The sequence below is a fragment of the Cibotium barometz genome, chromosome 44 (genome assembly GCF_041138505.1).
Source record: "Cibotium barometz isolate CiBa-2024 chromosome 44, ASM4113850v1, whole genome shotgun sequence".
Lineage (NCBI taxonomy): Eukaryota > Viridiplantae > Streptophyta > Polypodiopsida > Cyatheales > Cibotiaceae > Cibotium > Cibotium barometz.
In genome coordinates, this window is record NC_141089.1 from 10,302,100 (window position 1) to 10,519,376 (window position 217,277).

General features: G+C 42.8%; 3 protein-coding genes and 2 long non-coding RNA genes across 6 annotated transcripts; 4 read left to right on the forward strand and 1 right to left on the reverse strand.

Moving 5' to 3' along the window:
* Positions 1-17,106: 17,106 nt before the first annotated feature.
* LOC147612944 (uncharacterized) lies at positions 17,107-19,472 on the forward strand. The gene is made up of 8 exons (XM_086782011.1): positions 17,107-17,295; positions 17,409-17,603; positions 17,913-18,114; positions 18,207-18,277; positions 18,386-18,487; positions 18,658-18,791; positions 18,890-19,016; positions 19,117-19,472. Exons 1-8 carry the CDS (start codon positions 17,166-17,168, stop codon positions 19,209-19,211), a joined length of 1,056 nt encoding a protein of 351 aa, XP_086638137.1. The 5' UTR covers positions 17,107-17,165; the 3' UTR covers positions 19,212-19,472.
* A 23,586-nt stretch (positions 19,473-43,058) lies between these two features.
* Positions 43,059-44,622, forward strand: LOC147612945 (uncharacterized). Its single transcript, XM_086782128.1, has 3 exons — positions 43,059-43,406; positions 43,562-43,940; positions 44,045-44,622. Exons 1-3 carry the CDS (start codon positions 43,059-43,061, stop codon positions 44,620-44,622), a joined length of 1,305 nt encoding a protein of 434 aa, XP_086638254.1.
* Positions 44,623-45,870: 1,248 nt separating this feature from the next.
* Positions 45,871-145,433, forward strand: LOC147612946 (uncharacterized). Its single transcript, XR_015263332.1, has 3 exons — positions 45,871-45,999; positions 46,213-46,560; positions 143,510-145,433. It is a non-coding gene; the product is annotated as an uncharacterized LOC147612946 (long non-coding RNA).
* Positions 50,799-181,451, reverse strand: LOC147612947 (uncharacterized). 2 transcript variants are annotated; one of them, XM_086782219.1, is made up of 10 exons: positions 181,107-181,451; positions 180,755-181,006; positions 149,217-150,974; positions 146,402-148,531; positions 144,904-146,283; positions 144,266-144,775; positions 143,325-144,133; positions 123,464-123,545; positions 52,978-53,160; positions 50,799-52,859 (listed from the first exon to the last, which is right to left on the reverse strand). In XM_086782219.1, the coding sequence occupies exons 1-10, from the start codon at positions 181,248-181,250 to the stop codon at positions 51,054-51,056; spliced, it is 9,054 nt and encodes a 3,017-aa protein (XP_086638345.1). In that variant the 5' UTR covers positions 181,251-181,451; the 3' UTR covers positions 50,799-51,053. The 2 variants fall into 2 exon arrangements, with proteins under 2 accessions (XP_086638345.1, XP_086638346.1); XM_086782220.1 differs by lacking the exons at positions 50,799-52,859; positions 52,978-53,160 and adding an exon at positions 58,669-59,121.
* Positions 150,120-180,794, forward strand: LOC147612948 (uncharacterized). Its single transcript, XR_015263331.1, has 4 exons — positions 150,120-150,240; positions 150,838-150,932; positions 151,170-151,305; positions 180,733-180,794. It is a non-coding gene; the product is annotated as an uncharacterized LOC147612948 (long non-coding RNA).
* Positions 181,452-217,277: the final 35,826 nt, after the last annotated feature.

Sequence of the window (217,277 nt, forward strand, 5' to 3'; positions counted from 1 at the left end):
AAATATAATTTAATTGGACTCATAATCAACAAACTAGTTCTTGAAAAATTGAAAGTAGCAATAGCTACTACTTCTATTTTGCAAATAGTGGATCCAAATGAACCATTTGTATTGGAAAGGGATGCTAGTAATTTTGTTGTAGGAGCAATATTATTGATGGAAGGCCAATTGCATTTGAAGGTAAAAAGTTGGACAAAGCTCAAAGTAACTATTCAACTTATGAAAAAGAACTATGTGCAATTGTGCATGCTCTTAAAAAAGTGGTGTCATTATTTGTATGGTGCTAATTTTGAAGTATTGTTTGATCATGAAAATCTTAAATGGTTAAATACTCAAAAGGAGTTAAGAGATAGGAAGGCTAGATGGCTTGAAATCCTACAAGAGTTTGATTTTCAAATCCGATATAGACAAGGAAAATTTAATATCATGGGCGGATGCTCTAAGTCGAGCACCCATGAAAAATGAGTTAAGTTTTACTCAACTAGAAAGTGAATTGTTGGCTCACTTAAAAGGAAAATGTACATGTATTTGAGAGTAAAGAAAATGCAATTGCTAGTAATATAAGGGTGTCACTTAAAAAAGATAGTGAACACTAGATTAGATAAAGTGGGAAAAATCCTAGTCCCAGGTTGGTCGTGTTTTTCATTTTTTAGTACTTTCTATGTGAAAAAATATTAAAAGACTGTGCAAACTTGTTAGGAAATATATGATATATACTATGAAATTAGGAGCCCCCATGTGCCACACTATTATTTTAATAGTCCAAGAACAAGATAAAAGAATGGTCTTAGGGCCATTCTAAGGCCGTAGGGTAAAGAGAAACTCCTGTAATTTGGTGCTTTGAAATAAAAGTAGAACAAACCCTATATGCAACACATTAAAGTTAGATGGGAGTTTGTGGGCAATCAACCATTCTAGCGCTAATGTGCACCTTCAACTAATAAGGAAAGTTTTAGTTTGAATAATAGAATAAGTTTTACTCTAGACGTTGCTACATAGGTCCCTTAAACTATGTGCCTTATTTGGCATTAGAAGAGGTAAATATGAGTGCATGTTTGCTTCAAGACTCTCTTAAATTTAAGAACAAAAACATGTATTAATAGAGAAATGGCCCTAGGACCATTTTGTACCTCTGATTGTTTATAATGGGAGTGGTACAGGATGAGAAAAATATAAAAATATAAAATAATGTGAAAGGAGACACCAACAAATGATACGCCATGCATGATGGCTACTGATCTTAACACTTAAATTGGTATAAACTAGAATGATTCAAATAACAATAGGCCATGCATGATAGTTACTGATCTTGACACTTGAATTAGTATAAACTAGAATGATTCAAATAACTTGCATTTGTAATCAAATTTGAGACTTCTAGCTACATGAATAATAAAGAAAAAGAGGAAGACTAATAAACAAGATACATAAGACTTGAGGCTCTAGCAAATAACGTTAAATTTTTATTTCTGGTGAGAAATGTACATTGTCTCATAGGAGAGTACATAGTAGAATTACATTTCTGTTATACAAGTGAAAGGATACCTATTGAGATTTTGTATGTCAAGATGGGTCTTTTGGCTTGAAATATTTACAAGATTTGTGATAACATACATGAATGAATATTGCTTTTGTGTCCAAAGCACCTTTCCTTTAATGACGTCACCTCCATAAATATTCCTCTAGTATAATCTTTGTTTCAAGATTAATCTTAGTCTGAAAGACATTGTTCTGTGTGTAGCATCTCTTATTATGAGCATGTAACCATTGACACAACCAATGGATAGTTGTGGTTTTTAAGAAACCTTGAAGTTCCTTCGATATCTGATTCCACGGCTTTGGAAATACAAGATAGGAACCTTGCATGTTCCACATAATTTGATACGGTGTGTCATCAAAAATCAAAGTGTTGTCTCTATCCAAGTCTTGAAAATATGTCCAGATTGCTAGTAGGTTCTTATGGTAAGCATGCTCATAGCCAAAGAACATAGGACTTTTAAAGAACATAGGACTTTTAAAGAACATCCAAGTGTCTTGGCACATCTCTTAACTCAGCACATACTTAAATTTCATATGATGTTTTTGAAGACATAAATTGAGGATGCGAAGAATATCATCTAATTTGCATCTACTCCAAATCCAAACCTCGAACCATTTAAAGCTAAAGTCTAAGAAATTTTTGCATCCAAACGCACAGCATGGTACAATTTTTGCATCCAAACGCACAGCATGGTACAATTTTTGCATCCAAACGCACAGCATGGTACAATTTATTGCTTTCTTGAACTATTTGCATATGCTTAGTCCAATATGGCATCTCATCAACATGGTCTAGCTCAAATGATTCAAGAAGTATTCCAATCATATCAAGAATGAGAACCCTTCTTTGATCTTTGATCTTTAAGTGAAGGCACACATGTGAACATTGGTTGTCGTGGTACCAAAGATAATGAAACATGCCAACATAGCATCAACGGATTTGACGGCTTGCAAACATTTTGATTTGCCAAGATTGCTCCTATGCTATCATCTGAAATAGGAACACACATAATTAGCCAAATTCCTTCATTCATTACAAGACAAGGAAAGAATAAAAACCCTTTATGTCTAGGCTCAAACAAGGGCTTACTAGTGGTATAGTGATCTTGGGGCCATTTCAAAGAGAAATAGTAAAAAAGTGTGTATAGTAGGATGGCCCTAGGATCATTCTATACCCCTTCTTACACAACAATATATTACCACAATATAATAGTCCTAGTAAGGCATGCTAATCTAGACCTTAAGAAAACTCACAGAAAAGGACTTGAAGACTTGTGGTCATGCAAAAATGACCCTAGGGCCATTCTTGCACTTGTTCTGCATGAAAAGAATGGCCCTAGGGCCATTCTTGGATGCCCCAAGGCCACTATTGAACTCTCTTTGAGGCCTTTAAGGCTAAACAAGGGCCTTATTTGCCATGAAAAAGAAAGACCCCATGGCCATTCTTAGAAAAGAATGGCCCTAAGCCCATTCTTTGGTACTCCTGAGAGGAGAATGCAAGAAAGTTGGATGATCCAAGAATGTCCTTAGGGCCATTCTTCAATGCCTAGAAGGATGCATGAAAGTTGGGTGATCCACCAAGCTAATGCTAGAATGGACCGAGGTCCATTCTTGGATGCCCCATGGCCATCTCCAACATGACCTTGACGACTTGGGGTCATGCAAGAATGGCCTAGACATTCTTGCTCTTGTTGTGCATGAAGATGTCCCATGGCCACTCATGTATGCTCTTTGAGATCTTCAAGGGAAAACAGTGGCCTTATTTACCATAAAATAATGGCCCTAGGTGCATGTTATAGAATGGTCCTAGGGCCATTCAAAACTCCTTGTGCAAAGCTATTAGTACAAGGTGTTAATCAAACCTTGAGCGAGGGGCTTTAAATTATAGAAGGACAAAATAGAAGATACTAAATAATAGATTGTAGAACGGTCTTTAGTTACATTATAAGAAACACAAGTGGTATATAAACTTTATGTTGTGAACAAGCCTCAAGAGGGTGCACTCTGATGAAGAAATTGTCTAACAAAATATAAGAAAAATTGAATAAAGGAGCCTCCTTAGAAAAGGATGCACTCCCACTATAGGCTACCACTAGAAAAAATGCAACAAAGTTCAAGACCCTAAAGACTGAAATAATCTATCAAAACTTAAATAAAGAGAATAAACATGTACATCAAGAGAATAGAGATATCTCCACAAAACTTGAATAGATTCATCAAGAGAATAAAATGTACATCATTGTGAATATTTCTAAACTTCCAAGTTATATCTTGATTTAAAGTTCTTGATCCATTGCATTACATGAATAGATCTTTTGGAAATTCTACAACCTAGAAAAACCTGCACACAAAAGGTCATGATGAAAGTTAGAATGTTACAGTACATAGTTTCTGAATATATCTGTAATATATTGAGAAATTCTAGATAGGATAATACCTTTGCTCTACTTACTAATATTTAGAAGACCATGATTGTTTAGCAATTTATTGATTAATTCCTTTGCCAACTGAGACCTCAAGTTACTCCCTCCTTTGCAACCCAATCTTTTAGCTAGAGAAATCAATTTTGATGGCTTCATGCTTGAAATTTGAGGACCTTCTTTAATTAGAATATCCTTTATCTCATCTCCCATGATGTGAGACAAGCTACCACTAAGGCTTTGCATGCTTCTTGCACCAATTGATTCTCCTTTATCACCTCTCTTTCCACCTGTGTCCTTCACCTTAGAAGAGTCTTGTAATTGACTTGCAAGATGAAGTTTACCAGTGTTGAACCTTGTTTGTGACCAAATCACATTATACTCCTGCCATTTGTCAATAACATCACAACAAGGTTATATAAATCATGGCCATTCGATATTGGGAGCTGACCGTATCGATTATTTTCAATGACAATACATATACCTTCTGCATCATCAAGAAGCATTAAGTATGGTAGTAGCTCTCCCATGAGGACATTGTCATCTTTCTTATCTAAATCAAACTTGTTTGGAAAGATGCAATTATTAGAGAGAGCAACACAAGCTTTATATGGAGAGTCTTCAATACGAATTGTCCTCCCTGGATCACATTGAAAGGCTTTTGACATTCTTGCAAGTGGTTTAAACATTGCCTCAACACGTGGGTTATCTATCCTGAACACTTTTCTCTTCTCAAAACTATAACATGCATTCTGACTCCAAATAGTAAAGAAAGGAAGTATTCTCCCAGCTTTCTCTTGCAAAGCTCACATGATCTGGAGAACATTCTCATGTGTTGCAGTTGACTAGACTACTCACTAATGTGATCATGTAACCCGCACAAGCATACATCCTACTTGGCAAAGTGCCAAGTCTACACAAGCCATCTCCTAACCATCTAGCCATACTTGGCCCTCATCCAGTGTCTAAATTGGGAATTGTCACGTGCCATGGTACTCACCACAATGGCTACTTCCTCATAAAGTGGGCCTTATAAAATAGAGCACATCCGTCACTCGTGAAACAACATGAGGGTGGAGCATTGAGTAAATGCTTTTCTCACAATGCATTTAAGTACATTTCAAGTGCAATTAGGCTTATTTAAGTACATTTCAAGTGCAATTTGGCTCATTTTGTGTGATTTTCCGTCTAATAACCTAGTTTGATCATTAACCAGTTGCTACAAGAATTAAATGCTTCATTAAACGCAATTTCTGAGAAGAGGATGAAAATATTTATTAAAAAAAAACCAATAAGATGTGTTTGCTACATGCTATGTGTTTCAAGGGCATTTTAATTCATTTCACGTGATTGCCCAACCAATTACTAAGGATGAAAACTTACTTAAAAAAATAGCCACCCAATAAGATGTGTTTGCTGCATGCTATGTGTTTCAAGGGCATTTTAGTTCATTTCACGTGATTGCCCAACCAATTACTAAGGAGACCCTCCCTTCCGTGGGAGAGCAACCTTGGTATTTTTCATCTTCGTGACCCTCTCTCTTCAAATGGAAAGGCTAGGTGAATTATTGTAGGTGTAGGTGGACTCTCGAGTATGAGGTTTTAAAACAAAACAATAGGTTTAGTAGCCACTAACTTCAATGAATTTTAGTGATCCTTAATGTCTTCAAATAGAAATTTTTGGGAAATTCTCACAAAGTGTAGGGGGAAGTTTGAAAAAAAAGGATTTATATCCATTAACAATTAAGGTTAGTGAAATCATAGAATTGGCATTTATGAAAATAGGATACAATTTGAAAACATATCTATAAATATAAAACATTCACACGTGTGTATATGTGTGTGTCCATGGGTGTGTGTATTTAAAAACACATCTGTAAATATAAAACATTCGCGCATGTGTGTATATGTGTGTGCCATGGGTGTGTGTGTTTTGTGTGTAGCCCGAGTGTGTGTGTTTTAGAAAATAGTAATACATCCCAAACAACTACAATTAGAACCAGAGTATAGATTATTATTTTCTGAAATATGTATGAATTAGAGTGCTAGAAAACTCAAAAAAGTTAGATATATGAGTTAGAGTGCTAGAAAACTCCATAAAGTTTATAAACAAATAGGATTGATAAAACAAAATAAATATACAATAAAAGTGAAAATCTCCATAGAATTGATGTAAAGCTCAAAAATTAAGGAAGAACCACTAACCTTAAAATAAAGAGTAGAGGGGGGAGAGAGAGAGATATGTGTATATGTATACATACATACATACATACATACATATATATATATATATACACACACACACACACACACACACAAATGTGTTTGCATGCATGCGTACATGTGTGTGTGTGTGTGTACGCGCGTATGTGTGTGTGTGTGTGTGTGTGTATGCATGCATGTAATGCTCCTTGCAATATAAGATTGAGGACTTGTAAGACTAGTACTTTGATTCTCCACCCAACCATATCCCAAATGGACCTTAAACTCATGGTTATATGGGCCTAAGTGGTGCATGACCTTCCAACTTCAGCCCCTTGACCTTTCATTGGCTAAACATTGCCTTTTCATTAACCAATGCCTCTTCAACTACCCCTAGAAGGGGGCGCCCTCTTCTCTGTCCCTTGGGCTTCCATTGTGCACCATTTACTTCACATTTTACTTTAAATTTGATGCCTATTAACCATTGCTTAGGTATTTCCTATTTCAAATCCCTTGAACCTTATTTATATGCAAACCTTTTACATATAAAGAATCTTTCCTACTCTTACCTTTTAGTGTTTCTTGTCAGTCCCATAACATTTCTTCCTCCTCGAAAGAAAAGTTTTCGTCTTCGAAAACAAACTCTGGAAACCTTTTCTTCAATGTAGCCACTCTTTTCCAAGTTGATCCTTCTTCTGGTCTATCTTTCCACTTTATTTTAAACATTCTTTAAACACTGAATATCTAGTTTTCTTTTCTTGATATTTGAGAATCTTTTTAGGCTCAAGTGGAAGAATAGGTGGTTCTGTAAAATCCACTATTGATTCTTGACGTTGGCATTGTTTCCCATCTTGTGTTTTAGTCTACTAACATGAAAGAGAGGATGTACTCTGGATCCTTCAGGTAAAGCTACCTTGTAAGCTACACTTACAATTTTAAGTATTGTATAAGGACCACAATACCTTGGACCTAATTTTGAAACTTTTCCACTTTTTAAATTTTATAACTTTTCAGAATTTTTTACATAAACTAAATTACCTTCCTCAAAATTAATTGGTCTTCTTTTACCTTTCTCATAACTAATAGAATGATCCTGTGTTCTTTTAACATTACTTCTTTTTACAACGTTTAGTATGTCTTGCATGTCTTTGAGAAATTCTTTTACACTCTATAATTTTTCTTTTTGTAACCCAACTGCTATGGGTTCTCTAGGTTGAAATCCATACATTAGCATGAATGGACTAAAACCGGATAGCGGAATGTTTAGCACTATCATAAGCAAATTCTAATAATGGAAGATACTCATCCCAATTGTTTTGCTTATAATTAACATATGCTCGAAGCATATCTTCTAAGACTTGATTAACCCTTTATGTCTGTCCATTGCTTTGTGGATGTTCAGACGTACTCATACTAAGTTTGGTGTCTAACTTTTTGAACACTTATTTCCAAAAATGGTTTGTAAACTTTGTATCTCAGTCGCTTACTATATTTGCTAGCAATCCATACAATCTGTATAGATGATGGATAAACATTCTAGCCAATTTTGGTGTTTTTACTTCTTTTTTAGTTGGTATAAACATTCTAGCCAATTCTTGTGTTTTTGCTTCTTTTTTAGTTGGTATAAATTATACCAACTTGGTTAATCTATCCACTACTACCCACACTGCCATTCTTGCATGACCCAAAGGCCTCAAGGTCATTTTTGGGATAGCCATGGGGCATCCAAGACTAGCCCTAGGGCCATTCTTTTCATGCACAACAGGTGCAAGGACCATTCCTACATGACCCCAAGGCTTCATATATCCACCGTTTTACTTTAAAATGCATCACAGTGTATGAAATAGTAGTGGCCATGGGGGCATCCAAGAATAGTCTTAGCGCCATTCTTTTCCATGCATAACATGACGAAGAATGGCCGTGGGGTCATTCTTGCATGACCCCAAGGCCTCAAGGTCATTTTTGGGATGGACATGGAGCATCCAATAATGGCCTTCTTCCATGCACAATAGGTGGAAGAATGGCCCTAGGACCATTCTTGCATGACCCCAAGGGGCCATGGGTGCATCCAAGAATGGTCCTAGGACCATTCTTTTCGATGCACAATAGGTGAAAGAATGGCCCTAGGGCTATTCTTTTCATGCACAACAGGTGTAAGAATCATTCCTACATGACCCCAAGGCCTCATATATCCACTGTTTTACTTTAAAATGTATCACAGTGCATGAAATAGTGGCTATGGGGGCATCCAAGAATGGCCCAAGGGGCCATGGATGCATCCAAGAATGGTCCTAGGGCCATTCTTTTCCATGCAGAACATGAGGAAGAATGGCCCTAGGGCCATTCTTGCATAACCCCAAGGCCTCAAGGTCATTTTTAGGATGGCCATGGGCCATCTAAGAATGGCCCATGGGCCATTCTTTTCATGCACAACAGGTGGAAGAATAACCCCAAAAAGGCCATTCTTGCATGACCCCAAGGCCTCATATATACACCGTTTTACTTTGAAATACATCACAGTGCATGAAATAGTGGCAATGGGGGCATCCAAGAATGGCCCAAGGGCCATTCGTTTCCATGCATAACGTGAGGAAGAATGGCCATTCTTGCATGACCCCAAGGCCTCAAGGTCATTTTGGAATGTCCATGGAGCTCCCAATAATGGCCTCCTTCCATGTACAACAGGTAGAAGAATTTCCCTACGACCATTCTTTTCATGTACAACAGGTATAAGGACCATTCCTACATGACCCCAAGGCCTCATATATCCACCGTCGTATTTTAAAATGCATCACAATGCATGAAATAGTGGCTATGGAGGCATCCAAGAATGGTCCAAGGGCCATTCTGGCATGACCCCAAGGGGCCATGGGTGCATCCAAGAAAGGTCCTAGGGCCATTCTTTTCCATGCACATGCAGCTCCCAATAATGGCCTCCTTTCATACACAACAGGTGGAAGAATGGCCCTAGGGCCATTCTTGCATGACCCCAAGGGGCCATGGGTGCATCCAAGAATGGCCCTAGGGCCATTCTTTTCCAAGCACAACATGAGGATAAATGGCCCTAGGGCCATTCTTGCATGACCCCAAGGCCTCAAGGTTATTTTTGGGATGGCCATGGGGCATCCAAGAATGGCCGTAGCCTGCCATTCTTTTCATGCACAACAGGTGCAACGACCATTCCTACATGACCCCAAGGCCTCATATATCCACCCTTTTACTTTAAAATGCATCACAGTGCAAGAAACAGTGGCCATGTGGAGGCGTCCAAGAATTGTCCTAGGGGCATTCATTTCCATGCATAAAATGAGGAAGAATGGTCGTGGGGCCATTCTTGCATGACCCCAAGGCCTCAAGGTAATTTTTCGAAAATAGTGGCCATGGGGGCATGGGTGCATCCATGAATGGTCATAGGGCCATTCTTTTCCATGCATAACATGAGGAAGAATGGCCCTAGGGTGCATCCAAGAATGATCATAGGGCCATTCTTTTCCATGCATAACATGAGGAAGGTCATTTTGGAATGGCCATGGAGCATCCAAGGATGGCCTCTTTTCATACACAACAGGTGGAAGAATGGCCCTTGGGCTATTCTTGCATGACCCCAAGGCTTCAAGATGGACATTGGGTATCCAAGAATGGCCCTAGGGCCATTCTTTTCATGTACAACTGGAAGAATGGCCCAAGGGCCATTCTTGCATAACCCCAAGGCCATTCTTGTAAGAACTATTCTTTTCATGCACAACTGGCCCCAAAGGCTTTCAAAAATAGCCCTATGGTCATTCTTTTCATTTAATTTTAAATTAATAATGGCCCCATAGCAGCATTCAAGAATGTTCTTGGGGCATGCTATTATTTACCTAGGACCATTCCTTATAGTGATATGCATGAAGTTATCTTTTTTGTTGTTGCTTTATTTATTTTTGTTGTTGAAGCCCTTGTGTGTTGTTGCTTTATTTATTTTTGTAAATATGTTAGAACTGTTCTTAAATTGTCTTACAAAAATTGTCTTAAATATGTTAGAATTGTTCTTAAATTGTCTTACAAAAATCACTTTTGGACAGGAAAAGATTTCAAACAAAAGGAAGCTTTCATTTCCCTCAAGCATTGACATGGCCAATGGAGACTCAAAGGATTGGTACCTTGATGATCTCTATGACCTTCAAGGCAAAAAGTTACATCGGATCAATGTCTTCATTCAAACCGAAGACAGCAAGGAGTCTTTTGAGGGACATGTCAAGGTAATCAATGTTTCTGTGGTAGATTTGCATCAAGAAATCAAATGCATTGATGTTGAGACCTGTGGGGATCTCACGTATCAACTCTCTCCCACTACATATAGGAGGGATCGTATGAGGGTTGATCAAGAGGACTCTACGTTCTCTAGAGAGTGGAACCTAACTATAGAGAATGTCTTCGACATTACTTGTGAAATGCTATTCGATGCTTTTACAATGATACTACAAAAGAAAGTAACAAAGAGATGCGGTTTCCCAGGCTTGTGTCTCATTAAAAAGATCAAAAAAGTCAAAGGTACAACAGGTGGCCACAACTTTAGAGACTAAGGGATCCACTCTAACCATTTCTAACCTAAAAGATCTAGTTAAGAAAGGAAAAAAGGCAAAGGATTCCCTTTTAGGAGGGATGGAGCACTATGCACAATATTTTCCTCTAGGTTTATATACTGAGTATGAAATCCCCGTGGAGAATTGTTTTGTAGCACCCAGCCACACTCTATGACATCCCATTGGACATTATCAAAGCAGAGGAAATTTATGGATGGTTTGTTGGAAAGGCAAACGACCCTTGTTCATGTGCATATCTAATGCTTGTCACGCTGATTTCTGAAGGGATACACGAGCCACTAGCCAAGGAAGATATAAGGGCAGGGGATGTTAAAATATACATATTGGATCATAGATGGCCAGCATTCTATCTATGCAGCAAAGGCAATTGTATCAGAGGGTAATCTTGATCTGAGCTTACTCTAGTTGAAAGATGTTTATACGGTGGCCATCTCCAAGATGGCAAATCTAGAGGCACAAGCATTATTCACGAAGCAGCCATATAGTGACATATTAAAGCACTTGAGAAGCCAGTACGAGCATTACAAAAAGCCTTCAAGACCAGCAGTTGGAGTCCCAAAGGGACACCCTTCTCGTGTAAATTGGGATGTAAGTCATTGTATCTTATGTTTTTTAATCTTATTTGATAGCTTTTTTGATGTACTAGAATTGGAATTGTCTTGTTGTTTATGTTTTGTTCATTTTTTTGTGAGATGACAGAATTTCTCTTCGAGTGCCGAATCATCGATGGGTGCCTACTTTGCACAGAAGCAGTCACACATGGTTACATGCCCTGACGACATCTTCTATACTTGGCTAAAGATTATAGAAGATGTCGAGAATGGCAAACTTGGGGGAAAAAAGCCTAATCCATCTCATTTCAGATGCTTGTGTGGTTTAGAAGAGGACGTGATCAAGCTTATTCAAACAGAGCTTTTGAAAGGGGATATCTTGCTCTTGAAGGGGTTGCAGACAAGGAAAAGATTGACATGGTTGATAGAGTGATGCTCCTGAAGCAAGATAAGGTTTTGCAAGAGCAGCTATTGCTTCAATTCAACAATGTTAATGATTCAAAGAAATGCAAGGACTGGCAAGCTGGCTTCAACTTATCACAGTAATGATAGTGTCTACCATGTGCTTCATCGAAAGTGTGAGCCATGGATAAAGGCAAGATTGCAGGTTGGTAAGACGAACTTGGAGTTTCCACCATCAGATGTAAAGGGATTGTTGTTGTCAATAGGGAAGAGCAGGTTGTGACTGATCTTCCATGGCGTATTCCCATTGTGAGCTTAGAGATGGAAGGCGAATACTTTTTAGCACGATTTTATCAAAATCAAATGCCGATTGGATTGTGTGTCTTGGATAGCACAGAAGGGAGTGCAAGAGATATGCAGTGGAGCATTGAGAGATTTTCTCAATTGTTAAATGGCATCATGGCAGTCTCACAATCACAATATGCATTCCTTGCCTTTTTAAAGATTGTTGATATTGTGCATCTGCAAGATGCTCTCTACAGAAAGTTCCTGAATGGCATAGAATGTTCTATGGTGCTCTACATTTTGTGCATGATGCACCATGCAATCGAGCTCTTCAGTGTGCTTTTTTTGAGCAAGGAAAACACGTATGAAGGCTATGACAACTATGTTGGTGCTTAGCGTCCCATCTTAGATGCAACTATGTTACCCGTTAGAGTATGATAAAGTGAAGAGTATGAACCCCATAGTCTTTTTACAACTGAAAAAGGCCATGGTCATTGATCAGTGCATAAAGAGTCTATGTATGCAAGATCTTATGATGATTGATGCATATAGTAATGGCTTTGTGTCAAAGGAAGCATGAAAGGCAAAAAGAGAGGTAATATGTCTAGTTGAGAGAGCTCAAGACCGTGATGACATGCATTCCAATCTCTTGGCATTTGCAAAGTTGGATTATAGTGTTAGACAGTGGGCAAAGATCCCTGAGGACCCACAACCAACTACTACTTCTACCTCCCAAGAATCTATTTTGCAAGCAGCTGAAGAAGCCCAACCCTTGCCTGTGAGACAAATTTCTACTCTGCAGGTTTGGTTTCTAAGCTTATGCGCTCAGAGAAAAGAAAATAATTTGTGTAACTGTTCACTAGATGCTAAGAGAGCTTTCTTCTACAAGGAGTCTCATGTGCTAGCGGCATTGATTTTGTAAATGTCTTTTTCTTTATTGAATATAAATTTGTCATTTACCTTAAGGTGTGTATTTAAATATTTTGTGGAAGTTATTCTTATCTCTTCTATGCACAATCTTCTATGCACAATAGAGTGGCCCTAGGTCCAAACTACATATGAAAAGCTAAGTTTTTTTGCTATGTACAGTCTCTTGTATGCATAATATAATGATTTAATAATGGTCATAGAGCCATTCCTTTTATGCACATCAACCTTAAGATTGGCCCTAGGGTCATTCTTGGAATGCTCTAGTGTATTCTTCCAAGAATGGCCCCAGGATCATTCAAGTCTTGCATGCTCTTCAAGCCTTAAAATCGTATTGGAATGGCCATGGACCATCCAAGAATGGCCCTAGGGCCATTCTTGATGAGGATGTGTATGCAAGAATGGCCGGGGCCATTCTAGCCTTGGTGTCACCCAACTTTCTTGCATGCCCTTGGGCACCCAAGAATGGCCATTCTATTCTTGCACAACATGTGCAAGAATGGCCCTAGCGCCATTCTTTCATGGCAACTAAGGCCACTATTTTGATATAAGGGCCTCAAAAAGCACCCTTTGAGTTGCCCTAGGGCATGCAAGAATTTCCTGTGGGCCATTCTTACATGATCTCAGGCTATTCTCTAAGTCTAAGGCCATTCTTGCATCCTCTTTTGGTCTTACGGTTGTGTTAGAATGGCCATGGGGCATCCAAGAATGTCCCTGGGGCCATTCTAACATGGGCTTGGTGGATCCCCCAACTTTCTTGCATGCTCATGGGCATCTAAGAACTGCCCCTAAGGCCATCCTTGCATTGCAACAAATAAAGCTCTTGTTTTGCAATCCTTGCATTGCAAATAAAGGCCTCAAAGAACATGTAAGAGTGGCTCTGGGGAATCCTTGAATGGCCCCGTGCCCATTCTTGCATGACCCGATGGCCTCATGGTCATATTTGAGATGACCCAAGAAGGGCCCTAGGGCAATTCTTTTCATGCACATGAGGTGCATGAAATGGCCACTACTTGCCTTACAGGCCTCAAACAACATGCAAGAGTGGCCCTGTGACATCCTAGAATGGCCATCTCTTGCACATGAGGTGCAAGAGATGGCCACTACTTGCCTTACAGGCCTCAAACAACATGCAAGAGTGGCCCTGTGACATCCTAGAATGGCCTCAGGTGCAAGAATGGTCCTAGGGCCATTATTTCATGGCAAATAAGGCCTGAAAGAGTATTCATCAAGAGTGGCCTAAAAGAATGGCCATTCTTGTCATGCACAACAAGTGTAAGAATGGCAACAAGAATGGCCCTAGGTCCATTCTTTTCATTCACAACAAGTGTAATAATGGCCCATTCTTGATGCTCTTGGGCATTCTAGAATAGCCCAAGGGACATTCTAGAATGGGCTTGATTGATCACCACTTTCTTGCATACTCCTGCGCATAATAGGTCAATGCTCATCTCTCCACGTATAGATGGGCATAGAGTGGCCTCATGGAAAATTTATTCTCCGTATATTGATGAGAAGAGAGGTATTCTCTTCTTTAATGGCATAGATCCAATTTATACCTTTGTTACCATCAAGACATGCTTTTCTACTTTTTTGTCTTCGATGAAGATTGGCATCTACTCCCCTTATACCTTGTTGGATATTATAATGTACAACAGGTGCCTATCTAGTCTCCCTTGTGTCTACTAATGGTTCAAAGTAAACTCGTATCTACATACAACCATGTACAATGCACAAGCTAGTATAGAATAGCTATAGCATAGGTTTCTAATTTTACTTATACTGCTTGTGCTTGGTATAGACCTAGAAAATCAAGCATACTACCCTATACCATGTGTTGCACGACGATATGTGAGGGAGCGTGATCCTCTTAGAACATCCATTTTTCCTATTCCAATTGATGAAATGTTTGAAATTAATAATGTAACCTTTATGATCCATTCTTCAACCATACGAAAAGCAGATCTTGGACTTTTTTTTTCCTCTTCTCTTCCAAGAGGTGTGACTATTCTTCATTATGGTGGAGACAAGTACTATCTCCATGATTGGATGGAGTTGTGCAAGTTGAATCCAAGAGCTTTGAAGTACTCATTTGAAGAGGATCCCAAGGTAGATAGTCTAGAGGATAGGGTGTACATCGTTGGTGATATAGAGTATGGAAATATAGCAGGATATATAAACAATTATCAAGGCACAAACATGAGACCAAATGTATGTTTTACTCTTCACCCAGAATTACCCCCTTGTTGGTGTACATCAGATAAGAATGTCAATTCAACAGAGTATGGCTACATATGTGTGGAGACCTTATGCAATATTTATGCTGGTGAAGAGTCGTTAGCTGATTATAGCTTTCTTTGATTCTATGTACTTCTTGATGATTGACGACATAAATATTAATCATTTACATTGTCACGTTTAATTATTTTTCCAAGTCTATCTCTGTCACGTTTAATTATTTTTCCAAGTTTATCTCTCTCATAGTTTTAGTGTAAACGTCGTGATTGTTGTACATAGTCTATTCGTGTAATTGTCGTACATGGAAAGAACGGCCCATTCTTGAATGCCCCAAGACACTCCAACATGGCCTTGAGGCTAACTAAGAATGCCTCGTGACAACTCCAACGTGGCCTTGGAGTGAAGCAAGAATGGCCTAGGGCCATTCTTTCTCCTCTTGTTTATGCGAGAATGACTCTAGGACTATTATTAGATGTGCCAAGGCCATTTCAACATGACCTTTAGGTCATTAGGGCATGTAAGAATGGCCCTAGGACCATCATTGCAATTGTTGTGCATGAGAAGAAAGAACCTAGGGACATTCTTAGATGCCCAAGGTCACTCCAACATGGGCTTGCATTAGAGCATGCAAGAATCTCCCTAGTGCCATTCCTATTTGTATTTGTGCATTAGAAGAATGGCCCTAGAGGTCGTGTTGGAATGGCCTTGGGGCATCATAGAATAGCCCTTGTGCATTAGAATAATGGTCTATTCTTGGAATGGTTGTGCATGAAAAAATCAACAAAAAAAAAGAACCAATTCCTTGTGGGAGAACACACAAAACACATTGAAATTTGAGTGCCATAATTCATCTCTACTACCATATTCGGTCTAATGCATTAATTAATTAATGGGGCTCTTACGAGCCCCATTAATTAATTAATGCATTAAGGTTCAAACTAAGGTTTGAACCTTATACGTCTGCCACCAACCTTTGCTAGGCACGAGACGAGGGAGACGGTGGAGTCGGGTAGAGACAAGACGATCGAGAAAAGAGAGTCGAGAGAGTTGAACAGAAGGCCTCTCAACAATCTCTCTTGGGCGAGAGAGAGAGAGAGAGAGAGAGAGAGAGAGAGAGAGAGAGAGAGAGAGAGAGAGCCATCGAGAGAGACAGAGCATGCTCTCTCTAGATGAGAGGCAGAGCCAGCGCGTGCCAAAGAGATAGAGAGATGCTGTTGTGAAGAGGATACAACGCGCAAGAGGGAGACAGAGCAGGAAAAAAGAAGGCAGGATCTCCACGATATGCCATGCATAGAAAAAATAACCTTCACGAAAACTCCAGAAAATTCCACCGCCTTTCACCCCAAAGGTTGGAGCCCTTGTCAAAAGAAATTAATCAACTTTCACCTCAAACTTTGGAGACCTCCTACCAAATAATTAATTAATGTGTAACAAAATTTTGGTCCCACATTACTCCCATATTCGGGCCCAGTGAGAACATATTAATTAGCACCCTTATGTTTTCGCTCTAAGGTTAAAACCTTAGGCCCTAAGTGTCAAAAAAAACCGAAACGCAGCCTAGACCCAACGAAAAAAAAACGAAGCAGAACGTAGGGAAAAAAAATCGTTCGGATCCGGATCACGATCAGGATCACGCTCTCTCTATCTCTTTCTCTCTGGCACTGGAGGCCACAGCCTCAAATGCCCATCGCACACAGTCTTACCTTTTATTAGCATTTTGAGGCGGTTAAGAAGAATCTGGAGATGTCTTCAAAATTCGATTTTTTCCCCCACATAATCTCATTTTTTTACGTTACAATGTAAGGTTTACATAGTAAGATTCTATTCTCTCAACTAATTAATTAATATAAAAACAATTTTGGTGCCATATTACTTTAAATGATCATAGATAGAGCAAAAACTTTTGCAAATAAATAGCCGCCCGAGGGGAGAAAAGACCGTGTGCTTGATCGGCCAAGCTACGTCGCCATTTCAAACGCGGAGAGAGAGAGAGAGAGAGAGAGAGAGAGAGAGAGAATGGAGGACTGCAGCTCGTCCATCTCCGCCTTCTGTATGCAGCTCCGCAGCTACTGCGCCCACCTCGATGCCTCCTGCGCCACTCTCCGCAGCGCCGTGGACCAGAGACCCTCCTCCCTGCCTTCCCCAAGTGCCCGCCCATCCCTTCTTCTCTGCTATTTTTAGGGTTATGGTTCAGGGTTCTCTTTGGACAACGAACTACGCATTCACAACTCATCTCTCTCTGCGTGTTTGTGTGTACAGATCTGGCCTCCCTGCTCACCACTCTCATCGACCGCGTGTCCTCCACAAGCCAGGCAGTGGCAACCCTAGAAGCCATGACCACAGACACCATATCCTTTCAGGAGCTCCTGGGACATTGCATGGAAATATACAAGCAGAACGAGACAAGCATCTCCGCTCTTGAAGACCGCCTCAAAGAATATGGATACACTCCAGGTAATAACCACTCACGCTTTGGGTGTTTTCGGGGGTTCAAAAGAAAGGAATTACTGACTCTGATAAACTCACAATGTTAATGTGTTAGGTTACATGCTCTGCAAGCAGGTAGGGTTACATTCTGTGCAAGCAGGTAGGATTACATGCTCTGCAATCAACCAGAGTTTACATGTGCAGGTTTCAGGTTACATGCCATGCAATCAGCTAGCGTTAACATCATAAGGGCCTAGCTAACTCTGTGCCAGATGAAAGTTTCAAGTAGTTAGGTGTAAAGAGTATTGGGTTACATGTTTTGCTATCGGCCTGCAGAGGAATTTGTTAATAGAGATTCAGATGATCCAAGCACAGATGCCGTCTTCGATTTGAGCTTTGGAGCAGCAGCGCTCAAACCTTCTGATCATTCAGGCGAAGGAATGATTGCAGCACTAACAGAGGCTCAGAAATCTTTGTCTTTGACCCCTGCCAATTTGTACACAGAAGCAGGAAAGGACCCTGGACAATATGGCTCTTTGTATCCTGTTGTTAATAATCGAATTTCTATCATCTAACCCATTGCATTGGCACAATATCTGGTTGGTTATTGTATCCCTTGACTAAACTTAGATATCCAGGAACACTTAGCTTGCAGGACTTGGGACTATCGGCTGCCGGCCTTGCTTGCTTAGCCCAAGAAGGTATCATGTGTAGTTTCAGCTGGATGCAAATAATAGTTCGGCACCAGACCTATTTTTTTTCATAGCCCTGAAGAGGGTCGATTTCATAAGGATTTCTTACATGAACAGAATCAAGCCCTGGAATTGAGTATAATAGTTGCTCCATGACATTCAGTCCGAAGGCAGCTTCGCAGGAGGCTCACTGGGATGTGCTTCCACTCAACGCAAGAGGTGAGGTAGCCTCAAACAGATTAGTCTCGTAAAAAACGTTTTTGCAAACATTTTTAAAGCAGGCTACGAAATCCAAGCAAGTTAGAGCTTTCCATATGATCGGTGCTGCCTTCATCACCAGATTTTTTGGTTTAGCACTCTGAATGCATATTCTTTTGTAATACCACCAGTCATGGCAGGCAGTGATGGTGATGAAGAGTTTGAGCCTGCAGCTTTTGATCACGATGTGCCTCTTTTCGAGCCAGTGGATGAGGATGAGTATTCCAGCAGCCCAACATGGTTGAAAATGCAGATTTCTCTTGAGGTGGACTTAACTTCCTCATAATCAAGGTTTAATAAGCGTGCAACTTTGGGATGATAACCCATGATTTTTAAGGGGTTGGCTTGTCCTTTTTCTAACAGGATTTGAATGATTTCGTGAAGAATATCTGTAGTATCTTGGCCAAGAAAGCAAATGGTAATCACACACAAAATGGAGGGTGTGGGGACTATACTCTTGATCAGGAGGATTTATCATCCCTTAGTGCAGGTTTGCAGTCTTTATCATCGCTCTGTTGTTTTGCAGTTCCAATTATTTATGTACTGCATGCCTTGATCCCTTGAAAACACATTCATTTTACATTCTATAGGCACCAAGATGAAGCCATGTCTGCTGTTTCTTGTACGGTTGGGACGTCTTCGAACGGGGCATGAGAATGGCGCAACTGTGTATCATGTTGTGTAGTGTTAGTTTGATGCCACTCATGATGGGGCTTGTCCGGTGTGTAGCATGATGAATATACATAGTGGGGAAGCAACTATGCGTGAGCCAAGGAGGCATGTGTTATGGACTGTGCCATGACCTTTTTACTGGTGTCTACATCAGTAGCCTTCACATGGATAGGAAATCTTTTAAGAGCTATTTATGTACTCAATTGTTGGATGGTTTTTCCCCCTTGGATGAAGGCAGTAAACCAAACTAAACAGAAGGCCGTCTGGGGATAGATTATTCTCTCATATTTATACATCATCCCATTTTATTTAGACCACATGGCTAATTAGGATATAGTCCATATAGTCCTCACACCGACCAAACAAACATGGTGATGCAATTGTGCAAGGGTGTGTGAGGGATCCATATATATATATATATATATATATATCCTTGCAAAGTTTGATCGTCATGTGAAATAAAAATGGTGATGAAACTTTGCAAGGGTATGAAAGAGATTCATATATACATCCTTGAAAAATTTCATCAACATCAGGCCATGTTTGCATGCATTGTCATCCACATGCATTGATTGTCGTGTGAAATAAAAACCGTGATGAAACTTTACAAGGGTGTGTAAGAGATCCATATATACATCCTTGTAAAATTCATCAACATCGGGCCATATTTGCATGCATTGTCACCTACAAAGGCGTTGGCTAATTGAGATAGAAATGCAGACATATAACCAACCAAACATGGTTCGATGGCCATAATGGAGTCTATAATGAAAAGAAGGATTAAGGAATTTAATGACTTAATAGAATATTTGTCACTAATCAAGGAGCTCATAGGCAATAACTAGATATCACATAAAATCACCACTTTGTCCATTAGCATAAGGGATTCAAATAACCAAGGTACAAGTAACTTTTCATCTTCCATATCTTCTAAGAAACCTTTCACATTCCATAATTGCCAAGAAACTCCACGAGTAACATCCATCTTGATATAACATCTTTTGACCTCTCTCTTTCACTAATAACCCCATGTCAACTCAAGATCAACATAACCTTTGACAACCATGCACACGTCCCCTTTAATCTTTAATTTCCATGACTACTATCATTACATAGTTTCCATACCATAGCCATAATTTGAGATGACCATTGGGAAACAACTTCCAACATCCTCCCTTGGTTTCTACATGGCCATCTTTTGGGCTCTATGTGGACTTTGAAGGGAAAACCATTAGGGGTTATAACAAAGAAACATATCATAACATGATCATGACATGGATATCCAAATGAGATTAAAAGATCCATTCATCATCATAGTGAGTGAGATTAACATGTTCTATGAGGGTTTGAATCATATTGGCTTTGGCTTCTTAAAAAATGTTGACTTTGGCTTTGTTTTTTTGGTAGCATCTCTCTTCAAGGTGTCTAAGTTTGCCACAATAGTAAGTGCATTCCAACTTTGATTTATCGTTTAACCAGTAAGCCTTGAGCTTGTGCCCAAGTCTACCACAATAAGTATATTTTGTGCAATTTTCAATGCTCTTTGTTAAGGATTTGGTGTAGAAGGCTTTAAGATCTCCAAAACTTGAGTTTCCTTTGATTCTTTTTTCTTCTTCAACCAAGGTAATTTCTATGCCTTTAAGTGTGGGATCCTTCATGTACTTGAAAGTAGGCAAAATCATTTTCAAATATTGGTGACATAGAATTAAGTAACATGGAAATTGTATTACTCTATTTTACCTCTTCCTTAATGGTAGCATCTCTCTTCAAGGTGTCTAAGTTTGCCCACAATAGTAACATGTTCTTGAATCATATTGGCTTTGACTTCTTAAAAAATGTTGGCTTTGGCTTTGTTTTTTTGGTAGCATCTCTCTTCAAGGTGTCTAAGTTTGCCACAATAGTAAGTGCATTCCAACTTTGATATATCGTTTAACCAGTAATTCTTGAGCATGTGTCCAATTCTACCACAATAATTATATTTTGTGCAATTTTCAATGCTCTTTGTTAAGGATTTGGTGTAGAAGGCTTTAAGATCTCCAAAACTTGAGTTTCCTTTGATTCTTTTTTCTTCTTCAACTAAGGCAATTGATATGCAAATGGAGAAGGATAAGCATGCTGTAAATTAGCAGCTACAAAAGGTTTACGTAGCACAAGAGAGGAGAGGGGAGGCCTTGATACGAGGTTGAGATACATCTATCAATGCCAAGTTATGGTGGATCAAAAGAAATGGATTCCATAATGAAAAAATGATTAAGAAATTGAAAGACTCAGTAAAATACATGTTCTAATAAAGGAGTTCAAAGGCAATAACTAGATATCACATAAAATCACCACTTTGTTCAGCAGTAGCATAAGGGCTTTAAATATCCAAGGTACACGAGAATTTTCATCTTCCATAACTCCTAAGAAACCTTTCACATTCCATAACTACTGCCAAGTAACTCTATGAGTAACATTCATCTTGATATGACATCTTTTGATCTCTTTCACTAACAACCCCATGTTAGCTCAAGATTAGCATAACCTTTGACAACCATACACATGCACCCTTTAATCTTAAATATATATGACCATTGCCATTACCCAATGTTCATACCATAACCATAAATAGAGATGGCCAGTGGGAGCTAATTTCTAGCAAAATTCAATGTAACAACTTACATGAGCTTTTAGCTTTTACAACCTAAGCCGATGTTGGGATAAACAAGCTATATCATGAAAGATTTGGGTAGCACTTGAGTTTTGTAGTCTTAAAAGAGATGCAAAGGACTTGTGGCATATTTAGTGAATTTTTTTGAGAGGTCATATATTGCATGTGAACCTCATGCATTTCCACAAGAAACAAGAATCATATAAAGTCTTCTCTAGAGCTTGTTGTCCATGTAGATATATAGTTTTCTCTAGAGCTTGTTGTCCATGTAGATATTTGTGGTAAATTGCTAACCTCTATATTGGGTGATTCTTACTACTTTTTGTTACTAATACATAACTTCAGTAGGAAGATATGGGTGTATTTTCTTTAGATAAGGTTGAAGCTTTTGGAAAATTCAAAATATGACATAAATTGGTTGAGAATGAGAGAGGACAGAAGGCTTTTCTAGACTCATCAAGGACCAAGGAGAATTTCAAGCAGGAAGTGTTTCTTTCTATATTATAGTATGGAGTCAAAGGGTTACAATCTATATGACCTTGAGGAAAGGAATATCATGATTAGCCACAATGTGGTGTTTGTGGAACAACCCCATTAGGTGGAGGAGGAAATTCCATTCGCACTTTCCTTCAACAAAGAAGTAGCACATCATACACAATTACCAGTAAGATTACTAGCTCCACAAGAGGTGGATTCATATGATGAAGAGAAGAAAAACCTAAATCACCATATAAGGGGCCATATCCTAAATGAGTAAGGCATCTCTTAGATAGAAAAACTCCACTGGCAACAATCACAGAAGAGCTATCACAAAAGGGGCCATATCCTAAATGAGTGAGGCATCGCTTGGGGATGAAAAATCTCCACTGGAAATCACATGAGAGCTAGCAAAAACAAGCAACTGTTTATAAATCCATAGATTGAGGAGCAAAAGAGGGCTTCCACTCACACATTGTCAATACGGCCTTGATGGCTAAGATAATGAAAAAACAAGATTCGGCCAACTTGGAGGAAGCATCAAGAGATCCAAACTAGAGGAAGCATTAGCAAATATGAATTGGAGGGAGGAAATGTAGTTAGAGCATGGTGACTCAATTATGAGAAACCACACTTGGCATCTTTTAGATCGTCCTACAAGATGGAAGTCTATTGGCACCACCAAGTGGGTTTGAAAGGCCAAGTGTAAGTGATGGCACTACATTGGATAAGTAAAAGGATAAGTACAAGATAACTTATTGGACAAAGGATTTTTCACACATTGAAGGGTTCAAATTTTAGAATAAATTTGCCCCCATATCTAGATTGACCACTATTATAGCACTAGCCTTGGCCACTCATATGGTAAGTGGCTGATAATGAAAATAGATGTGAAAGAATTTCTAAATGGGCATCTCAAGTACTAGCCTTGGCAACTCATATGGTAAATGGTTGGTAATGAAAATGGATGTCTCAAGTAGGAGGTTAATGTGGCAGAGGCATCCACATTTGAGATACCTAGTTTAAACAAAGTGTGCAGTCTAGAAGGTGTTGTACGGGTTGAAACGAGTACCTGGTACCTAGTTTAAATAAAGTGTGCATAGTTTAGAAGGCATTTCATGGATTGAAACAGGATCCTCGGCTATAAGAATACATAATAGTGGAAGCAAGATCAACACAATACAAAGCATTGAATTGTAGAAAGAAGTGGAGAGTAAACAATATTGTAAACTTGATTTGCAAATTGATAGTTGCCTACCTATTAGAAATTAGGGTTACAAAAGCTAAGGTGGATGGAAGTGAAGACACAACAACATGATTAATAAGATAATTAACACTAATGATGATGTGATTAACATGTGAGAGAGAGAGAGAGAGAGAGAGAGAGAGAGAGAGAGAGAGAGAGTTGCACACAAGTGAGCATATGCAAATGACCAAAAGACTTAGTCACTTTTTTATTAGAAAAATGGCCTTTATATAGGCACCAAAAGGTTACATCAAAAGACTACCATGTGGGATAAATAATTTGACCAAATCTTGGGACCCTAGCTCACCCACACAACATGGATGGTTATTTGCCTTTCTCAAACACTCCCCTCAAATGTTTTATCCAAAAACAACCATTGGTTTGACACCAGTATCATATTGTTTCAAAACTTGTGTTGTCTAAAGCAAAGCTGATCTTTACCTTATATCTAATGTTCCAAACAGTATCATACTGGTACAAAACACTGGTATTGTATGGCCGCCCCAAGTTCTCCTTCCGATCTTTACCCGGTATCATATGAGTGTTGAACTGGTATAATATTAGTTAGAAAATTTGCTAAATACAGAGTACATTAGAGGAGACTATGCTCTTAAGCCAGTATGGTAATAGTGTTTAACCGGCAGAGCAGGTAGCTGGTCTTTTCCCCCTATCAGTTTAGTGAACTAGTTGTATACAACTATCATTCCACAACCGGTATATCATATTGGTTTGGGAGCGGTATGATACTGATGAAAATCATGTTAAACTTGTTTTTGCTATAGCCTAAGTGTATATAACTTGTTTTCGATTAGGTATCTTACTAGTTTAACACCAATCTCTTACTGGTTTTACACCGGTTTTCTTGGTTTTTCTTATTGCCGCGTCAAGTTAAAAATCGTTTAGAACCATGCCATGCCTTGTGAGAGAGGATGGTTTCTTTTTATTTGCTATATTTTCTAGTCCTAAACTTCCCCAAGTAGTCAAAGAGCTATAGGTTGACTGACTGAAAATCTGACAGTCAGACATAATACACAGACACATGATAAAAGAAGGAAACACCGCACATACAAGGATGATAGAATCATAGAAGAGTAGAGAATTCGGCATTTGTTTGTATACCAGTTGGAAACATCTAATCTAGTATCTGAATCTATACTGAAGGAATATGTAATGTATAAAAGCACACCAAATCAGCACAGGTGTTGGAGCACGGGTTGTTGCTGTTACCTAAGATTGATCGAGAAGGTGTGTTGGATGCTTAACATAAGATTTTCTACCAAGGAATTTGTGACATACATCCTTTTTGTTGGGTGAAACACAAGTATGGCTTAACCAAAAATTGAAAACAAGCTCTTTCACCTCATCACTGATCACGTCTACTGCACGGGCTTGCCGATGGCATGAAGATAATGGCAAAATACCATCAGCAGAGGTTTGCAAACTCTCTCTAGTTGCATAGAAATAACGTCTATGTATGTTCAACTGCCTTGCCTGCAACTATCTCACTAGGAAAAAGACATATAAATAGTGTGGGGAGAGAGAAATTATATGCGAGGGAGACATGCAAGGGTTCTTGCTTGAATAGCAAGTAATATGCTTTTTACATGTGCATGAGAGCCAAGTGGCTTCCGCTCTCGCATGCAGGTCAGCGACCTCTCTCTCTGCCCAATTCTCCCATGTTTGAGACTTACCATGTCCTAGCCAAAAAACGAGCTCCATAGGAATTTTTCAAATTTTATTTCTGCCATCAGGAAAGAAGCTTTATCGCCATCGGGTAGGTATTATGAGCGCTACATTTTTTAAAGTAAAAAATCATGTCACATGTACCTTGGCTTTCAGTGAAACCCATTCCTCAACAAAATTTTACTTAATATGTCCCACGGGTCCTTTTTGAAGGGTTAGTGGGATTACAAAGGCATTGAAGCATTCAAATTCCACAACAAAGAGTGTATAGACCTGAATAATAGAAATGTACACTTAAAAAGATAAGATATGAAGGTAAGTTAAAAAAGAAAAAGGGCCTTAAATCCAACATAAGAGGCTTTTGTAGAGTTTTAAATTTTGGGTTAAGTTCAATATGTGCCCAAGATGTTTTTTTTTGTTGGTCGATTAATTAATACAGAATATTCAAGTTGGATTTGGTTGCATGTAGTAGTTGTTCCATCCACGCGCATGAGTTACATGTGTCAGGGCTTGTTCTATCCGCGATTGCTAATTCGACGCATGAGCTACGCGTGTCAGCACTTTCTCCCATCCGCGTTTGTTAATTCGCTATCTGCCCGGATCTTCTGGGCTCATCATCATGTTTGATGCCATGGTCATGTGCGTGGAGTTTCTGCCGTGCTGTGTTTTGTTTGGTTGTGCTCCAGTTCTGGCACTTTGTATGGCAACTGTCTGTCATGTAACAGATGGACCCGCAGTTTGCATTATATGGAGATTGCTCTGTGCTTTGCATGGAAGCTGTTTGTTGGCATGCCTGAGCGGAGCCGTAGAAGAATCAAGACCTCGTCGCCTTTTGGGCTTGGCGAACCTCCTCCTATGGATCTCGGCCGCCGTTGGACTCCACAAGGAGAATGTGGCTCCTCAAATTCTAACCCCTCCTGAAGGTCCTGGCGGCTTGCAAAATTTAAAAGCCATGAAACGCAAAGCTCGGTCCTCCAGTATAATCTATCCCTTAACCTCGTATATGTATGTTCCTTTGTGTACGTTCTTATGGTGGCTGTTCCTTTGTTTCGCTAGTCTCGTATACCTTTGTGTACATTATATGTGGGCATCATGTTTTTTTTTAATGTTTCTCTACGTGTTCCTGTGTTTCGTTAATCTCGAAGCAAGGTAGTTCTCAAACTTCCTGTGCCGCCACGACAAAGAGGAAGAAGAGTGCCGGGTCGCATCCTGTGCATGTAACAGACGTAGCCGCAGCATGTCCTCAGTTTCCCAGCCGGAACGATGATCTGAAGATGCTGGAGGTGTCAATCACTATCGAGATTGAAAATGATGATGTAAACATCTCTCTCTGGGATTCTCTTGTCGAGTTTGTGCATCATGAATGCACTCAGGCTGTGTTCTCCCTTGAGAGAGGTGGAACTTTGCACCATCTTCATTTCCAGATGGTTGCACGCATACTTTCGACATCTATAATATCAGTAGGTAAAACTGTGAGGCGGTACTTGATGTGGAATGTAAATAAACCGCCGAGGGTATTGTTATGTGCCAAATTTGGATAACCTTAATATCAAAGGTTATCCAAATTTAGTTAAAAATGAGTACCATTAATTAATTAATTGATTGATTTTTCTTTTTCCACTCATTGTAGGGCCCTGTTTGGAAGGTTATGAAATAAATGCGTCGTTATTATTAATGAATTTAATTAATCGCTCATTGTGTACCCCTATTTTTGAAGGTTATGAAATAAATGTTACTACCCATTTAAGACAAGGGCATGGATAATAATAATGATTTCTCATGCTTCTCGTGAATATGCGCAGGGTTGACAAAAAAGGGGGGGAAAAATCATTATTGATATATTATAAGGCGAGGTTGACAATAAAAGTATTTATTTATTAATGTGTTTTTTTGTACCCTCGTAACCATGTCTATGGCTTTGCTTTGTGACCGGCTACGCCTTATACACTAATTACTTTATTGCCATTAAGGTTAGTGATAATTTTTGAATAATATAACACCATGAGAGTTGCTTTGGCTTTACATGTATTTCTATAGACTTTGCCTATTTAAAGGGCTCTCCCCTTTCTTTTTGTGTCTATTCCCCCCTTTTTTTGGGGGTCTATTTAAAAGGGCTCTCTCTTTTCTTTTTATAAGAAAGCATTTTTTTGGGAACATAATTATATTTATATGCTAAGCAAAGAAGTATATAGAAGTCCACTTTTTTATTATTATAAAAAGGGTTAAGTTGGATAGGGTGACTACCAGGTGTTTATAAGAAAGTATTTAAAGGGCTCTCTCCTCTTTTTTAAATAAGAAAGGAGAATCTAACCGGAGAGATTTATCCTATAAAGATCTTCCTTTCTCTTCTCTATGCAATGCCACACAAGCATTTACAAAGATTAAGGTGTGGTTTGAGAAAATTAATGGTTTATTTAGCAAAACAAAAGGTAACAAATTATGAAGTTCACTTCGCAATAAATAAAGCATGAGGCAACAAGAAAAAGGTACCTTAGAGCATCTTCCCACCAGGTAGAAGAGGGGAATCCCATGCAAGGGACAAACCTATCCAAGCAAGCACAAATCTAACAATAGAACACAAACAAGAGAGAACAGAGAAGAGGGAGAGCTCACAAGTATTTTATTGCAAGGGGAATGATGTGTATTGCTTAATGTCAAAATGTCCTTAAATGGTTAGTGTTTACTCTTGGCTACCCATAACTTAAAAGTAGTCTACAACCACTATGTCTAGCCTTATTTATAAATGGCTAGTGTTTACACTTAATAATAGACCATGGCCACTATGTCAAGCAAGTACATGCAATCTATGACTTCCCCATTTGGCATTCCAGAGGGTAAAGCCATTTCATATATTCTAGCACCATCGCTTATGTGCTACTTATGGGTAAGACAAGATGGCAAAGTGCCTTACAGTAGACCTTTAACGTACAAAGTTTACACAATGCTAACATTGTAGTAAGAAACATTAAATTAAGTAATTAGAAGTGTTTTTTAAACTTTTAATTAGAAAATATTAAAGAATTTATTTTGAAGAAATATTCTTAGCAATTTTGGCAAAGATTTACTTCTAAAACCTATTGTATCAACTTAAAAGGCGGCTTCATATTCATTATGTGTTCGGATAGCTCCATTGTGGCTATTACAAAAGTAATTAATAGTGGGCATGGCATATCGCTAGAATTTTTGCTTTGATAAAGAGATTATATATATATATATATATATATATATATATATATATATATATGCATATTCAATATAAAAAATAGAAAATTAGCCTTGAAGAAGACGAGAGAGCTATGGGGGAAGGGATTAAAAGGGGAAAGGGGGGGTGAGGGGAGAGGTCGTAAATTTTTTATAGGTCCTACTGTAAAAAAAAACCCAGTAATCAGTTAAACTATGAAAAAATATAATTTACTACACCATTAATAATAAGAATATAATAAAATCAAAATCGTAAGATAACTTTTAACCATACATTAAGAATTAACATACAACTGTATATATTACACTCAAGTTTCCAAACAAGAATTAATAATAGTTTACCACACAATTAATAATAAGAATGTAATAAAATTGAAATCAAAAGATAATTACTTTTAATCATACATTAAGAATTATAGACATGCAACTTTGTATATCACACTCAAGTTTCCAAACAAGAATTTTGATAAGACATCTATACATATGATGCAGTAACCATACATCACATATTATTCATCTCCATATTAGATCACGTTCCATTAGTATTCAATCCTTGGTGGAAGAAAATATTAAGATAGTCATATTATTATCCTAATCGATTGCAAGATATTCTATGTTTTAGTGGTTGATAATATTGATTAAAGTATGATTTACTCATAAAATAAACAATGCACTCTTGCAAGTCTTTCATATTATATCAATATTTTGATAGCAATAAAAAATAACTTGTTATTATGTGAGCATTATGTTACTAAATTCTAGCATTAAAAGGATGGCAAATGATTCCTTTTGAATTTATACTAATTTGCTACCCTCTGTGTTATCTTTATCAGCAACAACAATGAGACTGCAACAACAATGAGACTGCAAATTCTAGCATTAAAAGGATGGCAAATGATTCCTTTTGAATTTATACTAATTTTCTACCCTCTGTGTTATCTTTATCAGCAACAACAATGAGACTGCAAATACATCATCAACAAATATGCTAAGTGATCATAATCTGGCATAAACATGGCACCAATTTACTGTGAGGTCTATATTGTTGCAGTTCCTAGGAGTGAGCACCCCCTCGCTCTAAGGATCTGCTAATGCTAACATCAAACAGTCTCCAAAGTCACCATCAACACATGATGCTACAAACAAGTTTGATACAACCATTCTTTGCAAATAACTTTGATACAACCATTCATGCTACTTCAGTGGGGGTGGTCGATATCTATACATCATGCAACGTAACAACTATGACCACTTCAATTGATATTGTATATAGACCTTGCAACATGTTCTTAGATATGTTGAAGATGTGGACCTAGAATATGAGTCCCTCTTAGAGGCTGATGACTTCAAGGATTGGATTGTATTCATAACTTAATGTCTTGGAAGATATTGACCTCATTAGACCACTTGCCCTACTAACACCATCCGCTACCCTCACCCATCTAGGGTAGTCATAACTAAATGTCTTGGAGGATGTGGACCTCATTAGACAACCTACCCCTAACACCATCTGTAGCTATCCTCACCCTCACGATAATCCATAACCATTGGTTGTTTTAAAATATAAAATTTTACATTAGAACTAAACCTATGCCGTCTTAAAAGTTATAGGAACAATGGCAAAAAGCATCATCCTCGAAAGGGGATGGAATGGGCCATTGATTGCATAATCATTTTGCATAGGTGATCTACAATGTTTAATCTACCCATTGGGACCATTACCATACTTTGATGAGGCCACCCTGACCCTTTCAACATCCCAAGACTTGTGTTCCAAACATGCGTACTCTCTTCTAAGGTAACTTCTCAAACTTAACATTGTTCTCACCTTACCACGTTGATATAAGAATATAGCGTAGTGGAAAGATAGAAAAATAAAGTGCAATAGACAATGTAATAGATAGAGAATGGATAGAATTTAAAATTATAAGATAGGTACAATGTGATGGTGCTATCCACTTGTGCACTCTCAAGTAGAGCTTAGATGGCGATCTAGATGGACTCTAAATGGAGGAAGTACTAAGTGTAGAGGGTGTGGATACTCGCAAGTATTAGATGCATTAGCTTGTGATAACTATATCTATATATACTGTTACAAGTGGCGTGGTAGGCGCGTATACAATGTAGGTAGTTACACGACATAGACATGGTCATAGCCCTCAAAACACGACCAACTGACCATCACCCACTAATAATGAACCCAGGCCCTAGTATTGCTTGCACCCCTTACCATCTCCTAACCATCAATGGTCACAATAACTATCACATCTATATCTAAGCTAGGGTTCCCACCAAAGGTCTACACATGCACCAATGTTTCTCCTCATAATGGGGGCCTTTACAAATGTGCACCAAACATATATGTGAGATACATGCTAAGAGGTGGGCATTGCGTGTATACTAATAGTCGACTATCTCATTAAACTGATATGGCGATCCAACTAGTAGAGACCAAAATCACCTTACGTCAACTTCAACAACCCCTCAAGGATATCCCTAAGCTAGAATGGATTCATAAGAACACTCTCGCTAAGCAAGAATGGATTCCTAAGAGAACTTTGGCTAGCCAAAGAAGTGTACGATGCACAAGCAAAAAACTTGGTAGCAATTAGAAGCCTACCCAAAGAGTAGAAGCACATCAGCGAGAGGCCTAAGCAACAAAATTTTACTCACAATGTGAGCCCCACTAGATCTCCACCAAGATTTTAGAAGAAGCTAGGAGCTTCTATGATGGGAACCCTTTCGTCTAGGTCCCAAAAGCTCTATCATTCACACCATAACCTCCTAAGCTAAAGGTCAAGGAGTGGCCCCAAATTTTAGTTCTATCCCATCAGCAAACACCCCGCAAGGTTTGGATGAAGAGAACCTACACATTTGGGTCCCAAGGTCAAACGAGCCCTCACTATAAGCCTCTGAAACCATGTCAAAGGCTCCATCAAGAAGAGAAACCAAAGATGGAGTGGAGACTGCGATGCCAACCCCAAAGACTAAGTAGGAATGGAGAGCAGTGCTACCTCTACCACCTGTACTCAAGAGAATATAACGCGCACCAAGCTTCAAGATGCAAGTTGATGTGTAGTGGGCTTATCAACTTCCATTGACATTGAGTAGGATATCAAAGTAGGGCTACCCTTGATGCTAATACCCCAAGAGAGTCACACACACCAACTCCCTTGGCACTACCAAGAAACCACAAGGCTCCAAGGGATCATCACCAAGGTTCCATAACACCCTCATGCACCACCCCACAACACCAACTCGCTAGATGGAAGGCTAAGGCTCAATCAAGTGCCCCACAACCACATTGGTGGTATCCAAGCTTTCGTTGTGGATTACCAATCAATTTTTTGTTGTTCAATGAGCTCACAAGGTAATCTTGAATCCTTAAACTAATTTGTATATAAATAATGTAGCAAGCCCTGTCACAATTGTATAGATACATATATTTGGTAATTTTTTATACTTATTCAAAAAAGATCCCCCTCCTCTCTCTACACACCTGCACTCATGATCCCATTCTTGAGCACTCTCTCATAAAACCATTTACCCAAAACCTACCCAAGCCCCCCACCCTTCCTTCCCTTGCCCCCCTAATAGCCCCCACTGCGGTGGTTAATAAAGCTTCCCTCCTAAAACCTTTTTTCCACAAAAAAACTACTTTTTAAACCCTTCCCTTGTGATTATTTTATGCCCCTCCCCTCTGTAATTCTTTTTTACTCCCTCCCTTCTCTCTTTTTATTTTATTTATTAATATTTACTTTTTTTATTTATTAACTTATTAAAAAAACAATGAATCCACCCACTTCCTCTAAAACCACCCCACTTTGTTGTTGCCCCATATTTTCCCACCTGGCCATCCCCATTCATGTTGAAAGTAGCAAGTGATGTTGAGTGAATGTTATGAGCAAAAAGGGGGAGTTTGTGTGACCCTTCTCAAATTAGGTAACAAATGTACAAGTAATATGACTAAGGTTCAAAGGACCAAAAGAGGTTCAAATGTGAAGGTGAATGGGAAGGGTCCAACCAAAGCATGCCTAAATGAAGGCGCCTAAAATTAGGTGAAAAGAGGCCCTAACAAGTGGTTGTCACTTAAATAGAGATGGTCTCAAATCTAGGTAGGACTAGGGGAGGACTTAATCAAGTTTATGAAGTAGTGTGGCTAATGGAGATGTACGTAAGGCCTCTATCCAACGAAATCATACGTGAGTTTTTGTCTAATCTTTCATCTTGTCATTATGCCATAGATTGCCATTTGCCCCTTAATCTCATTCTTGCAACAAGTGTTGATGTTAATCCATTTCTACACACCCTAATCATCTCTAGGCATAAATTCAAGTTGGTATCAGAGTCAACCATCATCCCTTGATCCTCTATGAATCCTATGATAACACACTCAAGCAAAGATAATGATTAAAGAAAGAGAAGAACCAATGGAAGGGGCTTCAAAGTCCAACTATCAAAATATCTATTCTAAATGATGGTGATGGCACCTCTCTTGCCTTGTGTTTAAACCCACTCATTGTATTAAATACCTACCCTTGTGTAAAACTTCAAGCCCTAAAGCCAATATTGTAGTCAAAGATGGACTTGTGATGGTCCACTCTAGTAAATGACTAAAGAGTGTATAGATCTAATGTGTGTATGGTGGTAGAAATTAATCACTTGAAGGGGAGTGTTGAAAATAGCAAGTGATGTTGGGTGATGTTAGGAGGAAGGGGGGAGTGTTGCATGACTCCCAAATGAACTAACAAATGTACACATCATATAACTAAGGTTCAAAGGCCCAAAAGAGGTTCAAATGTGAAGTGTCTGGCCAAAGGGGGTGACCAAAGGCGCCTAGAATATGTATGCACTCTTATGAGTGTATGTAAGTAACCTTATCATGTCACTTCACTTGTACTTCACTCACTCTCATTAATCTACTTCCATCTATCATGTCACTTCACTTGTATAATTCACTCACTCTCATTAATCTACTTCCATCTATCATGTCACTTCACTTGTATACTTCACTCACTCTCATTAATCTACTTACATACACTCATTATCAATGTCTGTAAGTACCCTTATCACATCACTTTAGTTGTACTTCACTCATTCTTATTAGTATACTTTGAGTGTTGTGCTTCCATCTATCTCTCCTTGCTTTACATCTATGCGTGTGTTGCTACATTGATCTCAACTCTCCAACAATTGATATCAAAGCAGGTTCTCTTGTCTCTCACTCCCTTGTAATCTTCTACTCGAGTTGCTCTTTTGAGTATCTCAAATTTATGTATTCTCTTAGGTGGAGAAGGTATACCATATAGTGTTCTATTAACTACGTTTATTGTTAACTACATTAACAACGTTTTTGGGCATTTCGAGGACGTTTTGGGACACGTTCACATGCTATAAGGTTTTCATAGGCATCTAAGGGGAGTGTCACTTCGAACTCCTTTTGTTTAATTTTGGGTTTTTTTGCATAATAGTAGTAGCTTCAAAGCCATTGTTATCCTTGACATTGAAACTTTGAGCTCATCTTCAAAAGCTTCATTAGCATTGTCAACATTATAATCAATTTTTGCATTCCTACTAAGTATCATTTTCACACTCTATACTCTATAATTTTTCATACACTTTTGTAGGTTTTCATCGTCATCATCTACTCTGCACAGGTAATTGGGATATTTGCATTCTATGTTAGAGATTAATATCTATACCAAAGGCAATGATGTATTTGGTATGCCTTTCACTGATAAATAAGATTAACAAGACAAACTACCTCGTGTGGCCCTATATGACGTACCATGGGGCTTCGTAATGTTTTATTGGTATTAAGGTATGCCCTACTAGCACAATAGTATAGTACATGTACTTTGGATTGGGATACGAGTTCTAATATAACTATGGCATCTTCCTCCACACCTTCCACAATGGAAAAGCTAGGTGGAATGATGGGATGCATAGGCACATGTGTTAGTGACACTTTTAAAAGGAGAATTATTCCTCATAAAACATGCTTGGGATAAGCTTGTTGTGCTTTACCAGGTGTATAACAAGGCACGAGTGGCCTATTGGTGTGAGTTTCTCACAAGGATTAAAGATCTCAGGGAGTAGCTATTGACATGTATTGAGATAAGGCTTATTCGATAAATAATTCTTTGGTGTCTACTGTTTTGATATCTCTATGGGATTTATACTATGGTTTTGTATCTACACTTCAGCTTATGAGATGAAGGGTAACCCCAATGTCCTTACTTTTGATGAGTTGGCTGCAGTATACTTGCAAGAAGAGCAATCTCAGCAAAACCAATATAGTATATGTGTGGGAGATCAGGCATTTGCTTTGCCAATCAAACGGTAAAGGTAAAGCCTTTTCTCAGGTTGACTATAAGCCAAAGGAAGAATTAGTCTAGTCTTCTTGAAAAGATGCCCAGAAAGGGATGATAAGCCTAAGAAGAAAGGAAAATGCAACTTCTATTGGAAGCCAAGCCATTACATCAATGAATGTAGAAAAAGGCTAGAGAAGGAGAAGAAGAAAGAGTCAAGCATAGTTGTGGGCTGATGCATCAGCACCCAGTACTAAAAATAAGAATTCAACAAACTATGCACATGATTGGGCGCATGTTGCAGTTATAATCCTTTTGTCCTCATGATGCATGCATATCAATGATAGATCAACATATCTCGTACTTTGATAGTGGTGCTAACAAGCACCACTAACAAACATGCATATCAATGATAGATCAGCATATCTGGTACTTTGATAGTGGTGCTAACAACAAGCACATTACCCCTCAGTGTGATTTATCACTTGAGTATGTTCCTCCAGGAGGAACAATTACATGTGCAAACAACTCCTCATATCTAATAATAAAAGGAGTTGGTAAGGTTATTCTTGTTGCTGCTGTAAATGGTGGGACAATCACTCTCTCATAAGTCTTACATGTGCAAACAACTCCTCATATCTAATAATAAAAGGAGTTGGTAAGGTTATTCTTGTTGCTGCTGTAAATGGTGGGACAATCACTCTCTCATAAGTCTTACTTGTGCCAGGCATAAAAAAGAACTTGATATCAATCTTTGCTATTTCTAGGGCAAGACTTATGGTTAGATTTCTTAATGATAAGTGTACAATTCATGACCACACTAATGGAGACATCATTGTGGTATCTGATAATCTAAGCCATGGGCTTTACAAGTTGAACAAGTATGAAATATTTGCACATATTGCTTGTTCAATTATTACTACCACATGTGCTATAAGTGATGTGGAGCTATGGCATGCCCACTTTAATTTTGGTAGTTTGTTACACCTTAAAAGGCAAGAGATGGTGTTAGAATTTCCAAAGCTCGAGGCCCCTATCAAATGTGTACATAAGGGGTGCATTTTGGGCAAGATATAATGGGCATCATTCCCAAAAGATGGACTAGTTAGGGCTATGCAAAAATTACAACTTACACACACTATGTATGTGGTCCGATGAGGACACCGTCGATAGGGGGATATCTCTACTTTATGACTTTGATTGATGACTACTCTAGGCACTAGGTGTTTTCGTTTTAACGGCAAAGTTAGAGGTTTTTACATGCTTTGAACACTTTGTTTCTATGGTTGAAAATGTGTTTATATGTAAAATTGGCACTCTTCATACATATTAAGGGGGGGAGTATATGTCAAAGGAGTTTTATGTATATATGACTGAAAGAGGCATAAAACATCAATGCTGCACAATGTCTTATACATCTTAGCAAAGTGGTGTGGGTGAGAGGAAGTATAGATCTCTCATGGAGATGGCACATTGCATGGTTAAAGGCTAGGATTTACCTCATATTTTTTTAATTGGGGATAGTTATGTGTGCCACTTATGTGTTAAAGAGATGCCCCACCAAGGCCTTCATACAATTACCCCCATTATGAAGCTTGGAATGGCAGGAAGCCCTCTATGATTCATTTGCATGTTTTTGCACTTGTGCCTAAGCAACAACACAATAAGCTAGATGATAAGATACTAAAGTGTATTTTTGTGAAATACAGCTCAAAAAGCAAAGGGTATAGGCTCTACCATCTGGTGAGTAGAGATGTTGTATTTATTGAGAACTCTATTCAGCTCATGCTTTTATGCAAAAAATAGCAAAATGCATACTCATAGGATATCTTTAATACACTTCTACCTTTGTATAATATCAGGTAGAAGCCATATGTGGAGCAAACAAATGATAAAAAAAGGTCTACAAATTAGCCTACATCTTTAATACATTTTTACCTTTGTACAATGTCAGGTAGAAGCCATATGTAGAGCAAACGAATGATAAAAAAGGTCTACAAATTAGCCCATATCGGATAAAAATTAGCTCAAATATCAACCCATAGATCAGCCTATTGATGCGGCAACAAATTAGCAGGATACGTGTAGGTTCTCACCATGCATCTTATTCTATTGTGGATCATGCTCTCATTGTCATTATATGTAATGAAGAGGAGCATGTTTCCTTTGAGGAAGCATAGGAAAATGATCATTGGCTATACAGGCCATGTAGGATGAGTACGGCTCAAGACACTTGGTGTTTAATAGATTTTCCTTAATATGGTAAAAAGACCATTGGTACGAAGTGGGTTTTTAAGGTTAAGCATAAAGCTGTTGGCGTTGAGATCATCACCATACAAGGCAAGGCTTGCTACAAATGGTTATGCTCAAGAGAAGAGCATAGATTATGATGAGACCTTTGCACCCACATCTTGTATGGCTATTATCCTGGTTGGAATGTACATTAGTTGAATATCAAGATTACTTTCTTTAATGGTGACTTATATGGCCTCATGGTTTTGTTGAGAAGGGGTAAGAATCTAAAGTATGCATGTTAAAAAAAACTATATACGGTCTTAAGTAGGCTCCCGGGAGCATGGTATGAGAAGATAAGAACCCACTTGGTTGCAACTGGTTTTTGCAACAGTCCAACTGAGAGTACCCTCTATGTAAAGAGGAGTCATCATTTTTATATGTTGATGACATGCTACGCACACAAGCCTAAATGAGGAGAAGATTTCAGTCTTCAAGACTAAATTACATGTGTCATTTGAAATGGCAGATTTGGGCTTGTTACATTATTATTTGGTCATACAATTTATGTAACATGATGATGGTATTGTGATGTTGTGGTCAAAGTACATACAAAGGCTGCTTACATGATTTGGTTTAGAAGACGTTAAGCGTGTCGATACACGAGTAGAGATAGGTGCTAGGATTAGTCTCTAGGATGCACGTGAATTATTTAATGCATAATTTAATTTATCACCAGGTTATTGGGTGCCTCATCTCTCTGTGTAATATATAGATACCTCATCTATCAACAATAGCAACAGAGCAACTATTGGGTGCCTCATCTATCTATGTAACAGGAGGCCAAACATTGAGCTTGGCATCTTCCAATTGGGCAAGTTGATGTGCAGTCTCCAAACTAAGCATTAGTAGGCTGCCAAGCAAGTATTCAAATACTTACATTCTGATTGGGACGGATGTTATGACATGTGAGTGTCCACTAGTAGCTTTTCTTTTTACCTTGGCAATTTATGTATATGATGGCTTAGCAAGAAGTAGCCCCAATAGTGGCAACTTCAAGCTGTGAATCTAAGTACACGGTAGATTTTATAGTGACTACGGAGTGTATGGCTTAGGTGACTTTTGACAGATCTTGGTTTTGGACAACGTCCCCCACCTCCATCTTCACTAATAGCTAAAGTGCATTAACCAATGTTTCATTCTCATACAAAGCATATTGAGATGCATTATCATTATGATAGGGAGAGGTTCATCGTTCAGGACAGAGATTAGCATGGCTTATGTCTCTACACATGACAATGTGGTAGATATGTTCACGAAGGATCTCTCACGAGATAAGTTTGAAGCTTTTCGCAAAGCTTTAGACTTATTTCCATTTGGGGAGTGATTAGCCGCATGGTCCTTGTACATGTTCACATCAGCACTATAGGGGGGATTTGTAGTCATTTATATAGTAGTGATGTGTGGACGTAGGCTAGTAATGGACCGGGCACTTTTTTCCTCTTTAGGAGGTTTTTTTCCTTGAGCGTATGTATGTACTCTTATGAGTGTGTGTAAATGACCTTATCATGTCACTTTTTTCCTTTTTAGGAAGTTTTTTCCCCCGAGGGTATGTATGTAGCGTATGTATGTACTCTTATGAGTGTGTGTAAATAACCTTATCATGTCACTTCACTTGTACTTCACTCATTCTCATCAATCTACTTTAAGTGTTGTGCTTTCATCTATTTCTCCTTACTTGTGCTGCATCTATGTGTGTGTTGCTAATTGTCATTCATGCTTGCACATCCACCTTCAATGCATCCATCCTCATTAAAGATGATAGCATCCACCTTCAATGCATCCATCCTCATTAAAGATGATAGCATCATCATTGCTAACATTGACATTATCATCAACATGATTATTAATCATTGTCATCATCATCATTGTCATCATTGTTGTAGAGATAAATGGAGGATGAGGGAGACGAGGAGCAACACAAGAGAAGAATAACGACAAATAGAAGTAGATAAAAAAAAAGGAGGATAATTAGGAGCAACCACCATAAAGGAAGAGGATTATCAACAACAAGGGAGGCACATAAGGAGGAGCAAAGCAAGGTGAGGAGGAGCAACATGGGAGGCACAGGAGGAGGAGGAGGAGGAGAAAAGCAAGGTGAAGATGAACAATAGTATCAATAGTTTCATAGGAGCAGATAAATCAACAAAGAAGTGAGAAAACTAGAGGGTGTCATCATTATTGTTATCATCATCAGTGCCATCATAGTTATCATTGTCGTCATTATGTGTCATCATTGTGGCATAGAAGCATAATAGTAGCACCAATAACAATAGCACTTGGAGGAGAGTGTTGTCAACATGTCATTACCATAGTTATTATCATCATCATTAACGTCATTTTTATTGTTGTCATCATCATGTTTTTTAGAAGAAAATAACATTGGTTAAGAACTAGTATTGTGGAAATTGGAGCAATAATGACTGAAAATATAAATGAAGCAAGATGGCAACATCAAGGAGGAGCAACAAAACAACAAAAAAGTCAAAGAAAGGACTAGTAGTAGAAGTAGAGAAAAAGGGAAAGCAATTGGAGTGATAGCATAAGGAGTCAGGACTCAATTAAATGACATGACTAAAAGAGGAAGAGGATAAGAAGGAGGAGACGTAGTACAAGGGAGGGGGGAAGGAGGGAGGAAAAATAGAAGAGGAGGAGAACCAAGATTGGCAACAACCAAGGAGGAGTAGCATTTGTAGCATCAGAGAAAGAGTAGAGGAGAAGGAGGAGTAGTAACAAAAAGGAGTACGAGGACGAGTAGAAGTAACATTTGTAGCATTAGAGAAAGAGTAGAGGAGGAGGAGGAGGAATAACAAAAAGGAGTACGAGGACGAGTAGAAGTAGTAATAGAAAAGGAAAAGAAGAAGGAACAACGAGAATGATAGTAACAAGAACTAGAGAGTTCTATATGGTAGTGATGTGTGGACGTAGGCCAATAATGGGTTGGGACACTTTTTTCCTATTTAGAAAGTTGATCTTATAAGTGTGTGTAAGTGACCTTATCATGTCACAAAACTTGGTACTTCACTCATTCTTATCAATCTACTTTGAGTGTTGTGCTTCTATCTATCTCTCCTTGCTTACTGCATCTATGTGTGTATTGTTGTCTCTCCACTCCAACAATTGGTATTAGAGTAGGTTCTCTTAGCTCTCACCTCCTTGTCATCTTCTCCTTGAGCCGCTATTTTGATTGTCTTAGATTGAGCTATCCTCTTAAGTGGAGAAGATATACCCTATATTGTGTTGTAAACTATGTTAACAAATTTTTTTGAGCGTGTTTTAGAGCATTTCAAGCATGTTTCGAGGCTTGTTTGCATGTTGTAAGGTTCTCACATACACCTCAGTTCAAACTATTTTAGTTTGATGTTTTACACAGTAGCATTTTCATACACTTTGCAAGTAGGCTTCGTCTCTACTAGCATCCATAACGATTGTATTCAGTGGGGCATTGATATTACTTACATGTAGTTGAGATATTTGTATTTTGTGTCAAAGATAAGTTATTTGCAAGCTGAAATATCAAGCAGTGATGTCGTTGCTGAGGATAAGCTTGACAGGATAAACTACCCGTTATGGTCCTATATGATGCGCATACATAGAGAGAAAAGAAAACAAATGCGATCAACATCGTACGTTCTAAAGGATGAGCTCATGACCGTGAGACCGTGCATGTTTTCTTAGTAGGAGCATAGAGCCAAGAAAGAAGAGAAAAGAACACAAATGCCTAGGTAAGGTATACATACATAGAGAGAGAAGAACATTTTTAATACCAAGGTAAGGTATACATAGATAGAGAGAAAAGAAAAGAACACAAATTGGATCCGACACCTACATTCTGAAGAATAAGATCGTGAAGCGCGGATTTTTTTCGCTTTCCTCTTCTTTCCCATCAGTAAACATCAGCGTGAAGTGGAGATCGACGGTTCAGCTGTAAGGGCGCGCTCCGGGGATGGTCCCCTGGACAGCGTGGGTGGGCAGGCGCCAAGCAGGAAGAGATCATGTCTAGATCAGGCCTTCTGTAATATGGAGCAGACTTATGCAGAAAAGCTGTAGTATGGGGGTATCTATGAGGAGACCCAAGCCTCCTTGTATCAAGAGATGGCTCAGGACATGGAAAAGCTATCTGCCAAGAATGGGGAAGGCAAGAAGGTCTTCCAGACCAAGGTGGAACTGTCTATGGAGAAGGCAATTGCAGGGCTGCATAAAGCAATGTCTTGTGGGGTATACATGTATTTTATGGGGAAACCACCCTCTCAGGATGAGTTCAGAAGATGGTTTGCAGAGGTGTATGGGGGCAGGGCTGGACTTAGTAAGTCACACTTTGCAGGCAAAGGTTTCTTGCAGGCCATTATGGAGACTGAAGCCCAGAGGGATTATGTGCTTGGGACAGTTGCAGCTTTTAAAGGCAACCTGGTGTATACGGTGCCATGGGCCCCCTCCATCAAACCAGAAGAGATGCTTCAATACCAGTGCCCTGTATGGATTGAGTTCCCTGAGCTGCCATACTACTTGTGGGACCAAGTCAAAGTCATGGCAGGAGCTCTGGGGAAGGTCCTGTACACTCATAAGGAAGGCATGCGTGAAAGTAAGTCAGCTAAGAGGGCATGTGTTCTCTGGGACAGAAGGGTTGAGATTCCAGATGTGGTACAGTTCACATTGGGTGATCATAAAGTGGATATTGCAGTCAAATTCCAAGCCTTCCCAGACTCTTGTTACAAATGTAGAGGGCAAGGCCACTTTGCAAGGGAATGTCCAGAGCAGACAACTCACCCAAGGAACCCCAAGGTCCCACCTCAGGCTCAGCAAAAACCTGACCAGTGGTGGCAGGCCCTTCCCCAGGCGCAATCTAAAGAAGGGAGCTCTCAGGTCCCTCCTCCAGCAACTCCTCAAGACAAAGGCAAGGGTAAAGTCACTGCTACAAACCAGGATAAGGAGGTGGTGGAGACGCAGCAGAATGATGGCTGGCAACAAGCCAAGCAAAGGAAAACAGCCACTAAGGTAGGCAGTAGCAGCACAGGCAAAACCCTTCATGATATCACCAACAGAATCAGGCTCAAGGGCAGCATTAAAAAGGCAGCTAGGAATAGGTCTAGGGAGTTTGCTGTACTCTTGGATAGTCAAGAGGATGAGGTTTATACCACTATCAATCTTGCTGATGGATAATATGTACTCAAGACCCTTAAAACTCATCTCCTGGAATGTAAGGGGTATGTGTAGCCCAGCCAGGCAAGGCTATGTCAGGCACTTGCTCAGTCAGCAGAAGCCTGATTTTTTGTTCCTGCAGGAAACCAAGACAGGCTCCACGTTGTTTAACATGAAGCAGTTTGAATGTATGGTAAGCACCTCAGACAGAGGTATTGGGGACTGTATGACACTAGTGAACAGGAGACATAGAGTTAAGGAGGTAATCAGGCCCCCCTGTGGTGGTAGAATGATTGCATGTAAGGTCCATGTGGAAGGTGAAGTGATTGGTCTCATTAATGTGTATGCACCCAACTCTGAACCAGAGCGAAGACTGGTGTGGGATTTGCTTTACCAGCTGGACTGGGATGTCCCCATTTGCTTTGCAGGTGACTGGAACTTTGAACCAGCAGTTGATGCTCCATCCCCCCCCAGTGGGATAATTGGGCCAGAAAGTTTGACATCAGAGATGTTGCAGAATTGAAAGGTTGTGAACCATGCATGCTCCCAACATGGAACAATAGGCACACCCTGCAGAGACTCATTGCAAGAAGATTGGATAGAGTGTACCTCTCTGAGCAAGGGTCCTGGACCCATCATGAAATTAAGGGGAAGCTGCTACACTGCCACACAGTTTCTGACCACACTCCAATATCCATAAGCCTCAAATGTAAAATAGACAGGAAAGTCAGTAAAGGACCCCCACCCTTTAAGTTCAATGTTTCATTCTTGAAGGATGTAGCCTTTTGTGAGGAGATGGAAAAAGCTTGGCTGCAAGCAGTATCTGGTGTTCCAAACCCCATTGTCAGATGGTAGAAAGGGATGGAGGCAGTAATCAACCTAGCCAAAAAGACGGGAAAGACAAGAGCCAAGAAAAGGAGAGCAGACTCAATGGGACTAGAGGCTGCACTTGAGAAGATAAGACTTGCTTGTGGTCACAACTCAGATGATTCCATTATCAATACACTGCTCCACACCCTTGAGGATAAAGCTAAGGCCATTGAAATGGAAAGGGCAGATGCAGCAAGAGTACAGACAGGCTTGTATTGGCTCAAAACAGGGGACACTCCATTTAGGGTATTTTTCAAAACACTTAGAGCCAAGAAGGACAATGAGCTTATAGCTGTAGTCAGAGGCCCAGATGGGTCTATAGTTACAGATGAAAAAAGTGTGAATAAACTCTTTGTCCAAACCCTCTCTAATATTGTGGGCTCACCTTTATGTATTGAGGATAGCTATATGGCTAAACTCCAGGAGCCATGGCATACAGGATTAAAGCCACTGTGGCTAGAGTAGTTCACCTTATGCAGTTTGGGTTTGTTCAGGGGAGGAGTATCCATGAAGCCATCCTAAATGTAATCACAGCCATGGAGTGGGCTTCTGATCAAGGGGTTGAACATGTAATGATCAATATGGATTTAGAGAAGGCTTATGACAGGGCAGGTTGGGAATACCTACTAGCAGTTGTGGAGAAAATGGGCTTTGGCATGCAGTTTCTTGGAATGGTCAAGACACTTTTCAACAATGCATGTGCACAGATTCAGATCAATGGTTATGTGTCTGATGGCTTTCAACTAGCAAGATCTGTGAGACAAGGGTGCCCATTGGCCCCCCTGCTCTTTGCCCTAGCAACTGACCCTCTGTTGAGAAATGTAGACAAACTGATTCAGAAGGGTACCTTGAAGCCTCTGATGTTGCCCCAAGGTCAACCCTTCTCCACCCAGATGACAATTGCAACATAGTGCAGTGCAGTGAAGAATCTATCAAGGGATTGATGCAAATGTATGACAACTTCTGTGCTGTGTCAGGCTCCAAAATTGCCCCTCACAAAACAGAGTGTATTAAACTGAGCTTCTCTGATAGGGATGACTTGGGTCCTGGGAAGATTATCAGATATTTGGGTTGCCCTATAGGGCTGGGGCTGACTCCCCACCAATGTTTTACCTGGTTTAGTGATAGAATCAGAGGGAAAATCAAAGCCAGGGCCCATTTAAGACTCAGCTTGGCTGGCAGAATCATTGCACTAAGGCACATCCTCATGGCACTTCCTGTGTATGTTGCCACACTACTGAAGTTCTCAGGTAATGACTGGAACAAACTTGCAATGCAGTTCAGAGAATTCCTCTGGAGTTTTGCAGATAAGAGGACCTGGTCCTTTATTTCATGGGAGCAGATCTGCTCTCCTAGGGAGGAAGGGGGCTGGGGGATCCCTGATATCATAGCTAAGGCTCAAGGCCTGCTTAACAAATGGATTCCCAAACTGGACAGCCCACAACCTTGGGCACAGATTATTAAGTGGAGAATTGAGCAGGCCTCACTTAAAGGCTCCCAATGGCTCAATACAAGCTGGATTGATAAGCTAATGCACCCTGACAAGCTGGATTGATAAGCTTATGCACCCTGACAAGCTAAAGGGCTGGAACTCCTCCCTTACCATGAAGCTAGTAAACAGCTGGAAAGCAACAACTAAGGAGGCAGTATGGATGGGTTCCCGGTTTGACTCATCCCTTGAGCAGAGCATATGGCTTTGCAAAGATGCAATGCAAAATGGTGTCCCAGCAGTGGAAGCTAACCCCAGAGTAGCAAAAAGGCTGGAAGCAAGGGGTCTGGCAAAGTTCAAGGACATTTGGTGCTCTACTACTAAACAATGGCTGATCCCTGCTGGTAGATGGAATGCACTTAACAATGAAGAGCAAAGACTGATGCTACATGTACTGAGCAATATCAGGAGGGAATGGCCCACCTCCCCAATGGTGACCACAAGGGTTAGCATCAAGTATTGGTCCCTCCCAAGCATAAGACTCAAGGTGTGTAGACAGAAATGGGCTATGAGAATAGCTGTTGCCTGGAAGAAGGAAAACTGCACTTTGACAGTGGATTATTGCAGGCAGAGAGCCAGGCAGACATGGGGCTCTACAGGCTTAGGCAGATTGGACCTACTCCTGTGGAGAATACTGAACAGGAAACTACCAGTTAGAGGCATAACCAGCAAGTGGAGCCAGGGGAACCCTTATTGTCCCAGGTGCAAAACCCATAAGGAATCTATGAGGCATGCTTTTTGGGAGTGCAAGGAGGTGTACCCTGTGTGGGCAGCAGTCAGCAGAATCCTCAGTGACTGTGGAGTGCTTGACAAGATCAACTGGAAGCAAGCAGTCATTGGATGCAAGGGCAGGATGAACCCTGCCATATATCAAGTGTGGCAAACACTGAGAGGCTTGATACTAAGCAGGATATGGGATTCTAGGAATGCTATACTACACAGGGGATCCAGCTGTGACTATAGCTCCATAGAGAGAGTAAGGAATCTAGTGGTAGAAGGTCTTGTACTAGCAAGGACTAGGGAGAGAGGGAAGATAAAAGCTGCTGTGGATCTACTGCTTAGGAAAGTCCATAAGCTCCAGTGTTCACCTTAGGGTGCTGTATCTATTTTGATACTTAATATAAATTTCTTTGCATTAAAAAAAAAAAGAATAAGATCGTGCATGTTTTCTTAGTGGGGGCATAGAGCCAAGAAAGAAAAGAAAAGAACACACATGCCTAGGATCGATAGAGAGAGAAGAACATTTTTAATAGCTAGGTAAGGTATAAATAGATAGAGAGAGAAGAACATTTTTAAAAGGTTGGTTAAGATCGACACCGTACAATCTGAGAAAAGATCGTGACCGTCAGATTTTCGTTGTAGGGGCATAGAGCCAAGTGGCAAGGGAGGCAGCTGTGGCCATTTCTGCTGTTAGGAAGAGCAGCAGCTCCTTTGGTGGAAACGGTAAGCCATTATTTATTTGGGTATTTGGATGATCAATTTATCGCATATGCATTAGCTATGTCAGCTCTCAATGAAAGGTGAAACACCAAACAACAGGAGAGGGTTGTGAAGCTTCAGTCGCATAAGGTGCAGGAGAGCGGAGGTATAACACATGGCTTTTTTATTGGCATGGTGATTGCTTTGTTGATTTCTCTCACCAATGTATATAAGCAGGAGACAGATAAATGCTGTCGTGGGTGGGATGCTGCGTGAAGCATGGGGACATATGTCTTAGGAATCGAGTATTCAAGCCACAAATTGCCATGCTGGATCTCTCCAGATGGGCTAGAGCTTCATTCCCGTCTCATGGACAAGACCGAACCTGACAAGGTCACTCCAAGGCAAACATAAGATGAGATGATCTCCACTTGGGATCCTCTATTGCTATATGTTCTCTATATGCAAGCATGCATTATAGCTCTATATGCAAGCAGCAGAAAAGATGTGAAGAGTACTGCAAGAAACAAGAACAGCAAGAAGAGCAAGGATATTCGAGGTTATTTGTGCAACTGCAGCAATGAGGTATGACTCTTATACTCCCTTTTTCTTGTTATTATTCTATAAGCTCCTACACATTATCTCTATGTGGTAACACCCTATACCGAGAGAGTGTTGGTTGGTCTTTCTTAGCATGAGTATACAGAGCATATAGCTCTCTAATGCATTCATGTAGAGCTATAATGCATGCCTTAGAGAGCTTGTAGCTCTCTAATGCATAGAGAGCATATAGCTTATCATGATCTTAATCTTGCCAAGATTAACCATGACGCCTCTCTTGCCACAAAACCTTTGCAATGCATGGAGATGTCGCTATAGCTCCTTTTCAATATCTTATTTTATTTTATTTTTGCAAGAAGGAGACTTCTATGAAGTATGAATAAACCTTACAAATCACGGCGGGAAGCCGGAAGCAAAACAAAACCTAATCCCAAAATGTAGGTTGATCTCAACCAATGTGGGGCACAAAGGTGCCAAGAGAGTCCTATGGGGATCACTGAGAAAAAGATCCCTTGATCCCACTCCCTCATGAAAACAATGCACTTTTTGCACGTGTAGATCTGGAAGGTCCCTTGTGGCCATAAGAGTGAATAATATCTCCCCATATAGTACAAATGCACAGATATTTGAGTGCCCTCAATAGCCTCTTTACATGTGGCTTTCCAAATCTGCCAAACTGTGATACTGGCAATGAGCTCCTAAGTAGTACCAATCCTCTGCAGAGGTAATGGGTATGAATAATATCATGCAGTATGCAGCGTTGGGCCACACCTTTGCATTATGGCAGTGTCCTGATCCCTACCCTCAAAAAAATATGTGGACCAAACTCAGTGAGCCAAGCAATAGAGCCCCAAGTAACCTAAATGGTCTCTCTCCACAATTTGCACATAAGCTGAGCTATACAGCCCCAAATCCTCTAAGCAGCTCTACACCCCATGAATCAGGCTGAGGCAAGAAATACTTGGTTAACCACTAAAGCTCTAGAGGCTAGATTCAATCTCCTAGAACTCCAAGGAAGAAGTTTCTTCCTAATGCTCATAGTACTGGTGCAAACTGTTGTGCATGCAAAATATCAACCCCAACTTGACACCCCAAATATTTGGTAGGACAACCTATGTCAATCCAAGTAAACGCAAGCTTTGCACCCCAATTGACTCTTTGGGAGTCACTAATCCAAAAGCCAACTGACTTATGCCAATTAATGAGAACCCCCGCAGCCAAGCAAAACTCCTCCAAAGTAATCCGAAAGGAACATAAACATATGTGTGAGCTTTCGAGGAACATAGCAGTATCATCAACAAGCTCAAAGTCCAAAAGCTCATCCTCACTGCGCAAGGGCAGACTCAAATCAGAAACTCCAGCAATGGAGCAAAGAAAAATGCTCATAGCCTCGACAATACTGAGATATCACAGGGGGGCTAAGGGGCATTCTTGTTGTATAGAGAGAGAGATCTAGAAGGAATCACCTCTACCACCATATGGAAGCACACACTGTGAGCATCTCAATACAAGCATGAGACACCTCTGATCCAATTATGAGAAAATCACATACATCTAAGAGTTCCTTCAAGGAAATCCCAATCAACTCGATCTTGTGCCTTCTCAAAATCTAGCAATCAGATGGCTAGGGACCAGTTGCTTTCCTTAGCCCATTTAACTGCCTCCCAAAAAGAGAAGATATTATCAAAGATGTTTCTTCCTTGAAGGAACCCATTTTGTGTATCATGAATTGCAGTCTTGCAAAACCGGCAGCAACCTCATGCTTACTGCCTTGGCAAGTATTTTATAAGCAATCCCAAGTAATGTGATAGGCCTCCATTGACCAATATTCGTCTTACCACCACCTTTTGGGATAAGGTGAATAAGACTCTCAGTATGAGAGAAACCATAATCCCTGTGTTCCACATTTCTTGAAGAGCCATGGCCCATAGTGATATCCTCTCCAAAGTCACCCCAAAATGCCACAAAAAAGGCGGGTGAGAGGCCATCATCCCTTTCTGAGTGAAATCCTCATCACTGAAAGCAATATCAAACTGGGCAATAAAAGCAAGTGCCTTTGATGCATCATATTCCCCATGATATGTTTCAAACTTCACAGATTTGTCTCCGGCTTTGAAGTCACGAGACTTTGATGCATGTGTGTGCATCTCAACATGTTTTCCCCCATGTTTGTCCATTGGGACAGCCCCTGTGTGACTGGCATCATTTTTGGACCAAAAGGTGATGCATAAGACATAGATACATGTGCCCTGTAAGCATGAGGCATGGCTGGCCCCCAAACATGCATTGATACATTTTCAGCCATAACTTCTCCCTCATGAGCACTTGTGTTTTATTTGTGTGACATGTCTTGTCTGCTTGAAAAATGCCTAATATTTATGACTGAATATTCATGGAGCCCAAGAATGCTTGGTCACCCTGTGGATGCCTTGTTTGGGACTAAGATGGTATTCTTATGTGTTTTGCAGTGTGAACTTTTGCCCAATTTAATGTTTATAGCCATACTACTAAGGTTTTATGGTTGCAAGTACACTCACTCAAATGTGGCAGACAAACATATAAACTTATAAGTGGGTTCACAACCAAGCTGGACTTATTTAATGTACCAAGGACATTTATCAAGTTTGGACATTGGGCATCCTATTTGGATTCCAGGAGTTGCTAATCTAGGTCTGGAAACATAATTAGAAGGCCACCCAGCTAAAAGATGCAAACCCTGGCTTACCTGGCACTCCAAGCACCCACGTGTGCTTTTCTATTCAGGATTATTGACTGGTTTTGAAGCTACACAGTTAGGCGACTTCTGCTCTACTATTTTCAGAGCTTGGTTCTTGATGCCAGCTTTGTTCCAAAGCTAGTAGACTATTCTGCGGTGGACTTCTGTTGCGAGGTGTGTCATTTTTGGGAGTGTTTTCTAATTTTGGAGAAATTCTGTCGCAAGAACTGTTGATTTCTTGGCTGATTGTCCACATATTCAGCAATACCATGGCTGGTCGACTGCTCCCAAGGCCCCTATACAGGCAAAAACGTTTTGCTACTGGCTCTCGGCAACTCATACCAAGGTGCTAAAATCATGGCTGTTTTGACATCTTCTATGCCGATCGATTACTCCAGGTGGTTCTTTCACTGATTGAAAATTAGCAAAACATTCTCTCCTCTCTGCTGGGGTACAGCTGGGAGGCTGAAAATCAGAGTTTTGGGCTAGTTTTGGCCTCTAGAAACCGTGGAACAATGTCTACTTATGGCAAAACTTTGGAAGACACTCTGTGGTGCACAGAGAAGGGACAGGATCTATGCATGGCTGGTCATGCTGAAAACCAGTGTGCACATGAGGATGGACCCTTGAGCGTGTTTGCAAGATTGAGTGCCGACAAGCCTCAAATTGGTCGTACGGTGCCTAGTGGCTACAGAAGCTCCTAGTGGGAGTGATCTTTGGCTAGACTGGAGATTGGAGCAGTACTCTTGTTTTGAAGAGCAGTGCTCTAAGAAACTCTTTTGTTTGATTTGTTTATTCATGTTTACTAGAATTTTTGGTGAGACCGGTCTATGTGATTCCCGGCTACCGCATCATCTTGCACAAGAACACTCTTTTGGTAAATATAGTTTACCTAGGCGGGGGGTCGGCCCATCTTCAACCCCTAGTGCTTTGTATTGTGCAGGAATCTCTCTTGATGTGATCATGATATTTATGTTATGACATGATGTATTGGACAGGGATGTATGATGCCATGATGTATGCAATTGTGATTGTGTTGTATTTGCAGTATTTCTGAGTTTGTGTTCTTCCGAACTGTGACAACCAACTTGATAGACAACCATGTGAGTGATAGAGTTTCAAGGTAGCCTTATGATGGATGAAGCATGTAGAGTGATCACACTACATGTCTCAAGTACATTTCCCTGTCAGAGAGACAGAGAGAGACGTGCCAAAGTTGCCTATCAGATGAAAAAGGTGCAATGTGTATACAATCTATACTAGGAGACACATAGAAGATCTCCAAAAGCTATAGCAACAAAGAAATAGAAGGTGAAGTGACTAGTTAAATGCAATAAAGCATATTTGTTACTAGCCAGGGGAAACACTAACAGGCTCCAGCCATGTGTGCCTCTGCTAGGGCTTTAAGCTTCACTCTTTATCATGTGTGCCTCTGCTAGGGCTTTAAGCTTCACTCTTTATCAAGGAAACAAAATAACAAACAGTGGAAAAGAGAAACAAAGAAAGAAAGAAGGGGTCTATGAGACCAAAAAGGTAGTACAATGTATCCATGATGAATACTGAACCATGGAAAAGAAAAACTGCAAAACTCGTAAGTTGAAGTATTTATGTGATGCTACATGATGACAATATATGGTCATACAAGGTTACCAGCCTCCTAAATTGAGTGCAAAGCGGCCATGGCATTTCCTCTTTTTGTGTGTGTGTGTGAGAGAGAGAGAGAGAGAGAGAGAGAGAGAGAGATCCCTGTTTGCATGAATCATCCATGACACATTCAGATGCTAAATGCTAAGCCATCATGTCAAAAAGCTGACTGAATAATTTCTGGAATGTTGTCAGCTTTTGCAACCCACTGATGCTTCTCACATTCGAGAGCCAGACTTTGCCATATGTTAGGCTGAGACAGACATCTATTCATGTTTTTGACATGCTTGTCACTGTTCCTCACTGCTTTGATATTTCCAAAAATGTATAGCAGACACTTCGCCCTAGACAATAGCACACAGGCTCGCCTTCTGTCTCTGGCAAAGGGTGACATTCGTTCACCTACCACCAATGAAATCACAATATGCTCTGCCTCCTGACCTTGGAATGAGTCTACATTGTGTACAACAACTCCTTCAACCTCACTCTCCATGAGCATTTTGCTGATCAAAAGTCGCTGAGCTTCGTAAAGTGTCAACACTACTAGCTTTTGTGCTCCAGAGTTGTTTGCTACTGCTGCTGCTGATGACGGCGAAGAGGACGAGGATGGCGGCGATGGTGATGACAACAATGATGATGACCATGACGACGAAGATGATGATGCGTCCCCTGCAGCTGCAGATTCTTGAGTTTTGTACTGCTTGCAGAACCTCATGATTGCTTCTGCTTCCACTTCATTGCACAATGATGTACTCCCAACTGCTGTTGTTGCTAAGCCACACACATCGACCCAAACAAGTGGTTTGCAATGAGCAGCACTGTTGACTTTCCCTGGTTTTGGTGCAGTGCATAGTTTGCCTCCATAAAATTCACATGATACAAAATCTGCAATACATTTTGGCATTCTATACTGAAGCTGCAAGCTCATCACCTTGCAGTTTTTAGCTACTAGATCAAAGACACTCTGCATTGCCTTGCCAAATGGTGGAAGCTGGCAAGGGTCACCCAGAACACTTAGCCTTTGTAGATGTGGCAAACATATCAGGCTTGAGATGAGTGCTCCCTCAGCAGTCTGAGAGCACTCATCGATAATCATGTATGTTATTTTGCTATGTCTCAAGCAAGTATAAAAAGATGGGCTCCCAATCATTGCAAGTGTACACAGCAGGATTCTGGGTGCTTGCCTCTTGTTCCGAGCAGTCCAGGACTTCACTTTCTCAGCAGTGTAAGGTCCCGAAACAACAATGTAGTCTTGCAGGTGTCTGTAACTTTCTTCATACCAGTCAGTATAATAGTCCTGGCTTATCAACAGCATAATCCCTTGGACTTTCTGCTTTATCATACTCTCTGCCATGTGACGGACTGCAACATTCTGTTGTGCAGCACACAGGAGCATGTCTACTTGAGGAGCCGAATAATCCCAGCTCTTTGCAACACCAGCTATGAGAGTAGTCTTTCCAGTGCCAGGAGGACCTATTACAGCGGAGAGTGGACTTAAGAGCATCATTCTCCATGCGTCAACCTGGCTTTCATTCAGTATTAGTCCTTGTGGTGGTTGGAATGGCTTCCCATGATTTATGGTTCCATCAGTGTCCACGCATCCCACTGCCATTAATATGTGTGATGGGCACGCCAAAGGATTGCACAACAGAAAATGTATAGCATCTTCCAATTTCTGTTTCTGCATGTCAGGGCACCTGCTGTTGTCAACAATTACTTTACTTATCATACTTACATCTACATCAGGTTCGGGTAACCTCTCAACAGTAATTGGTTCTTTTGGTACCCTTTTGTCTAGAAGAACCCTTCTATCAATGGACCTCTTTGTTACATATTCCTCAGGATATCTACCATCCTTGAACCTTAGTTCCACCATAGAATTCAAGCTCAAGGCCTGAGATCGCATGTTGCTCTGTTGGAGAATGAGGAATCCTTGATGCAGCTCTACATTTGCCCCTGTCAGCTGCACGTGTACTTCAGGAGTTAGAAACTGTGTGTGTACATTGAAGTATTGAAATGTTTTGTGAAGAGACTCAACATAAACAGGGGGTTATTAAGACTGATTTTGTTTCTATACGTACCTCAAATGACGCGTTGTTTTGCTGATTTGATGCATCTATGCTCAACAAAGACCTGTGAAAGTAATCTAACAACTGATGGGGCAGTCCATCCAAGGAGAAACTGTCTACCTGGCCCTCTAATATCTCTCTTTGTTGTGCCCAAATCAAATGCGATGACCATGCACTTAAAACTGCATATTTTATCTGAAAAGGAAAGTCTGTTTATTGAATTGCCCTCATAAAATTTTAACTTTATTCAAAGCATCCTGAAAAAATTCAAATGAAAAAACTAAACTGGCCTTTGCATGAAAGTCGGTCTACACATATGCAACTACGAAGGAAAGTCTAGCTCCAAACATAGGGGAGTCTGGCTCCAAACATAGTGCACCTTGGCAGAAGTGAAGATCCATATTAAGCCGGGCATTTATGGTTCTCCTGCAACATGCTATGTGCACACACAAGATAGTCTTCCAAGTCTCATGTCTGGTTGAAGACCATGGACAAAAGTTTACAAAGAAAAAGCCTTGCTCTAGATCCCTCGATCTATGATGCCTGAACTGTGCATTGAGTGAGGTCACAATGAATTGGTCACGTCCAAAGAATCCAGAGGAGATGCACACATTTCTTGGACCACTGATATTGATTTGGCGTAGGGTTCACAAGTACAAGATTGTATATGTGGTGTCAGCCACTCTTAGTAGTATTGATTCTTTGATATCTTAGCAATACCGAAGAAATACTAGAAGTATGTCATCTCCTAGCTGTGACCTATCTTTCAGCCTGAGGACTCATTTACCTTCAATCTCCTTGCTTCTTGTTACGCAAAGCTTCTTCAGGGGCCTCTCAGTCCATGCCTTGTGCATATCTTCTTCCCCCCCCCCCCCCCCAAAAAAAAAAAAAACAAAACAAAAGGAAAAAAAAAGAAAAAGAAAAGACTTCTATTAAGTATGGAAAAAAACAATTACAAAAGCCAAGGCCCAAGGAATCAATACACCATGCATAGCATGAATAAACCACATAGGATTGGTGTTAGAATTTTGTGCATCTCAGTGTGGAATCTGGCTCTTTTATTGGCACACATGTATTTTCTCAATATTTATGCTAGTCATGGGCTGTCGGCCAGCTCTTGGCCTTCCTATATAAAGGGCTTCTCTTCCACTTGTTGTAATCAATCTAATGTTAGCCTTTGGCCTCCGGGAGTCCTGGTGTGAACAGTCTTACACACGGGCACTTTTTACCTTGTGTTGACAAGGGTTTTTTCCCCATGTGAACACACTCTAGTGTGTTGGGCACTTTAGCCCTAGGACTAAGGGTTTTTTCCCCATGTGAACACACTCTAGTGTGTTGGACACTTTAGCCCTAGGACTAAGGGTTTTTTCCCCATGTGAACACACTCTAGTGTGTTGGGCACTTTAGCCCTAGGACTATTAGTACTTTTGTACTCTACACATTATTATTATCATAGAGTACTTCTAGCTATCACATCACGCCTCTCTCTCTCTCAACTTGATACAACTGTGTGCGCGCGCGCGCGCGTGTAGAGCATCTACTCCCCCATCCAACATTGGTATTAGAGCCATCATCTAGTCGCCCTGTTGCCCTGCGCAGCCCTACAGCCACCCACAGCTGCCCGCAACAGGTCGCCTTTTAGCTACTCGCCAATCAGATCTGCAGCAGCAGCAGCCGCCTCTTTGCTTCCCACCGTTCAGATCTGCAACAACAGCAGCTAGCAGCCGTCATGAAAAACAATTGTCGCCGCCTGCTTCGCTGTTTCGCCCTACGCCAAGAGACTCGTCGAGGTGCTAATTAACAAAGCCCTAAATATTTTTTTGATTTGGGCATTTCCACTAGCGTCACCATAGCAGCGCCCATCCCGCTGGCTGAGCCACCTGCTCCACCGCACCATCATTGCAGAGCCCAATTTTCAAAGTGATTTTTTTTTTCAGTGTTTTTGCACAGGTGTATTCCTCATCATTTTTTGAGTCTACCAAGCTAAAGAACTCGAGAATCGGAGCCCATTTAGGCCGTGCAAATTTTCAGCTTCTCCAAAAACATAGTTGACCATGGGTTAAATCCAGCATTCCTCGTGCTCTCTCTCAATGCACTCGGCATCGAAATACAACATTCTGACACCCATCTTTGGGGTTTGTTTTGGTCATCAAGCCTCTATTCATATAACTTTTCTATCCCTACACTTTGTCATCTCAATACATTTGCAGGTCCTTGTCATCAGCAAATCATTGGGCATCATAGAACCCTGCCTTTTAGTGGACATTGAGGGTTTGCAGTGCATTGTACAGCGAGCTTGGGAAATATTTTTTGTTACCTTTGAGCCAGGGCTAATAATGATGTATTTAGGATGCTCTCTGCTGAGGACAAGCTTGATCGGACTAACTATCCCATGTGAGCATATATGATGAAGCATGTATTGGTTGCAAAGAATTTGTGGGTATATATATATGGTGCTGAGTTAAGGCCTGTTGGTCCCACATCTGCAACTAGCACATCTATTGGAACGAGTGATTTTGGTTCCAGTGAAAGTGGACTACCTGCACCTGTTTCTTCTACACAAGAACAACTCAGATGGGAAGCTAAAGATGTGCAGGCTCATGCCTTGATTGCTCTCTTGTGTAAACGGCAAATCATATCTCATATCCGTTCATGTACTCCTAAAAGTGCATGGGATATACTTGCCTCTTCATATCAGATCCGCAATGAAGCTCATGTAGCTTATCTACGAAAAAAGCTTGACTTGGACCATATGACTGAGGGTGATTCTATGGATGGATTTCTCACCTGTGTTAAGGATTTGCGATAGCAGTTAATCGATATTGTTGAGGTGATAACTGACAGTTCACTTGTCTCTACGGTTCTCAATGGGTTGCCTCAATCTTTTCAAGGATTTAATACCATTCTTCACCTCTTGACGAAGAGAAATACAGATTTATATACGTTTGATGATTTGGTAGCTCTCTTGTTTACAGGAAGAGCAATCTCGTTTTAACCGAAACAACATGATTGCTGCACATCAGGCTTTTGTTGCCTCCTATCATGGCAAAGGAAAATCTAGGACTGGTTCTAGTGCTAAATCTTAAGGCAAAGCACAAATCCATTCAGATTCTCGTAAGTCTAAAGAGGAGAAGACTGAGAAGAAGAGATGTAACTATTGTCGAAAACGTGGTCATGTAATTGAGGAATGCAGGAAGTGTAAAGAGAGAGAAAAGAAGCAACAACAAGGTCTTGCTATGACTACAGGTGACAATGCCGCAAAATCAAATTTTTGCACATGATGGCTATGCCTTAACGAGCACATGCTTTTTGATTTGCTTGTCTCTTGTTTGTCATTGTTGGATACTGATTGGTATTTTGATTCAAGTGCTACAAAGCACATCACTTCGTGCAACAAGCTGTTTGTTAGCTTGAGAGATGCACCGTTAGGTGGTACAGTTTTGTGTGCTAATAATGCATCATATGCCATTAAAGGCATTGGCAATGTGGAGTTGACATCATGTAGTGGAGACATTTTTACTGTTGCAGATACTTTCTATGTACCTGGAATTCACAAGAATCTTATTTCTGTCTCGACACTTGTAAAAGCGGGTGTCAAAATCCTGTTTTTTGATCATTGCTGCTTCATTTATGACAGAACAGATTCTGATGCGCTTATGTTCTTTGGTAGATTGTGCAATGGCCTTTACAAGCTTGACATGTATGACAAGAGTAGTGATTCTCATGATGGTGCTATGGTGGTTGCGTCCACATCACAGGTTATGTGTGACACTAAGCTATGGCATGCTCGGTTTGGTCACCTTTATTCCCCCCCTCTTATGCATTTACAGAGCGTCGGTCTATGGTTCACGAGTTGCCACCTATGCAGCTCCCATAAAAGCATGTATGCGAGGGATTTATATTGGGAAAGATGAATTGTCGTACTCGTACAAGTATGGAAATGGCAAGATGTATGCTTAAAAACAAGGATTTGCTATCCATATTTTGTCTTGAAGCGGTCATGTGCGCCAACTATGTGTTGAACTGCTATCCCATTAAAGCATTGAAATCTATGACAACTTATGAGGCTTGGAATGAGAGAATCCTTGTAGTCGCTCATATGCGTGTTTTTTGATGTCTGGCTTACATGCATGTACCGGCACAGCAGAGACATAAACTTGAAGCAAAAGCATTGAAATATATTTTTGTGGTGTATAGCATGTTGAGAAAGTACAGAAATTGACACACTGTGTGCACTGTAGGAGTGCAATGAGCTATGGTGGCTCATAGTTAATCACAAGCTTAAGAGACATGATTAAGATTAAGCCGAGTTGAACAAGAGAGAGTGCGCACAAGATAAGGGCAAAAGATAATATCTTTTATTCATGAGTGGAATGCCTCTTTATAGGCTAAAGGTACATTGTGCCCATGACATCACCTATGATGTAAGCTGTGGATATGTGCCCTTTCACACACTCAATGGATGATTGAATTGACCCTTTTACATATGGAGAACCAGGTAGGGTAAGGCTGCTTTTACATTGAGACTAAGTGGGATAAGGTGTTCTTGTGTCCAATACATGAAGCCTTCACACTAGCAATATATATAGTGGATGTGTGCGCCTATTTCAACACCCCCCGTCAAACACAAAGGACCCACCCAATGATGCAGTTGGTCATGCTGACTCCCATGAGTCTAATTATCTACCCAATGCTCAGTGATAACATGCATGCGCATGGTCTGACTGGCAATGCCATACAAAGGTTATGCCAATGTGAACTCAGAGGCTTTAGTCGTGTACAAGAGAGGTATGGAACAACTTTAGAAGAGTGTGACAAGACGTGGCTGCATGTATGAGTGGTAGGGGAAAAACATGTGTATGAGGCCATGCTTGGAACATGAACACTCAACCCAAGTTGATGTAGAGAAGCCTCATAAATGAGACCCAAGTTCCTGAAGATGCCTTGAAGCTCAAGGATATTGTGAAGTAGATCTCTTGATCTCCTCTTGTTCTTCTGGCAAAATTTGGATCATGGCTATGATGTAGAGAAGCCTCATAAATGAGACCCAAGTTCCTGAAGATGCCTTGAAGCTCAAGGATATTGTGAAGTAGATCTCTTGATCTCCTCTTGTTCTTCTGGCAAAATTTGGATCATGGCTAGATCCAACTCTTCACACTGCTCGACATGTATCTTTGTCTTTGTCTTTGTCTTCATGCCTGATTCCCCTTGATGGGCTGAAATGAATGTGCGTACAAAAGTGGACATATGCAAGACAATAAAGCTTTGACACATTGTGACTTGCAACGTGGGAGAAGGTCTCAGCACATGCTTTTTGGTATGGCCAGTGTCTAGTCTCCATTTACAAATGACATGTACAACTGATAGGAAATAGGAATGTGTAACAACAATGTAGAGTGTAGTACAAGTGAGACATAACTTGATCTTTTTGACTTTAAACATGATTGTGCAACTATAGTGAAGCATGACACATGTGATCTTGAAGTACAAATGATAAATAAACATGTGTAAAAAGAGTGCACAGGACCATGATGGCCTGATTTGACCTTGGTTAGCAAGATGGCTTGTAGACATAGTGCCAAGCAATGTAGCTGTCCACCATAAGAGATTAACTGAAGCCATATTCGGTGTGTTCAAAAACACAAATAACCAGCTCAAGGAGGAGGTAAAAAACCTCATTTCTGAGCATACCTTGAAGTACATTGCACCAAGGTTGGATTGGTCAACTCCAGCAACTTTTGTCTTCTTACTCTTGTTGATAAGATAACAGCTCAAGAAGAAGATGAATTGAGTCCAAGCTGATGATGTGGGACCTTCTTGGTGTGGTCCACTCTTGAGAAACCTGAGATGACTCAAACACCATTGCTTAAACCTTGAGTAGCCAAGATTAGTGGTTAATCACCACTCTTAACAAGCCTGCTGGGCTATGTTGGTGGCTATGACCGCTGCAGCCACTGGACAGGGGCCTGGTTTTCCACAAAACAAAATGCTGTGCCCTCTTAGAAAGAATTTAAGGGATCCATGGGCTTGCTACTTGTCACGGACTTGGACGTTTAAAGCTCAGGATCGGCTGCGCCAGCTGTACGATCACCTGCAGTTCAAAAACTGCGCCTTTCTGTGTCGAGCTCAATGTCAGGCTACTGCTGCCGCTGAAGTCTGCATCCAGATCCACAATTTCACACACTCAATGGATGTAAGCTGTGGATAGGTGCCCTTTCACACACTCAATGGATGGATGATTGATTTGACCCTTTTACATATGGAGAACCACATGGGGTAAGGCTGCTTTTACATTGAGACTAAGTGGGATAAGGTGTGTTCTTGTGTCCAATACATGAAGCCTTCACACTAGCAATATAGTGGGTGTGTTTGCCTATTTCAACGTAGCAGTGAGAGCAATGGATACAGCCTACAGGCTGTATGTAGCTTCCACCAGGAAGATTATTGTGTCCAGAGATGTCATCTTTTTTTGAATATGCATCTCAAGTTTCAACCCATGCTTTCATGTAGGCTACAGCCATCAATTGATGCCCTAGATGTCTTTGACACATTGTTGCCATTATTTGGTACAGGTGCTGAACTTGTTGAGCCTAATTTGGCTCCAAATCAGCCTCTTAATGCTGCTGAAAATCAGCAGCCCAACATTCCCCCTATTGCTCCACATTTGCCACACTTTGATCAGGATGCCATGGGTGATGCATTGGTTAAAGAGGATGTAGCCATTCGTGACTCACGGAGAGTTCCCTGCTGCCTCTCGACAAACATCTCATTTTGTTAACACAACTCTTGTTGCAACCGCATGAAATGAGGAGCCACTTTCTTATTTTGATGCATTGGAGAATGATAATTGGATTATAGCCATGCGTTCGGAGTTGGCCTCCATTGAAAAGAATGCTACATGGGTATTATGTGGCGTGCTATCGGCACAAAGTGGGTGTATAAATTGAACCGCAAGCATGATGGCTCGATTGATCACTATAAGGCTCGTTTAGTCGCCAAAGGGTATGCCCAGCGAGAGGGAATTGACTATGAGGAGCCTTGTGCACCTACTTCCCGTATGACTACCATACGCACTATCGTTGCATTGGCTGCACATAAAGGTTGAAATGTGCATCAGTTGGATGTCAAAACTGCTTTTCTGAATGGTGATTTGCAAGAAGCGGTTTATGTATCACAACCTCCTAGCTTTGTTCAAAAAGATGCAGACCATAAAGTATGTAGATTGCATAAAGCACTTTATGGCCTTAAACAAGCTCCTCGTGCTTGCTATCAAAAGATTCATGCGTACTTGCTCTCTCATATTTTTCAGAATAGTCCTACTAACAATACCCTCCATGTTCGCAAACAGGGGGATGATTTCATAATCTTGAACCTTTGTGTATGATTTGCTAGTGACTGGCCTTGATGAGGAACAAATTTCAGCTTTCATAGCTGAATTGCAGCATGCATTTGATGTTATAGACATGGGGCTTTTGCATTACTATTTGGGTATCCAGTTTATACCAGTTGAGGGAGAAAGGTGCAGAGCATAAAGTATGCAGATTAAGCACTTTATGGCCTTAAATAGGCTCCTCGTGTTTGGTATCAAAAGATTCATCCATACTTGCTCTCTCATATTTTTTAGAATAGTCCTACTGAGAGTACCCTCTATGTTCACAAACAAGGAGATGATTTCATAATCTTGAACCTTTATGTGGATGATTTGCTAGTAATTGGCCCTGATGAGGAACAAATTTCAGCTTTCATAGCTGAATTGCAGCATGCATTTGATGTTACAGACATGGGCTCTTGTGTGATCGCTTCCACCTGTGCACACTTTAACATGGTATCAAACGTCTAGGTCTTGGCCCTCCACCTCTTGGCAACCCCTTCCCTCTTCTCATCAACGTTTTCATCTTGCAGTGCTCCTACCCCTACATCATCTGCAAGCATCATGGTGCAACCTTGCTGGGCTGCGTTTTTTTGCTTCTTCAAGCAGTTTCCAGCGGCTGGTGGTGTTTGAGATGTGTTTTTTTGCACAATCACCCTTTCTTCATCAGCATTTTCTCTTCTGGTGCTCTTGCCTTTTCCTCGCAGACTCCAGGTGCAATCTAGGGGGGGCTGCGATGGTGATCGTTGGGCTCTTTCAACAGTTTGGACAGCAGTGAAAGGTGATTTCTTCACGTGTGGTGCAGCCCGACAAGTGGCTTCGACAGTTCCTCTTCTTCCCATTCTTTTCTCCCTTCTCGTTCGGTGTTTCCCGGAGGTGTTATGTGGACTGTTTTTCTGCTGTCCAGCCCCTTCTTTCCTCAGTTTTTCTGAGGGGGCTGATTGGCCTCGTGCTCTTATCCATTGGATGTGCTTGAGAGAAGTCTTGGAGTGTTGAGATTCAAGGTTTTTCAAGCAGTTTTCTTGCAACAACGATGGCGTTTCTTTTGCTGTGGATATGGTTCCCCTGTGTACGACAAAGGAGGACAAGCTTGATGGGACAAATATGGTCGTCAGAGCTTTGGGATGCCAGGTCACTTCCAATCTTTTAGGTTTTGATGACCTAAGATCCCTCCTCTTTTAGGTTTTGATGACACAGGGTAAGTTAAAGGTTTTGTCTCTTGATCTAGATCATGCCTTAGCGTCAACGCAAAAGAAGATTCAGAGTCATTGCTATTCATGTGGCAAGAAAGGACATTTGTCTAAGGACTGATTGTCCAAGCAGAAGGACAAGGGCAAGGGTATGGGCAAGTATTCATCCCAAAAGAAGGGCAAAGATAGGACAAGACAGTGATTCAGATGCTTCTAGTGACTCATCTAGGGCTCCCAAGGCGCTTCTAGCTCGGGAGGACTAGGATGGTGTTCTTTTCTAGTTATATAGATAGTTTCTCCCCATGTGCTACCAGATAGAGGAGGCTTGTGGGCAGAAGAGGGGGCTGTCATATGCTCTCATTTTTGGTGCATGGGAGATGCATGTGTTGGAGTTCCAAGTATAATAATCTGGCAGGTAAAGGTCAATTTTGATAGCTATGGATCGGTTGTGTTCCAGATTCATTGCTTGGTGTAGTAGAAGCTATGAATTGGATGTGCGCCAAGTTCATTGTTCGAGGTTCTAGGACGTGATGTGCTCATAGTCCACTGTTCTCGTGAATGGAGGTCACTGCACATTGGTGTGGGAATTCAGAGCCAAGTAGATTTCTTTGATATTTAGGGTGGCATTGTGTTTTGAAGAGACAGGGTGTCAGGTGCATCTTCTGCAGTGTATTCAATATCCAACGGGTACTAGGGTGTCCATGATCGCATCTTCTTCATCAAATTTCTTCTTTTGACTTTAGCACACTGTGAGCTACAGAGGGGGTGTTAGAATTTTGTGCATCTCAGTGTGTGAGATCTGGCTCTTTTGTTGGCACACATGTATTTTCTTAGGATTTATGCTAGTCATGGGCTATCAGCCAGCTCCATGGTGGCAATCGGCCAGCTCTTGGCCTTCCAATATAAAGGGCCTATCTCCCACTTTTTGAAATCAATCTAATCCCAACGCTATGTACTTTCGCCTATCTGCTCGCTGCTTCAACCCCTGTAATCTCATGCTATGATAATATAACTTGATCATTGCCTAGTCTTTCCCTCTATTTTGTCTCTTGTGATTGCTTCCGCCTGTGCACACTTTAACAATTGCATTAGAAGTGTGTCATGCTTGTACGGTGATGCTCATAGCAATGTACTAGCGTGTGGTGACAAAGGAGAACGCTTCCAGATCTCTTGATCTTTTCTTCAGGGATGCCCCGCTTCCTTGGCCATCTCTGATCCATGGCCAGGGTATTTGGCTTGAATCCACCCTTGCGCAGAGAGGAGGAACTTCTAGATTATGAGCTTGCAGATGACACTGCTATGTATCTCAAGGGCTCCCACATTGGCCTTTGTTCTTTTTGCCTTACAGGATTTATGTTTATTCGTAGGAGCTCTTATCACCTGGCACAAATCTGTTGGCTCTTGGGTTAGTGATTCGATGAGAGGGTGCAAAACTTGGATTTACTTGGATTGAGAGAGCCAACACTGCGATATACTCTTGTACGCATACTACGATAGACAATCGTATTTATCCACCTGTAGGCGATGCCACCGAGGAAGAGGAAGCACCAAGGGGGGCTTTTGAACCCAAGACCTCTTGGTCCTAGGCAAACACCTTCACCACTTGAGCTATCACCTCATTGGCCCTCTGCCTTCCTCTTTGTTGCCGCCGCCGCTGCCTCCCCTTATGCCGCTCAATTCCCTGCTCATCAACCCCTGTGTGCCCCTTCACACCCACTGCCTTCTTTGCATTTTCCATCACCTCTCCCTGCCCCTTCGAGCTCTCCACATCCTCTGTGTTCTTCTCGTGTCTGCCCCTTTTGCCTCTCTGCCACCTCCCGGTTCCACGCTCCCCACTTCTCTCTAGCCCTCTGTCTTATGTCGCCCGTCACCCTCTGAGCAGGTGTTTTGCTTTTGGGTTCTTTATCGGCAAGAGTAGGCGCTTCTAGTCTTCATCTTCAAGGACTCCTCCATGGCAACCCCTCTGTCATCCTTAGTTGAGGCCGCCATCCCTTGCCTATTTTCACAGGCGGATCTCCAACTCTTAGCTTCGATAGTGTCCTCCCTGGTCTCTTCTTTGGTACTAGCATCCATTTTCTTGGGCTTGGCTACTCTCATGTGGAGTTTGATTCACCCACATAGCACGGTTGATCGTGTGATGCAGCAAGTCTCGTTGTGATACGCAACACTCATGCAATGCTCAGGCGTTCTTCGCGAGAGGAGAGATATTAGGATCAAGAGATATTTAGTTTGTGGATTATGGTGCCTCTAACCCCATGGCTAGTCATGGCGAGTGGTTTAGATATACACAAAAAAATGAAAAAACCAAGATATGTGGACACAAGTGATGATATTGCGCATCCCATTGTGCATGTTAGTAAAGTGTCATTATCTATGTAGGATGGCAAAATGAAGCACTTGACAGATGTACTTCATGTTCCAAATATTACAAAGAACGTAGTTTTTATTGGAGAGATGGTTGGGCAGGGTTTGCAAGTGATATTCAATCCTCAAGGGTGTTTTGTGGAAGACTTAAAAAATCAATGCCATTTGGTTTTAAGTGTGGCAAGAGTGAGGAGGCCCTAGTACCGATACCATACCAAGACCTCCCTTTGGACTCATACAGGGGACAGGGTCACCCTTGATTTCTTTGAGACAACTGGTGCTCACCAACGCAGAGATAGGTTTGGAGGTTGAGGAGCCTAGGCGATACCATAGAGGTAGATGCCCCTCAAGTTCGGGCCATAGTCATAGGTTTCTTCAAAGATCTCCTTTCAGTAGATTCCCTCACTCTCCTACAGGTGGAGGCGGCAAGGGAGAGAGTCTAGCAACATACGCAAGAGGTGGTGCCCCCAAGCCTACAGGCCCTATTGTGCTCCCCTTACTCTCATCGAGTTGTGCGATTCTCATCAAGTTGCGAGATTCTCTTCGAGCCCTTCCAAATAGGACAAGTGTCCAAGGGAGGATTGCTTGCCAGTCACTCTCTTTCTATGCCATTGGGATCTCATGGAAAGCGGTTTCATGGCTGCCTTCAATGGGATCATGGCCTCAGGTCACATGCTCTAGAGACTCTCTGAGGGGCTAATTCACTTGATTCCGAAGGAGGGTGGTGACCGTTTGGAGATTTGACAATGGGGTCCCATCACCCTCCTAGGAAACACTTACAAAATCCTCGCCAAAGCCATCAGCTGATGCCTACAACCTCATCTCCCCGACCTGATCCATTTTCGCAAGGAGAACATGACAGTTCTACTTTTGGATTTTGAGAGGGCCTATGACAGTGTCAATTGGGCTTTTTAGGAGGGCACCATCTCACTCCGCTCCTTCTCTTGAGACTCAGCTTTTGATGGGAATCGGTCTTTAAACTTCTTCCTTTGAGGTGGATCCCGATTGTCGTTCTTTGTCTTGTTGTCCATCCAAGGCATGTACAAGGCCTCAGCTTGTAAAGCCTTGTCTTGGGCTTCTTCCAACGTTTTCGGTCCAGCCTTGCATAAGCTTAGGTTGCAATCCATTCACAAACTTACGCATCTCCATTAGTGGTGGAATGGGAGTATATGAAATAAACTTCAAAGAAACTGTTGAAAAATTGTTAAGGTAAGATGCCACATTTTCATCAACTTTCTGCTTTACCTCATCCCATTCCTTCTGTATGTCTGCTTCAAAGTTTGCGGGTAGGAACTTCTTGTTGAACATAGTCTCGAAGTCGGTCCATGTGTTCGTCTCCGTCCCTTTTTGTACCACTTTAAGCCACCAATTCAAGGCGGCATCCTTCAAATGCATACGAACCATTCAAAGCTTTGACTTTTGAGAGTAGTCATCTCCTCCAAAAGTGGCATCAAATTGTTTAACAAAAGATAATGCTTTTTGTGTATCTCGCTTTCCATGAAAAGCACCAAACTTGATGCTCTTCTCTCCCAGTTTGAAGTCCATCTTGCCGGTTGATGAAGGCTCCTTTGACTTCCTTTTCTTTACCTCACCCGAAGAAGCTGCATCTGAGAGAGCGGGCCTCGGGATAGCCTCCATGTTTCCTTCACAAGAAATAGACCGGGTAGCTATGGATCCTTGTGCAATGGTGACTCCATTGGCTCAAAGATAAGCTTTGACGGCTTCAACCCCTTCAGCTTCGGTGGCTCGGTCCTTGATGAAATCTTCAAACATTCGAGCCCTTCCTTGGTCCTGTTCCTTCTTGGCTCTCCAAGCAAGAAATTCATCATCTTGGAGAAACTGTCTAAACTGTTGAAAATCTCTGTACTTTGTTGATGTCATGGCCGCGGTTTCATGAGAAATAGATCGACGGCCTTGGTTCAAATCCAGAAGTTCAGTATCGACCTCATAGTTGTTCCCTTCATGAGGCCCTTGGTCTCCCTTTGCTCTCGACATGGCTCTGTCACCCCAAGAAAGTTTCTTCAAGAGAAATCCTGCTCTGATACCACTGTAAGCTCAACGGAGCATGCAGTGATGACAGACTCAACCACATGTCCAAGAGATAAAGATATAGAGAGAGAGAGGGGAAAGAGAGAAGGGAATAGGGATCTTGCACAATACACCACACTGAGTGCGGAATAGGCCTCGCCCCCTTTCAGGAATTTATTCAAGAACAATCCACGGGCACGCTGACTAAGATCAATACAATCAATGAATACAAAACAAACAGATACGCTAATGTAGGATAGTTGATGCCGATGTTGTGACACGAGATCTCTGATGCCGAGCACACTACGGGGATGACCTAACCCACAAGTATCTCTCACCGGGCTAGTACTACATCCAATATCGCAAAGCAAACAAGTGCAGGTTCCAAATCCAAGTCCAAGCTCCAAGTTCCAAATCCACGTCAAATGAACCCAAGTCCAATGAATCCAAGTCCAAGCTCCAAGTTCCAAATCCAAGTCCAAGTCCAAATCCCAACTTCCAAGTTCCAAGTCCAAGCTTCAAGTTCCAAATCCAAGTCCACATCTAAATCCAAATCCCGAATCTCAAAGATGGGTGGCGGCGCTCCACAAGCGGCGGCTGGGTGGAGCCGAGAGGTGGTTGGGTGGAGGCCAAGTGGTGGCAAGTGGTGGCCGGACGGAGTTGGGCGATGGTCAAGCTGGGTTGGGCAGCGGTGGCTCTGGGGCAGCTGAGTTAGGCTGCAAACGGGGCGGCAAACGGGCTGAGCTGAGCGGCGGCAAGTGGATGAAGATGAGAGTCTCCTTGCTCTCCATAAGCTTGATGCCCAAAACAAGAGGGCTCTAGCTTCTTTTATACTTGAGGAGGGCCTTGCTTTTTGCCAAAGTAATATTTTATGCTTTGCTTTTCTCTTTTTGCTTTAATATTTTAGTAATAATAAAATATTGCTCATCTTTTGCCAAAGTTCTTGATTTATGCTTTTCTAGCTTCAAGGCCTTGCTTTTTGATCCTGGAGCTACTTTTTGGAAAAGTGTCCTTTAGCTTTTTGGTTCAGCTTAGTCTCCTCTTTCCAATGGTGCCCTTGCCTTTTGCGGTCAACTCAATTTGACTTTTCTACTTTTCCTTGTTTTTTTTTTAACCAAAACTAGTGCTTTTTTCTTGTGCCGACCTCATGAATCCTGTTTCGATGCGTATGCATATGTAAGTTTGTACACATGTGAGGATAGAGATACATGTTTAGTGTGTGTGTGTGAGAGTACATGTTTGTTCATGCCCATTGGTATGTACATATGCATGTATATGTGTGTTTCTCTTACCTTGATGCAGGAGAAGTAGCTTAGGCACCTTGTGGGCCAGACCAGTCATCAGCAGTTGACACGTGGCCCAGTCAGCAGCTAACACGTGGCCCAGCCACGTGGCACATGTACAGGTGCAGCAGACTCGTGGCACACGTGGCTGATGCAGGCACTGTAGTATGGTTGGTTGCAGGCGATGGCACATGTACAGGTGGCTGGTTGCTAGCAGGCGCCAAGCATGGGCAGCAGCAGTAGCCAAGCGCAGGCAGAGAAAAGCGTGGGCAGCAGCAGCGAAGCGCCGTGCGACAACAAAGCGTGGGGCGCCGGACAACAAAACGCGCATGAAAAAAAAAAAGAGCGCATGAGAAAAGCGCCGGGCGCCAAAAACGCAGCATGGGATTTTTATTTTATTTTATTTTTTAAAAAGCTAAGCGCCATGTATTTTTTATATATTTAAAAAAATATTTAAAAAAAAAGAAAGAGAAAAGCTACTCAATGGTTTTTGGGAAGCCTCTCAGTAGATTTTTCCAAGGGAAAAAGCTATGGGGGGAAAAGCATAGCTATTTCCCCAAAACTTGTATAAATAAAAGGCCAAGGTCCTTGTATTCCACAACACATCTTGGGTGAAAGCTTGAAGGAGATCTCCTCCCCGTGGATCAAGGAGGAGGAATCTTCTCAGGAGTTGTGCAAGGGCTATGGTGCGGGGGCGCCACGCTTTGGGGATAATTGGCCTTTTGTGCATCTTTTGTGCAGGAGCACTCTAGCCCCACTTAAATATTTTCTTTTTCTTCCAAAATTAATATTCCAGTTCATAAAGTGATTAAAGTGTGATTAAGTGTGTTCACCGCCCGTCAAGTTGCTGAAGGCCGGTTTCAAGGTTCCATTCATCGTCAACTTTTTCAAGAAGGTGAGCCTGTGGGGGTCGACACATTTAATTCTATGGCTGGAACTAGTGCATAGATGAAGGATCTATCTTCGGAAGAGGACGACTACTACTTCGATGAAGACGAGGAAAGTGAACAAGAAATACCTTCCGATATGCCAGAGCTTGAAGATGATGATGCCCCCTATGAACTAAAGATGCAGAATTTGATGGAGGAATTAATGAAACTCGCGAAGGACTCACGTTTTCCACGAAACTTCAAAGCTGATTCCAAACCACGGAGGGAGGGTTTAAGAAGAAAGCTAAGCCTCAACATTCGGCTCCCATCCACCCAAATTTTCAGCCATAACCCGATTCTTCTTCTTCTTTTTCCCCATCCATGGAAACCCTTTCAATACTTCTCATCCTAGTTACTTTGGCGGAGGCTCTATCTTTCATTCCATGACGGGTGTACCCAACATGGGCATGACTGGGAGCTATGGTATGCAACTAGGTATGCCAGGAGTTATGTATGGAACTTATGGTGGCGGTGGTGGAAGTGCTTTTGGTATGCCTGGTTTAGGAGGTGGTATGATGGCAATAGGATCTAATGCTGTGGGTAATTTTTTCTCAAACCACATCCCTATAATAATCTTGTTTAAGGTGAGAAGCCAAAAGATTATAAAGAGGGTGGTGCTGCAGTAAAGTTTGATACTTTTAGTGGTGCAAAGGACTGTTTGAAGGCCTCACCTTCATTCAACAGTTTGATGCGGCATTTTCTGGTGGTAACTTCACAGAGGCATCTAAGGTACGAAAGGCAACTTCTTTCCTAAAGGGCAATGCTCTTCAATGGTGGTCGACACTTCATCATCAAGGAATAGCACCTAGCACTTGGGTGGAGTTCAAGCAAATCTTCTCTTCCTTATGGTTGACACCGACTTTTGAGGTGGATGTTATGACAGCTTGGCATCGATTAGATTCCAGAGATTGTAACAATCTGGAAGAATATAATAAGAAATTTTGGGATGCTCTGCTATCGGTCACATCCTTTAGGCCCATGTCACTGGTTGAGCAGATAGAGACTTACTACTGTGGGTTACTCAAGGAGCTTCAAGATTATTGCATCAAAACAAAGGTCATTAATATGACTCATATAAAAGAAAATGCTCAAACTCGATATGCCATGTTTACTGGTCAGATGTCAGGATTCAAGGATCAACGTCTCTTCTCCATGAAAGCATCAAAGGAATCGAAAGAGATCAAAAACACTGAACCACGAGAGAAAGGGCAATCCAAGAAGAGAAAATTTCAGCCTTTACCCCAAAGGACAGATGAAGAAAGGAAAGAGCTTATGGCTCACAACAAATGTTTCTCCTGTGGAAAAGCAGGGCATCGGTACTATAGGTGTTCGAAGAGAGCACCTAAACACGCAGATGAGCCTAAAGCAAAGAAACAGAAACCGTCTGCTGGACCAGTACCTGACTTGATAGGGACGAAGCAAGGGGATGCATTTTCAGAATTGTGCAGAGCATGGGAAAGACTTTGAGATAAGGAGGTTTTGATCTTCTTCAATCCTCGGGCTCATGCAAACTTCATCACCCCTGAGCTTGCAGCAAAGTTGGGCATCAAACTAGGGAAGATGGGTGTGTTACATGAGGCTACTTTGGCTTGTCCTGGACATTCGGTTGAGGTTACACCGATCATTCGGAAACTACATCTCAGTGTGCAGTCTTACACGGACAGAGAGGATAACTTCTTCATTATGCCTTTGGAGGGTTGTGATGTTTTGTTGGGTATGCCTTGCTGCCATAAGGTTAAAGTGGTACTAGATACTTTCAACAGGAAAATCTCTCTCACTAATAAGAATAAGGAACCACTCTTGATGTAAAGCTTAAAGGGGAATCTATTCCTGTTGTATCGGCCTCGGCCATTTCTCGTCTAATAAAGAAACATCTTTCTGTTTACTTACTGTTTGTTAAAGAGAATCAAGATACTACAGATTCTAACCTATCTGAGCTGGATAAGGAAAGATTGGATTTTCTCAAAAGTTTTCAAGATTGTTTTTCAGAGGCTTTGCCAGGGAAATTGCCGCCTGCTAGGCCTGAGGATCGTGGGATTGATTTGATTCCTGGAAGTTCACCACTGAATAAGCCACCCTATAGGGTGAGTGCAGCCCAACAAGAAGAGATTATGAGCCAAGTGCGTGATTTGTTGGACAAAGGGTTGTTTCAGCTGAGCTCTTCACTCTATTATTCACCATTGCTTTTGATACAAAAGAAAGATGGTTCTTGACCGATGTGCATTGATTACAGGGCTCTGAATAAGATAACCATCAAGAACAGATTTCCTATACCTCGAATCGATGATATTTTGGATCGATTACAGGGATCAGCTTACTTAAGTCGCATTCATTTAAAGAGTGGATATCATCAAATTCGCATCATGCCAGAAGATGTGCACAAGATAGCTTTCAGGACAACTTTTGGACTTTGAGTTTTTAGTCATGCCTTTTGGTCTTACGAATGCTCCAGCGACTTTTAACAGGATGATGGATCGGATTTTTCGACCCCACCGTTCTTTTGTGGGTACTTTCTTTGATGATATAATTGTGTTTTCTCACTCAGAGAAGGAGCATCGGGAGCATTTGACCAAAGTCTTTGAGGAACTCAAAAAGCATAGGTTGGTTGTCAATGGAAAGAAGAGTGAATTCTTCTGTACGAGATTCACTTTCTTGGGCACATCGTGTCTAAGGATGGCGTCAGGATGGATCCAACAAAAGTTGAAGCGATAAAGAATTGGCCGGATTTACAGACTATTCATGATGTGAGAAGTTTCTTAGAACTTTGTTCATATTACAGGAGGTTTATCCGATTCTTTGCAGAAATTGCTTCACCTTTACATCACTTGACCAAGAAGGATGTAAAATTCCGATGGACAGTAAAGGAAGTGGAAGTTTTCAACAAGCTTAAGGAAAAGCTAACCACTGGTCCAATTTTAGTTTTACCGGGTCTTCATAAACCTTTTGTGGTACAGTGTGATGCATGCAGGAATAGCATTGGAGCTGTTCTTATGCAGGAAGGACATGTTATTGCTTATGAGAGTAGAACTCTGTCACCAGCAGAAAGAAATCTACAAGTATATGAGAAGGAGCTTCTTGCGATTATTCATGCTCTTTCTACTTGGAAGCATTATCTTCTTGGGGCTGATTTCATTGTTTAGAGTGATCATCAGACTCTTCGATATTTCCTTACCCAAACCAAGCTTTCAAAGAAGCATATGAGATGCGCAAACCTTTTGTCCATGTTTCACTTCCAGATTGTTCATGTAGATGGCAAAAAGAATGTGGTAGTGGATGCCCTGTCTAGGAAACCTCATGTGGCCGCCGTCTCCATTATCTTTCATCATGAACTTGATGATATGCAAGAACAATATGCTAATGACTCTCAAGGACAGCGAGTTGATCGTTATTCTCTCAAGGAAGGATTCTTGATGATCCATGACAAATTGTGTGTCACATCTCAGCTGAGGTAGAAGATTTTGACAGAATGCCATGCTCCGCCTTATGCATGCCATCGTGGTATTGAGGCTACAGTGAAGGCTTTGGAGGCATTCTTTTATTGGTCTACTATGCACAGAGATGCTGATGCTTTTGTTCGTGATTGTATCATTTGTCACAGAAGGTGAAGTATGACCGTCAGAAGACACCTCGGTTACTTCATCCTTTGCCTATTCCAAGTAGCCCGTGGGAGAGTATTGCTATGGATTTTATCTTTGACCTTCCTAGAACAAAGAGTGGGAATGATAGCATCTGGACTATCATAGATCATTTCTGCAAGCAGGCTGGTGAGGATATTTTTGACGAATATCTTCAAATACCATGGGATGCCCACATCTATCGTCAGTGACCGAGATCCTCGAATGACGACTTTATTTTGGAGAGCATTGATTGAGAACATGACGATTTTGTTGAAGTTCTCATCGTCTTTTCATCCACAAACTGATGGGCAATCGGAAATTGCCAACTCAGTTGTATTCGATCTTCTAAAGTGTTATGTTTCGGATCATAAAGAACAGTGGGAAAAGTATCTTCCTTTGGTGGAGTTTGCTTACAACAACACCATTCACACTTCGACAGGAAAGGCACCTTTCGAGATTGTAAAAGGCGAGAAGAAAGTACCTCGGATCGTGCATACAAAAGATAAGATCTTCGAGGCAGATTGTTTTGTGGAGAATATGGATGAGGCTTACAGAAAAGTCAAAGAGGCTCTTTAAAGGACTCAAGAGAAACAAAGGAAAGCAGCAAACCTTCACCATCGATCATTGGTTTTTGATTTGGGTGATTGGGTGCTTTTGAGATTTGAGAAGGCTAGACTCAAGAAAATGAAGGGTAAACAGAGCTTATATCCTAAATTGAGTATGCGGTACTATGGGCCTTTTCAGGTGATTGAGAAGATGAGTGATGTTTCCTATCGTCTTCAGTTACCGAATCTTTGGAAGATTCATAATGCATTCCATGCGAGTCTTCTTAGACCTTTCAGAGGTGCGGTGCCTACAGAGCAAGTTCATGAGCCGCAACCGGAGGTAGAAGAACTTGATGAGATTCTTCAACTGGAATAGATTTTGGCACATAAAGAAAGAAAAGTCAGAGGGAAAGTTTCACGTCGATATCTGGTGAAGTTTGTGAACTATTCACCTATGGATTCGAAGTGGATGGAGGAGGGTGACTTAGCAGATTCACCGAGGATACTACAACTTTACCTCGAGGCTTTTGGTTTGAAGCCTACCTTACAAAGTGCTTCAACAGGTTCAGCTATGGATTTTGAAGTACTACCTGTTACTCAAGAGGCGGGTGACTCCGCTCCTTTGTCACAGAGTTCATTTGGATGAGATCTGGAAGTCGCTTGGTGTTTTTATCAGCACACCCGAGATACTGACCTGACAGTATATCTGCCAATGGGATTTCTATGATGTGTGTACTAGTCACATGGTTTGATTCATGGATATACAAATATCTTCAGAGAATGGGGACGCCTATTCTAGACTTTCGTTTCATATGCATCAATGTTTATTCTTGTTCATGATGTACTGCTGATCCTGGGTCCAGTGGGATGGCCATGAGTAGAGCAGGTAAAGCATCCAGGGGGACATGACTATTCACAAAGTGGATGCTCTCGATTTATGTATTCCGATGTTCTGTTTCAGTTGGCAGAACATAGCTTTCTCATTGCTCTCTTAGGTTCTGTTTCAGTTAGCAGATCCTTTGAATGAACAATCGAGGACGATTGCTTTGTCTTAAGAGGGGGGTGTGTTAAAAGACCGAGTATTTTACCTCTTTATGTTAAGCATTAAAATTATCTTTTGAGCATGTTTAACATTCACTTATGATGTTTTGATCTGTGTATGCATGTGTAAGTTGTACACATGTGAGGATAGAGATACATGTGTGTGCGTGTGTGAGTACATGTTTGTTCATGCCCATTGGTATCTACATATGCATGTATATGTGTGTTTCTCTTACCTTGACGTAGGAGAAGCAGCTGAGGCACCTTGTGGGACAGACTAGTCAGCAGTTGACACGTGGTCCACTCAACAGCTGACACATGGCCCAGCCACGTGGCACATGTACAGGTGCAATTGACTCGTGGCACACATGGCTGATGCAAGCGCTGTAGTATGGTTGGCTGCAGGCGATGGCAGATGTACAGGTGGCTGGCTGCTAGCAGGCGCCAAGCATGGGCAGCAGCAGTAGCCAAGCGCAGGCAGAGAAAAGCGTGGGCAGCACCCACGAAGCGCCGTGCGACAACAAAGCGTGGGGCGCCGGACAACAAAACGCGCATGACGAATATCTTCAAATACCATGGGATGCCCACATCTATCGTTAGTGACCGAGATCCTCGAATGACGACTTTATTTTGGAGAGCATTGATTGAGAACATGACGACTTCGTTGAAGTTCTCATCGTCTTTTCATCCACAAACTGATGGGCAATCGGAAATTGCCAACTCAGTTGGATTGGATCTTCTAAAGTGTTATGTTTCGGATCATAAAGAACAGTGGGAAAAGTATCTTCCTTTGGTGGAGTTTGCTTACAACAACACCATTCACACTTCGACAGGAAAGGCACCTTTCGAGATTGTAAAAGGCGAGAAGAAAGTACCTCGGATGCTGCATACAAGAGATAAGATCTTCAAGGCAGATTGTTTTGTGGAGAATATGGATGAGGCTTACAGAAAAGTCAAAGAGGCTCTTTAAAGGACTCAAGAGAAACAAAGGAAAGCAGCAAACCTTCACCATCGATCATTGGTTTTTGATTTGGGTGATTGGGTGCTTTTGAGATTTGAGAAGGCTAGACTCAAGAAAATGAAGGGTAAACAGAGCTTATATCCTAAATTGAGTATGCGGTACTATGGGCCTTTTCAGGTGATTGAGAAGATGAGTGATGTTTCCTATCGTCTTCAGTTACCGGATCTTTGGAAGATTCATAATGCATTCCATGTGAGTCTTCTTAGACCTTTCAGAGGTGCGGTGCCTACAGAGCAAGTTCATGAGCCGCAACCGAAGGTAGAAGAACTTGATGAGATTCTTCAACTGGAATAGATTTTGGCACATAAAGAAAGAAAAGTCAGAGGGAAAGTTTCATGTCGATATCTGGTGAAGTTTGTGAACTATTCACCTATGGATTCGAAGTGGATGGAGGAGGGTGACTTGGCAAATTCACCGAGGATACTACAACTTTACCTCGAGGCTTTTGGTTTGGAGCCTACCTTACAATGTGCTTCAACAGGTTCAGCTATGGATTTTGAAGTACTACCTGTTACTCAAGAGGCGGGTGACTCCGCTCCTTTGTCACAGAGTTCATTTGGATGAGATCTGGAAGTCGCTTGGTGTTTTTATCAGCACACCCGAGATACTGACCTGACAGTATATCTGCCAATGGGATTTCTATGATGTGTGTACTAGTCACATGGTTTGATTCATGGATATACGAATATCTTCAGAGAATGGGGACGCCTATTCTAGACTTTCGTTTGATATGCATCAATGTTTATTCTTGTTCATGATGTACTGCTGATCCTGGGTCCAGTGGGATGGCCATGAGTAGAGCAGGTAAAGCATCCAGGGGGACATGACTATTCACAAAGTGGATGCTCTCGATTTATGTATTCCGATGTTCTATTTCAGTTGGCAGAACATAGCTTTCTCATTGCTCTCTTAGGTTCTGTTTCAGTTAGCAGATCCTTTGAATGAACAATCGAGGACGATTGCTTTGTCTTAAGAGGGGGGTGTGTTAAAGGACCGAGTATTTTACCTCTTTATGTTAGGCATTAAAATTATCTTTTGAGCATGTTTAACATTCACTTATGATGTTTTGATCTGTGTATGCATGTGTAAGTTGTACACATGTGAGGATAGAGATACATGTGTGTGCGTGTGTGAGTACACGTTTGTTCATGCCCATTGGTATCTACATATGCATGTATATGTGTGTTTCTCTTACCTTGACGTAGGAGAAGCAGCTGAGGCACCTTGTGGGACAGACTAGTCAGCAGTTGACACGTGGTCCACTCAACAGCTGACACATGGCCCAGCCACGTGGCACATGTACAGGTGCAATTGACTCGTGGCACGCATGGCTGATGCAAGCGCTGTAGTATGGTTGGCTGCAGGCGATGGCAGATGTACAGGTGGCTGGCTGCTAGCAGGCGCCAAGCATGGGCAGCAGCAGTAGCCAAGCGCAGGTAGAGAAAAGCGTGGGCAGCACCCACGAAGCGCCGTGCGACAACAAAGCGTGGGGCGCCGGACAACAAAACGCGCATGACGAATATCTTCAAATACCATGGGATGCCCACATCTATCGTTAGTGACCGAGATCCTCGAATGACGACGTTATTTTGGAGAGCATTGATTGAGAACATGACGACTTCGTTGAAGTTCTCATCGTCTTTTCATCCACAAACTGATGGGCAATCGGAAATTGCCAACTCAGTTGGATTGGATCTTCTAAAGTGTTATGTTTCGGATCATAAAGAACAGTGGGAAAAGTATCTTCCTTTGGTGGAGTTTGCTTACAACAACACCATTCACACTTCGACAGGAAAGGCACCTTTCGAGATTGTAAAAGGCGAGAAGAAAGTACCTCGGATCCTGCATACAAGAGATAAGATCTTCAAGGCAGATTGTTTTGTGGAGAATATGGATGAGGCTTACAGAAAAGTCAAAGAGGCTCTTTAAAGGACTCAAGAGAAACAAAGGAAAGCAGCAAACCTTCACCATCGATCATTGGTTTTTGATTTGGGTGATTGGGTGCTTTTGAGATTTGAGAAGGCTAGACTCAAGAAAATGAAGGGTAAACAGAGCTTATATCCTAAATTGAGTATGCGGTACTATGGGCCTTTTCAGGTGATTGAGAAGATGAGTGATGTTTCCTATCGTCTTCAATTACCGGATCTTTGGAAGATTCATAATGCATTCCATGGGAGTCTTCTTAGACCTTTCAGAGGTGCGGTGCCTACAGAGCAAGTTCATGAGCCGCAACCGAAGGTAGAAGAACTTGATGAGATTCTTCAACTGGAATAGATTTTGGCACATAAAGAAAGAAAAGTCAGAGGGAAAGTTTCATGTCGATATCTGGTGAAGTTTGTGAACTATTCACCTATGGATTCGAAGTGGATGGAGGAGGGTGACTTGGCAAATTCACCGAGGATACTACAACTTTACCTCGAGGCTTTTGGTTTGGAGCCTACCTTACAATGTGCTTCAACAGGTTCAGCTATGGATTTTGAAGTACTACCTGTTACTCAAGAGGCGGGTGACTCCGCTCCTTTGTCACAGAGTTCGTTTGGATGAGATCTGGAAGTCGCTTGGTGTTCTTATCAGCACACCGAGATACTGAACTGACAGTATATCTGCCAATGGGATTTCTATGATGTGTGTACTAGTCACATGGTTTGATTCATGGATATACGAATATCTTCAGAGAGTGGGGACGCCTATTCTGGACTTTCGTTTGATATGCATCAGTGTTTATTCTTGTTCATAATGTACTGCTGATCCTGGGTCCAGTGGGATGGCCATGAGTAAATTAGGTAAAGCATCTAGGGAGACATGACTATTCACAAAGTGGATGCTCTCGATTTATGTATTCCGATGTTCTGTTTCAGTTGGCAGAACATAGCTTTCTCATTGCTCTCTTAGGTTCTGTTTCAGTTAGCAGATCCTTTGAATGAACAATCAAGGACGATTGCTTTGTTTTAAGAGGGGGGTGTGTCAAAGGACCGAGTATTTTACCTCTTTATGTTAAGCATTAAAATTATGTTTTGAGCATGTTTAACATTCACTTATGATGTTTTGATCTGTGTATGCATATGTAAGCTGTACACATGTGAGGATAGAGGTACATATTTAGTGTGTGTGTGTGAGTACATGTTTGTTCATGCCCATTGGTATGTACATATGCATGTATATGTGTGTTTCTCTTACCTTGATGTAGGAGAAGCAGCTGAGGCACCTTGTGGGACAGACGAGTCTCAGCAGTTGACACGTGGTCCACTCAACAGCTGACACATGGCCCAGCCACGTGGCACATGTCTAGGTGCAGCTGACTCGTGGCACACGTGGCTGATGCAGGCGCTCTAGTATGGTTGGCTGCAGGCGACGGCACATGTACAGGTGGCTGGCTGCTAGCAGGCGCCAAGCATGGGCAGCAGCAGTAGCCAAGCGCAGGCAGAGAAAAGCGTGGGCAGCACCAACGAAGCGCCGTGCGACAGCAAAGCGTGGGGCGCCGGACAACAAAACGCGCATGACAAATACCTTCAAATACCATGGGATGCCCACATCTATCGTCAGTGACCGAGATCCTCGAATGACGACTTTATTTTGGAGAGCATTGTTTGAGAACATGACGACTTCGTTGAAGTTCTCATCGTCTTTTCATCCACAAACTGATGGGCAATCGAAAATTGCCAACTCAGTTGTATTGGATCTTCTAAAGTGTTATGTTTCGGATCATAAGGAACAGTGGGAAAAGTATCTTCCTTTGGTGGAGTTTGCTTACGACAACACCATTCACACTTCGACAGGAAAGGCACCTTTCGAGATTGTAAAAGGCGAGAAGAAAGTACCTCGGATCCTGCATACAAAAGATAAGATCTTCGAGGCAGATTGTTTTGTGGAGAATAAGGATGAGGCTTACAAAAAAGTCAAAGAGGCTCTTTAAAGGACTCAAGAGAAACAAAGGAAAGCACCAAACCTTCACCATCGATCACTGGTCAGTGACCGAGATATCTTCAAATACCATGGGATGCCCACATCTATCGTCAGTGACCGAGATCCTCGAATGACGACTTTATTTTGGAGAGCATTGATTGAGAACATGACGATTTTGTTGAAGTTCTCATCGTCTTTTCATCCACAAACTGATGGGCAATCGGAAATTGCCAACTCAGTTGTATTGGATCTTCTAAAGTGTTATGTTTCGGATCATAAAGAACAGTGGGAAAAGTATCTTCCTTTGGTGGAGTTTGCTTACAACAACACCATTCACACTTCGACAGGAAAGGCACCTTTCGAGATTGTAAAAGGCGAGAAGAAAGTACCTCGGATCGTGCATACAAAAGATAAGATCTTCGAGGCAGATTGTTTTGTGGAGAATATGGATGAGGCTTACAGAAAAGTCAAAGAGGCTCTTTAAAGGACTCAAGAGAAACAAAGGAAAGCAGCAAACCTTCACCATCGATCATTGGTTTTTGATTTGGGTGATTGGGTGCTTTTGAGATTTGAGAAGGCTAGACTCAAGAAAATGAAGGGTAAACAGAGCTTATATCCTAAATTGAGTATGCGGTACTATGGGCCTTTTCAGGTGATTGAGAAGATGAGTGATGTTTCCTATCGTCTTCAGTTATCGAATCTTTGGAAGATTCATAATGCATTCCATGCGAGTCTTCTTAGACCTTTCAGAGGTGCGGTGCCTACAGAGCAAGTTCATGAGCCGCAACCGGAGGTAGAAGAACTTGATGAGATTCTTCAACTGGAATAGATTTTGGCACATAAAGAAAGAAAAGTCAGAGGGAAAGTTTCACGTCGATATCTGGTGAAGTTTGTGAACTATTCACCTATGGATTCGAAGTGGATGGAGGAGGGTGACTTAGCAGATTCACCGAGGATACTACAACTTTACCTCGAGGCTTTTGGTTTGAAGCCTACCTTACAAAGTGCTTCAACAGGTTCAGCTATGGATTTTGAAGTACTACCTGTTACTCAAGAGGCGGGTGACTCCGCTCCTTTGTCACAGAGTTCATTTGGATGAGATCTGGAAGTCGCTTGGTGTTTTTATCAGCACACCCGAGATACTGACCTGACAGTATATCTGCCAATGGGATTTCTATGATGTGTGTACTAGTCACATGGTTTGATTCATGGATATACGAATATCTTCAGAGAATGGGGACGCCTATTCTAGACTTTCGTTTGATATGCATCAATGTTTATTCTTGTTCATGATGTACTGCTGATCCTGGGTCCAGTGGGATGGCCATGAGTAGAGCAGGTAAAGCATCCAGGGGGACATGACTATTCACAAAGTGGATGCTCTCGATTTATGTATTCCGATGTTCTGTTTCAGTTGGCAGAACATAGCTTTCTCATTGCTCTCTTAGGTTCTGTTTCAGTTAGCAGATCCTTTGAATGAACAATCGAGGACGATTGCTTTGTCTTAAGAGGGGGGTGTGTTAAAAGACCGAGTATTTTACCTCTTTATGTTAAGCATTAAAATTATCTTTTGAGCATGTTTAACATTCACTTATGATGTTTTGATCTGTGTATGCATGTGTAAGTTGTACACATGTGAGGATAGAGATACATGTGTGTGCGTGTGAGTACATGTTTGTTCATGCCCATTGTTATCTACATATGCATGTATATGTGTGTTTCTCTTACCTTGACGTAGGAGAAGCAGCTGAGGCACCTTGTGGGACAGACTAGTCAGCAGTTGACACGTGGTCCACTCAACAGCTGACACATGGCCCAGCCACGTGGCACATGTACAGGTGCAATTGACTCGTGGCACACATGGCTGATGCAAGCGCTGTAGTATGGTTGGCTGCAGGCGATGGCAGATGTACAGGTGGCTGGCTGCTAGCAGGCGCCAAGCATGGGCAGCAGCAGTAGCCAAGCGCAGGCAGAGAAAAGCGTGGGCAGCACCCACGAAGCGCCGTGCGACAACAAAGCGTGGGGCGCCGGACAACAAAACGCGCATGACGAATATCTTCAAATACCATGGGATGCCCACATCTATCGTTAGTGACCGAGATCCTCGAATGACGACTTTATTTTGGAGAGCATTGATTGAGAACATGACGACTTCGTTGAAGTTCTCGTCGTCTTTTCATCCACAAACTGATGGGCAATCGGAAATTGCCAACTCAGTTGTATTGGATCTTCTAAAGTGTTATGTTTCGGATCATAAAGAACAGTGGGAAAAGTATCTTCCTTTGGTGGAGTTTGCTTACAACAACACCATTCACACTTCGACAGGAAAGGCACCTTTCGAGATTGTAAAAGGCGAGAAGAAAGTACCTCGGATCGTGCATACAAAAGATAAGATCTTCGAGGCAGATTGTTTTGTGGAGAATATGGATGAGGCTTACAGAAAAGTCAAAGAGGCTCTTTAAAGGACTCAAGAGAAACAAAGGAAAGCAGCAAATATCTTCAAATATCTTCAAAAAAATATTTAAAAAAAAAGAAAGAGAAAAGCTACTCAATGGTTTTTGGGAAGCCTCTCAGTAGATTTTTCCAAGGGAAAAAGCTATGGGGGGAAAAGCATAGCTATTTCCCCAAAACTTGTATAAATAAAAGGCCAAGGTCCTTGTATTCCACAACACATCTTGGGTGAAAGCTTGAAGGAGATCTCCTCCCCGTGGATCAAGGAGGAGGAATCTTCTCAGGAGTTGTGCAAGGGCTATGGTGCGGGGGCGCCACGCTTTGGGGATAATTGGTCTTTTGTGCATCTTTTGTGCAGGAGCACTCTAGCCCCACTTAAATATTTTCTTTTTCTTCCAAAATTAATATTCCAGTTCATAAAGTGATTAAAGTGTGATTAAGTGTGTTCACCGCCCGTCAAGTTGCTGAAGGCCGGTTTCAAGGTTCCATTCATCGTCAACTTTTTCAAGAAGGTGAGCCTGTGGGGGTCGACACATTTAATTCTATGGCTGGAACTAGTGCATAGATGAAGGATCTATCTTCGGAAGAGGACGACTACTACTTCGATGAAGACGAGGAAAGTGAATAAGAAATACCTTCCGATATGCCAGAGCTTGAAGATGATGATGCCCCCTATGAACTAAAGATGCAGAATTTGATGGAGGAATTAATGAAACTCGCGAAGGACTCACGTTTTCCACGAAACTTCAAAGCTGATTCCAAACCACGGAGGGAGGGTTTAAGAAGAAAGCTAAGCCTCAACATTCGGCTCCCATCCACCCAAATTTTCAGCCATAACCCGATTCTTCTTCTTCTTTTTCCCCATCCATGGAAACCCTTTCAATACTTCTCATCCTAGTTACTTTGGCGGAGGCTCTATCTTTCATTCCATGACGGGTGTACCCAACATGGGCATGACTGGGAGCTATGGTATGCAACTAGGTATGCCAGGAGTTATGTATGGAACTTATGGTGGCAGTGGTGGAAGTGCTTTTGGTATGCCTGGTTTAGGAGGTGGTATGATGGCAATAGGATCTAATGCTGTGGGTAATTTTTTCTCAAACCACATCCCTATAATAATCTTGTTCAAGGTGAGAAGCCAAAAGATTATAAAGAGGGTGGTGCTGCAGTAAAGTTTGATACTTTTAGTGGTGCAAAGGACTGTTTGAAGGCCTCACCTTCATTCAACAGTTTGATGCGGCATTTTCTGGTGGTAACTTCACAGAGGCATCTAAGGTACGAAAGGCAACTTCTTTCCTAAAGGGCAATGCTCTTCAATGGTGGTCGACACTTCATCATCAAGGAATAGCACCTAGCACTTGGGTGGAGTTCAAGCAAATCTTCTCTTCCTTATGGTTGACACCGACTTTTGAGGTGGATGTTATGACAGCTTGGCATCGATTAGATTCCAGAGATTGTAACAATCTGGAAGAATATAATAAGAAATTTTGGGATGCTCTGCTACCGGTCACATCCTTTAGGCCCATGTCACTGGTTGAGCAGATAGAGACTTACTACTGTGGGTTACTCAAGGAGCTTCAAGATTATTGCATCAAAACAAAGGTCATTAATATGACTCATATAAAAGAAAATGCTCAAACTCGATATGCCATGTTTACTGGTCAGATGTCAGGATTCAAGGATCAACGTCTCTTCTCCATGAAAGCATCAAAGGAATCGAAAGAGATCAAAAACACTGAACCACGAGAGAAAGGGCAATCCAAGAAGAGAAAATTTCAGCCTTTACCCCAAAGGACAGATGAAGAAAGGAAAGAGCTTATGGCTCACAACAAATGTTTCTCCTGTGGAAAAGCAGGGCATCGGTACTATAGGTGTTCGAAGAGAGCACCTAAACACGCAGATGAGCCTAAAGCAAAGAAACAGAAACCGTCTGCTGGACCAGTACCTGACTTGATAGGGACGAAGCAAGGGGATGCATTTTCAGAATTGTGCAGAGCATGGGAAAGACTTTGAGATAAGGAGGTTTTGATCTTCTTCAATCCTCGGGCTCATGCAAACTTCATCACCCCTGAGCTTGCAGCAAAGTTGGGCATCAAACTAGGGAAGATGGGTGTGTTACATGAGGCTACTTTGGCTTGTCCTGGACATTCGGTTGAGGTTACACCGATCATTCGGAAACTACATCTCAGTGTGCAGTCTTACACGGACAGAGAGGATAACTTCTTCATTATGCCTTTGGAGGGTTGTGATGTTTTGTTGGGTATGCCTTGCTGCCATAAGGTTAAAGTGGTACTAGATACTTTCAACAGGAAAATCTCTCTCACTAATAAGAATAAGGAACCACTCTTGATGTAAAGCTTAAAGGGGAATCTATTCCTGTTGTATCGGCCTCGGCCATTTCTCGTCTAATAAAGAAACATCTTTCTGTTTACTTACTGTTTGTTAAAGAGAATCAAGATACTACAGATTCTAACCTATCTGAGCTGGATAAGGAAAGATTGGATTTTCTCAAAAGTTTTCAAGATTGTTTTTCAGAGGCTTTGCCAGGGAAATTGCCGCCTGCTAGGCCTGAGGATCGTGGGATTGATTTGATTCCTGGAAGTTCACCACTGAATAAGCCACCCTATAGGGTGAGTGCAGCCCAACAAGAAGAGATTATGAGCCAAGTGCGTGATTTGTTGGACAAAGGGTTGTTTCAGCTGAGCTCTTCACTCTATTATTCACCATTGCTTTTGATACAAAAGAAAGATGGTTCTTGACCGATGTGCATTGATTACAGGGCTCTGAATAAGATAACCATCAAGAACAGATTTCCTATACCTCGAATCGATGATATTTTGGATCGATTACAGGGATCAGCTTACTTAAGTCGCATTCATTTAAAGAGTGGATATCATCAAATTCGCATCATGCCAGAAGATGTGCACAAGATAGCTTTCAGGACAACTTTTGGACTTTGAGTTTTTAGTCATGCCTTTTGGTCTTACGAATGCTCCAGCGACTTTTAACAGGATGATGGATCGGATTTTTCGACCCCACCGTTCTTTTGTGGGCACTTTCTTTGATGATATAATTGTGTTTTCTCACTCAGAGAAGGAGCATCGGGAGCATTTGACCAAAGTCTTTGAGGAACTCAAAAAGCATAGGTTGGTTGTCAATGGAAAGAAGAGTGAATTCTTCTGTACGAGATTCACTTTCTTGGGCACATCGTGTCTAAGGATGGCGTCAGGATGGATCCAACAAAAGTTGAAGCGATAAAGAATTGGCCGGATTTACAGACTATTCATGATGTGAGAAGTTTCTTAGAACTTTGTTCATATTACAGGAGGTTTATCCGATTCTTTGCAGAAATTGCTTCACCTTTACATCACTTGACCAAGAAGGATGTAAAATTCCGATGGACAGTAAAGGAAGTGGAAGTTTTCAACAAGCTTAAGGAAAAGCTAACCACTGGTCCAATTTTAGTTTTACCGGGTCTTCATAAACCTTTTGTGGTACAGTGTGATGCATGCAGGAATAGCATTGGAGCTGTTCTTATGCAGGAAGGACATGTTATTGCTTATGAGAGTAGAACTCTGTCACCAGCAGAAAGAAATCTACAAGTATATGAGAAGGAGCTTCTTGCGATTATTCATGCTCTTTCTACTTGGAAGCATTATCTTCTTGGGGCTGATTTCATTGTTTAGAGTGATCATCAGACTCTTCGATATTTCCTTACCCAAACCAAGCTTTCAAAGAAGCATATGAGATGCGCAAACCTTTTGTCCATGTTTCACTTCCAGATTGTTCATGTAGATGGCAAAAAGAATGTGGTAGTGGATGCCCTGTCTAGGAAACCTCATGTGGCCGCCGTCTCCATTATCTTTCATCATGAACTTGATGATATGCAAGAACAATATGCTAATGACTCTCAAGGACAGCGAGTTGATCGTTATTCTCTCAAGGAAGGATTCTTGATGATCCATGACAAATTGTGTGTCACATCTCAGCTGAGGTAGAAGATTTTGACAGAATGCCATGCTCCGCCTTATGCATGCCATCGTGGTATTGAGGCTACAGTGAAGGCTTTGGAGGCATTCTTTTATTGGTCTACTATGCACAGAGATGCTGATGCTTTTGTTCGTGATTGTATCATTTGTCACAGAAGGTGAAGTATGACCGTCAGAAGACACCTCGGTTACTTCATCCTTTGCCTATTCCAAGTAGCCCGTGGGAGAGTATTGCTATGGATTTTATCTTTGACCTTCCTAGAACAAAGAGTGGGAATGATAGCATCTGGACTATCATAGATCATTTCTGCAAGCAGGCTGGTGAGGACATTTTTGACGAATATCTTCAAATACCATGGGATGCCCACATCTATCGTCAGTGACCGAGATCCTCGAATGACGACTTTATTTTGGAGAGCATTGATTGAGAACATGACGATTTTGTTGAAGTTCTCATCGTCTTTTCATCCACAAACTGATGGGCAATCGGAAATTGCCAACTCAGTTGTATTGGATCTTCTAAAGTGTTATGTTTCGGATCATAAAGAACAGTGGGAAAAGTATCTTCCTTTGGTGGAGTTTGCTTACAACAACACCATTCACACTTCGACAGGAAAGGCACCTTTCGAGATTGTAAAAGGCGAGAAGAAAGTACCTCGGATCGTGCATACAAAAGATAAGATCTTCGAGGCAGATTGTTTTGTGGAGAATATGGATGAGGCTTACAGAAAAGTCAAAGAGGCTCTTTAAAGGACTCAAGAGAAACAAAGGAAAGCAGCAAACCTTCACCATCGATCATTGGTTTTTGATTTGGGTGATTGGGTGCTTTTGAGATTTGAGAAGGCTAGACTCAAGAAAATGAAGGGTAAACAGAGCTTATATCCTAAATTGAGTATGCGGTACTATGGGCCTTTTCAGGTGATTGAGAAGATGAGTGATGTTTCCTATCGTCTTCAGTTACCGAATCTTTGGAAGATTCATAATGCATTCCATGTGAGTCTTCTTAGACCTTTCAGAGGTGCGGTGCCTACAGAGCAAGTTCATGAGCCGCAACCGGAGGTAGAAGAACTTGATGAGATTCTTCAACTGGAATAGATTTTGGCACATAAAGAAAGAAAAGTCAGAGGGAAAGTTTCACGTCGATATCTGGTGAAGTTTGTGAACTATTCACCTATGGATTCGAAGTGGATGAAGGAGGGTGACTTAGCAGATTCACCGAGGATACTACAACTTTACCTCGAGGCTTTTGGTTTGAAGCCTACCTTACAAAGTGCTTCAACAGGTTCAGCTATGGATTTTGAAGTACTACCTGTTACTCAAGAGGCGGGTGACTCCGCTCCTTTGTCACAGAGTTCATTTGGATGAGATCTGGAAGTCGCTTGGTGTTTTTATCAGCACACCCGAGATACTGACCTGACAGTATATCTGCCAATGGGATTTCTATGATGTGTGTACTAGTCACATGGTTTGATTCATGGATATACGAATATCTTCAGAGAATGGGGACGCCTATTCTAGACTTTCGTTTGATATGCATCAATGTTTATTCTTGTTCATGATGTACTGCTGATCCTGGGTCCAGTGGGATGGCCATGAGTAGAGCAGGTAAAGCATCCAGGGGGACATGACTATTCACAAAGTGGATGCTCTCGATTTATGTATTCCGATGTTCTGTTTCAGTTGGCAGAACATAGCTTTCTCATTGCTCTCTTAGGTTCTGTTTCAGTTAGCAGATCCTTTGAATGAACAATCGAGGACGATTGCTTTGTCTTAAGAGGGGGGTGTGTTAAAAGACCGAGTATTTTACCTCTTTATGTTAAGCATTAAAATTATCTTTTGAGCATGTTTAACATTCACTTATGATGTTTTGATCTGTGTATGCATGTGTAAGTTGTACACATGTGAGGATAGAGATACATGTGTGTGCGTGTGTGAGTACATGTTTGTTCATGCCCATTGGTATCTACATATGCATGTATATGTGTGTTTCTCTTACCTTGACGTAGGAGAAGCAGCTGAGGCACCTTGTGGGACAGACTAGTCAGCAGTTGACACGTGGTCCACTCAACAGCTGACACATGGCCCAGCCACGTGGCACATGTACAGGTGCAATTGACTCGTGGCACACATGGCTGATGCAAGCGCTGTAGTATGGTTGGCTGCAGGCGATGGCAGATGTACAGGTGGCTGGCTGCTAGCAGGCGCCAAGCATGGGCAGCAGCAGTAGCCAAGCGCAGGCAGAGAAAAGCGTGGGCAGCACCCACGAAGCGCCGTGCGACAACAAAGCGTGGGGCGCCGGACAACAAAACGCGCATGACGAATATCTTCAAATACCATGGGATGCCCACATCTATCGTTAGTGACCGAGATCCTCGAATGACGACTTTATTTTGGAGAGCATTGATTGAGAACATGACGACTTCGTTGAAGTTCTCATCGTCTTTTCATCCACAAACTGATGGGCAATCGGAAATTGCCAACTCAGTTGGATTGGATCTTCTAAAGTGTTTTGTTTTCGGATCATAAAGAACAGTGGGAAAAGTATCTTCCTTTGGTGGAGTTTGCTTACAACAACACCATTCACACATCGACAGGAAAGGCACCTTTCGAGATTGTAAAAGGCGAGAAGAAAGTACCTCGGATGCTGCATACAAGAGATAAGATCTTCAAGGCAGATTGTTTTGTGGAGAATATGGATGAGGCTTACAGAAAAGTCAAAGAGGCTCTTTAAAGGACTCAAGAGAAACAAAGGAAAGCAGCAAACCTTCACCATCGATCATTGGTTTTTGATTTGGGTGATTGGGTGCTTTTGAGATTTGAGAAGGCTAGACTCAAGAAAATGAAGGGTAAACAGAGCTTATATCCTAAATTGAGTATGCGGTACTATGGGCCTTTTCAGGTGATTGAGAAGATGAGTGATGTTTCCTATCGTCTTCAGTTACCGGATCTTTGGAAGATTCATAATGCATTCCATGTGAGTCTTCTTAGACCTTTCAGAGGTGCGGTGCCTACAGAGCAAGTTCATGAGCCGCAACCGAAGGTAGAAGAACTTGATGAGATTCTTCAACTGGAATAGATTTTGGCACATAAAGAAAGAAAAGTCAGAGGGAAAGTTTCATGTCGATATCTGGTGAAGTTTGTGAACTATTCACCTATGGATTCGAAGTGGATGGAGGAGGGTGACTTGGCAAATTCACCGAGGATACTACAACTTTACCTCGAGGCTTTTGGTTTGGAGCCTACCTTACAATGTGCTTCAACAGGTTCAGCTATGGATTTTGAAGTACTACCTGTTACTCAAGAGGCGGGTGACTCCGCTCCTTTGTCACAGAGTTCATTTGGATGAGATCTGGAAGTCGCTTGGTGTTTTTATCAGCACACCCGAGATACTGACCTGACAGTATATCTGCCAATGGGATTTCTATGATGTGTGTACTAGTCACATGGTTTGATTCATGGATATACGAATATCTTCAGAGAATGGGGACGCCTATTCTAGACTTTCGTTTGATATGCATCAATGTTTATTCTTGTTCATGATGTACTGCTGATCCTGGGTCCAGTGGGATGGCCATGAGTAGAGCAGGTAAAGCATCCAGGGGGACATGACTATTCACAAAGTGGATGCTCTCGATTTATGTATTCCGATGTTCTGTTTCAGTTGGCAGAACATAGCTTTCTCATTGCTCTCTTAGGTTCTGTTTCAGTTAGCAGATCCTTTGAATGAACAATCGAGGACGATTGCTTTGTCTTAAGAGGGGGGTGTGTTAAAGGACCGAGTATTTTACCTCTTTATGTTAGGCATTAAAATTATCTTTTGAGCATGTTTAACATTCACTTATGATGTTTTGATCTGTGTATGCATGTGTAAGTTGTACACATGTGAGGATAGAGATACATGTGTGTGCGTGTGTGAGTACATGTTTGTTCATGCCCATTGGTATCTACATATGCATGTATATGTGTGTTTCTCTTACCTTGACGTAGGAGAAGCAGCTGAGGCACCTTGTGGGACAGACTAGTCAGCAGTTGACACGTGGTCCACTCAACAGCTGACACATGGCCCAGCCACGTGGCACATGTACAGGTGCAATTGACTCGTGGCACACATGGCTGATGCAAGCGCTGTAGTATGGTTGGCTGCAGGCGATGGCAGATGTACAGGTGGCTGGCTGCTAGCAGGCGCCAAGCATGGGCAGCAGCAGTAGCCAAGCGCAGGCAGAGAAAAGCGTGGGCAGCACCCACGAAGCGCCGTGCGACAACAAAGCGTGGGGCGCCGGACAACAAAACGCGCATGACGAATATCTTCAAATACCATGGGATGCCCACATCTATCGTTAGTGACCGAGATCCTCGAATGACGACTTTATTTTGGAGAGCATTGATTGAGAACATGACGACTTCGTTGAAGTTCTCATCGTCTTTTCATCCACAAACTGATGGGCAATCGAAAATTGCCAACTCAGTTGTATTGGATCTTCTAAAGTGTTATGTTTCGGATCATAAGGAACAGTGGGAAAAGTATCTTCCTTTGGTGGAGTTTGCTTACGACAACACCATTCACACTTCGACAGGAAAGGCACCTTTCGAGATTGTAAAAGGCGAGAAGAAAGTACCTCGGATCCTGCATACAAAAGATAAGATCTTCGAGGCAGATTGTTTTGTGGAGAATAAGGATGAGGCTTACAAAAAAGTCAAAGAGGCTCTTTAAAGGACTCAAGAGAAACAAAGGAAAGCAGCAAACCTTCACCATCGATCACTGGTCTTTGATTTGGGTGATTGGGTGCTTTTGAGATTTGAGAAGGCTAGACTCAAGAAAATGAAGGGTAAACAGAGCTTATATCCTAAATTGAGTATGCGGTACTATGGGCCTTTTCAGGTGATTGAGAAGATGAGTGATGTTTCCTATGGTCTTCAGTTACCGGATCTTTGGAAGATTCATAATGCATTCCATGTGAGTCTTCTTAGACCTTTCAGAGGTGCGGTGCCTACAGAGCAAGTTCATGAGCCGCAACCGGAGGTAGAAGAACTTGATGAGATTCTTCAACTGGAATAGATTTTGGCACATAAAGAAAGAAAAGTCAGAGGGAAAGTTTCACGTCGATATCTGGTGAAGTTTGTGAACTATTCACCTATGGATTCGAAGTGGATGGAGGAGGGTGACTTGGCAGATTCACCGAGGATACTACCACTTTACCTCGAGGCTTTTGGTTTGGAGCCTACCTTACAAAGTGCTTCAACAGGTTCAGCTATGGATTTTGATGTACTACCTGTTACTCAAGAGGCGGGTGACTCCGCTCCTTTGTCACAGAGTTCGTTTGGATGAGATCTGGAAGTCGCTTGGTGTTTTTATCAGCACACCCGAGATACTGACCTCACAGTATATCTGCCAATGGGATTTCCATGATGTGTGTACTAGTCACATGGTTTGATTCATGGATATACGAATATCTTTAGAGAATGGGGACGCCCATACTAGACTTTCGTTTGATATGCATCAGTGTTTATTCTTGTTCATAATGTACTGCTGATCTTGGGTCCAGTGGGATGGCCATGAGTAGAGCAGGTAAAGCATCCAGGGGGACATGTTTATTCACAAAGTGGATGCTCTCGATTTATGTATTCCGATGTTCTGTTTCAGTTGGCAGAACATAGCTTTCTCATTGCTCTCTTAGGTTCTGTTTCAGTAAGCAGATCCTTTGAATGAACAATCGAGGACGATTGCTTTGTTTTAAGAGGGGGGTGTGTTAAAGGACCGAGTATTTTACCTCTTTATGTTAAGCATTAAAATTATGTTTCTAGCATGTTTATCATTCACTTATGATGTTTTGATCTGTGTATGCATATGTAAGTTGTACACATGTGAGGATAGAGATACATGTTTAGTGTGCGTGTGTGAGTACATGTTTGTTCAAGCCCATTGGTATGTACATATGAATGTATATGTGTGTTTCTCTTACCTTGATGTAGGAGAAGCAGCTGAGGCACCTTGTGGGACAGACCAGTCAGCAGTTGACACGTGGTCCACTCAACAGCTGACACATGGCCCAGCCACGTGGCACATGTATAGGTGCAGCTGACTCGTGGCACACGTGGCTGATGCAGGCCCTATGGTATGGCTGGCTGATGCAGGCGCTATAGTATGGTTGGCTGCAGGCGATGGCACATGTACAGGTGGCTGGCTGCTAGCAGGCACCAAGCATGGGCAGCAGCAGTAGCCAAGCGCAGGCAGAGAAAAGCGTGGGCAGCACCAACGAAGCGCCGTGCGACAGCTAAGCATGGGGTGCCGGACAACAAAACGCGCATGACGAATATCTTCAAATACCATGGGATGCCCACATCTATCGTTAGTGACCGAGATCCTCGAATGACGACTTTATTTTGGAGAGCATTGTTTGAGAACATGACGACTTCGTTGAAGTTCTCATCGTCTTTTCATCCACAAACTGATGGGCAATCGGAAATTGCCAACTCAGTTGTATTGGATCTTCTAAAGTGTTATGCTTCGGATCATAAAGAACAGTGGGAAAAGTATCTTCCTTTGGTGGAGTTTGCTTACAACAACACCATTCACACTTCGACAGGAAAGGCACCTTTCGAGATTGTAAAAGGCGAGAAGAAAGTACCTCGGATCGTGCATACAAAAGATAAGATCTTCGAGGCAGATTGTTTTGTGGAGAATATGGATGAGGCTTACAGAAAAGTCAAAGAGGCTCTTTAAAGGACTCAAGAGAAACAAAGGAAAGCAGCAAACCTTCACCATCGATCATTGGTTTTTGATTTGGGTGATTGGGTGCTTTTGAGATTTGAGAAGGCTAGACTCAAGAAAATGAAGGGTAAACAGAGCTTATATCCTAAATTGAGTATGCGGTACTATGGGCCTTTTCAGGTGATTGAGAAGATGAGTGATGTTTCCTATCGTCTTCAGTTACCGAATCTTTGGAAGATTCATAATGCATTCCATGTGAGTCTTCTTAGACCTTTCAGAGGTGCGGTGCCTACAGAGCAAGTTCATGAGCCGCAACCGGAGGTAGAAGAACTTGATGAGATTCTTCAACTGGAATAGATTTTGGCACATAAAGAAAGAAAAGTCAGAGGGAAAGTTTCACGTCGATATCTGGTGAAGTTTGTGAACTATTCACCTATGGATTCGAAGTGGATGAAGGAGGGTGACTTAGCAGATTCACCGAGGATACTACAACTTTACCTCGAGGCTTTTGGTTTGAAGCCTACCTTACAAAGTGCTTCAACAGGTTCAGCTATGGATTTTGAAGTACTACCTGTTACTCAAGAGGCGGGTGACTCCGCTCCTTTGTCACAGAGTTCATTTGGATGAGATCTGGAAGTCGCTTGGTGTTTTTATCAGCACACCCGAGATACTGACCTGACAGTATATCTGCCAATGGGATTTCTATGATGTGTGTACTAGTCACATGGTTTGATTCATGGATATACGAATATCTTCAGAGAATGGGGACGCCTATTCTAGACTTTCGTTTGATATGCATCAATGTTTATTCTTGTTCATGATGTACTGCTGATCCTGGGTCCAGTGGGATGGCCATGAGTAGAGCAGGTAAAGCATCCAGGGGGACATGACTATTCACAAAGTGGATGCTCTCGATTTATGTATTCCGATGTTCTGTTTCAGTTGGCAGAACATAGCTTTCTCATTGCTCTCTTAGGTTCTGTTTCAGTTAGCAGATCCTTTGAATGAACAATCGAGGACGATTGCTTTGTCTTAAGAGGGGGGTGTGTTAAAAGACCGAGTATTTTACCTCTTTATGTTAAGCATTAAAATTATCTTTTGAGCATGTTTAACATTCACTTATGATGTTTTGATCTGTGTATGCATGTGTAAGTTGTACACATGTGAGGATAGAGATACATGTGTGTGCGTGTGTGAGTACATGTTTGTTCATGCCCATTGGTATCTACATATGCATGTATATGTGTGTTTCTCTTACCTTGACGTAGGAGAAGCAGCTGAGGCACCTTGTGGGACAGACTAGTCAGCAGTTGACACGTGGTCCACTCAACAGCTGACACATGGCCCAGCCACGTGGCACATGTACAGGTGCAATTGACTCGTGGCACACATGGCTGATGCAAGCGCTGTAGTATGGTTGGCTGCAGGCGATGGCAGATGTACAGGTGGCTGGCTGCTAGCAGGCGCCAAGCATGGGCAGCAGCAGTAGCCAAGCGCAGGCAGAGAAAAGCGTGGGCAGCACCCACGAAGCGCCGTGCGACAACAAAGCGTGGGGCGCCGGACAACAAAACGCGCATGACGAATATCTTCAAATACCATGGGATGCCCACATCTATCGTTAGTGACCGAGATCCTCGAATGACGACTTTATTTTGGAGAGCATTGATTGAGAACATGACGACTTCGTTGAAGTTCTCATCGTCTTTTCATCCACAAACTGATGGGCAATCGGAAATTGCCAACTCAGTTGGATTGGATCTTCTAAAGTGTTTTGTTTTCGGATCATAAAGAACAGTGGGAAAAGTATCTTCCTTTGGTGGAGTTTGCTTACAACAACACCATTCACACATCGACAGGAAAGGCACCTTTCGAGATTGTAAAAGGCGAGAAGAAAGTACCTCGGATGCTGCATACAAGAGATAAGATCTTCAAGGCAGATTGTTTTGTGGAGAATATGGATGAGGCTTACAGAAAAGTCAAAGAGGCTCTTTAAAGGACTCAAGAGAAACAAAGGAAAGCAGCAAACCTTCACCATCGATCATTGGTTTTTGATTTGGGTGATTGGGTGCTTTTGAGATTTGAGAAGGCTAGACTCAAGAAAATGAAGGGTAAACAGAGCTTATATCCTAAATTGAGTATGCGGTACTATGGGCCTTTTCAGGTGATTGAGAAGATGAGTGATGTTTCCTATCGTCTTCAGTTACCGGATCTTTGGAAGATTCATAATGCATTCCATGTGAGTCTTCTTAGACCTTTCAGAGGTGCGGTGCCTACAGAGCAAGTTCATGAGCCGCAACCGAAGGTAGAAGAACTTGATGAGATTCTTCAACTGGAATAGATTTTGGCACATAAAGAAAGAAAAGTCAGAGGGAAAGTTTCATGTCGATATCTGGTGAAGTTTGTGAACTATTCACCTATGGATTCGAAGTGGATGGAGGAGGGTGACTTGGCAAATTCACCGAGGATACTACAACTTTACCTCGAGGCTTTTGGTTTGGAGCCTACCTTACAATGTGCTTCAACAGGTTCAGCTATGGATTTTGAAGTACTACCTGTTACTCAAGAGGCGGGTGACTCCGCTCCTTTGTCACAGAGTTCATTTGGATGAGATCTGGAAGTCGCTTGGTGTTTTTATCAGCACACCCGAGATACTGACCTGACAGTATATCTGCCAATGGGATTTCTATGATGTGTGTACTAGTCACATGGTTTGATTCATGGATATACGAATATCTTCAGAGAATGGGGACGCCTATTCTAGACTTTCGTTTGATATGCATCAATGTTTATTCTTGTTCATGATGTACTGCTGATCCTGGGTCCAGTGGGATGGCCATGAGTAGAGCAGGTAAAGCATCCAGGGGGACATGACTATTCACAAAGTGGATGCTCTCGATTTATGTATTCCGATGTTCTGTTTCAGTTGGCAGAACATAGCTTTCTCATTGCTCTCTTAGGTTCTGTTTCAGTTAGCAGATCCTTTGAATGAACAATCGAGGACGATTGCTTTGTCTTAAGAGGGGGGTGTGTTAAAGGACCGAGTATTTTACCTCTTTATGTTAGGCATTAAAATTATCTTTTGAGCATGTTTAACATTCACTTATGATGTTTTGATCTGTGTATGCATGTGTAAGTTGTACACATGTGAGGATAGAGATACATGTGTGTGCGTGTGTGAGTACACGTTTGTTCATGCCCATTGGTATCTACATATGCATGTATATGTGTGTTTCTCTTACCTTGACGTAGGAGAAGCAGCTGAGGCACCTTGTGGGACAGACTAGTCAGCAGTTGACACGTGGTCCACTCAACAGCTGACACATGGCCCAGCCACGTGGCACATGTACAGGTGCAATTGACTCGTGGCACACATGGCTGATGCAAGCGCTGTAGTATGGTTGGCTGCAGGCGATGGCAGATGTACAGGTGGCTGGCTGCTAGCAGGCGCCAAGCATGGGCAGCAGCAGTAGCCAAGCGCAGGCAGAGAAAAGCGTGGGCAGCACCCACGAAGCGCCGTGCGACAACAAAGCGTGGGGCGCCGGACAACAAAACGCGCATGACGAATATCTTCAAATACCATGGGATGCCCACATCTATCGTTAGTGACCGAGATCCTCGAATGACGACTTTATTTTGGAGAGCATTGATTGAGAACATGACGACTTCGTTGAAGTTCTCATCGTCTTTTCATCCACAAACTGATGGGCAATCGAAAATTGCCAACTCAGTTGTATTGGATCTTCTAAAGTGTTATGTTTCGGATCATAAGGAACAGTGGGAAAAGTATCTTCCTTTGGTGGAGTTTGCTTACGACAACACCATTCACACTTCGACAGGAAAGGCACCTTTCGAGATTGTAAAAGGCGAGAAGAAAGTACCTCGGATCCTGCATACAAAAGATAAGATCTTCGAGGCAGATTGTTTTGTGGAGAATAAGGATGAGGCTTACAAAAAAGTCAAAGAGGCTCTTTAAAGGACTCAAGAGAAACAAAGGAAAGCAGCAAACCTTCACCATCGATCACTGGTCTTTGATTTGGGTGATTGGGTGCTTTTGAGATTTGAGAAGGCTAGACTCAAGAAAATGAAGGGTAAACAGAGCTTATATCCTAAATTGAGTATGCGGTACTATGGGCCTTTTCAGGTGATTGAGAAGATGAGTGATGTTTCCTATGGTCTTCAGTTACCGGATCTTTGGAAGATTCATAATGCATTCCATGTGAGTCTTCTTAGACCTTTCAGAGGTGCGGTGCCTACAGAGCAAGTTCATGAGCCGCAACCGGAGGTAGAAGAACTTGATGAGATTCTTCAACTGGAATAGATTTTGGCACATAAAGAAAGAAAAGTCAGAGGGAAAGTTTCACGTCGATATCTGGTGAAGTTTGTGAACTATTCACCTATGGATTCGAAGTGGATGGAGGAGGGTGACTTGGCAGATTCACCGAGGATACTACCACTTTACCTCGAGGCTTTTGGTTTGGAGCCTACCTTACAAAGTGCTTCAACAGGTTCAGCTATGGATTTTGATGTACTACCTGTTACTCAAGAGGCGGGTGACTCCGCTCCTTTGTCACAGAGTTCGTTTGGATGAGATCTGGAAGTCGCTTGGTGTTTTTATCAGCACACCCGAGATACTGACCTCACAGTATATCTGCCAATGGGATTTCCATGATGTGTGTACTAGTCACATGGTTTGATTCATGGATATACGAATATCTTTAGAGAATGGGGACGCCCATACTAGACTTTCGTTTGATATGCATCAGTGTTTATTCTTGTTCATAATGTACTGCTGATCTTGGGTCCAGTGGGATGGCCATGAGTAGAGCAGGTAAAGCATCCAGGGGGACATGTTTATTCACAAAGTGGATGCTCTCGATTTATGTATTCCGATGTTCTGTTTCAGTTGGCAGAACATAGCTTTCTCATTGCTCTCTTAGGTTCTGTTTCAGTAAGCAGATCCTTTGAATGAACAATCGAGGACGATTGCTTTGTTTTAAGAGGGGGGTGTGTTAAAGGACCGAGTATTTTACCTCTTTATGTTAAGCATTAAAATTATGTTTCTAGCATGTTTATCATTCACTTATGATGTTTTGATCTGTGTATGCATATGTAAGTTGTACACATGTGAGGATAGAGATACATGTTTAGTGTGCGTGTGTGAGTACATGTTTGTTCAAGCCCATTGGTATGTACATATGAATGTATATGTGTGTTTCTCTTACCTTGATGTAGGAGAAGCAGCTGAGGCACCTTGTGGGACAGACCAGTCAGCAGTTGACACGTGGTCCACTCAACAGCTGACACATGGCCCAACCACGTGGCACATGTATAGGTGCAGCTGACTCGTGGCACACGTGGCTGATGCAGGCCCTATGGTATGGCTGGCTGATGCAGGCGCTATAGTATGGTTGGCTGCAGGCGATGGCACATGTACAGGTGGCTGGCTGCTAGCAGGCACCAAGCATGGGCAGCAGCAGTAGCCAAGCGCAGGCAGAGAAAAGCGTGGGCAGCACCAACGAAGCGCCGTGCGACAGCTAAGCATGGGGTGCCGGACAACAAAACGCGCATGACGAATATCTTCAAATACCATGGAATGCCCACATCTATCGTTAGTGACCGAGATCCTCGAATGACGACTTTATTTTGGAGAGCATTGTTTGAGAACATGACGACTTCGTTGAAGTTCTCATCGTCTTTTCATCCACAAACTGATGGGCAATCGGAAATTGCCAACTCAGTTGTATTGGATCTTCTAAAGTGTTATGCTTCGGATCATAAAGAACAGTGAGAACAGTATCTTCCTTTGGTGGAGTTTGCTTACAACAACACCATTCACACTTCGACAAGAAAGGCACCTTTCGAGATTGTAAAAGGCGAGAAGAAAGTACCTCCGATCCTGCATACAAAAGATAAGATCTTCGAGGCAGATTGTTTTGTGGAGAATATGGATGAGGCTTACAGAAAAGTCAAAGAGGCTCTTTAAAGGACTCAAGAGAAACAAAGGAAAGCAGCAAACCTTCACCATCGATCATTGGTTTTTGATTTGGATGACTGGGTGCTTTTGAGATTTGAGAAGGCTAGACTCAAGAAAATGAAGGGTAAACAGAGCTTATATCCTAAATTGAGTATGCGGTACTATGGGCCTTTTCAGGTGATTGAGAAGATGAGTGATGTTTCCTATCGTCTTCAGTTACCGGATCTTTGGAAGATTCATAATGCATTCCATGTGAGTCTTCTTAGACCTTTCAGAGGTGCGGTGCCTACAGAGCAAGTTCATGAGCCGCAACCGGAGGTAGAAGAACTTGATGAGATTCTTCAACTGGAATAGATTTTGGCACATAAAGAAAGAAAAGTCAGAGGGAAAGTTTCACGTCGATATCTGGTGAAGTTTGTGAACTATTCACCTATGGATTCGAAGTGGATGGAGGAGGGTGACTTGGCAAATTCACCGAGGATACTACCACTTTACCTCGAGGCTTTTGGTTTGGAGCCTACCTTACAAATTGCTTAAACAAGTTCAGCTATTGATTTTGAAGTACTACATGTTACTCAAGAGGCGGGTGACTCCGCTCCTTTGTCACAGAGCTCATTTGGATGAGATCTGGAAGTCGCTTGGTGTTTTTATCAGCACACCCGAGATACTGACCTGACAGTATATCTGCCAATGGGATTTCTATGATGTGTGTACTAGTCACATGGTTTGATTCATGGGGACGCCTATTCTAGACTTTCGTTTGATATGCATCAGTGTTTATTCTTGTTCATGATGTACTGCTGATCCTGGGTCCAGTGGGATGGCCATGAGTAGAGCAGGTAAAGCATTCAGGGAGACATGACTATTCACAAAGTGGATGCTCTCGATTTATGTATTCCGATGTTCTGTTTCAGTTGGCAGAACATAGCTTTCTCATTGCTCTCTTAGGTTCTGTTTCAGTTAGCATATCCTTTGAATGAACAATCGAGGACGATTGCTTTGTTTTAATAGGGGGGTGTGTTAAAGGACCGAGTATTTTACCTCTTTATGTTAAGCATTAAAATTATGTTTTGAGCATGTTTAACATTCACTTATGATGTTTTGATCTATGTATGCATATGTAAGTTGTACACATGTGAGGATAGTGATACATGTTTAGTGTGTGTGTGTGAGTACATGTTTGTTCATGCCCATTGGTATGTACATATGCATGTATATGTGTGTTTCTCTTACCTTGATGTAGGAGAAGCAGCTAAGGCACCTTGTGGGACAGACCAGTCAGCAGTTGACACGTGGTCCACTCAACAGCTGACACATGGCCCAGCCACCTGGCACATGTATAGGTGCAGCTGACTCCTGGCACACGTGGCTGATGCAGGCGCTATAGTATGGTTGGCTGATGCAGGCGCTATAGTATGGTTGGCTGCAGGCGATGGCACATGTACAGGTGGCTGGCTGCTAGCAAGCGCCAAGCATGGGCAGCAGCAGTAGCCAAGCGCAGGCAGAGAAAAGCGTGGGCAGCACCAACGAAGCGCCGTGCGACAGCAAAGCGTGGGGCACCGCACAACAAAACGCGCATGACGAATATCTTCAAATACCATGGGATGCCCACATCTATCGTCAGTGACCGAGATCCTCGAATGACGACTTTATTTTGGAGAGCATTGTTTGAGAACATGACGACTTCGTTGAAGTTCTCATCGTCTTTTCATCCACAAACTGATGGGCAATCGAAAATTGCCAACTCAGTTGTATTGGATCTTCTAAAGTGTTATGTTTCGGATCATAAGGAACAGTGGGAAAAGTATCTTCCTTTGGTGGAGTTTGCTTACGACAACACCATTCACACTTCGACAGGAAAGGCACCTTTCGAGATTGTAAAAGGCGAGAAGAAAGTACCTCGGATCCTGCATACAAAAGATAAGATCTTCGAGGCAGATTGTTTTGTGGAGAATAAGGATGAGGCTTACAGAAAAGTCAAAGAGGCTCTTTAAAGGACTCAAGAGAAACAAAGGAAAGCACCAAACCTTCACCATCGATCATTGGTTTTTGATTTGGGTGATTGGGTGCTTTTGAGATTTGAGAAGGCTAGACTCAAGAAAATGAAGGGTAAACAGAGCTTATATCCTAAATTGAGTATGCGGTACTATGGGCCTTTTCAGGTGATTGAGAAGATGAGTGATGTTTCCTATCGTCTTCAGTTACCGGATCTTTGGAAGATTCATAATGCATTCCATGTGAGTCTTCTTAGACCTTTCAGAGGTGCGGTGCCTACAGAGCAAGTTCATGAGCCGCAACCGGAGGTAGAAGAACTTGATGAGATTCTTCAACTGGAATAGATTTTGGCACATAAAGAAAGAAAAGTCAGAGGGAAAGTTTCACGTCGATATCTGGTGAAGTTTGTGAACTATTCACCTATGGATTCGAAGTGGATGGAGGAGGGTGACTTGGCAGATTCACCGAGGATACTACAACTTTACCTCGAGGCTTTTGGTTTGGAGCCTACCTTACAAATTGCTTCAACAGGTTCAGCTATGGATTTTGAAGTACTACCTGTTGCTCAAGAGGCGGGTGACTCCGCTCCTTTGTCCTCACAGAGTTCGTTTGGATGAGATCTGGAAGTCGCTTGGTGTTTTTATCAGCACACCCGAGATACTGACCTAACAGTATATCTGCCAATGGGATTTCCATGATGTGTGTACTAGTCACATGGTTTGATTCATGGATATACGAATATCTTTAGAGAATGGGGACGCCCATACTAGACTTTCGTTTGATATGCATCAGTGTTTATTCTTGTTCATAATGTACTGCTGATCTTGGGTCCAGTGGGATGGCCATGAGTAGAGCAGGTAAAGCATCCAGGGGGACATGTTTATTCACAAAGTGGATGCTCTCGATTTATGTATTCCGATGTTCTGTTTCAGTTGGCAGAACATAGCTTTCTCATTGCTCTCTTAGGTTCTGTTTCAGTAAGCAGATCCTTTGAATGAACAATCGAGGACGATTGCTTTGTTTTAAGAGGGGGTGTGTTAAAGGACTGAGTATTTTACCTCTTTATGTTAAGCATTGTAATTATGTTTTGATATGTAAGTTGTACACATGTGAGGATAGAGATACATGTTTAGTGTGTGTGTGTGAGAGTACATGTTTGTTCATGCCCATTGGTATGTACATATGCATGTATATGTGTGTTTCTCTTACCTTGATGTAGGAGAAGCAGCTGAGGCACCTTGTGGGAAAGACTAGTCAGCAGTTGACACGTGGTCCACTCAACAGCTAACACATGGCCCAGCCACGTGGCACATGTACAGGTGCAGCTGACTCGTGGCACACGTGGCTGATGCAGGCGCTGTAGTATGGTTGGCTGCAGGCGATGGCACATGTACAGGTGGCTGGCTGCTAGCAGGCGCCAAGCATGGGCAGCAGCAGCCACCAAGCGCAGGCAGAGAAAAGCATGGGCAGCAGCAGCCAAGCGCAGGCAGAGAAATGGGCATTTAGCAGCAGCAGCCAAACGCAGGTAGCAGCGAAGCACAGGCAGCAGCAAAGCGCCGTGCGGCAGCAAAGCGTGGGGCGCCGGACAGCAAAACGCGCATGAAAAGAAAAAAATAAAAAAAGAAAAAAAGAAAAAAGAAAAGCGTCGGGCGGCCCAAAACACAACATGGGATTTTTATTTTTAAAAGAAGAAAAAAACCTAAGCGCCATGTATTTTTATATATTAAAAAAAAGAATTTTTAAAAAAAAAGAAAAAGAAAGAGAAAAGCTACTCGATGGTTTTTGGGAAGCCTCTCTAGTAGATTTTTCCAAGGGGGAAAAGCATAGCTTTTTCCCCCAAACTTGTATAAATACAAGGCCAAGGACCTTGTATTCCACAACACATCTTGCGTGAAAGCTTGAAGGAGATCTCCTCCCTGTGGATCAAGGAGGAATCTTCTCGGGAGTTGTGCAAGGGCTATGCCGACTTTGAATTATAAATAAATACCTGCGGGGGCGCTACGCTTTGGGGCCGATTGGTCTTTTGCGCAGGAGCACTCTAGCTCCACTTAAATATTTTCTTTTTCTTCCAAATTTAATATTCCAGTTCATAAAGTGATTAAAGTGTGATTAAGTGTGTTCACCGCCCGTCAAGTTGCTGAAGGCCGGTTTCAGGTAGTGTGAGTTGGTGGCCGAAATGCCTACAAGCTATTGGTGGCCGAAATGCCTATAAACTATGTCTAGCAAAAATGCTTATGGAACACCAAGCTATCTATGCCTGCGAGTGATTGCTTTATCTTATTACTTGAGCCCACCTCTCATCCAAGGGGTGTGGTCAAAGTACCAACACGGAGTGCAAGTGGTAGAGTGGACATGACGCCTAGTTGGCACGAGACTCATGCCTACGCCAAGGGTCGAAATGCCTACAAACTATGTGTAGCAAAAATGTTTATGGAACCCCAAGCTAGCCCACCTCTCATCCAAGGTGTGGTCAAAGTACCAACGTAGAGTGCAAGTGGTAGAGTGCACACAACGCCTGGTTGGCACGAGACTCATGTCTACGCCAAGGGTCATGTGGACCGATGCCTTGTTGGCAAGAGACTTGTTTTGTCCCATTTACTTGGGACATGATTATGATATCTAGACTTATGGGACTGATTTGTTTCGCCCATTTACGTGGGACATGATTATGATATCTAGACTTATGGGATTGTTTTGTCTCGCCCATTTATTTGGGACATGGATTCTTTCACCCATATTGGAATCACTATCTGTCCATACGGAGGCCAAGAGGTTCATTGTTCATCTCACCATACATGTGGATTCTTGTTGGGATTGTGAGAGGGCAATTCAATGAACACTCCACCATACACATGGATTTATGTTGGGATTGTGGAGTGAGTGCTTCATTGTTTCTACACCAAGCTCGTTGATTTGAGTTGGGATTGTATGGGAGAACATGGGAACCATTGGGATTGGGAGAAACGATTGCCAAAAATATGGAGAACAAGCTTTTCCGTCACCATGGTTTGTGCTCTGGAATGGCACCAGTTTGTGTGCACAGCACATGTTTCTATGCGAGGCACTAGTTTCTTGTGTATGGCAGTTGTTTGAGTGGCTTAGCACTTGGTTAGCGATTTTCATTGGCATATGATTATCCCATGATATTGGTTATTGAGACACAATTGGCTCTTGTGCCTCTGTCTAGCGTATCTTCCACCAAATTCTTGCCCATTTATTTTGGGACATGGTTATATCTTGATATATGTTTTGAAGCTTTAAAGTTGAGGACAACTTTTAAGAAGCAGGGAGGAATGTCACCATTTTGGTCATCTCTAGAATTCATGTGTGTGGATGGGCTTTGGATGCCCAAAAGATCAAGAATGTACAAGCTTTGGGAATGGGGAATTATCCCATATAAGGACCAAGTGTTCGTATTTGGTCCTTTCTCTCGAGACTTTGCTCGCTGAAGCTCCCGCACTCCCCTCCCCTACTCGCACTGCCTGCACGCCTTTCCCCTCACCCACCCACGCGCCCCCCTTCCCCCTCCCGCGCCTGCCCTTGCTTTTGCGCCACCCCTCCGCCTGGCTCTCTCTCGCTGAAGCCCGCCCCCATCTTCTCGCCATCGCGCCCCCCTCCCCTCTTCAGCCCCCCGTCCCCCCCCTCCGCCAGCCCTCGCTTTCCCCCCTCCTCTCATTTCGCACTGCTTCCGCCCCCCTCCCCTAGGGTTTCCCCCCCCCCCTCCGCTAGCCCTCTCTTTCCCCCTTCCTCTCCTTTCTTCGCCGCCTTACCCCCCCCCCTCCCCTTTCTTTTTTTTCTGGTTTTTTCCGCCCCCAGGGGGTTCTTTCCCTTTTTGTTTAACCTTCCGCCTTCCCCCTCCGCCCTTTGCGTGCAGCTAGGTTCTTGCAGGTCTCTCCGCATTCGCTCCGCCTTCGCCATAGCTTCAGACTCTGATGGAGGCTCCTCCCGCCCCGCCTTAGAGGGACTCTTCCGCAGCCCCCTTGACCGCCCCTGAGGATACCCCCATGAGGCTTTCTCTTTCGCCAGAAGAGGAAGCGAGCCTCGCCGCAGAGGTGGAACGCCTCTAGGCACATTCCACCATCTATCGTATAGTCGGCACTCATCCCAGCAGAGGGGAGATCCGGGATCTTCTCCACGCCCGCCTTCTTGCAAATGTGGGCAAGATCTTGGACGTTCAGCTACTGGGTCGTGGACACTACCAGATCGAGTTCGAGACTGCCCAGAGCGTGGCCCAGGTCCTAGCCATGAGTCCCCTTGACATCAGGGGCGCTCGGGCATTCTTCAGACCTTGGCAGCATGGCTTTGACCCAGCAGCGGCCGAGCAAGGAGAGCGCCTTTTCCATGTTACAGTTTGCTTCCCTGGACTCCGCCGCGAGTACCTTCCGCTCCTTTCGAGGCTAGGAGCACTGGTGGGCTCGGTGCTCGAGACTGGCCCCACTGCAGCTTCAATGGTGGCTAGAGCAGCTGCTGGGCTACCTTCGGTCAGAGTTTTGGTTCCTGACATCTCTTCCCTTCCGAAGGTCATTCAGCTACCTCGGATAGGAGGGGGGATGGATTGATCAGAGAGTGGAGTTCTGGGGGCTCCCGAACCAGTGCTTTATTTGCAGACAAGTCGGCCACCTAGCCAAGGCTTGCCCTCGCAGGAGACCCCGACCATGTACCGCCCCCAGCAGGCCCCTGATGGCCCGCCCACAGATGCGGCTCGGTAGGCAGTTTCCGGGACACCTGCTCAGCCCACAGAGACCTCGGAGTGGCAGCCTCGACGGGGGCGCCGTCGAGGGAGACAGCCCCAGCAGCACGCCCAGAGACTGATGCAGCAGCAGCCATAGTCTCAGCATCACTGGGTTCTCGTGAGGAACAACTTTGCTCCCCTCCAGGAGGAGACCCCAGCGCCGACTGAGGACCAAGAGATGCCAGCACCCCCTCCTTCGCCCCCACCCCCCCCTCCCACATCCCCCCCTTCCACCTCGCTTCCACCTTCGCCTCCTCCCGTCCCCGCTCCGGTTTCGGCAACGGCTCCTTCCCCACCCCCCCCCCCCCCCCGCTCGCCTCAGCTACTCGGGAGGCCCTGGCAGTCCCCTGGCGTTCACCTGCAGTCCCGTGAGCTCTGAGCACCGACCTTGCTCGAGCACCGCAGAGGATGTTGAGATATCGAGCTCGTGTAGTGAGGCAGTGGCCACTGATGACCCGCCTGGGGGATAGGCCCCATACTTACACCACTGGCATGGTTGGTGAGATCTTGGGTGATATGCGGCCAGTGGGATGACAGGCTGTGTGACAGCCATTCTAGAGACTGGCATAGTTATAGCGCCAACTCATTTAGTCGGGTTCACACTATAGAGAACCCGTGTATGTATTGGTTGAGTACCTTTCATATTATCTGTACTCTTATTCTTGTATATGGTGTGTTGTGTTGAGTAGAGAAGAAGAAGATTTTCAGCCTCTCACCTTGTGTGTTCTCTATTAGGGTTTTGTGAGTGTGTGTGTGTGTGCTTGCAAGAGCTCAAGCTCTCTTCCCCCCTGCATCTTTTCATGGTATCAGAACCTGGTTCGTGCTAAGGGCTGAGCTGCAAGCAAGAGAACCACAGGAAGCGGTACGAGGGTAAGAGCTTCAACTACTCTTTCCTATTGTGTTGGTGGCTACACCCTTGTCGGGAGCTCTACGGGAGGCACCGGCAAACGGTCTCTGATTGAGGAGCTTTCTTTGCGGGAGTAAAGCTATAGGGCAACTATACAGTCCTATCGGACTAAGATGTTCGGGCCGAAAACGCGTTTCGGGCGCGTCTGGATCTCCGTTTTTCAGAAAGCAGGCGATTTCGAGCACTGCAGGTAAGTCATCAATTCTCTGCAGAACTCTGTTTTAAGAACTGCAGGAAGACAGATTGACTGTGCAGACACTGTGGGTGATGCAAAGAGGTCTACAGTTGCCATTGGGTGTATGTATGCACATTGAAGTCACTGGTTGTGACATTTGAGAGTACTACAGTACCGCTGTGCAGAAAATACAGCATTTGTGTAGGAAAAGCTAGAGTGCAGTTTCTGGTAAAATTGTGTGTTTGGCAAGATGTCTAATGATGGCATAACACAGATTGTGGCTGAGAAGCTGGATAAGAATAACTTCCATGCTTGGAGGTTCAGGTTGACGAATTTCCTGATGGGAAAAGGCAATTGGGACTACATAGAAGGTGAGCATGAAGAGGCACCGGAGATACCAGATATAAATCCGACTGCTGCAGATGTGAAAGAGTTTAAAGACTGGAACCAAGGAGCCAGGAAGGTTATGTATTGGCTCTTCATTAGTATACATGACACCATGATTGGGCACATTCAGGATGCCAAGTCCCCCAAGGAGGCATGGGACACCTTGGTAAAGCTTTATGAAACAAATACCAAGGCACGTAAGATACAGTTGAAGAATGAACTTCATACTGTGGAGAAAAAGAGCATGTCTGTGAATGACTATGCGCTGAAGATAAAGGGTATTGTGGAATCCCTTGCATCTATTGGTGTGTCAGTAGATGATGATGACAAGGTGGAAGTCTGTCTACGTGGTCTCGGGCCACAATACAAGGCGTTCAAGACGTCCATTCAGACTCGGGAAAACATTCCCAACTTTACAGATTTGGTGTCTATGCTGATTATCGCAGAGAAGAGCTTGGGTGAAGACCAACAGTCTTCACAAAGCAAAACCAGTTCAGAGCAACAGGCCTTCTACACGAGTTCAGGAAGAGGACGAGGTAGAGGAGGCCGTGGACGCGGTCAAGAAGGTGACCGAACAGGTAATCAGAATTATGGCCAGCAGCAGCAGCAGCAACAACAGTCCCAGAATCAACAACAACAACAACAACACGCAGGTGGAAGAGGCAAATGCAGAGGCAGGGGGAGTCAAAGAGGCCGTGGAAATTGGCAAAGGCAATATAATGATGCACGTGAATGCTATTATTGTGGTAAGCCTGGACATGTGCAGGCAGAATGTTATAAGAAGCAGGCTGACATGCAAAATGGGAAAGTGCAGCAAAACAACTATGCATCCTCAAGCAGAAATAATGAGAATAATGAAAGGTTGTTTGTTATGCAGCATGTAGTGAATGCCATGTCTGAAAATGTTGATGCAGCACAAAAAGATAATGTATGGTATGTGGATTCAGGCGCTTCAAACCACATGACGAGTCATGGGGAGTGGTTCAAGGAGATGAAAAACCTGGAAAGACCAGGTTTTGTGGAAACAGGGGATGACACTGCTCATCCAATTGCCCACGTTGGAAATGTGCCATTGTCTATGCAGGATGGCAAAGTGAAGTACCTTGCAAATGTATTTCATGTACCGAACATAACAAAGAATCTGGTTTCAGTTGGCCAGATGATTGAGCAGGGTTTACAGGTTCGGTTTAACCCTGATGGATGTTATGTTGAAGATTTTAAAGACAAGTGCAGGTTGGTTGCAAAAGGCAACAGAGTGGGTAGAATGTTTACATTAAATATAGACATGCCTGAAATGAGTGCTGCGATGTTTGCAAATGGTTGAGGAATTGTTGCAGACACAGACATTTGGCAAAAAAGGATTGGACATGTAAATGTGCAGAGATTGAAGTCTATGCAGACAAAAGGAATTGTGACAAGGCTGCCAAAATTTAAAGTGGAAGGTATGCAGAAAATATGTGAAGCATGCCAATTTGGGAAGCAAACAAAGCATGTGTTTCCACGTAATAGATATGTCAGCAGAAATGCACTAGATGTTGTGCATTGAGATGTATGGGGTCCTACGAAGACCATATCTATGGGAGGTTGCAAGTATTATGTGACTTTCATTGATGACCACACAAGGAAAGTGTGGGTATATTTCATGAAGGAGAAGAGTGAGGTGTTCACTCACTTTCAGAATTTCAGAGTTTTGGTTGAAAAGCAAACAGGGAAATATGTAAAGTGCCTAAGGTCAGATGGAGGGGGAGAGTACTTCTACAATGAGTTCTCTGAATATTTGAAGAAGAATGGTATTCGGAGACAGTATACATGCAGATACACTCCGCAGCAAAATGGAGTTGCTGAGCGGAAAAACAAGCACATTGCTGAGATTGCGCGAGCATTGATGGAAGAGAAGAATATGCCGCATTGCTATTGGGCTGAGGCTGTTTCTACAGCAGTATACATCATGAACAGGACTCCAACTGCAGCCATACATGATGTAACTCCAGAGGAGAGGTTTACTGGCAGAAAACCAGATTTGTCTCATCTGAAAGTCTTTGGATGCATTGCATATGTGCATGTGCCAGATGAGCTGAGAACTAAGCTGGATCCAAAAGCTGAAAAATGTGTGTTTATTGGACACTCCCTTGAGCAAAAGGGATACAGGTGTTATAACCCTGCTACACGTGAGTTGAGGGTAAGCAGAGATGTTGTCTTTGATGAGATGAGCAGCTAGTATGCTGCTGAAAAAGAGGCTGTTGGGGCTGATGTGAGTGGAAGTGTGGTTGCACAGAATGCAGGTCAGCAATCACAGTCTTTGAGTGGACCAGGAGAGTCCTCATCTAGTGGGTCTGTTGATAGACCATGGAGTGGTAGGCTCCATCATAATACCAGTCCTGCAAATGTGATTACTACATCACGTAAAGGAAAAGAGAAAGTGGTTGAGCCCCTTGGTATGCCTGACATTTCTGCAGGGCATTCTCATGTTGATGGAGAGTCTAGTGGCTCAGATATGAGCCTTGATGAGGAGCTTGGGATCCCAGCTATGAGAACACCTGGTGTAAAGAAGGCTATGCAAGCCATGAATGAAAAGCTGCGAAGATCAAGGAGAGTGAAGAACCCTGTGCAGAGATTTACATATGATGATTATGTGGCACATCACTATGCATATATGGCAAAGGTTGTGCAGGTTGTAGAGCCCACATGCATTGATGAGACTGTTGGAAATGTGTGTTGGGAGAAAGCTATGGATGAGGAGATGGATGCACTATATGGAAATGAAACTTGGGATTTAGTGCAATTGCCAGAAGGCAAGAAAGCCATTGGATGCAAGTGGGTGTACAAAGTTAAACATAACAGTGATGGAAGCATAAACAGATACAAGGCTAGATTAGTAGCCAAAGGATATGCGCAGACATATGGGATTGATTATGAGGAAACTGTCAGCCCAATTGCCAAGATGGCAACGGTGATAGTTGTGATAGCAGTGGCTGCGTCAAAGCAATGGTCTTTACATCAGATGGATGTAAAGAATGCATTCTTGCATGGGGATTTGCAAGAAGAGGTGTATATGTTGCAGCCACCTGGTTATGAGGATGTGGGTCACCCCGAGCATGTTTGCAGGTTGAAGAAAGCCTTGTATGGCTTAAAGCAAGCACCAAGAGCATGGTCTGACAAGATTTCTGAATATCTTGTCACTATTGGCTTTCATGTAGCCAATGCAGATTTCTCGCTGTATGTGAGACATGGTGATAGAGGGGTTGTGCTTATTGTCATCTATGTAGATGACTTGATCATTACGGGGACCATGATGCAGAGATCTTTGATGTAAAGATCTTGCTAAGACAGAAGTTTGAGATGACAGATCTGGGGGAGCTCAGATATTTCTTGGGCATTGAGGTGATTAGATCACCACATGGTATTGGATTACTGCAGAGACAGTATGGCTTGGACATGTTGTCCAAGTATGGTATGACAGGCTGTAAGCCTATTTCCGTGCCATTGGATTAGAATGGCAAGTTGAGTGCAGATTCAGGAGAGATCTTGGAGGATCCTACTATGTACAGACGCATAGTAGGAAGTTTGATCTACATGACGATCACCAGACCAGATTTGAGCTATGCTGTTGGGTTGGTGAGTCAGTTTATGCAGGTTCCACGGAAACCGCATTTGGATGCAGTGAGATGCATACTGAGGTATGTGAAGTCTACTTTGCATTGTGGACTATTCTATGAGACTGGGACAGAGATATGTGTACATGGGTACACAGATGCTGATTGGGCTGGTAGTATCTCAGATAGAAGATCTACCAGTGGATTCATGTTTTCTTTGGGGAGTGCTGCTATGACTTGGAGCAGCAAGAAGCAGCCTACGGTTGCTCTATCGAGTGCAGAGGCCGAGTACAGAGGAGCTGCTATGGCAGCATGTGAGGTAGCCTGGTTGAGAAAGCTACTTGCAGATTTGGGTCTATCAGTGGATAGACAAGTTGTCATTTTCTGTGACAACATTAGCAGTATATAGTTGGCCAGGAACCCAGTCTTTCATGCTCGTACGAAGCACATAGAGACCCACTACCACTTCGTCAGAGAGAAGGTCTTAGCAAGAGACCTTGACCTTGTTTATGTCAGCACAGAGGATCAGGTAGCTGACATCTTCACCAAAGCATTGGGTACAGAGAAGCTCCGCAGATTCAGAGCTTCGCTTGGTGTACATGAGATGGAGTTGAGCTCGAGGGGGAGTGTTGAGATATCGAGCTCGTCTAGTGAGGCGGTGGCCACTGATGACCCGCCTGGGGGATAGGCCCCACACTTACACCACTGGCATGGTTGGTGAGATCTTGGGTGATATGCGGCCAGTGGGATGACAGGCTGTGTGACAGCCATTCTAGAGACTGGCATAGTTATAGCGCCAGCTCATTTAGTCGGGTTCACACTATAGAGAACCCGTGTATGTATTGGTTGAGTACCTTTCATATTATGTGTACTCTTATTCTTGTATATGGTGTGTTGTGTTGAGTAGAGAAGAAGAAGATTTTCAGCCTCCCACCTTGTGTGTTCTCTATTAGGATTTTGTGAGTGTGTGTGTGTGTGCTTGCAAGAGCTCAAGCTCTCTTCCCCCCTGCATCTTTTCAGAGGAGACTTACCATGCCGATTCGGGCTTCACAGATATTCTCTATCCGCAGTCGGCTGAGTCGTCTCGACACTAGACAGCGCTCGGAGGCTTTTGATTACTCCTTCACACGGCTTTTTGGAGCAGAGGGCCCCCATGAGCCAGCACCCATCAAAGTGCATGTAGTGATACCTCCGACCCGCGGGGAGGAGACACTTGATTCAGCGGTGGCCTTCTCATTCCCTCTTTGTGGCCCATGCGACCGGGAGTGGACTCTGGAGCTCGCTCTTAGCACTTTGAAGACTCAGGCAGTTGAGTTTTCTCACCATGTGAGCGATCTGGAGGTGACAGATGTGATAGGCCGACTATGGGAGTTGGCTCATTTTTTCATTGATCCGGGGAGTGTGGATGCCTCAGGGATTTGACATTTGGTCGTCCGCATAGTGGCAGACTTAGCACGGGACCCTGGATATGTATGCATACACGAGGGTGCTCTGTCTGAGCGGGAGGCAATCGCCATGGGACACAGCCACTGGCGCCTGATCCGAGATTCTTGCAGCACACCGGGTGGGCAGATTCGTAGCCGCTCGGATGGGGACTATTCTCCATCCAAGCCGCTTGCAAAGGCCCGCTGTACGGCTGAGACAGCATCCACCTCAGCAGGTCATCCATAAGGATCATCTCATGGAATGTACAGGGCCTTGGCGGTGCACATTATATACGTTATCGTGGTTGTTTGAGGCAGAGTCACACGGGGACGGGCCTTAGGGACGCGGGGACGGCTGGGGACGGGGGGGACGCTGTCGTGCCACGCCACGTCTATGGTGTGAAACCATGCATGTGAGACCATCAAATGCAAATTCAGATGCATGGGATTAAGTGCCTGTGTACATATGGGATGTATGGCGTGTGAAGAGTTTGCTTTTGAGGGCGTCGCCAGGTGTACAGGTGAAATGGTTTGGTGTTGAGCTTGTTACAAGCCTGTCTGAAGTAAGGTTCATTGCTGGAAGAGTATCAGCTGCTCGATGGCTTTGGAAATGTATACGCGTCCCCAAGGATACAATGGGCAATTAAAGGTTGCATTTGAAGAAGGTGTGGAAGGCAAGGGTAATTTAAAGGTTAAAGGATAGTGCTGCTTTGGAGCATAGGTATAAAAAGGATATTATGGTGGCCATTTTTCAAAACAAATAAATAAATAAAAATAAGGATTAATATGGCCAATATGGGCAAAGCCACATGGCTGTTGATGGGGGCCGCCAGCGAGAGAGTCCAAAGCGTGGAGGTGACGGGGAAGCGCGTGCTGCAGAGAAAAAGGGCGGCGGGTGAATGTGAAGGCGGCTGGGCAGGTTCTACGTGAAGGAGAGGTGGTGGGGTGAACCGCGGGCGGCAGGGAGAAAGGGATACCGCCTCGTGGAAAAACAGGCTTGGCCAGGGGAATTCTAGGAGGAAGGGCGCAGCAGCTGCTGCAGAATAAGGAAGGGGGCCGCCTTGTGTGTATAGGGGGGGGTTCCTGGAAAAAGCGGCTGCTGTAAAAAGACAGACGAGAGGCGGCAGATATAGAAGGGGCGCAGAGCAGTAAAAAGGAGGCAAGCAAGGCGCCAGGTGGTCGCTGCTAGAGAGCGTCGCGGTGCTATGGTATCATCAATGTGAAGAGTACAAGGCAAGCTCAAGTTACAAAACAGTGTATCTTTGTGTGAATAGTATACATCTACAGTGTTGCATCATCATTTATAGTATATTGGATTTTCAAGCTGTCATGCCAGCAGTCTAAGTTGGGCTGAAGATAGGCCACAGTGCAGCAAACACCAAGCCAATGTAGAGTTGCAGTTTGTAACGAAATGTACCTTGTGATGATCAGCAGCGTGAAGTGCTACTTTTCCGTATCCGGGTGCATCTGCATGCATTGAAGAAGTATACATATGGTAAACATATTGTTGCTCGTGTTGAGAAGGTGGTCGCTGTGGTGGCTGGCGACAGAGTGAAGGAAAAAGCACGCTGTTTTGCTGCAGGGGAGTTGATAGCAAAGCATCAGCACAAAGAGCAGCCTCAAAAAGGGTGGCACCTTCATATATTTGAAAATCAGAAAGAGTGACACTTGTAGAGGTCTTTTTGGAAGTGATTTTCTCTCCTTTATGATGGCTGCGGTAAATACTGGGTGCTATACTATGGGCTGTCGACATGCATATGCTGAAGATATGTATACCCTTTGGATTTGGTGATGTCTTGTGAGTTTTATTATTTTGTCTCATGAGTGTTGTTGCATGTCAAACATTTTTGTACAAACATATAGCATATGTTATGTGAAGACCTTCCATGATGAATCTTTGATAATGATATATGATGATGATGATGAGTTCTCTTGCGATAAGCCTTGTATCATCAGAGTCGAAGATGGTGTGTCTTGTATGAGTTGTGGAGACAATCCCATTGAATGTATGCCTGAGTCAAGAGATTGAATTAATACCATGCTATACTTTGTTCCATGGGAAGCTGAGAAGACATTTAATGCTTGGGATTTTTGGATGTAACTCTCACAGCCAGACACCCAGTGTGTTCCCAGCGACACCGCCCACGTCACGACAGCTTTGGTGAACCCGACGTGAAACCGCTGGGGTGAGAGTACGTAGAGATGGCTAGCAAAATGGAGCATTTGTATGCAGAGATGAAAGAGCTTGAAGAGCGGTTCAGGAAGATTGAAGAAGAAAAGCAAATTCAGGAAGCAGTGGAAATTGCGGTGCAATTGGTATATGACAGGGTCAATATATTTGATGGTTACGATCCAGAAAGCTATCTAAGGTGTTACGAGACAGAGATGAAGGATCAAGGGGTTTCTGAAAACATGATGATTGCATCTTTTGCATACCTTGTAAGTCCTGATTTAAAAGATGAAGTGCTGGAACTAGCAGAGTATCACTCCAAACGATGGAGTGATTTTGCAGATGCACTTATTTATACGAGTTCCAGGTATAATGTGAGCTGTGATAGTATTCCAGCAACAATCCGAGCCAATTTAGAAGCGGTTGTCGATGCATGTCTTATAGAAGACAATCAATTGCTATTCAAGGCTGATACAGAGATTGTGGAGGCTGTTTATGCTAAATTGGGATTGCAAAAAGCCATTAGTGAGCAACAAGGCCTTCACAGTGCCAAAAGGGATGCTTTGCTACAGCCTCATAAAGATGCAATGGGTGAACTGTGCAAGTATAATCTGTTTTCTGAGGGTGCAGACATACAGGGTCCTATGATCATACCACATGATGTATGTATGCCTATGCTTGAGGAGACACTTGATTCAGAGAGCTTCAGGACAGGTGTTTCGAAGGGTATTCCTCAGGTGTCGTATCATATGTGTGAAGAACAGCAGGAACCAATGCTTCTTGTTGAAAGCATGATTGCAGAGTTTGAAGATCTAAGACAAGAAGAAGATGCTATCATTACTGCATTCTTATCTGGTTATGATGCTTATAAGCAGGATGATGTACATGAATATGCAGACGGGCCACAAGTATGTGTGATTGATTTAGAGGGGGTGAGTGATATGGGTGATTCCAACAGTGATGTTGCTTCTGAAGCTGGTTGCCAAGGTTCTTTGGATTTGGGTTATTCTGGAATGCTAACAGGGTGTTCCAACAATAAACAGGGTGATGCTATGTCATCAGTGTCAGGGTTACCTTGCAACCACATTTGTGAGCAACAATCTCGAGCTTGGAAGCCTGTTTATGATGATGATTTGGAGAGGGAAATTGAATCTGTCTTTTTGAATCATACAGGGTTCAATGACATACAGATTGTGATGAGATTGATTCAGATCTGGAGGCTATTCTCGATGATGCCTTGTTGGACTTTGTATGTGTTGTTGCTTTTCCGTCTTTGGATGAGAAGAATGAATCCTTGTCAGTGGGTGAGCTGGATCCGAGCACGGTAGATTTGGATGGGATGTTACCAAGTGTGTGTTCCATGCTGTTAATGCAGTTGTTATTTGGTGTGGCCATACAATATGTGGTGCAAAGGCTTCAAACATGGCCTGAGGAAAATTTTGAAGCAAATCATTTTGAAGAGCATCCCACTTTGAATGATGAGGGTAATTATGCATATGCAGGGAATCTAAGCGAGGATAGGGCTTCATATGAGCAAAGGATATGGCACATATGCCAAAAGCGATTGGTATTTGATCCAGGTGGGAAAGCAGAACCATTCAGATGTGATTGCTGAGGCTTGTACATATACCAATGTTGGTGTGCAAATAATGCGTGGACACTGAATTCCAGGACCTGTGTGGCACATACCAGAGGATGTGCAGGTTTAGAGGGGGTGGATGTCGTGCCACGGCACGTCTATGGTGTGAAACCATGCATGTGAGACCATCAAATGCAAATTCAGATGCATGGGATTAAGTGCCTGTGTACATATGGGATGTATGGCGTGTGAAGAGTTTGCTTTTGAGAGCGTCGCCAGGTGTACAGGTGAAATGGTTTGGTGTTGAGCTTGTTACAAGCCTGTCTGGAGTAAGGTTCATTGCTGGAAGAGTATCAGTTGCTCGATGGCTTTGGAAATGTATACGCGTCCCCAAGGATACAATGGGCAATTAAAGGTTGCATTTGAAGAAGGTGTGGAAGGCAAGGGTAATTTAAAGGTTAAAGGATAGTGCTGCTTTGGAGCATACGTATAAAAAGGATATTATGGTGGCCATTTTTCAAAACAAATAAATAAATAAAAATAAGGATTAATATGGCCAATATGGGCAAAGCCACATGGCTGTTGATGGGGGCCGCCAGCGAGAGAGTCCAAAGCGTGGAGGTGACGGGGAAGCGCGTGCTGCAGAGAAAAAGGGCGGCGGGTGAATGTGAAGGCGGCTGGGCAGGTTCTACGTGAAGGAGAGGTGGTGGGGTGAACCGCGGGCGGCAGGGAGAAAGGGATACCGCCTCGTGGAAAAACAGGCTTGGCCAGGGGAATTCTAGGAGGAAGGGCGCAGCAGCTGCTGCAGAATAAGGAAGGGGGCCGCCTTGTGTGTATAGGGGGGGGTTCCTGGAAAAAGCGGCTGCTGTAAAAAGACAGACGAGAGGCGGCAGATATAGAAGGGGCGCAGAGCAGTAAAAAGGAGGCAAGCAAGGCGCCAGGTGGTCGCTGCTAGAGAGCGTCGCGGTGCTATGGTATCATCAATGTGAAGAGTACAAGGCAAGCTCAAGTTACAAAACAGTGTATCTTTGTGTGAATAGTATACATCTACAGTGTTGCATCATCATTTATAGTATATTGGATTTTCAAGCTGTCATGCCAGCAGTCTAAGTTGGGCTGAAGATAGGCCACAGTGCAGCAAACACCAAGCCAATGTAGAGTTGCAGTTTGTAACGAAATGTACCTTGTGATGATCAGCAGCGTGAAGTGCTACTTTTCCGTATCCGGGTGCATCTGCATGCATTGAAGAAGTATACATATGGTAAACATATTGTTGCTCGTGTTGAGAAGGTGGTCGCTGTGGTGGCTGGCGACAGAGTGAAGGAAAAAGCACGCTGTTTTGCTGCAGGGGAGTTGATAGCAAAGCATCAGCACAAAGAGCAGCCTCAAAAAGGGTGGCACCTTCATATATTTGAAAATCAGAAAGAGTGACACTTGTAGAGGTCTTTTTGGAAGTGATTTTCTCTCCTTTATGATGGCTGCGGTAAATACTGGGTGCTATACTATGGGCTGTCGACATGCATATGCTGAAGATATGTATACCCTTTGGATTTGGTGATGTCTTGTGAGTTTTATTATTTTGTCTCATGAGTGTTGTTGCATGTCAAACATTTTTGTACAAACATATAGCATATGTTATGTGAAGACCTTCCATGATGAATCTTTGATAATGATATATGATGATGATGATGAGTTCTCTTGCGATAAGCCTTGTATCATCAGAGTCGAAGATGGTGTGTCTTGTATGAGTTGTGGAGACAATCCCATTGAATGTATGCCTGAGTCAAGAGATTGAATTAATACCATGCTATACTTCGTTCCATGGGAAGCTGAGAAGACATTTAATGCTTGGGATTTTTGGATGTAACTCTCACAGCCAGACACCCAGTGTGTTCCCAGCGACACCGCCCACGTCACGACAACACGCAGCCGACTGGGGACGCATGAAGTCGTCCCGGAGACGTGTTCCCGAAATGTGGGACGGGCAGGGGACGTGGTGAGGGGATGCCTCCAACGGCCAGAAACGGGCAGAAAACGGGCAGATTTCCGGCTATAAAAGAAGGCACACTTTAGGACTTTTCTCCACACTCAAGTTTGAAGCTTCAAGCCTCATTGCTCAAGCCTCAAGCTTCCAAAGTTCCAAGTTCCATTATCCAAGCCTCAAGGCCCAAGTGGCAAGTTAGCCCTCTCTCTCTCTCTCTATACTATCTACATTGTGCCAACTTCCAAGCCGTCTCTCTCTCTCTCCCTCTCTCTCTCTCTCTCTCTCCAAGTTCCATGATCCATCCCTCTTGAGACTTGCAAGGCTCAAGAGTCAAGCGGCAACTTGCAACTCTCTATTGCCCCCTTCTTCCCTCTCTCTCACACTATCATCATTCATGGCATCTCAAGGTGAAGGCGCCACCGCCACATCTTCCGTTGCGGGCTCTTCACGAAGGAGGCCGGCGGTGCACACATGGTCATGGTGGGATGAGGTCCACTACACTAGTCGTGGAGTGGGCGGTGGTTCAAGGGCATGGAATTGCAAGCTTTGTTCCTACAAGAGAAGTGGCGGCGCCAACAAAGTGCGAGCTCACTTTTTGCACGAGGCCGGTCATCAAGTGCAATGTTGCACACGCATTACTCCTGAGAAGCGAGCGGAGCTTCTTGAGGCCGACAAGGAAGTAAGCAAGAGGCCGACAAGGAAGTAAGCAGGGGATGGCGGATCATTTTGGAGCGCTTAGAGCCCGACCCTACCATGAGGCGGAAGATCAGAGACCAGCTATCTCAGTACAGGACGCGGCAGGGATCTTTTGGATGTTTAGATGCACAGCTTGACCGCCTCAAGATTGGGTCTGCTCTTTGGTGGGAGGATTACGGATCAGATGGGCCGGAGTTGCAACGCTTGGCTATTCGCATCCTTAGCCAGGCTGTGAGCTCTAGTTGCTTGGAGCAACTTTGGAGCGTTTACAGTCACATTGCCTCTAAGAAGAGAAACCGCCTTGAAGTGCAAAGGGCAAGTGATTTGGTTTTTGTGAGCGCTAACTTGCGCATGCTATGTGCGACAGCAACAGGGAAGGCGGATCCCTTCACCGAATGGGAGATGGCACAGCAGGATCCTGCAGCTCAGGAGCATCTTGAGGAGGTAGAGGAGGAGCTACAGCCTGAGGGGGAGGAGGAGGCTTCAAATGGCATCGACGACTTCGACTTCCAAGCCTCCCGCGAGGCTAGCACTTCAGGAGCTTGAGGCTTGACTCTTGAGCCTTGAGCCATCTCACCTTTTTTGTGCCCACTGCCAATGGCCATGATCTATTGTGATCTATCATCTATGATCTATCTAGTATCTCTATTTTGTACCCACTTTTTTTTGTAACCCTCACTGCCCATGAGGCATGTACTTATCTCTTTGTATCTATCAAACTATCAATCACATAATCAATGTGCTATCGATGTTTTATTAGCGCATTTTGCTCAAAATGACTCTTGTTTTTTTGTCTATTCGGTGTAAAATTTTGTTCAAAGTGTGTCTCTATATGTATGTCATGCATACAACTCCTAAATTGCTTTTAAAAAAGAGGTTTTTTTTTGCCGTTCCCGACCCCGTCCCCAGGACGGCACTTCCCCGTCCCCGTCCCCGTCCCCCGTCCCCATGTGACTCTGGTTTGAGGCAAGAGCTTCAAAGATGCCTGGTTGGGGGCAGTATTGATATTTTGATGATGCAGGAGCACCATTTGGGTGAGAGCAGGATCCGAAGATATGGTTCGGTGATGCCTGGCAGCAGATGGGACACCTTTTGGTCTGCAGGGTTTGGCCCCTTGGGTGGGCAGGGAGGAGTATGTATGGTCATTGCGGATGTATGGCGGCAGGCCATTGTGGATCGCGGATCATTGTGCCTGGTAGAGCACAGTATGTCATTCTAAGGACGCATGATGAGCTCTTTGGCGTGCTCAATGTCTATGCACCCAACCATGCTGCCAGAGCAGAGTTCTGGACCCAGGTTACGGATGCATTGCCAAAGGCCGCACATTGGTGTGTCGGGGGGGACTTCAACATGCTTGAGGACCCGGCCGATAGGGTGGGAGGTAGTCATGTTATAGTGCACGGTACAGAGCTTGCAGCTTGGGAGCGATTTTGCACGACACTGAGGAATCGGATCACTGATGCATGGCAGCATGACGCCTTCTCCTGCTCTCAGGACAGTCTTAGTTTCTCTCCGTCGGATCGCCGGCAAGGAGAGACTAATCTATCACGGATTGATCGCTTTTATGTGGGCGACAAGTTAGGGGAGCGAGGGGGCTCCGTTGGCATTCTCGCTGGCACCTCTTTTTCAGACCATGCGCCAGTTATTTTGACACTTGAGGAGAGGACACGGGAGACCAACTTGCAGTTGAGGATCCGAGAGAGGGTACTTACCGATCCTAGTCTCACTGAGGACATTGAGAGGATATGGCATGATAGTCAGAGCTGTGACCAGGATGCAGCAGGCCAGTGTGCCCAAGGACTCATCGAGCTCAGCTCTTTTTTGCACGCTGCAGCCTTGACACGGCTGGGAGAGGCTCGCGAGCCGGAGCGTCGGCCGAGACGTAGCCTTGCTTCGCTTCAGCGCCTTCAGGAGCAGCAGCCTACATGTGAATGGGTGGCGTCCCAGCTAAGCCAGACACGCCAGGAGGTTAGAGAGACAAAGGAGCAGAGACATGAGTTTTACTATCGCCGCCAGGCCTCTCAGTGGACGCAGCTTGGTGATAGAGTGACTGGGGAGTTTTTCGAGATTACTGGGCCCCGCCATGCACGAGCAGGAGTCCGCCAGCTTGGGAGGCCGGACGGATCGGTAGCTACTGAGCCCGAGGAGGTCAGAGCCATTGCCACTGGGTTCTATAGAGACCTGCTTGCAGCGGAACCATAGCCACTGAGGCGCGGGATGCTTGCAGACAGACTGTGTGGGCCCATGTGCAGAGGAGGGTCACAGATCGTATGCGTACAGTTCTGGGTGAGCCATTGAGCTTGCTGAGGCCTTGAGGGTCCTTCCGCGCCATAGTTGCCCAGGGGAGGACAGATTGACGCCTGCCTTTTTTGGACCTTTTGGGGCCAGGCCTCCGCAGGGGCTTTCAGTATGTTTTGGACACAGGGGTGATGCCACAGAGTTTTTCAGAGGGCTTGATCTTTCTTATCCCCAAGGGGGAGGGAGTATCAGATGATATTCGGCATTGGAGACCTATTACGATCCTCAATACTGTCTACAAGGTCTTAGCAAAGGCCTTGAGTTTGAGGATCCAACCCTTCCTGGGGGAGTTGATTCATGCTACCTAGACAGGATTCGTCAAGGAGCCTAGTATCCTTGACAACATTTTCACCTTCTGGGAGGCGACGGCCCGAGCTAGATTTCTTGGGGAGGACTTGGTCGTGCCGCTTCTCGATTTTGAGAAGGCATACGATAGAGTCGATTAGGGCTTCTTAGAGGGCACTATGCTTCGCCTGGGCTTTGAGCCAGGTTGGATTCGAGGGGTGGCGGCTCTATATTCCACAGCTCGTAGCCAGGTGCTGATTGCAGAAGGACGGGGGCCGAGTTTTGAGCTGCCCAGATCAGTCCGTCAGGGGTGTCCTCTCGCCCCGTTTCTTTTTCTCTTCTTTGCTGAGGCTATTTTGGGATGCCAGATTGGACTAGATTTGTCACCTGAGCAGCAGATTGCTCCGCTTCTTCTGAGCATTCGGAGGAAGCTTTTGTATTGGAGTACAGCTCGGCTATCCTTGGCTGGGAGGGTGGTGGTGGCAAATCAAGTGCTTTTAGCGACCATGTGGTACATTACGTCTTGCTGGACTCGAGCTCTTGTATCAGCCAGGTACAGAGGCTGATCAGGAACTTTCTTTGGTCTGGGCGGGATGGTCAGCCAGCCCGAGCAAAGGTTGCTTGGGCAGTTATTACACTTCCGTTGGCCCAGGGAGGCTTGGGCATTATAGATCCAGTTGATCAGAGTAGAGCCTTATTGGCCAGGCCTTTCACACCACTTGGCGCAGCGGCCCCTTCTATACCCTACACGCGGGGTCTCCCCGTTGGCACTACACGCGGGGTCCCCCCGTTGGCACTACAGGCCACCTGTTTGGCTTTTCCCCCCTCCTATTGTATGATATAGCCTCTCAGTTCTTTGTACTGATACTTGTACTTTTCAGCACCTAGGGAGAGTCTCCCTGGCTGCCTTGCTTTGTTCTCTGCTCTGTTTTCTTACGAGCAGAGAGGATCTTTTGTAGCCCTACGGGCGTTTTTTATATAACTAATGAAAGGATCTTTTCTCGGAAAAAAAAAAGGACCAAGTGTTCGTGGCATGGTCCAGGCACTCAAGATGGTTTCTTGGGCACAGAAATGGGCTTTGGAGCTCAAGTGTCAAGTGGAAAGTATGTACGACAAACTCTTGAGGATTTGGGAGAGATTGAGCAATGAAACAGGTTTCTACATAATGCTTACATGTATTTCTCATGTGGTGGAACACAAAGAGATCATCTCCTAAATTTTAGGAAAAGTTGCTATTTTTGGCAATCTTCAATGGAATTTCCATTCGCGTCATTACCTCCGGAATTCAGTAGAGATCAAGGATTGCCAAAGTGCCATTGTGAAATTAGCAATCATTTCGGATATTTTTGAAGCTGAAGATTGTGGAATTTTTGGCCTTTTGATTTGGGACATGTGGCAGGTAAGAGGATAAAAGAAAGACAAGTGTCCTCACACTTGTCAATTCAACTCTACACATGGCACTTCAACTCTACACATGGCACTGTAGCATTTTCTTGCTTATTTGAACATGAGAGAGTCATCTCTTGGGCAAGTTTGAGCTTCAAGCAAGTTTTTGAAGGCTGAAAACTCTGATTTTTTCATCATTTCTAAGCCCAAAATAGCCATATCCAGCTTGGGAAAGATGATTTTCACAACTCTACACCATCTTGCACACCCCGAATGGCTGTATTTCAGCAAAACACTCCTAAAGCTTGCTGAAATTTCTGGTTCTATGCGATATACAGGCTGTTCTACAAGTTTTGGCACTCATGGATATGACATACAGGCTATTATACTGGTTTACGTGCTCATGGATGAGCCACATGGGCTGGTCTATAAGTTTATGCGCTCATGGATGAGCCACATGTGCTGGTTTATAGGTTTATGAGCTCATAAATGAGCCATATGGCTGGTTTACAGGTTTATGTGCTAATGGAAGAGCCATATGGGCTGTCATACAAGTTTATGCGCACATTGAAGAGCCATGTGGGCTGTTATACAGAGTAAGGCCCTCAAACCTTGTACATGTTATTTTTCTCCTTGGATAATGAAATATATATATATATATATTCCAAAGGGGGGGGGGGTGTCGTCGGCCTTGTACATGTTATTTTTCTCCTTGGATAATGAAATACTCCAAAGGGGTGGGGGGTCAACCCAATCCGGCCCCTATGCGGTGTTATATGTGCAACTTTTATTTTCAGCTTTGTGGATTGTTTAATGGCTGTGATTAAATGTTGAAATGTTTAATTATGCTCATCGTCAAGCAATGCACACCCACTCCTGCGCTTCCTGGGCAAGTTACATGTTTACTCTTGATGCTACACCCTTTAGTGATTTTTTTTTCTCGGAAAAGAGACTTCTATTAAGTATGAAAAAAATTTACAAGAAGGGAGATTTCAAACCAAGCAAGGGGGAAATCTTCTTGTGCTACCAATAAGGTCCAAGGTCCCATATGAGAGAGAGTGAAAAAGATGCCATGATCCCATTCTCTCATCAATTGGCCACGTTTTCTCTCTGCAATCCTTGCCCAAGTGGCCATAAGTGTGTGGATATCACACCAAATCCTACAAATGCACTGTGTATCATAAACCACAGTGCCCTCCATGGCCCCAGTGCATCTAGCCTTCCAGATGTGCCACGCTGTGATGCTAGCAATAATCTCCCATGCAATGTCCAACCTCATCCTTCCAAAAAGGTGTGCTATTGCAGTCGAGATCCTCTATGCCTCCCTGCACTCCCATAAGCAACGGTAAACTGTCTCTGAAGCTCCTGCACATCTGGGACGGGCTAGGATAGCGCCAATGACCGATCTCCACTGGTTGGTGGCAAGTCCACCATGTAGAGAAAGCCAAATAAAAAGAGGAAATCCTCATTTCCTTGTACCAGTGCCACAACCTCTGCCAAAAAGCTCTTTGAATGTCACGGGTGATCCCATAAGCCTCCCAATGCGGTCTAAAAGTAGGGACTCTCTGGATTTGTCCGAGAACCAAGTGTCTAGGGTTCCGTACAGTGTAACTAAAGAAGGGCATGCTTTTCATGGGGTTAAAAGCATCCCTCCACTCTCACTCACCGGGCTCCCAATGTAGGTATCTTATAGGACACCCATCATATAACGGAAGGCTCCAAGAGCCCGTTAAAGTGGTTTTGACTAATATAATTCGGAAGATGGCAAAACTTTTCCCCAAAGCTATATGTTTAGCGGTAAAGTTCCTGCCGATGTGGTTGCTTCTATTCTGAATTCCCTCAGTACCTTGACCAAATTCAAAACAGCTGGCATGGAGAGACGTTGCTTTGGGTGCCCTTCTCACCAGCAAAAAAGCCTCTCGGCCAATCGCCTTTTCCTGCACGCAAACAGCACCCAAAGCGACATACCCTACTCCTTTAAGTCTTTCTGCCTATTTTGTTTCAGGTATACATTGAGCAAGTTTCAATTGCTAAGAAGTTCGCATCACTGCAGATGAGCCATCTATGCACATCCAGGATAGGACATGCTAGACACTATACATACAGACATGCATTACATAGATGCATACATAAAGAATTCGTGCTGGTGGACACTATTTGCATTTTTCTTAAATCCACACTATCTCGGCATTATTCAGAAACCATGTATAGATATATCTCACGCCCCATCATATGCAGCGTGGTTAACTAGCCACGCCTGCCAACTGCCCAACACTCATAAAACAGAAAAATGTCCTGTACTTCTTGTGACTTTTAATTGCTGTGTGCAGAAGTTAGATATATCAAACTTATGATACATTGGTTCAACTGAAGGACGAATCATTGAACATTCAAAATCTGGATTCTGAAAGAAATAGTGCACAATTTATGATAAACTAGTTTTTTTTTCACCATTTGGAGCATGATTTGTACACCTGTTCGAGTGTGATTGGGTTAGATCTCCAGTAACTGCTGATTACTTCAGTCTTCTCACTCCAATCCCATTTGAAAAGCGCCCTGTTTAGAGTCACCAGCAACAGATTAATGAAGTTTTTTCAAAATACTGTGAGTATTTATTGTGAAAAAAAAAATCAACTAAATTGAAGGGAAAAATGACTTGTTCACTTCTCAAATAATGGCTTGATCATTTCACCAATGATTAGGATTTTCCTCCAAGGCATTTCTTTCCTAGGGTTCCCCTCAAGCAGCTTCGATCTGTTGTTTGCAGACCTACATGAACAATGCCTTTGCTTGTACTATGCTTGGCAGGTCAGTTGTTGGCATGGCTACCTCTCATATATTGCATGCTTGCCTATTTGGAGTAGCTCCATCAACCTTTATTGTAATCAGCTTTGGAACACCATGCAGGCAACTTGGCAAGGCACTGAAAATGCATTTCAATATTATTTTGAAATGAGTGGGACTGTTTGCCCATGCCTTTCCCTCTAACTACTTAGAATCGCATTTGAAGTATTGGTGTTTTGATGGGATGTACAAGATAACTCTTTTACATTCCATCCACATGGCCCTCGATGACAACTCTGTAAGATGGTGGGCACAAACTAGTGTACTGGAGGAGCATGGGAATGGGTCAAAGAATCTCGAGTGCAACTACTGAGACTCACAAAAATTGGCAATGATGACCGTGTACACAACCATCTCCATGGGATGAAGGGCAAGGAATTCACAGTATGTCAAAAGATGTCCCCCACCCTCTCCCCCCCCCCCCCCCCCCCCCCCCCCCCCCCCCCAAAAAACAAAGCAGAGCTAGAGATCTAGGCATTGAAGGACCCAAAAACAATTCTTGTAAGGGCACGCCCTCCAACAACTAGTCCATGTATGCCTATTGGGATCTCCCTTCAAGTCCTAGGGTAAGTCGAGTTGATTGTGGAGACTGAGGGACACTTGCAGCTATTCCATGCACCAAGGCCTCTTTGGTTGGTGCAAAATTGGGCCAGGCTGCTCCTACAGAGAGGCACATTGCAGCATGGCAGCGTAGCTTGAAGGCCAAGGCAGATGCTGCAGTGGCGAGGTTCTTTTATAGAAAGGCACATTGCAGCATGGCAGCATGGCCTCTTTGGTTGGTGCAAAATTGGGCCAGGCTGCTCCTACAGAGAAAGGCACATTGCAACATGGCAGCGTGGCTTGAAGGCCAAGGCAGATGCTGCAGTGGCAAGGTTCTTTTATAGAAATGCCATATCCTATGATCCAGCTAGAACATCCACATATAGAGAATTAACTGTCTGTATTGCAACAACTGGCCCATCTTATGTTCCTCCCTCTCATGATTCCATTTGGTCAAGCTGGTTAGAAACAATAAATACATACATACAATACGTTTTCGGTATGAGTACGAATAGTACTGATAAGATAAGGTGGTAAATATGCCGGTCCCTTTTTTTTGCAGAAAGGAGACTTTTATTAAGTATGAATAGACAGTACAACAAAATCACGGCTGGAAGCCAAAACAAAAAAAGACCTCATCCCAAAATGTAGGGTGATCTCTACCAATATGGGGCACAAAGGTGCCAAGAGAGTCCTATGGGGGTTGAAGAGAAAAAATCCCTTGATCCCACTCAATCATGAAAACAGTGCGCTTTTTCCTGCCTGGCCTTAGGCCGAAGATCCTCCCATAGTTACCATTTTTTTTACCGCCCGTATGCGCATTTCACCGCCCATAGGGGCTTTTTCCCACCCATAGGGAGCACCTAGTGGGGGTTTGGACCCAGGACCTCCCGGTCCCTAAGACAAACATCTCACCACTTGAGCTACCACCTCATTGGCAAAAACAGGCATAGATATTCAGTGATGCTGCCGAGGGAGCACCTAGTGGGGGTTTGGACCCAGGACCTCCCGGTCCCAAGACAAACATCTCACCACTTGAGCTACCACCTCATTGGCAAAAACAGGCATAGATATTCAAGATACCCAGCTTCAGTCCCTCATGCTTAACCATAATCCACTATACCCTAGCAGATATGATAACACCATGGCCAATAACATGTGGCAAAAGTGATATGCTGACACTCAGCTGCATACCCCACCTTTGGTCCCTTGTGCACCGAACCAAAAAGTGTCCAGAGAGGATCTTACCAGTTTTACCACACTGAAACATATCCAATTTGTGCTCCTGCAGAAGCAACGCATGCATAGGTCTACCAATAATGGCAGGGTGGAGATGATCCTTAACAAGGCGATTCCTACTGCGCATGGGAAGCCTCCCTAGACCCAACACATTCCATGAGATAATCCTCATGGTAAAGAGAGGGTTTTGGATCCGGACCTAAGCAAACGCTTCGCCGGAGTCTGGACCTGCCTCTCGTAATGCTGTAGAAGGGGATAATCCTTGGAGCAGAGTCCAATGTCAGCATCTTCACTCTCTCCTGGACTCTGCAAAGTCTCTGCATACGTGCGATGGGTTCCCTGCGGGACACCATGACCTAAATCTTGTTACAAGGCCTGATAAGATGGCAACATGTCATGTGTATCCATGCCAAGTGCAACCTGCATATTGTCCATCCCAAGCAAGGACTCAACATAGTCATTCTAGCCTGATGTAACATCCTTCCGTGAGGATGACTCTGCAAGCTCATCACACTGTGACCTAATACATCATCATTGTGTACATTGTCTTTGGGAAGGTTGCCCCAGTGTTTCCATTTGGAGGGCAGCCGTGAGAGACATGGTGGCAAAAGGCTGGCCAAGGCGGAGCAATAGGCTATGTCACTTGGGCAACGCGTTTGCGCCGCCTCCTACGACCCCTAGCCTTAGGGCAATCCCACACAAAGTGTTGGTCAGGTCTGCCAAACGTCTCCATATGTTGCTTCAAGGGACCATTAGGTCCCGGAAGCAGCACAAAATCCTCAAAGAGCTCACTGTTATGTGCCAACACCATCACCTTGGGAACAGCACCAACCAAGGCTAACTGCCTGGGCAGCGGAAGTGGAAAAACCTGGGATGGTGGGCACCTCTAGAACCAGCCCAAAGGCTGCCCCAATGGCCTCCAACAATGGCCTGTCTCTAGAATTTGGCTCTGTATTGTTCCCAATCTTCTTAGTTTTTGAACTACTGGTTTGGCACTTTCTTCAATTTGATTTCATGGACAACACTACTAGTACCCCTCATCTGAGTATAATCCTTTGCAAACAACTTGGGGTATTTGTCCAACAGCTCTTCATACTGCTCTTTTTCTTCTTTAGTCAGGTCCTTTGCTAACATCTGCAATAACTCATCTTTTGGAATACGTGGCTTCATAGCTTTATCAAAAGTTGGCTCTGCTGGATGGTTAGTCATCTATACACCACAAAGGTCTGCCTCCAGTTCTAACAGATTTTGGTCCAGCTCTGACTCTCCATCTATCTCAGATGAACCTGTAGAATAATCTTCAAAACTGCCAGCAAAAGTTGAATCAGCTTTCCTCTTTGTTTCCAGCTTCTCTGCAGTCTGTCAACAAAAAGGTCTATACATCCCCTGTACCAATCTTGTGTGGACCTCATAGCAATGAGCTAGGGCCTACCTAATATGATAGGGTATGCCCCAACCCCAACTGGCATTATATGCATGTCAATCACTACTTTCTGTCCCAATACATTCATTTCCATGACCTTAATCACACTCAGAAATTTAACTTTAGAGCTATTGGCCATTTTAATTTTTAACACTAAAAATGGACTTCCCTGACATTTTCAAACCCAGGTCATGAATTGCTTCTTTTGTCATTACACAGACTTGGGCTCCAAGCCTCCACCATCTAAATACACTTTACTTACCTTTCTGCCCTGTATCCAAACATCTACAATTGGCAAAATGTCAGACACCCTGCTCAGTTGCACTACATTGGCTTGAGGTGTCTCTTTGACTCTTCTAACAACACTGGCCAGCTTATGCCACTGTCTTCTTATACCCGAACTCAACTGCAACAGCTGGCCATAAGCAATGTCTGCCTTCTTATTCTTGACATCTGACAGGAGGCTATAAGGGGGTTCCCCTTCTCCCAATTGAAAGTCATCCATCCCAATTTTCCTCCTCCTAGCTCTGACTCTCCCTTGCTTACTAGACTCAAGCTTCTTCATGGGTGCTTTCCCTTTTTCTTTGATCTTTTTTACCCTTGTTTCTTTACTAGCTCCCTCCGACTCAAATCTCTACATCATCCTAGTGTTCTTGTTAGCCAGTATGTCTGCCTCATCTTCCTCCTCTTCTTCTTCAATGGTCTCCAGTATACCCAATGGGCCTTGTGGTGGAATTTTATTGTTTCTCTCTCTATTCCCAACTCCCCTGTTCCCTTCAGGCCTCTAAATTATTGGGTATACACCCCCTGGTTCCCTCCTTGGTGGGGTACACTGTGGAGCAATATGCCCTCTTTCCCCACAATCAAAACACTGAAAATTCTCCTTCCTATTTCTCAATGGTCTGTCAGCCTGTGGTCTTCTAACCTGATTCTAAATCCCCTGTACAACAAGGTTCAAGTTTCCTATTTGCTCTGTCAGCATTTGGATTTCTTGATGCAATCCTTCCTGACTTCTGTCTCCGATCTCTGCTGCCCTGGGAACCTCAGCATGTCGACCTCTGTGTACATGAACTTCAACTGGCAGTGGCTCCACTACAGGTCCACCAGCACCATGTTCAAACCTACCTGACAGAGCTGACTCTCTCTCTTTACATGCCAGCTCCTACGTCCTCACTCTCTTCTTCCACTGTTCTGTTGCCAGTATGACTGCCTCAACATAGAAATTTGGGTCCTTCAGTTCAACTTTATCCTTTATGACTCCATGCAACAACCCTAAACCTGTCTTTCTTTAGAAAATCAGGAGGTACCTGATTTTCTCCCAACACTCTTACTATTTTCCTCCAGACTCCCTCAAATATGTTAACAAAAGCAGCAATTTCCTCTTCCTCCCCTTGGTATAACCTAGCTCCTCTGGACTCTCAATCCTCCCATACTTCCTCCTCAGTGCATTCTTCAAATAATCCCAATTACCTCTTTGCTCCTCTGTCAACAAATCTTCATACCACTCCCTGGCTCCCCCTTCCAGAAGCAACCCCATCATCCTAGCCTTATACACATCATCATCTCTGTTATTTCTCAAGGTTGTCAACTCAACCCTTCTTAAGAACAGAGAGACATCTTCCCCTCTCTCACCTCTGAAGACATCATATGTAGAGTCAGCCATTTGACCTAAGTTGATCTACAAGTAATCTCCAACCTCCAAATCAAAGCTTTAAACAAGAGCTTTCTGGTCCTCAGTGGGGGCACCAACGCATGTGTGGTGGAGCATGTGTGGTGGCTGGGTGATGGCCTCTATAACACCACCAGCAAACACACAAGAAGGAAATGTGTAAGGATCAAAACTTGGAGACACTAGGATCTCAACTCAAATGATAGCTATCGGCTCAAGCTCAATCCCCTAACCTCTGGCTGACACAAATGGGTACCTCCACACCTTTCTGTCCGACCTGACTACTACCTCCAATCGTCCTCTACCATCAATCCTTACCTTCAAGACTTCCAATCTTTTACCCAAAAGCCTTAGCCAACTTCCAACCACAAGTGACTAAAATCATCTCCAGCTAACACAGAACTGCTCAGATTCTACCTCCGAAGACCTCCACTTGTCCCCAGTCAGAATTATGTCCTCCAGGTTCCGAGAATGTCCTCCACTGTCAGCCAGCCCCAAAACCTTGCTTCAGATCTCCTCTAAGCGTGTCACCTCTCCCCTACTAACACCCTGATGACCTGACCCGTATACACTCCACCTATCCGAAATCTCACTCTATCACGACCCTGTGTTTTTCTCTTGATAGTATGCAAGTGTGCACGGGAACATGGTGGACAATGTGAATGGCACCCGTGTGGGGCCAAGTAATTAAAGTCCCTTCTCGTAACCCAAGGGACAAAGGTTTAAAAGCCTTAAAATTAAAAGAACCTTTTTTTTTGGGATAATCGTGGCCCTTATGCTATTATTGGGGCCTAGGCTTCTTTTGGAAGAAGTGGACTGCAGTTCCACGTAGGAGTGCTTGGTCTTCGTGCTTTCGGCTGGCCGGCAGGGCTGTACGTTGTGGCTTGGGCTCTCACGCTTTTGGGCAACTGGCAGGCTGCAATAAAACAGGGGCTGAACAGCACGTGGATTTGCTCTCTTGCTAGAGCCGGCTGCAGCTACACAGCACAAGGGCTTTTCTCTTGGAAAGGCAGGCGTATGCTAGAAAGGAACAGAGGGACCTGCAGTTGTGAGCATATCTATGTTTCCAGATGTTTCATGAAGAAACAGGTCATTCAATGTATGCGGTTGTTGGCACTGTCTTTGGATGGTGCTGTATGGAAACAAGACAACTGTTTCAAGGGGAAACAGGCCTGAGGGTTTCATGCGGAAACAAGTCGTAGGTTTCTCGAGGAAACATGTGTTTTTGGTTTCTTTAGGAGATAGGTCACATGCAGGTAGTGGATACAAGAATGGACACATGTTTGGTACAGCCTTGTTGCTGATTGGACAGGGGTTCGGGAATCCATGACTGAGATGGATAGTACCCTTGGAAGGTAGAGAGGGTTGGTCCAGGTGTGTCGACTGTATAGTATGTTGTGCTGTGATGCGAGTTCTCTTCTGGGAAACAGTTCGGAGTCTTTGTTGTGATGCAGGAGCACTGGATGTGTCAGGGTGTGATGTCTTTCATAGGGTGAGAGGCTATGGATGGTTGTTGCAACCTTGACCGAAGGAGAAAGCTTCTGTGTGTAGGACTCATGTGAAAGAGTCTTTTGATGTGAACAATAGCTGGAATTTTTTTGTGGATGCCAAGTGAACAAGAAGCCATGATGTAGGGTCTTTGCAGGCTTCAGGAGTTCTATTGTGACGGCTGAGTTTCCAGCCTTATTGTAATCAAAGCTCTCTTATAATCAATTAAAGAAATACCACAAGGGGCGCCACTGCATTTTGGGGCCAATCGGTGTCCATGTACTATTTGCAGGAGCACTCTCGCTCCCCCTGTTTGTTTTCCTTTTCTTGTTCCTCAAAGGTGTTGAAGTGTTTTGTGTGCAAGTTTGTTTTTGCACCGCCCTTTGGTTTTGTCTGAAGACCAAGGCCGGTTTACAGACTCCGAATTCTGATTTCTGATCCTAGTCAGTCAAACATCCTCCAAACCCTCCAACCTTCCCCACTCTTCATCTAAACTGCTACCAATTCTGCTCTCAGAGACGGAACCAACCAACTCAGAACCCGTGTCTAGATCAGTAACTCTCTCTTTTATGTCCGTTGTATCCTCCTAGCCCTTGGGCTGTCCTAGTTTCATGAAGATATGACCTCAAAGACATTTTCAGGTCAACAACCGACTATTATTGTCTGATCTAACGTCTGATTGTTGATTGCTGACAGCTAACTCAATTGGAGCACACTCTCAGCTCTGAGTCCTCTAAGATATCTAAACCCTCTAAACACTTAAACAAAACCAAAATATAACCCTCTGGACATCCAGTTGATCATCTTCAAGTCATAGCTGCTTCAGAATGACCAGCTTGCCCACAACCCAATCTGACTTTTGTCAGACTCCAAACTGTCAGACTTGACTCAGAGTGCCTTCCCTTGTATACCAAATGATCAGAACTAACTTTTTACTTCATCAGCTGACTCCCTAGACACATAACTGCCTATAGCTATCACCCTTCTCACCCTGTTCTAATAGCATTCTCTCAACAAAAGATGACTTTCTCTATTAAAGGACAGCTCAGACCCCCCAGATTGTCAGACACTTCTTCACAGATGCTCTACATCAACTAAACAAAGAGATCAACTCAAACTAACTCCAAAACACAAACACACATTAACCATGCCATAGGTATAAGCTTCAAACTCACTGTTATGTTCACAAAACAAAGAGAAAACTGTCTCAACACCCCTGAGACAATTGGGTTCAATCTTATCAGCAAAACATATTGAAAACTTAGTTTTTATAGGTATGCTCCTGCAACTATCCTAACTACAATGAATACACTAACTCAGACTACAAGCTTCTCCTAGACAGATTGGATTCAAGACACGGCTGACCTACAACAGCAACAATTGAGCATAAATTGGGCTAAACCACGTCTCCAACAGAGTCGCCTTTCAGAGATAACCAAGGACACATCTCCTGTTCGATTCTCTGGACCAAGACACCTCCTCTACTCTAATTTCCCCAAATACTCCTCAATTGGATTACGCTTCAATCTCTGTGACCCTCGAGAACTGGAAACCCTCCCGTTTGCAACAGTTTTCTTCACTGTAGTCCCTATTCCCTCTTCACTCACTTGCTTATCTCTTGTCTCTTTTTTTCCCACTTGTCAATCTCTCCCTCCCCCCCCTCCCCCCCTCCCCACGTAAATTATCTCGATTCCTCGTTTTTGTCCATCGCCACTTTCTTACCTTTCTGGAACAAACGTGCCGGTTCCCTTTCTTCTCCATACACCACCTATTTTGGTTTTCCAGCACCTGATCTTATCCTTCCCGCTGCCATGCTATCCTGGCCACCTAAGATTCATTACACATCATCATTTGTTTTTTTTTTTTCACACTCCACCTTTGTTTTGAGCTTTGGGCCTCTCTCACAACGCCCTCAAAAGGCCAAAATGACCTATGAGACCAAAAGGTTACATCATATCCATGAGGTACATCATCCTGGGTACAAAATAGTAATAAAGAAAGATAACAAAAATCTAGAACTATAAAATCTGATCTAGTACATGAATAGAGAGCTCTCATATCACCCTAATACATCCCTCATGGGCCGCTGTGACATGGTGCTCAAGGTGGTAAAACTAAGCCAGCGCAAGAAGGTCCTACAATGATGGGCGATGATGGCCCGGATCCTCCTGTGGTGGCGTGGCCGTGGGCGAGGGCCCTAGGGTCTGGGGCGTCAAGCTTTGCATAACTCAATAGCTCTTTCGAGTGTCACACCTCTCAGCCGAGCTCCTGCACTAGCCTGTGGTCCGGGTATGGTGGGTGGATTGGCCCTCGGAGTGCTGGTATGGAAGAAGTCGATGAGAGCTCTCTATGCTGGTCCTCAAGCAAGTACAGCTAATCTGGATCTTACTAAGGACTCCTTGTGTCTGTAGAGCTCTAGAAGAAAAAGTCTCAGGCATCTCTGATCCGGGAAGTCCATGATCCTAGAAAGTGGTCTGAACCCAACTCGGAAGAGGCAGTGGAACCCCCTCTGAATCTCATATTATATAGGGCATCGGCATATGTAATGATCCTCTGTCTCGAGCTATGTGTGACAGAGCTGGCATATCCTATCCTCTAGTGCGGCCGCCGCCCTGGGTCCATATCTAACAGTCTCCACTCTCAGCTGGTGGGACGAGGTGCGGATTTGACTGAGCGCACATCTCACCTCAAAAGATAGAGGTGTGTCCATGTAGCGTGGGTGGATGATGAAACCATCCCTGCCAGGCATAGGAGGTGATCTCTGTAGAAGGCCATCTTCGTCCCCAGTGGACGACTAGGTGAACTCCATGTCCTCTGAGTATCCAATCTGACAATGTCCTTCCTGATAACCATGTTCCGCTCTGTGCGCCTAAGAGCAAATGACGGCGCCTCTATGTTGTACTAGAACGAGGGGAGTGCCTCCATCTGCATGCCATTATGTCATTGTCTGGAATAGAGCCTCTATCACTATTGGTGCAGCCCCCATCTCTTCTCGCACAATCTCATGTGGCACTGATGGCTTACTCCTAATCATGCACGAGATCATTGCCACTAGGGGCCTCTCCATCGGCTTTCACCCATCATATACCTCCTCTGTATCTGTCTCAGCCGGCTCTCTCCTCTATCTCCTCCTGTGGTATAAGCTGGGACCCTAGATGGGGGCACCATACAGTAGTGCAAGTGTAACTAGAGTATCGAATAGCCAAAGCTTCGTCCTTGGCTCCTAAAACTATATCTGTGAGCATTGCCTCTCTAGCGAGCCAAGGGCTGCATATCCCCTCATCAATCTAGCTTCGGCCACCTTCCACATCGAGAACTGAGGTCTAGCAAAAGTGATCCCAAGGTATACACATGAGGTGACATACTCCATTGGCTCTCCACTGTAAACTATACTGCAGATCTGCCTATCCACTGTGAGGAGGTGTTAAAGATCATGACCTTGGTCTTTCCAAGGTTCACAGTGAGATCCCGGTCCTCACAAAAGTCCCGTAATGCATCCAAATGCCTCTGCAACCCCTCTGGTGAATCAAAAATAAGAACAATATCATTTGCATACAAGAGGATCGGTATCATGACTCCTGCTAAATGTGCTCCTGGTCCTCCCTGTCTGTCTATGTAATCCGAGATCTCATCAATGTATAGACCAAATAGATTAGGAGACAAGGGGCAGCTCTGCTTCACCCCGATAGTGTTGTGTATGATCTCTGCGTCACCTCCTGGAGCCCATACGCTGCCTGTGACTTACTCATAGAGTGTAATGATCCCCCAAAGCATCTCTGCTAACACTCACATATCCTGCAGTCTCCTCATCAGTCTCGCCCGTGGGATGGTATCAAAAGCTTTGCGAATATCCACAAAGCGACAGTATATCCGATGCCCGTGCGCTCTCCCCTCCTCAATGATCCCCCTGTAGTGTAAAGATATGATCTAGTGTGGAGTGCCCTCTCCTGAGCCTGGGCCCTGCCTGCCCCAATGCTCTGAGTCTCTGCTCCTCGGACCATCTACTAAGCTCATGCTCCAAAATCGAACCATAAATCTTTGCCACGGTGTGACCAATCTTGATAGTCATGTAGTTGCTAGGGTCCATGGGGTCACTTGCTTTCAAGATAGGTACAATAGTATTCGATGACCAGCTGGCAGGGAAGCCCTCACATAGAACCCTATTAAACATGTGAACTAGTAAAGGGCCTAGCATGTCCCTAGCATGAGAGAGATGCTCGGTGAGGTCCATTATAATCCTGTGCTCTCCCAGTCTGCATCCTATCAATAGCATCTCTCACCATGTGCAGGTGAAAGAAGGAAAAGTGTGGGGGACGAGGTTCAAGTGGATGGGGGAGAGGTGGTTGCTCAAGGGCATGGTAGAGAGAGGTGGCATAGGTGTGCCAGGTGCCGGGTGAAGTAATCGGAGTCGGCAGACGATGATCCTGGAAGATCCTCCAAGCCTCCTTACAGTACCTCCCAAGAAATAGTGGTATAGCTCCTACTCAAGCCTAGCTAGGTAGGCTCTCTTCTTCCTCCATGTGAGACGTCAGAAGATCACTCGTGCCTGTTGGTGAGTGCCGGATCCTAGTGCCACCTCCCAATGTAGACGGGCTTGGGTATCATGACATTCCTCGTCATACCAACTATTCTGTCAGTCCCTCCTGGTGATGTAGGGTCTCTCTTGGTGATGTAGGGGTGGCTCTAGAGTGCAGAAGGCGGTAGACGGTTGCAGAGCGGACGTATGGAGGGTGGCTCTGTGAGTTGTGGTAAGCTCATCAAGTGGGATGTGGGGGTCGAGGTCGGGGAGGATGCGGTAGACGTGATCAAAATAGATGGAAGAGATCTCTCTGCTGAAGTGGTATCTCAGGCGGTGATGGGGCAAAGCAGGTGGTTGGGTGGTGTATCGGCATGTGAGGGAGAAGGCCAGGTATGCATGGTTGGCTACAACACCGATGGGGCAAGGCGAGATGGTAAACTCTGGAATGAGTTGGATCACAGAGAGGGATCCCATTAGATAGTCCACTTTACTAGCTCCATGTCCGAAGGGGCAAGAGGTGAAGGAGTTGGATCCATGCCATTTGGCTAGGCCATTATAAATAGCTAGCCTATGAGCCCCGCTGAGGGCTAAGAGATACTCTCCATAGTCTGTGCGGGCTGCTATATCCTATGATGTCCACTCCAAATTCGTACCCACCGTGTCAATCTCCTGGTACATGGGATCATCTGTCTCAAAGAAGGGTACATGTGCACATGCAGTGCGGGCATTGAAGTCTCCAGCAGGAGGATGTCCCCTAGTCTGGACAACTTCATAATGTCATCATAAAGGGGCAAGTACGGGGACCCTCCATGGGTGGCATATTCAGAAGTGGAGGGTGCCAAGTAGTACACTGCAAGGTAGATGTCCCGAGCCCTCTTTGTCCGGATCCTCACCCACAAAAACCGTGTAGCCTCATCCCACCCGACCACCTATATCACATGCTGAAGCTCCTCCCTATATAGTAAAGCCACCCCTCCCAACCCTCGGGTATCCCCTGCTGTGCGTGGGTGTGGGCAGTGAACAGACTCCCATCTGTATCCTCTCACCTCTGGAAGCCGACTCCCCTGGCAGCACTGATGTGTTTGGTGTCTTTGCCCACCCTCCATGCCTCAACAAAGGGGGTATCAAGGATTTCCAGCTTTCTGCATAGTTCTATGGCGTCCTCTTTCAGCGGGGCTCGCTCCTTCCATCCCACCACTCTCACATTCAATGCCCTAATCTTCCTTCTTTTCTCCTCTTGGAGTGTGTCATTGATGATGTTTGGGGATGATGGTGGGTTCCGTTGCTTCTTGGCAACCTCTATCCAGCTGCCCGCTTCTTCCACTTGTCTCTGTGTCTTCTTAATTATCTCGGTCCATGTGGTTGCCTCATTTGCCTTCTTCTCCTCTTGTTCCTGGAGGGTCTTCATTTGCTCTCTAAGTGTATTCAGCTCATCATTGAGGGATAGTTGACTTTCTCTTTCTTCGAATTGAGTACGTGCCCTCAAGGTCTCGTTTTCCATTTTAAGGGTGGCGACTTGGGCCTCCAGCTCCGTGATTAGTGAGGTATGGTGGCTGGTTTTGTGTCCAACATTTGGACCATTTCCTCCTGCATCTTGCTTAGCTGAGTTGTCATGTATACCTGCATGTCTGCCTTCCACCTATCCATCTAGGCACGCAACCCACGCATAAGGTCATCACTATCCTTGTTCTCCCCGGGCTTCTTTTGGAGGTGCTCAATATCCGTATCCTGCATTTTGCATACTTCTCTGAGAGAGAGAGGGTGCACCATACTCACTTGTCCTCCTCTTTTGTCTGCTAATTACTCATGCAGAGGAAAAAGGCAGGCCAGAAAAAGGCTGGCAAGGAGATGGCAGAAAGGATGCCGGGCAGAAGGAAGTTCGCAGCAGTACAGAGAAGGGAGTGTGAAATGGGACACAAGGAAAGGGCTGGGAAGGAAATGGGGAAGGAAATGGCAGGCAGAAGGATATGCACAGTAGAACAGAGAAAAAAAGGGGGGCCGCCCGATAAGGTCTAGGACTTCATACTTAATAGAAGTCTCTTTTCCAGAAAAAAAAAAGGTCTAGGACAAACAGGAACTTTAAAATTTATATAGAAGATGCGTTTTGTATGGTGTACATAACGCGAGTATGGTATGCAAAGTACCATACGGTTCACAGGCTTGAGTACAAGTACGGAATGCATTATGCTACGATGCATTGGGTAGAAGCCATTGTTCGTTGAGAAGGCAGATAGCCTTGTTTCTTATCATGCAGATTTGAGAGGGATTTGGGTTCTCCTTGATTGTTGATGGATGGAGAAATGCATGCAGGCATTTTCGGTGGATCATTTGGTGAAAAAATAAGGGTCCAGAATTATTGAGCTATGGGATGAGACAGTCGAGCAGGTGGCTCCCTTGCATGTTTTGGGATTCATTGGAGATGGAGAAAGTTCCAAATGAGGTGCAAAACACAAGTTGTCTTAGAAATATCCTCACCTTCTTGACACCTTGCATGGCCCATTGTCTAGACAAAATTTTGAAAGACACTGGGAAGCTGGACTGGGTCTCTCTCTTCGTCAAAGGCAGCAAGGGTAATTGTACCAACCACCATTAAATTTTGCCTACGTATTGCAGGTTTTTACAAAAGGGTTGTCATATGCATCCACAGAAAAACCCAGCGCCCACACTAGCGGTCCAGCCCTCCACCTTAAAGGGGTCTTTAATGATAGAGCTCGATCTATCTTGTGGGTCATACGCCCCAAACCCAAAGCATCACACAAATGCAGATCCAGGGGTTTCTTCCACGCCATGACATGCTTCCATCACAAGGGCTCTCAGCCATCACATCCATATTGGGTGAGGACGGCATCATTATTAGTTAACCAAAGCGAGTTTGTCCCATACAAGGTCACATGTTGAAATCACATCTGTATACACTAGTGATAGACGTTTTTCCTTTTCTCTCAGTTACTTTTTCCATGGTATCATTGCATCACTCATGGTCTCATAGATCCTTGGGGTCTTTTGTAGACATTAATATTACTTTCTCTCTTTGTTTCTCTCCCTCCGCCATGGAGACCCTCTAGCTCCTCATACACGCAGAGTCACCAGGGAGCGTGCACAACCCCTTAAGAGATCCAGACACCTTTGCCTCTCGAGATCGTGTCCTTCCTCTCGTCAGCTCCAGATTAGGGAGATGCTTTAGTGCCACAGGGCAGCACCTCCCCATGCAATGGATATTACCTCCATCTATGATGTCATGGAGGAGGACAACATGATTTCTAGTAATACATGAGGTTTTTTGATGCTGATTCCATTGTACATGCAGGGTGAGCGTAGTATGCTGACCCTGTTTTTCTCTTGGCAGTTAGCTTCTCTTCCAATGTTGTTGACATATAGGTTACTCAAGGCTAATATGTAACACCCTTTGGTCTCATAGACCATTCAGATCTTTTGTACACATTAATGCAATCTTTGTTTCTCTCCGTATATGAGGACAAAAACAAGGTGTTACATGTTAAATGGAAGTGTGCACCTAATTTATTGAATGCATTAATTGCATGAAAAAATATTTACAATAATGATTCAGATCTGGACTGGACGCAAATCTGATGTGCATTAAGCTGTAAATGCATATGACTGATTTTACTTGTTGCTTCAGCAATATGCTATTCAGGGGCTGAATCTGTTACTTTCTTGACTTGATCTTCTTTCTCTCGCTCGGCTGCTCCCCGCCACCACAAGACATTGATGGACTATGAACAAGAGGAAGTAGGAGACCTTGCAGGGACAATACCGCTCGAGTCACCTCCAAACCACATGGAGGATGGGCTTTGTCATTCCGTACTCCTGTAAATGCCACGCAGCATGAGGAATGATTCCTTTTCAGGTGGACCCGGATTCCCCACCGCCCCCCCCCCTTCCCCTCCCTGCCCGCCCCGAAAAGAGACTTCTATTAAGTAAAATAAAATCATACAAAGCAAGATCTCAACCAATCGGGGGCACTATGCTGCCATAAAGCCCCGTAGGAGTGGAGGAGAAGAAAATACTATGGTTCCACTCTCTCATAAATCTGCTACGTTTTGTTTGTGCAGCTCTAGAAGATCCGTGTATGCGGGCCCAGGTGGCCAAAAGAGTGTGAACAATGTCACTTCATAGCAAATACACTGGGTGTCATAAACTCGAATACCCTCAAAGGCTTCTAAGCATTTGGTGTTCCGGATATGCCGTGTTGTGATACTAGCAAATCTCCCAAGTGTGGTGTCAATACTCAACGGAGGTGGTGTGTACCGTAACTGTAACTGGGGGATATCCTGAAGTAAACATCTCTGAGCTATGCCCCTACGGACAAGTATAACAGGATCTGCTTCCCTGCCCTCGAAAAAGCAAATGTGGGCGAGACTGAGTCAACCATGCAATAGCACCCCTAGTAATATAGATAGGATTAGTCGTCAATCTGCCCCATAGAGAGGGGCTATAGATATCTAGATCCTATGTGCTCCTTTGCACTCCTATAAGCAATGATAGTCTCGGATGGAGTTGGGCATTTAGGACAAGAGGGTTCCACACCAAAAATAGATCTCCAATGTTGGTCGGCAACCCACCATGTATAAACAGCGAAAAGAAGTAGGATATCTGGCTCTTCCTGCACGAGTACCAGTTTCTACCAGAATCTCCTTTGAATGGAGGCATGTCAGTCTTAAGAGTGGGAACTCTGTGGATCTGTCCAAACATGAGAAACCTGGCAGAAAGGTATGCTTCTCATGGGGTTAGTCATGTCAGTCCATTCCCACTTACCAAGGTCCCAATGTAGATATCTGATAGGGCATCCACCATATAGCCATAGGCACCACGAAGCATGAGTAACCATCACTGTGGAAGGGTCAATATACCAAGCTTCTTACCAGAGCGACTCACTACTCTCACTCGACGGATCACAGATCCAGGTGTGATCGCCTATGCATCACATCTCTCCATCCATCCAAACTGAATGGAATAGAAGGCAACAACCTCTTCCTCCTCTGGCTTCAGGAATCCCAACACCTGAAGGGGCACGCCTGTCCGATAAAAAACCCCCAACCACAAGTGGTGATACTCATCTAAAAATGTACCGATAATCCAGAGGTTAGGTATACTTGCATTACTCTGTGCAATCCGTCGGTGACTCCCTCTCAGATGCTGGGTAGATGCCCCTCTATGATCATCAAGGAGACTGTTAAAATTCTTCGAGTAAGTATTGTCGTTGCGCGTCTCTCCCAACCTCACCATTGCATATACCCTGCTGCACCCAGGGGTCTACCAAGATCATCTCTGATTAGGTCGTTCCACATAATGGGTTGCATGTCAACCTCATCTACTGAGAGAGTTCTGAAAGCGCTCACCTTGACCTCCACAAGCAAGCATAGTGTTGTGAGCCTCTGGATAAAGGCAAGGGACACCTTTGATCCAATCTTGATTAAATCTCATGCGTGCGAGAGTACTCTCTAAGAAGTATCAATCCACTCTATCAAAGGCTTTCTCAAAATAAGTAGCAAGATTGCCAAGGGCTGATTACTTGCCTTGGCCCACCGTACCGCCTCCCAAAAGGGAAAGATGTTATCAAAGATGCTTCTTCTTAGAGGAACCCATTCTGTGTGTCATGAATGAGTACCTATAACACTGGCTACAATCTCATGCACATTGCCCTTGCAAGAATTTTGTATGCAATCCCAAGGAATGTGACCTCCACCGGGCATTGTTCACCCTTAGGGATGAGGTGGATAAATGTCATCTCAAAAACTCATGAAATATGTGGGAGAGACCATCATCCCCAGAACATTTAGCATGTGGTAATGCCTGAATCACATCTGCCAAAAAAGAGGCATCAAGGAATGCACACATGTCATCCAAAACCAGCCTAGGCAGGGATTCCCAAGCCTTATGATGTGCCCTATCCATTTGAGGGGAGTGAACCTCGGCAGATAACAAGTGGCAGTAAAAATCAGAGGCAATTCTCTTGACCGTCTCAGGCTCTGAGTGGAGCACTCCATGTGTGTTCTGCTATTGTCTAACGCATTCCCTGTTATGGGAGAGGCCATGGGCAGCAAAGAAATGCGTATTACATCTACCTCCCATCTGAATCCATAATGACTCATGTGCATGATAACAAAACTCTCCACGTTGCTCAAAAGTGTCCTGCAACTCAGCCCTAACAGTGCATAATGCATCTGAGATCCATTGGGCATCAAGGTGTTTCTCAAGTTCCCTCTGCAAGGCACACGATCTACGTCTAATGGCTCTCTCTCTATCTGAGATCTCTTGCCTCCTGGCTAGGGCCACACTGTGATAAAGATCACTGGCACTCTGTAAGGCAAGAGAAACTCTTTTTTGCCTAGAGATAGGAGCATCACAAGCTCTCCAAACATCCATCACCTGCCATGATAACTCTGCATCTGAGTAAAGAGACTGTGGTATGCGTACTCGGGGAGGAGAATTCAGGCTTCCCAGATCTCTGCTGTGCAAAACTACAGGACAATAGTCTGATTTTGAGGTGCCTAGGGAAATGAAGATAGTGCCACCTCTACAATCATCAACATAATAGCGGTCCAAGCGGGCATAAATGCAACTTGCACCACTCCTATGATAACTCCAAGGAAAGAGGAGTGAATCTAGATTCCCATGGAAGTCATCCTTTAACCAACTGTCCCTACCATGAAAGAAAAAGATAAATCCCTCCGAGGATGCCCTCTCAAGCAGGTGAATGATGCCTTCATGCACACACACACACCCCCCCCCCCCTCCCTCCTTATCCGCAGGTTGCTACCATGTTGAAGTCACCTCCAACAATCCAATGATCTGCCTCAGGGAGAGAGTCTATGATGGCATTCCAAAAATGAATTCTTTCTCCTCTGAGGTTAGGAGCATACACATTCAGCACACCAATTTTCAAGCTGGCTGTGTCTCCTGTGGGGAGCTGGAGGTGCAGAGCTCCCGTACCTGAGGCAGGCAAATTATGCAAAGGGAAAGCCTCAGTGGAGCCGGCAAATCTTGGGGCCTCTGGGCACCACCACTTTGCCTATGTCCCTGGCTAGGGGATTCTCCTGACTCTGTAAGTGCCAAGAAGGGTCCTTCCATAACTTCAAGGGGGACTTTTTCTCTAAAATGCGATCATAAAAACCAATGGTCCAAACCTGCTCAAGTGATTCCCCTCTATGGCATCCTGTGAGAGGATCAGGTTGCGCAATTGCTGAGGTGTCCTTCTGTAGGTTTGTCAATAGTGCCCATCAAGGAGGTAGGATGGGAAGCAAGAGGCACCAATCACTCACGTGGAATGGCTGAAGCTAAGGTGTGGATGAGATCCCACTTGCAGCGGAGTCGTGCTGTTTGCCAGTGTGCTACTCTAGGGGCAGCTGGAAGAGAAGAACCAGGATCCAGAAGAGTGAGTTGGGCTTGCGTCTCAGCCATCCTGTATAAAGGGTGTGCTCAGTTGATGGTCGGAAGGCAAGTGACCCAAGTTGTTCCATATCAATGGCTATTGCAGATGCTGCTCCTCAAAGAGGCGTGCAGCAGCATGCTAGCTGCAAATCTTTCTGCTCTAGGCGAGATAGCTGGTCAGTGGAGCCTCGCAGCTGTGAAGATCTTCTCGCAAGATCTAGGTGATCTAGCATCCATGTGTGGATGTGCACATTAGTCTAGGTGACAATAGGCCTTAGCATTTGATATAGACATGAAATCTAAGGTTGTTCCCCTTGTGTAAATGGCCAATTACTGAAGGGGAGTTAACCTAGGATAGATCTAGATAGGGCTAGGTGGCATGCCCATGACATCGTCATTTAGGTCATGAGAGAGCTCTTTTGTGAGCCTATATATTGATGTATCTTCTTTGTGAATAACATGAGAGAGCTATCTGCTTACTTTGTGAATAATATGAGAGAGCTATCTGCTTACTTTGTGGAATACTTGTGTCAAGCCTCATCTATTCTTGTTTCACTTGTGTTTATGAATGCTTAGCTTTAATCTATTGCTTTATGTTTATCCTTAGCATTGCTAAGTATAATCTCATCTTTGTGGTAGAGAACACACATCCACTCCATTGGTGAGTAGCTCTACTTTGTGAGTTGTATTTGAATAGATCTACCTGAAACCTAGCAGCAGGATATTGTCAAGCATCAGGGCTCAGCCTGCAATTCATTCTCCCAAGAAATCCTTCCCCCCCACCCCACCCCCCCAATATCTCCTTCACACCGAAAAAAAACGCTGCAGTCCTCAAACGATGAGTTTAGATAGTAAATCTCTGCTTTGTATCTCTAGGCTGATGCTGCCAAGGCCATGAAGAGGAATAACGAGTGTCTAAGGAGAGGCATAGGTGCTACAGTTATCAATCTCTCCCAATCATAAGAGTTCTCAATCAGCCACTGAATCCCGCCAATCCAGGAATGAAAGAAAGACAAGCAGCAGATGCTGGCAAGGAGAACACCATGACTACCTGTCCAGCAAAGAGCTCAAGTACCATGTTGTAGGATTTACTGCACGGATATGAAGAGAGAAAAAAAACAGTTTCCATTTCCTTTCCATGTGACTATGATGAATGGGTTGTCGATAAATATCAAAATATAATAAAAGGAAACATGGCATATCTTTACTTAGATTGCATACCTGAACACGGTTAGTAATCCATCTTTCTGTCTTTTTGCTGTGGAATGTGGAGAAATATTTATGCAGCTATTTGTTGTGAGGTGCAAGAAGTGGTGCATATGTAGGGCATCCTTGTCTATCTCCGCCCCAGCCTTGATGACATCTTTATCAAGTAACAAAGATTGTAACCTTGTGGATTTGACCAGGTGATCCACAAACCTTGGGATCTGGATCAATAGACAACGTTGATGGACAGAAAGCTGCAGGAGACAGGGATTGCACTGGGGATCATATTGACAAACCAGGCCAACACATGTGGTTGATTTTATAGTATCTTGCAGTAGCCATTCTATACAACTATCAACAACGTCAACATCGGATAGTTTGATAATCCGAATTTCAATTGTGAACTCATCCACAGATGCAGGAGTAACCATGTCATTTGGTGGAGGGGCCATACATTTCATGATTCGCTTGGGTATTGAGAGAATAAAGACATCATACAAAGCATCTTTTTCAGTTTCGTGCTTGCTAAAAATCCTTGAAATCTCTATATCGTCATTGTCCGTAAATTGTTCTGGATTTTCAAGCTCAGAAACTCCACTGAATTCCGGAAATTCTTTGGCTAATTTTTTTCTAACAGCAGGATGAAGAGTATGCCAGAACTTTGCTGGCAATACCAGAGGAATGTTATGCTTACCCATCCCATTGCATAAAAGATCGTCAATATCTTCATGCTCGACTTTATTCACTTGTCCCCACCATGCTATCAACAAAGAGTATCCAAACTCACGAATGAGTCGAAATGTTTGAAAATACCAGCGGGATACCTGACACACACAAACATCAGTTTTTTAAATTTCATTGATAAGCTCAAAAAAGTTGTATCCACATATAAAACAATCAATGGCATCATTTGCAAAAAAATGGAGAAATCTCTGTTCAAAAGTTGGCAGGTCTACCTGGTCATTACACTGCGACCCGGCATCAGGGAAAAAAATAATCTGGTTTGGGTTCATAATTGCAAGGTACCTTTCAAGAAGGTTTCTTGATTTTGGAAAAGCTGCTCCTGAGGCCCCAATCACTGGTAGTTCTGCTAGAAAGCTCAGAACATGTGCCTTTAAGCCACCCTCGCACATCCCCAAGATTGATGTGCCTTTAGTTGAGGGTATACAGCAGAAAAGTGGCCATTCATCACGTATGCTTGGTCCCCTACCACCCTCAAATACATTATTGCTACTCAACCATTTGTACTTTCCACCAGTGGTTTGATCTACCTTTATCTGCGCACCTGTTATCTGTCCTGTGGGATCTCTTGCTGGAATGAATATCCCTGGACTACCAATGAGAGTATTTCCCTCTTTATTGAGTCCGGGTATCAAACAGCTGGATGCTACACGCTTTCCTGATGTCCAAGATTTCAGGTCCATGCTGTGGCAGACATCTTGTCTGAGTCCCCTCCTTTCTAGCTCCTGTAGTCATATAAAGAAGTTTAGAAAGAGACCACTAAGGGCATCTCATTTTTGACAGCAAGCAGCTTAAAGGTATGTTTATTGGCTGTTTTTGAATGTGCCCCTTTACGAGTTTGATTGTGTGTTACCTTTAGATGAACGGCCTTTAATGTCAGGCTTTTCGACAGTATCTTTTGGTAATGGCAATGCCGGAACATGGCCTCATCTACTTCATAAACTTCGAACACTTTCTTCTCTATCTCTTGTATCTTGTGATTTATAGCTCCTAAACTGATCAACAGCTTTAAAGCAGAGGAACGGCAATCTTCTGTCACAATCAATTTCAAGTTTTTAATCCGATTTATTAGCCTCATCAATGAGGTTCTAACTCCAGAATCGCCTGCCTCCAGTCTCATTGGATCACTTATGTAGCAAGAAGCTGAACTGAGGACAAATGCAGCAGCTTTTGAAGGATACCTGCAGAAAAGGATTCTTACGAATTCGTCAGTCAAAGCTTTTATTCTTGGACAATGGTGTTCCTTCCCAAGGGCAAGACTGTACAATCGAAGAAAACATACTGGATTTCTATCAGCCCAATGTCTCCCCAAGGCTAGAAGTGTCCTTTCAAGAGGGAGGTTAAGAGAGTGGCTGTCAACAAACTTACAAATATCCAAAAAAATCAATTGTTTATAGCAAATCTCTTCCATATTTTTCTCCTCCCCTAACATCAGCTCCAACAGATGGGGTTCTAATACTTCCATCCACTGATGGTATCTGAAGCAATGACACTTGAACATGGAAGCGTATGTTAGAGCCACTCTTGGAGGGAAACCTTGCCTCGATACAGTCTCCTGTGCCCTTAACTCCGAAGTTACACAAGCAGTAAATCTCATAGACTGTAGTGATCTAAATAAGGTAGAAAGTAAACTTCCAGACAGGTTAATACTATTGAAGTCTGCACCATCAATATGCCAAAGAATCTCTACCAAATCACCTATCAAAGTAGAAATGTCAGATTGTGAGAAAACCTTCAATTTTTGCTTTTCATTTCTCTCAAATGCTTCTAGAGGGTGAAGATCTTGGTGGATGTGCTGAAGAAGAAGGTTCTTTATATTCAGATCCTCTCCTCCTCCAGTTCTCCATGAGCATAGTATGGCATGAGCCAGCCCAGTGCTGGAACTCGATGCCTGGTTTAAGCAGAGTTGGTTAGTGATTGTGTGAGCTTGTGCTAGAATATTTGACAAGGTTGTATTAAGATTGTCAACCGTTTCTTGAATAGAAAGGTAAGATTTACCACAGTAAATTGGTGATATCTCAATCTCATACTTTTCAGTACAATTTTTCCCTTGCACTTGTGTGATCTCACTCAATGAGACTGAAAACCCATCAAATGCATACTCCTCAGTGTTCTTCATTCTTTGTGACTGTACATCAAAGGGACCTCTTGGGAATCTCAGCATAGCACCATCCCATCGAATATTCGACACAAAATCCCTATAGCAGTCTTCAATTTGTTCCTGCTTCAGTGCCTAACCAACCATTCAAAACATGTTATAAATATGGAAGGGCTGATATGTATGCAAGGGCTGTGACACTGTAGGCACACATTCTCAAAAACAAGGCAGCATAGCAAGCTTGGTGGTTTACCTGCACAGATAACCGAATGTCAGCTCTCACAAGGCCCTCTTTCAGCTGTACAATGTCTACCACCGCAAGTCTTTCCTTCTGTTGAACCTTCAGCAAATCAAATTTTCCAGCCTCGTTAATGGAATCCTTGATGGTGATTTTTCTAGCATGAAAACTGTCCCCAAGATTAAGTGGATCCTTCAAGAAAATTGTTATTTTTTTCTCCTCGTGTGCAGACTTTGGCTTGTAGAGCCTAAGGCATGCTCTGATGTAAAAATAATCTTCTTTTGTGACAGTGTCACTAAAATACTGCTTGTAGACTGTCTTGTTTCTCAATGCAGACAAGAGTTGCTTCAGCGGTTGACTGTTTTGAAAGGGCAGTATGTTTTTTTTTGTATTTGAACAGGAGAAGACAACTCGCCCCAGTCTTGCTTGAACCTCAATTTCAGCTGATTTGTCAGCTTTAGCAAGGCAGCTCTTGATGACATATGATATTGCATCCAAATCCATGCCTGATTCTGGCAAATTGGGATTCTGGTTGTCTCCACTTGCCTGCACAAAGAATTGTGAAAAGCCTCTTAAGCCCACTGCACCGTGTGATTCTTCCCCTTTACCCAGCTGTATACAGCAAACATGGTCAAGCTCTCTCTCTGGAACAAAGTAAGTATTGTTTATGCTCTTCTGCCACAACTTTCCTGCATTCTCTTTGGCTGTAATCAATTCAACCCATTTCATGGCTGCCTCTACCTCAGCTGGATGTCCAAAAATAACTACATTATCACTTTGAGATTCATTTCTAGGCAATAAGATTTTGACCTGGCTTGCATTACTGCCCATTTTCTTTCTCAGTGTGTTGATTAAAGGTGCGGTGAGGTTTATCGTCTTGCTAATTATGGGGAGGTAGTCCTTGTCTGAAGAAAGGGGAGTACTTACCCAGCCTTGGTCTGCATGTTGTTTCTGCAGGAATATTTTTTGAGGTACAGGGGTTTTAGTTGCAATTTGAGAAATCCCATCCAAGTGCACTGGATTACAAAGAGTATGATACCGGCTCTCCAGTTCCATTTGCTTTTTTTTGGGTACAAGTTCATGACACCTTTTGTGCATGAACCTGAGTACAAGACGTGTGTGTTCCTCAAATTTAGGGTCTGCTATAAGTCTCTCAAGAAGGCTATAAAAGACTTGGTTGAGCTGCTTGTTTCCATCAAGCCACTCCTCCAATGATTGTTTCTCCAAGTCAGGCTCTATCATTTTGAAGGATTTCAGCAGGCATTTTTCTCCTGTGTCTTCTGCTGTGCCCAAGTTCTTCTTCCCTACATCCTTAATGTGTAAGGACCTGTCTCTTGAATGATAGGTAGATGCCATATTCAGTTTCCAAGCTAAAGGACATTCTTTTATATCAACAGGTTTGAAGGATGGGTACTCTTGCCATGGCCCAATAGTGGGGTTTAGGTGAGGCTCACAATATTTCTGAGAAGCTATCCAATTTAAAATCTGCAAGATGTCCTCTATAATATATCCCCCACACAGTTGACTTACCAGCGTCCTCGTGTTCAGCTTCTCCCGGATTGCTTCAATCAAATGCAGCTGTTGAACTAAAATGCATTGGGGATCCCAGTGGAATATCAATGGACCATACTGCAGGCTATATACACGCTCTTGTGCAGAATCTGTACGAATGAGATACGTCTGGAAGGGTCTGAACAGCAGCAATGCAATCACTGAGAAGTAGTTTTCATTGGGCAAAAAAGTACTGGTTGAGACATGGACTTTAGAATTATCTGCTCCTAAGAAATTAGCAGCCACTGCAACAAGAGAATGGTCTTGGGAATGGATTCCAAATGCACATTGCGGAAGGTTTGTGTGCTTGTCAAATTTGATCCCGTACTTCTGTCCCTTCACATAAGTTGACCAGAAAATCTGTCTATTCTTGGTTGGTTTGCCAATACATACTGATTTCGTTTTTGAACCTTTGGTCAAACTCAAATTCAGACTGTCTGACTTCTGTTGACTTGCAAGAAAATAAGCCGCCTGAGCAGCTTCTGGAAGATTCAATGTGGTGCAGTTTTGTTCATCTTCCATAGGTCTAGAGCATTCCACCAGGGCTGTGTTGTTGTCTTTAGAGACCAAAACCTTTGATATTGGACCTAACACCTGCATGCAAATCAAAGGGGGCACGCCATGTCAGCAAGGGAGATAGTAGCACTCCCAATGTGCTTTATGTTATGGGAGGTGGGTTAATGCTATGTGTTGTTGTGGTTACTGGGGTAATTTGTGGAAGTGAAAAGGGTGTGTTTCTTAGGGTCTGCAGTCAGGTGGGTGTGGATGTGGTATAGCGTTTGCAAACATCCTAATCATTCTCCCCCGTGTGAGAAGGGTTTTCATATTCGAAGCGCAATGATTGCCAGGAGCAAGGGCATTCGATCATCATCACCCAAAACCGTCGACAACAGTTCTGGGATCTTCAAAGGCAAAAAGCTTTTGGTGTGTCCAGCGAAGAGATTCAAAGTTGTTGCTGGGGAAATGGTCAAAACACCCAAAATGTATCGTTTCATATGGCCAGACCGGCTTTGGGCCTCACCACCCTCGAAGCAGTTGTCCCAGCCTTGAAATTTTGCATTTCGGGCATTGCCCATAGCTATGCTTGGAATAGGATTACAGATTTTGTACATATGGCGTGTGAAATCAATGCCCAAATGTGGCATGTAAACATATAAACACCCTAAGAATCAATCCCCAAATGTGGCATGTAAACACCCTAAGAATCAAAAGACGTGCAATCAAATGATGGGTGCATGTATAATGACTGGTCATGCAAGCATTACAAATATGTTTCTACCTTCAAGGTTTCTTCAAAACTCCCAAAATCATTCAATGTTTCTGTTGGGACATTTGAAAGCTTGAATGTACTACTTGCATTTAGTCCAGCACTTCCAATCTCCATAGATTCAGCTTGAGCTAGGCTGGTGTTTGGTACTTTGCCTATCATTACATTTCTGAAATAAGCACCAGTAATAGCTAGCAAAACTGTGGCTGTATCATTGCAGAAAATCGTTGAGATCTGTTCTGGCTGATTGCTGTAGCGTTTTGCAAGCTCCAAAATCTTTCTATATTCATCTCCCATGGTCTCTACCAGCTTCTCTTGCATCATAAATGATGCTATACTGGATGCCATCCATTGAACTTTCCCAACAAACAGGTGTAAACCACCTGGATTAACAAAGGTTTTACTGATCCATTGCTTCTCCCAGCCTGCATTGTGGAGCCAATGGCGGTATATCTTGCAGAAAATGATCATGTCACTGTACATATCATTATCATAGAACTTCTTCCCCTTGAAGTAGCTCAGTTCATCCTCCTGAAAGCTCGATTGTTCTCTGCATCCTGATCGGAAATAGGGCTTCTTGAATAGTTCAACTGGTGAAAACAGTCCAGCTGCCATAATGACACATTCAACGGAGCAGCGTAGTAACAGGCCCAGCATAATCAAACGTGAAGCATCAACATCCAAGGATAACCTAACTGCTAATTTTCCCAGTTGAGTCAGAGTAAAATCGCCATCGGGCTGAACATGGATGGCACCTGCATCTTTTAGGAATTCAATTGATTGTGTGAGATTCTGTGTGTCAGGTGGATCCAACAGCTGTTGGAGAAGGTTATCCACTAATCCAAATGTTGACATGTGTGCCTTGACTTTCAGGAGTGGCTGGGCTAAGCAAGATCTTTTCATCTCAGTCTCTGCATACTCCTGAAGGCTTTCATATGTTTTCCTGGTGAAGAGTCGAAAAACGGCAGCAAATTCAAGATCACAAGCAACCTTCCCTGCTCTCTGTCTGAGTGAAGTCTTGGAACACCACATATTTGTAAGCACGTTCATACCTCTTTTTCTGTTGAAAGAGACAACCTCTTCCATCCCAAAATCGATCACATACTTAACTCTTGGTATCATGATGCTACTTTCTGCAATGCTTGTGGAGACAATGATATTTGCATGATTGAAGGAACATTGAAGCACTTCTTGCTGTTCTTCTTGTGACAAAAATGAATGCAACAAAGCCACTTTGAAGGTCACACGTCTTGTGACAAGGCTGAGCTTCCTGAGAAGCGTACATTCCAGTTGACTCATCTCTGACATTCCAGGCATGAATATCAAAAAGACATCCCCAGCATGTGCCTGGTGTAGAACCATCTCTCCAACCAGGTCAAAGAGGAAATGTGGAATATTTTTCCCTGTGGCATGGAAATTTATTAGTCTGCTCACCATATCTATTGCTGTAGCAGGAAGTGTGCGAAGTTCCTCTAAGAATTCTTCAGCATAAATGACCTTTAGTGGATGGATTGCCTTTATTTTGTTCACAGAAATTGGGCTGCATGCTTCATTGTTTGAAAAGAAACAAAAGTACTTCTGCAGAGGGGATTGATCCAGCCTTGATGACATAATAAGAATCTTTTTGTCGCAGGCTGAGGATGCAGCAATATCCATGAAAATCAGCTTTACAAGAAGGAATAGAAGGTCTTGATCAATAGTTCTGCAGTGCACTTCATCCAATATCAAGTGGGTCATCTTTTGCCTTACCCATTTTGAGTATATAAGCCACTGTTTTTTAAGAATAAAAAACATGAGATGAAAAAAGTTAAATATGTCAAGGGAGTGGTATAGATTTGCTTGAAAAAATCCTCAAAGAATTTGTAGAGTTATTCATGCTCTTATGTTTAAACACATACCATGAGAGAAAATATGAAAATACCCTTCTAAAAAGCAAAGAAACTGATGCAAGTGCAACACGTGCAGGCATGTGTAAACACATTCTAAGACACATAGCTGCTGTGAAATGCCCTTCTTGTCGTTGCATAAAGGAAACAGTGATGCATCTTCTTTGCTCTTGTCCAGAGACCAAACGTTCCCTTCGGCAAATTTCTCATTCAAGGTATTCCTTCTCTAGACTTTTTTGGGGTTTTGGCAAGTGGCCTTTTAGATTGGATCATGCACGGCCCTTTCTAATCTGGACTAGATATTGGGCTTTGTGGACAATATAGGATGCTAGAAATCAGTTGATTGTTTGATTCCTTGCGTCAATCTTTGTTTGATAGCATCCATGTGCATCAGATCGATGATGGCCAGTTCGCTTTGTTTTTTCATTGTTTTTAACTTGTGTGCCTTACTTCTGAGGGCTTCTTTCTTTGTACAGTGAAGTAATAGAACATAGCTTTTTACATCCCACCCCCCCCCCAACCAAAAAAAAGTAAACACATTCTAAGATAACAAAAAGTGGTTAGTAGTGTTTTGATGGCTTTTTGTATAGTCTTTCTAGTCTGCATTGAACAAAATTCCTACTAGTTTCTTGAAGTGTATCTTTTTTCTTTTAATGTTTCCCTTTGTTAGTGCTACTTTAGGCCATCTCCATGCAGGTAAGTATGGATATTCGCTTGTAAGTATGGATATTTGCCAGATATCAAATGCAAAGCCTTGCTTTGCAAGCTAGTGGTCAGAGGCTTTCTTCCAGGCACAAAGCCATGGAAGAACTTCTTTTTGTCTCAATTCTCTATATGTACACCTCATGGGAGTGGAGACTAGAATCCCAACATACATTTCATCTTCACAAAGGCATATTGTAGAGCACTCTCATGTCAGCTATTTCCAGAGCTTGGAGCATGATGAGACCCTTCTTGAGACAAAGGATCCCAATATCAAAACTTCTTGCTCTTTCAGGTCTCCAGATGTACGCCTCATGGGGTGGATACTGGATGCACAGCATATGTTTCATCTTCACAAAGGCATATTGTAGAGCACCTTCGTCTCCCCTCATATTAGCTGTGCCGACGACAACTGGGAGCAAGGTGAGACCCTTCTTGAGACAGAGGATCCCAATATCACAAGATGAGGAAGCTAGACAACCCATTATGTGGAATGATTTCATTAGAGATGATTGTGGTCGTCCTCTAGGTGCCTCTGGTTATATGCAATAGACAGCAGGCTGCGAGAGATGCGCACCAAAAGTCCGGCATTGTTCCCATGGATCAAAAATATGCCTCCACCCAAAGCACCTCAATGGGAATCACAAATGGATTGCAAGTTGCTGCAGCTACCTCCCATGAGTGGCTGACTGGCATGCTCACTGACAGAAATATAAACTCCGTTTGAGATTATTTATGACAGAGTGATCTTGCCACCCATCCTTCATACAAAGGATGAGATTTTTGCAGCTGATGAGTATGTGCGTGACTTGGATGTAGCCTTTGCTCAGGTGCGGACAGCCATTGCAAAGTCACAAGATAAGCATAAAAGGGCTGCTAACAAGCATAGAAGAGACATGCAAGTCAAGGAAGGTGATTGGGTAATGCTAACATTTGAGAAAGCTAGGCTTCGGAAGAGGCCAGAGGGATCATATCCAAAGCTTTCTACTCGATATTATGGACCCTTCCAAGTGATTGACAAGATCAATGAAGTGTTCTTCAGGCTTGCTTTACCCAGCCACTGGAAGATTCACAATGCTTTTCATGTGAGCCTTTTGCGGAAGTATGTGGGGCCAGATCCAGAGGAGCCTGTCTCACAGAAGATCCGCCAGAAGTTGACGAGCTTGAGGAGATCCTTTAGCCAGAGCAGATTGTATTTCACAAGGAGAGAAAGTTACCACATGGGAACCTTTCCACGAGATACCTTGTGAAATTTAAAATTATTACCAATTGATGCAAAGTAGGTAGATGAGGATTAGTTTACTGACTGGCCTCAGCTTCTACAGGCATATCTTGAGGCTTTTCAGTTGAGGTCAACTGTTTAGAAGCCCGGGGGGATGTCACCATTTCGTCCATCTCCATTTTTGGAGCCACTTCTATGGGACTGTCACTCCATAAAGCGGCCAGATTTGTGCCATGTTCACATGGGACCAGGCTAGTGTCCCATGTGAAAGGGCCAGTTTTATGGTGTCACATGGACGAGAGCCAGATCAGTGTCACCCGTGTGCGACCAGTGCTGCGTCACATGGACGGGAACCAATTTCGTGCCACCCGTGTGTGATTTGCTTCGTGTTGTATGGACGGGAGCCTGTTGGTGCCACCCGTGTATGGCCAGGATGGTGTCTTACCTATGGGACTGTCACTCCGTAGGAAGACCAGGACATATTTATTTACATTTGTCGTGCCAGTTTTGTGCCCAACAGGAACCTCTTGTACAAGTTTCATGGAAGGGAGATTTCGTCCATTATTTGTATACATGCATTTATGCCTGCATGCATAAATTTGTTTTTGCATGACTTGTTTGCGTGTGTTTGCCTGTTATGCTCCAGCCATAGAATTAAATGTGTCGACCACAAGCTCGCCTTCTTGAAAAAGTTGACGATGAATCTCGGCAATGGAACCTTGAAACCAACCTTCAGCAACGTGACGGGCGGTGAACACACTTAATCACACTTTAATCACTTTATGAACTAGAATATTAAATTTGGAAGAAAAAGAAAATATTTAAGTGGAGCTAGAGTGCTCCTGCACAAAAGACCAATTGGCCCCAAAGCGTGGCGCTCCCACAGGTACTTATTTATAATTCAAAGTCGGCGTAGCCCTTGCACAACTCCCGAGAAGATTCCTCCTTGATCCACGGGGAGGAGATCTCCTTCAAGCTTTCACCCAAGTGTGTTGTGGAATACAAGGGCCTTGGCCTTTTATTTATACAAGTTTGGGGGAAAAAGCTATGCTTTTCCTCCTTGGAAAAATCTACTAGAGAGGCTTCCCAAAAACCATCGAGTAGCTTTTCTTTTTCTCTTTCTTTTTCTTTTTCTTTTTTTCTTTTTTTTTAATATATAAAAATACATGGCGCTTAGCTTTTTTCTTTTTTAAATAAAAATCCCATGCTGCATTTTGGGCTACCCGGCGCTTTTCTCATGCGCTCTTTTTTTCTCTTCACGCGTGTTTTGCTTTCTGGCGCACCACGCTTTGTTACCGCACAGCGCTTCGCTGCTGCCTGCGTTTGGCTGCTGCTGCCCACATTTTTCTCTGCCTAAGCTTAGCTGCTGCTGCCCACGCTTTTCTCTGCCTGCGCTTGGCTCCTGCTGCTGCCCATGCTTGGCACCTGCTAGCAGCCAGCCACCAGTACATGTGCCATCGCCTGCAGCCAACCATACTACAGCGCCTGCATCAGCCATGTGTGCCACGAGTCAGCTGCACCTGTACATGTGCCACGTGGCTGGGCCACGTGTCAGCTGCTGACTGGGCCATGTGTCAACTGCTGACTCGTCTGTCCCACAAGGTGCCTCAGCTGCTTCTCCTGCATCAAGGTAAGAGAAACACACATATACATGCATACGTACATACCAATGGGCAAGAACAAACATGTACTCACACACACACACACACTAAACATGTATCTCTATCCTCACATGTGTACAAACTTACATATGCATACACAGATCAAAACATGATTAGTGAATGTTAAACATGCTCAAAACATAATTACAATGCTTAAGATGAAGAGGTAAAATACTCAGTCCTGTAATAGAGTCTATGGCTCGAGAAGTGGGCAAGAAGGCAAGGGAGTTGGCACTCTCTTATCTTATCCGCAAGGGTGACCTTAAAGAGGGAAGAGGATGGACAGCTTATGTTCACGAATCCACCCCGTTTGCAGCATGGAGACCCATCCTCTCAAAGATTGAGATCATATTTGCATGAAGAAGAAGTATCAGTCACCTATCGCCATGCATCCACTCCTCATGGCATAGGAGGAAACAGATTTATGCATGCTGAAGGCCATTTGGATTCTAGGTATGTACATCATGGGGACAGTGGTCGGCATGCAAGCCAAAAGACCTTGCCTATTGAGTTGTCTCGTGGCGAGACAAGGCATCTTTTAGCGAGGTCACATGCAGTGGGGCCACAAGAATCAAAGACCCATGTCACTTTGGCTAGTGGAACACCTATCATTGCCCATGAAGCTCATGCAGAGAGAGCTACCCTGTTGGATAGGGGCAAGAGAAGGAGGCAAGAGCTTGAGCCTCATGCCAAAAAGCTCAAGGAGTTCAAAGCCAGGGACAAATCAGTGAAATTTGATGCCTATCATGGGGAGTTTGATGCTTCTAAGGTGCTTGCTTTTGTGGCCCAATTTGATATTGCTTTTAGTGAAGAGGACTTCACTAAGAAGTCCAAGATCCGTCATGCAAGCATGTTTTTGAAGGGGACAGGTGCCCATTGGTGGATCACTGAAAAGACCACCAAAGACCCCATTTGCACTTGGAATGAGTTTAAGGACAGATTTTATGCCCAATTTTTGCCACCAAATGTAGAGCATACCCTCACATTAAAGTGGGATAGACTTGATCAAAAGGATAATGAGAGTGTGCAGCAGTATGTGAGCAAATTTTGGAAAGTTTTGCTCGAGGTACTCCTTTCATGCAACTCTCTGAGGATGAAAAGAAAAGAAAGTTTCGTTCCGGGTTGCAACCAACCTATCGTTCGGGCAATTGCACCCAAAACACACTCTTCAGCAGCTTATAGCATCCGCTCTTGCTACAGAGCAATTGGTGCTCAAAATCAAGCAAGATCAAGGTGGTTCCAAGGGCAAAGAGAAGGCTGTCCCAAACCTGCAAAAAGGTGGACAGCCACCTAAAAAAAGCTTCCATGATGTCCAAAAAGGAGGTAAACCTGAAAATACTTCATCCAAGGATCATGCGCCAAAGCAGAACAAATTTGGCTTGACCCCCGAGCAAAGGGAGCAATATGCAAAGAAGGGGAAATGCTTTTCTTGTACAAGCGGCTACAGACCTGTTCAGTCCTGAACAGGTTTGTAGGCGGCGCTTCATCAGAGTATAGTTGGTGCATCAGTCAGGCGGCTGCAGGGAGAAAAGTACAGACAACCTGTTGCAAGTACAATTTGGTACATTCAGTCCCTCTAGTGCAGAACCATGCATTGAAATTGGTGAGCTCTGAACTTATCAATCTTTCTTTCTTTCCACTGGTTTATGTCTGTTGCAGAGTTGTTTCATCTGGCCCCTTGTGAGAGGAGGAGTATGGCAGTTTGAAGGGTGGAAACAAAGACTAGACAGTGGCTGTGTATTTGAACTGAGTTGTGAAACCATGTTCATGGAATATGCTAGATGTATGCACAAGGCTGCTTTGTTGAATTATCTTGGTTGATCAGGGGGAGGCACAGTGTGTTGCTTTTGTGGGACACAAATCTTCTTTTTCTTTTTTCTTTTTTTTCCGAGAAAAGATCCTTTCATTAGTTATATAAAAACGCCCGAAGGGCTACAAAAGATCTCTCCTGCTCCTAAGAGAGAGAAGAGCAGTGAATACATCATGGCAGCCCGGGAGACTCTCCCTAGGTGCTGCAAAATACAAGCATCAGTATAAAAAACTAAGCGGCTAGATCATACAATAGGGGGGGGAAGAGCCAAACAGGTGGCCTGTAGTGCCAACAAGGGCATCCCGTGTGTAGGGTGTAGAACGGGCCACAGCGCCAAGTGGTGTGAAAGGCCTGGCGCCGTAAGATCGCCTCATCCGAGTCTCCCCGGATGCGGTCGTACTGTCCTCGCAGGGTGTGGATCAACTCCTGCCAAATCCCCCGAACAGTCTCTGCTGGTGGCTCTAATCTCCCCTCAAAGGCCGTAAAGCACCGGGCCCTCCAGGTGAACCAGATGGTGAGGCTGCTGAGGAGCTCCCATCGTAAATCCCTCTCCTGTGTCCAGCTAGCGGACGAGAAATCCGGTGCCGGAACCAGGCGAGGCTGGCCCCTAATAAATCTGATGGCCTGACTGCCCTGCTCCATCTCATAGCCCATAGCAGGCCCTGACGAAGTCGACCAAGCAGCGGCACCCCACGTAAACATACCCTCTGGAGAGAGGGGGGCCAGAATACGCAGTATCCGCAGCCAAATCTGTTGTGCCTGAGGGCAGTCCCAAAGGCAATGTCTCTGTGTCTCCATAGGGTGGCCGCATCGGCCCCCGCAGGCCGCCGGAAGACCGCTGTAAACAAGCCAAGTGCCAACTGCTGAGCCCCTGTGGGCGACCAGCCACTGAAAAGCCGAGATCCTGTGGGCCTGCCGACTAGCCCAGAGCCGAGCCCAGAAATCCTCCAGGAACTCCTGTGAGAGTCCCTGTAGACGCCAATGCCCCGCTGCCGCTGGAGAAACCGTCCTCCTCGCCGTCAAAATATGCCGTCCCAGCCGAACAGTATACTGGAAAAAGGTGATCTCTGTGGCCTCAAGGGATGCATAAGGATCATGCCACACGTACTCCCCGGGGTCCCACTGTAGCCGGGCCAAGGAGCGCGCTGCATATGCCCATATGCGCCAATCCGGGAGCACATCAGCAGGGTCGGGGTCAATATGCCACTTCCGAGAAGCGGCAGCCACTACCCAAATCCTCTGGAAGGTGCACTCTGCAACCAAAGGCGACTCCACCTCCACTCTCTGTAGTCTGCCCTCATCCTGAATCTCATAGTAGAGGCATCTGCCATCCTCAGTGCTAGCTCTGACAGCAATCAGGATCTCCAACTGCGTAAAGGCTCCCATCCACCGTGGGGCCACTGGCTCGAGAGGTGTGAACCACTCCTCTGTAAGTGCCTCCTGAATATCATCCCTCATAATCAACCCCCCTCTGAAGTGACTCAGCCTCTCCACCTGGATCTCCTCTGGTAGACTGCAGAAAGCCTGCCAGTCTCCAAAACTACGAGCTGGGCCTGCCGCTAAAGGTCCCCAGGCTAGACGAGGCCGAGAACCCAGCATATGACCCTGCTCCGTACGAACCGCTGGGCTCCAGATGAGCGGCTGCCTGGCCCGCTCCTCAACACAAGAAGGAGGCCGCTGAGAGAGCCCCGGTCTCAGCAGCTCCCAAGCTCTCAGGATACTCAAAGCAAATCTGTCCTCCCATCCTCTACTGAGGCCTGTCCTCCTCATCTCTATGAAGATCCAGCGAATCTCTGGTGCCCAAGTACCCCCTGCAGGGGGCGCCCGAGCCTGCAGTCGCTGCAAGAGGAGCTCTTTCCAAGGCTCAGCGCCTGGAAGCAACCCCCGAACAATAAGCTTCCCCAATAAGGCTCTACTCTGATCGACTGGATCTATAATACCCAAACCGCCCTGAGCCAGCGGAAGTGTAATAACTGCCCATGCAACCTTTGCCCGAGCTGGCTGACCGTCCCGCCCAGACCACAGAAAGTTCCTGATCAGCCTCTGTACCTGGCTGATGCAAGAGCTCGAGAAAATCCAGCAAGACGTAATGTACCACATGGTCGCTAACAGCACCTGATTTGCCACCACCACCCTCCCAGCCAAGGATAGTCGAGCTGTACTCCAATACAATAGCTTCTTCCGAATGCTCAGAAGAAGCGGGGCAATCTGCTGCTCAGGTGACAAATCGAGGCCAATCTGGCATCCCAAATACCGCACTGCTGTGCCTGGAGGAATCCATCTAAAACCGGGGTCCGGGATCCATGCCGGAGTGGGAGCACTACTGATCCAAAAGGCCACTGTCTTGCGCCAATTGATCAATGCTCCCGAAGCTGCACTAAAAACCTGGAGCGACTGCTCAGCTCGCATAAGATTGGCCTCTTGGCCATGCAAAAATAAGCCCGCGTCGTCTGCAAACTCAGCATCAAGCAAATCCTCCCCCCGGACTGGGAGCTGAAGTCCTCTCAAACCAACCTCCTCTGCCGTCAAATACATACTCATAGCCTCCGCAAAGAAGAGAAAAAGGAAAGGGGCGAGAGGACACCCCTGACGGACTGATCTGGTCAGCTCAAAACTCGGCCCCCGTCCTCCTGCAATCAGCACCTGGCTGCGAGCTGTGGAATACAAAGCTGCCACCCCTCTGATCCATCCTGGCTCAAAGCCCAGGCGTAGCATAGTGCCCTCTAAGAATCCCCAATCAACTCTATCGTATGCCTTCTCAAAATCGAGAAGCATCACGACCAAGTCCTCGCCAAGAAATCTAGCTCGGGCCGTCGCCTCCCAGAAAGTAAAGATGTTGTCAAGGATACTGCGCTCCTTGACAAATCCTGTCTGAGTAGCATGAATCAACTCCCCCAGGAAGGGCTGGATCCTCAAACTCAAGGCCTTTGCTAAGACCTTGTAGACAGTATTGAGGATCGTAATAGGCCTCCAATGCCGAATGTCATCTGATACTCCCTCCCCCTTGGAGATAAGATAGATCAAGCCCTCTGAAAAGCTCTGCGGCATCACCCCAGTGTCCAAAACATGCTGAAAGCCCCTGCGGAGGCCTGACCCCAAAAGGTCCCAATAGCGCATAAAAAAGGCCGGCGTCAGTCCGTCCTCCCCTGGGCAACTGTGGGACACAAATCTGTGTGTGAATCCTCTGTGCTAAGAGGTTCTGAGGGCTGCCAGATTGGACATACAGGTTTATTCTCCTGGGCTGGCTTTGTTGTACTCAGTTATACACTTCATTGAATTTGAATAAAGAAATACCGAAAGGGGCGCCAAGCTTTGGGGCCAACAGGTGTCGATTTCCTTTCAGTTTTGGGGCATTCTAGCTCCTGTTATTTTGTTATTTATTGGACTACAATTGGAAGCGTGACTGCTAGTCTACCGCACTTTGGTTTCTACCAGAGGCCGGTTTCAAGGTTCCGTTGCCGGGACCCATCATCAACTTTCTTAAGGGGGTGAGCTCGTGGTTGACTCGAGGAAAGTCACTGCTGAAAAATTCAGCAACATGTCAGACACAGAAGACGAATATTTTTATAATGAAGAGTAAGAGCAAGAGACCTCTCTTGAGAGAAATGAATATGAGGATATTCTTGCAGGAGAACAAGCTGCAGATGATGCACAATATGAGGATGTAACACAACCAGAAGATATGCCTAGTAAAGAGGAAGATGATGCTCAGTTTAAAAATCGTTTGGCAGGAGAAATGGATGTGTTTATGCAGCTCACACAAAGTGAGAAGTTTGCTGAATTTATGAGATCCCGTTCTGAGCCTGAAAAGAAGAAGAAAGTGCGTTCTAAGAACCCACCTCGGGGCAACAGTGGTGCCTTTCCACAGGATCCTTCTTTTGGACAGTTTCCGAACATACGACATACTTTTGGTGCCAACTCACAGAGTTCCTTTTTCGGACAGCCATCTATTCCACAGCAGTCTATGCATCCAGGCTATTTTGGTGGTGGCTCTGTGTTCCAATCCATGACTGGGGGTTATCCTCAGGGAGGCATGGGTATTCCAGGGAATTTTGGAGCTAGTTTTCAGCCTGGTATGCAAGGGAATATGTATGGTGGTATGCAGTCCGGAATGCAAGGAAACATGTTTGGGGGCATGCAGCCTGGAATGCAAGGAAATATGTATGGGACCATGCAGCCCGGTATGCATAATGGTATGTTTGGAAACATGGCTGGAATGTATGGAATGCCAAGTGTGGGAATTGGTAATGTTGACTCTATGATGGGCATGAATGCTGGGGGTAGCAATCTTGTGAAGCCACTTCCTTACGATAATCTAACGCCTATGGGTAAGGCGAAGGATTATAAGGAAGGGGGAGCTGCTGTGAAATTTGACACATTCAGTGGGGCCAAAGATAAGCTAAAGGCACTTACCTTTTTACCGCAGTTTGATGCTGCTTTTTCTGGTGGTAATTACACGGAGTCTTCTAAGGTGAGAAAAGCTGCGACTTTTCTCAAAGGCAATGCATTGCAATGGTGGTCCACTCTTCTTTTGCAGGGTATAGCACCATCTACTTGGGTACAGTTTAAGCAGGTGTTCTCTTCCGAATGGCTCACATCTACTTTTGAGGTGGATGTAATGACAGCATGGCACAAGTTGGATGCATCAAAGTGTGAAAATCTTGAGGACTATAATAAGAAGTTTTGGGAAGCTTTACTCCCAGTTACTTCTTATCGTGGAGTGCCCTTGTCTGAGCAGGTGGAGAAGTATTGTTGTGGGCTGCCCAAGGAAGTGCATGACTATTGCATAAAGACTCCAGTAACAAATATGTCACAGATGATAGAGAATGCTATGACAGCAAATACGTTACTCACTGGGATCTCATCTGGATTTAAAGGAAGTAAAAGCTCAAGCAAGAAATCTGAAAAGTTAGGGCATGCTTCGCGTGATGTAAAAGGGTCTACAGAGAAGCGGTATAAGAAGTTACCAATGCCCAAGAGAACTCCTGAGGAGAGACAGGCTTTGATGGATGCTCGGAAATGTTTTTACTGTATAGAGGAGGGACATATGTCTTTTAATTGTCCCAAGCGTAAGTCCCAAAAGGACTCTGACACTAAAGGAGAGCCCAAGTCAAAGAAACCAAAACCTTCTGCAGGGTTAGTTCCTGATCTTGTTGGGGAACAACCAGGTGGTGAAGAGACTGAGTTGTGCAAGGCATGGGGCAAAGTGAGATCAAAATGCCTTGATTTTCTTTGACACAGGTGCTAGAGCCAACTTCATTTCACCGGATTTGGCTGGCCGATTGGGGATCCGTGCAGAGGAGATGGGGCCTTTGTATCAGGCTAATATGGCTTGTCCTGGGTATGCAGAACCCGTCACTCCTATTATTGGGAAGCTCAGGCTTCATGTGCAGGGTTATGTGGACAGCGATGAGTTTTTCATCATGCCACTTGATGGATGTGATGTTTTGTTGGGTATGCCATGGTGCCACAGAGTACATGCGGTGGTGGATACGTACAATAGGAAGATTACTTTGACTCATAGAGGGAAAGAACATGTTTTGGATGTAAAGCTTAAAGGGGAATCTGTTCCTATTGTATCAGCTTCGGCAATTTCATCAGTAATGAAAAAGAATCTTTGCGCGTACTTGATTTTTGTAAAGGATGCAACAGATGATGAGTCTAAGTCTAATTTATCTACGTTAGATAAGGACAGGACTAATTTCTTATGTGAGTTCCAAGATTGTTTTTCCGAGTCATTGCCAGGAGAACTTCCTCCGGAAAGGTCAGAAGATCATGCCATTGATCTAATTCCGGGTAGTACTCCACCAAATAGACCGCCGTACCGTGTTAGTGCAGCCCAACAAGAAGAAATTATGAGTCAGGTACAGGAGCTGTTGAATAAAGGGTTGATACAGCCTAGCTCATCACCCTTTTGCTCACCTGTACTCTTAGTGCAAAAGAAAGATGGTTCTTGGCGCATGTGTATTGATTACAGGGCGCTGAACAAGAATACCATCAAGAATCGATTCCCTATTCCGAGGATCGATAACATTTTGGACCGCTTACGGGGCTCCACAGTCTTTAGTCGGATAGACTTGAAAAGCGGGTATCATCAGATACCTATTAGACCCGAGGATGTGCATAAGACAGCATTTCGAACCACTTTTGGGTTATATGAGTTCTTGGTTATGCCCTTTGGTTTGACAAATGCACCTCCCACATTTAACAGAATGATGGACAGGATTTTCCGGCCTCATAAAGCGTTTGTGGGCACATTCTTTGATGATATGATTGTGCATTCACACACTGAGCAGGAGCATAGAAGGCATTTGGCCATTGTGTTTGACGAACTCCGGAAGCATAGGCTGGTCATTAATGGCAAGAAGACTGAGTTCTTCTTGCAAGAGATACACTTCTTGGGGCATATTGTGTCTAAGCATGGAGTCTGTATGGATCCATTGAAGGTGGAAGCAATTCTTACTTGGCCAGATTTGAGGACCGTGCATGATGTACGCAGCTTTTTGGGATTGTGTTCTTATTACAGGCGGTACATACGGTATTTTGCTGAAATTGTTTCACCCCTTCATGCCTTAACAAAGAAGGCAACTCCGTTTAGATGGGCTGATCAGGAAATTACAGCCTTTAAAAAGCTTAAAGAAAAGCTTTACTTTGGATCCAGTATTGGTATCACCGGATCTCCGAAAGGCTTTTGTTGTCCAATGTGATGCATGTGGAAACAGCATTGGGACAGTTCTCATGCAGGAAGGACATGTGATAGCCTATGAGAGTCGAATATTGCAGAATGCCGAGAAGCATTTACAGGTTTATAAGAAAGAGATGTTCCCTGTAATTCATGCTCTTTCTACATGGAAACACTATTTGCTTGGGGCTAATTTCACTGTGCAGACAGATCATCAGACCTTGCGTTATTTCCTCACGCAAACTAAACTTTCTGAGAAGCATATGCGATGGGCAAACTTTTGTCTATGTTCCACTTCCAGATTGTGCATGTGGAAGGCAAAAAGAATGTTTGTGGCAGATGCTTTATCACGCAAGCCACAGGTCTCAGCAGTTTCACTTGCTTATCATCATGAGCTTGATGAGATGAAAGAGCAGTATGCCCACGATGAGGACTTCGGAAGGTTGTATGATCAGATGTCTGAGGGTCAGCGGCATGATCATTATACTCTCAGGGATGGGTTTTTATTAATGCATGGTAGATTGTGGGTTACCAGGCAATTATAACTCAAGGTTATGATTGAAAGTCATGCTGCACCGTATGCAGGTCATAGAGGTATAACGCCACGGTAAAAGCAGTTGAGACTTTCTTTTATTAGCCAACCTTGAGAAGAGATGTTGATGCTTTTGTTAGGCAATGCATCGTTTGTCAGAAGGTGAAGTTTGACCATCAAAAGAGACCAGGGTTACTTCAGCCTTTACCTATTCCAGATAGACCATGGGAGAGCATTGCCATGCATTTTATATTTGATCTTCCACATACACAAACGGAGAATGATGGCATTTGGACTATCATATGCACGTTCAGCAAGCAGGCTCATTTCATTCCGTGCGTAAGACGATCAAAGTTGATCATATGGTGAAGTTGTTCATGGCGAACATCTTCAAGTATCATGGCTTGCCTTCGTCTATCATTAGTGACCGTGATCCACGGATGATGAGTTTATTCTGGAGAGGGTTGTTTTTGACAACATGGATACAACTCTCAAGTTTTCATCTTCATTATGGTCAATCGGAAGAGGCTAATTCTACAATGTTAGATCTTCTTAAGTGTTATGTGTCAAAGCACAAGCAACAATGGGAAAAGTATCTTCCTTTGGTGGAGTTTGCATATAATAACACTGTCCATACCTCGACGGACAAGGCGCCTTTTGAGATTGTGGAAGGAGGGAAGAAGGTACCACACATTTTGCACACAAAGGATAAGATCTTTGAGGCTGATTAGTATGTGGAAAACATGGATGAAGCTTATCGGAGAGTTAAGTTGGGCCTTGGCACTCCAGAAAACTCAGCAAAAGCAAAAGAAAGCAGCAGACCGTCACAGACGTGCATTAGAGTTTGCATTGGGTGATTTGGTTCTTTTGCAATCTGAAAAAGCTAGGCTCAAGAAGATGAAGAGTGAAGAGCGCTTATTCCCTAAGTTGAGCATGCGCTATTATGGACCTTTTCAGGTATTGGAAAAGATTGGTGAGGTGGCCTATCGCTTGAAGCTACCAGATCACTGGAGGATTCACAATGCATTTCATGTGAGTCTACTTAGACCTTTCCGTGGGGATGAGCCTGAGGATGTATCAGATGAGGCTCAACCGGAAGTTGAGGAACTTGATGAGGTTCTTATCCCAGAGCAGATACTGGCACATAAGGAAAGAAAGGTACGAGGCAAAGTTTCCCGTCGCTATCTTGTGAAGTTCAAGAACTATTCACCGATGGATGCGAAGTGGATGGACGAAGGTGACTTAACAGATTCACCTCAGGTTTTGCAGCTTTATCTCGATGCCTTTGAGTTGGAGCCGACTCTTGTTACAGCTCATTCAGGTTCAGCAAAGCATGGGTCTGGAGCATTGCCTGATGCTCAAGATGGGGGTAGCACCTCCACTCCCTTGATACAGACAGGCTCAAATGACATCTAGAGGTCGCTTGGTGCAGCTTTTGTCTCACCCGAAGGTACCGGTGGCTGACAGTACATCTGTTTATGGGACTTCTATGATATATGTGTACTAGTTACATTGGATGTTGTGGTTGTGTATGGTTCACAGTGGTATACAACTTGGACTACTACTACACCATTGGTTAGCAGTGAATGTTGTTACATCTGCATGGCCATATTGTACATTTCACTTTGGATATTTTGCTATATCACCAGATTGCAATCGAGGACGCTTGCCATTTTTCAAGAGGGGGGTATGTCATGACCCTATGAAAGTGGAACAGCACAAGTGTGGGCATGGTGGTTGGTGAGCAAGATAAATATTAAATGATTCATATTTGGGGTGCCCGGACAAATGGTATGATGTGTGGACATCCTCAAATGTGAAGTGGGACCAAGGACATTAATATTTTTAATGTTTTAACCTTGGGTGGCCCCTAGGCATAAGTGACCCTTAGGAAGTTTAATAAACTTGAGAAAGGGGCCACTAGGACATTTTTGGGGAAAGAGGCAACACTACTTTTGGAGATACACGCTTCTTTCTCTCTCTCTCTCTCTCTTGTTTTTGGGAGATCGTGCAAGCTACCTGCTAGAGGAGAGGAAGAATTCAATCGACTGGCAGCATAGAGGTGGTGGCTGCTGGATTTGCTGTGTGGAGAACAAGCCCTACTGATCACAGAGCTTGGCCGTACAAACCACTTGGCTGCAGGCCGTACTACAGAGTAGGCGACAACAGTCCTATTGACGGCTGGTTCAGGCAGCGCTGGCAGGTACGGACAGCAGGTACAGTCCGTACTGTTGGTATTGGCGGCGGTTGCTGTACGACAGCAGGTACAGGCTGCAGCACACAAAGTGGTTCAGGCGGCGCTGGCGACCAGGGTACGGACAGCAGGCGGCTGCATGTTCAGCGGGGCTGCTGTGCAGGCGGGTACTGTACGGGCAAAATAACACAGACGCTGCAGGACATCTGACACAGGCTGGTACGACTGCTGTACGACAGCTGACACAAGCAGCAGTTGTACGTACAGTACTATACGGACTGGTACAGCTGAGTACTTCAAATCTGTATGGACAGGTACATGCGGCTACAGACCTGTTCAGTCCTGAACAGTGGTAGGCAGCGCTTCATCAGAGTATAGTTGGTGCATCAATCAGGCGGCTGCAGGGAGAAAAGTACAGACAACCTGTTGCAAGTACAATTTGGTACATTCAGTCCCTCTGGTGCATAACCATGCATTGAAATTGGTGAGCTCTGAACTTATCAATCTTTCTTTCTTTCCACTGGTTTATGTCTGTTGCAGAGTTGTTTCATCTGGCCCCTTGTGAGAGGAGGGGTATGGCAGTTTGAAGGGTGGAAACAGAGACTCGACAGTGGCTGTGTATTTGAACTGAGTTGTGAAACCATGTTCATGGAATATGCCAGATGTATGCACAAGGCTGCTCTGTTGAATTATCTTGGTTGATCAGAGGGAAGCACAGTGTGTTGCTTTTGTGGGACACAAATCTGTGTGTGAATCCTCTGTGCTAAGAGGTTCTGAGGGTTGCCAGATTGGACATACAGGTTTATTCTCCTGTACTGGCTTTGTTGTACTCAGTTATACACTTCATTGAATTTGAATAAAGAAATACCGAAAGGGGCGCCAAGCTTTGGGGCCAACAGGTGTCGATTTCCTTTCAGTTTTGGGACATTCTAGCTCCTGTTATTTTGTTATTTATTGGACTACAATTGGAAGCGTGACTGCTAGTCTACCGCACTTTGGTTTCTACCAGAGGCCGGTTTCAACCTCAAATTGAAGCAGAAGCTGCCTTTGTTGGTAAAGAGGTGCAGGTTACCCCACTTATTGGGTAGTTGCGCATACATATTCAGGGTTATCTTAATCATGAGCATTTCTTGGTTGCCCCACTTAATGGATGCGATTTATTGCTTGGCAAGGCATGGCATCATAGACTTGAGCCCCGCAAAGAGTAGAACACAAACAGGATTTCCTTTATGCATAGAGGCCGCATGCATGTTATTGATGCTGGCAAGGAAGGGGATTTATCCCAGTTGTATCTCACATCTCCAGATTAATAAAGCAATGAAAAAGAGTCTTTCTACGTACTTGGTTTTTGTTCGTGATAGCATTGAACCAAGTCATGAAAATGTGGATGTTTTGACTCAGGATAGACTGAATTTTCTTCATGCATACAAAGATTGTTTTGCTGATGCATTGCCTGGTGAACTACCTCCTCAAAGGCCCGAGGATCATCGCATAGATCTTGTGCCAGGTAGTTCTCCACCTAACAAACCCGCATATCGTGTGAGTGCCACACAACAAGAAGAGATCATGAAGTAGGTTAATGAGCTTTTGGAGAAAGGTTTGGTTCAGCCAAGTTCCTCACCTTATTGCTCTCCCGTGCTTCTTGTTCAAAAGAAAGATGGGCCATTCCACATGTGTGTGGATTATAGAGCTCTAAATAAGTTCACCATCAAGAATAGATTTCCAATCCCGCATATTGATGACATTTTGGATAAGCTTGATGGCTCAGCTTGTTTCAACCGTATTGATTTGAAGAGTGGTTATCACCAGATACGAGTGGTGCCACAGGATGTCCACAAAACTGCATTCAGGACAGCTTTTGGATTGTATGAATTTTTGGTGATGCCTTTTGGTCTCACTAATGCCCCAGCCACATTCAATCGTATGATGGATAGGATATTCCGACCCTATCGAAAATTCACAGGTGTATTCTTTGATGACATCTTGGTTTTCTCCAAGAATGAGTAAGAGCATAAGACTCATTTGGCCACAATGTTTGAAGAGTTGCGGAAGCATAAACTCTTCATTAATGCCAAGAAAAGTGAGTTCTTTCTTTCAGAGATACAATATTTGGGCCACATTGTATCCAAGGATGGTGTACGAATGGATCCTGCCAAGATTGAAACCATTCGAAATTGGCCCGAGTTGCAAAATGTACATCAGGTACATAACTTTCTGGGGTTATGTTCATATTACAGGCACTTCATAAGGCATTTTGCTATAATTGCCACGCCTCTACATGATCTCACGAAGAAGAAAGCCACTTTTAAATGGACCCCTAAGGAGCAGGATACCTTCTTGCAACTCAAGAATGCTATCATATGTGGACCCGTATTGATTGTTCCCGACTTGCAAAGGTCATTTATAGTGGAATGTGATTCTTGTGGCGATTGTATAAGGGCTGTCCTAAATCAAGAAGGTCATGCAGTTGCATATGAGAGCCGTCGATTGCATGATGCCGAGCTACATATGGATATCTATGAGAAAGAGCTCTTGGTTGTAATTCATGCCTTAAAGATATAGAAACATTATCTTCTTGGGGTTGAATTTGTAGTCAAGACAGATCATCAAAGCTTGAGATACTTTTTATTCCAAACAAAGCTTTCAGAGAAGCAAATGAGAATGGCAAACTTTCTTTCCATGTTTCATTTTCAGATTGTACATACTCCGGGAAAGAAAAATGTGGTGGCAGATGCATTATCCAGGAGGCCTTGTGTGGCTGCAGTTTCAGTGGCCTCTCATGGGGACTTATCTACCATGCGAGATTTGTATCATTTGGATGCTGATTTTTGCCATATATGGATTGATTGGATGGCTGGTCACTCACATGCCTCTTATGTAATCAAAGAGGGTTATCTTATGAAGGATAACTGCTTATGTGTGGTAAAGGATATGCGTCCAAAGGTTATGGAGGAATGTCACGCTCCACCTTATGCTGGTCATCGAGGTATCATGCCTACTACACGCATGATTGAGATATATTTCTTTTGGCCAAGCATGCGTAAAGACATTGAAGCATATGTACGTGCATGTCTTACTTGCCAAAAGGTGAATTTTGATAGGCAAAAGCCTCCAGGTTTGCTTCAGCCATTGCCTATTCCCTCGCAGCCATGGGAAAGTATTACTATGGACTTTATTATGGACTTGCCTAGATCCCAGCATGAGAATGATGCTATTTGGACCATTGTGGACAGGTTTAGCAAGCAAGCTCACTTCTTGCCCGTCGAGAAAACCATTAAAGTTGATCGTATGGTGAAGCTTTTTCTTGCTAACATCTTCAAGCATCATGGTATGCCTAAGTTCATTGTTGGGGATAGCGATCCCAGGACTACGAGCCTCTTCTGAAGGACTTTATTTGATAACATGGACACTAAACTTGAGTTTTCATCAGCTTATCATCCCCAAACGGATGGCCAAAGTGAAGCTGCAAATTCAGCCATGTTGGATTTAAGTGTTATGTGGCAGATCAAAAGACTGCATGGGAGAAGTATCTTCCACTTGTAGAGTTTGCCTACAACAACACACTTCATGCCTCCACGGGAAAGGCCCCGTTTGAGATTATTTATGGCAAGAGTGATCTTGCCACCCATCCTTCGTACAAAGAATGAGATTTTTGCAGCTGATGAGTATGTGCATGGCTTGGATGTAGCCTTTGCTCAGGTGCGGACAGCCATTGCAAAGTCACAAGATAAGCATAAAAGGGTTGCTGACACGCATAGAAGAGACATGCAAGTCAAGGAAGGTGCTTGGGTATTGCTGACATTTGAGAAAGCTAGGCTTCGGAAGAGGCCAGGACGAGAGGGATCATATCCACTCGATATTATGGACCCTTCCAAGTGATTGACAAGATCAATGAAGTGTCCTTCAGGCTTGCTTTACCCACCCATTGGAAGATTCACAATGCTTTTCATGTTAGTCTTTTGCGGAAGTATGTGAAGCCAGATCCAGAGGAGCCTGTCACAGAAGATCCGCCAGAAGTTGACGAGCTTGAGGAGATCCTTTAGCCAGAGCAGATTGTATTTCACAAGGAGAGAAAGTTACCACATGGGAAGCTTTCCACGAGATACCTTGTGAAATTTAAAAATTATTTACCAATTGATGCAAAGTAGGTAGATGAGGATTATTTTATGACTACCCTCAGCTTCTATCACTAGTTTGGTACCAAAACAGGACACTTGAGTGTCCTTTTTTGGGGGTTGCGAAAAAAACTCAAACTCCTAATGTAGGCTTTAAAAACCAAACTGCTTCATTGGGCATGTAGAACATAACCCTATGCTTATGTAAAAAATGCTAAACATATAAAATGCCTTTTTATTTGGAAGTACATAAGCAACAAAGTAGCATATGTCTTGAAAATGAACATTTTTCAGGATTTTTCAGGATTTTTCCAAATATGCAAGCATCATTCTCTCAAAAAAAAAAATCCAATGATATCAATAGCATTTTTCCCAAGATATTTTGATAGCATACATCAGTCCAAGGAGGTAGAAGTTCACCAAAAAAATCATTTTCCTTTCCTAGAATTTTTTTCAAAAAAGTTGTATAAAATCAGCAAAAGTAACGCGTATTATCAAAACTCAATCACGCCACTAAAAAAAATTGTAGCCCTATCAATGAGAATGTTGATTATTGGTTTTCATGCTTGAGATGAGATAAATAAGCCATAATTTGATGTGTATGACACTAACTTAGCCTCCACTTAAGTAGGTTCTTATCGCCTAGTTCTAAAAAAACTGTAAAAAACAAAAATACAAAATTTGATCATTTTTTTCAAAAACTAATCATAACTATGCTTGCACAAGTAGTCTACACCTATAGTTACAACAAATAATGCACTTACACAGCTTTCCCCTTTGATGAAAATCAAAATTAGGCTCATAATTAGACATTTTACGTATTAAAAACAGGTTGCGCAAAAGGCCATGTATGAGAAGAGGCCCAAAAAGTAGCTCTAAAGTTTTGGAAAATTCAAAACAAAGTAGTATTTACCCTATATAACATGGGTGCACCTCAAGTTTTACATTATTAGCTTGCATATGGAAGGAGAAAAATTCATGCTCCACCTGTATAAAAAACATCATTTCAATATTAGCGAGTCAAAAATTTATCCAATAATTATCGTTTGATGATTCCAAGATTTAGTTTACATCATGGGCTTTCCATCAAGCCAAGTTTCATGATCAAACTATGTCCCTTCTAAAAGTTATGTACAAATTACTACTATTTTGAAAACAGCAAAAATCATGCGTTTTATCAGCATGCGTCTAAGAAAATTAAAATATTGCCTTGCAAAAGCTAAGAAAAGTGCAATTTAAAAAATCTCAAATTTTTTTTGGGTCTTGAGAAACATCTGTGGATGTTAAGCATTTCAAAACTCTTAATAGATTGCCCACAAAAATTCAAGAAAAATGCTAACTTTCAGGATACTTTAGTATCCTCAGGACACTTTAGTGTCCAATTACAGAACTAGTGCTATAGGCATATCTTGAGGCTTTTCAGTTGAGGTCAACTGTTTAGAAGCCCGGGGGATGTCACCATTTGGTCCATCTCCATTTTTGAAGCCACTTCTATGGGACTGTCACTCCATAGAGCGGCCAGATTTGTGCCATGTTCACATGGGACCAAGCCAGTGTCCCATGTGAAAGGGCCAGTTTTATGGTATCACATGGACGGGAGCCAGATCAGATCAGTGTCACCCGTGTGCGACCAGTGCTGCGTCACATGAACGGGAACCAAATTCGTGCCACCCGTGTGTGACTTGCTTCGTGTTGTATGGACGGGAGCCTGTTGGTGCCACCCGTGTATGGCCAGGATGGTGTCTTACCTATGGGACTGTCACTCCATGGGAAGACCAGGACATATTTATTTATATTTGTCGCGCCAGTTTTGAGCCCGACAGGAACCTCTTGTACAAGTTTCATGGAAGGTAGATTTCGTCCATTATTTGTATACATGCATTTATGCTTGCATGCATAAATTTGTTTTTGCATGACTTGTTTGCGTGTGTCTGCCTGTTATGCCGTACCAGTACACTAAACAGGGACGCCCCCAGTGTACCGTGGAATGCTGTTTACTGACTTGGTGGTGTGGCGTGTGAACAAGTGGTAAGTATTTTTCGTTTTGGCCTTTTAAAATGGTAAAATCCATAAACTTGAGTGAACCTTAATATTTATAAGGTATTGTGTTTACACTCATTTTAAATAGGAGCTGGACATTTGCTTATGAGGGGGGGCCAAAGTAATAAGTTGAATTAAGACTTTGTAACCTTTTTTAAAAAAAGGCTTGCATGGAATACCCACGTGTGGGGTTGGTGGCTCTACTTGCCATCTTCACCGCCTGCTGTACCCGCCTCTCAACGCCTGGCTGTACCTGCCCCTTCACGCCTTCTCCATGCCTGGCTGTACCTGCCCCTTCACGCCTTCTCCATGCCTGGTTGTACCCGCCTATCTGCTGCCCAGTTGTACCTAGCTGTACCTGCCTATCTGCTGCTGTACTTGCAAACAGAGCTGACTGCCCTGCTGTACCTGCAAACTGCTGGCTGCCTGCATGTACTTGTGTGTACCTTCTGTATCATCCTCAGTACCTGCTGGCTGCCCACGTATACCTGACAGTACCACCTGCTGTACCTGCTGGTTGTCCACGTGTACTTGACAGTATCTGCTGTACCTGCAAGCTGCCCATAAGTACCTGCTGTACCTGTCTTGTGTACCTGCTGGTTGTTTTGTTGAAGCTTCCATTTTGGAGTACAATACAAGGGAAATGGTCTTCACTACTGAGATTTGAATTAAAATCCATGCCAGGTATTTATTTCAATATTTTATCTCAAATTCAAATAATAATTCAAGTTAAATGCTGTTATTCCAAGCTTTGTGTAGGTAAGTTCTTCTCCAGTTGCATACACTCTGGAAGATCATTGGAAAGAGGTTTCTTCCATGACTGCCCTGACCGCGCCCTCATTTATAGAGGAGCCAGTGAAGGTCGAGAGGGTATGAGGAAAAACCACGTACAAAGCTTAATTGGGAAAACCGGGAAACGTTCCCTCCGCGGTGTACACTGTTGCCTGCGTTAGTACGGGCGTGCCCGTTTGTGCACGGTCCCGGAAGACCAGTGAAAGGCAAGTGTACACCCAGTGAAGGTGGGAATGAGCCTGTGATTTGGGGCTACTCCGACCAACACCTCTTCATCGACTTCAACCAATTTTATTTGGTTGTTTTCACTCCCTTGTGGAGAAATCTAGCCTGTCAGACCCGTGACACTCGTACAAATATAAATACTCCAAGAAATACAAAAAGTATTGAGAGGGGGACCGGCCCTTTCCGGCCCCAGTGCTGGTGTCATTTGTATTTTCAGTATTTCCAATATTTGTGATACTGATGTTGTTTCCATTGTTTAATAACAGTTAAATTAAGTGTTCTAAATATGTGTATATTGTCTTCCGATCTGTAGGCCTCCTGTAAGGAGCGGTCACAGCTGCTGAGAGACGAAAAACCCCCTCTGTGTCTGCCAGATCTCCAATCCCAAAAAGAAGTGGAGTAAGCCAAGATCGATCATCTCAAAGTCCTTTGACAAGGCAACCTTCGTCACACCAATGTGCTCCACATGACCGCTGGTGAAAATGAGATCATCCACATAAAGGATGATAATCGTAACCATGCCACGTTCCCGAAAGAGATATAGGTTGGGATCTGCAACAGATCTCTGAAAACCAGTCCGAACAAAGAAGGAATCAATCTTCTGATTCCAAGCCCTGGGAGCCTGTTTAAGACCATACAAGGCCTTACGTAACCTGTAAACCATTCCCTCTGATCCTGGAACAACAAAGCCTCGAGGCTGCTCAACATACACCTCCTCCTGCAGATCACCATTAAGAAACGCAGATTTTACATCCATTTGATACACATGCCACCTCTACGAATGTAACACGCGGAAGCTCTGGGAGTCTTCTTTCAGCCCTAAACACTCCTAGGAACATGCTGATGCAAAACGCAGATATGGAGAGAGTATAGAGAGCGAGATATGCTGGAAATTCAGTATATTACTATAGTACAAAAAGGTACTTTGTCCACAGCCATAGACTGCCTTGAAGAAAAGGTGATAACACCCAAAATTCTGTCCCCCTATGGGACTCCTAATGACTCAAATCCCTAAAGGATTGAATGGTCTTTACAATGAGCATATGTGCTTATTCATAGGCCTTGGGACAAAAGTAGAACTGGTCGACTGCTGGTCGGCCAGCAATCGTGGGGAAAAATCCATACAAAACCTACGTTTTCTGATCTGGACCAGCCACCTCTGATCTGGTCCAGCTGACCACCTTTGCAAGCAGCCGACAGCTCAACCACATCCTTCCATTCCCCTGCTACAAGTCCACACTGGCCTCTGCTGCACCAGATGCTCCTAAATCCTAGTTCTACTGATCTTTTACTGGCTGCCCCCTTCTGGATTAGCCCTAAGAAGGTACATGGCATTGATCATGCACATGACATACCCCTCTGCTAAACTTGATGACGGGATTCCAACCTGCTCTTGGATGACTATCATCATCCCATATCTTTTCCCAAAGTCCCTCTGTCATCCATCCATCCCTGGCAACCCCTTTTCTCTGAAAGCCCGGCCTGTTCTCCAAACCACTCTGTCTCAAACTAAGATCTATGCGTCTGTTCCATCTAGTCCACAATCCATTCTTGCCCTGACTCTGAACACTGTCTTGGTCTTCATTCCTAAGAAATGAGTCTGGCACTCTCACATCACCCTTGGAGGATAAACCTCCCTTGGGACCGTTGCCCGAGAACCTATCTGGCTCACAGGACTGCCATCCCCTTTGGCTTTGTGGAACACCACCAACAAACCTCCTGGGAGCTCTTCCCGATTCTGTGTTCCTTGCCTTGGGCTTCGTATCCATGTACTTTCCTGTACCTTGGACCTGTACACCATCATATGGGACTGACTCAGTGTTTAGCTTTGGTGAGCCTGATGCTCTCATACCAATGTAACACACGGAAGCTCTGGGAGTCTTCTTTCAGCCCTACACTCCTAGGAACATGCTGATGTATGGAGAGAGAGTAGAGAGAGAGAGAGAGAGAGAGAGAGAGAGAGAGAGAGATGCTCGAAATTCAGAATATTACTATAGTACAAAAAGGTACTCTGTCCACAGCCATAGGCTGCCTTGAAGAAAAGGTGATAACACCCAAAATTATGTCCCCCTATGGGACTCCTAATGACTCTAATCCCTAAAGGATTGAATGGTCTTTACAATGAGCATATGTGCCTATTTATAGGCCTTGGGACAAATGTAGAACTGGCCAACTGCTGGTCGGCCAACAAACGTGGGGAAAAATCCATACAAAACGTGCGTTTTTTGATCTGGACCAGCCGCCTCTGATCTGGTCCAGCCCGCCTCTGATCTGGTCCAACCGACCACCTTTGCAAGCAGCCGACAGCCCAGCCACATCCTTCGATTCCCCTGCTACAAGTCCACATTGGCCTCTGCTGCACCAAATGCTCCTAAATCCTAGCTCTACTGATCTTTTACTGGCTGCCCCCTTCTGGATTAGCCTTGAGAAGGTACATGGCATTGATCATGCACATGACAGAGAAGAAGCAAGGGCAAGAACGGTCCGAATCGTGGTCATCCTTGCTGTCGGTGCAAAGGTATCCTCGTAGTCGACGCCTGGCCGCTGAGCATAACCCTTAGCCACAAGCATGGCTTTGTGTTTGTCCACCGACCCATCTTACGCATATTTGGTCTTAAAGACCCATGTGACACCAATGATTGACCGTTTCGACAGCGTCGGTACCAACTCCCATGTGTTGTTCTTCTCAATGGCATCAACTTCCACTTGCATGGCTTTCCTCCAAGTATCCTGTGAAAGAGCTTTCTTGACGGAAGTGGGCTCCTTGTCTCGCATGATACAAGACATCAAAGCATAGTTTACCTGAAGAAGCTCCGCTGAATGACTTTTGTCTCGGACTTTGTGCGATCTTCGAGCCCGTCCTCTGTGGTCCATTCAGAGGGAAGCTCCGTGACACCTGACTCCCGAAGGGTGTCTATCAACCACCTGGGTACTCGAACAGACCGTGGAGCCTCCTGCTGTTGCAGGGACTCTACTCCAACTGCGGGCTCAACCTCCTATATACTGACTGTGGTTGTCCAGCTGGAACAATGGACTGGGAATCATCATCAGACTCCTCTGGGTCTCCCAGAAGTGGCGGCTCCTCGACAGTGGATACTGGAACATGCTCATCAAAAACCACATCCTGACTGACAATAATCTCATCCCTCTTTGGATCATACAATCTGTATCCCTTGAAAAGAGAATTATATCCCAGAAAAATAAGCTTACGAGACTTGGAGTCAAGCTTCCCCCTCTGCTTCTTTGGAATATGTACATACGCATCGCTCCCAAACACACGGAAGTGGGAGACATCAGGTTTCCTGCCAAAGTATGCCTCAAAAGGCATACTTTGGCATGTGAGGTACTGAAGTCATTGGAGACCGGTTGAGGGTATGGACAGCCGTCGCCACAGCCTCTCCCCAGAGTGGACGAGGAAGATCACGATGCTCCAGCATCGTCCTCGCCTTCTCCACCACAGTCTTGTTTTTGCGTTCGACAACTCCATTCTCGGAAGGCGATCCTGTATTGGCCAGTTCCCGCTTGATGCCATGATCTGCACAAAATCTGACAAAAGCATTTGAAGAGAATTCACCTCCTTTGTCAGCCCTGAGAGTCTTTACCTACAGTCCAAACTCTTTCTCCACCATCACATGCCAGTCCTTGAACCATGAAAAAGCTTGGTCCTTCTGTGGAAGAAAGTAGACCCATGTGAATCTGGAACAGTCATCATCAATAAGCAGCATGAAATATAGAGAACCTCCCAATGATGGTGTCTGCTGAGGTCCACACAAATCAGTGTGAATCAACTCCAATGGTTTTGAAGCCCGCCTGGAAGCCTGCTTCGGAAAGGATTCCATGTGCTGCTTACCACGTATGCAAGAACTGCAACGTCCTTGCCTGCTGCCAACATTTGGCAAGCCAACCACCATCTGGTCCCGGAAAGCTCGCCGCAATGCATCCACATTTAAGTGGCCAAACCGAAAGTGCCACATATCTCCGACCTCAGAACCTGTTAATGAGGAGAGTGCGGAGAGCTTGTAGATACCATTCTCCACACTGCCTTCCCAAACAACTTGGCCAGTCTCACGGTCTCGTAGAGCAACTCAATGCTCCTCAAATTCCACCCGAAAGCCAGTCTTCCATACTTCATGCACTGACAGAAGATGAAAACCAAGAGCAGGGACGTAAAGAACACGGGAGGAATGCTTACTCCCCTTGCCGTCGGGAATAATGTCCATCCGACCCTCACTGTGTATCGGAATGGTAGAGTTGTCGCCAATGAAGATGCCACCTGACTCCCATTTCAGATCCAAAAAGAAGTCTCAGGAAGGAGTCATGTGCCTAGAAGCACCACTGTCAAGAATCCCCTCCTGGGTATCCTTTGCGGTGAAGCCAACTGCCTCCTCGCTCGAAGATGATGAAGCATATGAGTCCATCATCTCTAAGTGCACAAATGCTAGAGTCTTTGCAGCAGAGACTGAAGAAGCAGCACTCTTCCCAATCCGCTCAGGACACTTTCTCCAATAGTGGCCTTTCTCGCCACAATCATTGCAAGACCTCTCCGCCTTCATTTTCTCTCGATCCGTGTCAAGTTTCTTCTCAGAAGATTTCTCCGATGAAGCCTTCCCTTTGCCCTTGTTATTCCGGCCTTTCGACTGTTGGCCAGAAAAGGCCTCCGAACCTCCGCTCTGAGGAGGGTTCATGAATCGTTTCTCCTAGTCCAAGACCATGGGCACAAGCTCCTCCCATGTAATGGTGCTCAGCCTGCCACTGGTAATCAAAGAAGAGTAGAAAGCGGAATACTAAGAAGGCAAGTGGGACAGCAAAGTGATGGCCATATCTTCTGATGATATCTCCTTCCGAGCCTGAAGGACTTCTTGCTGAAGGGCTTGCAGCCTGTTAATATGTTCTCGCATCGTCGACGACTTTGCAGGGTTCATAACCCGCATCTGTACTTCCAAGGAAATCCTCTTCATGGGCGATACCCTGTTATAAAGAGAAGCCATGTGCTGCCATATGCCTCTGGCTAGCGTCATATGCTTTACATGATTGATTACTTGCGATGTGCATATCATGTGCATCACAGATGCCATGGACATTTCTAGGGCTAGATCCAGAAGAGGCAAACAGATAAAGACCATGAACCAGTAGAAGACGGACATGGAGCAGGACTTGGAGCAAAGCATGGATCAGAGGGGCTGTCGGCTGCAAGAAAGAGGATGCTGGTTGCCAGAGTAGCTGTCGGCTGATGTCAACAGAGTGGGCAGCAGCAGGTGCATCAAGGAAATGGAAGAGATCCAGTCGGCTGCATTAAATGGATTTTAATGAACTATTAACTGGCCGACCAGCAGTCGGCCAGTTTCCCATGTAATCCAAGGGGCTATAAATAGCCCCCCTTGCTCTATGGTTTATTCATTCTCTCCCACTAGGGGATTGGATCATTAGAGGTCCCATAGGGGACAGATTTTAGGGTTAACCACCTTTTTATGAAGGCAGCCCATGGCTGCAAGATATGTACCTTTTTGTACCATAGTATATACTGAAATTCCAGCACTTCACTCTCTCTCTCTCTCTCTCTACTCTCTCTCTACCTGCGTTTTTTGCATCAGATGGTGCGTTTTGCATCAGAAGGTTTTCAAGAGTGTTTAGGGCTGAAAGAAGACTACCCAGAGCTTCCGCGTGTTACAGTGCAGTTGAGGAAGATAAATGAACGGACCCTGGCGTTGACACGATCCCACAACTGTGCCTGTGCCTCACGGTCCTTTCCGGTTGACGGTAACTCCCCTTCCCCTGCTTCCGACCGTGGAACCCCAACAACGATGAAATCAACAAGGTCATATGACTCCAGAACAGATTCCATCATAACCTTCCATATGCCGTAGTTGTTCCCGTCCAACTGACGGTCCACCGCGAACGTGGGGAGTGTTGGGATCTTCACATGATCCTCAACCATCTCTAATAAATCTGCCATTGCGGGGATGTAACTGAAAAGGGTGGGTGGGTGGGAAAAAAACTTACTCCTGCAAGTGGCTGTCCAGCAAATCAGCCCACCGTCCTCTTGCTTCTCCTCTTCCCGAACAGTCCACCAATCAGCAACACAACAGTCCCCCTCTTGCTCACACAACTCCCAAGATCTATCAAGAGCCTAGAGCTCTGATACCATGTCAGAATATGTAGTGGAGATGATAACCAAATCTGAGAACACTAGAGCAAGAACAGTGCAGAAAATAAACAGCACAAGAGAATGAGAGAGAGAGGCGTGTAACTCTGCTCTATATACACAAGATCCCGGAAAATACAAGATGAATATGGCAAGGGGCTATGGGGCCATTTTATATGACCCAAAGAAGCAGTCGGTCTGCTTCAGGGACAGCCGACAGGGCCTGTATCTCCACGACTTGCTTAAAGCACCCAGTCGGCCTACTCATAAGTGTAGTCATGGACTTGAAGCATCAGTCGGCCAGCAGCATCTGTGTACTCCAGCCACCATAGGGCAGCCACTTAAGCCATAGAAAAATAGGAAAAAAATGGAAAAAAATACGGAGAGTGGGAAAAAATGAGAAAACACCTAATAAGGGCGGGCACACCCACAACAGAGGCCCTGGTGTATGGGTATAGACAGGGGATGACTTCTAACACAGAATTAGATTGCACCAGGCATTCATGTAAAGGCTCCACCTGGCCATTAGGAGGTGCAACGTTTCATGAACCGACAGAGCAGGTTCACAGGCTTCCATAGCCTTACTCTTGATCAAGAAAAAAAAAAGTGCACACAAATCAAGAAATGCAAAAATATGTGCGAGAACATATTTTTTCAAGTCTTCCACTTGGCCTTGATTAAATCAAGGCTCTAATACCTCTACAAAAGAGTGGCTAGATGCACTCAACCGGAGTACCACGTGGTACCATTGCAAGAGAGTGGGTAAACGTACTACACGCACTCAACCGGAGTACCACGGTTGCACTCATAACGGAGTATACACATACCTTCTCAAATGGGACGAGCTTGCCATGAAAGCTTGCTCTAGGCAAGAAGATGACCAAGATTAGTAATATGTCAAAAAGGTAATAAGATGATATAAAAGTTGCCTCATAAGTGACTTATATAGTCACTTACTCCTAAGACTATTTACACCAAGACTTGCCCATAAGCCCCATCTTATGTCCCAAAAGTATGTGCCTAGTCCCTCGTCCCACATATGCATGTGTAACTCAACCAAGCACATAATTTCCTACATTACAATCTCTAGAAATGAAAGATTAACATCTATAGGTGCACATAACTTTAGCTTTGAGTCAAATCATAGGTGTCGAGGACCCACTGTGATCCTCCAGCATTGCGTCATTGTAAAATTTTATGACTTGCACTTATTGGGCCGTTCTTTTCGGCTCGAGTCAGGTTTTTTTCTCTGATTGTGTCACCTAATGGACAAAATGAGAGAAAAAACATAGATGCTTTGGTCTCATAGATGCTTTTGGTGGGTAGTAGATGTCAATAGAATTCTCTCTCTCTTTCTCTCTCTCTCTCTCTCTCCCCCCGGGGTTACTTTGGTCTCATAGGTCACTTTGGCCTTTTGAAGACGTTAATATAACATTTCATTTCATTTCTCTCTCAATCAAAATCAAAATCAAAATAAGCCCTCTGTTTTATCCTTTCTTTATTCTTAGCCTTCATTCTTACACAGATAAATGTGGGCGGAAGAGCACCTGGAAGAGGTTGGAGGGGGTAACGTAGAGCAGGCGAGTGGAGTCGGAGTATTGCCGTGATGATAAACTCACCGCATATCCAACCTCGCCTCCAACAACGCCACCTCGTAGGGATGCCACATGCCGGGCCAAAGAGATAGCCGCAACGCTGCAAGGCTGGACCACCAGCACCCACGCTGGCGTGCCACGTGCCAGAGCATCGTCCAAGATCATCTGGGGAACGCCTGTGCTTTTGCCACACCCACTCTCTCCCTGGCCATATTTTAAAAAAAAAATAGCAAACACTAATTATCAGCAGTTCTGGCTTTTATAAATCATGATTTTGACAAAAGACTTGAGAGTGCATTTGCACCTGCACGAGGGTGACTGTGTTGGCATGGATGTGTTGGAGTATTTGTCGGGTGTAGGCGTGTATGGCCAAATCCGGTGCAGGAGGTGTTCTAATGGGCTCCCGTCTGACAGCTTGCCAGCGCCCCTTCCCCCGACGGTGCCCCATTATTCACCCTCTCTGTGTGTGTGTGTGTGTGTGAGTGAGAGAGAGATCGCAGCAAACCTCATGGGTTGATATCTCTCCCAGTTCGAATATGGGAGCTAGATTGTGATAGCAGGAAAGCTCACTTGTGATAGCAGCAAAGCATGGGTTGATTCCCCCCCCCCTCTCTGTCTCTGTGTGTGTCTGTGTCTCCCTCTCTCTCTCGAGTCTCAGTCTCGTAGGCCACTAAGAGACGTTAATATACATTTCATTTCATTTCTCGCTGGCCATCATATTATTAAATCTTAAATAGATCATATATTTTATTTCCCGCCCTATTATATATCATCATGGTTCAAAGACTTTGTTTGACCCACCTGGGAATTAGTACTTAAAGTTACAAGCTCTCTCTCCACATGGCCAAACTAGAGAGAGAAAAGTGGCCACACTACAAGGGCCACAGAGAAAAATGTGAAACTAAGGTATAATTTTTTACGCTTGGATCACGCTTGGGAAAGATCTTTTTGTTGTACTGCCTAGCCGTGGGAAGCAATGCCCATGTCACCTACTTGTATTAGAGTAAGAGCAAGCTAGATGTAGGAACTTACTAGGAAGATTAACTCTCTCTCTCTCTCTCTCATACACGCACGCACGCACGTGTGTGTGTGTGAGCCTCATCTTAAGTCTTCTTCAATTTTGTTTGTGAAATCAAAAAAGTGAAACAATAAAAATCACTCCAAGGCATGAGGCTTGTTTTCACGCACGCACGCACGTGTGTGTGTGTGAGCCTCATCTTAAGTCTTCTTCAATTTTGTTTGTGAAATCAAAAAAGTGAAACAATAAAAATCACTCCAATGCGCATGTCAACTACTTGTATTAGAGTAAGAGCAAGCTAGATGTAGGAACTTACCAGGAAGATTAACTCTCTCTCTCTCTCTCTCTCTCTCTCTCTCTCTCTCTCTCTCTCTCTCTCTCTCTCTCTCTCTCTCATACACGCACGCACGCACGCACGCACGCACGTGTGTGTGTGAGCCTCATCTTAAGTCTTCTTCAATTTTGTTTGTGAAATCAAAAAAGTGAAACACTCCAAGGCATGAGGCTTGTTTTCACCTTCATGCTATAATTAAAAGCAAAAATAATCCAATTTAATTGATAGCCTCAAAAACGTTTAAGCCTAGGAAATAATTCTTTATAGCTACAAAAGAAGCAAATTGTTAACTTTATAAAAGTTAAAGCCTATAAATGGTTATATATATTTCCAAAGAATCAAACACCTTGGATATCTAAGTCTCAAGCAAGTGAAACCATGCTTTATTTACTACATAACATGCTTTATTTACTACATAATGGATAAAGTACATCGATATTTGACCCATGTTGATGCAATGAAATAGTTTTTAAAAGAAAATGTGTAAAAGAAAAAACCATTTTTGATAATATAAAAATATATAACTCAAGAAATAAACTTTCTAGAACTAAATCGCACATATTTTATGATACCTAGATTTACATGGGTAAATATTTTTCCTAGATTAGTACCTATATCAAAAGGATTTTGCAATAGGAGAGTTTTCTATATTTATAAAAGAAGCAAATTGTTAACTTTATAAAAGTTAACCTTGAAGAAAATGTGTTAAAAAAACCATTTTTAATATAAAATATATAATTCAAGAAAAAAACTTATAGAAATAAATCACACATATTTAGACATATATCAAAGAAGTTATTTGACTTGTTATACCAAAAGGGGGTTTGAGCTAAAGAGTTCAATTAAAGCTTAGAATTTAAGTGAAAATGTCTACGTCTCTTACACAAAGAATGGCCCTACATATAGCATCGCTCATCCATCTTGCTAGAAATCAACTAGATGTAAAGCATCCCCATATAGTGTAGTCGAGTTGGTAAGGGTTTCAAGGTCAAGTTTGAAGTCCCAACAAGTGAGGATGTAGATCTTATCCATGCTTGCTGCAATAGGTGGACGTACTAGATGTAAAAATTAAATTCCACTTAAAAATATCATAGAAAGCTTCACCTTCCATTCTTTTATACTTCAATTTATGGCTAGTGAAAACATATTATAATGCTACAACAAAAGTTTTCCATAAGATTTGCATCTGACAAAAATGATACCACATTAAATTATCAAAGAATAAGATTATAATATTTCAGGATTAACAGAAATTGAATGGGGGAATGAACATTTTCATCTATCATTATCACAATGTTGACCTTTTGGATGTCAACATCTTGGTGTAAATCAAAGATCATCATGTACATTTGCTCTAGTTTTACAAGTAAAATCTCACATGCTTTCTTGACCAAAGAAAGATAACAAAATCTACTACTGTTTATTAAACACATCTTATTCCCTCTCCACGTGGCCAAACTAAAGGGAGAAAATGGGCCAAGGAGAAAGGAGGATTTTTGGATTTTTGAAATTTGAAATAAAGGTAAAATTTTTCATGCTTGGGTTTACACTTGGGAAAGTATTTTTTCTTGTATGGCCTAGCCATAGCAATATGCGAGTCACCTACTTGTATTAAAGTAAGAGCAAGTTGGATATAGGAACTTATCAGGAAGATTCTCTCTCTCTCTCTCTCTCTCTCAACACACACACACGTGTGTGTAAGCCTCATTAGAAGTCTTCTTTAATTTTTTTATGAAATAAAAAAAGTTGAAAGTTGAAACAATAAAAATCTCTCCAAGACAATAAGGCTTGTTTTCACCATCAGGCTATAATTAAAGTAAAAATAATTCAATTTAATTGATAACCTCAAAAACGTTTGAGCTTAGGAATTGATTCTTTGTAGCTACAAAAGAAGCAAATTGTTAACTTTATAAAAGTTAAAGCCTATGTGTATTTCCAAAGAATTAAACACCTTGGATATCTAAGGCAAGTGGTGAAACCATGCTTTAGTTAATGCATAATGCATAAAGTACATCAATATTTGATCGATGTTGATGCCGTAAAATAAATTTTTAAACAAAATATGTAAAAGAAAAAATATATTTTGAATATAAAAATATATCATTCAATAATTAAACTTTCTATAAATAAATCGCACATATTTTTAATGATGCAAAGAGTTACATGGGAAACATTTTTCCTTTCTTATTACCTATACGATAATGCTTTTGCAATAGGAGAGTTTTTTGTATTTATAAAAGAAGCAAATTGTTAACTTTATAAAAGTTAAAGCCTATAAATGATAATGTGTGCTATCAAAGAATTAATACCTTAGATATCTAAGGCTCTAGCAAGTGAAACCATGCTTTATTTAATGCACAAAGTACATCGATATTTGACCCATTGTGATGCCATGAATTTTTTTTCTAAGACAATGTGTCAAGAATCATTTTTTATATTAAATTTTAAATTTTAAAAATAAAATTTTTTAGAAATAAATCGCACGTATTTTTTATGATGCCTAGAGTTATATGGGTAAACATATTTTCTTTCTTAGTACCTAAATGAGAAGGATTTTGCAATAGGAGAGTTTCCTATATTCACTTAAATAACACTTCAAATTATTCATGTATCTACTTAGCCTAAACATGAAGAAGTTTCCCTTTACCTCAACTCAATAAATTAAAAAACACACTCTCAAGAATTTTATTCTTAGCTTTTTTACTCAACCTCTTTTTGTAACTTACCTATATCTACATATTATGATGTTGAATGGTGTGAGTAAAATGCAACTTGAATGAAATTGTATTCATGATATCTCGACTGACCCTACATAATTTATAATTAAAAAACACACGATGTTACAAGTTGGAGATCATATTAAATTTGCCGATGATGTGACAATGAAATATAGATATATCAAAGAAGTTATTTGACTTGCTATATCAAAAGGGGGTTTGAGTTAAAGAGTTAAATTAAAGCTTACAATTTAAGTGAATAGGTCTAAGTCTCTTACACAAAGAATGGCCCTACATATAACATCACTCATCCATGTTGCTAAAAATCAACTAAATGTAAAGCATCCCCCTATAGTGTAGTCGTGTTGATAAGGGTTTGAAGTCCCATGCAGGACGTATGTTTGCTAGCTGTAGAAATTAAATTTCCACTTAAAAACATCATATAAAGCCTCACCTTCCATGCTTCTATATTTTATTTTATGGCTAATGGAAAGATATTATAATGCTGCAGCAGAAGCTTTCCATAAGATTTACATCCTACAAAATCGATACCATATTTAATTATCAAAGAACAAGATTACAATGTTTAAGGATCATAAGAAATTGGATGGGGGAATGAAAAATGACATCTATCATTCATATCAAGATGTTGACCTTTTTTATGTCAATGTCTTGGTTGGTGTAAATCAAAGATCATCATGTACATTTTCTCTAATTTACTAGTAAAATCTAACATGCTTACTTAAACAAAGGGTGATTAAAAAACAAATCATTGTATTAGAATATAACTCTTCTCATTAAAATATTACAAGTATAGTAGACCTGCAAGCCTAAATAATTCCCTAATTTAATTCATGCGAACCTAATCTACCTCGCTAGCTCAACCCTAAGCTTGCTCACTTTGTTTTTTTCTTTTTCTTTTTTTATGTTCTTTTAGTACTTAGCTTTAAAACATGTATAAATGGTCTATAGGTGATCTCATGACTTGTGGAATATGTAGATTCATCAAATTGTTCAAATCTTCTAGAGTGGTGATGCAAAAGATCTTTACAAATAGACAACATTCACAATTAATGGAGGTGCTCCCTTTACTAACCTTAGAGATAAATTGGACACTCTTGGATAAAATGGGTTCATCGTAGTCTTATTGAAACTTACCATCACTAATTTTGGGGAATGGTTTTAGAAAAGATACTACCATGGCAAGAGAAGCATCAAGTCCCTATTTAAAGAAGAACTTATGCAAGATTTTGTGAGTGGCATCTAGGATGGAAGCTTCTCATGCTACTTAGCTTATGTATGAGATATCTAGTGGCCATCCACTTATCTAGGTCCACATGGATAACCATTGCATTCTTTATGCACGTTCTCTCATAACCCCTTACTCTCCAGCACATAAAATCAACAGTATTAATTTTAAACAAAGTAATGATCGATGACTAATTAAAAAAACAAAATGGATACAATGTAAAAATTCACGAAGATCAATCCAAGTTTTAGAAATAGATCCTAGAAAACAAATTCCAACAAGATACATAAAACAAGTAAGTATGTTGTAAAACATAATTTTCATGTTACGTCCGTAGAAAATGGAAGGAAAAACCTCATTGAGGCCAAATAATCTTAAAAAAAACCCTTAAAACCTTTTTAAAAAAAAGACAATAAAGAAATAAATATACGGATATGACATAAAGGAAAAGTACAAAGAGCAAAAAGAGACTATGACACTTATAAAAATCCTTAGAGGAATGAAACCACTAATTTTAAAAAATTCCCTAAAAACTCAAAGAGAAATATAGAAGGAAGAAGAAACTTTTATGCCCCTTTCCTTCTACCTTCCTTCCATTATTCCAACCCTTAGTTTCCCATGCCACACTTGCATAGCACCTACCCTCTCAGTCCTCTGGCATGACACCTTAGATACCTTGCCTATCATGACCTCCCCCACTTACATCCTCTCCCCCCCCTCTCCCTTCTTCCTATCTCACCATCAACAACAACAAGTGCCAACTATTCTTGACCCAAAATTGAAGTATCATTAGCCAAAGTTGGGAATCTTGATTGTAATCACTTTTACAATAGGTAGCATGGAGACAAAAGAGTCAATGTGGGGAAAAGGGTTGACACTATTAAGAGTAGAAACAACCTTGTAAGAGAGGCATCAGAGGATTGCTCGAGGAACTCATATATTCATGTGTTCATGTCATTTCTATTACCTTAATCCATACATGTACTACCTAGAATATGATACAATGGTCTATTATGGTGTATGTTGGATGTGCTTATGAAATGGTGTTATACTCACTTAGCTATTTCTACTTGCACAATTCTATTTTAGTAGTAGTCTTTTTGAACGGTGGTCTATACTCTTGTTGTCTAGATTAGCTTCCATAAGGTCCCCTGGAATGCAGTTGGTGTTGGGCCTATTCTGCCCTTGGAATATAGTCAATGTCGAGCCTATTCTACCCTCTTATCCTATAGGGTACAGTAGCATAGCCTAGCTAGGTGACGCTAGTTATGTGGTCTAGAACCACTCAACTTGATCGGATAGCGATACTTTTGGTGATCTTGCTAGGGATAAATATTTGACTCGGGTGACCAGCTAATTGAGAGAATGACTAGTAGTAATCGGTCGTTGTGTAAGTTTATAAATGGGGAGGTTTGGAGGACCTACCCATGCAGAAAGAACTAAGGGGAGTAGCCTAACCAATTGTGTAGAGAGTGGGATCATTGTGTTTGAATAGGAGTCATGGCAATGACAAGTGGTTCTTAGAAGTTGTGCATGTAGAAGCCGCATAGAGGATGAGGGACACTCATCCAAAGCAATGCCTTGTTGGTGCAGGGTAGCCAAGACCAAGGAGAAATAGTAATAAGCCGCAGCATGCTAATCAGCTTTGGGGAGAAGACATGTAACAGCAAGAGCAAAAGCCGTAAGAAGTTGTGAGAAAGGCTAAATTCCAAGATCAAGAGGAGCAAGAACAAGGAACTCAAGAAAATCAAGAAGTTCAAGAAGGACAAGGCACAGTGGTTGGAGAACAACTAGAGTAGCATAATAATAAAGGGTAGGAAGAACAAAGGGAAGCCAGATAACTTTGACCAATAGCAATGGCACTAAAATACCTAAAATTCAAGGGAAAGAGTGACGAAGATCCAGATGCTCATGTCAAACCATTTTTTTGGCTATGAGAGCTCCCACATCCCAAAAAATATAAATTTTTGTGCCAATACTAAGCAAAAAGGCTACAAATTAGTATATGCACGGTATGGTCTAGATTAGTTTTGCACGTTTGATGAGCTCAAGAGTGCCTTCAAAAGAGATTTTGGAAGTGCTGGCGAAGCTACAAAGACTTATCAAAAGAAAAGACCCACAAAAAACTATGTTGTTGAGTTAGAGCACTCTTGATGAGACTGGATCAAGCGACAAGCTAGCAGCTACCTTAAGCCAATGGTTTATGGGTTATTTGTGGGTAGCACTCTTAACAATGACATCATCATTTGATCTAGAAGCTTTACATGTGAACGAGTGGTAGCAAGAGCAATGAGAGCATAAATGATCCTCAGGAAAAACAAGAAAGAATTGAAAAAGAAGAAAAAGAAGTATGAGAAAGGTAAGGAGAAAGAAGAAGAATCCTCATTGTTAGAATTGGATGAAGACACTTCCAACTCAAACTATAGTTCAAATTTGGAAACTAAAGAAGAGCGAAAACCCTAGAAGAAGAGGTAAGGAGCAAGAAATGGATGTTCATGAGGAACTAAAGGCTACCCTAACCTTGCCTAAGGATACGTAGCAAAAAATGGATCCACAGCAAGGATGGATATTTGTTTTACAAAGTGTTAAAATCAAGGGCATGCTAAGAAGGAGTGTGAGCTTTCTCCCTACACAGATATACACCATGTGTAACAAGACTAACCACACCATTGTAACTCCTATTATAATACTAGGATAACAGAGAGGCATGAATGCTAATAACTCCTACTATAATATTAGGAATAAGAATCCTAGGATGATAGAGAGGCATGAATGCTAATAACTGCCATTGGACATCAATCAGGTAGTTGTTGCAGCACCTCAAAATAATCACCCTTTTATGGAAGAGGAGCTAGAGGAGGTGGAGCGTTAGGCCAAAGGGAAGTAAGATTAACCTGCTATTACTGTAACATGAATGGTCATAGAGATGAGTAGATTGCCATGTCTAGATTAAACGTCATCCACAGTTTCAAGATGCAAGAGAACCAAGAAATATAGTTCTAGGAGGACCTGATCCAACTGTGAACATGGTTAAAGTGGATGCTACACCCACAAGAGTACAGGAAAGCTCCCCAACCATGAGTGTTAACAATGACAAGGTGGATCTAAACAAGAGATTGTAGAGAAAAGAGCTAATAAAAAACAAGACAAAAGCCAAAACAATTGACGGGATAGAGAAAAGTCCGCATTACCAAGCTCCTGCATAATGTACAAGAAGTGATCTAGTCAATGTAGGAAAACCCACACCTATGAGAGCAAGCTATAGAAAATTTAGAAAAGGCCACTCTTGCCTAGAAGAAGGAAGAAACGACTTCAAGAAAAAGGCCATAAGACAACTAAAATGCATTAGGTGAAAGGACACAAGATAGCAAGAAAGTGCAATCCGGATTATTAAAGCCTCTAAGTGGTGGACCCCAAAAGCAAAGAGAGTCTAGATTAGAAATGGGGAGGAAAGAAAAATCCTAGAGTAAGGGGAACCAAGCAAGCATGAGACTAGTACTAGAGCAAAATAGGCTTACCATAACTCGGGACGAATTTCTAAATTTGGTGCCTGGATATGAAATGGATCGTATTGAATATGGTGCCTGGATATGAAATGGATCGTATTGAAATATGATCTGGAAGTCCTAATAGTTCAACCATAAGAGATACCTATTGTGGAAATACAAGAGGAAGCAAATGAAGAAGACCCACAAGACGGTGAGAAATGGTAAGAAGAGCAAATAGAGAACAATATTCATGCACTTAAACAACTAATGAAGAGGGAAAAAATCATAACGGAGGATGATCTCACATAAGTAAATTTGGGTGATGTGAGAAAGAACCCCGCATGGTAAAAGTAAGTACCAAACTGGGCCATGATATGAAAAAGGAATTGCAAGAGTTGAGGGCATCATATAAGGACATGTTTGCATGGAGCTATATAGATATGAAAGGATTGTACCAAGCTTCTACATAAGATCAATCTATAGAAGGCTATTAAAGCAGAGAGAAACTATTCCAGCACAGAAAAGGAGTCATTATTAGGGATGATCTATTCTATCAAAAAGTTTAAGCACTATCTATTGGGGAATGCATTTGAGTACCACGTGGGGTCATAGGCACTTTTGTATATGGTGAGCAAACTGGATCTTGTAAAAAAAAATTCATGATCGATGTTGGTGCTTCACGAGTTCAACATCACCACCATCAAAGCACACACTCAGGTAATTAGCCTATAGGAGTTAACTTCCTATCCGGATTGGAGTCTAAAGGAGCTCCAACAGGGATAAAGGATGAATTTTGCACAACTATTTGGAGTGGACGGTGAAAAGTCAAATTTATATGAAGAGATATTGTAATTCCTATCGGACTTGTCCTTTTTGAAGTACATGTCACTGACCAGAGGAAGAAGCTTACCCTCAGGAGTAAGTCATTCATGGTGGTGGTTGGGCAACTCTACAAAATGGAAATTGATCAAATACTCAAGAAAGGTGTGTCCCAGAGCATGAACATCCAACTGTGTTGGAAGTACATCAAGGGATTAGTGGGGGACAGTTCTCTAGAGAAATAACAAGAAGAAAGGTGTTTCAAGTAGGGCTATGGTGTACAATAACACTCAAGGATGTGCATGTTTTCGTAAAATAATATGATATGTGCCAAAGGATGGGATAGCCGAATACATCTAACAAAATGCCATTAAACCTCGTACTGCCTCGTGAGCCTTTCCAAAAATGGGGCCTAGACTTTGTTGGACCATTCAAACCTACAACCCAAAGGATAAGAAACAAGTCGTCCTGGTGGTGGCAACAAATTATTGCACAAAGTGGTTCAAAGCAAAGGCAATGAGGGATTACAAAGTAGCATCAGTGGTGGCCACATAATTGTATGACAAGATTTGGGTGCCCAATTGAGTAAGTGGCCAAGGGACACACTTTCTGAATGAAGCAATGAAGAAACTAACATGGCATCACATTAGTGATACACAAGAAGTTAACTGTGCATTATCTACAAGGCAATGGTAAATAAGCTAAATCCTCAAGGGAATACTAATCAAGACAAGAAAAGAGAACAGGACGGACTAGGACAAAAAGAAACTAACATGGCATCACATTAGTGATACACAAGAAGTTAACTGTGCACTATCACATTAGTGATACACAAGAAGTTAACTATGCATTATCACATTAGTGATACACAAGAAGTTAATTGTGCATTATCTACAAGGCAATGGTAAATAAGCTAAATCCTCAAGGGAATACTAATCAAGACAATAAAAGAGAACAGGACGGACTAGGACAAAAAGTTACATTTTACACTATGAACATTCATAATAGCTTACAAGAACACCATAGTCTCACACCATTATGCATGGTGTATGGGCTAGAATTTGTGGTGCCCATGGAATTCCTAGTGACAAGCCTCAGAGTGGCTATAGCAAAAAGGCTATCTTTGGAGGAATTTGAGAAGCATACAATAGAGAACCTCTTAAAACTAGAAGACAAAAGGCTATTTGGTGCCTAGACAATTGAAGTGGTCTAGATGAGAAGAAAGATCCAAGTGGATAGGAACTCAAAAATCAAAATCTTTGAGGAAAGTGATGTAGTCCTATTGTTCAATTCAAGGATGGGACCACATCGAGGAAAGTTGAAAATTAGTATGTGGTTGAGTCATCAAAAAGCACACCCGGAGCCAATGACCATTGGTGACTACAGGCTCTTCTTAAGTTGGGTGAAGGTGCCCTTCATTGCCACTTGCCACTTTGAGCCTATTGAGCATTGCTACCCTCTGTAACCATGCTATTTGTGTTCCTTGCTTAACCAACCCAATTTACTGCCTAACAAGATGGTGGAATTCAAACACCTGAGCTCTGCCATCTTTAAAGAAAAGAGATGCATGTAGAATGGATACAGAGAGTAGGCCTCAAAGAATTCTTCCATGGAAGGAGCTTCAGTTCAATTTACATTCAAAAAGGCAGATAGAGAAGTTGTACAAATCAAACATAATGAAAATGGCCATTTGGCAAGAAAGTGAAGCTCTTGTCGCCATTGTATGTAGCAGAAGTGTTCAAGCTTCCCATGGAGAGTGAGATTGAAATCAAGACATCAAATGAGAAAGATCTCAGCTACTAGAACTTCAGGCCACTATCGATAATGGCCAAGGAGGACAAAATCACAAGCAACTCGAATTAGGACATACATAAGCATATGAGGTTCATGGTGGAGATGGTTCATTCGATTGTTCAAGCAATTTCACGATTCATCTAGGCGATTAATTGCCTGCCACTCCAATCATCAGATTCGATCTTGAATTACTGATTCATTTGAACAATCGTCAGATTCTTTCCTAAAACCGATATCACTCAACCCTCCAATTTTCATAATCCAACTATCCAATCATCCGATTTGATCTAACGACTCGATTCAATATGTTGGTTGGTCTAGATGCCTGCCAATTCATGCGATTATTGTATTTTTTCTTTTAAAAAATGATTTATTTTTGGGTAGAATAGGATTTTTGGGCTTATTTGTATTTTGTAAATCTCTAATCATCATGCTCATAAATCACTTGTACAAGGGAAAGATGCTTGGTCTTTCAAAAGGCTAAGACCCCCTTCATAATTTTTGCATTATCAGTTAAAAGAGATGTGAATTTCATGTTTTATCATACTTTGCATAAATCAAAGTCAAAGAACTCCGCAGTCTACATCAATATGAAGAAGCTGATGAAGGCCAAGTGAAGATGGTCTTGCATGAGGCCAACTATGTTGCTGATGATTGGGTTCTCTAAAGAAGCAAAGGACCTTGACTCTCATCATCGCCTACCCATAGCATGGGCCCTCACTTTTTAAAAAAATATCTGTTTATACTAGAAGGTAACATACTACTTTTATACCCATAGCATGGTGCTTGAGTAACTGACCACCACTAGGTAACGGAATATTTATCGAGGGGAGATTTTTGGGATTATTCACCAAATATCCCTAGTCATTTTATGTGTAAGGGTCAAAGAGAGAGAGAGAGAGAGAGAGAGAGAGAGAGAGAGAGAGAGAGAGAGAGAGAGAGAGAGAGAGAGAGAGAGAGAAGCAGTGGAGCTAAAGTATGAGAGAGATTGCACAACTTGAATGGTACTCATTATGTGTGTAGAATGAAGAGCCCAAGTACATGCTTTTATAGACACCACCAAGGCCTTTTATTTTGACTCTTAATAAGGGATGGTTCACACCAAAAGTGTTCACACCAAGTTGGCTATAGACCATATGAACCATAAGCCCATATCCCCTTTTATTTTAACTCTTACTAAGAGGTGGTTCACACCTAAAGTGTTCACACCAAGTTGGCTATAGACCATATGAACCATAAGCTTGTATTCCCAATGTAACATGATATTTTGGTGTATTATTTCAACAACCTCCCTCAACAAAATATCCATGGGTACTATGATATCAATGCTAGGTCTAGTTTACTATTTATGATAACCATCCAAGTGCTCGTAGGTCTTACTCATGGTGGTTTACAGTGCCATTATAAGGTTATTTCATCATTATAATTATCATTGTAAAAGAAATTTAGTACTGAGGAATCTTTACATTTGCAAGTGGCAAGGTAGATTTACTAATCAACCTACCATGAATCATGGAGCTAGAATTATGGAGAGAGAGGTGGGGCTAGGAGATATTCTGAGAGAGAATCTGGGAGAAATTAGTGGAGTTAACTTGGCTCCTTATACCTTTTACTTAGCCTATATAAGAGGCACCTTTTATGAATTAATATAATTTGATTCTCTTTAATGCTATTCGTGTGTGCCATTAGTGATTAATCACTCCTCTTAGTCCCTTTTTAATCATCATTAATAATGTCTATAATTAAGCTATTGTCTTTACTTAATCCTCCATAGATTTGCTTCATTCTTACTCATGTTTAGGCTCTACAACATGAGCTCCAACACCAAGGAGATCTAGAGGCTTAAGGATGCCCTAAAAGAAATGGAGACAAAAGTACTACTCTTGAAAGATGAGCTATATAAACAAGATAATATCCAAACATAGATCTTGGGTCTGTAGGAAACCAACAAGAGCTTAGCAAAAGAAATATGGTCTTTAAAGGCTACACTGACTAGGTAAGAACAAGTGATAAGGCAAGTCAAGGAAAGACTAGAGAAAGCCACTGCAAATGCAATAGTAGCCAACAACAAAAGACATAAGGCATGCTGAAAGGGCATTTAGAGGTAGTCAAACAAGGGCATTTAGAGGTAGTCAAAGATATCCAAACAAGGGTAAACAACGATAAAGTCGAGCTCATCAAGACTAAGGCCGTAATGGTTGTGTATGATGAGTCCCAAACTACGAGTTAGATGCAACCAATATAGAGGAGTGGAAAGATCACGGCTAATGGACTGAAGGGGGTGTGGGTGGAATATATGAAAAATTGAAGGAAATTATGGAATCACCCACATCCACCTACCATTTAGTCTCCTATAGGAAAGAATACTAGAATCCGGTTGCAATGGACAACAAGAAAAAGTTATTTTTGTTGGGTTAAGCGAGATAGAGCTCACACGGACACACACACACAGATTGAGACACATGAGAGCAATATACTCTACGTATAGTTCTTCTAGATAAGCATATAGCAGAAGTGATAGTACGATATACTCTAGGGTACTCAAGTATCACCACTTAAGAGGCCATTTGTAAGAGCACATTCACACCAAAACGACCAAAACGACCAAGAGGTACAAGACACGTGTATTAAACCCCCTTGGAGTGAATGATGTGAATGTATACAAGAAATAGCAAATCAATCCCCAAATAGTAGTAAGTTTGAAGCCTTGTAACAAAGACTTCAAACTTTTCTCTTGGAAGAGCTTTTATTAATAGATCTAACACATTGCCTTATGTAGAACATACACCATGTCAATCTCTCTAGCATGGAGTCTTTCCCTGACATAATGATAATGTACCTCAATGTGCTTTGTGCAAGCATGAAAGACTAGATTTCTTCCAACTACTATTGCACTCTAACTATCAGTGTAGATAGGAGTGGAGGTCTATTGTCCCATAGGTTGGACCATCCCCAATACACATTTAAGCCATATACACTCAATTGTAGCTGTAAATGCTACCTTGTACTCCAGTCTCACAACTAGAAGTGGCCATAGAAGGTTGTTTCTTGCTGATCCATGATATACATGATCCAGTAAGGATAAAACAATTGTTGCTTCTAGTGGACACTCTTGTGTCATAAAACAACTAGCCCAATCAGTATCTGTAAAGCATGCAAAGAATCTGACGAGCCTCTACCATAAAAGAGACCCAATGTCTGAGTGTTTTTAAGATAATGAAAGACATGTTTCACGGCTTGCCAGGGCTATACATAAATCTGCTCAATTGGGAAACCCCAATCTGAATATCCGACCAAGTATTACACAAGTACATTAAGTATCCCATATCTTGCTATAAAGAGGCATCGAATGGTTCTCCAACATCCTCCAGTGAAAACCTAAATCTAGTTTCTTCATGTGTAGAAAAAGGCTTGCAATCTTCAAACTAAAACTTGTTAACAAACTATCCAATATAGGCTGACAAAAGAACAACTTGACAAACAACAGAAAATTTAAAATTAGACCAATAATGCTTCTCTTACATCCATTGTGGCTGTTTGTCTCAATCCTATGGTATCTACTACAACTTTCCACATCTAGAGACATGGTCAACTTAAATGGTAGGGTTGATGTTTCACCTTGCTTTATGATGTAAACCCACCTCATTAGACTAGTCTCGATTATGACTCCAATATGTATTTCTTCTCTAAATCCCCCACTAGTCCCAATTGTAACTCCAATAAGTGTTTCTCCTCTAAATCCAACACTAGTCCTAATTTTGACTCCAATATGTGTTTCTCCTCTAAATGGTTCTTAGTTCCCCTTCCTTGGGATATGGTATCCTAATTAAGAGTCTGAACGAATGGTCCTATAGTTATTGGGCTGCCTAAAAGCTACAAAAGTTCATGTCATAGGATTAGTAGCTCGGTTGTTGGTGGGTGGTCATTGATTCATGTAATAGACTTTTCTTCCCTTAATGCACCCTGCTACATAATAGTTGAATGCTCCCATTTTGGTTCTAGCTATGAGGACATCATGCTCTTTCTTCTAACTCTTTTTGCTTCTTATAGACAGATAGCATTAGCTACTAATGTTGTTGAAGCTCTTACTTAGTGTATACTTATGGGGTATGGTTGTTGCTGACCTAAGACTAGAGGTGATTACTCTTCTTCAATCTCCCACTACTTTTGCTAGCCGAGGTCATATATAATTGTAAGTTTTTGGTTTTTTTTAAATGTATGAAAATTTGAGTTTTTGACCTGATTTTAATTAAACCTCCATAGCCATAGCATAAACTTGGTAAATCAACAAGAAGACCATAAAAACCAAGATATGCACGACAAATAATTAAACCTCCATAGACATAGTATAAACTTCGCAAATCAACAAGAAGACCATAAAAACCAAGATACACATGACAAAGAATTAAACCTCCATAGACATAGTATAAACTTCGCAAATCAACAAGAAGACCATAAAAAGCAAGATATGCACGACAAAGAGAATGGGTTCAATCTCCCACCATCATGCATGAGTGAGCACGCTTCCTCATGTATGTATTTTTGTATTAGCCAAAAAGCAAGTGCTTAAAAATAGCTTGATACATTCCACTTTGGGCTATTAATATCAAAAAGCAACTTGGTCTCCAAGCTTGGCTATTTACATTAAAATTGTAGTAATTTAATTAAATGAAACTATGGTGTGCGACCATCGGCACACACCGAAACCTGACGGCCACGCAGTGACCAAAACACAAGACACATTAAATCTCTCGCTTATTCACCCATTAAATCTCTCGCTTATTCACCCATCGCAATGCGACCATTACTCCACGCTCTCGCACGTAGCCAGTCACAATTGTGGAGCAAATGAGCGTACCATAAATACCACATAAAATATCAAATAATTCCATAATTAATTCCATAATTAATTCCACAGTTCACGTTTCCATTATGTGAATTGATAATTCCATAATTAATTCCACAGTTCACGTTTCCATTATGTGAATGAGCGTACCATAAACACCACATAAAATATCAAATAATTCCATAATTAATTCCACAGTTCACGTTTCCATTATGTGAATTGGCAGGCAATTTGGGCCCGTGGCCCGACCTCTCCGCTGGGGTGATGCCCAGTGGAAAGCAAGCCGTCAGCATGTCGCTTCGCGCCCTATTTATTCAGTCCAGATCCTTTTTGTCCGTGGGACAGATAATAAGCAAGTGACGTGTCGGAATCAATTCACATAATGGAAACATGAACTGTGGAATTAATTATGGAATTATTTAATATTTTATGTGGTATTTATGGTACGCTCATTTTTTGTGCGGTCGTGATTGGTTACGCTCACGAGCGTCGAGTAGTGGTCGCATTGTGATGGGTGAATAAGTGAGATTTAATGTGTCTTGTGTTTTTGGTGAGCAGATCAGTGCACAGATTAGCATGGGTGGTGCGATGGATTTTGGCCGGTGCGCGGCCATCAGGTTTTAGTGTACGCCGATGTCGCCCGCCCATAGTTTCATTTAATTGCAGCCGTGGGTTTTGGTGTGAGTCGATGGTTGCCCATCCATAGTTTCATTTAATTAAATTGCTACAATTTTAATTAAATGAAACTATGGGCGGGCGACCACTGCTCCACGTGAAATCATGTTAAATAGGCAGGTTTGGCATCATGGTAAATAGGCCACAATCTTCCCAAGGCACATTATCCTTAGGATGAGCTGACCTCAAATACGTTTAGAGCTATAACTAGACTATAGGTATTTTGTTTAGCGTGAAGCAGTGGTATTTATGGTACGTTCATTTGTCACACGGTTGGTACTGGCTATGCGCGAGTGTGGAGTAGTGGTCGCATTGTGATAAGAGAGATTTAATGTGTCTTGTATTTTTGGTGAGCAGATTAATGCATGGAGTAGCGCGGGTGCAATGGATTTTGCCAGTGTGTACGGCCGTTGGATTTTGGTGTGCGTTGATGGTCACTCGCCCATAGTTTCATTTAATTAAATTGCTACAATTTTAATGTAAATAGCCAAGCTTTGAGACCAAGTTACTTTTTGATATTAATAGCCCAAAGTGGAATGTATCAAACTATTTTTGAGCACTTTCTTTTTGGCTAGTACAAAAATACATGCATGAGGAAGCGTGCTCACTCATGCATGGGGGGAGATTGAACCCATTCTATTTGTCATGCATATCTTGCTTTTTATGGTCTTCTAGTTGATTTGCCAGGTTTATAATATGGATATAGAGGTTAATTAAACAACAGTTAGATGGTTAAGAGATAGCTTAGGTAGGTTTGGCATCATGTTAAATAGCCCACAATCTTCCCAAGGCACATTATTCTCTTAGGAGGAGCTGACCTCAAATGCGTTTGGAGTTATAACTAGACTATAGGCATTTTGTTTAGTGTATTACCCTAGTCGAGTGATATTGTTTGTTAGGTCTAGTTATTCACATCATTGATATTAAGATCTTTCTTTATTACTTTGGGCACCCTTCCTGATGTGATTATCTTTCTTTATTACTATAACTAGACTACAGGCGTTTGGTTAAGAGATAGCTTAGGTAGGTTTGGCATCATGTTAAATAGCCCACAATCTTCCCAAGGCACATTATTCTTAGGATGAGCTGACCTCAAATGCGTTTGGAGTTATAACTAGACTATAGGCATTTTGTTTAGTGTATTACCCTAGTCGAGTGATATTGTTTGTTAGGTCTAGTTATTCACATCATTGATATTAGGATCTTTCTTTATTACTTTGGGCACCCTTCCTGATGTGATTATCTTCTCCTTCAAGGATCTCCTCGGAAAGGCACTTGAGCTCATCAAACGTCTGGAAGTGATTTATACCATACTATGCATACCACAAGGTGGCCTTACCATTTAGTGTTGTTGCAAAGAACTCTATTTTCTAGGCTACATGAGCTCTTGTGACAAAAATGTGGTTTCAAATGAGATGACATGAGAATCCAGATCTTTGTTACTCTTTACCTTAACCTTTGGGTATTTTAGTGCCATTGCTAATGGTCAAAGTTGTTTGGCTTCTCTTTGGTATTCATGCCATGTGCTTTGCTGATCTAGCTACACCAGTGTCTTATCGTTCTTGAGATTCTTGATTCTCTTGAATTTCTTGAATTCCTTGGTCTTACTCCTCTTTATCTTTGAATTTATCCTCCCTCGTATCTTCTCCCCCATAACTGATTAATATGTTGTGGCTTACCACCATTTTTGCTTGGTTATTGCTCAAGATGAGTGTTCCTCATCCTCCATGTGGCTTCCATATGCATGCATAGCTTCTAAGAAGCTCTTGTTGTTTGCCACAGCTCCTATTTTGACAAGTGATCCTACTCTTTTCACAATTGGCCAGGCTACTTCCCTCAATTTTTCCTGCATATGCGAGTCCTAAACTCCTCATGCTTCTACATTCTCCATCGTAGCAAGTTTTTAGCAGTCATCCTTCCTAGAAGTCGTCCAGCTAGTCCTCTTAAGTAAGATAGTTTCCTAGCAAGATTTTGTCAAAAGTGCCACCATCTCCTCAAGATTCAACATTTGAGTGGTTTTGAACCACATAGTCAGCATCATCTAGCCAAGTTACCCAATTGTTCCCAACGCCATAAGCAAGTAGAACATGCTCAACATTGGTTATACTATGCATAAGTGAACTTAACACCACTTATTGCACATAACATACAACATACACCATAATAGACCATTGAATTCTATATATTACATATATGGCCCAAAATGGGAGTACCACAAATGCATTAAGCAATCTTATGGTGAAAATCTTATAAGACCCTTTCTACTCTCATTTGATATTCTCTACTCCTTGCCTTCCATTCTCTTTTTCTCCTCATACTACCCGTTGTAAAAGTTGTTACAATCAAGACTCTTGGCTCCTGCTCATGATGTATCAGTTTACTAGTGAGAAAGTCAACATTCGTTAGTGGTGAACTATTGGCATGTTCCCCTGCTACAAGGGCACAAAATAAATAGCACTTAAAGGTACAAAAATTGACAAGTCCACTCAATTTGAAAGCTCTTTGTCTACAACATTAAAGTGAAAAAAGTCAAAATTCAAGGACATAATTCCAATTTGAAAAATATAGAGATTTGTGTGAGAGGGGGATACAAGAAAAAGCTGTGTGAGAGCCTTAGATGTAATAATCCTTCTTTTGAAGAGAGAGAGAGAGAGAGAGAGAGAAATTAAACATCTAATAAAGACCCAATGGGCCTATGAGACCAAAGTGATACAATAATGTCCATGGCATATCTTATCATGGAATTGGAAATAAAATAAAAATATAAACAAAACAAAACTATCTCACTAGAGTGATACAAACTGTCCATGGAAATCTCATTTTGGAATACCAAGAACATGAAGTATGAGAGGAGCATCAGCCCCCATTATATGGTATACCACTCTCTAAAATATCAAGCATGAGGGGATCGTAGCTAATGTATGGGGGGGTTGGGGGCATCGGGCATGTTGGAATGTGTGAAGGCCCATTCCGAGGTAACTCTTCTTGGGTGAGGTGGATCCATAGGATCCACTGTATGGGTGTCGTCCTCCTCTTGGGTCCAAAAGAAGCTAGGGAAGGAGGGGTTGGGGTGGCTGGGGCCGAAGAAAGTTTCCTTGTATCTGTGGAGCTTGAGTAGGAAAAGCCGTACGCAAGAATGGTCTGGGACGTCAATGATCCTAGAGAGTGGGCCAAATCCCTCATGGAAGAGACAATGAAAACTCTTGCAGATAGCAATCTATATAATGCTCCTCTTTCTCAACCTGTGTGTGGCATACTAAGTATATCCTTTCCTCCCTAAGTCTCCATATGAGCTTTCTAGCTCTGAAGATACACTCAATGCTTCATGTCTCCACTCTGAGGCGGTGGGATGAAACCTGTTTTTAGCCCCTAAGTCTCCGCTTTGAGGCAATGGGATAAAACTCATATCAGGCCAATAACAATCCACATGGCATGGGACATGTGAACACTTAGGTATCTCTGCTACTAGATGAATCCATCTCCAAGGAAGTGATTTATGTACAAGTGCATCTTCTTTGGTGGGAGCTTCGAAGGTGTGATCCATATGTAGTGGGTGTAGAGGCTGAGAACATCTAATCAAATAATCTGGTTGGTGTCCTCATGAGAGAGCTAGAGAAAAGGGTGTTGAGAAATGTGGTGCTATAGAGCACAATTGAAGATAAAATTGGATGGTTGAAGAGATATGTAGGGTGGTCCAATAGGAAGAAGGAAATCCATGAGTGATCTAATGAGCTAAAAGCTATCATGTATTAAAAGCCTGTACAATGAGGCTATGTGTAGTACAATGCATATAATGAAGCAAGTATTTTGGAGCAATATCTTGCCTTTGGGTTGATTCACACACACAATCTCCATACACATACTCACAAAATGGAGCTCATTATCTTTGAGCCTCCATAGTGATACTCATCTTCTTCTTCATCGAGCTTCCATGAAGGCTCTAGATCCTCTCTTTTCTCATGGTATCAGAGCTATGGCTCCTAGCTCACATTAGTAGAATCTCAGCCAATTAACTCTAATAGAGCTCATTAATCCACTCTTCTTCCATACTCTCACTTTATGGCTGAGAGTGGAGAGTCTTGTTCTCTCTATTATCTTCACCTTTGGCCTCCAAAGTTTAGGAGCATCTTTAGCACACCTAGGCTCAACACCACCATGGCATTTTGCCAATTTTGATGCAAGACGCATGGATTTTGTGCTATAGTAGTAGATATTCTCAAAGTCTATTCTCCACGCACAATAAAAATTAGTCTAATCCCTCTTAATCAAAGAAGATACATAGTATAAAGTCTCTATAGCTCAAAGGGTTTGGTCTTTTATGAATTAGGTGCAGCAAACAAAGCAAAAAACTAGTCGGGATTTCTCAACATTTTGCGCCCATTTTGGAAGAGTTTGTTGCAAGGATCTTGGTTGGGGCACTCAAACACATCAAGGTCTTGAATTCTATGGTAAAAGCCCCTTCAATTTCACATTCTACTTTCTCAAATCCTCATCAACTCTCTACAAAGTTCTTTGGTTCTCACCTGCATTTGTTAAAGTTTTTCACCCACAAAAGAAACCCCAAATGTATACTTTGCACTCTATCCTTTTAAGTTTGTTCTCTTGCATTGTTTTGCGTTGCATCAACCCAACCTCATTGTAAATCATTAATTTTGCTAATCTTTGTAAGAGAAGTAGACACTGCCAATTTTTAATTGGTAAGACCCTTATTATAAACCACTATGAAAGAAATTTAAATTCCACTATTAGAGTGTCAAATTCTCCCACTCCTAATTTGTAAAAGGGGTAGACACTGCTCGAGCATAATCAAACAGCTAGCGGTAAGACCTCCCTTTCATCATGGAGCACAACTTGCATGATGTAACCAAGTTCAATGGTGATAGCTTCTTCACATGGCAAAGCAAAGCCATGTATCTACTAATGCACAAAGGCCTCTGACACCTCATAGATGGCGGCAAGTCACCTCAAAGCCTTGGGCCTAATTGCTCATCTCAGGGATGACATCGTTGGCATCATTGCACGCATGAAGGATGCTAAAGAAGCATGGGAAGTTGTGCTCTACCCTCCTCGATGATGGCATAGAGGGTGAAGATGTGGTTAAGGATATAGTATCTAAAAGCCAGCTTGTCTTGAAGCTCTACATCCTTGTCTCTCTACAAATAAATTGAGCCCCAACTCTAGCATAAATCCATAGAGTTTGGCTAATGTGTAGGGCCAATCATGATTGTCTTGAAACTATTAGGATCGAGTGGATCTTCAGGTTTGACGATGGGGGTGATGGTGTTAGCAGACCAGAGCCAAACCAAGAGGATGAAAATCCTTCACAAAGGGCTCTATTGAGCATGTACGCTAGTAGGGGCACTAGAGTATCACCGACATGTGAAATGTACTCGTCGCGGTAATGAGTCTATCATGATCCTGGGCCTACCTTGTACATAGTTTAGGATGGCCTTGAGGACCATGCCCTTTGTGTGAAGAACGTGGAGGTGGTGGGGGATAGGCTGATGGGGGATATGATAGAGGGAGCATGTATAGGAGTGCCATGTGTCTGAGTAGGTGATAGGTGTGGGGGGGGAAATATTCTCGGAGTTTCTTCCATGCTTCTTTGTAGTTCATCCCTAAGAAGAGTCAGTATAGCTCTTCCTCTTTTAGAGCGTACAACTCTCATTTCTTACCTTGGGTGAGGCATTGAGAAATCTGTTTTATGCTCGAGACTCTTTGAAGCCCCCACCTATAGCCCCACACTCACACATGCAGGGCCCTATCTTGAGAGAGAGAGAGAGAGAGAGAGAGAGAGAGAGAGAGAGAGAGAGAGAGAGAGAGAGAGAGAGAGAGAGAGAGAGAGAGAGAGAGAGAGAGAGAAGATGAACCCATTTCTTGAGGGAGCTATTAGAACTCACATATTAGACCTGATAGGCACAAAAGTAAGGCAAGAGATCACCAATAGAAAAGAAAGAGCAAATGAACCAAGACAACACTAACAAGCACTAAGGTGGGGCATCGCTCAACCATCATCAAGAAGTGACCCACACAAAGACCAAGAATTATCACTAACATCGTCAACAAAGAAATGCTAGAGAGGAAATCCCCCATCACCAACATCCTAGACAATTGACCAAACCAAGCCTCATCAACAAAGAAGAGCAAGGGATTCCTATTAACCATCACCGGACCCATAGAGAAAAGAGAGCAAGGGGTTGGGTCAAGAAACACCTAGTCAAAAAGATCTCTAGTAATTTTTCTAGTTCCTTTGTTGTCAAGGGAACACTAGTGTACCATGTTCCAAACATAATATGTGTGACAATAAGACTAATAATACAAGATGACAATAGTTCACACAGACATGAATATGTGGCTTAAAATGGAAGGTGACTAAACTTCTCATAAGAAAGGAGTGAAAGAGTAGTGTAAGTGAAAGAGTAGTGTAAGTGAAATCCATAATATCATCGAGAGAGAAAAATATATACATATATTGCACTTCCGTATGCATCAAAGTGGCATGCTATTAGGCTTGGCTAGGAGGACAAGCCAGCAAGTGTAAAAACAAACAATCAACATGTGGTATTTTAGCACCAACAAGTTTTTATGGAACGTGAGAATTGAGAAGTGGATAGAAAACTCAACTCATGTGGTTTTGTAACCCTTAAGGTGGAAGTCAATAGAGAGTGCAATCGTACACTTACTAAACTATTTACTTGTGGCAATTTTGAGATCCCACATTTACTCTCCACATAGATCACTCAAACAAAGGTCCACTTTTTCTGTTACAACAAATATTACAACACAAAACTTAGAAATCTTTTATGAAGCCATTGAATAATATGCTGATGATAATCCCATCAAAGAAGCCACCATTAAAGTTAATGGATCCTATAACACCCAAGATGGTTTTCATGAGGTAATATGGTGCTAAAGGCCCCACCAAAAAGGTGATTAGCCCAATTAGCATAGACACTCCATGGAAAGACATGAAGGAGATTTTGTCAATATAATGAAGTAGGAGTGGATACAAAATCCCATGGAGAAAAATGAATTAGGAGTCAATACAAAAGCAGATGGAGAAAAATGTCTTGGTACTCTTACAAACACTATATTATTTGTGCATGTGAATCAGACGTACACATGAGGATGCCCTTTAATGTGCATGTAAACCTTAGAGTGAAAGCCCAAAAATAATTTTATGAGAACATCCCTTAGTAAAGTTCTTTCACTCCAATGTTGATGGATAACCTTAGGGTTAAGATTCTTAGAAACATTTTGTAACCACATAAGGAAGATAACAATGTAATGGCTCCTTGGCCATGTGAGCTACTACTTGGGGAAGATGCATTGTCGTTTTGTTGAGCTTATTTGTACATAGCTACCATGGTTGTAGAGTAAGCTACAAGTAAGCTGTGTGGGTGGCACTTGTCTATGTTTGAGTTCTTAGCTTTAACTACTATGAGGAACACTAACCTATGTAGGAGAAGAAGCATTAGCACTGGGAAATGTTGTAGTGAGGGTACTATAGTTGGCTGGAACAACTGGTGTATTTGTTATGGAGGAGACACTAACCTGTGTAGGAGAAGAAGCATTAGCACTGGGAAATGTTGTAGTGAGGTTACTATAGTTGGCTGGAACAACTGGTGTATTTGTTATGGAGGAGACACTATTAAATTGCCACTTTCCTTTCTCTTTCTCACACTTGTTTCCTCCTCTTCTCGCATTCTCACTATGTAGTTATCAAGCTTCTCTGTCTTATGTGGTGCTCGATGATGCAAATTTTGTCAGTTCTTCTTCTTCTTCTTCTGGTTAATTTACAAGCCACACAATAAGAAACTACAGTGTTATGAATTGATGCCACTCTGACGAGAAAGCTTTAGTGTGTTGACAACCAAGATTGGCTCCTTCCCCTCTCCTCTCTTTCTTCAAACTATTATTTCTCTCTAGAAACTCTACACAAAGAAGCAAATTTGAAGCACTCTCTCTTTCTTTCTCTCTAAAATGCAATAAAAAAGGATAATCACCTAAGCTAATCCACCAGTGGAAAGAAAGAATGTGAACATCTTGTCCTAACCCTTTTTTCATAATTAGGCTCTAATTACAAAAAAGTCCTAATTAATTAAACTAGCTCATTTCCTAAGACTAGTCTAGCCTAGGGACCCTGACCAAACTAGGACATTTCATAGCAAAAATATTTACTCCATGATTTAGGCAAGAAAGTACTACTGAGGATTAAGGTATACATAAAAGATAATCAAGTTCAAATTTATATTAGTCTTGTAAGATCACTTTTGTAGCTTTTTTAAGAGTTTTAGAAAAAAATCATTTCTTTTCTATGATATTGTCTCAAAGCAATTCCTAGCGAGGAAATACTCTCAACATAAGATATTAGTTGAAAAATATGTATCAAGTGTTTAAAATTTTAAAAACATAGTTCTTCATGGTGATTATTTGTAAGAAAGTTATGATTTTAAAATTTTACATTCAAAATACCTTAAATAATATTTTGAGCTCTACAAATACAATTTAAAAAATTAACTATATGAATATAGGCCATGTACCTTTTATTAAATAAAAGATGCACGTTTTATACAAGTCTCCTTGAAGATAAGGTTATTAATGTATTTTTATACTATTTTAGTAAGTTTAAAAGTTAAAATTTAATAGGATGTTTTTTTTTCTAAACTTTTACCATAGGCAAATGCTTCCTACACAAGCGTTCTCAAGTAGTTTCAAGGAAATTTTAAGTATTTTTTAAAAAATTCATAAATCAGCCTTGAGCTGATTTATTTTGTAGCTCAAATATAAGACTTGATACGCCAAGTAAATATTTTATACCTCCATTGAGCTTACACCACTCAAAAAAGAAATCCAAATCATGTTTAAACACGTGGCTCTAGATCATTAGGTGATAACCATGACTTTTTACCCATTCTAGATATGTTTTCACCTCTTTTATATCTGCTTTTGCAAATTACAAGTTTATCTTTGGTGGTTGAGCACATAAGAGAAGGATATTTGTTACCTAGGATCATGTAAGTCACTATTATGTTTTAATATGAAATGCCTATTGAAGGAGACCCTTGTAATTGTAAGCATTTTGTGGTGACATATGGAAGAGAACGAGACCCTTATAATCGAGCACTTTGTGGTGAAGTATGGAAGATGACATTTTTTCCACCATTTAAGTATTCAAGCATACTAGTATTAAGTTCATTGTGTAATATTGCTAATATAGATCACATTTTCTAAGTAGCTACTTAATTATTGATAATATGACTTTGGTTGTAGAGTCTTTGGCCAACACATTCAAGACTTTAAAAGCATGCATTAAAATGATAAATTTTCTATCTTAGAGAGAGGAAATTGTAACTTTTTTCTATTAGCCCAAGTTATGGAGAATCTTCTTAGCATCTTAATGCAAGTGATGTACAAAATGCTTGCATGACGTTGCTATAGTGATAGGGTGTATGAGGTACCTTATACAATCCGGAAGCATGATATGAGAGTGTGAAAATGCACAAGAGAAAGTGCCCTAAAAGTACATGGGAAAGCATGCAAAAGTACTCATAATTTAAGTGCCCTACCTGTCCTAAAAGTACTCTTAATTTAAGTGATCTACTTGTCTTAAAAGTACCCTTAATTTAAGTGCCCTACCTTCCCTAAAAGTACCCTTAATTTAAGTGCCCTACTTGTCCTAAAAGTTAGTGTTTTTAATATAACATGATCTTTGACTTTATTTGTGTGTGTGTGTGTGTGTGTGTGTGTGTGTGTGTGTGTGTGTGTCTCTCTCTCTCTCTCTCTCTTATATCAACTTTTGTTTCTCACACAACATTGTTCTATCTACCATAGCTAGAGTGAAGGACACATAAAAAAGAGTGTGAAATGACTTGTTTTATGACTATGTCTTGTAGACCATCACTAAAAAGTAGGAGAGAAGTAACATTGCTCCAGTAGAGATGATGACACGGACTTGTTTTATGACTACGTCTTGTAGACCATCACTAAAAAGTAGGAGAGAAGTAACATTGCTCTAGTAGAGATGATGACACGGATGACATCACTCCCAATCAAAATGCGCACAATTGACCACACTTGATAACAATTTGTTTAGTGTGAAGAGAGTAACACTCAAGTATTTCTTGGCCATTTAAGGAATGGCCATCAAGGAGGTTCATCTCAATGTTGTGTGCATCATCAAAGAGTGCCCACATCCTTGCATTCCCAAGGACTACCACCCAACAATTCAAGAAGACTTAGTGGATTCATTTAGGCATGAGCCCTTTTCCTATTAAGGAAGATTGCATGGGATAGCTTGAACCAAGGTATGCAAGTTGAAACCACTCAGAGAAAAGTGGATGCCAAGTAATGGTTGGGCAAGGAAGAGTTGCAAAGAGTTCCAACTCAGTCTCTCCACCACAAAGAACACCAAAACGTAAAAAAAGCTATTCTATAAATTATCTGCACAAGAGATAAGCAATAAAACAAAAGTCATATAATTTATTGATAAAAACACACCTTCTACAAGGTTAATTAAAGAGATTCTTTTCTCATACATTGTAAGATATCATATTTAAGGGTTCACAACTGCACTCCAGGAGGCCACTAAAGCATACCTTGTTGATTTCTTTGAGGATACTAATCTTTGTGCAACCATGCAAAGAGGTTACGATTATGTCCCTAGAATGGCTCTAACATGTAGACTTTGATAAGACAATACCTCAATATGTAATTTTATGGCCTCACATTTACTTTGCACATGCACTCTTTTAGAATGAAAATAATATTTTGCCTTTTAGATTTTTTGTTTATGGAGCTATCAAGTGAAATTTGATAACTCCACAAACTCTTTCTAAAGTTATTAAGTGAAATTATAAGTCCTCTTTATCCATTTCAATTACTCTTTGTGGACTACATCCCAGATGTCTCATCTCTCCTATATCAATGATGAATGCCTCATGCCTCTGTTGAAAAATGAGAAACCAATTTTGGAACTCTTTGTCTAGCATAGAGATTATCTTTTGCCTAGTGATTTTAACATGTTGGAGTGAATCTTAGACACACTCAATAGAGAAGGTTGCACAATTAGAGGATCTAAAAGAAAAAGGTGGTCCATGCTTATAGATCTCAACTTAAACGACACCTCTTAAGAAGTTTACTTGGTCTAACAAACAAGACATTCCCAACCTCAAGAAAGCTAGAGTTGACAAGATTTATCGATCTAAAGATTTATGGAAGCCTTTCCTAGTAAAAGATAAGTCATGCACTCCATAACCTATTTTGATTACTTCCCTATCAAGTGTGGTCTTTCTATCCAGCAAGAAACAGTATGATCTTTTGGGTTTCACACTCACTCTAAGCTTTTAAGCTCCCCTCTATTAAGGAAGCCGAAGATTGCATCTTAAAGCTGAACTTTACCACACTAAATTGGGCTACCTTATTCAAGGAGATATTGATGCTAAGAAATTGGTTACTTAGATTAAAAAGGAAAGAAATATGCCCAACTATCTCTTTGGAATTTGTTATTGAAAGGATGTGTTACAAAAGAAATATGCCCAGATGTCTCTTTTGGAGTCCATGGAAAATAAGGACTCTCATATTCAAGAAGACATTACTTCTTCTAAAATCTCTCTCAAGCAAGAATAAAAACTCTTTACTAGAGAAGAGTGGTGGGCTGGTAGGGAACCAAGAAAACCTTCAAAATTCTCAAGGCAAAGTTGCAAAAAACCATATCCCTCCCCTTCTTAAAGATACTAATTTTCATACCTCTTCAAATGAAGAAACTTTGTTTTTCGTCAATAACCACTTTGCTAAAATCATTAAACCCCCTCAAGAGTCTCATGAGATCTTGCACTACATGTATAAACCCCCTCAAGAGCCCCCCTCACTAGTCTTGTGAGATCTTGCGCTACATCTATAATCCCCCTTAAGGGTCTCCTGAGAACACCCCCTCTCCCCCCCCAACAAGAAGCTTCTCTCCTTGAAATCTTTTATTAAAACGTAGTTTAAGGCAACCCGTTTTTTTTGATAAGGTTGGTAAAAGTATAGGGATTGATGGACTTCCTATTGGATTTTATGAGATGTTTATCTTCAGTCTCTAAACCCATATTGATACTCTTGAACTTCTTCAATCCATATGCCACTCCCCCCCCCACCAAATACTTGTATTGTAATAATCAATCTCATCCACAAAATGCGGAGGAAATACATCTTGGCTAACTGGAGGCCTCTCACTATATGCTCACAACCATCTAGAAAACCTTTGTTGAAGTCGTCTCCAACAAGAGATTGGATTAGACAAAAATAAAAGGGATTTGTCATGGGGAGATGTATTCTAGATGCTATCAATGCCATGTGGGAAGGCATAGAGTATGCAAAAGAGTTAAGGCAAGACTTCATATGCTTGTTGAAGAGCAACTTTGAAAAAGCATATGACAAACTCAAGTGGCTTTTTTAAAATCTATAAAGGATATGTAAATGGGAAGACAATTTATCTCATTGTTGAAAATCCTATTTGGTCATGCAACTATACCAAAGTTATGCTTAATGGTACATTCTCTATAAGTTTTATCCTTAAAAGATTAATCACATAAGGATGTCCTTTTGCGCCCCTTTTGTTTGCCATCATAGTTGATGGGCTAACTTGGGTTATCTAACATAGGATAAATAGTGGACATATTAGGGGAATTCATCTCCTTAACAATAGAGGGCATATCACAGTTTAACAATTTACAAGATGACACCAATGTTCTATGATATTCAATCTATTATTGCTCCACTTCTTTTGCAAAGATTTTTGTTCCCTTATGAACCATTCCAAGACTCATATTAGAACACTCATCAACACCTCCCCTTGAATTTCTTAGATCAAGGAATAAAGTAATCTTTAAAGCTAAAATATTATGAATTCTAGGAATCCCTATGGACTTTGAAGTCGATATTCACTAGAGATGATGTCTTGAAAAACTCATAAGCAAATTTGAAAGGTTATAGGCAACATGGTAAGGAAGATTTTGGTGCTGAAGCATATTCAATCCTTGATATTATCTACTTTATGTCATACTTTAATCCCTGATATTATCTACTTTATGTCATACTTTAATCCCTAATATGATCTACTTTATGTCGTACTAGAGACCTTCAAATACATAGCTAAAACCCCTTATGGTTCTCTATAAAACTTTATTGTGTTATGGACATCACACTGCCAAGTGAAATGGGAATGTACCTCTCTCTCAGTAAGGTTGGTGGTCTCAATCTACCAAACATCACCTCATTTTCTAATCACCTCAAAAGGAATGGAGTATCTTGATCACCAGGAACTTAAAGATGGCATTGAGCTTCCATTTAAGCTAAAAAATTGTGTCAAGCCTCCTTGTTCTTCATGATTTTTCGCATCTCTTACCTCCCATGGTGAAACCTCACTCACTTTGATCTCCTACTTCTCTTTGTATCCATCAACTTTTTGGTGGATTTTGCCAAATATTTCCATCACATTATGTTTAATCAATATAATACAAATATAATATAGTTGCTAAAATTAGTAAGTGGTTTTAATTAGTTGGCTGCATTATGAGGTTGACTAATTAACCCAAGCTTGTGATCTTCTGTAATAAGTGTGTCCCCGCTTTCTGCAATTGTCACCTAGAGCACCCTACTCTCACTCCCTCCTGCAAGCCTCCTGCCCGAAACATCACCACCCTCCCCAATTTATGGCGCTAATAAACACCATGCAGACCTGAGAGAGAACCCCCTATGCATGCAACCATCATAGAGTGGTTGTCCCCTATTGATCTCCATTGCCCATCAACTAGCCTTATGTGTGCAAGCTTCAAATTGTCTTGGATCTCTATCGATTTAAGAGAGAGAGAGATCAAACACATCAAGAGGGAGGAAACACAAACATTTGTCCCACGTTTCCAAACCTAGTGCTGCTCATCAAGAGAGAGACGGAGATTGAGAGGGGAGATTAGCACCGACCCTTTAAAAAAAAATAGCCCCCAATGTTTTGTTCCCATGTGTGTGAGTGAAATTGCCAATTTGCAAAAGAAGTGATGCTTGCACTCATCAACATCCATGTGTGTGCGCGCACGCGCATGTGTGTGTGTGTGTTCTTGGAAGTGTGTGTGTGTGTTCTTGGAAGTGTGTGTGTGTGTGTGTGTGTGTGTGGTGTGTGGTGTGTGGTGTGTGTGTGTGTGTATGTATGTTGATTGTGTGTAGAGAGTTTGGAGAAACGTCGCGACCTGCTGGCCTGCTCGCCTGCTCGCCTGGCTCGCCGGCTCGCCTGCTGTTCTGCTCAACCTGCTCGCCCCTTGTGTGTGAGCACGTCTGGTAAGGCGCGCCTGCTTCCTGGTCTGTGTTGGGCCTGCAACCCTCTTCGCGACCTTCTGAGGGTCCCTTCATAGCGCACAGAAACACTGTATTCTCATCGTCAATATGCCCTATCTTCCTCTCTTCCGCGACCTGTCTGCGTGTGTAGGAGTGTGTGTGTGTGCGTGTGCGGGTGTGTGTGTGCGTGTGTGTGCGCGCGCCTCGCTACTACAGGTCTCTATTTTCCCTTCTGTGTAAGATAGTATTCCAATAGTGCTATCCCCCTTTTTTTCTGATCTGTGTCTTCCTGCTGAATCGAATAGTCTCGATGGCAGAAACAAGCAAGTATTATGTCAAGAGAGCTCTTTCTCCTGAACCTAAAAGACAATCAAGGGAATCTTTGCCCCCCATAGCTCCTTCATTTGAAGATGCTTCCTATGTGTTTGACATGTTGAATGAGGATTTTCAACAAAGTAGAAGAGACTGGATACTACCTGCTCCGGAACTCACTTACAAGATGAAGTTGCCTTCTCTTGTGCATCCTCTGAAGAAGCTCTCTCAAACTGCAGTCATCATCTTTTTTCCAGGTAAAATACCCTCGGCTAATGATGTGGGACAATGGGTGAATTCTCTCCTAGGTGGATGCCTCCAGAGGATTTTATGAAGTTCATCTCATGGATGCATTGACAAAACAAAAGATGCTGGAAATGTCCCCTTTATTTTGGTCGTCAAATGGTGCACATCATGCCTTGGTCTCCTAATAATAAGGATTATCAGAATCTCATTAAACATCACTGCCCTGTATGGGTTGAAGTCGTTGATTTTCCAGATTACATGAGAACAGAGCTTCCAGGTTTAGCAATGACATTGGGACAAGTGATCTGTTCCCCTCGTCCCACAGGTAATAAAAATCGTTTTTGCATCTTATGGGATACTGATGATAGACCAACCCCCTCTTCTATTGCAGTTGAGATTGAGGGTGTTAATTTGGGAAAGAAATATTTTACTTTGAAATGGGGCATTTTTGCTGGAGCTTGTTTCTCTTGCCACAAGTTCGGGCATCTAGCTTCTGAGTGTCCCTCGATCCTTCATCCGCCGCCTCCAGCTCCATTCCTCAGCCATCTACTACTAAACGAGGTCAAAAGACTTATGTGGAAAAGACCGAAGCTAAAGGAGCAAAGCCTTTAGTTCATACAGGGAACCAAGCCAATTCAGCTCAAAACAAGGATAAAGGAAAAAGCAAGCTAGTGGAAAATAATTCATCTTCTCACGAGGGTTGGCAGAATGCAAAGAAGACGGTGCCTCTCAAACAAAGACCTCTCCAATCTCGTAATTGGGATGCTTCTGCTCCATCTCCTGGTCAACCTTCTACCTCTTCGGATAGCCCCATCTCAAAGGCATGGGTCAATGCAGTTAAGAAGGGTATTCCACTTTGTGAAGAAGATGATCTAGTCAGGGAATTGTATTATGAGGGTCAGCAAGACCCTGTGGCAATGGCAGAGGCCTGATTCCTCCCTTTCTCTTTGAGGACTGCTCATCTCTTGTTATATTTTCATGCGTACTTCTCTTAAATGTTTTTCTTATAACATACAGGGCCTCTGCAATCAGCATAAATGGAGGCTCCTATGGCATTATATAAATAATACTCATCCAGATGTTGTGTGTCTGCAAGAGCATAATCAGCATTCTTTTGCTGGCCAGCATGGGTTCTTTTCAGGATATGATATATTTTATGTAGGATCTGGACAATTTTCTGGGTTGTGTATTTTAGCCAAAATCCAATGTATGATCAATGGAGAGATTTTTGAAATAGGCTCCTTGTATGCCTCTCAAATTTCAGCTTCCAGAGCTCAAATGTGGGACTCCATAAACCAATATCCTTGGTCCTCAAATGCTCTACTTTGTGGTGACTTTAATAATTCTCCTCACTGGAAGGACAATACCACACATAAATCCCATATGCTTCCCTCTGAAATCCAGCAATGGGAACATATGACTTCATCACTCCATACTGCAGATTTATGGATAGCAACTCACCCTTCGGTTTTGGGATTCACATATCATCATAATGCTTTTACAGAATATTGGGCCAGGCTTGATAGATGGTATTTTATTCATGCTCAGCAATATGATGATTACACATGTCAAATGTGGACTGATTATTCTCAACAACTATCTGATCACACTCCACTTTGGCTCAACCTTTCATTTGGTATGCCTCTGGATGATATTCAGCTCTCTTTAGTCAGACATTTGCAGGTTAATCAATTATATATTTCTCATGAAAAATTCCAGCAAATGATCAGATTGGCTTGTAAGCCATTGTTATCCCATGCTCAGGAGGATCTGGATTTTGCTTGGAACTCTTTTGTACATCGTATTCAAAATGTCATTAAGGAATATGGAAGATGGTACATGGCAGAAACCAGACAGCATATCCAGTTGGCAAAATCATACAAGCAGTCTTTGGTACAGATTAGCCATCAAAGGTCTCTTTCTGCTTCTGAACAGAATTCATTGTCTTGTGCTTCTTCCATAATTGATGCTAATGATAAACGCAAGCTTTCCAAATGGCAGACAAGGGCTAGAGTTAAACCTATGCTAGATAAGGGTTGCTCCTCGAAATCTTTCTTTCGAAATTTACACACGTACAGACAAAGTCAATCTATCATGAGAGTCAGGAAACCCGATGGTCTTTGGACCCAGACTTTATCACGCAGCTAGAAAAACAATGTCTGGATCATTTTCAGCTTCTTTTTTCTCTGCCATCTTCTTCTACACCTCAGTCGGAGTAGATTTATTGAGCTTGTTTCTCCTATTGTTTCTTTGCAAAAAGCTTCAATGCTGGAAATGTTCTTTTCAGATACTGAATTGGATGAAGCCCTCAAGCATTTGGGTAAACATAAATCCCCAGGCTGGGATGGTTCGACGGTTGAATTTTTTGTAGCCTTCTGGGATGAATTGAAGGGTCCAATTTTGAAGCTCATTAATGTAGCCTGGCAGCATCAACATCTTCCCTCAGCTTGGAAGCATGGTCTGGTTAAGCTTCTGCCCAAAAAACCTCTTTGTGAGACAATGGATGACTGGAGGCCTATCACTTTGATGCCTATTATATATAAACTTATTGCTAAAATGTTGGTACATCGGATAAAGGATATCCTTCATGATGGTCTTCATCCCAGGCAATATGGTTTTGTTCCAAGAAGGCATATACAGGATAATATCTCCAATACTCTCATTGCAATGGAATATGCAAAATACTCTGCTCAAGATGTCTTGGTCATGCAGGTGGATGTGGCAAAGGCATTTGATATGGTACAGTGGGATTATGTTTCTCAAATCATGTCTAAACTTGGTTTTAGGCCAAAGCTAGTTAATGTCATATATTGGCTTTACTCAGATTCCACTGCTCAATGCTTTATAAGGAAACATTTGTCTGAGTCTTGGACTCTAGAACGATCAGTTCGACAGGGATGCCCTCTCAGTGCTTTGTTCTATGCTATTGCTTCACATCCTTTGCTTCTTTATATGGATCATCTGGTTGATACTAGACAGTTAGAGGGGCTTCAGATTTCTGGTTCACGGCCTTTCATTGCACAGGCTTACGCAGATGATTCTTTCTTCATGCCAAAGAACAGTCCTCTGGAGCTTCGCCTATTGATGGATACTCTTTCAGATTTCGGGTTGGCAGCTGGTCTAAAAATTAATTTTCAGAAATCAAAACTCTTACCTCTCAAGCATTGTGACTGGCATGCTATCCTGTGGCCCGACCAGATTATTTATCCGGAAAGCATAGTAAGACATTTGGGTTATCCCATTGGCTGGAAAATCAGAAATAAGCAACAAATATCTTGGGTTCTAAACAAAATTCAGGACAAATTAGAATATTGGAAGATCTCCACTTGGCCATTGCACGTACGGCTTCGAATTGTTCAGTCCATTGTTCTGGCTTATGTCCAGTTCTACCTTCCTCTCTTACATTGGTCATATCGAGATCTTTCTTCTTTTATGTCTCAAGCCATGGAGATTTTTTGGAAAACTAAGCTTCATAAAAAAGCTTTAAGGTTGCTCAAAATGGACCTGCTTTGCTCACCAAGAATGCATGGTGGTTTGAATATTATAAACATCAAATTTCATGTGCTGGAAAGAAAGATCACTATGCTCAAAACCTTTTTTCAACAAGAGCAGCCTTGGTCTATCATGTTGGCAATTTTGTGTGGTCAGATGCGCACAAATGCTTATGGTTGTTGGTTAGTTGATCCATCGGAAGTAGTACTTGGCAAATTTCAAGGTAAAATCCCTGGTTGTCCATTTTCTACTTCCTTGGTTCAGGATTGGAAGAAAGTACTTTCTCGCATCAAATGGTCTCCCCATCCTACTTCTATAGCTTTGTCGCTTCGAATGGAAAGCATACATTGGAGTGCTGTTTTTTACTCTCCCCTTGCTGTACAACAACCAATCAGAGCTTACAATCTTATGAAGTTGGGCATCCGGTTCATTGACGACGTGGTAGATACTCGAGGGCAAATTCTTTCTTTTTCGGCAACATGCCAACAATACAATCTTGGGATGCATCATAGATCTATATGGAAAGCTATTGCAGATCTCTTACACCCTTTCATTCCGATTCCAACATTGGATGTAAGAGACAGGCTTCAAGATTGGCATCTTTAGTCTTCAAGTTCAAGATTATCCTCTTAGCCTTTGCATCTATTGACTTCTATACAGGCTTATCGATTGATATTACCTCCTCCATGGATTGCTCATCACGCTAATTCTCTTTGGCATCTGGATAAGTCTTTAGCTTGGTGGAAAGGAAAACGGACATTGATATGGAAGTTGAAAATGCCATTGAAGCAGAGACTCTTTCTTTGGAGATGCATTGTCGGTATTTTTCCAGTGGGAGTGAAATTGGCTCAAAGAAGGATTGCCTCTCCTCTTTGTCCAAGATGTCATCATACTACTGAGAGTATTCCGCATTTATTGTGGTCTTGTTCATATTCTAGAGACCTTCTGGAATAAGATCTCCTATTTTTTATCTCTCAGATTTCCTGCACACAGGTTCTATAGGTTTTTCTGGATGTTTGGCACGTTATCAGCTTCTTTGTCACAATATTCTCTTTTTTTCCATTGGATCAGATACTGGGCCTTATGGACCCTCTGGCTACAGCGAAATCATGCATATCTGAATTCACCCCTTCAGTACCCTTATGAGTTCTTCCAAGCCTCTTAGCGGTAGTCCT

Excerpts from the sequence above, each read along its gene's own strand:
- LOC147612945 (XM_086782128.1), top strand. The coding sequence starts at position 43,059 with ATGGAGGCAGTAATCAACCTAGCCAAAAAGACGGGAAAGACAAGAGCC. Across the intron at positions 43,407-43,561 it reads TAGTTACAGATGAAAAAAGT|GGGAGGAGTATCCATGAAGC; the intron begins GTGAATAAACTC and ends GGGTTTGTTCAG. Across the intron at positions 43,941-44,044 it reads GCCTCTGATGTTGCCCCAAG|GCTCCAAAATTGCCCCTCAC; the intron begins GTCAACCCTTCT and ends GTGCTGTGTCAG.
- LOC147612947 (XM_086782219.1), bottom strand. The coding sequence starts at position 181,250 with ATGGGGCACCGTCGGGGGAAGGGGCGCTGGCAAGCTGTCAGACGGGAG. Across the intron at positions 144,134-144,265 it reads GGTCGCAGTGTAATGACCAG|GTATCCCGCTGGTATTTTCA; the intron begins GTAGACCTGCCA and ends TGTGTGTGTCAG. Across the intron at positions 52,860-52,977 it reads AAAACAACGCGTCATTTGAG|CTGACAGGGGCAAATGTAGA; the intron begins GTACGTATAGAA and ends GTACACGTGCAG.
- LOC147612944 (XM_086782011.1), top strand. The coding sequence starts at position 17,166 with ATGGAGGACTGCAGCTCGTCCATCTCCGCCTTCTGTATGCAGCTCCGC. Across the intron at positions 18,115-18,206 it reads CCTGGACAATATGGCTCTTT|ATATCCAGGAACACTTAGCT; the intron begins GTATCCTGTTGT and ends GACTAAACTTAG. Across the intron at positions 18,278-18,385 it reads TGCTTGCTTAGCCCAAGAAG|AATCAAGCCCTGGAATTGAG; the intron begins GTATCATGTGTA and ends TTACATGAACAG.